This window comes from Cupressus sempervirens, chromosome 9 (assembly GCF_028749045.1).
Source record: "Cupressus sempervirens isolate cs-2001-9-10 chromosome 9, ASM2874904v1, whole genome shotgun sequence".
In the NCBI taxonomy this organism is placed as follows: domain Eukaryota; kingdom Viridiplantae; phylum Streptophyta; class Pinopsida; order Cupressales; family Cupressaceae; genus Cupressus; species Cupressus sempervirens.
The window spans coordinates 428,766,606-429,054,963 of NC_143126.1; the positions used below are offsets into that span (position 1 = coordinate 428,766,606).

At 35.5% G+C, this 288,358-nt stretch overlaps 1 protein-coding gene across 1 annotated transcript; it reads right to left on the minus strand.

The window, feature by feature from the left end:
• Nucleotides 1-13,736: 13,736 nt before the first annotated feature.
• LOC149539128 (integral membrane family protein) lies at nucleotides 13,737-141,998 on the minus strand. Its single transcript, XM_089800460.1, has 5 exons — nucleotides 141,659-141,998; nucleotides 16,013-16,376; nucleotides 15,536-15,606; nucleotides 14,515-14,613; nucleotides 13,737-14,105 (listed from the first exon to the last, which is right to left on the minus strand). Exons 1-5 carry the CDS (start codon nucleotides 141,926-141,928, stop codon nucleotides 13,989-13,991), a joined length of 921 nt encoding a protein of 306 aa, XP_089656586.1. The 5' UTR covers nucleotides 141,929-141,998; the 3' UTR covers nucleotides 13,737-13,988.
• Between the last annotated feature and the right edge of the window lie 146,360 nt (nucleotides 141,999-288,358).

Genomic DNA, 288,358 nt, shown 5'->3' on the forward strand with positions numbered 1-288,358 from the left:
GATTGACCATGTTCTGGAATTGATCAATGTCTAAATTATTGGGGGCATTTTCCATGTGCAAAGCATCCTCAAGGACCTGCTTGTGTCTCCGAGACAACTCTAAAAGCTCAAAGATTGAAATCTGAGCATGAGTTCTTTGCAATTGATCAACAAGATTATAATTTGACTTGGGATTAACCACAAGTTTTGAAGGAACATTCTTGTATAGCACTTGTTTTGGCTTACTTGGTTGTTTTGAACTAGGTCCTTTGATAACAAGGGGACCTTGACTTCACGTATCAACATTGAGACTTTGGGAAGACACTTGCTTAGGTTTACTTGACTGGTTTGAATTGGGTCCTCTAATGACAAGGGGACTTTGAGATAACTCTCTAGAGTGAGCACCCCTTAGCACCAAAATAGGTTTTTCACCAAAGGTAGGAGAGTTCAAATTTAAATTATAACCATTGGGATCTTTATCTTCCATCATGTTGACACTTTCTTCTACAACCTCAAGCATATTGACAACATTTTCTGCATTTGTATAAGTATAATTGATTGCAGCCCTGCCATTCTTAGATTGGGAAGCTTCCTCTTTCTCATACTTGAGCAAAGGCTCTTTGAATGCTGTGTGATCAGCATTGGTATTTAGTCCATCTATTTTAAGTTTTCCATTCTCAATAAGATCTTGAACAATATGCTTGAATCTCCCACATTTTTCAATATTGTGTCCAATGCCATTGTGAAGCTTGCAATAAGCCTTCTCATCCCACCACCATGGCTTAACTTCAGGTATGTAGAACTTTGCAGCATCATAAGGGTGCACAAGATCACATGCAAGGAGCTTTGTGAATATCTCTTCATATGTCTCACTTAATTGTGTAAAGTTACGTTTCTCTCCTTTAGACCTTTCTTGATATCTTGGTTTGTTACTCTGTTGATTAGCACTAGCCAAATGGAGAACTTGGTCTTTAGGGTTTGAGGAATCCACAACTCCATCATTGACCACTTGTTTTTTCTTATTCCAATTTATGTTCTTTCCTTTATCCTTGTTGTTGTTTTTATTATGACCATTATTGTTTTTGTTTCCATTTTTTGTCAAAATACCTTGCTCTCTCAAAAAATCCTCAATTCTAAATGTAGCTTCAATCATGGTATCAAAGGATTAAAAAACCATCTTCTTAACTTCATACTTCATCTCAGGAACCATATTACTAATGAGGATTTCAATCTTTTCTTTCTCAGGAATAGTCCTAGAATAACGAGAGCATTGTCGTCTCCATGTTTGCAAGAAAGTAACAAGGGGTTCTCCTTGATTTTTCTTTGTGTGACATAAGTCCAATAGTGAGACACATCGTGAAAGATTGTATGAAAAGTGTTGAACAAATCTTTGAATTAACTCAGGGAATGTCTTAACATGAGGAGTTATATTGGTAAACCATTCCATGGCTCGAGCCTTAAGACTCCTTGGAAATAATCTCATAAGATATGAGTCCTCATGATGAAACTCAAAACTCATAGTATAGAACTAACACACATGATCATTTGGATCCCCATTTCCATCATATTTATCATATTGGGGGATCTCAACTTTTCTACGAAAATCTTTCATGTCAACACTCTTATCAAAAGGATTTGGACAAATTGAATCAAATGAAAAAGAACTCTTGGGTGCTAATATTTGCTTCATTTGTTTCTTCAATTCATAAATTTCTTCTTTCATGGAAGGATCATGCTTTTGAATCTTTTTATCCACATCAAAGTTGTAAGGGACCTTAGCACCCTTGTTGATTAAACGTTGAAAGCATGCATCTCTATTTTGGTCCATATATGCTTCCATACGTTGCTGAAAATGTGGATCTTGTGGTATAGCCATGAAATCATAAGAATTATATTCAAATTTGGAGCTACCACCTCCATATTGTGAACCATGATGAGCTTTTTGTGAAGGTTTTCTTGAAACTCTAGGAGATGTTGGTCTCCTATAATAATCATGTCTTGAAGTTTGCCTTCCTCTAGAAGCAGGAGATTGTGACGATGTTCTTGAATATCTCCCACTTTGTGGAGTCTTGGGAGGGGTAGGTGGGGCAGAGTTGTTTCCACCACCAATGTGCACATTGTTGAATTGATTGTCAAGTTGTGAAGTCTTGAAAAAGTCTTGTTCTTCTTGACGGGATTTTCTTTCCATCTCAATAATAACTTGCCTTTCTTCCTCTAGGCGTTGAAATTGTTCTTCCTTCTTAGCTTGTTCTTCTAGAAGGGCTTTTCTTTCATGATCAATTGCTTTGAGTCTTCCACTTGCATAACCTAAAGGTGTCTTGAGTGGTGTACATGGTCTTGATTGTCTAAACCGGTTACTAGTAAATGTTGCATTCACGCGAGCACTAGAAGGCTCACCAATTTGATCATCATGTTGGGCTTCCTCTTCTTGATATGCATAACGTTTACTTTTCTCTTCCCTTTGATGTGCACCCAAATACCTATCCTCAATAAGGAGTGAAGTTGGTCTACTTCCACGAGTGAGATCACCACTCAAAAGGTCAACATTATACTCACTACTTTGATTCTTCTTGTATGGAGCTCTTGTAAAACTCATATCCATAGCTAAATGAGGTGATGCTAATGGTGTACTCAACTCAATAAGATCACCACTAGGGTCACACAAAACTTCTGGAATACTCTCAGGTGACTGAATAGACACGGGTTTCTTTCCCTTATGTCTTCTATGAGTTTTAACTAAAGATAATTGTTTAAAGACAACTTGAGGTTGCTTTCCTTGATCTACTTGATATCTTGTAATCGGCATGAAAGAAAAGGTACTAATTGATAGGATAACCCTAAGAAACATTGGTACCAAACTAGGATAGTAAAAGCACTAACTTGTCCAAAAGAGATGTGATAAGATAGAATTTTGCAATAGGCATAAACCAACACTGCCATAGAGGTGCTCACAAATTTGGGTGAATACCCTAGCACATATGGACCAAGAGAACGATTTACCCAAATTATAAATAATTTTTAAAAAAAAATTATTAAAGTGAATGGACAAGAGATTACTAAGACTCTCCAAGTGTAATATCAAAGGATCCAAGTGTATATCTTTCTCAACAAGGACGATTTCTAACTCACCAACTCCAAACAAGATCTCTTGTGAAATCAATGACTACTAATTCAAGAGGTTAAAGCACAATAACCTAAGGTGCAAAAAGGCTTCTAACAAACGGGGTAAGTAGTCTAATCCAAATAGGACCAACCTAGGGAGACTAGAAATAATGGGATAACAAAGTTATTCGATCGTAAAGTCTCAACTCAAGAACTTAGATTTTGTTCATTTTAAATATCCAACTAGATGTATCAATAGATTCTTTATCATGAACCAAGCACACAAGATAGCAAATAGGGATTTCAAGCAAATAGTCTTCAAACAATGAGCAAGGGGCAAAGCAACCTTGCGCATGAACAAGTATAGTGACAGTATTTCTGCTCCTTAAAGGTTCTACTTGTGTATGTTATTGACAATGTTTTAGCAGGCACTTAGAACACAACAACACCTTATCAAGTTGTCTACAAGGATATACGTGGCTTTCTAAAAGGAGTCCTCAATATACACAAGGTACGTGAGGCCCAAATCCGTAGATGAGAAGAATCCAAAATCACACAGCCAGGGGGAGACAGTAACCCAAATCTCCTCCTTCACTTCTCAAAGGTATAAAGTTCTTTAAGGCTTAGCCAGGAGTGATATCAAACTCAATTCCCAAGAGACACGTGTCTTTGGATTCACCTCTCGATATTTATACTCCGCCAGAACACATGAGTTGAGGTCATCCCAAGGGGTGATGAAATCCCCAAGCAAGCCTCCTAGAAATAAAAACTAAGTAATTCACTATCAAAAGTATTTAGAGCACTAAAGGTGGAACACTTAACTCTTCAAGTAAATGTGAAGTGAGTCCAAAAGTGGAACATTTAACCCTTTAAGATAATGTGAAGCGAGTCCAAAAGTGGAACATTTAACCCTTCAAGAGAATGTGAAGCGAGTCCAAAAGTGGAACATTTAACCCTTCACACAAACTCAAAGTGAGTCCAAAAGTGGAACACTTAACTCTTCACACCAACTCAAAGTGTCCAAAAGTGGAACATTTAACTCTTCACACCAACTCAAAGTGAGTCCACACCTTAGAAAACAAGTGAGTTCCAAAAAGCACAACAGGGTTGCCTAGTGGAGCAATTAACGCTTCTTTCCTATAGACCCCTCCCCCTTAATGTGGTGTTGATCTTGCAACCACATGGTGGAAAGGAGGGGCCAGCGGATTAGCGAGTCCAATAACCCAAGATAGCAATCTAGATCAATCACAAGTAATCTAAGACTGCTAATCAATACTACTCACAAATGAAAAAAGGTTGAACAATAGAATATTTAACTTTCCAAGTAAACATAGAGTGAGTTCACAAAGTGGTGCATTCAACTCCCTATGTAAACAAGGAATGAATCCATGCCCTCAATCACTTAATGAGATATTTGATATTGGAACCAAGAATTACTTAAGGTTTAAACACAAGCATTCACTTACACAAACTTATATGAAAGCAAATCTATGTTCATTCATTTCCCATTAAGAGCATCAATTGAAATGTGTTTTATGAAAGCATGTAAAACACTAAAGCCAAACACATGAGAGGTTTAATTTTAATTCCAAATCTAAATGTTTTAGAGATCAAACAAAATACCTGGTAATCCTTGCAATGTGTCTTTTCTTTTTTGTATGTCATGTCCCCTTTCTAGCGACATAACTTCTACCAGGGATTTGCCTATCATTGAATCTCGTAGGCAAATGAGTTTGGAAAGAGAGTCATTCTGTTAACAGATGATTGCTTTCTTGCTCTCAAAAAAGTTATTATCTAGTAAGTGGGGCCTACTTATTTAATGTCAAATTGATTGTACTTTAACTTTATAAAGTTATTTATTTAATTTTATAAAGTTAATTAATAATAAATACATTATAATAAGTTATTATAATAAGTTGTTTTGAAAGTTTCCAGCGACTTCTCAAAAAGTGAATAAATAGAGGACAAGAGGCACCCATTTGAAGCAAGTGGGTTTGTGGATTCTACTTCTTCTTCAGTTGGAGCAATTTGTAGTCATTTGGTCTGCAAATTCTCAAATTATCTTTGGGAACGAAAACTCCCATTGATAAGCAATTTTGATGGTTTGGGATATCACCCGAATTATTGCAAAACGGGAGGTGGCATTACAGTCATCTCATCAGGGTGGAAATCTGTGGCTTAAGACCAAATTTTGGATTTGGAGGAGGCAGCTAACTATTGTTGAATTGGAGAATTGTGAAGGAAACTGGGAACGAAATCGCAGTTATAAATTTCCCAAATCTGGTCGAAATTGTACATGAATTGTATATGGACTTCCTTGAACCTGGACGGTTCAGTTCCCACCAGGTTTAGCATTGGATGAATATTAAAAAAAATGTATTAAGCTGGCAGGAAAGCAGACTGTGGAGGAGCGGACCAGGGGCAAGTCGAGGGGTCTCATTCCTTTCATTCTTCAAGCATTTTGGTGACTGAACAAGAAAGCATTCGGATTGGAGCAGCGTTTTACCCTAATTAACAATTCTGACGTTTCCTACAACATCGCGTGGAGTATTAAAAAATATTTAAAATCACAAGTCACCCATATTAAGACTTAACGCATTTCACTTGCCCATTCTAGGCGGACGCAGGTCGGATCATTTTTAAAAGGGGGGTGCAAATTATGAAAAGCGCATCAGTTCAGAGATATTGAATGGCAGGCTAAAAATGAATAATATATGACTGATTCAGCGGTACCAGCTACAGTCCGAAATTGGAGGGGAAGAAAAACCTGAATCGATTACAATCCTAACAACCTCACTCAAACAGCGGGCAATAAAAATCCAGGTTCTTAATGTTATGTACAGACTCTGTCATGTAATCTAAATTGGATTATTCTGACCCAGATTTATTCATTAAATAAATGTTCTTGAATATTGTTGGAATCACTGGCATTGTTACATTAAAGCCCATTGGTGAATTATTTGAGATATTACACCATTAACCATTTGACAGTCGCATGCCCAGTCTTGGTAGATTCCTTAGTACATCATCTCCCTATAGTGCAGTTCAGACTTTTAATACAGGTATCTAATGAATTGTCTCAATTTAATACTGTCTTTAAAGTAAGGGCCATTACATTGTACCTTTTGTTTACGCTTGAGCGCTCGCTCGCAATGAACAAAGAAACAAACAAAACAAGCAAACACAAGATATGCAATATATGTCAACTCATGCAAAACTAGAGTTAGATCTAAAAATTTGATTTTTAAGAGTGATAATAATTAGCAAGTAACCCAAATGAAAGCTCACATCATGCATTGATTCATTGTAAAAATTAAATGCAAGCTATTCATTAAATGCCATTTTTTTCAATTGATTTTTGACCTAGTCATAAAGATTGGATCTATATGATATGAACTCAGATCCAAAACTCAAAATACAGAAAAGTGACCCCTATCAAAAATGAGAGAGCTTTCCAAAAATGTCAGAATTTTGAAAATATCTTTTAATTTGTGCCATAGGGAGTCATTTTGTTAAAACAGACCGATTTTTGCAAATTGAATTATTGACTCCTAATATGACCTCTAAAATTGAAACACAAAGAACCAACTCTGTTTAAAATTCTGAGATCTTTTCGAAACTGTAAATTTTTCTAAAAAATATGTTAATTTACTCTCAAAAATAATTTTTCATGAAAAATCATAAAATATCAAAAATATTTCAAAAAAAATTGAAAATTGGATCTAAGAAGAGGAAGCCCAACATGATGATCACATTGGTGAGCCTTCTAGTGCTCACGTGAATGCAACATTTACTGGTAACTGGTTTAGACAATCAAGACCATGTACACCACTCATGACACTAGGGCGCCAAAAATGTATGCATAAAATGTGGGCACACTTTTATAAGTCATTATATTCAAGATTTCTCAAAAATGAGGTCTCGAATGGTGACTCATAGCTCCCTATTCATGGAGTGCAGGGGTTTGTAATGGAGGCCCTCAGTCTGACCTAGTTTGTGCCCATGCAAGTACACCACGAAACAAGAGATTCAATGATCTGATATGCATGCAAATGGAAATGAAAAACTAATCTAAATGATAACAATGCAAAACAATGCAAGAAATGAAATATAATCTATGAAAAGATATAACAATGCAGATCTAATCTATGAAAGCAAGATCTAATCTCTCAATGCAAGATCTAAGCTAACATGAAAATCAAAGTATGGATCATGATGATGGAAGCCATGCATGCAAGAGAGAATGAGACAAGAAGATAGAAGTTCTCCACAAAAGCTTTAATATTCAAAACTCCTTCTTCAAAAATCACTCTCCAAACCTACAACATAACAATAGCATAATAATGGGTGTCTCAAAAATGAGGAGAGGGCTCTCCCTTATAAAGAAGATTGGACGATTTATATTGAGAGGAAAAAGATTTAGTCAAGCGTGGAGAAATAATGATCCATGTGAAATAAAGATCTACCAATGAGAAAAGTGGAGTGGTTGAGAAGAAAGTGGAGAGAGGATGAAGATAAGTCCCATATTAAGTGTAGATAAAAGATTTATTTAATTTTTTATTTGTTTTAACTCCTTTTTCATCAAAAAGAGATTTAAGTGGGATATTTTATTTAATTAAAAGGGAGCAAGTTCTTTTAATTAAATAGGAAATATTTAATTAAATTAAAATAGGGGTTTTTCTCTTAATTAATTAAATGTAGATGAATTATTTAATTAAAAGAGGGGTTTTCTTTTAATTAAATGGATACTTATTTTATTTAATTAAAAGAGAGCAAGTTCTTTTAATTAAATAGGAAATATTTAATTAAATTAAAAGAGAGGTTTTTCTCTTAATTAATTAAATGTGGATGAACTATTTAATTAAAAGAGAGGTTTTCTTTTAATTAAACGGAAACTTATTTTATTTAATTAAAAGAGAGCAAGTTCTTTTAAAATAAGACTTAGGATAGAATGATCAACCTTAGAAATAAAACAAATTGAATTTGATCAAGGAAATTGATTTGAATTGATTTAATAAAATATTGCAAACCATTGATTCAAGAAATTTGATAATTGATAAATTAAATAATAGGGCCCATAGTCTAGGCGACCATTTTAGGGTGCATACAGTAAGTTGTATGCATATTGTTGCAAGAATAGCATAGAAAGTTCATCAAAGGTTTTAATACGCATGGGTAATCTAGAGAACCAATTTTTGGCTTTTCCACCCAAACTTTGTGGAAGCAAATACATAAGATGTGTTTGATCATGCATAAACTCGATACATAAAGAAGAAAATTCTCAAAGATGGTCTTGTGGGTACCCAGTATTTGTCAAACTTAAGTATCTCTACCCATTTAGGGAAAGGAGGCATGAATAGGTCCTTATCAAAAGGAAATAGATAAATGGCATCCAATGAGTATTTAATAGTTGGTTTGTTGTTCTCCTTCACCATTTCTTGCATTTGAGCTTGCAACATTTTGATTTGTTTAGTTAGGATAGACATAGGAGTTTCCTCCTCTTTAGTGATAGTTTCCACTTTAAAGTGGGGTGGCAATTTGGCTCCTTCTAGAGCAAGTTCAAGGAAATATTTTTATTTTTCCTCTTTCATCAAAAGTTACATCATTTTATGGAATTATTTGTCTTTATGACACTTATTGATATCTTTTGGATTAATAGGAGACCCACTAGATGAGCTTCCAAGGAATTGGTGTCTTTTTGTTCTTAAGAGGATCTTCAAGACTCCTCATTTTCTTGGTGTTGTTCAAACATGTTTACTGTAGATGTGGGTGCTAGGATTTCAGTGTGTTCTTCTCAAGAGTTGGATTTTAGCTCCTAGTAATCTATTAAGATTCAAGTGATGAACTGTCAAAGATTTTATCAGTGTCTTATTGTTGAAATAGAGAGTTTGATTCTTTCTTATAGTCTCAATACCAAGTTCTCTTTATGTATTGATGTCTTTTAGACGATAGTGATCGTGTGGATGATTCGTCACTAGATGTAGAAAAAGTTATTGCTCATTTTGGATTTTTTCCTTTCCTATATCTTTCTCGAGAGGATTTTTGAGTGCTTCTTATTTGAACATGTATTAATGAGTGATTCATAGCAAGATAATCATACCTAAACTATGTTTGATTGTTTCTCAAAGTTCGTTGGTTTGATGATAGCAGGAGGTGATGTTGAACAAGGTATGAGTCATCAAAGTAATGGCTAAATAGCTTAGATAATGACTCTCACATCAACAAGTATAGTCAACACAATATATAATAGTAGGTATGACTGATAAATGAGACAAGTTCATACACAAATTAAGATCATTAATCGTTTGGTATGTTTTTGGTTTATAGATTTTAGTTCCATTTTACTATTAAAAGCAATAGAAGGTGCAAATCAATCTTAGAAAGTGAATAGCTCTAACAGAGTACAAATCTAGGTTAAAATAGGTCTATGTTTTGTGATTTTCCTATGGTCTCGTACAACAAAATGCTCTCTTGTACAACAATATGTAGGTCTCATATGACAAAATGCTAGTCTCAGATGAAAGTTTGCAAATTTTGACAAATTTTCACCAATTAGTTAACATATGCTCATATGAAAAATTCATATCTCTTCGACGATAAAATTAGGGTCACCATACGATAGTTTAGCAAGAGCATGACCTATACAAAATACTTGTACAACAATTTTAGACAACCACAATGATGGCTTTTAGATTTTGATAGTTTGTACAAATCTTGCGAAAATTTTGACCGAAAATGTTCTAAGATCAATTTCAAGCACATCAATGGACAGATTTGACAAAAGATGGTGATACAAGCAATAGTCTCAAACAATTCCACAAAGGACAAAGCAAATTTGTGTAATAAAAAGCATGTGGATGTCTGACTTTCAACGATCAAATGACGTCGTGTATATGTTCAAGAATGTTTTCACTGGTATGGCACAAACGAAGATAATCAAACACAATTCTACCAAATGAAATTGGCTTGGTCTCAAAACCCTTTCCCACACTAAGTATCTCACAAGAACTGACAAGTTGGGGATTTTGTAATAGCAGATATCCTCAATAGCGAAGATCTATTGATGCCACATTCATGTTGCATTATGTGGAGTACATATAGTGAATGTAAAGTCTTTGAGAGATCGTAGAAACCACTTGGATCGATCCATGCGCATAGATTATGAGACTTTCAGAGGTGTTCCAAGTAGCATCTATCTTAGAGTTCTTAGTAAGTGTTTTGTTCACAACTATACCCTGTGGTCTCACAAGTAGGATTAAGGTCTTTCAACCCCGCATGTGCTCAAATATAAGATAGTTTCATAAACGAGATTTTGACCTCTCAACCCTACACAAATATTAGTATATTTCGTCATAGTACACAAAAGAGTGCCCTACAAGTACAAGGGTGAGGTTGAGGGTAGACTTGTAAATAAGATTAAGACCACAAAGCCCCACACACTCACCAAAGTAAGCATAATAGAATAACTACACCCCTCAAGGTTGTCATCTCAATAGGAGGCATTTGATTATAGTGAATTGGATTGTTCAGGTCCCCCTATTCCTACTTGAGTCGTTCCCACAAGATTTTTCCCTTAGTGGCAAGCTCGCTACAAGAGACTGTACAAGACTAGAAAAGTTTCAAGAGTCTGGATTGATTCTAATTGGATCGAAATGGCCAAGAGTATACTCTCCTATCCTCTAACTTCTTCAAAACAAACAAGAGAAATCTAGTATCGTTAATTAACCAAGTTTATTACACATGATCAATTTGATGCTTCTACGTTTCTGATTAGACCCAAATGGCCAAAGAGCATACTCCCCTAACACCAAACCAAATGAAATAGATAAACCTCTTAAGATGCCTAGAAATGAAAAGCAGTAAAGAAGACATAATGTTTGCTTGTAAATTTGAGGCAACTTGCCACACAAATCCATCAAAAGTTTGTAAATGCTAGTATTCACCAAGCGTCCTACACAATATATTTATGTTGCACCAACAAGATCACAGAACAAAAGAACAAACAAGGATTAGCATCAGTAATAATCAAAAAATTAATTTGAAACCCTAAAATCTTGCTCTCTAAAAACGAAATGATAATTTGTAATTTTCACCATAAACTCATATGACAATATGGTTGACCAAACAATAATTTTCCTTTTTAGCAAATGCATGTATGAGTTGCAATCAACCCCTGTACAAAAAATACCAACTTGCAAAGGCTTGTACAAGTCAGAATCTTTCCTACTATGACAATATGTAAACTTGCAAATGCTCTTACAAAGATTCTCCAAATCCTATATGACAATTTGGAAAATTGTATGAAAAAAAAATTAAATAAAAATTTGATGAAATGAGGTCAAAAATCAAAAAATCAAGCCCCTCAATGGGTGGTAGAAATGTGCATGCGAAAATTAGTCATGCAGTTGCAACACAACCCTTCAATAAGGCATTACGTTCATGGTTAAATAAATCAAATAATCAAATAATTGAATGCACAAAACTATGATAATTCGACTTGTTGCCTCCCATTGAACACAAGTAAAATTGCTCTTAGATTTTTCAAGCTATCAGTGCCTATAGATGCTATTGAAATGAAGGATTTGAACATATGTGAACTAATCTTATTTTTTGATATTTTCTATGCAATATTGATGAGTTAATCTATATGAGATTATCAATGATCCAAGTATAAAAGCATGAATGATAATCTAAATGATATGCAAATTAAGCTAATATGAGCAAAATAATTGATTCTCAAAAATGTGATGCACACTATCTCTAGAGAAAAACAAGCATAATAATTTTACTTTTCAATTTCACATGAAAAATGAGGAAAGGGGCCCTAATTTTGTAGAAAGCCCAAGATAACCAATGGTTAAGATTGATTGAGATGAGCGGTTGAGATGCCTCCAAAGGTGAGTTAAAGTTGAGTTTTAAAGCATTCACCTCCAATTGATCAGTAGCTTTAAGAGGTGAAAGAACAATTAACCAATCATTTTAGAGTAATTATAGAAGATAATGGAGTTAACATATTGATGTAATTTATAGAGCTTAGTTAACAACGTTATCTCTTTTTAAAATTATGCATTCTTTAGTTAACTTGCATTTTCAATTTATGCATAGTTGAGTTAATTATTTATGCAAAACTCAAATTTTCACTCAACTTGGATTTATCCTTGTTTTTGTCAATTTTGACTATAGTTAAATTATTTATCTCTTTTAATTAGATTCTATCATTTTTTTAATATTTAGGTCAATAATTGATTTTTTTTTTTTTAAAATCAAATTATTTATTTTTTCATATGTAAATGGAAAATGAGTTTAGTAAAATTAATGGAAGGAACTTTTATCTCAACATTCTCACAAAATTGTATCGATTACTACGCATGTGATCATTAGTTTGATACCACCCTTTTGGTTTCTTGCTCAAATGCATACCACCAACCTAGGGATACAGGATATTGAAAGAATTGCATTTGAATTAAAAATATATATTCAAAAAGAGAGTAAGAGGATGAAAAAATTTAGTTTAAGAAGTTTGTAGCCTTCTACAAATTTTGAAAACATTGAGACAAAATTCCTTAAAATGTAAGAAAATTGGGAAGATGTATGAAGAAATTATGAAATCTACTAGTTATAGTAATAATCGAGATTGCTCCCACCACTCTCTATGTCCTTCAAGGAGAGCTACACAAAAGAGAAGTGGTATTTTCTCACAAGAGCACTAAAATGCACCAAAGTCAAAATCATGACCATTGTTGGAGAACCTTCCACTCATGCAAATGACCCAATGAATATCATTTCTTAAGTACAAGTTAATTTTCAATACAAGAATGGTAACCGACAATAGGCTTATAGCATCCGGTAAATAGTGATAAACTTATTTCTTGGTCGTTTCCTTTAGTTTTGTTTCCTAATCCCCCTCTAGATTGTTGAATTCTAGGCCTTGAACTAATCCCATTTTTTTATCAATATCCAAATAAAATATAAATATGATAGAAACTTATCCAACGATTCAAGACAACTTTATTTGGCATGAAACTTGATAGATTGGGATCACCCCTTTTTTCCTTTGTGTATTATGTGGATAGCGCTACAAAATGCTTAACAAGGGCCTTGTTAAACACACCAAAGCCAAAAGCATGACCAAAGTTGGAGAATTGTGTACTTAAATAACCCCATGGGTATCACTTTTGAAGTCCAAATTAATCTCTTTAAAGAGTGGTAAGCAACTATAGGCTTGTGGCATCTAGCTAATGGTGATAAGTTTGTCTCTTGGTCATTTCTTACAACTGTGTATTACTAATCATTCCCTAGATTGTTGAACTTACGCCTTGAACAAATCCCATTTTTTATCAATATCAAACTAAAATATAAATAGGATAGAACTTTATGTGACAATACAAGGCATGACATTTCAGACACGAGACTTGATAGATTAGGAATCACCAATCTTTTCCTTTGTGTATTGCGCCCCCTCTCTCTCTCTCTCTCTCTCTCTCTCTCTCTCTCTCTCTCTCTCTCTCTCTCTCTCTATATATATATATATATATATATATATATATCTATATATATATATATATTTGGTATCATTCATTCTCAAGAGTTTTCTACTCAAGATTATTCTAACTTGTTCTTTTCGAATAACTCAAAAAGGGTTGCATACAAGAAGCTTCTCCAAATGGTTGTATTTAAAATTTGATATAACTTAAGTGAATTTTTTGAACAATATTATACATATAAGGTCAAGTGAAAAAATTCCTAGTTCATATAAATGGGCTCCGACACACCACCATGCCATACTAGCTAAGCCAAGACCTAATACATCAGATTTGCCTTTACTTTTAGAAGCACACAATGTGAGGAACTCCCACAGTACCAAGACAGTTATTTTTCCAACAAGGTCCCTATCCACATACATATTCTTACAAATCCTTTGAGGCCCTTTGAGCAATTTGTTCCTCCTGTTGACGCAGGAAAATTGCTTTCTCCTCATCTGATTTCGCATTGAACATGAAAACCGACTTATCACCTATATCATCCTGCAGCATCAAAATGGCCATTACTGACAAATGCAACAATAACTAAGATAATGAGCTCATCCAATGACAAAAATAAGTTTATGTACATGAAACCCTTCATGCAAGCATTCGACAAGAGGAGAGTGCATGTTTAAATTCACTTTATATATTGTTCAACGACATGTACAACCCTATACCCATCTAGTTTCAAATGTGTTGTTTCCAGTATGGAATACTGAAGCCTTCACCATCAGACCAACTTGTACTGTACAAAACAATCAAAATAGATGAAATTTTCAAATATAACAAAACTAGACTTATGTATAAATGTAGGTACATAAATGTAGGTTAATTTGATCAGAGCGTCATCCACAAGCTTGATTTTACAGTCAGATTCCCATTGTTAAAACTCACAAACCATGCTAATTACCTTGATCGGTTGTGTGAACTTTCTAGATGCAAATACCACAAAAAGGGCCATCCACACTCCAAGAAGCCCCAACTTTGTATTATCATCCATAAGTCCTGTCTGCAAAAAGAAAAGAAAAAACATTTGAGTTCAGTATATAAATAAATGGGAACACAGAACTTGTCCATATGTAATACTGATATTTAAGGCCTTCTTTTCAACGTCCAAGTAATCATTAGCAGAGCACAATAAATCCTACAATGTTAATGTGGAGCTAAGTTATGAAAATGAGCACACTGAGTGATGAGCTAATCCAAATTCTTAATGTCTTCAGATGCAGATTCTCCTCCTCCACAATCTGAAACTCTCATGTAGGCAATTGCAACCCAGATATAGTATTGTTTCATCCGGAGCTCCAATTGCAAACTTCTGCTCTTGAGAACCTCTTCACAAATTAGAAACAATCTCACGCCCATTATCCTATTGTACATCAGAAATGAAATAAATGGCTTGAGGCATCAAATGCACTGAATAATCCACAATGGTGCTCACATTGTGGAAGCCAAGGACCCCAAGGACAGTGAGACTCGTGACAAACCAAATCAAATAAACATAAAAGATATCTCTAAGATTTTAGTTGTCTGGTTTATGTGCTCTCTTGCAAGTCTCTAGTGGGTTTCTAAGGATGAGCCAATAAGAAAGGAATAAATATGTTGCCTTCTCTGACATCTTGTAGCTAATATGATATACCCTTGGATTCTTGAATATTTGTGATTGACTATTTTGATTAATAAAATTCATTTACTTCTCAGCAAGTGCTGCTGCAGCTATAATGTAAATAATCTGTAACTAGCATTGACTCTTGAAAGTTGAGACTCCTCCAGTTAGACTATATGAAAACTTCTGCTCTAATGGATTATATAGCATCCTTAATTTCCAAAAAATATTATTGGAGCTCTTATTTGGCAGGTTGCCATCAAGCTTAAAGGCCCAATCAAACTTCTGACAGGACAGGAAACTAAAATGCCAAAGAATACCATACCAAATGACCAAGCAGTAATGTGGGGATAACAAATGTCAAAGCAGCAGCTTCCAACTTTCCATAGCACAAACCTGCATATAAAAGTAAATCAGTTTTACAGATAACAAGCTGATAGTAAATACCATTTTATTGGCAGAGTCAAAACAAAGCCGTAAGCACAATTCTTCACAGCTATTATGTCCAAAAATTTCCTAGAGAGATGTAGATTTACGCATCAGTGCACTGAGCAATTATAAAGAAGAAATTCCAAAATAACAGTTTCTCATATAACTTTATAATTAATGGAAGAAATTGAAGAAATGAGATTGAAATGTCAAAAACTCAGAAACCGTGGATTTAAAACAATGAATAGTATTAGCCTATGATTCAAAAGTTTCAAAGCTCACAGTCCATCAATAATTTGAAGGATATTAAAAATGTTCTAAGGAAGAAATGAGATGTTGCATGAGTCAAATAAAAAATGAAATACGTTTATACCTTCTTTGAAGACAAGGCCAGTCAGTGATGCAAAGAGGGGCCCAACAAACCACACTGCAATAGGGTTTTCTATAACATATTCCACCAACCCTTCCCCTGCAGGCTGAGCAAGGTTAAGAGATGTAGCCAGAGATCCAAGCAAACCCAATGCCCACAATATTTGAAGCGTTCGCTTAATTGGAGTAACATAAATGTGAATCAAAACTAATGATAAGCCTAGGCTTCCAGCTCCTAGTGCATAACATGTATCAAGATTCTGTTGCAAGAGGGCCTTTGCAAAAGAATTGTCTGGGAGAAAGGCCGTTGAACCAGCCACTATAAATGATAATGCTGAAGTCACCAACCCTCCTCGATACAAGGTTACCTGATACAACATGACATCAGCACCTCGAACTATATTTACAAAAATCTTCAATATTTGTTATTCAGAATAATATTTTCACTGTGAAATAAATTCATGTAATAATGTATGAAACATGGAACTTAGTAAATATCCCATGAAACAACTAAATAACAACTAGCCATAACTATCAAGAAATTATTCGAACTAGATTTTACTTCTCTTGAAGTTCTGTTCATTATAATATTTTCTGCAATGAATTTAAGAATCAAAATTGCTAGTGTTTCATATCAAATAATACAACTTAAATTGCAATTTTGAGAAACAAGTGATCCAATTCAGTCAAGCATTTCAATCTGAAGCTTCCTTCCCAAGGAAAAAAAGTACCAAATTTTATTGCAAAATCTGGTAGATGTGAGTTGTAACATGCTGGCGGTGAAGCAAAACTACTAGAGTCTAGAATAGGACATTAAATGAACACCTACTAGCCCATTTCTAAGTAGATGATAGAACTCACATGACAGTGAAGACAGTTGGCCGAAATGGTAGCAAGTCATCTGGAAACTCTGGATGACATTTAATGTGGTGTTGTCAATTGATGAGTCATCAAACAAAGTGGGACCATTATGTTTAGACAGAGAAATCTAGGCCGGCCAATGGTGATTGTATTATTTTCTGGAGGAAATAGTGCATCATGATCCTGACAGAGCAAGGTAGAAAGAGGGCTCAGAATTGGATAATATGAGAATACGACTTGCCTCTTTGTTGGACTGATTTGTTAAAAAATATTTATTGCTCAGGCATACATAGATTATTTTGATGTATGGTAAGGAAATTCAGAAAACTATTGTACTGTTGGAAATCTCTCTTCTTTCGAAATGTAAATGAAAAGCAGCATTTTTAAGATAATCTGAATTCTTGTCTAGGAGATTTTTGAGGATTCCCGAATAACCTAATCTCTTATATTGTTTTCATAATGAATGCATTTAGAAAATAATTTAATTTCTTTAGTTGCTGAAGCCAAAGCTAACATGTTATCTTTCATTTTCTTGTGTCTGGAAAGGACCTCCTATTGTTTCTAAACCCTAAAATGTCAGATTTTGTATGCAAACACTCATTGGTTTGATATTTGAATTGATCATGCTTAAAACAAATATTTACAAATGTCTTCCTCGTGAACAAACTTTATGATAAATATCGTTCGTAGCACAGCACACTATTATTCTGAACTTCTTAAGTTGTAGATGCTACTAGTAATACAGAATAGACTTACATTTGTGTGTCAAAGGCATGATAAAAAGTATATATGGCACTGTAATACCGTGTTCTTTATTTTGATATCATTCCACTTCAACATTTTCAAAGTTTGAAGAATACAAAGCTTACATTTAAAATTAAAAACAATGGCAGGATCCAGATCACATTTCTCGCAAATCTTCAAGCCCTGGACATGCTAGAGAAACTTAACACTTACCAACTAAAACAATAGAACCTCTTGGGCATCACTTTATGGCCTTGTCACCACAGTAATAGGAAGAGAAATGGAAAAGATAAACATAACACTGAACAACCTATTGATGTGTTTTTTATTCCACTACAACATGCAAAACTAAGTACTTAGTATCCCAGGATGAAACACCAAATTTCCAACTCTCTTGAATAAGGATGCTTATATGCCAAAAAATGTAAATAGATTGTGTGATTAAATGAGACAACCCCAAGGTTCCTTCTTAATCGTGGACTTCCACTCAGTTTTATGATGTGAAATGTTGGTTATCACAAAGGAACTTACGATGTTCATTCAATGGATAACAACTTGACTTTAACTTCTCCCAACGACAAACTGCTAAGGGAAAGGGTTTAGATAGCTAATCTAATTCTAACAATGTAAGCAATATTGACGATGGGGTGAGCCTCTAGCCACTCCTTGCTTCACCATGTCAAGTAGGCATAGGAGGGTGCTATCTTCTAGAATGTTGGAATGGTTTTCACATTGTCAATATCCATTCAAATACCCTATGAAGATGCAATCTAAATTAACAATTCCAATAGAAGTTAAATACTCGAAATTTTAGGCCCAAACTAATCTTACACTATTACTTACAATCAACAAGTACCAAAAGTTATAGACACTAGCTCCACCATTAATTGTCATTCAACAATATCTTCCATTCATCTACTTCTACTTCTACTCTACATGAAACGAAACCTAATCTAAGCGAGGAAGTGAAGAAACCATGCAATACTCCAAAATCACAAGCATTCACCATGAAAACCAACAATGAAAGAAGGAATAATTTTGGTAGTATTATGGTAACAATTTCTCCAAGTCTCTCCCTTAGCTAATCTAATCTAATTCCAATCTCATCTCTAAACTCCTAATCTCATGAATTACAAATGAGAAGGTCGTGGCATTTTATAGTTCAATTACAATGAAGGACCAAGATCGATTCAAGGGCCAAGATTGTGCCAACACTACCCTAATTTGCCTGATTCCTAAAAGTATTAAATGTTTACCCAATTAAAATAAAAGCACTAGCTTGTGGGTCAATAAGAAAAAGACTTAGGTAGAACAAGAGAAGACACCCATGAATGGACCAATGATAAAAAGCCAAATGGGCTTACAACAAATCTTCTTTTAGAAGATACTTTCTTTGACTTCTATTTTGGTGGATTCAACAAATCTAGACAAATGATGAAGCTCCTCCATTGGGACACTTATCGCATTCTCATTTGTTGAAGAAATGATCACCACTTTAGCATGCTCACCCTATAGACTTAATAAATACCCTTTGATGATGGAAAATATCTCTTGATACTCAACACTATCAAGCCTTAGATCGATTTTAGATGCCCGAGTTGTTTACTCTTCATAAATTTCTTCCACCCTTGGAAAGCTTCTCAGTGCCATGACTTGTTATTGAATTCTTGATTTCTTCTCAATGTCTTGATTTTCAAATCTCTTTAATGACATGCTCTCAAACTTGTACTTGACTTTTCTCTTGTAGAAGGGGTGTAAGTGCTCTTGTAGGCATGTAGTTGGACCATCTATTGAACTTGGATTTCCATAGGAAAATCAAGTTTTGATAATCTCTTCCTTTGGCTTGTAGACTTGATCATGATGTTGTACTTGCTTCTTGTATCCCACCTCTATATCTTGGTATTTGAATACCCTCCCTCCTTGCCCCCCTTGTCCTTTGATTTTGAAGTTTTCCCATCCTCAGCTTCAGTTGTTCTCATCCTGTCATTGAATATCCTCCATTAGCAATGGCATTTTTTAACTATAATCCATATCAAAGAAATCATTAAGAAACTTACTTTGCTCAAGTGACACTGTGTAATATCCTCGTATGGATTTTTTTTCCAAATTTCTCGAAATGTATCACAGAAATTTAAACAATAGATTTGCATGCAATTGATTTCCAATTTATCCAACAAAATTACAAATACCCAGCTGAAATATAAATTTTAAATTTTGAGACACTATTGCGTTTAAATTTCAACAGAATAACAAAAAATCCAATCATAAACACAAAACTTACAGCCAGAATCGATAACCAAAAACAATAGGATATAGTATTGAAGAGCAAGTGAGACATCTCAATGACATCTATACTGAACAATGGGTTTCCATTCACTACCTCCAAGCTCGAGGAATTCCATCCTCAAACTTGTTGAAATCTATAGCTCCCATTTTTTCAAAGAGAAATCAATAATCAACCATAATCTAAGCATTTGCAAATGAGCTTCTCTTTGTTCTTTTAAAGAATAGCATTGTGACTCCATTTTCCCATGCCTATCTCTTCATCTTTAATTCCCTTTATAAAATATCATTTTCCACTTAAGAGAATAAAATGCCTTTTAATAATAAGGTGATATATTATATGTATTTAATTAAATAGTCACTTTATTAATAAACTATTTAATCTTTAGGCAATAAAATAAACAACCATACAAACTTGAAAAACCATGTGTGATAGCTCATTGGAAAGATCTCGATGAGACGTTCCAAGTTCGAGACTGAAATGCCAAGAATATTGAACCCCACCGACTTACTATAAACAGTATCCAAAAACCCTGTTGAAACAACTCTAATTGGCCTAAAACTAGAATTGCATAGGTCGAAACTCTCTTTGATCCCTATAAAGTTCTTGTTATCCCATGAGACAAAGGAAAAAAAACATAACGACACATCAGGAAATAATGGGATAGAAAAAGGGGACATTACAGTCCTCCCTTCATAGAGATTGTTTTCCCTCAAGCAATTTGTATCTACATGTTGTGACTAATTTGGATTTCATATCAACCTCAAGAATGATGCTACGTTAATTTGTCAAGCTACACTAGTATAAACATCACCAATCTTGGAGTGGTGAAGCAACTCATCATGAACCAATGCACCAATCAGCTAAATGTTAGAATCCTAAATCATCCCACGTCCATAATAAGTTGAGCCAACCCACCTTGTCCTACTATCATGTATGAGAACATCCTCAATCCAACTAAAAACTTCACTCTAGCTGAAATCACATACGCCTCTTTTGTCAAATGATGGTAGGAGCTCAACATTATACCAACCAACTCCCTGAAACATAACTATCCATGAGAATGTTTCTCTTGGGTCCCGCCAACAAAAGGGTCACCCATCTTTCCAAGTATCTATAGTATCTCATCACTGCATACCGAATATAGGTGGAATGTCCAAAATGTCCAACTGCCAGAACACTATACCTCTAATAGGAATCCAAAATTGGTATTGTACTAGAGAAACAAACTAACTTCCCTATACTACATGGCTTCCTCCTTCATGAAGGGAAGCATACCAAACCAATCACCCATCCCACATCTATTCATCAGTCGGAATAGAAAGTCCTCAATAGGTGGGCTGAATGGAAAACACAATGTAACCATAATGTGATGCAATCACTGACTCCTCTAGGAAACCTGAGTTAGCATTGTCTTCTCCCTTTATTTACTCTTTGGCCATACTGATTGCTAATTCTCTATCCAAGACTAATTTGTAATCAGCATTGTTGGGACTCAAAATCACCTTCCCGATTTGAGTACCATTCCAAGCTTTTGAGCTCCTTAAAGGGCATTTAGTGCATGGGTACTTGGCTGTCCGTTTGACGCTTAAGAGGTGTTTAATGTTTCTAACACCTTGCATTCAACATATTCTTGCATCCCATGAAGATAAATTGTCATTCCGAGTCATTCCGTGAATCTCGTTTTGAACAATGTTCAATTTTGCATTTTTGCCTAAGTGTCAAACAGTGACAGGTAGCCTTGTTTGCAATTGAATATCTCGCACCCAGTAATGTTTCATGACTCGCTGCTTTGGAAGTGTTTAGTACACATATCAAAGAACCTATGTTTCAGATTTCAAGTCGTTCCGATATGTTTTGACTAAGTTTTGAATCCCTCAAAGTCAATTGTTTATTTTTGTCACGCTGATGTAAATTGTTCAGAATTTTGGGAGGCCCTGTTTGACCGGTTATAACTTTGACCCAGTTGACCGAAATGAGAAAATTCCTTTTGCATTGCATTCTAGAGGTTAGAGACTTGTTATGTTTCAGATTTGCGATCATGAGGAATCCATTTGATCAGTTTTCGAATGCGATTCCAAATGCAATTTATGAAGTTTTACTGGTGTCGTAAAATGCAGATTGATCAGGACCCTTGTTCGAGACGTCATAACTTTGAATCTGTGATAGGTGAGATAAAAAAGATTGTATCGTTGTGTTCTACTCTGAAAATTCTTTAAGTGTGCCAGTTTGCAAATCTTGACGAATCCGTTTGCACACATTTCCAGGTCCATTCCGTTTGAGAAAATCATTTTTTTGCCATTATTCCCAATCTTGCAAATCCAAGTGGCCCACTTTGACTGCTTGCCAAACACACCTCGTTATTTGTCACAAGCCCAAATCACAGATTTATACTCTCCTCGTGATAGTGAACTAATGCCCCCCCTAGTGTCAATTTGACCTGTTTTTGAAGCCGAAACCGAAATGCATTTTATGGTTTTCTGACGTGTTTGCTTGCAGGCAGTTTCATGAAGGCAACTTTGACAGTCGATATCTTTTAACCCCGAAGTCGTCATGAGACGAAATCTGACAAGATGCAAGAATATGGAACAAAGAATCAGTAAGTCTGATTTCAGGGCCCGGATGTCAATTTCAATCAGTTTTTAAGGCCAATCAAAGGACCCCTTGGCAAGAAATTGGCAGTTCGCAAATAAGAGGTGAAATGAGTTGTAAATGATGGTTCAGTGATCGAATTTGTTTTTTATCACTACCAAATGTTCACCAAATCAATTTGAGATGTCAGTTGTTCAAAAACGAAAAAAAAAAAAAAAAGCCAGACCCAATTTGGGGCCCGACTAACTTCATGAGATTGATAGAATTTGAGGGAATGAAAAATGTTTTAAAAAGGAGATTATAATATTTTATTCATTACAATGCTTTAGTATATGTGCATATCACTGTTGATCAAGGGAACTTTTAAGATTATGCAAATGGAAAACTAAAAAAAGGGAGAGTGAATTGAGCATCCAAGGAGAGATTGTTTTAACTCGTGTTTCAAAGAAGGAACTAGAATGGATAAGGCGGTTTCTTATTTTCGTTCTTATGACTTGACTAGAGCTAGGAGTCCTATCATTGAATTAGCGTTTCAGGTCTGCTAGCATAATAAAGCGAATGGATTGCTTTGTTTTCCCCACTTGGCTCTTGCAACTATGATATGAGGTTGTGATAAATGAGCACATCCAATAGTCATTTTAATCATGTTAATATTAGTATTACATGTTATATAATGGAAGGTCTCACTTCCCAATCCAAGTGAGGATCTACATTATCACGCTTTGCAGATCGACAATTGAATAAATTAATGTACGTAGCTAGTGTTCCATGAACAGGGACCAAGGAGACCTTAATGATGTGCACCCATTTTGACTATGGCTTGTGGCATAGGAGGGATTGAAACTCTCCCCAATGTTCCATTCAACATTTTTAAAAAGAAAACTGCAAACTGCCAAGATGTAGATACACGTTAAAAAACTGGAGTGTGAAGAAGGCTTTTATTTGTGCATGCGAGCCACTCACCATAAAACTTTCCACCCACTCCACTTTCAAACATAAATAGCATCACAGTATGTTTTACGGGGGCAGATTTGAGAAGAGGGAATTTTCCAAATGCCAGTTTGTGTATTTTACAACTAGTTTGAACGGTTATCTTCGTGGGTGAGAATTGGACTGCTCACTGATCATTGAGATTTCTACAACTTTGATGTTCATGCATTGATGGAAACCATGAGCGGCAGGAGGATAAGAAGCAGAATGGGGTACCAGTTGTGATGGAAGGCACAAGCCGCAGAGGGAGCAGTTGCCACATGCAACTTATTGTGCAACTTGCAATTTACCAATCGAATTCAGGAGGAGGCATCTAATTTGGAGGAAATCACAGTCTTTTTAACACCAACAAAACTATTTGGGAATCTGAGCCAAGTCAGTTGGGCTGCATAATCTCACTTCTTCAGGAGGAGCGTGATTCCTCAGAAATACTTGGATATCAGCAAAATCGCCTTTTAAAGACAAAACCAAGCACCGATTTTTGGAAGGAGGCAATGAAGTTTGGAGGTGTGTGAGCCTATTCTCCTCACCCAAGTTCTGATTGATGTGGGAGGTTCTTTGGTGCAGAAGCCCCTTTTCATTTTAACGCAGAAGTCTTGTTTTCAAACATGGATGTCAATTTCGAAATTCCAAGGGAACTTTGATATCAAATGAACTGGAGCTCCTATGCAAAGAAAAGTAGGGTAGGAAAGTGAGGAGGCGATTATGTATTTTGATGCCTGTTGGAGTCATGGGAGAAAGACGAGGTGAACATTTTTCTTTTTTCCTTTTGTGTGCACACGGACCTTGGAAGGGATCCTGTGGCAATTTATATTTGCGTTGTGCTTTTATCCATGGCTATGTTGCAAGGAAGAGCAGAGAAGGGAGTAACAAGATTTTTACGGGCGTATGGATTGCATATCTTTTTAGAGGCATTTATCCCACATCATTTGGGCAAAGGAACCTCAATGTGTTTTTAAACACCAACACACAATGATTAAATGTCTTAAGCATTTTGCCTTAAGGACAAAGAGGTAGCTCATAGGTGGGGCATGTTAAGCTAGCTGAATGGATAAGATGTAAATTTTGAACAAATATGATGATGTGGCACATTGACTGGACTTGACCGGACCTACCAGAAAGTGACAAGTGGTGTTAGGTGGACCAATTGCAAGCGGACACATGGCATGAAGTTTGAGGTCAATAGTGACATGGCGGGTCCAAATTTGACGCTCCAGATTTCGCCACGTGGTGAGATTCAACGACAGGTGCTTCCTCACATTGTGAAGATGCGTGGAAGTGAGAGAAAGCGAGGAAGCGCCTAGTCACCACATAGCAGCGGGCCAGGGTCGACAGTGATGTGGCAAGGCAGATTTCTGGCCAATAACAGGGTGCCACATGGCAGTGACATGGCAAGACACCCAGAAGGGGTAACGTGGCGCAATGATTGTCTAAAGGGGCCCAATATGAGACTGCCACGTGGCAAACCAGTGGACCAATCAAAGGGTGCCACGTGGCGCCCAGGTGACAAATGACAGTGCAAAATCGGGCAAATCAGAAGGTGACACATGTAGTTTTGACCTTAGGAGTTCTTAAATTTTTGGAAATGAAGTGCAGACCCGCAAGTCAATACCAAAGGCCTGATTTGAAAATGGACATCCTGGGCATCTCCAATGTGTCGATATATCACTATCATATATAGTTGGAACTGGGAGAGAACGAAGTTTCTGTATTTGAGGTTTGTTTCTACACAAGAAGTCGTTTGTTCAAGTTATTCAAGGTTTTGTACCAGATGCCCATTTTTCAACCTCATTCAGTTATGGTAGTTCATATTTGATTTCTGATGAAATGGTGAACTGGGTGAACACCAGAGGCAGTAAGGATTCAAATAGGGACAGATTTTCTCATTTCCAAGTCAGTATAGTGAAGGTTTTATCAGCATTTCATATGCATAACTAATGTTTCTGCCAGAATAGGGTTTTTTCATCATTAGGAGGAGATATTTCAAGTTTGTTACACAACAATAATGAGAATCACATCAGATTTCGGTTGTAGAAAGATGAGAGATGCTTTGCAACATCAGGGAATGAAGATTCAAGTGGACACATGTCACTTCCAAATCAGATCCAGCTTCTTCTTCCTTTCCTATATCTTTCTCTTCCTCTCTCATTGTAAGGGTTCCAGTTTTTACTGTGAGACCATAGGGTTCCAATTTCTTGGACTTTTTTCACTGCTGTGATACCACAAGGGTGGTTCTAGTTAGGTTGAAATTTTTGTCATGACTGTGATACCATTCTCTTCAGCATATTTCTCTATTATGAACAGCAGTAATGAAGCTAACATAGACAGTTCTAGTCTATTTAGTTGTTCTATGAGTTATTTACATACATCTTGAATGTATAGTTTCAAAGAAATGAATACAATGAGCAACAAACTTCTTAGTTTCATTCTGATTCTCGTCTCCTATCTCTATAATCTGCAATGTTTTGTGGTTTAGGGACAAGGAACTTAGACCCTTTTGCATCCGTTTAAGGTTGTATGTCTGGTATGTTTTGCTGTTGAAACAAAGAGCCAAGTAAATGCTTGATATATCTGACAAGGTTGTTGGTTATTTGAGAAGGATATTTCATGAAAATGAGGTCTTTATGAACACTGATGTCTGATTCACAAAGTGATAGGATAGAGCTGATATCTTGATGTATGGAATATGTCACTAGTATCATAAATGTATGTGCGTGACTCATGGAACTGCCCAATAGATAAGGCAATGATCAGCTACAAGATCAACTTGTTCTTACTGTTGCATATTTGGGGATTTTCTGAAATCAAATTTATAATCATCCATTTCACTTTCTGTTTAAGAGCTGAAATAATACCCTCACTTAGCTTGTGGATTTCATAGAATTGCAATTTGCTACTGCACATCTTTGTCATTGCATGAGTATAGGAGAAATAAGGGTTTTATCTACTTTGTTTAGATTCAGTGTATGCTTTTGAACAATAGGTACCATATGAAGAATCTATAGGTATACCCACCTAGGTTTTGCAGAGCCTAAAGTAGAAGAAGGGTCTAGCCTTATAGTTCGCCTGGTGTCTAAAAGGATATGTTGCAGATGGGAAGTAGATGCCCCTAGATCTATTATGTTCTCATCGAGATAATTTGAAACATGACGTTTTAAAACACCAACAAGCATCATGTCCATCTATCAAATGTGACAAGGCATCTGCCTTCTAGCTGCAATCAACACCAAATTTAGAAGTACTCTCCTCCAAGATCAAGAGTTGGGACTACTAATCAATTTCAAGAGATGTTCCATCATCCAACTCAAACAGTGGATTTTCAAATGTTCATTCAACACTCGTCTCAAAGAGTGATTATCAATCAGCTTGAGTTCTACATTTGCACTATGGTTCTCCATCCAATCAATATTATGTTGGATCAAAGGATTGCCATCATAAGAGTGAGTATTCTCATGCCTTCCCTTAGCTGCTGCTACACAAATAGCTGATCCAAAATATGTTTTATCAACCCTATAGTCATCAACCAAAGGACATGATGCTAGGAAGACTAAAATTCAGATGTCAGAGGTAGAATACCTACAAGCCTATCTAGATCAGCTGGATAGACTTGCTAAATTTGTCAAAGAATCTCAACCTATGCAAACGCATTTGGTTACTCCTGAAGTTAAAAATATGCCAAATAACTTAGTAACCATTCCATCCTCAGTTCCAGGGAAGATTGAGCCTTCCTATCTTTCTCTTTTGATCAATGGTTTCAAGCTAAGCAATTGCCTTATAGATTATGGTGCCTCTGATAATGTCATGCCTGCCAAGGTTGCCAATGCATTAGGTTTGACTTTAACTAAGTCTTTTGGTAGTTGTTATTCTATGGAGAACAAATAAGTGCCTCTGAAAGGGCAAATCAAAGATGCTCAATTTGCCTTTGTGTCTTTCCCAGACAAAAGGATCAAAAAGATGGTCTTAGTTGCTGATGTACCAGCCTCCTATGGTATGTTACTTGGTCGCAATTTCTGCAAGGATGTAGAAGAACTCAATATGGATATGACTAAAGCTAGAATACTTGTTAAAGGTGTTATGCAGAAATTGTATCCTGAAAGAGAAACAAAGTATGTGGTAGTCAAGTCCAATGATCCACATGCTGAGATTCTTTTTGAATCAGCAAGGATGGGAAATTACTATCTACATGCTGATGAAGTGTCTGAATTTGCCAAAGACTGGACCGGTTCTAAAAGTTCATCACTACTATCAAACATTGAAAGATTTGCTAATGCCATAGAGGAAGATGTTGTTCCTAAGGAAAAAGCTATTGTTGAAGATGATCCTATGGATTGTTTTAAAGATGACGAAATGCATTCTGAAGGTGATTCCACTGATTCTCTTGAAGGAAGAATTATTCTGAATGATTCTAGTGCAAGTACAAGTAGCTCTACTACTGTTTGGGTTATGGAATTTGATGGTAGGTGTGCTTCTATGGGATCTGGTGTTGGAGTTGTGTTCATATCTCTTGATGGTGAATTCTTCCCTTTTTTTTACAAGTTGCAGTTTCCTAACACCAATAACACAGCTGAAAATGAAGCCTTGATATTTGGGTTGAACATGGCATAGGCTAGAGGAATTCAAAACTTGCATGTTAAAGGAGATGCTGAGTTGGTAATGTGTCAAGTCAAGGACCAATATCAAGCAAGAAATGATTGACTTAGACACTGCCGTGATTTAGCTTGAGATTACATCAAGCTATTTGATGCCTTCAATATTTTAGTGATCCCTAGGGAATTGAATGACAGAGCTGATGCACTTGCTGTTTCAGCCACTCTGCTACTTCCACATCAAGATTTTGAAGACAACATTTATGAAATACAATTGGTCTATCGACCAAGTATTCCAGATAATTGTGAACATTGGCAAGTGTTCAACGATGATACTCAGATCATCAACTTTCTTGAAACAAAGGAAGCTTTTGATGAAATGTACTTTGAAGGAGGTGAATATGACCCAAATGAAGTTCTCTCTGAAATAGATCCGGAAACTGGTCATGAAGTCATTCAACTTAAAGGGAATAAGATTCCAAAAGGTTTGGTTTCTTTGGAAAAGTTGTTTGATAAACATGATAGGTATATTAAAGAACAGCAAAAGACAAGGACCAAATCTATGGAAAAGTACGAGAAATACAATAGTCGAACGGATGAAGACCCAAAGCTGGTGAACATTGGTAACTGGTGCATGGAGGAAGAGAAAGAAAAGTTTATTACTCTTCTTCGTGAATATAAAGATGTCCTAGCTTATTCTTATGAAGGTCTTAAGTCTTTCCGTCCTAAAGAAGTATAGCATGATATTCCTTTGAAGTTTGGTGCAGCTCCTTTCCGCCAAAAGCAGAGGCAATATAATCCTAAGATTTTAGGTACTATTTTGGCTGAAATTCAAAAGATGCTTGAAGCAGGTATCATTTTTCCTATTCATCATTCATCTTGGGTACCAGATTTTGTTGAACAAACTCGTCATATTGTTGAGATGATGAAAGGCAAGACTGCTTTCCATTGGAACCAAGAAAGAAGGAAAGCATTTGCAGAAATCAAGGACGCTATAGCACATGCTCCTATGTTGGTATGTCTTGATTATACTAAAGGCTTCATTATGTACAGTTATGCTTCAGAGCATACTCTTTTTGCTATTCTGATGCAGAAAAACAATGAAGGTGTTGAATCACCTATTTTATTTATGAGTTGTCCTCTGAAGGCTCATGAATTGAAATATAGTCAAATGGAGAAACATGCTTATGTTGTTGTTAAGGCAGTGAAGCATTTTAGATTCTACATTTTGAATTCTCGTATCATAGCTCTAGTTTTGTATGCTACTGTCAAGACTATCCTGACATAGCAGAATTTTGGTACTAAAAGAGGAAACTAGATAGTCAAGATTCAAGAATATGATATGGAGATACACCCTACCAAGTTAGTTCATGGTAAGGGACTTTGTCAGCTTATGGCTGAAAATGAACTGTTGTAAGTAGATGATGAGAATTCATCCTCTCTTCCTATTGTATTGTTTGTTAGCACTATGGATGATTGGTTTTCCAGAATGGCTTATTATTTGAGCTATGCTGAATGTCCTCCACATTTGACATACAAAGAGCAAAGGACTCTCAAGTTAAAAGCTTCAAGTTTTGTTCTTTGGGAAAACGGTCTCTATAAGCGAGCATTGGATGGAACATTTTTAAAATGTGTTGATAAAAGTCAGAAAATTTGACTTTTGGATTCTTTTCATAATCAAGTATGTGGTGGACATTTCTCAGCACCTGTCACTGCACACAAGATTTTGAGAGCACAATATTATTGGCCCACACTTTTTCAAGATGCTTATTAGTGGGTAAAGAAATGTGAATTATGCCAACAATTTGTTGGTAAGCAAAAACTTGTTGCCCTTCCATTGAAGCCAGTTGTAATTGATGAGCCTTTTCAACAATGGGGAATTGATTTCATTGGTACTATACTACTATCCATGAAATTTGGTCATAGAATATGCTGTGAATGCTATATCCAAGAGTTATAACAAAAAAAACACTCTTTGGTCTAAAACGACACTCAAACTAGCATAAGGAACCCCATGCATAGAAAACTAGTTCCACCTCAAAGTTTTTCATAATAATTGTTGCATACTATGCACACCTTCTTTTATCTCCATGATTTGTATTGTTTCTTTTTTTCCAAATCCTGCGGCTTATATTGTCCAGTCCTCAATACATGAAATGTCTACAGTAGTTGCATTCCAAGTGGAGTTCAAAGAGTTGCATAGCATGCTAAAAACTACAGATACACAGTGCTGTTACATTGCATTCTTGAAGTAACACAGGAATTTCTTGCGCTTTCCCCATGTCGTAGCAATAAGTGATTGTATTAATTTTGAAATGTTTCTCAATAGTTTGGGAGAAATATTTTCTCAATCTTCCAATGAAATGAATATAAATCCTCCAATATAGTCAAAACTTAAATTATTTTCCTCAATTTCTCCAAACAATAGTTCTGACTCAATGTATCACACATGTTGCCACTAATATTCACAACACAAACATTACCATATGCTTCTGATGGTTGAAGGCATAAACTAATACTCACTTCAATTAATTTTTGCCCAAGACTTGGAAACATGACAATATCAAGTCTATCAAGTTTAACCTGAATGAGGTCCTGACCTTTTCTATTGTTTGACCAAGCAAAAGGTGTTCCCTGAAAGTCCACATCCTCAAGATCATTCCTATTGGTAAAATCAATTAAATCTTGCATGCTATCTGTAAAATCAACCACTCTCCCTTGCTTTTTAGATGGAAAGAGTGGGGAATTAAAATCACCCATACACAAACTTTACTCTATGCCTTTGTTATTGGCCATGAAGTTGAAGATTTCACTCCAGGTTACCAATCTTCCCTCTCTCATATTGGAGGTGTATATACTAACAAGGCTCGGGCATGGTGTCTTGTTAATATATATTCCCCCAATATGAGAGCAGAAAGACTAGTTACCTAGAGTGAAATCTCCAACTTCATGGCCACTAACAAAGGCATAAAGTTCATTTGCATGGGTGATTTGAATTCCCCACTCTTTCCTTTGGAAAAGCAGGGTAGAGTGGTTGATTTTACGGGTAGCATGCAAGATTTGACTAATTTTATCAACAAGAATGATCTTCAGGATGTGGACCTTCAGGGAACACCTTTTACTTGGTCAAACAACAAAAAGGTTAGGACCTCATTCAGGTTAAATTGGACAGACTTCTTGTCTCAGCTGATTGATAGCAATTAACGACCTCCAAGTTATCTAGCTCTGCCTAGGACTATTTTTTATCATTCTCCAATTCTTTTCAACTACACAGATGGTCTTTTATGTGGTCCCAAGCCATTTCGCTATGAAATTATGTGGCAATCCCATCCTAACTTCAAGAGTTGTATCTCAGAGTGGAGTATTGCTATAGAAGGCATAGCTATATATGGACTAGCTAAACAACTTGAAAATGTTAAAAGGAATGCGATTGCTGGAGTAAGCAGTCCTTTGGTGACATTTTTAAGAAGGGGAAATTGAGGAAAAAAATAATCAGCTCCAACAAGCCACAGCCAATGGGGATGATTCTGTTGAAACTCATAAGGAGGAAGAAGATTGCAGAAATAAGTGGAAGGATATTGCCAAAGAAGAAGTGTATTGGAAGCAACGGTCAAGAATCTAAGGGGGTTACTAAAGATGATAGAAATACCTCCTCCTTTCATAGATTTGCCTCAAAGCATAAGAAAAGGAACACCATCTTGTGACTAGAAGATAATAACAACAATCTTAATAAAGAAGATGATATAGGGAGATGGTTTGCGCAATTCTTTTCTGAGGCCTATGCCAGATCTAATAGGGATATTGATTCTGAGATTAGGAGGACCCTCATTCATTCCTTGTCGAAAGTGTTGAATGTTGAGGATAATGAAATTATTGTCAACCCTGTTATTGAGGAGGTTAAGAAGGCAGTGTTCTCCTCGAAAGCTTATAAGGCCCCGCGCAAGGATGGGTTTCCCCCGACCTTTTTCCAGTACTTTTGGGAAATCATCAAGATGGACCTAACTAGGGCTGCCAGAGATTTCTTTAGGATGGGTAAGATGTTGAGGAAGTTAAATAAAACTTTTATTGTTCTTGTCCCCAAGGTCTCGGATCCTAAGGCTTTAACTAATTATAGACCCATTAGCCTATGTAACACAGTTTATAAAGTCTTTTCCAAAGTTCTCGTTAACAAGATAAAACCTTTCCTTGGCAATTTTATTGGCACTCCGTAGAAAGGTTTTGTCCCGGATGGACAAATTATGGATGCGGTGATAACTACTCATGAAGTTATTCATTCAATGGAAAAGGGCAGAAAACCTGGTGCGGCTCTTAAACTTGATATTTCTAAGGCATATGATAAAGTTGATAGGTCCTTCCATTATGAGGTTTTGGATAGAATTGGATTTAATGGGAAAACTATAGGAAAGATCAGAACTATGGTGGAGACTGTCAATTTCTTTATTCTTGTGAATGGTACCCCACGGGGATCTTTTGGTGCTAGGCAAGGGCTAAGACAGGGTGACCCCATTTCCCCATACTTATTCATTATGGTGGCAGAGGTTTCGGGAAGATCCTTTTCCAATTTGGCTAGTACAAGGGCCATTACAAGGCTAAAGCGTCTACCTCCTTACCTCCAGAGGTTACCCAACAATTTGTGGATGACACTTTCATCTTTGGCTGCTCCTTAGTAATTGAAACAAAGGCCTGGCATAGGCTATTGGATGACTATGCTTCCACCTCTGGGCAGTAAATAAACTATAGAAAGAGCAAGATGTACTTTTTCAATACAGAACTAGATATACATAGGTATAACCAATTGATTCCTAGAATTGATTTCTTCTGGTGGACTGTTATCCATGGAAAGATCCTGACAGTTGACAATTTGAGGAAATGAGGCTTTCAAATCCCTAACAAATGCTATCTCTATAAGGTGGAGGAGGAAAGCATTCTGCACATTTTTCTTCTATGCCCCTTTGCCTTAGAAATTTGGTCTTTAATATTCCAAAAGTTCCCTGTGAAGTGGGTCTTTTTGAATGATTTACAGCAATTCATTATTACCTGGGAGTGCCCTTTTAGCCACCCTCTAATCAGATTACTTTGGACAATAATCCCCCCTCCCCACCCCCCATGTCTGTTTGAGGATATGGAAGGAAAGGAATAATTGGATTTTCAAGGAGGAAGAAAGCTCAGTGGAAGTGGTTTCCAAAATCATTTTCAAACTCTTAAAGGAGAATATTGATTGCAGTAAGTGGAAGACCCCCGCAACCCTCGTTCAATTGGTGATCAGAAAAAGGCTTTAAATTAGAATATTTTGGAGGCCTTCAAGGCATATGATAATTCAAAATCTACTGCAAGATGAAACAATAAATGGACACCTCTCACCCAGCCAATGCTGAAGTTGAATTTTGATGGGGTTGCGAGAAGTGGGTGTGTTGTGGGTGGAGGAGTGGTGAGGGACTTGGCTGGTTGCCAACCGATGTCATTTATGGGAACCTTGACAACACTTCCAACAATGTAGCGGAGGCTATGGCACTTTACTGGGGGCTGAGACTTGTTGTCAATATAGGGTGGAAACATCTATGCATTGAAGGGACCCTAAGATTATTGTGGAAACAATTAAAGGGTATATGGAACCATGTTCTATATCTGATGTCATGTCATTAGAGACGTTTGGACCCTTCTAATTGGTATGGAGAGGTACAACCCACAGCACATCTACAAGGGAACATTGTTACAGACTCTTTCACAAGATTGGGGCTGCAAGTTCAAGGATTAAGGTGTTAGAGGCAAATGGCCTCTTTACCGGCTGAAGTACAAGCTCTCATGGAGAGGGAACAAATTAATACACATAAGGAATGATGGATACTTTTTGCATATGGATTCATTATTGGATACTTATGGCATTGAGCATTCTCAAGCAGGATATAGTTTTGAATTTAAATTCAAAACAAACAAGGAAAAGGATAAATGATTCATTATGTGGCTTGGGACTTGTGTTATAAAGCTATTATGATAATTACTAGAGGAGTTATAAAAAGATTACTAAAGATTTTGTCAAAAAGAGATCAAAAGAAAACATTTATTGCAGTTATGCTAACTTTTGGCTCAGATTAGAATGCACATTTTCCGGAGGCAAGTTAAATGTATGATTGATTGTGTGAAAGGAACACACGTACTACCCTATTGGCAATGGAACGGACAATTCTCCTCCACTTTGAGATATAATTATGGCAACATAGATCATTTCTTTAGTTACAAATTTGGCCTCTGCAGACATTTTGCGAGTGATTTATTTCTCACGCCGAGCTTCTAGAGTAACGGTTTAACCAATATTTTCAATCTAGAGTTGTCGAAGGATTCTAGACAGGGGTCTGAAATGAGTGGCAATAGTCTGAAATGGGTGGAGATATGGTAAGGATTGAACCGTCAAAAATTGAAGATTATGAGGAAACCCTACACTTGGATGGCTTTGGGAAGGGGGTCTCGTCCTGTTCATGGAAGCTATAACGGGACACGACGATAACTGTTCCTTGCAATTTGTGAATTCTTGGACTGAAAGGAAAGTCACTATTTATGGAATCTCTTTCCAAGTGAATGAAGAAATTATTGCCATGGCTACAAGGTTATCCGTGGAGGGAAGAAAATGGAAGAAAGTCACAAAGGTTTCCGATGAGACAAGCCTAAAAAGATGTTTCAAGATGGATGAAGAGCCTAGAGGGTACAGTCGTGATGACTTGGAACCTTGGGATAAGGTATGTCTGGTGAAAATGAAATATCTTACTTTGTAGCGTAGATTCGAGGTGTGTTATTTTTATCATTTTCCTTTGCTAAACCATTCTAGACACCACAATAAGGTTTCTATTCCTTTAATCCTTCTTCATGATCTAGAGGCCACTATTGTGGATGTTAGAGATAGAAAAAAAGTAGGGTAAAAATTTTACTATCCTCCACCAAGGGCTTATCCTCCGTCTGTACAATTTTCATCTTGCCCTCTACCACCTCGATGTATTGCTTTAGTGGACTCCCAGGGCCCATAAAATCCCCCTAAGATTGTGGGTAGGGGTTGTTTTGCGGCCCCCACTCCTCAATCGTCCCCGTCTTCAACACCCTCTAGAAATTCTAAAAAACATAGGAGTAATTTGGATGTTCCCAAATTACTACAAAAAGTGTAAAGTGGAAAAATCTGTTGAGATTGAACTTGTTGACTCTAAAGAGGACAATGAGGGCGGTCGTAGGAGGTTGAGTAGACTAGCCAAGAGTTAAGCTAGGAGGAAACAAATGGTTCATAGAAAGTTGGATAACGACGAGGAAGAATTGGGATTGGGAGCCAATGAGAAGAGGAAGTCAAGAAGAAAGGAGAAGGTGGTTAGGAATAACTATGTTGGCAAGGAGGAAGAGGTGGAAGATGAAGATACTGAGGAAGAGACCTAAGACACAGAGTGGGGAAGATAAAAAGAGAAAGGAGGCTAGTCGGGATTCTACCCATGTGTCTACTAGTTTCAATATGAACACCTTTGGTTCAACCTCCACTGCCCATCCTACGACCCAAACCACCATTGATACCTCTTTGATGACTACCACCTCCTAGGTGAGGATTGAAAAGAAAAAAGAAAAAAAGACAAGGTTTATTCTAACCCCAATGTGATGCAAGCCCATGAGATGGAGACACCTATAAGAAAATGTGTTGGTTGTCACGAGTTGAACGGTACTGTGAAGGCAACCAATCGTGAGATTGAAGCACTCAAGGTCCAATTTTCTGCTTTGGATGGGTGTTTCAAGACCTTGTCCAGATTCAAGGTGAAGGTGACTCATGTGGTGGCCACCATGCTCCAACTTCTTATGCAGGAGGAGAAGAACGTTCTTGGCACAAATGACTCAAAGAAACTACATGGCTTCCTAGTAGACGATTGGACTAAGGTGTTGTTGGCAAGAAAGGAAAAGGAAAAGGCCAAAAACTAGGCCTTTGTCATTTTTTATTATAATTACTATGTTTTGGTTCTACTAGAATGTTCCAACTAGTATTTCTCTGGACTGGCTGATAATGGCCTTATTAGATTTAAATAACTCTTTAAGTAGTTATGTTTTAAGTAGGTATAGATGGTATGTTTATGTTTATATTTTGTAATTAGGTGGAACAATGCTCTTGATACTAGTAATCCCGTTATTATGTCAAATATGAATTGTTTTGGCTGTGGAAGTTCTTGGTGTTAAAACTAGAGCCCAGAAATCCATGAAGATAATCAGCAATAAGAAAGAGACAAAAACTGAAACAAAGAACACCAGAAATATCCTAGGAAAACCCTTCTGGAATGAAGGGAAAAACCCAACCACGCAACGAAAATATATCTTTATTGATAATGAAATGTTCAAGTGTACAATATCCTCTGCTTGATGCAAATATATAACAATATGAGAGACTCTTCACATGATAACCAAAGGTCTCTTGAGATTCTCATAACTCCTATAATTAATTACAACCAATCAAATAATCATGCCTCAATGTATGTTAATGACACATGTCATTTACATTTAATATTACAATTAAACATAAGTGTCCTTTTCAACTGAACGTAACAATAATGGTAATAACATTCATATTTCCAGAGATAAAGTTCTCTATCACAGCTATCATCTACAATACTCCATCTTAGCCAGAGAGAGATTTTTAGCACACAAGACTGCAACCAAAATGTTAATGATAAAATCTCATCCCATATATCCTATAAGAATCATGAAAACCTATAGCAATCAATCACATTCATGGAATCAGTCAACATGAAACCTTGTAACAATTAATCACATTCATGGAATCACTCAACATGAAACCCTATAACAATTAATCGCATTCATGGAATCACTCAACATGAAACCATGTAACAATTAATCATATTCATGGAATCACTCAATGTGAAACCCTATAACAATTAATCACATTCATGGAATCACTCAACATGACAGATTTGTAAGACTCATAGCTAGGCCTTTAATCATGGAATCTCTCAACGCGAACTGTCATGGAATCTCTCAACATGACATCCAACTCCCATCATGAAATCTCTCAATGTGATGACATCATGGACTCCCTCAACATGATGTTCACTATCGCATAGTGAAAGAGTTCTCATAGCTGATCTTACAATCTCATCGTCGATTTCACATGAATGGAAATAGACATAGCAAAACAAGACTTAGTTCTATTTAAGTCTCAAATTCTACAAATATCACAAGAATCACAAGCGTATATGAGAATGAAGGGGATTCCATAAGTACTCCCTCTTAATAATGAAGCCTCCCTCTGAAGCTAAAAAAATTCCCTCTAAAACTCAACAACTCCCTCTTAATTAAAGCAAGCTATTGTCTTTCTTGTTGCCTTGTGCAACAATGAGAGATAGAATAATAATTCATAAAATCAATCTATCAATATAGAATATACACAATTATGAAGTGATACATAATGACTTCTTTTATAAAAATTGAATCATCATTCATATCAAAAAACTTGCTAATCGAATCTTCAAGTTCAATCTTTGACATAGTCATTGAAACCATTTGAGATTAATTGGTTAGCACTCACAACCTCTTTGCACAAAGTCAAGTCAAAATAAATATGAAACAAAACATATAATATAAATAAGAATACTAATGAAGCATCCTGCAGAATTAAACACATAACCTGCACATAGGATCAATACCAGATTAAATTTAGTATTCTGGTTCCTATCTACATATAATTTCATCTCATGAATCATATACACAATAGACATAGCAGAATGATACTTATCTCTGGATGCACAAAAATTGTTGTCCACATTCAGCAATCACAATCTACAAGAGATCTGGTAGCACATGCGTCCATCCCTGACAAAGCTCTTTTACTAAACTCTGATAGGCTTTGCTCCAGTGCACAAAAGAGATGACAGTTACACGCATGGAATCAATTGAAAAATAATGTAGAAACATAAACACATATGGCTATTGTTATAATAAGCGAGATGCAAAAATAGGACAATTCACAATATGTATTGAAGCCTTCACTTCCGTAATGTATGCCATAAGATAAACAAACTAATTGTTCAAGAATTGCAAACTCAAAACTTTTAAAGCTCCACCACTATAAACAAAACGAAGATCCTTTCTTTTATACTCGTAACAAACAAGGAAAATAAAATAAAGTTAGAACAAAACTTCCTTTGCCGTTATCAGAGCAGGTTCCATGATTACACATATGAACAAATGCCTCCTCCTACCGTGTTGAGAGCTCCCAAACACCCCTCTGCTTACTGGGCAACGATAACCACCATTGAGAATATATAACGTTCGCACGTCAGTTACAACTCCTTTCCTTCCCACTTATAATAGCACTTGACTTTTCCTCTCCTCCTTGGTTGATTCTCTTTATCTTTGCAAACTTTCTTGAATGGAAACCAAAGACTAAGTCATTACCCGACAAGGAGAGAGTCATGAACATTAGAGAATACGATGGAAGACAAACAACACTTGAGCTTAGGAAAGAGACAAATAACGACACCAATACATAGCAGCTATACTTAAGAATAACGACACCAGAAGGAAGATATATACACTGTAGAATAAAATACGATGCCTTTGATAGCATTCTGACGATCCAAGGCACTTAAGAGAGATGTCATTTGGATGCATAGTGACTTTCCGACACAGCTTGAGATTACAAAATTAGTACGAGAAATGACAAGTGGAGTGCTCAAACTTGCATAATGTCCAACTCACCTTCTGCACACCCCAAACTCATGCTTTGGCCATCGACACTTCATATCTTCCCTCACGTTCCAAATATACTGATATTTCCGAATAACATTAAGGAAACTAAATGGATTCGATCATGATTATAATCCTCATGCAAAGACAGAATGAACTAGATATCTTCTGCTAAATGTTGTATCTTGGAGAACTTGCAAATTTAACTTGAATGTGAGAAATCAATTCCATTATGATATGTGAAGTTTTGATTCACACAGTACACTTGGAAAACCCTCTAAAATTTTCACATCTATAGTTGATGCATTCATATTGAATCTCAGAGTACTTCTCTAATACTGACGAAAAACTCAACATGCTCAGAAATCCACGATCACTAAGCTCTAAAGATCAAACATTGACCATGATATATAATCATAAAAAATAAATAAATCAACAAGCTATCCTCAAAAAAAATCCTTAATAGCAAATATCTAAACGAGGCTCTGATACCATGTTAAAACTAGAGCCCAGAAATCCATAAAGATAATCAACAATAAGAAAGAGACAAAAACTAAAACAAAGAACACTAGAAATATCCTGGGAAAACCCTTCTGGAATGAAGGGAAAAACCCAACCACACACGAAAATATATCTTTATTGATAATGAAATGTTGAAGTGTACAATGTCATTTGCTTGATGTGAATATATAACAATAGGAGAGACTCTTCACATGATAAACGAAGGTCTCTTGAGATTCTCATAACTCCTATAATTAATTACAACTCATCGAATATTCGTGCCTCAATGCATGTTAATGACACATGTCATTTATCTTTAATATTACAATTAAATATAAGTGTCTTTTTCAGCTGAAGGTAACAATAACGGTAATAGCATTCATATTTCCAGAAATAAAGATCTCTATTGCAACTATCATCTTCAACACTTGGGGAATATGTTTTTGATATTAAGGGTAGGGGATGTGAAAGTGTTGGTAATTTAGTTGCTAGCGATCTGCTGCAAATGGTTTAACCATTGTTTTTTTATGGATCAGCCCTCTTGTTTTTGGCTGCTTTAATTTCAAAAAAATGACAATATCAAAGTAAAATACTTTATTGCCAAACATTAATATGCCTTCGAGAAAAATTAAGGAGCCACTTAATTATTTTGCTAACTTTAATAATAGTTGCGCCGACACAATATCAAAAACTTCATAACCCCTCTTTGCCATGCATCAAACTTTAGAGGAACAATGTTTTTAATTAGAGATTATATATGCCAATCTTAAGCTGTGCACATTAGATCTCTGACCCAAAAATTTAATTGATCTTCAGAACTTTAACGTAAAAGAACATTACAGCACATAGTCTTTCAACCAATTTCTACCCCACATATATAATGTAACACCAACTGGCATGAATAAAACAATATTTAATTTAGCTCAGATTCACAAATATTTCTCTCTGCAAACTTGTCCTGAGTGGAGATTTCACAAATTTGATCTATATTTTAATCATTCATGAACCCTCACAGAATGGTAGGAAAAACAGCTCTAATAAATCCTTTATGTGATTAGCCTCTGATAAACTTTTCTATAAATTTGTCTCTGCTAAACTTAACAAGCTGGCAGGAAAACCAGCTTTGATATCACTGTAAGGATAATTTCTCCAAGTTTCTTAAAATGTACCTCTAGAATTTAAACAACACCTTGATATCACTGTAAGGATATTTTCTCCAAATTTCTTAAAATGTATCTCAAGAATTTAAACAACAGATTTGGATGCAATTGATTTCCAATTTATCTAACTGAATTACAAATACCCAACTGAAATATAAATTCTGAAATAATGTTACATTTAAATTTCAACAAAATAATAACAAATCCAATCATAAACACAGAAATTACATACCCAGAAATAATAGAATCAAAGTACAAGTGAGACACCTGGATGATATCTCCAACTTACAATGGGTTTCTGTCAACTGCCTCCAAGTTTGAGGGTTTCTTTCCTCAAACCTGTTGAAAGCTATAGCCTCCAATTTCTAAGAGAGAAATCAATAATCAACCAAAAACTATGCATATGCAAATGAGCTTCTCTTTGTTCTTCTGAAGAATATCACTACGACCCTTCATTTTCCTTTGCCTATCTCTTTATCTTTGATTCTCTTTTTAAAATATCATTTAAAGTGACATATTAATATGTACTTTTAATTTTAATTTAATAGTCACTTTATTAGTAAACGATTTAATCTTGAAACATTAAAATAAATAACCAAACAGACTCAGTAAACCTTGGGTAATAGCTCATTGGAAAGATCTCGGTGAGACACTCCAAGTCCGCTGAGAATACAGAACCCTGCTGATTTACTATAAATAGTAAGTGTCTGAAAACCTCGCTGAAACACATCTGATTGGCTTGAAATTGAAATTGTCTAGGCTGAATTTCTCTTTGATCCCTATAAAGGCCTGGTTAGCCCACAGGACAAAAGAAAAAGGGCTAACGACACATCAGGAATTAATTGGCTAGAAAAGGGAACATTACACAATGAAGCTTGAACCCACAAGATTCCTTTTTCAATACTAGTTATAAATTAAAGTCTTCTCTGAAATGTAAGGTAACAGCCTTAAATGCCATATGAAACATTAATGAAGTGTCATTACTTATCTCACCTCGCTGATGCTAAAAAAATTCTGAGTTTCAGACCAAAATCTGAATCCAAATTAAGTTTCCTTGAAGTCTTTGATATCTCTGCCAAATCAGGATTGTATCTTGTCTTTGGAAAGCTTTTGAAGTCAATCTCTGATTTCAATGGCATCATCACTCAATTTGTACTTTTAATCTGCAATTTGCTGATGCAAATGTCCAGCTGCTGCTTAAAAAAATTCACCTCCAATCAAGCTTGATCTGGTCTGCATATAGATGAATTAGAAATGATATATATTGAGGGATTTCGTCCTTCCATCTATAGGGTCTAATCCACCAAAAGACATGTCTCTGCCTAGCCGACTTGGCTCTCCCTTTTTAATTCAATTTGTGATTTCAAATTTTCAAAACAAGCCTCCTTTATTGGAACGAATTTCCCTCTTACGCATAGGTTGATGCAACCATTAATTAACTTTGGGCCTTCCCATGGTTAAACTTGAGGCTATTGGATCAGATTTGGGGCTTCTCATTCAAACATATGAAGCATTGCATTGAATTCGTGAAGTCATGTATTGATTTCACACATCTTGAATTACATTTAGGCCCATGCTTGTAAAAATGAGGCCATACGTTTGGCTATAGGCCTGATTTGGGCCCTACCTCATCGAACTTAAAGCCTGTATGTTTGAATGGGACCACACGACACTGATTTTAGGCCTGGTTACAGCTTATACATTGGATTTTAGAAGCCTTTGATTGGTTTTAGGCTCTATGCATTGAATTTCAAGCTTACACGTCTAATATAAGCCCACACACTTGAGATTAGAACTGCCTTATCTGAGACTGAGGGCCACACATTTCATTATAGAAGCCCATATGTTTGAGACAAGGCCCAATTTAGAGCCACATGCTGGAAATTAAAGGCCCTGTGATCTCATTCACGCCCACGCACTACAGTTAGAGGCCCATAAAATTGGAATGGGGCCACACCCATGAAATTTAGGTCTGCACGCTAGAGATATAGAGCTGCAAGCTGTAAATTACACCCATAATTATAAAAATGGCCATGTGTTTGGTGCTAAGGCCCATACTCTTCTTAGAAAGGCTTGCAGGAACATTCCTTTTCCAGTCTGCAAAGAAGTGAAAATGTTTATCGAATAGTCTTGACTCTTACCTGGATCGAAGGAACTGAATTACCAAACTTGAAGGCTAAACTAATCTACAGATCTCTAATCTCATCAGAAGGCCCCTCCACCTAGATAAAAGATTGCTAGAATCCTTTTAAGAAACAATGTGTTAGAACTCGAAGTGGCTTGCTTTAAGTAGTTATTTACACTTCAAAAACTCCCACTTGTTGTAACTTCCTCTATGGTTACTTGTTTTATTTGCAAACAACCAGAGAGCATTAGACATATCTTCATTGATCATTTATTTTTGGTCTTTTATAATCTGGTTGGGTGACAATAATTTAGCAAGAGATTCTCTGTGGTTCTGTGAATGGTTTAAGTCACTCTTATAACTTGTTTTCGCTCATTTTGAGAGTTAAATATCTTATGGGCTATCTAGAAGGCAAGAAATGAGGATATGTTTCAGGGCACTAGGAGAGTTCTTACTAGATCTGTATGAAGACTAACTATTTTTGTGCAAATAACACTCCTTATCAAAATAAATCTAAGGACAAGCTTTCGAAATGGCTTAAAATGGAACGGTGGAGATCAACAAAGAAGAGGTGAAATATCAAAAACATTAGCCTTACAAGAAGGCCAATAATATTCAATATGTGCAGAATTATCTAGCTTTCCAAATTAATACAAGCAACACTATAGAGACTAATCTCAACTTCCAAAAAGGGCCAAGATTTCATATCAATCAGGGACAAAACTTTACTGTAGAAACAGTCAGATCGAATGAAGAGTTGTCAGTTGTTGATCTTCCTTGATATAAGAATGATTCCTAGAGTGAGAGCAAGAACTTTTGACAGAGCACTGGAAGGCTATCTCCTATATCATTATGGCAGCAGTCTGTTTTGCACATGACAGTTAGATCTGTAGTTAGTTTTGTAGATAAATTCTATCTCAAGGATAAGCAATAAAATATATAGTTTTGTAGTTTATCTACTCCGAAACAAAAATCATATTATTTTGATCAACCTTTGTATCATAAAGCTTACAAATGGTCTATACCCTCTGATGTTGATCTTGATTAGACCCTGCCTTGTCTCTCAGTAGCTCAGTAAGAAGAGGCAGTGAGCTGTCCCATACATCTCAGCAGGCAAAGTACTTCCTTATTTTATTTATGATCTTCAATATAAAAAATCTCCATTATTGTGTAACCCTGTTATCGCATGTATCATTTCTTGTAATTCAATGGGATTTGCCTAGATATACATAAAAATCATGGATATAACTTAGAATTATTTGTACCATGCAAGCTCTAACATGAAGTTAGGGAATCATTTTGTATGTCAAGCTTGAACTCGAAGATTTATTCGTACTATTGTCAATCAGGATTGCGCCTATAGCGAAATATAAAATCTAGCTATCCTGCTGAAACATGGAAACTCTGTCGGGTGGTGGGTTGTCCTAAAACGAGAGATGAATCTCCAGAAGCTAGGCCGGTTCCTAAATTGTGATCACCTAATCCTAAATTATACTTGAGATAAGGGTAAGAAATGAACAAATGAATAATGAAAACTAATCTAAATGAGGTGATGCACCAATTCATTTTTTGAATGTAACTTTAATTGAATTAGCATGAATTACGAAAAGACAATTATTTCACAATACTCAGACAAACACGTAATCACAAAAGTGTTTCTATGTAAGGACTGGATTCTTCTGCTTTGAAAGGTATACCCAAGTTTCACCAATTCTCTACAAAAAGACAATAATCACAAACATAGACCTGTAATCACATGTATCACGATTCAAATCTGCAATAAGGAACGTAACTAAAATGAAGGCGAACACAACATTAAAGTAAGAAATTCACAAATTTGCACAAGAATCTATGAGAAGGAACCGTTGTATCTCTATAATCAATACTGAAAAAATCTCTGTCACAAGTGCTCTTACAATCAACTCAAAATCTGCTATGCGCAAAAATCTGAATCCGAAAGAAGATCCCTCATAATGAGGTGAAAGTACAATATATAGAAAAATAACCCTAACTCGGATTCCAAGATCATGCCTAGAAAAAATCACCCAAAAATGATGAAAACTATGAAGAGGCCTCTGAAAACTACTCTCAACCACCTGCCCAACTGATGGATAACTCGAAAACTGCCTCTAGCTCCTCAAAATCATGCACAAAAGCCCAAACTCGGATGCATCAAATAACCCACAAATATAGCATGTAAAATTGCTCCTAATTATGCAATATATGCATAAAATAAGCTCTCAATATGAACTGCATGCATAACTGATCATAACTGCTCCATAAACTGCTAAAAATATCAACAAATAACCCCATTAATGCATGAGAATCTGGAACTGTACTTGGCCTTCATAAATAGCTTCATATCTAAGTTTTAACTGAATGTCCTCCTAGGGTCTACTGAAAGCTCCTTGCTTTTAGGCATTAAATATTTGAAACTCTTATAATTTCCATTAATTAATTAATAAAATCAATAGCCTTATAATTACGACCACTTGACATATTAATTTTACAATCAAAGTTCATTGTTTATTATATTAATTTAATATTACCGTGTTTATTATTATATTTTATCATTTTTTGTAAACACGTTAATATTAAATTAATATTATAAAGAAAATTATTCTTTTAATCTTTTTATTTATATTAATACTAATATGCTTTAATAAGTAACATTTTATTTGTTAATTTTAAAACGTATTAGTACTAATAAAAATAAAAGTAAATCATGCAATAATATTTTTATTAGTTTTAATATGTATAAAAGAAATGATAAAATATCATTCACTATATACATATAAAACAAATAATAAAAATAGAGTTTCAATAATTAAAAAAATGCCTAACTCCTCATCCTTAAGTATTGGACCCGAAATGTTTATAAAATGTTGCAAAGGAAAAGGTTAAAAAAAAACGTGAAAGGCAAAACATGAAAGGAGGCATCTGTTTTGTTTTATTTTTGCTCATTCACGCAAGAGCAAGGAACAGAGGGTTCTTTCCCAAACCCTAGCCGCACTTCTTGTTTATATCCTGCGAATTTCTCACTTTGCTGGGCAGATCTGTGGTTATACTTGCTGGTTGGACGGCTACCATGAGCTTGCTGTGAGCTATTTCATCTCCATACCGGTTTTATCTACCTTGGACAGCATTTTTACTTGCAGATCTGGGCGTGAGTGTTGGATTTTCATCTTCTTTTGGACGCCATTTTTATGAACTCTGGCCGCGGGTTCTGATCTGTGCATTTGGGCACATGCTGGGCCATGTGTTGGCGTGAGTTCACCATATTTTATTGCGGATTGGGCATGATTTATTCTGTTGGTAGCCATTTCTTGGGTTTTTCTTCATACACGAGTTTTATGCTGCTGGAAGGGTTTCATTTTCTGAGCCGTGAGCTACTGGTACTTGCTTTTTTTTTCTTGCAAAGGGGATTGGAACCTTGCATGACTTCCCTCTTTTTTTGCAATACTCTTGCTATTGGGGTTTCCTTCGTGGCCATATTTAAGCCGTAAGTCTATGAAAAACTCTTCCTTTCATGGGTCAATTTATGCGTTTGCTATAATACTTTTATTCATGGCAAGGAATGAGGTTAAGAGTAGAAGAAATACTGTTAGAAGCCTGCATATAAATTCCTAGAGTCTTTTTCTCTCCTTCATGATAATCTGTAAGATATTGCTGGTTATAAGAAGAAATAACTGATTTTCTATTGTGGCACATGCTTATCTCTGTATGTTGATGTGTATTCCAGCATGTGTCTTTTATTTTATCCATTAGCATTTTACCAATATACTTCTTGTATACTGTACTGATCGTACATAATGAAATAGCATTTTTGTGAGAATGTTTATAGAGCTTCCTTTTAAATCTGCTAGAGATATTCCAAACTTCGGTTAATATGGTGAAAGCATGTGATTTTATTTCTGTATCTGCTGAACTTTTGACATGATCTGCAATGTAAAAAAAATATTTTGGGTGAGTTAAACAACTACTTTCTGCAATCATCAAAGTTCCTGTTATTAATAAAACTCATGCTCGTTTCCAATCTTTGTTAATGATTTGGGAGATATCTCTATATGCCTGTTCTCCATGTGCTGATCCTTCATTGTATTCCTTCAATTTCTGTTCCTGTTTGTTCATAATAAGATAAGTCTGGGTAATTATCATGAAAGCAATCTGGATTTTACATTGAAACACTGGAATCAAATAATGATATGCATTGGACTTAAGAAATTAATATTTTGATGACAGTCCTGTTATGAGCACACATCACACTTGACCAGGGATGCTATCATTTGGTATAAGTACTAGCCCCTTGACTATTACTGTTGCCCCTACACGTTTCACACAGCCCATTCTTCCATATGATTAGTTCTTCCCCAACCTTTCCAACCACATTCCTATTTCCCGTAGCTGTAATCACTTTACCAGTTTGCTCAACAGTATGCATTAATGATTTTCTTGATGTTGATGCCCCTGTTTATGCACATTATATATCCTGTAGCAGATTTCTCTCCTTTCTTGTTGATTTGAATCTCATAATTTGTTCTGACTGATCTTGTGAGTGGTTGCATCTTTAATTATTTCTATGTGCTGAAATATACTTGCAAAGATCTTTGAAATTCCTTCAGCCTAAGACTGAAACTTTATATGTCCTCCATGATTTGACCAGAAGGTCCCATACCCGTATTTTATGTATGCCCCCTCAACAGTCTCCTCTCGTCCTTTACCTTTGCCGCTACATGATTTGACCAGAAGGTTTCACGCTTGTAGTGTATGCGTATCCCTTCAATGATCTCCTCAAGTCTTTTGTCTTCTCCTCTCCTTGATTTGACCAGAAAGTTTCATGCTTGTAACTTATGCGCATCCCTTCAATGATCTCCTCAATGTCTTCAATCAGCTACATTGGTTTAACCGGAAGGTCCCATACCTGAAACTTATGTATGCCCCTCAACAGTCTCAAGTCTTCATACCTGTATCTACACATGGAACAAACTCATTAGTATAAACATGTTTTATCTTCTTCGGATTTTTCTTGCCTTCTTGCCTTTTTAACATAGTTATCTGAATAACCACGTTGTAGGAACAGCAGAGTATAGATGATAGGAAAGTTTTCCATTGCTCAGTTCATATGAACTGACCCATTTCTTCTTTGATTTTTCGCAAGTTTACTCCCAGATGGAGACGCGGGATCAACCCTTCAACATTCAGTGCAACAAACCTTCCATTCAGGCAATGGATGCCTTTCCTCTTATCTTCTCTTTTTAGTTCTTTTCTGTTTATACAATGTGTTTAATTCAGATATTTATGTTAGGAGCTAAGAATGCTTGTAATATCTGAATGCATTGTATTTAAGTACTGTGTAAAACATGAACACTTTGTACCTCCTCAAAACAGTTTTGGATATTTCAATAAAAAATGATACTATTTTGGAACTCGTATTCTAAATCAAAAGTGATCAGTTCTCTTGTTTATTGATTCCTGTACTTTACATTTTGCACTCTTTTCATTCTGTAATGTGTATTCTTAGCAACTAAACACACTTAGTAGATAAAACATACTTAGTTCAACATATAACATAGCAATTTAGGAGGAATGTTAAATTGGTAACAGGTACTTCAATCATTATTATCCATGCCTTGATTTTAATAGTGTCTTGTGGAGAGGCTCCAAGGTTGTATGATTGATTTTGGTGAGGGAAGAGTGAATGTACTTTCTCACATCTTCTACATAGAGGATGTCAAAAAGAATGAACAAGAAAATGTGTTGTTCAATTCCAACTCCATGGTTTTAGAGGGATGTCTTGTGGTTTGGGTGAAAGTCACGTGTTGCATTGATGCAAATTGGAGTGACCATGATGTCTACTTGCTTTATTTTCTTCTCATCCTGCTATTATCTGTTCTAGTCAAAATTCTTGCTTTATTTTCTTCCCATCTTGAATGTCCAAGAGAGATGTCACTTCTTCTATCATATCCATTCAAGATATATGCCAATTGCACCATTTGATATGTGCATTGTTTGCTATTAAATAAGATAAATTAATATTCTTGTCCCAAACTCCCCGTGTAATCTCCCACCACAACCTACATGTTGCTCATGCAGCCTAGGTGCTTGTTGCTTTGCGCATTGATCTAGTCTGTATTTACACCCGTTGCGCACAACCTGCACAACCTATGTGTGGCTTCTAACCATTGAACTTTCTCCTTTGTTACTGACTAGCAGGATCTACTACAACCACCATCACATTTGTTTTTGGAGCTTGTTTTATGTGGCTTCTTAACTTTCTCCTTTTGTTTTTGGAGCTTGGTTTTCCTCTTTTCTCGTCATCGCTTTTCTTGTGTGCCTTCTCAACTTTCTCCTTTGTTGCCAACTGTTGAGATCTACTCCAACCATCATAGCATTTGATTCTGAAGCTTGGTTTTCCTCTTTTGTGGTCTCATCTTATTCTTCTGTGCCTTTTCTTCATTCATGGATCCAACTTTTTTGGTTGATTCTTTCTACATATTCAAACAAGGGTCACATTCTCTATACCTTCAGTAATGGAATCGACATAGAACCCCCCCTTCCCCCTCCCCGCCAACACCACTAGATATGCATCAAGGAAGAATTCCAACAGCTCCACACTCATGGGATTACTAGACCGAGTCTGGAGATCGGAAACTAACAACCATTCACTCAAGCAATCCCTGCTCTAGTAATAAACTTTCTTCAGTAATGGAAGATAATGACGAACTCAAGAAGTTGTTGAACACGAACATTGCAAAGGTTATTGTAAAATATACCAACATCTTTGATTTTACGGCCAAACAATCCGATATACAATTTGTGGTGGATTAATCTAGGCCATCAATTCTATTAAATCTTGGCCATTCATTGTAACTAAACCCCTATAAAAGATTTGATCTCCTCATTTGTAAGAGACAATTGTTGCTAAAATACTACCCAATTTGCTCTATTATTCATTGTTATGTCTTATATGGTGAATTATTGTGATCAAGTTTGACGTATTGCATGGTGGTCTACATTCCTCACTCAAAATAGATTTGATTTCAAGTTGTTAAGTTAGAATTTTCTTTGAATAATTTAGTTGGATTAGAGTAATCCTAAATGCATACTTGTTTGACTCGATCATAGACCGAACCACTAGCTACTTATTGATTGTGAGCCTTGCCTTGTGTGGTTGAATGGCATTTGAATGCACTAAACTTCAGTTTATGCTTGATCTTTGATTTGCATCCATAGATGGGATTGGAGAAATGGTATGGATTTGAAAATCATTTGAACAAACCTTAGAAGCTTGCACTAGGTGAGTGGAGTTGCTGACAAGACTAAACCTAGTAGTGTCCAAGTGTAATCACTCTTCCTTGCATCCATAGGTACGAGTAGTCAAATTTGCAAGTTTAAGTTGCATTTCATTAGTTGGATGTCAAAATATATGTTCATTGCACATTGTCAAGCCAAACCAATCAAATCAAGTTGACAAGTCTTAGAAAGCAGCATAAGTCCGCTTAGTGATCCAGAAAATCATGTCATTTCAATTGAGTGGGTATCCACATCAAGAAAGAACCTTGAAATCACCTTATGATCTTTCATTGCAGTCTTAGCAAAAGAAATGTCTTTATTCAAGAGAGGATTTGATATTTGGTGTTTCATCTTGAAATGTTAAGTGTTTTGTCCTGCATGTTGTAGTGGAACAAAACTCATGTCAACAAAAATTGGCGCTGGAAGAAGGGCTTGTTCTAAGTTTTCTGAAGAAGTTTTTTGTAGTCTAAAGATGATGAAGAAGGGTGTTTCCTAGATCACGGCAACCGAAAGCACCTTGAGTAACACTTGAAGATAAGATTGCAGCAACTTTGCACTCTACTACTTGGGAAGAAAGAAGGAACAATTGAGAATACTTGAACACTGCTGATTTGTTGAATGAAGAAGAAAGGCCAGCATGGGTGATAGATAGGAGAAATCAAAGAAGGTTGGAACGAGAAAGGTGAAATAAGTTAAGGACTTAGAAAGAAGTGAGAAAACCTTGGAGATAAACGATGGATGAAATAAGAAATCTGTGAATTTCAATCAACCAAAAAACAAATCAGATTGAACAAAGAATGAAATCACCCTTGAAAGTCATGTTGAATTGTTAAGTGCAAGAAGAAGGAAGTGAATCGACAAAGGGGAAACTAAGTGAAAATGGAGTAATCTTTACTTAGGGTCAGATTCCGACCCATTACCAGGATTCATAATCCTAATGCATAAAAATTGCCCTCTAGTTTGGGCGAGTTTCAAGAAACAAAGGTGGGCAAAGTTCAAATCCAAAACCTAAGAGTATGCAATGGGAGAATTGAGGTGGATTCAAGGCAAAACAATCAATTTGTAACATCAGATCCGTGTCAAAAACAAAGCAAATCAGATTAAAACCAAGCAGAATGGAGGATTGGGAGATTAAATTCAATCATGAGGTTTAAGCAAAAAAGTGGATAATCCCAAGGGTTGGAATCCGACCCCCTCTCAGGATTCAAAATTCCAACATACTTGAAATTTCTGCCAAATACTTGGGCAAAAAATCCCAAAGCCGATTTTTGCTCTACACTTGGTGACTATGATGTGTATTCCACACTCCAAGTCACCTAAAATGGGAGAAATTGAAAACTAGAGGCATAATGGAGATGAAGCTTTTGGCAAATGAGAGTGAAATTTCGAACAAGTGATGGATAAAATCAAAACAAAATGGCGTCAAATCAGTCTCAAATGCAGATTAAAATTGATGAAGTTCAACCAACAAGTCTAGTATGAAACTTGGAGAATCAACTTGAGGAAAAAGAAACTAATAATCAATAAATAAAATTGAATTAATCCTGACTAACGGACAGAATCTACCCCCTAGTGAGGATTCTTAATCCTGAAATCATCTCAAATTCAGCCATCAAAAGACAAGATAGCAAGCTAAAGGGTAAGGAGATCACATATCACCTTCTCTCAATGGCATTTTAAAACAAAGTTGGGAGCGAAAGAGGAAGAACATTGAGAAGGCCCCACCTAGCAAGGACCCGAGGGGTAAAGGAGATAAAGGAATAATGTTTGAGGACCCACGAGCCAAGAAGCAAAAGCCAAATGCTTCCCCGTCCAAAGAAACTGTCACTTCTAAGCGATGAAAGATATTCCAACAAAAGACAAGTGAATCAAGAGTCCACCTCTAAATCAGAGGATAGTATTAGCCAAAGTTCTTCTAGATACTCTCGTTTCAGTCCAACTGAGATAGCAAGAAACCCTCCTCCACAAAAGGTAGATGAAAATGAAATGATAGACATTGAGGATTCCCCTAAAGATGGTGAAATCCTACCACAAAATGAAGGCCAAAGAGAAGATATAGTAGTTGATGAACAAGATAGAGGAGAACCTAGTATAGGATTGGGAGAATACATAGCACCTACCTGGTTGAGGGAGATGTTGCATAAGAAGGAAATTGTAGATCTAGAACCAATTGAGGACAGTAAAAACATTATAGAGAATCTTGAGAAAGAAAAGCAAAGTCAGCCAGCAAGGAGGTTAGCTAAAGTCACTAGAGATGAATCAAGATCCCGCAAAGTCCAAATCACCATTCCACAAGGAAACAAGACAAAGGATAGCATCCTCCCTCAAGATTACGATATTATTGAACATGACATGGTAGTTACTACAAAGTAGGAATTTGAGGATGCCCATGGAGCCATTCAAGTTTTGCAATAAAGAGTGAATAAACAAGTTGGGAAGAAGAAGACATACGAGGAAAACCAAAGATTCAAGGAGTACTTCAAGCATACACAAGACCCTATTCAGCATAGGGACCAACCATTTGCACCACTCCTCACCCTCGAAAGGGAGTCAATTAACAATTTGGAAAATTTGAAGATATCACTCACGTCACTTACCAAAACTTACAAAATAGTAACTTTAGGCAATATTTTATGAGATTCATCTCTCCTCTCAGCAAGAGGGGAGCCTCCCTTCTTACCGCAAGTGGCTGCAATATAAACTTAACTACAAATTACAAAAAAGGTGGTTCTCTTAATCAATTCCTCTTTTTTCAAGAATGATTTGCAAGCAACTATGACTTTCAAACTTAACAAAAAGGTCATATTGCTACGATAATATGGGTGGTTTGGGGGTTGATGTAAGAACAACACCAAAGACAACAATTTACTTATATATTTTTGTGAAACAAAATTTGGAACCCAAAGTCTCTTATGCTTGTCTCAAATGAGGGTTAAGAAGAATAACCAGTAAGGCACAAAGTCTCTTACAACTAAAGCCACTACTATCTATCACAATTTGTCCTTCTGCAGCACAAAGTCTTCAAAAGTTCAAATTGGCTCTGAATGCAATATAGGTAGCTCAAAGTCTACACAATTGAATTCAAATCCCTCTTGAATCAGAGCATTAAAACTCACAATCAACTCAAGAAAATGTCGTCATATAATAATTTGAACTGGCACAATGTATCAAAACAATCTACCTCTTTTATTGAAAGCAATTCGATTTACATCCAAGCACAAAGTCTTTGAGTGCGCATACAAATTGGCAGAATTTTCTTTCCTTGCCAAAAGATGATTATTTACAATGAGTGATGGGGAGTTTCTCTCACTTAGAGCTTTCTTGCTCTAACCAAGGCCTTCTCCTAGCCTTTCTAGGGTTCTTTCTGAATTCCCTACGCTAGAGGATCTTTTCCTAATCCTCTCCAACCCAAAAACTCACCTATCAATTCGAGTTACACTTCTCACTCTCCAAACTCCAACTAAGCAACTTTATGCTCAGCAAGTTGACAAACTCACCAAGGACCCCTAGCATGGCAAATGCATCTACTGATCATCCACATGTTGTTCTTGATCTTTCTCCAACCTTTTTGTACCTGTTGTCCTGCATTTTGTCATCACAAAATGCTGATAACTATACGAAACTTTTCCAAACTAGTTTGGCGTTTCTCTAAGTTTAATTTGATATTCAATTGTTTAATGTTGATCAATCAATCGACTTCAATGCATATATCAAATTGTTTTGTTGAAGGCTTTCGCCAACCCTGTCTCGTTTTTCTTTTTGTCGAACTTTTGCTTGATTTTTCAGGCCTTCATCATTCTTTTCTTTGCTTTTGAGTGTGCGTTTGTTGGTTTTCAGTCATTTGGTCTTGCTCATGTCATGGCTTTTGGTTTCCCCTTCAATTTGGTCTAACCTAGAGCGTAATCGGAGTTGTCAGTCAAGAGTTATGGTTGTTTTAGTGTCTCAAAAGTGGACCTTTTTGATGCAACAACACAAATTAAAAGTATCATGTTATATTTTCAATTTAACATTCACTTTTTGAAAAATATAACTTAAATTCACTTTATGTTATGTTTTTAAGTTATTTTATCATTTAAATTTTCACTTAAAGTAACTAAAGTGCGCTTTATGTTATAATTTTAGGTTGAGTTACATTTTTATTTTTGATTTAAAGTCAACTTTTTAAATGATATTTATGTGTTATATTTTTAATATGATATATAAATATGGTTTATATCCCATTAAAGTAACATTTTAATGAAATTAAATTGATATATGTTTGTTAAATGACTTTAAGTCATCAAAAGTGGACATTTTATATGCAATTACATGTAAAATCCATCAAAAGCGGACATTTTACATGTCACTGCATATAAAGTTCAATTTAAAAGCACAAGACTATCAAAAGTGGACCTTTTTGGTGTCATTGCATCAAAAGGTAAGTTTATATGTCATTGCATCAAAAACATGAGAGTTCACTTAAAATATGCAGTCCTCCCCAAAAGGTCTGATTTTAACCAAGTGCATATTTTAAAATGTGTCATGTCTCCCAAAAGGTGTGATTTGCCTTATGGGGAGTTTTTAAAATATGCATTCCATCCCAAAAGGTCCGATTTGCATCTTGTGTATATTTTAAAACATGTCATGCCTCCTAAAAAAGTCTGATTTTGGAAGAACACATGTAATGGGCCTCTGAGAACCCAATTTTGGAGATTGTGAGAGATTTACTTGACGGTTTTGCATGAGATCTTCTCCAATAGGGTTGTTTTTGCTTAGCCATGGATTTTCTAACATTGAAAACGGATTCATCTTGCTAAAAAACAATTTTCCAAGCTTCCTCCAAGGGCACGTTTTTGGAAAAATCTTCAAAAAACACCATCTTTGGCTCACGTTTTTGCCCAAAGAGGAATCGATTTGGCATTTTAAGTGTTTTTCATTGCATTGTGATACACATTTTCAACTTTAAAAGCCAAAACGTTTTTGTTTCATGCCTTTTTTTTTAATCACGTTTTTCCTAAAAACGCTCAAAAAATCAGGGTTTTAATCCACTTTTATGCATTTTGAAGCCACTTTTTTGCATTTGGATCCATGTATATGCATTTGGGGAAGTCGTTTTTGCATTCAAAAGTCAAAAATGACTCAAAAACATGCATTTTTTGGCCACGTTTTTGTAAAATATGGCCCAGTTTTTGCATTAAAAAGTCATGTTTTTGTTTACAAAACTCAAAAAATGACATTTTAGCCCATACATTTGGATCAAGAGGGGTTGTTTTTGAGTTTTAATGCATGCTCTTGTCTTTGGAGACCATGTTTTCGGCCCTCATGTCAAATTCGACCATTGAACGTCCATTACATGCAAGTACGGAAAAAGTCAAAAAGTTGTTTGAAAATCTGGATTTGAGGGAGATTTGGTCTTCAAGTCTATAAAACTTGTTATTTTGGCTCTTTAACCTCCAAGTGGACATTTTCAAACTTGCTCATCAATTCATGCTTATCTTGCTATTTCCATGCACATTATTGCTTGATGATTGCCACTTGTTAAAATCAAAACCATGGAAAGTACATTTTTCCTTTAAAAATGAAGAAATTGTTCACTTTTATGTTTTTTGGTTTTTCCCCAATTTCCAAATTCAAATTTGTATGTTGAAGTGTTTTGCATCTTGACATGTTTGAGTCACTTTCCAAAGGTACTTTTTTCTTTTGAGTTTTTGTGCTTTGTGCTTGCTTGCCGGTTTTCTCCACTTTGGACAAATTACAGTTGCTTCACTTCATGCGAAAGCATTATCACGTTTCACTTCCATCTTCCATGTTACAACACTTCACATCTCATTCGACAAATGCAATTACATGTTTTTCATCTCATTCACCATTCACACATGCATGTAATCCCATTTTTCATTTCCATTTTCACTCATCTCACTTTCTGCATTCACTCGCACAGCATGATTACACGAAATGCCTTACATGTAATTGCATCTCCAAAACCCGTTTTTGACTAAAAGTCACTTTTAAAAGGTCAAAAAATGGCACATGCATGTTTTCCAATGTATTTCGACTTCACCTTTCTACAAAGACAACTATAAAGTTCACTTCGCATCAAGTTACATTGCATTTCTATCTTTCCATATGCATTTACACCTCCATGAGCAAATACATGTTATTCCACTTCCCATGTCATTACGCATTTCATCTCATCTGTCATCCATACTTACATGTAAGTTCATCCTCCATCCACATTCGCATGTCATCTCACTTTCCGTTTCTCATTACATGTTGCATATACATATAATCCACTTTCCGTGCAATGACATCTTGAAAGCCTAAGTCACTTTTTAAAAGTCAAAAGTTCTCATTTGCACGCATTCCCATGTGCCAAGCACTTTACTTTTTTTTAAAAAAGTTAAAGGTGCTAATGGGAAGTTGTTCCGAGTGTACATCCAAACACCATCAAGAAGGTTTTCAAAGTGTCAAAGATTCCAGAATGTGTTGATCTACAAAAGGAGAATTCACAACAACTTAAATGAGAAAAAGCTCGATCATATCAAGTTTTCAAATGACAACGGACAATTCATCAAAGTTAGAGGTTATCAAAAGACACAACACCATGGTTATCAAGGTGAATGCAATGACACAAAATACAGGAACTCTCGATCTTGTGATCATCCGGAATAGCATTGCCAAGTACAAGGTCTTTCAAGACAATCCCTAGGATTGTTTCAATTCTCTTCCGTCTTTCTTCTTCTTCTTTCATGTTTGTTGGTTTAAGAGGATGCCTTACATGAAAAAGTGTAATTACATGTAATGCAAGTTACATGTACATAAAAGGATGTAATGCAAGTTGCATGTGCAATTGCATGTAACCCTATTTTTTCTCTTTCAATTAGACTAGGTCAAAATTGGTTGAGTTGCTCCCACTTTTTCCTCCACCTTTTTCTCAACTCCTGTGCCTATATAAAGGAGTGCCCCCTCATTGTAAAATCATCATTATCTTTACGCGATAGAGCTCTAGAGAAATTGTGCTGGCAGAACTTTGTTTGTGTCAGTGTTCCAGGACTCTGCAAGTCCGAGGCAAAGGCAGACTTTCCGAGGCAATTGGCCTCTAGACTCAGACTTGGTCAAGTCCTGGCAGAGTCCATGTGGACTCGTCGAGTCCAAGGACTTGCCAGACTCGCCAAGTCCTGAGCCTAGGGCTCTCGCTGGCAGCAAACATAATAAAGTGAAAAATAAAATGTACAAGGACTTAAGTTGCACATTTTCGGTTGTTATAACATCTATTTGACCTAAAAAGGTCATTCCACCATTTGGTTATACTTGTGATAGAGAGGAAAGAGTTAGAGAAGAGTATTGGGGTTTTGAGAGAGAAATTACCAAATCGGTTGGCTCTCCGTATCAATTGTTGGTTTGTGCAACTTTGTAACTTGCACTTAAGCATTGAGAGGAGCTTAAGGAAGCATTTGGAGGAGGCTTCTACAAACTTACTTGCATTTCCATTGTTTGACCTTGTGCAAATTTGAAGAGGTAAGCAACAAGTTCAAGTTGCCTTCATATTTTTTACTTTCCATTTTGTTTATATTTGTTTTAGTCTCTACTTCTACTATCTACCATTTAGAATCCAAATTTATTCTAATTTATCTTGATGACAAAGTAAGAAGGCCCTAAAGTATAAAAATTTGACTTGATGCTAACTTTTTTTTTATTTATAATATATTCATATTGCAACAACAAACACATTAACATCATGCCTCAGGGTGAGCCTTCTAAAAGTAGATCTAGGACTGCATTTAACCCTGATGCAGACCCAGCTACAATAGCAAGGGATAGGGCTTGGAAACATGCCATCTCGGGCCACAAAAAGGGAGTTGTTACATGTTGGCATTGCGGTGTAGTATATAACAAGGGAGGCATAAATAGATTGAAGTATCACCTAGCGCATATGCCTAGGCATGATGCTAAAAGTGCAAAGATGTGCCTGAGGATGTTATGTGAGATATGCAAACTCTTCTAGAGGAATAAATGGAGAAAAAAAAATTGAAAAAGAAGGAACAAGAAATGGCACAACTAGCCCAACAGGGATCTTCTAGTTTTCTCTCTCCATTATCCCCTACTCCAACTAAGGAGGCTACTGCTTCTACGAGTGTGACCATTGGGCCTCGCATTCATAAGCAAAGATCAACACTTGATTCCATGTTTGGTCCATGCACAGCTCCAACTGCACAACCATCGCTTGAGAGCATGGGTTGGAACAAGGAGAAGCCTGATTATACAAAACTGTCACTTGAAGACTTCTTCATCTATAACAACATTTCATTCAATGCAGCAAGGTACTTATTTTAATTTTAATTTGTCTTACTTCTCTTGCTTTCAAGTTTCAACTTTCAAGAGACAATAATATGCTTATTTTGTTAATTTTAATTTGTATTTTGTTTTCAAATTTAATTATAATATACTAATTTGTTTAACTTTAAATTTTATTTTATTTGTTTTAGGTCCCCTTATTGGCAAATTGCAATTGATGTTGTCACTGTTCCTAGTTTGGGGTTCAAAGCCCCTAGTGCTGACGAGCTAGGAAGCCCTATTTTGACCCAAAAGGTGGCTAATGTAGAAGGTGCAATCAAGGAGCAGCATGAGGTGTGGAAGATGAAGGGTTGCACCATCATGACTGATGGTTGGACTGATAGGATTAGAACACTCCTCAACCTTCTTGTCTCCTCATCAGGTAATTGTACTTAACTGATTAAGTTTATAAATTATGATTCATCATTGAACATTAAACTAATTTGTTTCTTTTTCTTCAAGTGCCACGGTTTTTTTTAAATCAATTGATGCCTCAAGAAAAACGAAGAATGTTGAATATCTTTGTGAGGTAATGGATGAAGTGATAAAGGGCATGGGTGAGGAGAATGTGGTGCAGATAGTTACAGATAATGCAGCAAATTATGTTGCTATAGGAAAGCTTCTTATGAAGAGACACCCTAACATATTTTGGACCCCTTGTGCTGCTCACTACATTGACCTCATGTTAGAGGATCTTTGTAAACTCCCTTGGGAAAAAACAATTATAGAGCAAGGAAGGAGTGTATGCAAATTCATATATAATCATACATGGGTCCTCAACCTCATGAGGAAACACAATGACCAAAAAGAGTTGTCCTGTCCAAGGGTCACTAGATTTGTAACCAATTTTCTCACATTGAAACCTTTGCTTGATTCAAAGGGAGGTTTGAGACGCATATTTGTTAGTGAGGAGTGGATTGCATTATCATATGCAAAGAACGTTGCAGGGATTGATGCAGCTAATTGTGTTTTTGATGAGGCTTCCTTTTGGACACCGATTGCTGATATTGTGACAATAATTTTTCTTTTTGTCCTCATTTCAAATTTTTTTGTGAATGAAATTATGTTATAAATTATTGTTCATTTTTTAAAGAAAAAACATAAAGCTGATTGTTTCTAACTTTCTCTTCCAACTTATATAATGATTGCAGTTCGTAAAGCCGCTAGTTGTTCTCCTACAAACTATTGATGGAGAGAAGCCCTCAATGGGCTACATTTATGAGGGCATGGATAGGGTGAAAGAGGCCATTCGTTCTTTTTTTGTAAGGAATCAAGATAAGTATGGGCCTATATGGGATGTCATCGATAGACATTGGCACAATCTACTTCACAGGCCTATACATGCAGTGGCCTACTTCCTTAATCCAACATAAGAATTCAGCCCACATTTCAAGGCCGATGATGAGGTGTGGAGTGCCCTCTATGATGTTGTGGAGAGAATGTCACCTGATTCAAGAGTTGGAACATTTGTAGTTCGTAAGATTGAGTTGTTTAAGAAGGCTCAAGGGGACTTATTTGCACAGGAGTTGTGCAAGAAAAATAGGACAGAATTGATGCTTGGTAAAAAATTTTGATTCTACTTTCTACATCTTAATTTCTAATTCTATTATCATTTTAATTTGATAAAGTCAAAGTTATTGAATTGATTTAAAAAAAATTTGTTTTAGATGCATGGTGGGAGATGTTTGGCACTAAGGTGCCAAATTTACAGAGGATTGTGATTCGCATCTTGAGCCAACCATCTAGTGTATTAGGATGCAAATGTAATTGGAGTCTATTCAAGCATATACACTCGGAAAAACGCAATAGGTTGGCAGTGAAAAAATTGAATGATCTTGTCTTTGTTCGCTACAACCTTCGCCTTCGCCGTAGATAGATCCTGGGCACTGATTGTATTAGAGAATGTTGATCTACATGCAGAGTGGAACATAGAGATTGTTGATCTTGTCTCTAGTGATGAAGATGTGGAGTGGGTTGATCAGGTGGATCGGGAGGCTAAGGCAGTAGTGATGGCAATCGAGAAGGCTAGAGCGCAAGGAGACGAAGTGCAAGACCCTGAGGCTAGGAGTGATGGATCCAAGTCTGATGATGAAGATTATGCGGGTGAGGATGAGGATGAGGTTCAGCCTCAGACACAAGGAGAGAGGATGGCTCTACAATCTTCCATGACTTATCTTAGGCATACTCGTAGGAGGACATAGGCTACTATAAGCCTTAGTCTTCTATTGTTCTACACTGTAGTTGTTATTTTGATATATGTTATGAACTTTTGATACCATGGATTTCGTAATCCATGAATATTGTAGACATTTGACACTGCAGTGACACTATGTTTATTACTTTAAGTTTATATTATGTTATTCAGTTTTTTTACTTCAAAAATTTGCTTTTATACTTATGTGATCTATGCAAAATTATGTATGTGTATTAAGTAGCTTCTATTTATCTCAATTATTGTGTATTTGATGTTAATTGACTAAAAGATGCATGAAAAAATCTTAAAATCCTTAAAAATCTTTGAATTTCATGGGTTTTTCAATTTTCTAAGTCCTTGCCTAGTCCAGTTGCTGACTCGGAATTTGACTTTTTGAGTCAAAGGTGAGTCCAAGTCCCATAACTATGGTTTGTGTAGCACTATTTTAAGAGAAAGTGAATACAACGGAGCATTTGAGACTTAACTTTGATTAAGTAAGATTATTACTTGCGTGAGTTATAAGCTTTGTCTATAATTCATCTAAGTTATCTTTGATTCATGGTATCTTCTGTTTTGGGTAATTGTATCTTGTGAGTCTTATATAGAAGAGTTAAGAAGCAAATGGAGTCAAAGCTTTGACCAGGAGCAATTGTGAAAGTGTATAGCTAGAAGCTTTGTCTATAGCTTATACTTATCTCTTAATTCGCAAAATAGTTAAGTTATTCTTACTTTTAAGAGTCTTTGTGCCCTAATTGTAAAGCTTCTCCATATAGAAGTACGACCCAACTTCGAGCCAAACCAATACATTTTCAGTTAGCCTTTGAGTTAGTGAAAGTTTATCAGTATCACTGTTTCCAGCTCTTGATAGAAGTGTAGTTAGAGATTCACCCTGCTCATTACTCGCTCCACGAGTAAGTGGATTCTTTCTTGAAAGATAAGAAGAAAGGATATTGGTAACACCCATTTTATTAAATCTCTCGACTTCTTGCTTACCTTGAGTTGATCCAAGGAACAGTGAGAAGGGGGAGTCTTCCCTTTAAGGTAGGAGAGACTTTGTCTCACACGTTGTGGCCACTCATCCTATTTTGTGACTAGATTTTTACCCAAAACTGTCGGTTGCAAAATATCCACCCAACAGTACCATCTCTCCAATCCCAACTCTTCAAAATCACCAAATTGCTCTTTTGGGCCTTGTAGCCCTATGAGCCAATCAAGCCTCCTAAAAACTAGGAACCTGAAATAACTTCAAAAGCTCCTTAACAAGCCATGTTGGTGTCTTCTTGATTTTGTTTCATGACAACCTAGACTCAAAGATTTTCTAGTTTTTTAGGCTCCTACGGCGTCCGTATAGTACTTTTGCTAGAAACACTATTTTTGAGGGTTTCTAGGGCAATGATAGCAAATGCTTCACCATATGCTAAGTTTTCTTTCTCAAGCCTTCTCCTCTGGCCTATGGACCCTTGACTCTTCCTAATACATTGCCCCAACCAATTTTTTCTCATCCCAATCGAGCAAACCCATTTAACACACCCTGCAAGCTTCTTGTTTCCTAGCCAAACACTCCAAGCTTGCCTAGGGCTTGCTTACAAAATTAGAAAACTTGTTCTCCCAACCTCCAAAGACCATATTTACAATATTTACAAAGGCTACTTCTTGAATCCCAAAGGCCATTAGGCTTGAACCATGGGCATTCAAGTTATAGCCATTTTAGTGTAGACTGCTATATACAAACTAGAAGGAAACACAAAACAAAATAATTAGCAAAACCTATTAAAATGAATCCAAACTTCTCCAACAAGTACACACAGATCAGTCACATGGTATGAAGCAACTAATCCATGCACAATAGTAGGAGTATCAATCCAAAACAACAGGTCTTTAGCCAAAAGTACGTTTCTTATATATTGCTTTCCTCCTCATGAATAGTGATGGTCTAATTTTTCACAGTGCAAAGAAGTTCCAAAAATATGTGTGAAAAATCATGTAATCCTCGTGTCCTACAAATTAGGGTTTCTCTTTTTATAATTTTTCAAAATTTTGTGTTACCCTAGTCACGCCCTGATCTCTATGTTGTTTGAATTTTATTAAATTCTTTAGGTTTGTCATCAACACAATCATTAAAATGCCCTAAGTATGTTAAAACCATAGGTTTTTCAAAAGGGTTTGCAAAATTCCTAAGTTTTGCTCCTTTACGGTGTTACAGTGTTAGGGTTTCCCATAGGAGCGTTAAGCTCTCTTTCTTTTGTTTCTGTGGTCACGCTTCACTAAATGGCGTAAAGGCGTAAAGGCATTTTGGTTTACGAGCGTTGTAACCCGTAACAACGAAGTGATGGACTTTGAAGCTTTCCAGGTAAACGATTCATCTTTGGGCAAAAAGGCATAAAAGGTTCATATATGGTAAGTGTTGACTTACGGTTTCACGATAACAAGTTGAGCGGATGAGCAAAAGCGGTTCATTAAAGTACCTTCGGCTATACGTTTTCCTTTTAAGCATATGAGCGTAATAAGTTTTAAAGTGATTATGTCTATTGATTTATGGGGGTACGAGTAATAAGTTGAGCAGATGGGCGGAAAGGTGTAATGGTTTGATCTACGCTCTCACGTTTTGCTGAATGGCATAAGAACGTAAAGACCTGTCGTAGCATAAAAGATATATCACAAAGATATAAAGTGGGTTTTACATTTCTATGTGTACGGGAAACTCGTAAGAGCAAAGAAAGTTTTGATTTCTTCTATGAGCCTTTGCTATTCTGGCTTGCGGGCAACCATAAAGTGATGTCATACAAAGGGACGTGTTGTGTGGGACCTGATGAATTGCCACTTGGGCCCTGAGAAGAACGAATCAAATTGTGACACGTCACATATGTCAGATGGGCCCAATCCACGTGGAGAATAACTTAAGTCATTCTTTCTACATGTGCTTAAATCAACAATCATGTTTTTTTTTGAAATCTAATCTGGGTCGTTGATTTGCTGAAAGAAAAATTTTCCCTTACGTTTTTACGCTTGTAAGGATACCATGTGGACAAAGAGGTGTTTCATGTCTTTCTCTGTAGATACAAGATTTGTTTAAGCGTATGAGCGTAAAAGGTAAAATCAAGAACGAGATGAACGCTTTACGTTGGTACAAGATGTGTTGAAGCGTAAGCATGGAAAGGTATGTTGAGAGGGTTTGAGATCCTACGGTAAAAGAGACCGCGTAAGAGCGTAAAAGGAATTGTAAAGCCATGCTTAAAAAACCCTAATGCTTCTATGCTTGGAATTTTCTGAAGTATCACCGGACAAACGTAATGGTTTGCTAATTGTATCTCCGGAGTTACAAAGATTGAATGGTTTGGATTCAGCGTATAAGCGGAAGACCAAATTTGAAAAAAGAGGCCAGCTAAGGTGTCATGCCAGTTAAGAAAAAGGACAAATTCACCGTAGCCAAGTAAAAATGAAAACAAAAATGTACTACAGGATTGAATTACACAGTTGATATTCTTTGCTGACATCCTACAAGGGTGGTATTAAAGCTCGTGCATGCAGAATTTATTAAAGTTGGTAGATTGCATGATTAAACTATAAAGATTTGATTGAAAGTTTAGAGTATTTGCCATTTCGAAGAGCTTGTGTTTTCTCTTCTAAAAATCCTTCAAGTGTCCATAGCTTTGTGAGTTTCTATGTTATTGATTGCAAGAGTTTGAGATATAGATTTGCAGAAGACAATGGTTGGCATGGATGTTGAAGAGATTCCTGTTGAGGAGGTAGAATTTGAAGAGGAAGGTGATGATGTTGTAGAGGTCACACCAGAAGGGAAGAAGAAGAAGGGTACAATAAAGACTGAAAAGAAAACCAGAGTCCAAAAGCCGAACAAGCATGCAGAGGACTGGTTGAAGATACTTCCAGGGTCATCCAATGCAATTTCAGTGAATGACCATGTTTTCAAAGACCCTTACTTCTTGTGCAGGGATGCAAAATGCCCTAAGGTCGATGGTTTTAATCTATTTATGTATTTTTACCAAAACAAAACTAAGAACGTACCAATATGCAACCCATGGAACAGGAACATGGCGAAACTGATATTCCCAGAGGTATTTGTTGATGTGGACTTGTTGAAGGCATTGATAGACTCGTATAATCCAATCACGAGGTCATTTCATAGACATAATGGGAGTATTTTGTGCACTCTTGATAGGAGTTCTTTCATAGAAGCTTTTGGTTTGGAGGGGCAAATGGATGTGCCCATAGATATTGATGATTTACAGGAGAAATTTGGGAGGAATAAGACTCATTATCTGAATAATGTGATGCTGCCCCACATCCCCTGCAATGTCAAAAAGGCAGGGCAGATACCAAAGAAAGTGGAAGATCACTTGCCACTAAGTAGATTCAAACACTATTTCAAAAAAACAGTGTATGGATTACACAAGGTTCTGGGAAGTGATGGAGCAGAGGATTGTGTATATGGCTCCTTGTTTCTAATGGCATGTGATATACAGGACCCTTTCCACAACAAGGAATATGATTATGTGGGTTTCATTATGGATAGCATGCACCATCAAATTGTCAATGCCAAGAAAGGAGAGATGGACCTCAAATTTCATCATTACTCATTGTTGATGCACTTGATCCTGTATAAGAACATTGGTTACATCAGTTAGGATTTCATTGATCAAACTTCTGATGAATTTGGTGAGTTACCTGTGCAACTATGGACTCGCATTTGGGATAAAAAAATTCATTATTCAAATGCAATTTGTATTTTTCAATTTGTTTAGTTCTGTGATCATGAGGATGGTTGACCATACTTTCTTTAGGGCCCCTAATGTTTTGAAAACATTACTCAGACCTTCCTTTTTGGATGAGAAAATGAAATTAGACCACAATTGGGGTGATATATTTTTGTTTAAAGAGTGTACATTGATGAGAGTTTATGCATGCCCACAGCCTCCTCATATATTACCTAAATATCTGCCCCCTAGGTTAGCCATTATTGAATTCTTTTGGCAATTTTTACTGATGAACAAAGAGATGATTCCTCCTTCCCTGCACAAACCTACATTTGTCTATAGAAGTTTTAAGGTAGGAGATTTTATAATTGGGAAGAATGCCTATGAAGAATTAAGTGAATATCTAGGTCAATATAAGTTTGCTACTAGACCTTACAGAATGTATGACCCAAAAAATTATATAACAAATGGGGTAAAAGCCATTAGGGGTTACATTCTACCTCCCAGCAAATCCATCCCTTTAGAGGATTTAATTTCTAATATAGTAGCAACAGGGGAGGCTGATGAGCTACTAGGGAAGTATTGTGAGATAAAAAAAGTAGAAGAGGCCTTAAAGAGGACCAACCCAGACTTCAATGGTTTCTACACAAAGATTCCATATCCTAGCAATTTGAGGAAAATGGTTGAAAACTTTGATCATATCATGGCCCAAATGCCAAGTGAGCTAATAGGAGAAGAGGCAACAGTGAATAGAGAATCCCCTGAGCCTGATGTCCAATTGGAAATTAATGTTGAGGAGGAACAGCCATCATCTTCCACGTGGGTGGCAAAAGGAAACAAGAGACAGAAAACCATGCACATCCCAAAGAGGGTGGTGAGCAGAGCCCTACAAGTTGTGCCAAGAAATTATCAGTATTTTTCTGATATCAGACATAATTACTTGCAGGAAAGGGCAATAGAGGCAGGAAGAGCCTCAACTGATCTACAAATTGCAGCTTCCAGATTGGATGATAGACTCATCCAATCTGAGAAATTCATGGAAGATGATGATTTTATTAAATCATTTGAATTGAAAAGTTTTCTATATAAAATTAAGCAAAATGAGCTCACATTGAGCCTCATGCCAGGAGAGGATCCTGAGAAAAATAAAGAACTAGTGGATAAACTGTTGGCATATGATCCAAACAATGAAACTACGACCCCTACAAAAGCCAAGGATTTGGTGCATAGAAGTGGTATGATCTTAGTGCCAAGATGGGACATAGAAAGGGCCTTTGTACTTGACCAAATAAGAAGGCAAGACAAGGCAATCAGTTATGAAGCTAGTAGCAATGAAGGCTTGAAGAGAGGGTCAGGTTTTAGTATAGATACAAAGACCCTATCTGTATGGAGTGTTGCCCCTGACACAAGGTTCAAAGCCTAGAAGAGGAAGTTGCATCCCTAAAAAACCAACTCACAACTGCAACAGAGGTAGAACATGCACAAGAAAATGTAGAGGAGGTGAGGCACACTGTTGAAGCAGAAGCCCAAACAGAGGATATACCCATAGGGGTAACAGTACCAGTGCCAGTGCCTATGGTAAGTGTGGAAGCAGAGGTTTCTCAATCTAATAGTGCACCAAAAAGGGGTGTAATGTTGACTATGTTAAATCACAGGGTAGGCATCTTGAAGAGAATTTCTCAAGATGCACATAATGCATTCACCAATTTGCAAGTTGCTGAACAAATGTGCAAGAAAGCAATAGGTTGGCTTGACCCCATTTTTCAGCAATGGGGACCTTACATGCAATTTTTTGATAGATTGATACCACTGCTAGCCAAGAAGCCAAACCTTCCTGATAAGGTCATTTCTGTTAAAGAGGGCGTGGATAAAGTGAAGGATCTGTTACAATTCTTTACAGGAAAATTGGCAATTATTCAGAATAAGATGAAAGTGTTGACTAATGGCTTTTATTCCTTAATTCTTTCAATCCTCAATTCTGATAACCAAATAAAAAATTGGAATGAATGGTCTAGTTCTTTTGACCATATTGCACACTTGCCACAAGTAGTATCCATTTTTGAAGGTGACACTAATGAGTTTTCTTTTAATGAACTCATTGATACTCTTTTCAAAATTGAAAATGAAATGAATAGATTCATCACAGAGGGGAAGGCAGTTACAGATGCCAGGTGGCAAAAGTCTGTTGGTGAGTTAACAACAATCAAAGCATGTGAGTGGCCAACAAAAAGAGAAGTTATTGTATGGGAGGCAATCGCAGAAATAAAAGCTTTACCAACAGGGGGCAGTTAAAGAAGAGGACAAAATTGAAGATTTGATGCTCCAGCTGTCATGTGCAATTGTTTCTACTTTTTCTATTTATATTAAGGTTTCAAAGTATTTTGAGAAGTTTGTTGTTTCCCTCATTGTAAAAAGACACCTGTCAATCACATTTTGCCCTTTGCTTGTTGCAACTCATGCTTATATATATGAGTTTTCAAGGCATTGTGACGGGTTCAAATGGCTTGTATAATTTTGTTTTCTTTCAAAGAAAAGTATAGTCGGTCCAATTGTATGTAGTTGTTTTGAGTTTACTTTCAATTGTACTCTCTGATAATATATAGAAATAACAAAATCAACAAGATATTCTAGGCTTCTTATTGAGTTTCTATTGGTCATTGTATTAGTCATCTAAAAGGATAATACAAAGGGGTACTTACATTATATCTGTGTCACCAATTTCTGTCTCCATTTTATGAGTTTGTTCACTTTAAAGTCATTTGAATAAGGTTTAATTGATTGAATGCAGTCTAGATGGGTTGTATATTGGTTCTATTGTTGCTTTTAATTCAAGGAATTATGTAAATGCATCAGTAAATCAGTAGAGTTTATGAGTTTATAAAAGGGATACTTCATAAGAATTGAAATGGGTGATTACAATTGATAGATTCATTTACAAGTTATTTGAACTAGATCTCCTGCCAGTAGTTAACCTTTGGCCCAATGGATAAGGCACTAGTCATATAAATCAGAAGTGAGAGAGAATAAATTCTACCATTACATATCAAATCAATTATAAAATCAAAATCATTTTTGTTCCATTTTGTTCAAAGTTATTAATGCTGGTCACCACTTGTTTATATCTAATTTCTAAGTTTTAGGTAGCTGCTATTTCCAAAAATATTTGTGAACCCTAGGAGGATTATGACTAGATCTTCTTATGAGGGATGTATATCAATCTGAAAATATTAAAGAACTGGATAAACTGTGTATGTGTCTGAAGATAGAAGATGAGAATCAGAATGAAATTAAGATAATTTTCATACAACAATTTGCATTTGAATCATCCCCTAGGTATACCCACCTTGTTTCTGCAGAGCCTAAAGAGTAGAAAACCATCCTTGGTTTTGTTGAAGTTGGATCCAAGTGGTTTGCACATGTAAATGTTAATAGGAAGTGGCTAATCCTTAGGTTATGTGAGTATTATCACTTTGGTATTGAGGATTTTGTTGTTCAATAGTTTTAAACACCAACAAACAATCCATACAATCCAACTTCCAACCATTCAAAAATGATTGATCTATCCTTATATACCTTATTCCTAATTGTCCTCACCCTTGGTTCGAATCCCAGACCCCTTTAGTGTCAATTCCTAAATTTGAGAAAAATTTGTCATGAGCAACTTTTGCAATTTTTGCAAATATGACCTTGTCACCCCTCCAACCCATCTAGTTGGACTCCAATCCATGTAAATTGATCCAAAAACACCTATGGACCTTATTTTAACACCAATTCCTCAATTTTGAAATTTTTGAAAACTTTGACCATAGTTGACCCTATCAGGACCTTGTGGCACTAACTAGGTCTTAACAACTAAACCATGACTCAAACTTGCATTCAACGTTCTAATACTTCCTCCTACACACTTTGGGACTTCATCAGTAGTCTTTATTTGGTCAATGGTTGGCTAAGCCATTTACAAGCCAAAAATGACTATTAGAGTTTGCCTTTCCCCTAGAGTGCTCCTGCACCAATGAGCTCCCTCCTCTATATAGGAAAAGAAGAGAGCATATATCCTTTATATTAAATTTGACTTATGGGAGTAAAATGCAAATTTTATAAAATGGGTAAACTTAATATTATAAAGTGAGTTAAAGGTGACAGAAGGAAAAGATGAAAGGACAAGAGAAGGAAGCTAAAGGTCACCATTTTGAGCATAAAAAGGAAGTTGATTCATTTTGCGTATGATTGGATTTTGGAGTTTATTTTAGATTTTTCTATGAGAAAGGGGAAGATTTGACTTTATGTTTCTAGAACTTGAGGATGGAAACCTACAAGCTCAACTCACCAGATTGTATGCAAACTCGATTCAGCATTAGAGGTGGATTCACATCAAAGTTCACATTGGTGTTACAAGTTCTTTTCTATGTGTCTCCAATCTAACTGTTGTTGTTTCTAAGATTGGATTTTCTATGCATGTTATTGTACTGTTAGTTTATGATGCAATAACAAATTCTGAAGTATTTTATATTAGTATTCTATTGGTTATTTATGGGTATTCTATTGCATAAAATTATCTTCTTGTATTTCTAAAAACTTTCTAGGAGTTTTTGGGAAACAATTTCCAATAGGATATTATCGTGGTATCAAAGCATCAAACCTACCATCCTATTAGGTTTAGTCAAAGGTTGCATCAGAACATAAAATCTGCAGCTATGGTTTGTCTCATTTGAGAATGATGTGATCATATGCTTGGTGTTTTGCCTGAGCAATTGTTTTTGGGTCTGCTATGTTTGAATATAAACAACAGTACTTTGGAGCTAGGCGTTTAATATATGGTCCAAGGTTAATAATTTATCCAGATATCTCTTACTATTTTCTGCAGTTTATTGTTGTGCATAGCTACTAATCATCGATTCATTAAGAAAAAATTAGAGTTAAATTTCCTTGCTTAATCTTGGTCAGGGAAAATAAGGATTTTGTTGTGACTATTTACGATTGGAGAAGCTTTATCCAATTTGAGGAGCACTATGTTTTATTGAGCAGACACTTTTGAAATACCAAAATATAATCCAAGGGTGGATAGATTCAGTTTTTTTTTCCAAGAAAGCTCACTTGGAAGTTTGTCAAATATGGATGTCGTTTCATTTTCTAATGTAAAGGGATGGTTGTAATTTACAGATTCAAATGACAGCTTTTATATTGTGAAGCGTACTTGTAGCCTTCATTCGCTAAAGAAACTGTTAGAACTCGTGGAGATCAGTAATCAGAATTTCCTATTAAAAAACAACATTGTAGACGGGAGCCTCTCATTATGAACCTTTGCTTTAAAGCTTCATTTGGTGTTAAAAGAAAACAAACAAAAATAATTAAAGGTGAATAATTTGGAAATGAAGTGCTATTCAAATATTGTCAGGATTGGGAGATTCAATATATGAAGGAATGAACAGTTAAAAGCAGCTGGAAATTATTTGTGCCAAAACTATAGTCCGGAAGTATATTTAATAAATCATGCATTCCCATTGGTGGATGTCCTACGTTGAGATTTATTTTTGCATGAGCAAGAGTTCTTGGATAGCTGGCTCGAACTACTGTTCTTTGCAGGAAGGTTATTTCTAAAAAGGGATTATCTCAATGTACCGCTTCTGGTAGAAAGAGAAAACAGTGTGTTATTTAAAGGGAACCTGTAGCAGAGACATTGTATTAATAGAAATAGTATCGTATGTTCTTCTGGGCTTGTAGATTGTGTTATGACCAAATTTAGTCTATGATTAATGAGCACAAAGGAACAATCACGATGTGTATTTGCAGTCTGAACAGTTTGTTCAATTTTGACCTTACCTAGCCCGTAGTGGCTTTCCAATTTCTACAGAGTTCAAACAAGTGTTGTTGAGTTACTGTATAACAAGTTTATCTAGGAAAAACTCATGATGACAGGACAGTATCTGAGGTAGTCACACCAATTACAAAAGGAGTGTTTTGGATGTCATGTTTAATTCCTCCCCGGATGCTACATTGTGGGCAACGAAAAATAGTAGCACGTAATTTGGCATGAAATAATTGTGGCAACTTAAGACACCACACACATTAAGGTTGTCATCAACCTCTCACCGCCAATGACGAGATAGGATTGGACTTGCATTGTTGTCTTATTTAATGAAGCAGTTTCTCTATCAAGATAGACTCTGTTAATATTTGTTTGCATCCTAGAATTATTCAGGTTGTCGTTAGATTTCCCTTTGAACATTTCAAGTGACAAGACTTGAGAATGCATCATCTATTGCAAAAGGATTGTCCTAAGAATAAAGGATTGTCCTAAGAATACCAACGAAGCGCCCAAATATGTAGTTCCTGAGAAATCAAAATATGTCTTGAAAGACACAAACGGGCAACACAGAGACACTAGTTAAAGCTATGACATGATTTTTGAAGAAGATTTGCCTGCTACTATCAATAAGAGGCTTCACCATGAAAATTACTGATAAGAAAAAACAAAGGAGCTGAAAAGTAATGTCAAAGAGGCAGAACGCGGTGGTAAAGAAATAGAAGAACTTGGTCAAAATTACAAAGACAAAAATGATAGAAAGTTGTGGATAAATCAAGAAGATAGAGAAAGCAGCAGAAAAAGGGATATAGGAAGGTACAGGAATGACACTACGAGATAAAGATACAGGGGAAGACAGGGAAAGGGACAAATCTACAAATGAGGAAAGAAGAAACAAGGATAGACCCACTAATGATAATAGCAGGAACAAAGACAGTTCTTGTGACTTTAACAACAAGAGTATAGACGGATCAACTAATTATGTGAGAAAGAACAAAGACACATCCACCGATATCTCGATCTTCCAACAAAATGATTGAAGGGATAAAAGTATGAAAAATACTTTAAGATCTTAAATGCGGATGTTATGTCTATTTTGAAACCACAAAAGATTGGCTTGGGTGATGAGGATGCTAAAGAAAGGAGTTTTAATATTCATGGAAAAAGTGAAGTAAACAATATATGTGAATCAAAGGGCAATAGTTACTCACTTTGAACCTTTGGATAAAGGTAACAAGCCTATAAGGGTGTAAAATGGGCAACATTTTCAAAATGAAAGCTTATATAATGAACAAGGTCGAAATAAGCTCAAAATATATTAAGTACAATATGAGGCAAACTTGAAAGAAGAAAAGGGTTTAAATAAGGTGGGCTATGAAGGTGGTTTAGTCAAACACAAACAATGGAAATAATAGTATAGAAACTATTGTGGGAAATTCGTCTTCAATTGGAAGAAGAAATGCACAGACCAAAATGATTCTAAGATTTGAAATGGCCAAAAATGATAGTTTAGCCAAAATTCTTTACGAAACAGGTAGCAAACTTGGGATAGAATTTACAAACAGGGAAATAGTTCTCAACATGTTGACCCAATTGGAAGGATGTTTAACCATGGTAGAACAAGCACCTTGTGATTTATCATAGATTGCTCTTGTCCCTACAGTGATTGGATTGAGTCATCACAAATGGTTGAAGCACTCAAGGGGGGAGATAAGACTCCGGGTTACTTCTTGTTTGATGGAGGTCATAAGAGTTTTAGCACCACAAAATCCCCATGAAGAAGACACCATGAGGAAGGTAGTTTAACTTATCCTTGATAGTTTTCAACATCTTGGTGATGGTAGTAGTCATCATTTCTCTAGAAAGGTTACCATACTTGAGTCATTTGCATAAATCAGATTGTGCAATCTTCAACATGACATGGGATTGTATGATTTAGTTTGAACCACATTTCAGCATTTCTTGGGCACATTTGGAAAAAGGCACCATGCAGATATTTTTGCAGCTATGGAAATTATTATGGTTAGGACCATAAGGAGAGTGATACTCAGTTTCAGCCTCTTATGCACATGTTGTTAGTGATTTCAAGGAAAGAACAAGATGCTTCAGAAACTGCTTGTAAGTTGGTCAACAAGGTGCTAAAACAATGTGAGCCAAAAATTGAGAAGTACAAACAACAGCAAGCTAAAGAAGAACTAGATGTCGGGGAATTATAAGTTGTAGGATCCTAGGAAATGAGTGTGAACCAAATGAGGAAAGAACAGATTTATTTTACGTGCAAGCATATTTGGTCACTTGGTCACACTTGTCAAGATAACAAGAAAGAAGAGTCATCTCAAGAAGTGTAGATCAGCGTTGAGGAAGTTAAAGACTCATTAATCTAGCTATAGCATGATGAAGACCATGAGACATAACCCGCTATGGATGATGGTAAGGATTATACTAGCATCTTATTTGGTGAATTGGAAGTGGTTATTGATAATCCTTTTCATGAGAATGTTCATCTACAAAGTATGTCCAAAAATGAGAATGAGCATCTCCATGAGAATGAACTATTTGAAAACCATAATGGCATTGCTGATGAGACAGTACATTTTGAGTTGGAGAACAATTCTGAAAATGATGTAGCTAAAAATGAAAATTCTTCCAACGAAGGGGATACCAAATCTAGAATACAAGAGTTAGAGAAAATTGAAGCTACTATAGGGACAAATTTAAAGGACCAATCAAAGACTTTGTTTCTAGTTGATGATTTTGGAGCATATAATTTGGAGGATAAGCTGAAGGTATCAAATGATAAGGTCATTGTAGCATTAGTGCATCTTGCTAACACACATAAAAACATTGAAGAAACCTTGTGCGAAGCTAATAGTGTTAAAAAAGAGAAGGGAATAAAGAATAGAGACAATAGTGCATACCTTCACACTCTTAAGAGGGCATTGAAAAGAATGAAATCAGACTACTTGCAATTGCTTAAAGACAAAGATATAGCCATCAAGCATGCAGAAGATAAAGAGGAGTTATGTCTCCAAATAAGTATGACACAATACTCATAACATCAGGCTGAAAATCAGATTTCTAGGACAGTCATTCACAAAGATTATGATCAAGAACCTAAGAGTAAGGAGATCATACAAATAATAGAAACGATTCATACCCTTGGTGAAAATGAAGGGGGAGCATAATATATACACTTCACCTTATCTATGTGAGGTCCATTATGCTGAAGAAGATAACAAGGACCAGCATGAACACAACCATGAGAACTCTGAATTTTAGAATAGCAGTTGTATATCTTCAAGAATGTCTCGTGGATAGAGATGAACCAAGTAAGATGATTTTGAGATTTCACTTGACAATGATCTTTTCTTAATGAAGATAGTGATTTGGCTGATGGTACTCATAGCGAACCAGGAGATGAAGGTTCTTACAGCTCGCCTATTGCTTTGTCACCAAGTTCTTATGATATGGCAGCTGCCTCCTTACTGATCAAAGATTTTATTTTTATGCATACCCCAATTAATAGTGGCTTCTCTACTTGGTCTGCCATTATATTTTCAGATTTGGATCAGCCTTTAGAAGATACTGAGTTATGGATTGATCTTATCTTGAGGCACATACCTTATGAGATAATTTTCCTTCCAATACAAGGGCATGGTGACAACATGGGTATCATTATTATTCTTGATTCAGATTATAGCAGCAGCTTGTGGTTGTCTTATGAGTTTAACTTCATACACTTGGAGATGTTTTGGTTTTGGTGTTTGTTTATTCAATTGGCTGATTCAGAATGATGATAGGTTGATAGACACATATTTATACACCCAGTATCGTGCTGAAATGTTGATTTGGGATCCATGATGTAACAACCACTTTTCCTGGGTTTTAACTAACAACTAACCTATCAAAGAAATACAGTTATTACTTCATATTCATAGGAAGACAGTTATAACAGTTATGTTCATGTGAATAAGATTAACAGTTACAATCACTTAAACGGAAATCTCATAACTAACAATTGAAGATACCATCAATGAATTTACCAAAGAATTTAAAATCTACATATCGTAGAATTCAAAACCAAAAAACCGTCTAGGGATGCTTCTGCAAAACCTAGGTCAGTCCATAAAATACCTCTTAAGGAACAAATAGCTATACTACTTTATCATGAGGACAAATACCAATATATCATCCAGGGCATCAAATACCAGTGTATCTTTTAGGGCATCAATACCACTGTATCATTTAGGGCATCAAAAACTACTATATCATTTAGGGCATCAAATACCACTGTATCATTTAAGGCATCAAATACCGCTATATCATTTAGAGTGTCAATACCACTGTATCATTCTTTTCCTTTCTATTGCTAAATATGGCAATAACATTCAATTAGAAGGTGCACGCATATTTAAGGCATCAAATACCGCTATATCATTTAGAGTGTCAATACCGCTGTATCATTCTTTTCCTTTCTATTGCTAAATATGGCAACAACATTCAATTAGAAGGTGCACTCATATTCATTATTCAAATAAATGAAGGCAAAAATAACAATCCATCAAATAGACCTATCTCTTGCATATAGTTATATTTCATGTTCAATTGGAAGATCAACTGATCTAACTAGTTACCAATTATTTTGACGAGAAAAATTACTTTCAATAAAGGAAAATAACTAAAACGATGATATAAATCAATCCATCTTATATTCTTACTTGAATAAACATCATACAAGTAAATTAATTGTTACCAATAAATGTTTGAATGCTTAACTTGTCTTTGTCTAATGCACATCCTGACATCTTGTGGAGAGGGGAAACATTGTCAGGGGTTTAACCTCCCAATCACAAACCTTAAACTTATCCCCACACTTTCTCTAACTTAAAAGACCCTCCCTACCCAGAATAGACGTGGAACGCCTTGTCAGCCACTGAGCATCCTAGTACTTAATCACACCACTCGACTTAACAATAGAGAATGAATTGGACTTGTATGAGCTATTAAATGATTCTTTAAAAGTAATAATTTTGTTGAATCAATTCTTATTCTAATTTACTTGTTCTTGCAGGACTTTCTCTCACCTCTTCACCCTCTTTCTTGGTCATCCGGCTGCGGGAGTCCTAGGTGTCAAATCTTAGAGTAATCCAACTCTCTTGCTAAACTTCAGCTGGTGTAAAGAATAATATATTTTTCAGAACTGTCATAATACAATTTTTATGACCTGAGAACTTCTCTTTAAAGACTTCAACGAAATAGTTTGATTCTGGAATCCACTTGTAACAGAGACGTATGTGCCTAACATGTACAATTGATCTCGATTTAACATGGAAAGAATGGACTCATTGAATTTCTATTCGATTTTGCAATTCAACAATGATTCATGGAATTTATTGACACATATCTTACTGTTGTAAATTCGATTGCAAATATTTATATAACAAAATATGACTTGAAATGGCTGACCACATAACTTGATTAGGGAGACATGAGTTTGGCTTGACTCTATGCAGCCAACTCCTCTTGACATGAGTAATCCAAAGTGCAGAGCTCAGAGTAAACAGCAACTACAATTTGTCCTCAATTATTCGCAGCAAATAATGATAAAAGAAAACATAAGAGAGGGAGGTATAAAATGCAGAACACCTGTTATTGGTTCTCCCGACCTGTATATAAAAGGATGCATTCGAAAATAATAAAAGCTTCCAAGAAGCCATGACTCTTGAGCAGTTATTAAAAGAAGAATCGTCTTCTTGAGTCACCAATAAAAATGCCAAGTGTACATTCTCGCCTCTTATAAGTAAGTAAATAAATATGGAAAAGAACTCGAAAGTTACTTGTTCAAAAGGTTAATATATAAAATTTTATATATATATATTTGCACATATATATTATTATGATGGCATCATATTTAATATTTATCCAAGGTTGTACCTACTAAGGTATGCATATCTAAATACGTGTATCACCTAGAAGATTATTTATCTCCATATCTTCTCCAGGTGTATGCCTATTTAGATATGTGTATTTTAATAGATATAAGCTTGTATAAATTAATATTATGGTGTCACCTTATTTTTATATCTATGTGCACGTACATATATATGTGTTATATTGAAGTGATGAGAATGTCAATCATAAACCATTAAAAGTATGTACTTTGATTAAGTTTAAATGTTTAAATGTTTAAAAGATATCCAATAGCTCATATGTGTCCAATGATTGTATCCTGTTATACAAGTCGCCAGGTCCTCAACTATGGTGATTCAAGATTCATACCCATTTGCCCAATGATGGTGATGCACCTGTGCCCAATTCTTTTCTGACAATGCTTCCACCCCTTTGACATGCTCCCTAGAAGGAAATTCTCCACAGTTAAATCATATTACCATAACAAGTTATTATTCATAAATGATCATAACGGCTAACCACCTTTTCAATTCCCATAAATTCATGATAAATAACCAACTATTCGCAATAGCTTTAAAATATCATCATAACAGTTAACTAGCATGTCATCTTCATATGAAATTATAATGATTAACCATCTTACCATTTCACGTGATTATAACAAATTTCAACTGTCAACTGACTTCACATGAAACCTCAACGACTATATGAACATTTTATATTGGGTCAAAAATTGAGATGTAAAACACGAGTTCACAAGATAGTCATTTTGCATTATATGTACAATGATAAGTTGCTTCACTATCTTAGCTTTGACACACTTGTGATTCAGAGTAATGCAACAAGCAGGTGCGGTAGTATTTCTCAGGTTGACATGGGATCCAGGGGTCTTATTGGTAGATGGGTTGCATTCTTATTTCACAAGTACTAGTAGAAGTTGTAGAGAAGATTGTGGAATGATAAGGGATCCTAGTATTGGTTTCTTGAGGGCAAGCAATCTTGAGGAGGGAGGACTGCGATGTCCCCTTTTTTGGACATTAGGAATTCTAAAGTCAATTTTATAAAATATTATATTTGGCTTATGGGAGCTTAATGTAAACTTATAAAATGGGTTAGTTTAATATTATAAAGTGGGTTATAGGTGACAAAGAAGAAAAAAACAAAAGGATAGCAGAAGTAAGTTGAAGGCTCACCATTTTTAGCATAAAAAGAAGGAAGCAAATTCCTTTTGGGTATGTTTGGATTTTGGAGTTTGTTTCAAATTTCTCTTCAAGAAAAGGGAAGCTTTGGCTTTCAGTTTCCAAAACCTAACAACAACAACCTTCAAGCTCAACTCACCGGATCGGATGCCAACACAGTTCAACATTACAAGTGGATTCACATCAAAGTTCCCATTTGGTGATACAGGTTCTTTTTGTTGACCCTTAAGTCATGTCGTCTATTTGTGTCAAACACTTAGTCATATATTTGGCAGAGTTGGTCAGTTGTCACTGTGACTGAGCCATCCTGTGAAGGTTGAGCATTGTAATTAGACTTGTAATTAGCAGTAGTGACTGTCGAGCAAGTCTATGGTCGTCAAGCACTCCAATATATCCTAAGTCGTCCAGAATATAATTTATGTTGAGCGTATACATGTTGAGTCACACAATGTAAGTCGAGAAGATAAAGGCCAAGTGACAACATTGCAGAACAATTATGACTGAGCGTCAAAATGTTCAAGTGTCAAATAAACCAGTTTTGATATAATTGTTTGGAATGGCACAAACATTGAGGTAAATTGTTTTTGTTGATCTAGAGATGTATGTTTTTGTTCAAGGAGTCAATTACAGAAGTGATCTGGCATTTTGTTATGGATCATCAATCCCTATGCAAGGTGATTAGCCAATCAAAAAATTAGGACTAAGAGGAAAAAGAGGAGAGATCTGGATCGTTGATCTTGATCTAGAACCTTCATCAGATGGTTATAAAAGGAGGATCCAAACCTTATTTTCATAATGTGTAAAAGAAAAGCAAGGTTTTGATCTCATAGGCAAAGTGTGAAGGTAAACCAGATCTAGCCACCGAACAAATCAATGAAGGGCAGAATACAAGTATATCAGATTGGAGATCATATTAGAGATTGGAAAGAGGAGATTCGTAATTTGCATATTAAGTGCAAACCAAAGGATTGGGTACTGATACATTCTAGCAAGTGTTTCAAGGTAAATCTCTTAACGGAGTGGTCCTAACAGAGTGCTTACTTAGTTGCAGGTTTTAAACCCTTTAATCAAGGTAGACTGAATAAGTCTTGTAAGCTCTTAACAGGGCAAACCCCTCATAGCATAGATCATCAAAAGTGATCAAAATTGTAGCCCTAACAAGTGAACTTTATTGCTGCAGTAGTGAAGATTTGTGGGTGTCATCCCCACCCCAGTTTTACCTTCATCTTGGAGGGTTTCTAGGTAACCAGAATCCTTGTGTTATGTGTTGATCATTTGCTTACATGTTTCATTGATGTGATTAGTTGTTAGATCTGATACATCATTGCAGTAAATGTTTATGTGATTTGTGATATTGTTGAGATAAGGGTTTAAGGTGAAAGATATTAGATATATGAAGTGTTTGAAGTGAGTTAAGTTTTATAGATCCTGATTCACCCCCCCCCCCCCCCCCCTCAGTATCTAACTTTCCCACTAGACTTCCAACAATTGGTATCAGGGCGGTGTTTGAAGTGAGTTAAGTTTTATATTGGCAACAAGAAGAACTGAGGAAATCCTTAACGAGAAGAGAGGAGATAGCAATCCTGCAGAATGACACACAATATTAAGAGGAAGACATTGAAGGTCTACTTGATGATGGATATTCCAGTGAAAGTGATGCAGCAATAGGAGATCTATTGGAGAGGAACAACATACTGAATGAAGAAATAAGAGGATTGAAGAAAGAACATGAAATACAATCGGTGAGACTATTTGAAGTGACCCAACAGAAAAAGAAAGTTGAAGAAGATAAGATAATGGTTGATGATGAGAAGAGACAAATAGCCACAAGACTCGATGTAAGGATATTTGATGTGCAGAAGCTCACACAAGCAATTTGATATGCTCAATCAACTGCTAAGTGCAAATCAAGAACTGAATAAAAATGATGTGGAGATTGCAAATCTAAGATCAGAAAACGGTCATTTGAGAAACGAGCTGAGATCTGAAAAGGAATTCATTGAAAGGTTAAAAAAACCCAAAGAAGCTATGAGATACTATGAAGAGCTTATGAGATCACAATGAAGACCTCATGACACTTCTAGACTAGGCTATACCGAACACCTATCATCTACCGAGGAAGGAGAATCATCAAAAAGTGGAGAACATTGGAATGCAAAGCCAAAGAACAACAAACCTACATGTTATCATTGTGAGAAACCAGGTCATACAGCAAATGTTTGCATAAGAAAGATTGGTAAGCAAAACCCTAAGCCCAAATTCAACGGATGTTGTTTTAATTGTAACAAGCAAGGACATCAAGCACATGAGTGTAGATCAAAAGCTAGCAATACACCAGTTGCACCTAGATTTGAAGGATACTATTACAATTGTCAGAAGTATGAGCATAGAGCTCAAGAATGCAAATCAAGGGCAAAACCCAACTGGACACTCAAGAAGCAAGGAAATGCATCTAAGCAAGGTAATTCATATAATTGGGATTACAATACATGATACAAGTGTCATTTATGTGATGAATATGGTCATGTTGCAGTAAATTGTATCAGGACACATTTCAAAGGAAAATCCAAAAGTTGGATAAATGGCAGTATAGTTTGTTATAGTTTTCATAAGATTGGACATTTGAGCAGAAACTGTAGAACTCGAGCACCAACACCTAGCAATGAACAGAACAAAAGAAAAGGGATTGCTGATGTAGAACAGACAAGAAACCAAATGAATCAAACATGGAGAAAGAAGGATGAAGGCAACGACAATGGAGCAAATGATTATGAGATCACCCAATCCAATCGATCAGGTGATCACACTACTTCAAATTAACTAAAGAAGGTATGTAAGGAACTATACATTTAAATGCTATATCTTACATCGATACCTAACATATGATGTGTTAAAGTCTATGTTTGCATCAGATGAGATGCATTAGGGCAGATCTAAAGTATAAACTGAGCAAAGGGTACTTGAACTGAATTGGAGCACAGTTGGTGCTGAACATTAGTATTAATGTTATGTGGTGACTGAGTTATAGTATGAACCGAGCCCCGTATCAACCAAGCTGATATAATTGACAGAGTTGAGATTGAGATTAAGAGTGCAGTTGCGACTGAGTCAAGGTGTTGACCAAGCAAGCAAAATGCAAAATGATGACCGAGTTGTCTAGTCTCTAGTGTGAGGGGCAAAAAGGGAGGGATGTGTCCTCATGTTACTATGTACATAATGTACGACCATGTTATACATGCAAAATCAATGAAGTAGGAGATTACGAGATAAGAATGGCTTATGAGAAGTTGTGTGAAGAAAGAATCTTAAGGGATGAATTCAAAATCCTTGCCAAGAAAGGGTTAACCTTTGCCCTAGATTTCCCGAAGAACTTCAAAGTTGAATGGATTAAAGTTGTGCTCAGCTGAATTCATGACATGCAGCTATGGTTGGAAACTAGACCAGTCAAGATTACAAAGGATATCATTCATGCCGTCACTTGATACCCTATATGTGATCGAACGAAGACAATCTGACGTCAAAGTAGAGAGGCAATTGAGGAGAATACAAAAGTAGTATGGAATGGAAGAGGATTGAAGATCACAACCATTGAAGACCCTCTTATTGAGTTTGTCGTTCGAGTGATCACACACAAGTTTTATCAATCAAGACAACTGAATAGCGTGCCCTATGCAGCGGTTGACCAAGCCTGGAAAATCGTTAAGAAGAATCATGAATACGACCTTGTCGAGCTACAATGGACACAATTGGCTGAGAATTTGGTCTCAATTCGCAGAGCAAAGAATTCTGTGTAAGTTTAGATCACTTATTGTATGTGTATTCTTTTATGTTCAAAATTATTTTCCTACAATTGGTGATGTAGTATGGGAACAAGGCAAACTTGTAACAAGGCAAATTGGTGATTTTATTCGACAAATTGGTGAGAATTTTGAGAGTGTGATGGATAGTTATTTTGAAGATTTCAAACAAAAGATGAAAAAGAGGACAAGGATCCCTAAGTCACTAGTTGACAAATATTATGATGATGTATGCTTCCTAGTTGATACTAATAATACTTATGTTTAGGCAGTTACACCTAGAGTAGCATGGTTGAGACCATTGCCTTATGAGATCAATATAGATGAAGTCACTGCAGCCATCACTGCACTATTGGCAGAAAAAGTTGATTCAAAGACCGAGCCAATCGACAAGTTTGAGGTTGCAAAGGCCAAAATCACATTGGAGGTGAAGACTGATCCTATGAACGAGAGGAGAAAGAAGATGACTGAGGATTTGGAAGGAAAGGGTAAAGAAGATAAAATGGAAGCACTTCTTCAAATCACTCAAGGTATGAGAGAGGATAAAAATAGTGATGAAGATGAAGATGAAGAAGATCAAACAAGCAAAGGCAAAGAACTTGTTGCCGAACCTAAGACAACCAAAGCTAAGAAGATTGTGGTGGTAGATCCTAAGGTGAAAAAGAGCTTAAAGAGAGTAGCAATGCCACCCACATCTACACCACAAAGGGTCATAAGACAGAGGTCCAAGGCAACAACTCCTGCAGCTGCTGAGACTATAAGAAAGGGATTAGTAAAAATCACAAAGCTAGTCAAGGTTAAGAGTCCTAATAAGAGGACATCAAAGGCTGCTGAGACCGAGAAAAGTCAAGAAAAGAAGAAACCAAGGAGAAAATTGGTGGTTAAGCCAGATGATGAAGAAGATGATGAGGCAGAGAGGACCGAACTAAATGACTTGAGTCAATATCAAATAGTACCAAGCAGAGCGCCTCAAGGCATTGAAAAGGTATGTGAAAATATAAGAAATTTTGCTGGCTTAACTAGTTTCAAACGTGTAAAATATGAAACTTTAGATAAAGTTGAAAAGGAAAAAGTAGAGCGAGCAGTAGTTGATATGATGGTGAATTTTAAGTACACAATAATAGAGTTAGGAAAAGAATTGCCTGAAGAGTTGTATAATAAAATTGATGCAAAGTGGAAATGGGGCCTGAACACTTAAGGCAAATAAGGGAAACTACATTGGCCCAAACTATGCCTGATTTAGGTAAAACTCATATGACAATAGCTTTGAGAGATAATACGAAGAAATTTCTGCCAAAGACAAGGGCATATAAAATTTTGAGAAACAAAGCTGAGAATGTTGTACAAGACAGCAAAGCAAGCTAACTTGAAAGAAAGTTTTTGGATTGGTGGCTTCAGTAGAAGAAGAGAAGGAATATGACAAAGTTGAGTTAGATAACACTAAAGATATCTATTATGATGTTGAGCAACCTATAGAGACTATGCAACAAATGACTCAAGAAGTTGTGAAGCCAACTGAAAGTGTTATAATTGAAGATGGGTCACCCAAAGATATAGTGAAAGATGTGACTGCTTTTGAACAGGAGTTAGAAAGGATTAAGAAGACCAAGCAAGAGAAAGGACATGCCTCAAAGTATATCAAGGATATATTGACAAAGGCCAATCTTGTAATTGTACAAACAAAAGATTACCCTACAAGTGGAGACAAAGGTGGGACTCAACAAGTAACAATTACTGTCACAGAAACACCTACAGTTCATGTTGACTACAATGTACTACTCCAAAAGCCAACTGTAATAGGTACCGAGCAGAAGAGTGGGTAGACACATGAAGGGCTAAGTCAAGAAGTGGAGAGAAAGGAAGAGGAAACTACAATGGATACAATAGATCAGTCTACTACAGGCACAGAAAGCCACATGACTCAGCACTTCTAACAAAGAAAGAAAAGCGGAGAGAGAGAGAGAGATTGAGTTCAACAGGTGAACTCCAAACTGTTGTGACCACAGATCAATCAAGTGGAATAGTAACACAGCCAAGAGTAGAACAGATAGAGGAGAAGTGAAGCAGAGTGATGTGATTCAAGGATCACAAGTATTGAATCTGGTAATTCAAACTGAAGGTTTGCAACTGACATTGTCAAGCTCCAGCACCCCAGATTCAAAAGGTAAAACATTGAAGAAGAAGGTAAGGCACTCACCCCAAACGATCAAATTAAGCCAGTTACCTTAAATGAAGATATTATTATACTAGACTATGATAAGTCGAATTTGATAGAGGAGCAAATGCTAATTTTGAGTGAGTTATATGCAAGGAAGGCTAAGCAAGCTGAGCTAAGAAGAGAGCACCAAAAGAAACAAGTTTTGTTTGAGATCAAGAATACCCTTTTAGATACTATTGTTATTGATAATTTAGATGAGAATACACCCATTCTTGATCAATTGGCGCATATTGTAGACAAAATAAATGAGCCAGATATTGATGTTCAGCAAAAGTTGATGGAAAGAGCCAAGAGGCGATATGATAATAAGATCATGGAGAAGGTAGCTACCAAGATTGCAGTAAAAATGGTTGATCTTTCTACCAAAGCTACTAATGTCGAGCACACTATCACTGACATCAATTCTCTATTCGGCTAGCTATGTTATGTTCTAGCATTCACAAAGGAAGTCAGAGAACAAATGGATAAGATTGATCTAGACATGCGGAATAGTGCACAGACATTGACCTCTGATGCTAGTACTAGTTCTTTTCATTTTTCAAAGTTATGATTCTTGCAAACCAAGCAATCTGAACTTTTGCATGACGAAGGAAAGATAAGAGCTGAGTTGCTTGCAATTCAAGCTTTATTGACTCCACATTTGGCAGTCATGCAAAAACATATTAAGATTGCTAAAGATTTAATCCAAAGCAATCAGCAACTCTCCATTGGTGACAATATGGTTAATCTTGCTGCCACCTTAGAAATTCAGAGTCACATTCTTGATGAATTGAAGGCAAATTGGGAGAAGACAATGGACATGATTCTAAACTCCCACGGATCATTTTTGGAGAAATATGGAGTCATTTTTGGACCTCGGCTACATGTCAGAACATCCATGACAAAAACAAGGGGGAATTAGTATGATCCATGATCAATGGTATGATAATATAAAAGATTGTATATTTATCTGATCATGTATGTAGATTTTGAAATTTTGATGTACATGTTAGTTTTGGAGTCATAAGATTTTTGGATTATAGTCTAAGGGGGAGTACTTTTTGTATTAATATGTAATGTTTGATCATGAAAAAGTGTTTTTGCCACAAATGTCAAAGGGGGAGATTGTTGATCCCTAAGTCATGTTGTCTATTTGTGTCAAACACTTAGTCATATATTTGGCAGAGTTGGTTGGTCATCACTGTGACCAAGCCATCCTATGAAGGTCGAGCATTGTAATTAGATTTGTATATATTTCGTATATAAACCAAGCAATAGTGGTTGTCGAGAAATTCTATGGTCAACGAGTACTCCAGTATATGTTAAGGCATCCAGAATATAGTTCATGTCGAGCATATACATGTCGAGTCACACAGTGTAAGCCAAGCAAATAGAGGTCGAGTGACAGCATTGCAAAACAGTTATGACCAAGCATTAGAATGTTCAAGTGTCATGTAAACCAATTTTGATATAATTGTTTGGAATGGTACCACCATTGAGGTAAACCGTTTTTGTTGATCTGGAGATGTATGTTGTTGTTCAAGGAGTCAATTACGGAAGTGATCACGTGTTTTGTTATGGATCGTCAATCCCTATGCAAAGTGATCAGCCAATCAAAAAAATAGGACTAAGCGGAAAAAGAGGAGAGATCCGGGTCGTTGATCTTGATCTAGAACCTTCATCAAATGGTTATAAAAGGAGGATCCAAACCTTATTTTCATAGTGTGTGTGACAGAAGCAAAGTTGGGATGCCATAGGCAAAGTGTGAAGGTAAACCAGATATAGCAATCAAACAAAGCACTGAAGGGCAGAATACAAGTATATCAGATTGGAGATCAAATCAAAGATTGGAAAGAGGAGATCGTAATCTGCATATTAAGTGCAAACCAAAGGATCAGGTACTGATACATTCTAGCCAGTGTTTCAGGGTAAATCTCTTAATAGAGTGGTCCTAATAGACCTTTGTAAATCTCCTAGCAAAGTGCTTACTTAGTTGCAAGTTTTAAATCCTTTAATCAAGGTAGACTGAATAAGTCTTGTAAGCTCTTAACAGGGCAGACCCCTCATAGGGTAGATCATCAGAAGTGATCAAAATTGTAGCCCTAGCAAACGAACTTTATTGCTGCAATAGTGAAGATTTGTGGGTGTCATCCCCACCCCAATTTTATCTTCACCTTGGAGGGTTTCTAGGAAACCAAAATCCTTTTGTTATGTGTTATGTGTTGATCATTTTCTTACATGTTTCTTTGATGTGATTAGTTGTTAGATTTGATACATCATTACAGTAAATGTTTATGTGATTTGGGATATTGTTGAGATAAGGGTTTAATTTGAAAGATATCAAATATATTAAGTGTTTGAAGTGAGTTAAGTTATATAGATTCTGATTCAACCCCCCTCCCTCCCCCCCTCTCATTATCTAACTTTCCCAATAGACTTCCAACACTTTTTTATGTCTCAAATCTGACTGTTGTTTTTGTTTCTAAGATTGAATTTCCTATGCATGTTATCACATTGTTGGTTTAGAATACAGCAACAAATTTTGAAATTATTGCATAATATTGTTTTCTTGTATTTTTGACTATTTTTGGGAGTTTTTGGAAAACAATGGGATATTAAATTACAACAAAATTGTGATATCATAATTCATTGGGTTAAATTTTCAGTGTTTTTAACCTATTTTTAGGTGATAAAATGGTTTGATGAATTGAGAAACAAAATGAACAAATCTCTCATGGATCAAATCTAGTAATCAACTAGAAGTTGAAAAGGGATGAATTAATGGGATTCTAATTATGTAGATATGGATATGTAGACAAGCCTATGGGAGAAGGATTTCCAAGGAATCAGGTCATTAATTGTGATATAGATAGACTATTTATGCAATCATTATAATTAGCTTTAATAAACCTTATATGGAATTACATTGTTAAATGGAACTACAAAAGTGATGCCTTAGAAATGATATTCTAACTAGTTAGACTCAAGAACCTTAAGGAGTTGTGTGGCAACAATTCATTTATACCTTGTTATGCTCTAATGAGCATTGACTAGCAATTAAGATATTTACTTGTACACATGAGTGGCATTGCCTTGCTTTAATATGTGTTTGCACTTATTAAAGCTTCTATGGAAAAGATGCATGGTTGCTAATCCTAAAAGACGAAAAGATTTGGGAATTTTTATATGTTATGTGATATTATAATGTATTTAAATGGATGAGAGATGCTGACATGCAGCATACATACTTTAAGTTATATTAAGTCATGTGCATATTTGTGTACTTAATAATATTAGGTGATGAGTATGCCTATATCAAGATTACCCTTTCATTGTGTTATTTAGGGCAGGTGCATATTATGGAGGTGGTTATTCATTTTTTAAGCATAGTTTGCAAACTCTACAAGTATTCTCTACGTTGCCAAGTACTCTATTTTTTTGCTGGTTAAGTTTAAACAATTATAACTCTCGCATTTTTATAGACACTAGAAATACAAGGATAAAAATGCCAACACAGTTAAAACATTTGTTAAAATGCATTTCCACATGTTTTTGCTATAAAACCATGCATTTTCTATTGCAAGATGTCAATTTTTAATTTAATACATTTTGTAATTTCATTTCGCAAAAGAATTGTTTCTTTAAGAGATTTTAATTTTTTGCACTTTCTAAGTTCCCAAGTATTTGTGGAGTTTCAAATTTGTGGCTTGTCGAGCACTCTCTAAGTCCATTTGCAACCTCTGAGTTTAAGGATGTGTTAGGTATGACAATGGGTTTGGGATCTCGTGGAGATAGATGTCATGTCCCCTCTTTTAGCTCAGTCAAGCAGAGACATGTGAGTCAGCTTATTATGGGGTCTTGTAGGCTGACAGGGTTGGATAGAGACCTAGTATGGTTATTCAATGTTGGGGACTTGATGTTCTGGCAGTTATTGATCAGTTGGGAGACATTCTTTGTTTTTAGGAGGCAATTCCTACTTTTTAGGAGGTATGATCTTGCCCAAGGTTGGGTCTCCATGAGATTACTCTTTGGGTTCAGTTTCAAAGGGATAGGGCTTATTTCCTAAATTTTAGGAGCATCCCTAGATTTTAGGGATGAGACTGCCAGTGGATCCTTGATTTTCGACTTCAATCACAGATAGGTGACAGGATGATTTTATGGTTTGTGATGTCAGTTGGGCATTTTGTGGCTATCTAGGTTATATTTTTAATATTTCCTAAGCATTTAATAATTAAATAAGGCTAAGTTATTAGCCATTTTGGAGTAATAAGGGGTTGTTGGCCTCATCTGGATGCGCATCCTATGGTGTGATAGCTCGTTGGAAAGGTCTCAAAATTCTCTAAATCTTTCTCTTTGGTCTCAGGGCAATTCAGTGAACAGATTTCTGTCTATGAGGAAAAAGGTCATTTTCTAGTAACATGACCACTTTAAAATAAGAAATTAGAACACTTTCACTACCCAACGCCACTTGGAGACACTTAGGGTTCGATTTGCAATTGAGAGGGGTTATATGGCAATAGAAGCTTCATTCTAAGATCATCTTCTGCATATTTGACAACTTGTTTATGAATTTTCTCTGAATGGGCGATTTCTAGTCTAGGACGCAAACCCCAGGTTAGGGATTGGCTAGGACGTAGCCTTCAACAATCTTTGGCACCGAATCTCTTAGGCATTGTGCGTGGTCATTAAGGACAGAGGCATCAATTCTCATTGGGGTTTCAGCGTGGCATGTCATCTTTCCAGTTGGGACATGGTTCATTGCAGCCTATGGGATGCCATTTGCAGCAGATACACCACGTGGTGTATAGAGTATTGCTTGTATTCACCTCCAAATGTATGTTGGATTCAAGAACAATCTTCACCTTCCAGTTTGACATCAAATTTGTATGTGAGCTTTGGGAATTGCATTGGATTTATTGCTTGGTTCTATAATTCAAACAAATCTGCCTAGTACGGTTTGCAATAATTCTAATTTTTACTGAATACCTTATTTATTTCAGTCTTGTTTCATGGTTGTTTTCTATTCCTTTCTATGTTATAAAACCATCAAAAACAAACAAACCTTTCTCTGTCTAGTTCTGCAAGAAAACATAAATAAATAGGAAAACAGATTTAAAAATATTAAATTACAGCAAATCAGTGGAAGAGATCCATCAAGGATCTTTCAGTGGTATCAGAGCTTACATCCTGCCAACCTGTAGGGTTTGTGAGAAATTGTCACAACAGATTTTGGCATATGGGTATTGGATAAAAAGTTTTGATAATTCATTTCAACATCTGGGTATTGGCTAAAAAGTTTGGATAATTCATTTTGGCATCTGGGTATTGGATAAAAAGTTTTGATAATTCATTTCGGCATCTGGGTACTAGCTAAAAAGTTTTGATAATTCATTTTGGCACCTGGGTACTGGATCAAAGGTTTTGATAATTCATATTAGCATCTAGGTAGTCACTAGTTGGTGGATTGAATACAAATCTATGCATCCAAGAGCTGAGATACATAGATTTTACACGCACAGGAGAGCTCAACTTGAGCAAGGGTTTGGAATAGACCAGGAACCTATTATGGCAAAAGAACAGGTAGGCGGCACAGGGAATCAAGATGATGAAGAGAGAGATGGTGCAGACCCTAGTCACTACTCAGCCCAGGATAGCTCAAGCTTTAGACAAATTACAGGATACCTTGGAGTGTTTGGAAATGAGTGGACACAAAGGCAAGCGAAGTAGATCAGTTTCAGTGGCTGGTAGTCAACGTAGCCATTAGTCCCATTCTTCAGTTGGGAGCTACCTTTATTCCAGTAGGAGGCAATAGACCATTGCTTCCTCAATTCATACCAAGTGAACGGCCAGCACAGGTGGAACCACCGGAGGTGGGGTTCCAGAAGTCAGTTTTGGCAGCCATAGCTAAGTGCAGAGCTCTACCCCCTAAGGTTAGGGATGTCTTCCCTCTTCCCCAGTATTGTGCACAACGTAGAGATACAGCTAGGTTCAGGGGAGATCGTGGTTATAGACCACCACAGCAGCAGCAGAACTATGACCTCAATAGAGCTACTAGGAAGATCACATTGGCTACATACAATGGCTCAGGAGATACGAGTGCACGAGCTTGGGTTCAGGATATATATCTTTCATTACGGCCCATACCTGAGCGTGAGGCTATTCAGTTCGCTGTGTTGCATCTAGAGGGGATTGCCTATGATTGGTGGCACCATGGATTGGTTACCCAGGATCACGCCTTAGTACATTCCTATGCTGAGTTCACTGAGCGACTCATTACACGGTTTGACCGTAAGGATACAGAACTTTACTATAGAGAGTTGGCTCATCTGAGACAAACTGGTCATGCAGAAGCTTATATTAATGAGTTCTGCAGTTATGGTACCTAATATGACACAGAAGCGTACTGTGATGCTATTCATTAAGGGATTGTAGGACAAGCTTAAGGGATTGGTTCGTGCTTTCCAGCCGGCCACTCTTAAGGATTCTATTGATGTGACATTAAGATTGGACACCACTCCTACCTCTTATTAGATTGATAAGAAACCATTGGGGAATATATAGGCACCACAGAGACCTCCTTTACAGGCTAAGGACACACCACCTCCACCTCCCAAAGTAGACCTAGATTCTAGAAATGAACTAAGGAGGAGGAAATTATGTTTTTCTTGTAAGGAGCCATGGGTACTAGGACATAGGTGCCTTGGGCAGGGAAAGACACATCTTATTGAGGTCATATCAGATGCAGACGATGAGAAGGTTTGGGATATAAATGACAAAGATGATGGTGTCCAAATTGAGCTTGAAGATGCTGAGGTAGCAGTCGCAACACAGGGGACTATGGCTATGTTGTCAGGTGCACCAATGATTCACCTCTTCTACACCTCGGGTATGATCCATGGGCATACTATGTATTGTTTGGTGGACAATGGGTCCACACATAATTTTATAAAGACAAGAATAGTAGACCGATGTGGTCTGCAAGCACAAAATTTTCCAGGAATCGATGTGACTGTGGCCAATGGTCTTACTCTGCAATGCGTCAAGGGTATCCCACAGTTGAGCATAGGCATGAATGGATACACCTTGATAGATGACTTTTACATGTGTGATCTAGGGGGCATGGATGTAGTTTTGGGTGTACAGTGGTTGCAATATTTGGGGAGATACAGCCAAGATTTCAGGAAGAGACAATTGGAGTTTATGGTGGGGAGAAGGAAGATCGTGCTCAAGACATGCCCACTTCCGTCTCAAGGTGGATCAGCTAGGAGTATGATTACTGAGCAAGACTCAAATAGTAACAGTGATTTGATCATAACCCCATGTCCCTCAATATCTCAACACACAGGAGCGGGTGCCTTAGATTTGCCACGGAGATTGTATGAGGTTTGGGACGAGTTGCATAACAGGACTATTTTGGGACCGGCTACTAGTCTGAATTTTGACAGGAGGACAGGATGGCCATTTGTTTGGATTCTTGGGCGCGAGGGTATTCAAGGGTGGATACTCTATTGTGATGATGTGATCTACTTCACTTCTACACCTTATAGTGGGGAGTATGTTTTTCCTAATGAGACACTTTAGGTTTGGGGTCGATCAGTGCTCTGTATTTGGATTGCTTGAGACAGTGGAGGATTAGTGTTGTATTGCTTGTGGGCAAGCATCTCCGAGAGGGGAGGACTGTCATGTCCCCTCTTTTAGTTTAGTCTAGCAAAGACATGAGTCAGCTTATTATGGGGTCTTGTAGGCTGACAGAGTTGGAAAGAGACCTAGTATGGTTATTCAGTGTTAGGGACTTGATGTTCTGGCAGTTATTGATCAGTTGGGAGACGTTCCTTTTTTTAGGAGGCAGTTCCTACTTTTTAGGAGGTATGATCTTGCCCAGGGTTGGGTCTCCATGAGATTACTCTTTGGGTTCAGTTTTAGAGGGATAGGGCTTGTTTCCTAAATTTGAGGAGCATCCCTAGATTTTAGGGATGAGACTGCCAATGGATCCTTGATTTTCGACTTCAATCATAAACAGGTGACAGGATGATTTTATGGTTTGTGATATCAATTGGGCATTTTGCGGCTATCTGGGATATATTTTTAATATTTCCTAAGTTACTGGTTAATAATTAAATAAGGCTAAGTTATTAGCCATTTTGGAGTAATAACGGATTTTTTGGCCTCATCTAGATGTGCATCCTATGGTGTGATGGTTCGTTGGAAAGGTCTCGAAATTCTCTAAATCTTTTTCTTTGGTCTCAGGGCAATTCAGTGAACAAATTTCTGTCTATGAGGAAAAAGGTCATTTTCTAGTAACATGACCACTTTAAAATAAGAAATTAGAACACTTTCACTACCCAACGCCACTTGGAGACACTTAGGGTTCAATTTGCAATTGAGAGGGGTTATATGGAGATAGAAGCTTCATTCTAAGATCATCTTTTGCATATTTGACAACTTGTTTATGAATTTGCTCTGAATGGGCGATTTCTACTCTGGGACGCAAACCCCAGGTTAGTGATTGGCTGGGACGTAGCCCTCAGCAATATTTGGCACCGAATCTCTTAGGCATTGTGCATTTCTCGTTGAGATTTCAGCGTGGCATATCATCTTTCCAACTGGGACGTGGTTCATTGCAGCCTATGAGACGCCATTTGCAGCAGATACACCACGTGGTATATAGAGTATTGCTTGTATTCACCTCCAAATGTATTTTGGATTCAAGAACAATCTTCACCTTCCAGTTTGACACCAAATTTATATGTGAGCTTTGGGAATTGCATTGGATTTATTGCTTGGTTCTATAATTCAAACAAATCTGCCTAGTACGGTTTGCAATAATTCTGATTTTTACTGAACACCTTATTTATTTCAGTCTTGTTTCATGGTTGTTGTTCCCTATTCCTTTCTATGTTATCAAACCATCAAAAAAAAACAAACCTTTCTGCACTTCTATCTAGTTCTGCAAGAAAACATAAATAAACAGGAAAACAAATTTAAAAATATTAAATTACAGCAGATCAGCAAAAGAGATCCATCAGGGATCTTTCAATAGAACATAAAGTTGCTTCTTCCATAAGGATTATTGTTTTATGTAACCCTGCCTCAAGGGTTTATTTTATTTTTGCATACATCAAATATAGAGCATCTTGGCCCACATACATCTCTTGTGTGATATTATGATCTATATTCTACATTGTCTTCTTGTCATTATTATATGTGATGATCTTATTATTCCAGTGGCCTGGTAGAGGGGTTATTACACCAAGTTACAAAAGTTGGATTAATTTGCACCTCTAGGTGAGGGGAAAACAAAGATCTTGTCTTTACACAAAGGCATTGATCCTTGGTAAAAAGTATTTCTAGTTTTATTATCTCATGGTTGATTTTCATCACTCATACAAATTGCACTTCCAAAAACACATCACAAACAAACTATATGGACTTACTCCAACATGCAAATTTAATTGAAATAGAAGTTAGACAATTTACTCATCCAGTGTCAATCAACATTAAAGTTAATAGAGATCAAATCTTATTAAAGCCTTGAGACTCGTTTTTATCTTTAATGAGGGATCCCATTTTGAACACAATATCAAGAATCATTATCCGTTAATCTCAATTCAACCAAAACCTTTTCTTTTACAACTACCCCACTATTTCCTATCAAGAGTCAAATGTTATAAACATTTTCTCAAATAGTTAGTCCCAAATAATCATCTAACTCTAAAATCATTAGAATTGTTTCAGTTAAAAAAAACTGTTTAGATCATTCACAACAATTTTAATTAATTCCTATAACTAATTTTCTAGGTTGTGCCTTTGTCGCTAATGGGACATCGTCCCTCGTAGGCTTTGCACCATGGCTTAATCGCCTCCAATGGATTTTATAAGTCTAGTGGCTGTATCGGGAATTGAAAGGTTGATCTTTTGGTGCAACAAGCCCCCTAGCTTCTAACAAGTGGTATCAGAGCTTGGTCACATGTTCAAATCTTTGCAGGCTATGTTGAATGATGCTAGGAGAGGGATTGTTGGTAGTCGGCCAGCATCCCTCGTGGGGTTTGCAACATGGCTTAATCACCTCCTGTGGATTCTATAACTCTAGTGGTTGTATCTGGCATTGACAGATCGATCTTTTGGTGCAACGGCAGCCCTATCTTATAATAGCCTTGACAAGCTACACTTAAACAACTTCATCAACCTATAATCAAGAATAATTAAGAAAACATTCAACCTATATTAGGAGCTGATTTATTTCAAAATCACTCCAATCTCAACAAAGTCATACAAACATCAATTTACTACTTCACATTACCAAAGGAAAGGTTAGAAAGTTGTTCCCAAGATCCTTTTATTATTGATCATGGTTTCCTTCTTTGGCCAACCAAAGGTACTAGGTCTCCTATTCCACTTGGCCGCCCTTATAACAATTAACATTTCAATAGGGGTTTTTAGTGAATTCTAACTACTATCAAGTGCTTTAAAAAGTAACTTGGTCATTCCATTCATGAAAATCAACCAGCTCCAAGCTTTAACCCAATTTGTACAATTCAAACATGGGCACCAACCCATCCACACACTTTAATTATGTTCTCCAACTGACCTTTCGACATTAATAAAAAAGTCGACACATGCATAAGTGACCCCACAAAAATTACAACCACAAGCACATTTTCAAAACTATTCATAAAGACTTTCTGGCCACAAAAATTGAGCCTCCTTTCAGCAACAAATGGGCATTTGCATATTGTGCTTAACCCTAGAATAATGGTAAAAAAATCTAGGAGGCCAATATTAAGAACAAGCAACAACTTGGAATCTACCTAGAAATAACTAGGATGGCTTCATCAACCCAACACCAAGAATGCAAATATGTTGAAGCAATGGTGCTTATTTGAATTGGGCTACGACAACAACCACTAGTTGGTCTCTATTAATAGCATTTATTTTTCATGCATACCCATTTCTAAACTATTCACACATGGAGGAACTTCCCATTCCGCTAGAGCTTAGAGCAAGTCTTCGAACACATAACACAATCAAACCATAGGGACTTTCACAAGATATCCCAAACACAATAAAACAAGATTGTTAATCCATGATAATAACTAGGTTTAATTCAACCTTGTTAATATTTTTAATATTTTTAACTAATTCCATTAAGACTGTCCCTCTACAATCTCCTAAATTCTCCAAATTGTTTACTATCATTTTTTCCAACAACCATTAATTCTGTTTCTCAGCTATTTTTATAGCTTTCCTTCTCATGCTTCTCAGGGAAACCCAATATTTTTCCACACATTAAAATCTCGAAAAAATTTACTTCCCAATAATAATTCTCCTTATTAGAAACAATGGCAGAGATAGATGAAAGCTGCAATAATTAAAAACAGGATATAGGTGCTTCTTATTTCATTAAATATAGGTTACAAATTTATAAGATTTCAATATCCTATTTTATAGGAAACTCTCTAAACAATTTTCCTAATTATATTAACTTGTTTTAACCATAGTTTGCAAACTTTGCAAGCGCTCTCCAAGTTGCCTAGTACTCTATGTTTTTGGCTGGGTCAATTTTCACAAGTTAACTCTCATATTATAGATGCAAATAAACATGGATAAAAATTTCAACACAAGTAAGACAAGAGCCTACAACACAATAGTAAATTGTGAACCTCTCATCGGGAAGGTCTTGGGTTTGAATCTACCTAACCTTAAGACATAATAATAATTAATCTCGGGTAATAGCCTATAGCACAACAATAAGTTATGAGCCTCTCATTTAAGAGGTCTTGGGTTTGAGTCTAATCAAGTTTAACAAATAATTAAAATGACTTCGAGAAATAATAATAATTAATCTCGGCTTCTACCTATTACTTATCAAAAAGAAAAAGAAATCTCAATAAATAATCTAGGCTTTGCCCCATTACCTATAAAAAAATGTCAACACAAGCAAAAATGTGTTAAAATGTGTTTTTCACATGTTTTTGCTATAAAACTTTGCAATCTCTTTCCAGATGTCATTTTTTGTTTTATGAATTTTGTAATTGTAATTTTTTTTTTAAATGTTTCTTTAAGAGAGTTTAATTTTTAGTAGATTCTAAGATGTTGAATTTTCCTCAACTTTTTTTGTGGTTTTTCCAAGTTGAAAATTTTGGGCTTATCAGTACTCTCTAAATCTGTATCTACAAACTATGGTTTTAACAATTCAACATTCGTATCATTTATATAATAAGCTTTTAAATTAACACTAACCTCATAAATAGTTATTATATGTACCCTATAAATGATGCAATGTTCCTAACACCCCCCTCCCCAATATTGGATCATTCTCTAAATGGTGATAGTCGACTAACAATACTTAATGACCACATTTCGTAGTTCATAAGAAGGTATGAGTAGGGACTTGCAATCTACTCCTAACAAGCAATAGTAGAACTAGTCTCACTATGCCTTCGTCCAAGGATAGGGTCAAACATCTATCCCTAGAACGAAGGATAGGGACTAACATATATATCCAAGGTCTTACATCACATTTGCAAAGGGGCAAACACATCTATCCAACATTAAAGTTTTGAACAAGTACACACATATCAGCTCACAACATTTATGATTGGGGATTCACACACCCAATCATAATTACCAACTCCTGTGACCGAGTACAAACACTTGAATCACTTACAATATCTTGTGGATGGGGACAAACACATCCATTCACAAATAGTCAATAATCATGATTGGAGACATACACATGCAACCACAACATAAATGCTTGAGAACCAAGTCCTCATTATTGCGTATACATACACCATTATAGATCATTGCCACTCTAATCACAAATGATATGAGATGATTGTTATTGCCACCTGGCTAATTTATCTTTAGTCATTTAGGTACATGGTATTGTCACAAAAGCAATTTCACAGTGTTGACATTAGTGACTAATCAGAGGTTGTCGAACGTCCTCGAACCTCGTATGCCTCCATCCTCCAATTAGTTTGAAACTTAGCAAATTTGTCTTTTGAGGCTCATTTCATCAATTGTGAAGAAATAACACATCCCCCCCACCCCACACCCCACCCCTCTTTGATGTGAACTTCTTACAAGGAGTGTCAAGTGCCAGCAATTATGCATTCCAATTTGAAGTAAATAGTATTCACTCATAACCTATGATACGCATTAACTCTATTAGAGAAATTATTTCACTTCCTACACAACACAATGAATGCACCAATTACAAGATCCTTGACAACTATGCAACTATTATCTCCCTTGAATAATATATTGCTCCCTTAAAATCATTCCTTTGGTATCAATGACCTCTATATTTAAGATTTTGTAATAGTGTGTAAACATTTGAGGTAGTGACCATCATTTTTCAAAGCATTGTTGCTTCAGATCATTAAACTTGTTTTCTCCAAATCTTATGTTGTGGTTGTCAACATGACAAAGGTATTGTTAGTCTCCGTAGTGGATTTTTCACACAACAATGTTGCTATCTAGCAATCTAATTTATGGTCATGGCTTCTCCAAATTCATGGTAGTTATGCCACAAAGAAACTCTTGGTTCAAAGTCGAATGTTTGTAATTAGAAAACAAAGAAATTCTACACCAATGTCATGATGTGGAAAGATTTCTTCTACAATTAACAATAGATTTGTCCCAAGCCTAGAATTTTAAAATGATTTTCTACATGAAATTCGTCTTTCGAGATAGAGATTGGAGCTCCATAACAAACAAAGTGCCCTTGAAATAACTATGATCGTCCTCCATATTCACTTTTGCTTAAGTCCATACATATAGGTATCTAGATTTTTTTATCATGAATGTATCAAATGCATCCAATCCTACACGAAAGTGTGTGACATGTGGTAATTTACAATTATCAACGTAAATCTAAATAGATGTTCTTTGCTTCTCTAATGTTGTAAGTTTACAACCATTATGTGATGTCTTGACATTAGCCAAATTGCCAAATTACAATCAGCCTCTGTCCAACCTTGTCACCATCCATTGAGATTCTTGGCCACATGGCCTAGTTGGCCTAGGACATATGCATGCAGCAAAGATGTCTACATAGCACGTGCTCATCCCTCGAATCTTCCTATGTGCAATAGCCATTTAGCGTTACAAATGTCACCCCTACAATGTAACAGCTCATAGCACCGCCCACTAACATCAAGATTCAACCCTTTGCTAATATAATCCTATTTTTTAGCTTCATTTGATCTTCTTCATGCTTCTTGATACATGTTTTCAATTCACCATTATGCTGAGACAACTTCTTTACCGTATTCTTATCATATTGGAACCACTTCATCCATGGCCTTGTAGCTTTTAAAATGCCTTGGTTTTGTCACTATCGTCAATTTGCCTTCACTGAATTGAGCTCTAACTTTGTGGTCTTGAAGGGCAGTTTCTCACTACCCTACTTAGCATTTTATTGAGCATGTTGTGTTGTCTTTATCATCCTCTTACCAATCATCATCAATTATGCATCGGGTTGTTTGTGGAACTGGACACACCAAAATAAGGTTTTGACTATAGTAAGCCCCTATGCAATTCAAAACCATTTTCATTGTTTCCATGTGTGCAAGTTCATTGGAGTGAGAAGAAATCGAGCAGCTAGTTGGCTTCATCAACCTTTATTCAATCTCCTTTGGATTGTGAGTTTTCCTACCACCTTGTTATCTCACTATCTTTATTGTCTTAATCTTAGTATCTTTGTCACTAGCATACTCTACTTTCTACATTTTTGGTACTAGTTCGGGATTTGTGCACAGTCCGTGTAGGACAAATGCACGTCGCACCAATCTCCTACACACACAGTATTGTCCTTGACCATTGCTAGTTGTTGTGAGGTTTTCACACCATCGCCTCAAAAAAATTTGGGGACCCCCTTTTTTCGGTTGCCTTAGTAAATTTGGAGTTGTCCAAAGGTTTTCAATTTAAAAATTTTACACCTTGGACGCATTCGGGCCTGGAGAGATTTGATTTGGTTTATTTTTCATCCGGTGTGAAACTTGATTTTCCGGAACATGTAATTTTATCCTTAGGCCAAACAAATTTCAAAAACAACATTTTTTCGATAGTTAAAACGAATACCTGGCAAGATAAAATTGCAAATTTTGGACTTAGATGGTTTTTTGAAAAGTTGAAATAATTTTATAAGTTTGACCATTTTCAAAATGAAATTTTTAGATATAGTCATTTTGGAAAATCTTGAATTTTTTTGTGAAAGGGGAAATTTTTTATAGTAAAATTGGAATTGGAGTTTGAATTTTGACTGCCAAGAAAAGGATTTATTTGGTTTTTTTTTTTTTTAAATTGAAATTGCATTGCAAAATTGAAGTCGAATTAAATTGCAAAATCGCATTAAATTGGTTCAAATTTGGCCTAGAGGATTTTAGAAATGTTAAAGGAAGTTGGTAATTTGGAATTGAAAATTGATTTTGGCTTGCTAAATTCGATTTTAATGATATTTTAATTGTCAAAACATTATTAAATGAGAATTTTGACATCTCCTAGGCTTACCTTGTTTCTATTTTGCAATTTCTGATCAAAACTGGCAATTAAATGGGCCAATTTCACTATAGGGCTAAGTAATTTTAATGTTGCATTTAAATTTGGGCCATTAATTAAAGGACTAACTTAATTTTGTTTTCCCTCCAGACAAGTTGGCCCACTTGGAGAGGCAAAAATTTTGGTATAAGAGGGGCTTCCCCCCCTCTTATTTCATCATTCATTTTTTCCTCCTCTTCCTTGGATGTGCGATTTTCTTCTAAGGGAGGTGAATTTCAGGTTGGGTGATTTTTTGGGGCAGATTCTCCATTTCTTGGCGGCATTTTTCTCCTCCTTGTTTGGGTGAATTTCTGCCCTAGGATGATTTTTTTGAGCAAATCTGACTTTTTTTCCAACTTGGGCTATTTTTTTTTAAGTCTGATTTCTCCATCCTTAGCAGCGATTTCTCCTTCCAGAATTTGGCGATTTTATTTGGTGAAAGGGCAATGTGATATAAGGTCTGATTTTTGGCAAGTGTGGGCAATTTCAAGGAAGTTGAAATTCTGATTTTGCTAGAGCATCATTATTTGCAAGGAGGATTGAAATTTCTGAGATATTATCTGAATGTCAATAGGGCCCGGTTATTGGTAAAGGCAGATTTAAGGTAAAAGTCTATTCATTTTTAGAGGTGAAGATTGGTTTTAAAGGTGGATTCTATTCTTTGCTCTTGTTTGGTTCGTTTCCCTTATTTTCTTCTTGCACTCATCATCCACTACTTCATCATTCCATTGATAGGCTGAAGTTGGGAGATATAAGTGTAGATTTCATGATAGGACACTTGGAGAGGCAGAAATAAGCTAGACCACCCTAGAATTGAAGTTGGGAGATATAAATATAGTCCATCCTAAGGTAATGAAGAGGCAGAAATAAGTGGTAGTCCCACCCCTAGGAAAGAAGGTTGGAGATTGATAAGTGTAGAGATAGGATTTGGAGAGGCAAAAATAAGCTAGATTTCAACGATAGAAAGAAGGTTGGAGATTGATACGTGTAGTCCATATCATTTAGAACGAAGGGGCAGAAATAAGTGTTTAGGATGGTATATGTTAGTGCAAGCAAGAAGCCAAAGGGAATGAATACCAAAAAAGACAAGGAAGACATGATGCCTAAGACCACCTTCTTCTCGAAAGTGAGGCGAATAAGTGATACCAATATTGGCATAGTGAAGATGGTACAGTTGAAGGATAGATTGAAGGAAGGACAATCCCCCATGGCGAAGAAGATCTAGAAGAGCGGAATTGTACACGCAACGGCTTTCCCTCCTACCTTGCCTTGTCCAAAATTGGTAATGGAGTGTGCATCCCAGTTTGATATTGTGACCAAGTCCATCATTTTCAATGAAGGGAAGAGAGTGTTGGCTAACATCAGTGGACAAGTGGTCGAAGAAGTATTTAATATTCCCCAGCATAGAGACATGATAGTGGTAATTATGGATCAAGCGGCCAAATTATTCCAGGATAATCAAGAGGCTTATTTCATTTATCTAAAGCAGAATTGGTTACACGAAGGCAAGAAGGGAGTGACCAAGTCGTCAAAGCTCACCAAGTCAAATTTCAATTCGGAGTACGGCGATCTAATTGTGCTTCTCAACCGAATCATGGGCATGGCTCAAGGTATGCAATTTGATAACTGGATGTACTACTTTATTGATGAAATTGAAAATGGAAAGAGAAAATTTGATTGGGCTAGAATCATAAGTGAAAATCTAGAGTTGCAACTTAGGACAGTGCAAAATCAAAAGCAATTCTATATGGGATCCTATCTTTTCTATCTGATTGTGAGACTATATGGAAATCCTGGACTTAAAGCCTTAGGAGTGATTGGCAATGGGCCGAGGCAATGTTTGGTGCATGAGTGTTATCCACAACTTCATTTGCACAACACCAAAGATTATAAGATGTTTTATGACGCCTTTACCATGAAGACTATAAGGATATTACAGGGGACGCCTGCTAGATGGCTCTCAATGGAAGCGGAAGTAAAAGTTAAGAAGTATGGGAGTTGGTTTATCCAATTTTCGAAATTCACATATATTAGAGTAGCAAGAAGTACAAATTATCCCAAGAGACTTCCAAGGTACCCACTCGACAAGATAGTTTTAATGGAGTTGGCTAGGCAACTTGAGCATTATGAAAAAATAATGAAACTTAAGGGTGAGACAGGGATTACCTTCTCATTTGGAATAGGAAATGATACTTGCCCCAATCCTCTTGCCTTTGCAGCTATGGAGAAAGAGTTAAGAGTGATATCATTTAGGATGGTATAGAGCAAGACAAGGATTCGATCCTAATGGGCTTATTAAGGCATCTCACGAAAACACATTCAAACATATTCCTACTATTGAAGATTTTGGAGTCAATGCACAGGATGACTTTCATGTGAGGAAGCTAGCTTTCTCAAGATTATCAATGGGCATGATGAGGGCAATCAGATGGAGAAACCTTGATATTCCCGATCAGCTAGAAGATGATGAAAATATACTAAGAGAAGATTATGATACAGTGGATGAAACGGAATTGAGTCCAATGGATTGGGATGATCATCAAGATCCTTCCTTAGAGGTAGTTACAAGGATAGTTGATCTACACACTGAGTCGTGGTACAATGAGAAGTTAAGGCAATTACAAAGTCAGAAGGTACGCTTTACTTATGAGAAGATGAAACTGGAGCAAGGTCCAGCGGAGTCAGTCGGACAGAAAGGTGAAGGCAGTAGCCAGCAACCAAGAGCTGTTAAGAGCAAGAAGAGAAATTTGGAGGTTGAGAAAAGTAAAGAACATCAGGAACCTCCAGCAAAGAAATGGAATGCAGCACCGTCAAGGGAGAGCATAATTGAGGCTAGAGGCCAAGAGGATAATAGAGGTGGACAAGGGGCCGCAGTAGAGGTGAGCTCTGATTCGGAATCAAGCAATTACAGTAACAATACCGAGTACTCTCCTTTCTCGGAGAACCAACATGGAGATGATGTGACAGTCACTAGTGAAGAAGAGGATAGGCCCATTGATATTGAGGAAATAAGCCATGCGCCCGAGGCTGTTACTGATGCTTTGCTAGTCGAACCAAATCCAAATTTCGGGAGATGCACTTCACCACTATGGTTAAGGAAAATGGTTATGCCAAGAGGTGAGGTGGTGACTACCCGAACAGTTGAAGATATTCAAGGGTTAGTGGAAAAGGAGGATAGCAAGAAACAGAAACAAATTGCAAAAACGGTGACAAAGGTAATCAAGAGTGATGATGAGGGTCACCGAAAAGTTCAAAATGCTATACCAAAGGTTGGCAAGGCAGTGGATGAGATTACAGCCTGGGAATATGAGATAGTAGAACATAACTTGGGAAGAATTGCGGATGACATGGAATGTGAGGAGATCCAAGAAGGCATGGTTTCAATCAGAGAAAGATTGAGGAAGGAAAATGAAAGGATTGTGAAGTTGGAGGCCGAGAACAAGTATTGAAGAGATTGTCAGCCTATCCAACAATTGCACTAGGCAGCCCTTCCTCAAGACAGCGGGAGCAACATAGAAGAGATATCAGCTCAGTTGTGTGAAGTCAAGGATTGGATCCATGCTATAATTCAAGATGGGCGAAATTTCTCACCTTCCTTTATCTCGACATTTAGGTCATTGGTGGCTATTAGAGACAAATTCAGAGCATTCGAAGGGGAGTGGAAGGATTTCCTTCCAGTCAAGGACTTAGCCATTCCTAGGCTATAGGCATTTATTGAGCTACCAAAGAGATATTTGGAGAGAACCAAGTTGGTAGATGAAGGAATGAGTACAGTGGAATCTTGGTTTGTTGCCTTGACCATCAGATTGAGGATACTTGAAGAGATACGGAACGAGATTGCACGACACAACCCAGGCGTTAACACTTCCCTTTCAACCATGATGAGCAATGTTGGGGCTACACTTGATTTTGAAGATATCAAAGAGGAGAACATCAATGAGACAGAATTTGGATCAAGATTGGATGAGTTGGAGAAGGTTGCCATCAAAAAGAAACATTTGGGCACCCTTGCCTCCCTCAATACCTTTATTGGATATGCGAAAGAATATGAGAAGGATCATGAGAAGACACTGCAAGCAGCAAGCAACATGATGAATTCAGCTAAGCTCAAGATGAAGCACACGCTTTGCCCTCCCATGAAGGAAGTCAATGACATGCTAGCCAAGTTTATTACCTTGGCTAAAAAGATGAAAGAAAAGGGTAGAATTATATTAGATCATTTGATGTAAGCCCAAGTGGCAAATTCTCTTTCTTCTTGGGTAGGATAGGTGTCTAATTCTGATTAGCTACCATTTTGGTGCCTTCTCATTGGTTGCCACTTTTCCTTTTTTCATTAGTCCGTTGACAAGGTGGTGCCTTCTCATTGGCCAATGGGGTGGCAACCCTAATTAGGGTTTCTGAGATTCGATCAAGATCGTTGATTTTGCATCTTAATCTCTACCGTTGGTTGTAATTTTGGTCCCTATATAAGGCCATTTGCTTTCATTTGTAAAAGGTTGAAGAAAGTTGTTGCTTAAGACAATACCAAAATTGCTTCTTTATCATTGTTGTGTCTTGCATGGTTATTAAGAACTTTTGGTGTTATGGCATGGTTTCTACTTCCAATGGTTGAAGAAAATTGTTACTTAAGATAATACCAAAATTGCTTCTCTTATCATTGTTGTGACTTGCATGGTGATAAGAACACTTAGTGTTATTGCATGGTTTCTACTTCCAATAGTTAGGTAAAATTTCATTGAAATTGTTAAAGTAGATTTCATTTCAAGAAAGTTGTTAAGAGTAAGAATAGATGGATAGTTGTATGGTGATATTAGTGGATGTTTGATAGGGATCTATAAACTAGGCCACTAGCATCCTAGTGGCTTGTTAGGAAGCCTTGCATGGTAATCTAGTCTTTTTTTCCCTTGAATTTTTGCATCTATGGAGGTAGAGCCATTGGTAAGCTTTCATCAGATTTGATCCCTGTCCATTTACTAATCTTTCCATTCATAGGAGTAGAGGTAAAGCAACAAGTAGTTTAGTAATTGGAGTTCATTTAAGAAGAAAGTTAGAAAACGAGAAGCATCATTGGCAGACATACCCTCCATCATCATCACCATCAACATCATTTGACACTGGTAATTATACATTGCAAAACTAGATTTCATCACCATCACATCAAAAATCCAAGTTAACTTCGAATGAATAATATAAGCCCACCTACATGATTAACCAGCAAATCACATTAATATAACTGAGTTAGTATCCATAGGTGCAAGGAACCTTGGAGTTTTTCTCATGTTCTTCATGAGTATTTACGTTTCAAGAGAGGGATTGAGTGTTTGATATTCCATATCAAGTATTCAATTGCTATATGTTATGTAATGGTACAAAACTGACATCAACACTAGTGTTTAAGGCAGTAAGCTCGCAAACTTAACATTTAATCTCTATAGTTTTCTTTTTTGTTTTCTAAATCAAAACACTTTTATCTTTTGGAAATTAGTAATTATTTTAGTTACTTGTATTGTATTGTCTTGACTTAGTTGATTAAATATCCTTTATCATTTAGTTGTCTTGATCCCCTAGCTCACCAAAGCACTAGTTGATGTGAGGTGGCACAAGAGGTAGTTTATCCCTTATGATTTTAACCAGTCTCAAGCTCAATGAATTTCCCCTTCACATTTTTGTGAACCCAACCTGAAGCTTTTGTTTTAAGCTCTTATGTCTGTCTGGATATTGTAAACTCCTATGAGCTTAACAACCCAAATCACTTCAGGAACTATTGTAAGATCTACAAGACCAAGTATCCCTTTAGACCAATATAGTCCACCGAGACTGGGCCTAATATTTGCCAAGAATATGTATCCTCATGACCTCTCTAGATCTCATTTCTTTATAGACCCGATATTAGGACTTAACAAATCTTCTAAGTGTAGGGCCAAGAATTTTACACCAACAAGTTCTCCCAAGTCCCTTCTTCAATGGATCATGAGTCTACTTCCACTATCCAATTTGACTGAATTCAACCCCTCGTGAACAATCTAAGGGATTTGGAGAATTTTCTGAAAGGTCAAATGTTTTCTCTAAGGCTAGGACTAATGTTTGTAATATGAGAGAATCATTAAATCTCGAATAAACAAGGCCTTGAGGTGCTCATGGAACTAAGACAAATTGTTGACGATCACATATCTCTTCCTCCTTCAAACTCCCAAGGAAACTAATTGAATGCTATCGGAGAACAAGTTAGCCTTACAATACCTACGATGTCGATACACATGGTAGAGTCAACACCTAATAATGACACTTTGTCTAGCAATATTGGGCCTAGTGTTAATATGAATAGACAACCCTTGGGGTGCAATTCATTATTGGAAATGGTTAAGGTGGTGGCAGCAGTGGAGGAAATCCACCTCCACCTCCCCCAACTTATAATCTTGTTCCAAATACCATATTGCAAAATATGGTTCAATTGCAACAAGTGGTGAATTGTCTATTACCTATGCTCCACGGGGACGCGTCCCCTGCCTCTGTACCCTAGTACCCGTACCGGGTACGAAACGGGGACGCGGGTACGGATTTTGGCCGTACCCTGCGACGTCCCTTTTTTGAAGAATTCAGAAACGTCCCCGAAACGGCCAATTTTTTTGGGCAGGAAACTTGGGGACGGCCAGCAGTATCGGGGACAGTTTTGCCGTCCCCTATCCGTCCCCGAAACTGCTGGCCGTCCCCTTTTTTCCAGTCAATCTGGTAAAGGCAAACCATCCCCAAAAAAAACATTTTTTCCTAATTTTTGTTGTTCGTGTGGCCCCTAGTCATCTTAAAGACATAATAACAATATGCAACCCATATTTGGTCCATTAAAACACTAACTCTTCTACTCATTTTTCGATTTAACATACTTGCTAAGAGGAAGGAAAAAAAACATAAGAGCAGTAGCAGCAATGAGCAAAGATTGTGTTTAGTGAGGCAAGACTGCGTTCGGTATTTACTATTTACCAACTATTTTAGTTGGACTTCTCTTTATTTCATTCTGATTTCAGCATGATACTTGAAGCCTTTAGGCATTTTAATTTTTGCTATATATGTATGTGATATTGTTATAATGGAAGCACTTAGTATTTGCCATTTGATAATATTCCATGTATTTATCTTCTAAAATGTCTATGGTGAATGGTTTATCAATGTTATGATATACATATTTGAATTTTGTCTCTATATTAAAAAAAATCCCCTATGTTTTTAATCGCCGTCCCCTGATGTCCCGTCCCCTAAATTTTGGCTTCGACCCGTACCCGTACCGGAAACACGTCCCCGTCCCCTAAAACGTCCCCGTCCCGGAAACTCCGTGGAACATAGTCTATTACAAATAATCAAAATTCCTTAACTCGTTATTGTCGCATTCCATTGGCCATGCAAGTGTTGAGTACTCCACTACCACAAGATGTCAAATCCCTAAAGTATGAAAGATATAGCAATGACGAAGATCATCGTCTCCATATCGACTCTTTCCTTACTCAGTGCAGTGCTTATCATAATGTGGATTATTTGTTGCTCAAGCTATTCTCTCAAATCCTCAAAGGAACCATTATGGACTAGTATAGTTGTCTTCTAGACTATTCTATTAACACTTTTGATCAATTAATGAAAGTTCTCCCTCGGTTCAAGCCAAAATAACTAGCAAAGTCACTCTTGTAGATCTTGTTCATTGCCAGCAGAAGTCAAATGAAAAGATAATTGATTTCATCTTGAGATATCAGTCTATCTCTAAGAAAGTTCACTATGCGCTGCCTGATGAAGACCTCCAAAGGATGTTAATTGAAAATCTACAACAGTCATTGAAAGAGAAGCTTTCTTTGAACCAAAATCCTAATTTCACTTTCACAAGTCTTTGCACTGTTTTGACTGATTATGAACATACTATGGCTCATTTTGAGCATTCATCCTTTAATACCTATAAAGGAACATCTTCCTCTAGTGGGTCCTAAAAATACAAGGTTGTGGCCAATGTCATGGCACTCCCATGGCTCTCAGAGAGTAATCATTTTTCAACAAGACTTAAGCAGATTGGACATTCACCAAGTTGGCCAATTCCTATGCGAGTATTCTCTAGAGATTGTTATAACACAACCTAGTAACTCTCCCTAAAATCCTCTCCCTGATAATCGCACATACCCTTTTTTTGTCAATACCACCATGTGCCCTGTCATGATAATGAACATTGTGCGTGGCTTCAACATTTGGTCCAAGGCCACATAGATAGTGGCACTATCTAGGTAAATCTGAGGAAATCAAAGACGAACAATTAATGGATAAGGTGAACAGTGAGCTTCAATATCACACTGATCCTTTTTTGTCACATTCTACAAATTTTAATGTTACATCTTCATCTCCCCGTTTGTTAGGAGATAGTCCCTTTATTAACATGGTGACAATCACTCCTATCTCGCTACCAAGATGGGGGTCTCTAATTTGAATATAATGTTCATCCATCTCAATGAGTTATACAACGGGGAGCCCTCCCACCTTTACATCCTGACATTGATCAATGGAGCCTCCATTAGAGGTGTTATGGTTAACCCTACATGCAGGATGAATCTTATAACTAAGAAGGTGCTCTTTATAAATGGTCTAAATTGTAGAAGGTACGATGAGTGTCCTGCCACCAATCAAGTGCATGACAAACTATCGCTTCCCCATTGGGGATCTACCACCTTGATGATCTAGGTAAGAGACCCAAGGCAATATTTTCAACATTAATTGTTATTTCAAAATCATACCTCTTCAGGGTCAAGCTAGGTATTCCTTGGCTAGCCTTTATGAGGATGTCCCTTCAATTGTGCATAAATGTATGAAGTTTCCCCATGAGGGTGTCATCCATATGTACTAGGATATTGGTTATTGTCCTCTAGTATCCCACGGGGGCTTTCTTATGCATCATTTTTGGCCTACTTTGATAGGGCCCCTGTGTCCTAGGCAGGATGCTTCATTTCTGGCTAATTTGAAGTACAAGGTTGAGGAGTTGACTTTTAAGTCTATAGTGCCTATCCCCTCTCTCATTCGGCCCTCTCATCAGGTTTAGTACACTTTGTCTTTTATCCCTTTGTAGGGGAAAAAGGGCAAGTGTGTTCCTCATGAGAAACCTCCTTGTCCACCTCAGACTTTGCAACTTCTAGCTCTGCCTTCTATTCTCACGTCTACACCCAATGTGGAAAAAGGAAAGGCACCAATGTTGCCTAGGTCTAAGGTTTGTCTGCCTTTCCCTATCCCAATCCTTGCATATATACCTTGCCCTACTCTTTACGCAAGGGTAACAACATCTCCCAGGATTGCACCTTCTTCATTAGCACCTGCTCCTCACCCTCCAAGGTCATCCTCTATTCCTCTTACCACTCACAAGGTGAAAGGAGGAAGGGCATGTGTGGTTGAGCCCACAGTTTCTATATCGATGTCACCTCCTACTACACTAGTGGAACCCTCATTTTTGTCAAAAATGACATCGATGATTGCACCCATGGAGAAGGACACCATTGTGCCCTCGTAAGCCTCTCAATCCAGCTAGAATCTACGTCAGAACCAACTAGTGCATGAGCATAAGAATCACTAACAAGAGAGAGCTTTCGCACATGAGGCCACCGCAAAGGCAAAGAGTGTCTTTTAGGCTATAAAAAGCTATTTTTCCATACCCAAACTTAAACTATATTATAATCCAATATTCGTGACAGAATGAAAAATTGACGGTTATAACTAGTTCATATGAAAGAGAAAAATTAACTAGCTAATTCAGTTATTGCATTTCACATTCAAGAGTATAATACTGAACTAAACTTTCTACTTATGAAAATCAGTTACGACTTCCATGTTTAATTATTACAATCTTTACAAAAAACAACATAAGGAAATATCAAGACTGAGTATCATGATCACATAACATAATGTTAAAGATAAAGAGAGTAACAGAATCAAGTACCATACATAATGCAAAAGACAGACACTGTGTTGAGCAAGCCTCAGCATTTGGTGAAGAGGAGAAGCATTGACATGGGCTTAACCTCCCAACCATGGACCTTAACTTATCCCCACACAATCTCAATTTGAGAAAGACCCTCCCTACCCTGAAGTTAGGCTTGGGGCATCATGGTCCAACAGTGTTAGAGTGTTGGCTAAGCAATAGACAAGGTTATGGATATCCTCCATCAACCTCCCCTCTATTAGCTAGCACTCTGACCTCTAGTGATCGTTGTGACAAGCATGCCACTAACCTACCTTGGCCAAGGATTTCAGTGGGCTACTATTGTGCCTGATCACCCACCGCTCGACTTGACAACAAGAAATATAATTTGGACAACCATGAGCTGACTCAATATATACAGTTTTATCATTTAACTACTTTCAATTCTGACATCTGTTTGTTCTTGCAAGGATGTTTCTCCTCCCACCCATTAATACCTGACCCTTCCACTCTTGGGTACATCCTAGGAGATCCCAGAAACATGTACAATTCTAGTACCAAATTTAGCAATTCGGTATTCTTATCATCCAAGCTGATCTTATCTCAAAGATATATGGCCAATACCTCTGTATGAGTTAGATTGATTTAACATGCACTACAGTAGATTGGTCCTTTCTTATAAGATATTTCATGCCAAGAGAAAAATGGTCACCAAGCTTCAAATCATTTTATGATATTTACAAGGCTATATTACCGACATCACACCAGCATCAAAATGATATTCGTAAATTGCATAACAGTTCCTTAGGCAACATTCTATAGCCTTTTACTACAACCATTGATGCTTCAATCATTACCAACGATGAAAAATATCTATAAGGCAACTAAATTACATCATTTTTTGCAACAATCGATATCAATAACAAACAATGAATATATGGAAACTTACCATGAGCAATGTTTGCATAACCTGTAGATGGTTGGTGTGTTGCCTAGCAGGGCCTAAGAGAAATGAGTTATGATTGCAATGAAGTGTTGACTGAAAATCGTAGGCAACATAGTTGATGAGGTCGCAACCTATGCTAATCGCACTACGATGCAAGGATTCTCAATAAAACTCAGCTTGAGGCCGTGAGAAAGAATTTTTGCATAGTAAAAGATCGAAAACAAGCAAGAAGGAAAAGTGCTCTCATGGTAGTGAAGAGAGAAATAAATAAACCACTCACATGCATTCTCAGTTACAAGGAGTGGCGGTGCATGGCCAGCAATCGGTCAAATGTAACATTTTCCTCAGTATATTGGTCCCACTAGACCTTGCACTAGGTTATGTCAGACCTTGCACTAGGTTATGTCCCATTTTTGTAAGCGAAGCTTACGCACCTCGAGTATTTTGAGCAACTCTATTTCTACCACCCCTAGGTCTTGTACTTGCAAGAGGTTCCAATCAATTATGTGCTCATGATGTGTGATATATTTCTTTTTATGATACATGGAATACATCATGCATTCAGGCAAGGGCTAGAAGTAGTGCAGTCCTGTACTTACAACTTCTAACACCTCAAATGGTCCAAGTATCTTTGGGCTAGCTTGGCATTCTTCCCAAACTTGATAGTGCTCTTTTTTTATTTTACCTTTAAAAGAACATTTTCTCCCACTAAGAACTCTCAAGGTAATCTTTTTGCATCTGTGTAACTTTTATGTCTGTCATTTGCCTCTCTCAATCTTTGACGGATCTGAACTACCTGTTCTTCCATCTTTAAAAGCATCTTCGGCCCTATGATGATTCCGATTGGATTCCAGCTTACGGGGGTTCTACACTTGTGGTTGTATAGAGCCTCAAAAGGTGTCATCTTGATAGTAGATTGGTAGGAATTGTTATAAGACAATTCTACTAAAGAAAGGTACATTTCCCGTTGGTATTGTCGATCCATGCAATCCACTCTTAGAAGATCTTCCAATACCTGATTTACCCTTTCTATTTGGCCATTGGTCTTAGGATAATAGGCAGAACTGATATTTAGCTTGGTTCCCAAATCTGAGAATAATGTTTGCCAAAACTTGGATGTTATTCTAGCATCCCTGTCGGGTATAATTTTCTTTGGTATCCTATGGAGTCTGAAAATTTCGCTGACAAATTAGTGAGCGATCTCTAGTGCTCCATCTGTTAAATTATCTGGTATGAAGTGGGCCACCTTGGTTAGTCTATCCACAGCCACTAAGATGGTGTTGTGCCTATTCTATGTCATGAGTAGTCCTTGAATGAAATCCATGGTGATTATCTGCCACTTCCATTCAGCAACCTCATTTGGATACAGTAGTCTAGCTGGGTAATGGTGCTCTACCTTGACCCTCTAACACTTTAGGCATCCTGCCATGTATTCTACTATTTCTCTTTTCATCCCTTTCCAAAAATACAAGGGTTTCATGTCTTCCAACATCTTGGTCACCCCAGGATGTCCAGAATATGTAGTTGTATGGATCTCAACTAAAATCATCCTTCAAATTTATGGACTCTTAGGAATATACATCCTACCCTTGTATCTTGAGAGTCCATCTTCTTCTAATTGATAACCTCCATACCCGAGGTCTTGAGGGCCTCTCTGAAGTGCTTGGCTAACCTTGCTATAGAGGTCGTCACTGAGAAGGTGTTGTAGTACTTGCTCCCTAAGCCAAGTATTTACTACTACTATAGCTGATATATGCCTTTGCCGGCTTAAAGCATCTGCTACCTTGTTCTCCTTGCCTTTAATATAATTGATCTTGAAATCATATTCTACTAGAAATTCCAACCATCTTCTTTGACGGGCATTGGGGTTAGGCTGAGTAAATAAATATTTCAGCCCATGATGATTTGACCAAATTTAAATAGTTTCCCTATCAGATAGTGCCTTTACGTCTAAAGAGCATGAACAATGGTTGTCAATTCTAGATCATGTGAAGCATAATTTTGTTCATAATTCTTCAATTTCCTGGATTCATAGGCAATAACTTGATCTTCCTGCATTAGTGCGCCTCCTAATCCCTCTCTAGATGCATTTTGTTGTAACTATGAATTGGCCTTGTGGATCAGGTACTCTAAGTATTGGGGCAATAGTTAATTTTTCCTTCAAATATTCGAAGGTTGCTTGACATTTTTTGGTCCAAACAAACTTCTTTCCCTTTCTTTGGAGTGAGGTGATGGAATATGCTATTCTGGAGGAATCCCTAACAAATTTTCTGTAAAATCCAGCTAAACCCATGAAGCTCTTGACCGCTAACACGTTCTTAGGCACCAGCCAATCTCTGATCACCTTGATCTTGGGGGGTCTACGACTATCCCTCGAGCTGATATAATGTGCCCCAAGTATTGAATTTCCTTTTGGTAAAAGGAACAATTGGATAGTTTCCCATATAGTTTATGCTCCTGTAGCCTCTATAAGACTATTTCTAAATGCTTTTGGTGTTCTTCCTCATTTTGGGAGTAGATGATAATATTGTCAATAAAAACTATCACAAATTTATCCAAACAGTCCTAGAAGATGTTGTTCATAAGGTTCATGAAGGTTGTTAGGGTGTTGGTTAGTTCGATTGATAGTACTGTGAATTCATAATGGTCGTACTGAGTCTAAAAGCAGTTTTCTGAATGTCTTCATCTTTGATAGGAAGCTAATGATATCAAGATCTTGAATCAATTATGGAAAATACAGTTGCTTCTCTCATCTGATCAAATAGATCATCAATTTAGGGGAGTGGATACCTATTCTTAATGGTAACCTTGTTAAGCATCCTATAATCTATGCACAACCTCATAATCTCATCCTTCCTGACAAACAACACTGGATCTCCCCAAGGTGAGACACTGGGTCAAATAAGTTTCTTATCTAATAAGTCTTTTGCAGTTGTACTTGTAGCTCCATTAAATCAGCAATGGTCATTCAGTAAGGTGCTCTTGATATGGGCTCTGCCCCAAGTACCAAATCTATAATGAAATCAAATACTCTAGATGAAGGTAAACCAAGGAGTTCTTGTAGAAACACATCCTAAAACTTCTCAAGATATGGACACTTTTCCTCGAAGAGTTCCTTCAAGTTTTCTCTAATTTTCACATCTTCAAAGACAGTCATCTTGATAAGTAGTTTCTACAAGTTCCCTAAAGTCTTCTATCTTTACCCCAAAGATTTCACACCCCTTCTACATCTTTTAAGTTGCATGGTCGATATCTAACAAGGTTTTATCTCATGCACAATTACTTGAAAGTTTACGCGGTTCCCTCAATCATCTAGACACTCTACTGTCTTGGCAAGACAATCTACTTTTGCCTTATGCTCACTGATCCAATTTATACCCATAATGATCTCATAGGACCCACATGGTGCTACATACAAATTTTCTTCTACAGAAAAGTTTGGAAAGTCAACCCAGACCTCAAACAAGCACTACTCTACCTTAGCCCTTGTCTGGTTTGCATACTCAATAGTCCACAATTTTTCCATAAACCTAGTTCTCTTGGAGAATCAACTTAACAATTTTGGGGAGATAAAACATCCAATTGCTCCTGTATCAATTAGTATAGAAATAGGGTTTCGATATCTTACCCAAAGTCTCTATTGGACCCAACTATTGTTTGGCTTGTCGGCTATCCAATGTTGCATGTATGCTCTCTTGATAGATGGCCTATTGTGGTGGTAGTGGGGTTCGAGGTGGCTGGTTGATATTTGGCTTGCTAGGGCACTTGTTGGCATAGTGATCCCCACCACATGTAAAACATCCAAACAATGGTCCTTTCTTTTCATTCCCTTTATTGCTCCTGCTAAAACTCGAGTTACCTTTGAACTCCTAGCCACTATTTCCTTTGGATTCTGGTTTATTGGTTTTAAAGTTCTTAAAATGCTTTTTGTGCGGCCTTGTATCTGAGCTTTCTATGTTCCAACTAATTTTCCTCTTATTATCCCAAATCGAATCATCCCTTTTAATTTTATGTTCCTGTCTGATGGTTCTCTTGAGAGCTTCCTCTATAGTTCGTGGAGTGAGGACATACATTGCTCCCCCAATTTTATTATTCAAGCCCATAACAAACTTTCTAACCTTCAAGTTCTTGTCTTGCTGATTAGAGGAATGTACTTCAGCAATCAAGTGAACTTTTCCTAGTATTTGTGCACAGTTAGATCCCCCATGTCTAAGGTTCAAGAAGTCTAACTATTTCTAATCATAGAAGGTCTGGGGCAGCCATCGATTTTTTAAAATGGAGATGAACTTGTCCCATGTGATTTTAGTTGTCTTAATGTTAAGCTCTATCTTGGTATTTCCCCACCAAGTAGTTGCTTCACCGGAGAGATGATATATTCCCCATACTGCCTTGGAAGTTTTAGAGAAACTCCTGATTTTGAAATATTGTTCCATCTCAGTCAACTAGGCCTCTACATCCTCTCCATATTCGGAGACTACGAACCTAGGTGGTTTGATCTTTTTAATATCGGAGGATAATTCGTTATCTCTTGTTTCTTTTGTTTCTCAATTTGGGTAGGTGAGGCTTGAGCCACCCTTTTGTTGTGGGCAAAATATTCAGGTTAAGTTCTAAGTGGAAGTGAAGAGTGAGTCTCCTCTTGATCTCACCCGATCTGAGCTGCCATTTCATTCATTTTATTTTACATGTTTCCCAATTTCGTTTGCGTGTCTCGCAAAACCTAGAGCAATAGATCTGAGGAGCTCTGGGGATTGGTACCACTGGTCACCTCATTGCCTACAGTGTTTCCAGTACTGGCCATGTTTGTAAGTTTTTGTTTTAGAGTTTCCAGACATGTACAAATGTTTCTTAATCAATATCATGCTCGCATTCAGAAGTATATGATTGCTCAGAAGATTAGAGACAATAGAAGAAATATTGCTAATTGCTCATTTTATTATGTTTGACAAAATCGCTGGTTGCAACTGCACCAATTTTATTTACAAAAATTCCCTCTAGTGAGGACACAACAAAAGAATATTTAAATACAAATCAAATACCCTATTCCTAGGTATTTTGTCCAGTTTCATAACCATGAGTTGACTCGGTATATAGAGTTTTATCATTTAATTACTTTCAATTCTGACATCCGTTTGTTCTTGCACAGAGGTTTCTCCTCCCACCCATTAATGCTTGACCCTTTCGGTTTTGGGTGCATCCTAGGACATCCTAGAAACATGTACAATTCCTGTAACAAATTTAGCAATTCAGTATTCTTATCATCCAAGCTGATCTCATCTCAGAGATATATGGACAATACCTCTATATAAGTTAGATCGATTTAACATGCACTACAGTAGATTGGTGCTTGCTTATAAGATATTTCATGCCAAGAGAAAAATGGTCACGGAAATATTCACAGAGATTTCAAATAATTTTATGATATTTACAGGTTTGTATTACCAGTAGCACATTATAAGCATGGCATCAAAATGATATTTGGAAATTGCATAATAGTGCCTTAGGCAGCATTCTATAACCTTTTACTACGAACATTGATGCTTCAATCATTATCAACGATGAACAATATCAGCACGACAACTAAATTACACCATTGTTTGCAACAATCAATATCAATAACGAAGAATGAATATATGGCAACTTAACATGAGCAATGGTTGCATAACCTATAGATGGTTGATGCGCTACCTAGCTCGGCCTAGGAGAAACGTGTTATGAGGTGATGAAGTGCTAACTGGATAACATTGGCAACAGAGTTGATGAGGTCGCAGCCTTTGCTAATTGCATTATGATGCAGGAATTCTCAATAAATTTCAACTGCAATTGCAACTCGGCTTGAGGCCATGAGAAAGAATTTTTGCAAAGTACAAGATCCGAAACAAGCGAGAAGGAAAAGGTGCTCTCATGGTAGCAAAGAGATAAATAAATAAACCACTCGCACGCATTCTCAGTTAGGAGTAGCACTGCATGGACAGCCATCCGTCAAATGTAACTCCGCCAATTTTAAATTTTAAAAAGAAATATACGCCGATATAAAGGTGGCAATAGCTCAACAAAATGGAGCCAATATAAAAGATATACATAGGTTATCTTTCCTCATGATTTTTATAGTCTAATATATTGGCATCATACATATATATATATATATATATATATATATATATATATATATGTATATATATATATATATATATATATATATATGTATATGTATATATACATGTATGTATATATACATACATGTATGTATATAGATATATACATACATGTGTATATATATATTTATATACACACATGTATATATCTATATACATACATGTATCTATATATACATACATGTATCTATATATACATGTATGTATATATCTATATACATACATGTATATATACATACATGTATGTATATATATATATGTATGTATGTATGTATATTTGTATATTTGTGTGTGTGCGCATAAATTGAATCATGTAATTTCTTGTATGAATATATTGATTTATGCACACACACACAATATATATAGATGTAGGTGCAAGTACAGATGTTAAGATAACATGGTGTCAATATATAGAATTGCATTCCAGTGGCTGCTCAATGGTCTCAAATATAAAAAAGTAGGCAATTTATGTTATTTTAAATGTTTAAAGTTTTTCTTGTTTTAAAAACCGATTGGGTAGCTCATGGTTGTCCAAGGTATACTCTTGCTTGCCTAGTCATTAAATCCTTAACCAAGATGGTTAGAATCCATACTGAATGGAGTGTTGATGGACTTTTGGTGCCCCAATCTTTATCTCCTGTTTAGCAATACTTCCCCCCTTTGTCTTCTCCTGCATCCAAGAAGAATTTTCTCGCGATAATAACACATTCCTTTGTTTAAATCAAGATAACTATAATCAAAAGTTATTTCATAATCATCACAATGGCTAACCACCATTTCCACTAACTATTTTATTTCTTGGAAAATAATTGAAAATTCATTTTCAATTAAAATTGTAACGAAAAACTAATAAATCATCTTCACATGAATTAAACAATCAACCATAATTTTCATTTCACATAATCATAACAATCAATTGTTTTAACTATCCAACTGACATTCACATGAAATATATAACTGTTATATGATTATTTTAAATGGGCAAAAATTGGGGATGTAACAAAGGCCTACACCTACCACTTCCACTCTTGCTACCATTCTACTCCTACTTCTATTACTACAGATCCATCCTTTTTCCTGGTCACCTCTTTTGTTTCACTTCCCCTTGCACCAAGAGTGACTATCAAACCCCACACTAAGTGAGCCTAGGTTTTTCTCTCTATCACAAGAGCCACTATTGATCACTTCCTCGCCAGATATCTCATTTTATCTGTGCCCGTGAACATAATTCACACACAAGTAGTGTCTAATAATATTATGTCAACCCAGTTTGCACCAGCTCCATCTCCTAACAGCTATCCCAACTTCCCTAAGGTGATTAGGCCAACTAAGTGGATTGGAAGGTTTCACCTCCATCCTTCAAAAGAAAGTTCCAATAGGGCCTATGCCTAAGTTTCGTTACCGCAAGTCCAATCCATCGAATTCGCTTTCAATTTCAGTTCTTGTAGTGGACCAAGCTCCAACTTCTCCCAAGTTCGTGACCACCCCTTTTATCGAGGGCAGCATGCATTCATCTTTGCCTCAACATGTTTTGCTTGCAAACTATGAGGATTGAATATTTGACTCGCTTGAGGAAATTCCAACATCAATAGTGATGTTCAAACGATTCCTTTGAGGCGCCTCAGTTGAGCCCTTGGATGAATTTTGAGGCAACTTCATCCTTGGCTTTGGTTGTTGGTGGGGTGCTTGGGACTGCTTTAGCGTCTATACCACTACAATCTCAACCTTCCTCCCCATATCATCAAGATTAGGAACACTATGATCTATAGGTGGATGATCTATGAAAGTGTGATGATCCCTGATCGGAGGCTACCAATAATCAACGTTTAACACACATTACTTTATCATCAACTAATACAATAGTATGTAATTCATAATGTATTTGGTATTTAGTATGTCTAAGCCTTGTTTCTTTATATCATCCTAAGGAGAGCGTTGGTTTATTTGTCAGAGGGTGCTTGACACCAATATACTCTATTTTTACTCTACCTCTCCCTAGACGACACCATATATCACTCCCAAGAGTATAATAAAAAAAAATAAGGAATTCAACTTAAAAAAATTGTTTCTTTTACAATTACATATCATATAAATCTATTTATTCTTATATGAAATTTTATTATTACATTATCTTAAATATATACAAATATTTATAATTAATCTCATTATATATTCCTTAAATATACTATATCAATCATCATTTATCTATTTATCTTTTAATATATTAAAAATCTTAATACAACTTAATATATTTCCTCTTTCTGAAATGGATATATATTTTAACCAACATAATATTTTAAGTACAAAGATGTGCCTTTAAAATAATCCTTAACACTTTACCTACAAACATACCTTTTTAATGGTTTGTAATGCCAAAGCTACTTGGTTGGAAACTTCATTTATTTCACCCTCCTATAATTTTGAGTTTGACTAATACTAATTTCTTACCTTGAGATTTTAACCATTTCTTGTCCAACTTACCATGCATTGGTTTTATTACCACATATGATTTGGTCTTTACTTTCTAGCTCTTATGGTAGCATTCCTTCCTTTTACTAATGCTTATGTGTTCCTACCAAACTTCTCTTTTTAGTATTCCTTTCCATTTTCTTCCATTATAGATGGCTGCCTGATTCTGAAATGTTATACATTTTATTTTTAAATTTTTTCCATGTTGATAATGTTGATGTTTGGTAGCTTCAGTCGGCTAAACCTATGAGACTATAATATAAATGCACATGTGTGTGTGTGTGTGTGTGTGTATATTAGATATATAAGTGTGAGATATATATATATATATATGTATGTATATGTATATTAATTATATATATTTAATATATGAGATATTATATAATTTGTTATTTTATTAATTATTACGGATAGACATGTCTCATGAGGACTCATTTGCAATATATATGAGAGGAGATTGATGCATTTGAAAAGCATATACCAAAATGGCAATGCAATTACATCTGCAAATGATCCTCATAAATCAACATGGTATCAGAACCTAATTGCAAATGTAAATCAAATGAAGAGTGTAAGAAAGAGATCATACTCTACATAACAAGAGGGGCACCATTGAAGAAGTACAAATCAAATATGAATATATTTGTAGTCCAAGAAATATTGAGTCGTATTATCCTTTGAGAAATAAATATATAGTTAAATAAAGAGCCAAGGAGAAGACGAAACAATGATTAGAAGGAGCTAATGCAGGGTTGGCAAGACTAGAGAAAGGACACGTATACGACCTATACTTCTATCACAAATACAACTTGTACTTCTAACACAGATGCTTTTGTAGCTCACCACAAACAACTCTCAACTTCAAAGGGCTCTTCTCTAAATGGCGGTTGGAGCCTCCATGTTGTGGATGAGAGGAAATCACCATGAATGTGCGACTGGATGAACACTTTCATGACTGAGAAATTATAAATGATGAATAAATTCCAAATTTCATAGAAGAGACGTTGCTTACAAGTTCCAGTCACCCATTTGAGCCATGCTTTGTTTGTGGGTACCACAACTGAATAAGTGGAGTGACAACAGGTTGCGATGGTGCATGTCAGAGTCTTCCAATCCACCCCTCATTGTAAAACATCGTGCATGGAAATCGCTTAAAGGTGAGTTTGGAAATTACAACCTAGTGAGGAACTCTAAACAGTTCGCTCTCTTTTGTAAGAGGGGGCATGATCCAAGTGGCCATGTAACGCCACTTCTAAATTCCTTGTCTACTATGCCACTCAACATACTCATAGTGGGCACCCTTCATACTAGTTGGTCGCCTCACAATTATCAAACCACACCAAAACCTTTGAGGATGGAACTTATATCAAAGTATAATGTTCAAGACAAATCATATAAAATGGAGAAGACAAAAATGATGGTGAGCATAAAAAGGGCCCACATCTCTAAGGAGGATCAATATCAAATTCCGAGGGAGTCTAACACTCTATCAAAAGCATCATTGAATGAGGAGCTCAAATGATTGTTATGCAGAGGAAGTTCGAAAGTCCATGTGTATGACTGTATGATTTTAATGGGCCTACCCCCTATTTACATCATGAGGAAGTGAAGACTTCCAAATGATTATCACTTGTTATTTGTAAAAGTTATTGAAAGGTGACAATCTTTCAATAACTTAATCTATTATGATGGATGTCTTACAATGTCTATGCGGATCATGATAGATTATACTTTGCATGGTGGATGTTTATATGGTATGCATTATGAGAATGCGAATGTACATACCTTATGGACATTTAAGCACCTAGTAAATGTCAAATGAATTGACATTCACGATTGTCAAAAGAGTTGGCATTCAAATATCAAATGAGTTGATATTCAAAGTCCAATGAGTTGACATTTTCCAAATGAGTTGGCATTCCAATATCACATGAATTGATATTCAAAGTCAAATGAGTTGACTTTCAAATGTCAAATGAGTTGGCATTCAATAAACCAGGAAGTCAAATAAGTTGACATTCCAAAAATCATTTTTTTACATTGAGGTAATATATTGTTCATATTCTTGTTTATCCTCCCTAGCTAAGAGGGAGTGTTGATGTTTGGTAGCTTCACTTGGTTAAACCTTTGAGACTATAGTATAAACATGCATGCATGCATGCATGCACACACACACACACACACACACACACACACATATATTGCATATATAAGTGTGAGATATAATATATATATGTATATTAATTACACTGGATAGACATGTCTCATTCACAGTATATATGAGAGGAGATTGATGCATTTGAAAAGCATATACCAAAATGGCAATGCAATTACATCTACAATAATCCTCATTAATCAACAGATAATGTCTACTAGACCCTCTTTTTACTTGTGTAGATATATTTATATGATTTGCAACGAAAGGACATAACCCTTAGTGCTTCCATTCTGTTATAATAATAATATAATATCATTATTATTATATTGTATGGTCATCGGTTCTTTTGTAGATAGATTTGACTATGAATGATTTAATAATAACTATGTCCTTTATTACTTGACCATTTACAATTATAAATAATATTATTTATGTATGATTGTTATTAAAGAATAAATAATGGATTGAGAAAATACATTATTAGATTCAATATGTGTATTATTAGAAGTCCTTTCATTTGAACTTAAATTATCATATTAGTGTATATTCTCTAGTTATTATCTATTAAAATTAGGGCTCATGACAGAAAGCAATGCCCGCTTCTACATCTATAGATTAGAGTGTGGTTGTTGTCTGTTAATGTTATTCCCTTTTGGTGGACCTTTGTATTCCATTGGTACTATCTTGTACTCCATTGGTACCTAGAAATAGAAGGTTATTAATCGTGTACCTTCTTCTATTTTGTGTACATCGATTTTCCACATTTAGGGGCGATGCAGAGTGTTAGGGACATTTATTTTCGACATTTGGGGGTGATGCAAAGTGTTGCACTTAGGCCTCCCTTCCATGTTGACCCAAATTCTTATATTTCTATCTTTATGTGCTCTTCTTCATATCTGAATCATGTTGGCCCTAATGAAATACCCTTGAGAGGTCTTATATCATATACATTTGTCTCTCTTCTAGGTTTTAACATCAGTTTATCGAATCCCCCTATCTTTGTCAAGATGTTATGGAAATCATGTGTCACCCATTTATGAAGTAACATTCTATGGCAACATCTCAAATGTTGGCATGCCACAATATCAAAATATCTTTATCTCTCCTTAGAATGTCTCGAGCTCCACTCTAAGCAACATGGTTCATTTTAGGGAGTTGATATATTTGTTATATATCTTGTCTTAAAATCATGTTCTCTCTACTTCACAAACTTTTCTTGGAAAACTTAAACTTTTTATCTATTTTTCTAGCTTTGTGAGGGTCAATCCACTATTCAAATCTTGCCCTATCGTATGATTATCTAGTATTCGCTACTCGTATCCACATGATCAAAGTTTCCCTGTCACACAACTATCTAGCCTTTACTACTCATGTTGGCACGTCACTTAAGTCGCCTTATCATGCAACTATCTAGTTTTTGCTTCTTGCATTGGTGCACGTCTAAAGCCACCCATCATGTGACTATCTAGCTTTTGCTACTTACATCGGCACACAATCAAAATCTCTATATCGTATGGCTATATAGCATAAAACCTTCTATTAATACCGGTGTACCATCGATGGTCTTTATCTAGCAAGTTGTCATCATTGTCTAGCATGCACATTTGCAGCTTGCGTGTTGGATGCAACTCAACAAAAATTCAAGGTTTTCTCACTTGGACCAACCCCATGAGGATGAAAATCTTGCAGGTGAGGGAGGTAAGTTCTCTTTAGCTCGCATTCTATATCATGATATGCTCTCTAAAGTGGGGACAAAATGTGATCTAAATTTACACCCTGATGTAATTTACCATTATGCGATGTGCCTACGTTATCCAAAATGTAAAATTCCACCTAACCTTGTCATTCTCCATTGAAATTCTTGGTCGTAGCCTAGTTCACCTACGATGCATGCAAGCCACAGAGACATCTACGCAACACAAACTCTTCCCATGAGCCTTCATATGTGCAATGAGTCATTTAAGTATTACGACTGTCACTCCTGCAACATAATGTCTCATATCATCGCTCATTTTAGCCAAGATTAGACCCTTTGCCAATATAGTCCCATCTTTCAGCTTCATTTAGTCTTCTTGACACATCTTAATCTTGTTTTCATTTCACCATTACACTAGGACAAGTCCTTCACTATATTATTATTGTATTGAGACAGATTCATGCATGGCCTTGTAGCTTTTACATTGCATTGTCTTCGTCACTATCATCAACTTGCCTTCACTCCATTGAATTTCAACTTTGTGGTCTTCAAGGGGAGTTTCTGGCCATCCTACTTTGCATTTTAGTGAGCATATCAAGTTGCCATTATCATTTATTACTATCGTAGTTTATTTCGGTTATCTATCACCAATTATCCATCTGTTGTTTGTGGTGGACACATCAAAATGGAGGTTCAACTATGACAAGCTCCTATTTTGTGAAGGTGGAAACACCAAAACAAGGGGTTCAACTAGGACAGGCTCCTAAAGAACCCACAACCATTTTCATTGTTCTCGTATGTGCAAATTCGTTGTTACATCCCAATTTTTGACCTAATTTAAAATATAGCCATTGAGGTTCACATGAAGTCAGTTGACAGTTAAATTGGTTAAAATCCTGTGAAATGATAAGATGGTTAGTCGTTATAATTTCATGTGAAGATAACATGCTAGTTGATTATTTATCACAAATTCATGGAATTGAAAAGGCAGCTAGCCATTATAATTATTTATAACTTGTTATGACAATATGATTTAACTACGGAGAATTTCCTTGTAGGAAACACGTCAAAGGGGTGGAAGCATTGTCAAAAAAAATTAGGCACGGGAGCATCACCATCACTGGGTAGATGGGTTGAGGACCTAGCGATTTGAAACAGGATACATCTGTGGGACCCGCATGAGCTATTTAAATAAATAATTTGAGAAACATAAATAATTGGGTTAGAATATAAAACATACCTCAAAGGATTTAATATGATCTTTTACCATATTATTATAATAGATATATCTATATACGTACATATAGATATAAAAATGAGATGGCACCATTATATTATAATAATTTAATGAAGTGATGTCACCCCATTAATATTTACATGTACATATATTAAATATAAGATTATAATAATATTCCAGATATAATAACATTCGAATTAATATAATATTTGAATTATAATCTTCCAACTCTATTCTTTCCATATTAATATTCTTGCTTTTAACCGATTAACATTTGGCATGATAAATCAAATTAATAATTGGAATTCGAATGGATTTCTTTCTTTAAACCGATGGAAGCCAAGAAGCCACGGCTAGTCCTTTAAGAAGAAGCCGTGATAGGAGTCGAATACCTCTGTCCCCAGCTTTCCATCCTTTTCTGCCACGTTTACCATATACCCTGTCTACTTAAGTCGAGTTCTATGTCCTCACTGTTTTCTTCTTACTTCCGCCAATACCTTGCAAATTTCCGAACCAAGCAATAGTCGAATTTGGGTGATATAACTAAGCCGAGTAAGAGTTCCGGTTAGAGGATGGAAAGGTGCCAAATTCAAGTCAGATCTTCATTCGCATACATATCAAGTTATGAATGCTTTTCCATCGAAATTAATACTTTCATCTTCTCTAAATGTAAGTCCGACTACAGCCGGCTAGGCATAGAAATCAAATATTAGGACTGAGATTATTATATGTTTCTTTGCTAATGGCCTCTTGCAAATTTCATAGAGTTCCCATTGTGGTTCTTTATATAATATCATTGTATCTTAAACCACCATTAAGAAGTCGAATGGTAACTATAGGAGTCTTATAATGATTGTATGAACTATAACAAATAGTATGGATATCAACAACAAGAATTATACTGTTTTAAACCATTATAAATGTATAAGAAGAGAAGTATGCTCATCCAATGCACCTAGGAATCACTGGCAATAAAGCCACAATGGTGAAGAGATGAAAAAGGGGCAATGAGCTCATAAATTCTAATGCACCTAGGATTCACCAGCTGATAGCCATGAAATGGTGAAGAGGTGGAATGAATTTGCAAGAACGCAAAAGAGAAATCAGATATGATTAAATTAATTAATGAAATAATAAATTCTGCAATCTTTAAGAATATCCTTTTTCAAATCACAAATTGTGATAAGCTAGAACATATATGTTATTCATGAATTTGTTGGGAGTCAACAGACAAAGCCGATTGCTCTGAGATCTGAACACCTAGGATTCACCGGCTGTATAGCCATGGCAAAGGGCGAAGAGGTGAGATGGAGTCAACAATGACTTGGAAAATAAAAGTCAGATATGATACATTAAATCTAGAATAATATCATTTAATAGCTCATGCATGATCCTGTTATTGTAACTCCTGCTGTCAAGTCTAGTGGTGTGGTTAGATACCAGGATGCTCAATAGATGACAAATATTCCAAGTCCAATTCTGGGTAGGGAGGTCCTTTCTTGTTGGAGATTGTGCAGGGAATAAGTTAAAGTCCGAGGTTGGGTGGTTAAGTCCCTGACAATGTTTCACCTTTTCCCAAGTTGTTGAACGTACCACAGACAAAGATAAGCTTTACATTCAATTGTTTGTCGAAAACAAGTATTTTTACTTTTACGATGTATATGCTAGAAGGTAAGATTAATTGAGTTATATTAGCGTTACAGTTATTTTACACTTAGATGCGAGAGATAGATTTATGGATTGTCTTTCATCTATATGAATAATAAATATGAGCATATCTTCTATATTATGATATTGCCATAGTTAAGCAATTGGAAGGAAGGAAATGATTCAGTGGTATCTGGAGCCCTAAACGATACAATGGTATCTGAAGCCCTAATTGACTCAATGGTATTTGGAGCCCCAAATGATATACTGGTATCGGAAGCCCTAATTGATTTAGTAGTATCTAAAGCCCTAATTGATACAGTGGTAACTGATGCCCTAAATGATCCAATGGTAATCCATGCGCCAAATTGATATAGTGGTATGTGATGCCCTAATTTTATTTAGTGGTATTTAAGGATAATCATCATTTGATTTTGATATAGTGGTATTGGATGGTAGTTGTTAATTGATATTGTTATAGTGGTATTTGCGAACTAACCTGGGTGGTTGCAGAAGCATCCCTACAATGATTTCTGATTTCGAATTCCATGTCATGTGGATTTTAACTTCTATAGTAATTCATTGGTGGTGTTTAAGTTCTTAGTTAAAAAATTTTGTTTAACTGATTTTACCCATCAATTTCTTTCATATGAACGAAACTGATTTAACTGTCTTCCTACGAGAATAAAGTAATATCTCTATTTCTTTGAGTATGTTAGTTATTAATTAAGACTCAGGAAAACTAGTTGTTACATTCGTTGTAATGAGAAGTGGAGCAAATAGTTGGCTTTGTCAACCTTTCTTAGATCTCCTTTGAGTTGTGGCTATTACTACCACCTTGTTATTTCACTTTCTCTTTATTTGCATAGTGTAGTTGCTTTTAGTATCTTTGTCAGTAGCATACTTAATTTTTTGCATTTTAGTTATTGTTTCAAAATTTGTGCATAGCTTTGGGTGTCTTGTTCATACAAGATGAACGTGTGCCATGCTAACATCTTACACCCATACTCTCATCCTCAACCTACACTAGCATCCAAGGCAATGAGCTCACAAACATCAACATTTGATTTTTGTAGTTTGTTTTTCCATTTTCCATAGTCAAAACAATTTTATCATTTGGCAATTAGTAGTTATTTTAGTTTCTTGTCTTTGTTGATTAAATATCCTTTATCATTTGGTTTTCTTGATCCCCTCTCTCACCAAAGCACTAGTTGAAGTGAGGTACACAAGAGGTAATTCTTCATCTCTTAAATTTTAATCATTCTAGAGGTCAGTGAATTTCCCCATTCTCTTATCCACGTCATCCCCATATTTTCATCAATTAACTCCTCATTTGCAAATCATTAGCAAACAATGCTTGATTCTCTTGAGCTTTCTATCAATGTTACCTGGGTGCACGCACTTGGGTCAAAAACCTAGTGCACCGAGTGTGCGTACGTCCCCAGTGTAGGTACGTCGCGCACCCGAGTACCCCACCACGCAAAAAGCATGACCGCACTAATCAAAGCACCCAAGTGGGATGCGGGTGTGTCTGGGGTGCGGGGGTGCATGCGAGGTGCGGCTAGGGTGCGTGCGGGGTATGGCTGACATGTTGGCTAAAAAGTCTAAAGAAAAAACATTTTTTGCAATTGTTTTTTAATGTTTCTTCTAGCAAAGGAACCCTATTTTGGTGTGCGTATCATGAGGTCTATTTAATTTTTTATATTCATATTTGAACAATGAATTTTGAATCTTTCATCTTTGTCATTTGATAAATTGATAGTCAATGGTTGACTTACATGGTACTATGTGTGGTTTATATTTTTCATTTATCATTATGTTTAAAAGTTTTAGCATTTTACTAAGTTCAATGGTCATTAGTAATGGTTATGAAGTTTCAAGTTTCAAGTTTGAACTTATGGTTCGTGAATCGCATTTCGGTTTTCTATATTCAACTATATTTGGTATGTTATATTGAAGTATCATTTTATAATTAGCATTTTCAGTCATATATATATATATATACCCTACTTTTACCCCATTTGACTTTCCACTTGGGCCTTACATACTAGGCAAGCAGCACATTAAAGGCATTAAATGAAATATGTTAATCCTTAGTGCCTGATCTAATTCTCGTAATAAATATTATTTATTCATTTTCCATAATTAAAATTATTGCCATATATTTGAAAATTGAATCCTTAATCACATTCACTGATTCAAAATGCCTTAAATCAGGGAGCATCAAGCCATAACTAAAATTGAATAAATAAGTTTCATATATTTGAATCAAACAGTTTATTGATCAATTCAATTTCCACAATTATCTAGCCTGACCAAGTTCAAACTAGGGTCTCTACAACTCTCCTATAGCTAGACCAAGGGGGGGATATGAGAATACTCCAGGCTGGGGACATCCCAGCACACCGCCATCCACGGAATTTTTTTAGGATAAAGGGGCAGTCACAAAATATATAGTCCCGTTCTACAAAAAAATCGGTGATTGTCACCAAGACATTTATCCAAGTAAAGGGATATATCTCAAGACTTCTCCCCTGCAATGCAAGGTTTGAAAGACGACTTTCTTATCCTCAACACCCTTGTGATGTCTTGTGGCATCAAGACATTCCGTACGCATCAAAAAATGAAAACCATTTTTTAAAAAGCCTTGAAAGAAAAACTTAAAATCTCTAAAGAGGCCCCCCAACCTAAACATCTGTTGTTTTACAACCAAAATTGGCTGCCCCTCAAGCCTGTTGGACAACCACCCCTGAATCCCTGCTTTGATATATATAAACATTGATAATTATTTGAAAATTGGCATGCTGACCAAGAAGATCTTAGTATCTGCTCAAATTGGGAAACAACTCAATGGAGGAGGAATCAACTATCACCAGTTGAAAGTTATTATAATTCAATTATTAGGAAAATAAATAGAATATATGATGTAAAGAATAAAGAATAATGGAGACTTACAAAGGGAATTCAAGGGCGATCCTCATAAATATAGTCATTTATTCCTGAAAATGTGAATAATACAGGATGGGCAGATTGCTGCCCTTTTGTGTATGGTTTAAGTACATGTATCCAGTACATGCTGGTTATGGATACGTTTGCACTTTGGCCCAACAAGAGGTTAAACATTATTAATTCAATCCTACAGCATGCCCTGGCACTTAATGAATTTTAAAAAGTGTTGAAGCTGCGTCTGCCCCTTCTTTTTGAGAAATAGTTTTGATAATTTGAATTCACCATTGATCTTAATTACAATGAAATTTGCCTACATCATTTTACTCCACTTCCTAGATATATATTACATTTGGAAGTTGCCTAATCCTTGCTTTGGATTGGTGGACTTAAAGAATATCATGCAGCATGTTTATTGAAACTGTAGGATTTGAGCAAATAAGCCAATCAAATCCACAAAGCCTTCGAATCCCTGCATGCAAAAACCTGTCACAGAAGAAAAAGACAAGAAGAGGCTTAGAGTAATTATTTGTTTGCACTTATTAATTAAATCACTTTGATTTAATTAATTAAGTTGCCTATTACTCTATTTTGCTTAAGCTATCTTGTAGGTGCATTATTAATTAATTATTAATTAATAATGTGCAACCTAGCTTTTTAGTTTAGGGTTTCCATCTCACCTTTATAAGGATGAGCATTGTACTTTCTTCATTATCTCTTATGCATTTTTCATTTGAGAGCAACTTTTCTTCTATCTCCATTTTTTAGCAAGGTTTGCTAAAAAATGGAGATAGAAGAAAAGTTGCTCTCAAATGAAAAATGCATAAGAGATAATGAAGAAAGTACAATGCTCATCCTTATAAAGGTGAGATGGAAACCCTAAACTAAAAAGCTAGGTTGCACATTATTAATTAATAATTAATTAATAATGCACCTACAAGATAGCTTAAGCAAAATAGAGTAATAGGCAACTTAATTAATTAAATCAAAGTGATTTAATTAATAAGTGCAAACAAATAATTACTCTAACACCCCCCCTTAAGCGAAGCTCAGGAGGTAAGCTAACCTAGCACAGCTATGAAAGCAGAAAAATTGGGTCCCGGCAACAAGGCCTAATCAGGTACCCAGTACAAGGAAATCTCTATAAACTGGAGTAAAGGAGAAAACCCAGTGGGAAAAACCCCTCTCCAAAAAGAGATATAATGACTTCAAGAGACTCTCTCAAAGTCATAAGTACAATGTGTGACTTTAACCCCCCCCGTGAGAGAGGGCCAAGGCTCCAAAGCTTCTCCAGAATGAAAGAACCCCTGGATGAATGAACAAACCACTGTGACTCCAGTGCAGAGGAGTGAAAGGTAGTGGACACTGTAGAGGGAACCTCGAAAGCTGAGGTGTCACTGGAAGGCCGAGCTGATGCTCAAAGGAGTAGACACGAGGATCCTGAAAGGGAATCCCCAATGTAAGTGGTATGACAGGTGTGCTGACACTGTCATCAAAGAGGAGATGAATGTCCTCTGTAGAATTTTCAACAACTGCACCTAGTGGCTTGATGAATGGAGCTGGAGGATCAAGCAGTGCTGAAGAAGAACTCTGCTGAACAGAAAAGAGCTCAAGAGGAGGTGGCAAGGCAGTTACAACAGCAGTCTCAGGAACCACACAGAGGTTCAAGAAACCTGACTGTACCACATGATGCTCTCTCAAAGGAGGAGAGTCGTGCTCTGGCAAAGGTGGACCAAAGTGTGAAAAGGAGTAGAGATGGGCGGAAAGATCAACTGTCCCTGTAGCAACAATACCTCCTGTCATACTATCCCGGATGAAAACTAAATCTGGAGTGAACTCAACTGTCTTCCCGGACCCACTGTGAGAAATCTGATAAACCGAGAGAAGGTTTGCAGACAGAGATGGAACATACAACACATCATTGAATGTGTCCTGAATGCATACAGTGCCTTTCCCGCAGACTGTCATAATAGTGTTATTCCCAATGATAATATGGGGAATAGGAGAAGCCTCAAAAGAAGAGAAGATCTCTCGAGAAGATGCCATATGGTGAGAAGCACCTGAATCCAGTATCCAAGGAACCTGTGAAGGGAATGTGAAAGAAGCCCGCAATGCATGACCCTTTCCAAGATCCTGTTCAGCTGTAGGATTGATAGAAGAAGACTGATAAGCAGACCCCTGTGAGCCAGAAGAGGATGGAGAGGAAAGATTGCTCTTCTGAAGAAGAGCTTGCAAATCCGCTATCTGTTTCTCATAACCATCAAACTTCTTCTGATAACAAAGTGACTCATCATGTGTTCCCTTCTGACAATAGGAACATGTAGGTCTTTCAGTCTTCTGTTTCTCCTTCTTAGAAGAAAATGGTGGGCCAGTAGAGTGCTGAGAAGAGGAATCTGATAACTGCTTCGGCTTCTGTGTGCTCTGAGGTGGCTTGGCAATCAATGCCTGTGATTGTGAACTTGTAAGAGAATCCATACTAGTGAGCTTGGATTGCTCACGAGTCAACCGGTCACAAAAAATCTCAAAAGAGGGCATAACATGTCGTGCACCTAGAGCATCCATAGTGGAGTAGAAGGTAGAAGTGAAAATCTGATAAGGTCCTCGAAGCTTGGACAGTATCAGAAAGATACACTCATTATCAGATTTTGTCTTTCCTGCAACCTGTAACATAGATCGAAGAGACTTGAATTTCATCAAGAAATCCTCAATGCTGGTGAATGATTCAGGAATCAAGGAGGTAAACTCCGCATCTATCTGTAGAATCCTAAATTGATTCATTGTGCCAAATAAGGTTGAAAACTTGTCCCACATAGCCCTGGGTGTATTCAAACCATCCAGGTGAAACAGTAACCCCTTTGAAATATTCATTGCAATGAGGCCCATTGCCTCATCCATTTTATTGCGCTGCATAAGAAGCTCATAAGGCCTCTGTAGAACTGGCTGAGCCGCATCAAGACATGACCATAACCCCTTTTCCATAAGAAATCTAGTCATCTGTCCTTTCCAAGTATGGTAGTTGTGTGGTGTAAGGCAGGCGACATAGGAGTCCGCCATTGAGAGATGAAGACAGAAGTAGAAGGGTCTTATTCTGAATTAAAGTACAGAAAAGAAAGTGCCCCCCCCCACAATATATTATGATATCCCTCAAATACCAAAGAAAACAACTATAGAAAGTATAAAAATTGAGAAAAGAACCTGGATTTCGGATGAAGAGAAGAGGGAAATAGAAGTCTCTACTTCAACGCTAAAATTGGAAGCTCAAATGAACTCAAAATGAAACGGAACTAGTACCATTGTCTCCGTCTCTGAACCAGCTTTCCGACGCTTCTTTCAGATCGGAAAAAGACCTCCGTATGCCCAAGTTAAGGCCAAAAAACCAACTGCAGGTCCAAGAAGGGAGCTCTCTGGAAAAATACAGGCATGCGAAAAAACTTGACGGCCATATGGCCGTCAATAGCCAGTCACCGGGAAAAAATCCGGCTGCCGGATTGATGACGTCATCAGCCGATTAGATGATGTCATGCCGAGACTGTGCAACTGGCGGCGCCGCTGGAGGAGGTGGTGCCCGGGCGGTAAACGCCGCTGGCACTGCCTGCAGTGGTGGCGGTGGAGCGGAGGCTGCGCCGCGGGTGGTCCGCCGGCTGCGGCTGAGCTCCGGCCGGGCGCGGGCGGTGCTCCAGTGGCTGCGGGGTGGCGCCGAGGCGGAGTGGCCCAAAACAAAATTTTTTTAAAAAATTTTTTTTAAATAAACGCCTCGATCTGCGTGAAGGAGGCCGTACGACCCTGCTGGGCTAAAAAAATTTGCCTCCCGGAGCAACGTTGTCCAAATCGGACCAATTTTATATGGAAATAGGGGTTTTGACGCCTTCTGAATCCATCCGTGACGTCCGTTTGGCCTCAACCTGCTCCAAAAAACAGTGACCCCCCTGTTTTCTCAAAAAATACCCAAAAAATTCCAGATCTGTTTTGTCAAACCCTCATTCTCCTTTTTCTCCAAATAACGAACAAGCTGCAGCAGATCTGGCTCTGATACCATGTAGGATTTGAGCAAATAAGCCAATCAAATCCACAAAGCCTTCGAATCCCTGCATGCAAAAACCTGTCACAGAAGAAAAAGACAAGAAGAGGCAAGGGTTTGCTAAAAAATGGAGATAAAAGAAAAGTTGCTCTCAAATGAAAAATGCATAAGAGATAATGAAGAAAGTACAATGCTCATCCTTATAAAGGTGAGATAGAAACCCTAAACTAAAAAGCTAGGTTGCACATTATTAATTAATAATTAATTAATAATGCACCTACAAGATAGCTTAAGCAAAATAGAGTAATAGGCAACTTAATTAATTAAATCAAAGTGATTTAATTAATAAGTGCAAACAAATAATTACTCTAACAGAAACTTCTCTTAAAATCTTAACAAGCAAGAACAATCATGTTAAAGGATGGACAAATTCATAGATGGCACAAAATTACAAATCAAGGAGATTCTTTATGGTGCAATTCCAAATGATGGAGCTTTAGTGTATGCAATTGATAATCAATATGGAAACTTTTATCTAGCCTCACAAAGTTTTTCTTGGAACTGTAGGTTTATGTCATAAAAAGCATCTCAATGAGCAAAATGGTTTGTATATTTTAGATATATACTAACAATCATTTGTCATGAAATTGCTCACTACATATTGCACACCAAACAAAAAGCTGAACTTGATCATTTGTTTGGTTGTTATCATGTGTCAACAAGATTTTGTGGTACAGCCACCAATCAAATCGTGGATTTTACAATCTATAGAGAAGATAAATGGAAATTAATGCATCACATCTTGATCTGCCTTATAAAGATTCTCAATTGTCAATTCTTATAATTGTGTCTCAATATATTCAATCTGCATTTTCAAACTATTGCATGTCCTGAAGTCCATAATCTTCCATTGTTTAAATTGAAACAATATTTGGAAGACAAAGTAACATCTATAAGAATTGTCATATTCCTCAACCAAATACAAATGCCATGCTTTAAGGCCCGAATGGGATGGTTCTTGGTTTGGATTTCCAGCTGGCCTTCTGATGCCAAAAATTATTCAATAGCATCTCCTTTGCTAGTCATTTTTTTCTCAGTCTGTTACAAAGCCCCTCTTCTTTTGCTCCATTCTGCACCATTGTTAGTGCACTCTTCTAGCAGAACCTTCAGTTGGTGTTCTTTCCACATTTCATGAATAATGGATTTCTCCAGATTCTTTATATACCGGTTCTAGCCTTCTTTTGACCATTTTATTCAATCTTGTTCTTCTGAATTTGCAGTAATGCCAATATTTTCTCAAAGATCGACCTTGTTTTCTCTACTGTATCAGTGATTTGGATCTTCCTTACCCATTTCTGTGCATTTGGAAGCGCAACTTCAACATTTCTTCCTCTTCAAGCCAGCATCTTGTTTCCAATTTCCTTTATGTCTGACTAACGATTATTTTCTTCTTTATATGCAAGAATTATTATCGTAATACAAAATCTGGACCCTAATTCCTGCTTCCTCTAAAAAATGCATTTCCTATTGTAGTCCATTAGCCTCATCTCAGTGAGAAAACACTAAATAAGAAGAATGATTGATACATGTAAAGCTCCACAACTTCACATTATCAAACAATATAAAAGTGCTCGGCAGCATACACCAAACAAACATCTTCCATTGTTCTCCCTATGGTTGCAGATTTGTTGAGTAGATTGAATCGATCCATTGTTTATTTTACAACCTATGGTTGCAGATTTCTTCAGTAGATTGAATCGATCCATTGTTTATTTTACAACCTATGGTTGCAGATTTGTTCAGTAGATTGAATCGATCCATTGTTTATTTTACAATCTTATTGCAATATTCGCATTACTCAAATGCATTTCCAGTTTATCCAATTAACTAAACCATAGGTCCACACTGAATGAACTTCTCATCTATCTCAATCAGGAATCTGATGTGAGCTTTAAACAAATTTTGGAACTCTTTATGTGATTCTTTGAATTGATTTCAACTATCCCTTCATAACATATGTTAATCTTGTCTTGCATTCCTTTTTACTTGTCCATGGAAACCAAAGTTTCTACTCCATTTGTTATTTGGCACACCCTTGAGGATATCAAATACCAGCAACGAAATCCTTCACACCTACAGCTTTGGGCTGCTTTCATGTTAGGTTAAGCTTCCATGACTAGCCCTAGCACCTAGCTCCAACCTTTTGAGACATGTATATTGGCAAAATTGAATCTTTGCAGGTTGTTGTGGCAAGGACTGCACACATCACCATTGAGTCACAAAGCATTGGTCATTCTAAATCCTGTACTATAGATCATGGTTCAAACTTTCGGCAAGTTGCCAAGCACTTGCCAATGCGATTTTGACTCCCAAATTTTCACAGTGTACTCACTCAGTCTGCCAACTGAGTTTTTCCAAGCCTTTTGTGTGTTTTTTTTCGAGGTACTCATCTAATCTAACTCTATCACAAAACAACTCTTCCATAAAAAGAATAAATGTGCTTCGAACAGTACAAAAACACATTTTGATGGCTAAGCACTTAAATGCTGAAAAAACATGGTTTAACCTCTCTTTTAGTTTTTTTAATTATAAAAATAGTGTACCACAAAGGTCTGTGTGGTTTGGAAGGTCTTCATTCAGGATTGGTGATGAGGGCTGCACCACTCAACCCCATAGGAAGCATTGCTCCCAAATTCATTCAATACATTTTGTGGTTGCATTTACATAAAATTTATGTTTTTCCCCGCAAGAAGTTTAAGCATTTTTTAAGTTATCGAGTTTTCACGCCTCAATCTTCCAGTTTGCCAAGTCCAAGTTTGCAATCTATGATTTACATAGCATCTATTAAGTCATTTGAATATTATAATCTCATCCCTAAAAAATTTTAAAAAAATCATTTTGAAACAAAGATATAAGTTGAGTAGGGCTGAGGGCTAGCTCAATAGGCAAGAGCTCGTTGTGGTAAAGCACAAGGTCATGTCATCTAATCTCCCCAAGTCCACATGGTAAGGACTGGTCAGACCAGTGTCAACATCCAGCACTAATTTATGGGGGTGTTATACCCAATTCCTGCAGTCTAATATATATAGAAAGAGAGCAAGGGGAGGGGGGGAATATTGAAAACTAGACACAAGGGAGAAAATCCAAAGTAATGAGAAACCCAAAAATGGGCTTTGAGGAATTCACACCCAGTCTATTAGATTTATAGAAAAAATACACATTAAATGCTATGAGACCACAGACCAAAGTCTGTTGTATAATTAATGGTGGATGCTGCACTGGACGGCTGCATGTGTTAGGTGGCTGAGATGGTCTGTACTTGAACAGCTGGTCTGTGCCGACCATTTGTGGTTGGTGCTGATAATTAATTTAACATTCTAACATCCCCCAATAAACTAAGGATCCATTTTTTTCGAATATCCCCCCATAATAAAAAATGGATGGGTCCTGGCCTAAAGCCTTGTTACGTACCCATTTACAATCACAAATCAAGCACTATCAATCATATCGTTCCCCTCATTACAATCACTTTGGGTTTTTACAGATTACCCATAACCGATGCTTTGAAGAAGTTTCAAGCTCACCATGAAATCCACAAACATCACACAAGTGGTTTCAAGATCACCACAAACTTTGTACTTGTTGCCATGATTTCAGTCCTTTATATTTTTCAAACTTCTAGGATTAGGATTGAGTCAATGTGATGTCATGTTTGTATCGAGATTGCCTTTAAGGAACTTCTCTTCTCATCTATTACTTTTTGTACACCTAGGTGGACATTCAAAGCAATCTAATGCATTGGTTCACATTAGCTGATTAGGAAAGGGAGGGTAAGTTTAAGCATTTCCTAGATAAGAGAGAAGTTGTTCTAAAACCCTAATGCTTTGATCAAGTGTTCATGGTAAGACAAGATGCATTCGAAAAGAAGATCACACTTACATTCAGAGCAGATGATGACTAAAAGCATTTGAATCGAAGCTCAGGACCGAAGTGCGGATCAAAGGAACATCATGGAAACCAGAGAAGTCGAATCAAATGTAGGAGAAGTAGATAAATCCTTAGAAATGGTTAAAGAACCTAGTCAAAGGTGGTATGAATCTCTTTAAAATCCAATCGATGGCTTATATTTAATCTGCACGTCTGCATTGCAAAGTTGACAAGTCAAATGGCTCAAAGATTAAATTCAAAGCGTCAGATGAAGACCAGATCGATGGATGGCATTTTAAGATGGAATTACAATGGTCCTTAGAGATGTATCTTCCTAGCCGTCAGATCTTAGCAGATCAATGCTTATTGCACGTTCATTGGTGATTAAAGGTAACCCAAATTTAACATGGCGAAGCAGCGAAAACCATTGTTCATAAAGAGGATCTGAGGTTAGTGTCGTGATAAAGCGAAAAGTCATTGATCGCATGGTTGCAAGTGGTTAAATGAAACCCAAAGTTAGCATGGTGAAGTAGCGAAAGCCAGTGATCACATGGTCGTGGGTGGTTAAAGATGATTTAAGGTTAGTATTGCGACCTAGCGAAAGCAGTAATAGTTAAGCCAAGTGGTAATCGCACGGTTGCAAGTGGTTAGAAGTAATTTTGAGTTAAGGCATCGACAAAGCGAAAGTGTGTATCCGCATTGTCACAGGGTTAAATGTAGAGTTAAGATTTCAAGTCGCGACCCCGCGAATGCAGTAACAGTCAACCTCAAACAGTCATCGCAAGGTCGCAGGTTAGAAATGACAATTAATTTTAATGTTGCGAAAGCACGATCATAGTTAATGTGCGGTTGTCACTGCGGTTGGTAGAACGGAGACATGTTAAGTTGTGACCCAGCGAAAAGGACAATTCTAAGCGATCATCGCTACTTCACAGGCAATTAAAGGTAGTTTGAAATTAAGGTTGCAAAGCTACGAAAGCCAGTAATCGCATTGTCGCAAGTAATCAGGCAATTAAAGGTTTTTAAGCTGTGAAACTATGAAGGGTACATAACAGTTAGAATCTCAAGTTGTCGCATGGTCGCAAGGAGTAAAAGTTAATTTTGAGTTTAAGTGACGAAGCTGCGAACAGTAAACCAAGATGGTGATCACATTGTCGCAATGGGTTAATCATAACCTAGGGTGAAGGCTGTGAAGGAGCGACAATAGGCGTGCACATATTTGCAAGGGGTTAAATGAAACCTTGAGTTAACATAGGGCCCGTTTGTTTGTTGGAATTAACTTGGAATAGGGAAACGGGAATAGGAAAATTGAAATAAATCTATTCCAATTTTGGTCCAATGCAAGAATAAATCTAATTCCTAAAAAAAATTGGAATTCGATTTATTCTCATTTTGGGCCAAAATTGAAATAGATTTATTCCAATTTTCCTATTCCCATTTCCCTATTCCAGGTTAATTCCAGCAAACAAACGGGCCCATAGCGAAATTGAGAAAATCAATCGATCGCATCGTCGTGTCGAGTAAAGATATCGAAGGAATGACAGTTGCAAAGAGGCAATAAAGAAAAGGTAAAAAGGGTTTTCATGTTTTAATCATGATCGTTGATAGGAGATCGATAATAGAGATTTAAACCTATTGTGATCGTTGAAATTCAAATTATATGAATTTGGCGCCAACAGATCAGAGAAGAATATTAATCATTTTGAGAGTTTCTAATCATTTATGCTTTCTTTCTTTGATATATTAAATTCCAATCGATGACTGTTGGATTTATGAGTGATTCAAGTGCTTTGTTAATGTAACTGATGAATTTGTAACTGGCCAAGAACCTTAAGAGGGGGCCTATATATATAATTTTCTAAGTTAATAGAAAAGATCGGCAATTCTATCCAACTTTTCCCCCTACATTTCCAGATGTTGAGTGAGAATCGAAGAGTTAGATGGAATGAAGGATTTGTATGATGTTTGCAGTCAGGTAATGTGATGTTCTGATTCCATTTTGGACTAGCATACCTAGGTTCATTTCATTGTCTCCTTCAGCTGAGCTAACCTTGCATCTTAGAATAGTTTCTATGGGATTGTGGGACTGATGCATTTGAAGCTGATGATATATTACTAGATTCCATTTTAGTGAAGGGTTTTTAGTCATGGTGGATTCCATTTCATCTTTCATGTGCATCTCTGCTTTCTCCCTAGATTGCATTTCAGTAAGACTACTCTGCATTTAGATTAGATTAGGAGTAGTATTAGAAGGGCTTTAAGGTAGCTTGCGATATCCATTCTACTCGGTATTACAGGTTGCCCAAATCTATTTCTGCCTGGGGTGTTTGTAGTTATAAGCATCTTGGTTTATCCTCTCCTGCTCTCAGGTTAAGAGCATATCCCCTATCCCAATGATCTCTTTAAAACATAATTCATTGCATATAAGGGAGTTGTACCTTATAATTCAGAGGGCAATGATATAACACATACACTGACCCATTTGTTGGTGACATCCTTTTGTTTCCTCACATTCTGGGCATTTAGAGTCAAGGTAAAGCCAAGTTAGCAAGAGGGACAAATTGTTAACCAACAGTACTAAAGTGGTTTTGGCTCACCACAAACCAAGCACATGTTGTGCACAAACCAATACTATGGGGAAACCATCATCACTTTGGGCTTTTCACCTTTCGTACCTGCATAAAACTGATTATTGAGTCCATATAAAAAGAAATCCATCTGTTGCGATACATGGGTACCCAGCCACTATACTCGTTAGTTCTATAGGAATCCTTTTCCAATACATGGTTCACCAATATGTCAAACAAAAACCTTTGGGGTGTCGAGCACAACTGATAATGCACCCATACATTCACACAACCCATTACAAAATATTCACTAATTCAATCTTCATCATTCGGTTAAGGGGATATCAATTCAACAATCTTCTATTACATGACTACATTTGATATGACAAAGCCTTAAAAATTTTCTCATCCAGATTCCAACACTTAAACTCCAAATCAGCACACACAAAGACCTTTGCACTATGACAACGAGCTTTAGCACACCATTGTTCTATAGGAATCCTTTTCCGATACATGGTTCACCAATATGTCAAACAAAAACCTTTGGGGTGTCAAGCACAACCGATAATGCACCCATACATTCACACAACCCATTAAAAACATTCACTAATTCAATCTTCATCATTCAATTGAGGGGATATCAATTCAACAATCTTCTATTACATGACCACATTTGCTATGACAAAGCCTTAAACATTTTCTCATCCAAATTCCAACACTTAAACTCCAAATCAGCACACACAGAGACCTTTGCACTATTACAACGAGCTTTAGCACACCATCTCACCTTTTATTCAACATCTTACACCTAAGATAACCAACACTAAATTTCACAACTAATGTATAACACCAAACACACATATTTCAAACACAAACACAACACATAACTTTAACGGCAGCAAAATATACTTTAAAGTTCCACTTTGGCTTCCTTCTTTATATTGCTTTTTTCTTTGATCTCACAATGCATATTTCTAAGCTCATAATCAGTCCCTCATAGTTGTGAATGCTTTATTGGCTGCAAAATCCCCTTTTCAATGATTCCCTCTTGTATGTCCTCTCTTCTTGAACAGCTGCTATAGCTCTTCTCTCATAAGAAGTGCGTATACACTCTATAGAACTCCCGCTTGCATAGAGATGCACTACAGACCACTAATTGATGACTAGCGGCTTCACATTCCCACATTAATAGCAATCCAACACTCTTGAGTTGCTTCAAATCAGCAATGCTTCTTTATCTTTGACTATCCACTCCAATTTCACACATTACCAATAATATCATACTTTCAATTTCCTCTTCATTGTAGCAGTATCTTTCTTTAACACAAGTTATCCTTGGCCACAATTAGCTGCCTCATTAACTGGCTACATCATAAATCACATTCTTTAGCCAAATATACCATCAACCATCTTCCGTTCAAATGCAATGTCAATCACCTTTCACAATGGCTTTATCAAACACTATCATACATGATAACAATCGTTTTTCAGAAAATTTCCTTGAAGCTCCTTTGGCTGCAGCTTCCTATCAGTACTTCCTTGCTCTCTCTACTCACTCAGCAAACTGGCATTCACGAATCTTCAATCCAGGTTTGTAATGGGGGCAGCCTTCTCACATAACAGCTGTCTCCTCCATAATCTAGACTCTTAGATCATTTACCATTAGCTCTGATACCATATTGAAAACTAGACACAAAGAAGAAACTCCAAAGTAATGAGAAACCCAAAAATGGGCTCTGAGGAATTCAGACCCAGTCTATTAGATTTATAGAAAAAAATACACATTAAATGCTATGAGACCACAGACCAAAGTCTGTTGTATAATTAATGGTGGACGGTGCATTGGATGGCTGCATGTGTTAGGTGGCTGAGATGGTCTGTACTTGAACAGCTGGTCTGTGCCGATCATTTGTGGTTGGTGCTGATAATTAATTTAACATTCTAACAGGGAATCCTTCATATTCCAAATCCAAAGGCACCTGGCAAAAGCCATTTTTCAGACATTTTTTATAAATCAAAATTCAATCTATTTATAAATAGTGTTTTTCAGAAAACAAAAACGCCAAATTTAAAAACTTGGTCTTCTTCCAAGCTCCGAGAAGTGCACACACAAGCCTACAAGTTATCGAACGACTGGGTTCAAGGATTCTATGATAGTAAGTGAAATTGGGCATTTCATTTGTCCAGAGTCATTTTATTTCAAAAAGGTAGGTAAGACTGCTTCCCTATACTATAATTTTATTTCAATACAAACCACAGTTGGAAGTTAGTCTTTCCTCAACACGTTTGATGATGAGTCATTTCAACTTCACAATATAGCCCGAATATTATCATCATGGTTGCTTTTACAATTCTATAAGAACAAATTAAGTGTTCGTGGGTGACGATATGTGGAGAAGAAAAATAAAATAGGAAGATTGAGTAAAGCGGTGGCACCTCGAGCTTGTCTGATGACTCGACGGTCCAAGGTCCATAAACACCCTGATAAACCGTATCAGTCCCTTGGCTGCCATCTCTGAGAGCTTTGCATTTCACACCCAAATGTCGAGCTTGTCTATAATTAGTTTTAGTTGACAAAATAACTTTATTACCATCTAGAGAGAAGTGGATGCAGGTCCGGGAATGGCTGCACTTGAGTGGCCATGTATTTGAAGGGGAAATCAGGGAGAACGGAAGAGTGGCACACAGCTTATTGATCGTAGCCATGGAGACGCTTGCCTGGGAAAACTGCACTAATTTATGGGGTTGGGTTGGGATCAAACATTACATGAGGAATCTCATAGATATCTTAAATAAATCTATTTAAACAAATATTGATTGATATCCACTACAAAATAATTATAATTTAATTTATTACATATAAAATTATTTATATTTTCTTTATAGTATTTATTTAATTATTTTTAAAAGTATATTCTATTTATAATAAGAATTTTTAAAGGAAATAGAATATAGATTTATGTTTTGTACAATGTAGAAAAAAATTTATGTCAAACATTTGTGTATGGTTGTTTTGATTTAGATCGTTTTCTTCATCTATACCATTTCTAATTAATCCATTGCATATGTATTTGTCTATTTTGAGGCCATTTTCTTAGTATATTGCATAGGTATTTGGTTTTTTGGATTTAGGAGCCATTTTTCTTTGTTTCTATAATTTGTATTTTGCTATTTTTATTTAAAGGCCATATTTGCCTAACATAGAATATTTAGAAATAGGTTTGAAGAAGAGACGTGTGGGTTAAAAATAATTTAAAATGAGGAAATCACAAAGAAAAGAATGTTTAAAACTTTTTCAGAATTATTTGAAGAGTGAATTTTAATTCTTACGCTGATACATTATTTCATTTTAATTCTAAAATGTTGTTTAAAAATCTATTCTAAAAATTCATCCATTTTTATGTTTTAAAAAATATTAAATTTGTTTAAATAAAATTTGATTAATAACAAAGAAATAAAATAATATTTGTATTAATTAATTTTTCAATTAGAATTTTCAAGTGAAATGGTATAATTTTATTTCTATGTTATAAATAGATAATGACACATGCAATTGTACAAAACTATATCAATAATTTAAAGAAATTTGTAAGTTGTATTGTTTAATGATAAACAAAACTATTAGTTTTCAAATAACAATTTCGACTTTATAGGATAAAATATTTATTTAAATTTTACATCTAGCTATCTAATCAATAAATTTATGTATAGATAAATTATATTTACACTCTAAATTCTATTGATTAAAAATTATAAAATAACAATAAAAAGTATTGATTTTATTAGATAGCAATTGTATAGATCTACCAATATTGAAAAATAAATATAAAATATAGATATAATATATATAAAATAATTTTTTTTTAAATGTGTTTGATCTACATAATCTTATATTATTTGATCTATGTCATAATTGAAAGGTTGCTAAGCGAGCAACAAAAAAGAAGATAAGCAGTGAGCCTTTCTAAACCCTAAATCCTCTGCATCAAAAATACCATCATTATTGTTGTTGTTCTGTTGTCTACTCACACTACAGCGATTGCATGAAACAAGCTTTCTGATCTTGCTAACAATATTTTGGCAAGTGACAGGACTTGTAAAGCTTGTTAGGTCATTTGCACATACTTCTCTTACTCTGCTTGCCATAGCGTGAAAAATTATTATCCTCTACAAGAAAAATTAGAGCAAGCTTAGAGGGATTTGAACCAATGACTTGTTCCTGATATTATTTAAACGATAAGATGAAGAAGAAAAAAAGGGGAGCAGTGCGTGAGGAGTCAGTACAATCTTGTAGTTTGTAGCCACCATGGCTCATTGGTATTAAAATAATTTTTTATTGTTCAATCTCCCCTCATGCATTGAAGAACATTCTAAAATTTTGTTTTTCCAATTTTTTATCTCAAAAAATCAATTTTACCCCTGGCAAAAATGGGGCTGGCCAATCAAAAAAAGAAATTGTTGCTTAAAAATTAATTAAAAAATAAATCACCTTTTAACTTTAGTATTGCTATGACATATGTTATAAAAACTAATTATGTGCCACCACCAAGAAAATGAGTATCTTTTGACATATAGATGGTTAATGTCATTTGATTTCCACAATCCATTAGTAATACATCAAAGATTTTTTGGAACTTGATTGTGTCAAATTTTTTACCATCAACGTTTCGGATCACACATAGTGATCCATTATCGGGATGAGGAGTGCAAGAGAATAGAGAAATAAAGTAGCAGACTGGAGGGAGCACAGAGATATAGAGGAGGAAGAGAGGAAAAAGAGAGGGGGGCGGTGAGGGGGGGTTAGCACGCAGATCGAGAGGGGGAACACAAGGTAAAGAAGAAGAAGAAAATAGATTAAACTAAAAAGGAATTCAAGAAATGAAAACCATTACAAAAATGAACAAAAAGAGTAATAGTTGCAGAGACACAATAGAGGACGAACAAACCAAGTTGAAAAAGAAGCAAGAACCAATAACCAAAATGTTGATGAATTTAGCCATATATATATAATGCAATTAAATAGATATAGACATAACAATGAAATTAAATACATATATATTATACGAGTTAATAAAGAGGATACATAAGACATATAAAGAACCAAAGTGTGAAAGAAAAAGGAAAAACAAAAAAGACGAAACAAATGAATTATAATTTTTGTTTTTATTTTTTTCATTTTTTGTTTGCGTATTTATATTTGTGTCTTCTTATCCTTTTTTAGATTTGCATTTGTAGTCCATTTTTATTATTTTTATATTTAGTTTTTATTTTTATTATTTCTTTATTTAGTTTTTAATGTTATTCTCATTATTTCTTTATGTTGGTTTGAATATTTTATCAATGCTTTATTTTTATTTTTATTTTTATTTTTATTTTGTCTATATATTTATAAATATTTCTATTTTGAGTATTATTGTAATTAGACATACTCACCTATATATAATGAGCCCATTATTATTTTATTTTATTTATTCTTGCGCGCACATATATATATATATATATATATATATATATATATATATATATATATATATATATATATGTATGTATGTATGTATGTATGTATGTATGTATGTATGTATGTATGTATGTATGTATGTATGTATTTAATTTCATTATATATATATGGCTAAATTCATAGTTATGTATTTAATAACCATCATCAACATTTTGGTTATTGGTTCTTGCTTCTTTTTCAGTTTGGTTTGTTCGTCCTCTGTTGTGTCTTTGCAACTATTACTCTTTTTATTCATTTTTCTAATGGTTTTCATTTCTTGAATTCCTTTTTAGTTTAATCTATTTTCTTCTTCTTCTTTACCTTATGTCCCCCCTCTCAATCTATGTGCTAACCCCCACCCACCCCCACCCCACTCCCCCTCTTTTTCCTCTCTTCCTCCTTCATATCTCTATGCTCCCTCCAGTCTGCTACTTTACTTCTCTATTCTCTTGCACTTCTCATCCTGATGATGGATCACTGTGTTTGATTTGAAATGTTGATGCTAAAAAAATTGACACAATCAAGTTCCAGAAAATCTTTGATGTATGTAGATGGTTGTCAAATTTAACCTAGAAGAATAAAGGTTAACATCAACATGCTCACACCATCCCATTCCACCCATTATGCCATTGTCAAATGCCTATCGGCATTAATAAATAATAATAATAATTTAGATCTTTTATTTATAGTCTCAACATAAGCTTAATAAGATGAGTAAGTCTGAGTTATTTGTTAAGAGTGTTTGAAGTCTTTTTACGAGTGTTAGTTCCTCCACAGGGTAGGATACTTATTAGTTCCTTAAGGCGGGGAACTAATGTTCCAGGTGATGGTCAACAATAATTTTTTGTAACCCAAGCCAGTATAAAGCTAAAGTTCATAAATGAATTATTTTTAATTAATTTCCAATCAACAAATTCTTTTTTTTCATTGGCTAGTAGCATTTTCACCCAGGGTAAAATTGATTTTTTGAGATCAAAAATTAGAAAAATTGATATTTTAGAAGGTTCTTCAATCATTACCCATGGTCATCACCCTCCTTTGCACCTAGAGAGATTCCATCTCACTTCACTCTCATTCACGGACACCATTATTGGCATGGAGATGGAGACCTTCAACTGTAAACTACAATTATGCCCTGATTTATACCTATGGATCAAGTATTGTTGTTCCATGGCCCATAAAAGTTCTTCACAACATCACAGGAGTACATTATTTGAAATATTCAAGACTATGCTAAGTTATTGAGAGGGGAGGGGTGAATTAGTAACTTCTAAAACTTTTACAATATCAACTCTTAATCCAACAATCCAATTAGCATTTAATCTATCACATATAATATGATCTAATTGCATGCATAAGGAACTGAAAACATGAATGCATTCATAACACTATGACACAAAGATTTGGTGACCCAGAAACCTTCCAAATAGAAAGTAAAACTGGGGTAGGGATGATACCCACAAACTTTAGTACTGTAGTATAAAGTTGGCCTGTTAAAGCTTACATTGATCGCTTCTAATGATCTGCCCCGTTAGGAGCAATAAGGACTACTAGGTCCACCTTGTGAGAGGATTTACAAACATACAATGAAGTATGCACTTGGTAGAGAGATTTACAAAAGATTGTTAGGTCTACCTTGTTAAAGGATTTGACTGATCCACCTATTAGGATGAAGTAGTAGCTGATCTCTGATCTACAACTTGGTTTGCTGAATGAGATTCCTTTATGTACTAATCACCTTGTTGTGATAGATATGACTTTGTTGCTCCTTATACAGTTGTAACCTTTGTAATTCTCTATTTCTGTTCTTCTTTTATTATATTCACTTACGTTGCATTCACATTCACATCTTCATAATACTTGGATATGATACAATTAATTTCATATATACCATTCCAATTATACAAATTACAAAGTCAACCACAATACAAGTTAACACAAATATTACAAAGTTGGCCCACATGAAGACACTCGGGTTCTAAAGACTGACTCTATGAAGTTCTGATACTCGGCATCCACTATCAATGCTTGGCATCATCATGCACTTGTTAAATGTAGAGACTCGATCCATACTGATCACTTTCAAGTAGTCTTGAACTCGATTTCTACTGGTGACTCAGTAGATACTGTGAAACTTGTCATATAAACTGAATCACTTATTTACCACTGGATGACTCAATAAACACTATCACCTTGAGCTCAATATAAACTGAGTCACTTGGTTACCACTGACTAGCTCTGTTAACACTAGACTCGCATCACATACACTGCGAACTCGGTGAACACTGCATAGCTCAGTTTGCACTAGTAAACTCAGCATACACTAAGATGCATAGTTTACACTACTGATCTTCATTGTGACTATGACTTCCCGGTAATCACTAGGATTTGTCCAAGGGACTTGGTAGCAACTGTAGAACTTGGCAACAACTGAAATACTTGGCAAACACTATGAACTATACAATAAGCTCAGTAGCCATATACAACCCAAATAAGTGTGTGTCACTAATAACAAACTTGACTGATATGTCAACAATCTCCCCCTTTAGCATTAGTGAAAAAGACACTTATCAGCCAAAATTGAATTCAAAAAGATTTCCTGAATACATTTTATCCATCACAATGTGATACTAGCTTGGTAGAGTATACTATTTTTGAGATTTTTCAAAATTTATTTTGTAAGATATATATGGTAAGGTTCTTTCATGCAATATACTATACATCTTCTTACTATATACAACATATCTTTCTATATATCTTACTCCTCCATTGATTTTTCAACTTATTACATTTCCCCCCCCCCCCCCCATAACATATGTCTTTCTCCCTCTTTTCGACATTAATGCCAAAGATTTATTCTATTTATTACATGGTAATGCCAAAATGAGATAAAAAAAAATTAATGTACCTTAAGAATGATTGCCAAAGTTTTATCCCAATTGTCTTGTAGGACCTTACATGTGTGAAGTGCAATTTGTACTTCTGCTAACAATTCTATCATATAATTTGCTATGGAGAAGTTATTGTCATGGATGAGAGTTTTTGAATGTACAATGTGCTTCTATAGTGCATCCATATTGGGAAGAATCATATTTTGTATATTCATCAATGTAGATCATATCCTTGCTTCTTCTCTAAGCAATTCTGCTTGCATATCTAACAAAAATCTTATCTTTTGGAAGTGTGCAGAGCTTGAACTAGGGTCAAGTTGCAACTGTTGAGCACTAGCTTTAAGATCTTCATCTATTTTGAACAATTTGTCCTTTATTTCCTTGTTAAACTCAAAAACATTACATAGCTTTCCAAAAAGTGATGACACATTTGTACAAGATGCCTCCAAAGAACCCAAAATTGTAGAAAGTTCTACTTGATAAATAGCTATCTGTTGAGAAATGTGCTCCAACATTTTATTATCAAACTTCTTTTTTGTTTTCTGTTCTAGCTTATCCTGATCATTAGTATCTTCATTAAAATTTTGTACTGCCTCTACTAGCTAAAACAAAATTGGTTGTGAAGAATCAACCTCAATACCTATGGCCTCTACCAAAATGTTCTTTACATCTTCAATAATTTTGAATTCCTTATCTCTCTCCTCTCTTAGTCTTTGTTGTTTATTCTTCTTCTAGAGGAGTTCACCAAATGACTACATTTAGTCTAGAATAAGATTGGAAATGTCCTAATTTGGGATTACAATTTCCTCATCTAAATCTATTTCTTCCTCCATCTCTTTTCCTTTACCCAAAAAATTTGTGCTCAATTGAACCTTGGGCTCAACTGTCCTTACACTTATTTCTTGTGTACCTAGAATAGAAATAATAGTAGACATGCTAGGACTTGCTATAAAAATTGATATTGCACTTACTCAAGGAATATTTACAAAAATACCTAAAGAATCCAAAATTGATGTGCTCAAAACTAAAGTACTCAAAACTGAAGTAGCCAACTCGGTAGAGGAGGGATGAATCTACAGCTCGATAGATAAAATGGAGGTCACTTCAATCAATGATGTGCTAAGCTGAGTGGGAGAAAAGAGAGATTGGACATTTGGGTTCACACTGGTAGTCACAATCAAACTTGTTGGGGTTGTCTATGCGCTTTATGTTGTCATTAGTTTGCTTGGAGAGTGAGGAAGTGAGGCAATAACTGTTGCAGCTATCTTAACTGGATCAGTTTCCTAATCATCTTGCTTTGCTTCCTCGATAGCCTCTTTTCTTTGTTCCTCTTCATCCTCTTTGTTGTCAAAATGAGTTGCTTCTTCAATATTTTCTTCTTCATCTTTCTCCTTATCCTCTTCATCATCATCATCTTTAATATTAATTAGAAAATCACTTGGTTTATGCAAAAGATAGATATTTTTCCAAGTTTTTGTTGCATTTCTTACAACATGTTCAATATCTTTCATCAAAATTAGGCAAGTATTGAATTTCAGAGTCAATTTTCCTTCATTTTTCTTTAGTGACTCTTTTAGTTCAGCATCTAATATGCTTGATATAAGCTGCCTCAAGTTTGTCCATATGTGCCTTTGACAGTTTTCATGGCAAATTCCCATCTTGGCTTTATTTCCTCCAGTAAATCATTAGGAATCTAAGAAGGAAGCTAATCTAGTGAGTATTTCCATTTTCCCATCTTGTCCATCACCAGGTCTTCTATTTGCTTCTACTCTTCTGTTGTCTACATTTCATATTTTAATGATTTAAAGTTGGTTATACCGGCTCCTACTTCTTGATCTTTCAATCTATCTTGGAAGGTGGGTGGAGGTTTTCTAAATACAATGTCTTCTCCTTCCTTGTCAAATTTCTTCTTGGAGGATCTTCTTGTAAACACTACAGTGGATGGCTTTTGTGGCTTAGTGATAATGACCTTGCCCTTCTTCCTTAATGCATCTTCTTCCTCAAATTCTTCATCATCCTCTGCTTCCATGTCCTCTGCTTCCTCATCTTCACCTTTTCCCTTGGTTATCAAAAGGGTAGAAATAGTTTTCAGTTTAGCAATCCTTTTATTTCCTTTGTTGACCGCCTAAGGGAGCTTTATTTCTAGTTCAATCATGGCTTTTGCTTCATCATATGTTCCAAAACATGTAGCCTTAGGATCAACTGGCTCATTGACAAGTGCTTCAATGATGTCTTTGGTTTCATCAATATTAACCTCATATCCAAGAGGTTTTACCCATGCTATTCTAGGCTTAACTACCTGAATGTAAGCTTTGTCACAATCCACCATGAAACATACATCATCCTTATAATCTTCAACTAGTTTCTTGGGGATTCGGTATCTATTGTTTATTTTCTCCTTAAATGCATCAAAATAATTGTCCATAATACTATTATAGTTTTCACCCATTTCAACAATAAACTCATTTATCTAATATAGCATGAGCACATCTTTTGTCCAAACAACAATGCCTTTTGAAGGAAGAATTTTTTAACATAAAAGAATAGACAAGTTGACAAGGAACCAAACTTACATGGGTTATTCTTTGATGTCCTTATGCTTTCCATATTCTTGTTGAACTGTTTCAACAATAGCTCGGCAAGGTCAAAAGATAAATTGTTCTTTACCACCTTAGATGCCAAGTCCACAACTTCACATGACACACTATTCAACCTACTAGAACTGTAAATTTTATGTGCAAAGATGTGAATACCAAACTTCAATTCCATATCTGAAACACTGCTAATTTCCATTCCTCTGTCGTCCCATTGTGCTAGGGTTTTCTTTTCAAGTTCTACCCGACCTAGGGTTTTTGTTGTTTTGGCTTTGGCTAGCATTAGAAGACTAGTGATTCGATGAATCATCTTCTTTGTGATCAACATTGGTTGTTCCAACCACAATTGACCATTATGCACCTAATTGAGGATAAACCTAATTCATTTAACTTGAAATTCGTGGGGCATGTGAGAGATGTGAGTTAACCCTTTAGTTTCTAGGTGTTGGTGCTCGAGTTTCAAAACTCCATTCACACAAAGCTTATCTAGGGCATCATCCATCTCCAATGTACCAATCTCTTAAATAACACATTTGAAATGAGTGTGAATATCATTGATCATAAGTACCTTTGGAGGGATTTGTGACTATGCTCCACTCGGATCTAGGGTTTCGATGACTGCAGGGGTGAGCTTGAAATCCGGTGCCTTTCATTCCACTCCACAAACCAACATGTCAGATTCTCACTTAACCTTACCATTATTGGATGTCATCTTCACTTGGTAGGGTTTGAGAGAGTTCAAAAACTTCTGTTGAAAATTTGCTCAAATCGCTTGGAAGCTCTGAAGATCGCACTTTCGCACTAGCACTCAAAATTTCACAGTAAGAAATGACTTTGATTCTATGTGTTTTATTAAAAAATTTCCATAAATGCTCAATACGAAAGGTAGATCAACAAACATCGTGATGACAGACTATCATCCACTACTTTGCATTGAACACTCGGCAAAGCCTTCATGACTCAATAACCATATGTATATTTATTACTTCCAACCTCGCTTGGTAGAGTCTATGACCCAACCTCACTTGGTAGAGAAGGTAACTTGATAGACATTGATCCCTTTGTATCCTGAATACATATTTGGATCATTTGTTCTTTCAATTTGGAACTATTTTAGATGTCTTCTTTGATAGCCTAGTTCTAGTTTCCTCCTTTGAGAATTTAAGTAGAAATGGTAGAGTCACCCAATTCTTGAGTGACTTGATCACTATTGCTTGGGCTTATATCCTCGACAGACTTTGGAATCCATTTTTCTCTCATCTATTTTCAGTTGCTATGAGCCTTTGCCTTCTTTTCATCTTCAATTCTACTAGTATTCATGCAGTTCTTGGCAAGATGACCAAGTTCTGTACAAATGAAACATCTTTTAGTAGTATCTCTTTTCCTCAAATGATGCTTTACACAATTTATTCCAATGTGTCCAAATTCTCCACAATAATGATATCTACACCAAGTGTTGTAGTCCCAACCAAATATTGCTTTCACAATTTGCTCTACTAGATTCAATATCTTGGTTTTGCATTCTGATGACTTGTGTCCATGTTTCTTGCATTTGTGACATTTGCCTTCAAATTTTGGTTTCTCTTTGCATTCATTAGCCTTATATCCATGCTAATTACAATTGTAGCATTTTCCAGTGAATTTTTCTTTTCCATTGCTCCAACATTTGTTTAAAGTATGACCTATCTTACCACAGTGATTGCAAGTAGGTATTTGATTCTTCTAAGCTCCTTTCTTGGACAATTCTCCTTCTTTTGTATATCCAATTCCTGATTTTCCCTTTTGTCTATAGATATTTTTCCTATTCAATTGATTCATGTTTGCTTGAGATTTCATCATTCTTTCATTAATTTCTCTTTAAAAGTTTAGATCATTTCATAATTTTTCATTTTCAAATCTTAGGCTTATGATTTCCTTATTTTCACTGGAGATTTGATCAATAAGATTTGTTTGCCGAAGGGATTGATTCTGAATTTCATTGTTCTCTTCTTAGTTTTCTTACTTCTTACAGGGAACCATTCTTTTCTAGGAGTTCTTTGATTGCTTCATTGGCTTCATCTATATTGCTTGAATGAAGGTCTTCAATTCTTTCTTCAATGTAGAGATGATCATTCATTTGAATTGCAAGTTATTTTCTTCTTTTTAGGGATTGAGAGAGTTGCTCTTTGCTTTCTTGAGTTGGGAAATGGCCATTTCCAAATCTAGCTTCTCAATTTTAATAGCTTTGTCAAGTCTGAATATCTCCATGGCCTTGATCTTTGCTCAAGTTGTTAAACTTTCTCTTGAGAAACACAATTCTTTGATACCAATTGTTGAAAATATTCAAGACTATGCTAAGTCACTAAGAGGGGAGGGGTGAATTAGTAAGTTCTAAAACTTTGACAATATCAACTCTTAATCCAACAATCCAATTAGCATTTAATCCATCACATATAATCTGATCTAACTGCATGCATAAGGAACTGAAAATATGAAAGCATTCATAACACTATGACACAAAGATTTGGTGACCCAAAAACCTTCCAAATAGAAAGTAAAACTAGGGTGGGGATGATACCACAAACTTTAGTACTACAGTATAAAGTTGGCCTATTAAAGCTTACATTGATTACTTCTGACGATTTGTCATGTTAGGAGAAATAAGGACTACTAGGTCCACCTTGTGAAAGGATTTACAAATATACAATGAAGTATGCACTCGATAAAGAGATCTACAAAAGACTATTAGGTCTACCTTGTTAAAGGATTTGACTGATCCACCTATTAGGATGAAGCAGTAGCTAATCTCTGATCTACAACTTGGTTTGTTGAATGAGATTCTTTTATGTACTAATCACCTTACTATGATAGATATGACTTTGTTGCTCCTTATACTGTTGTAGCCTTTGTAATTCGCTCTTTCTACTCTTCTCTGATTATATTTGCTTACATTGCATTTACACTGACATCTTCATCATACTTGGATATGATACAATTCATTTCATATATATCAATCCAATTATACAAATTATGAAGGCAGCCACGATACAAGTTAACACAAATATTACAAAGTCAACCCACATGAAGACACTCGAGTTCTGAAGACTGACTTTGTGAAGTTCTAAAACTTGACATCCACTATCAATGCTCGGCATCATCATGCACTCAATAGACATAGAGGCTTGGTCCATATTGATCCCTTCCAAGTAATCTTGAATTTGGTCTGCACTAGTGACTCGGTAGATACTGTGAAACTCGTAATATAAACTAAATCACTTATTTACCACTGGATGACTTGGTAAACATTATCACCTCAAGCTTGGTATAAACTGAGTCACTTGGTTAACACTAACTAGCTTAGTTAACACTGGATTTGCATCACATACACTATGAACTCAGTGAACACTACACAACTCGATTTGCACTGGTAAACTCAGCATACACTGAGATGCACGATTTACACTGTTGATATTCACTATAACTGTGACTGCCCAATAACCACTGAGATTTGTCCAAGGGACTCGGTAGCAACTGTAGAAATCAACAACAACTGAAATACTTGGCAAACATTGTGAACTATATAATAAGCTCAACCTGAATAAGTGTGTGTCACTAATAACAAACTTGACTGATATGTCAACATACATGAGCATAGTGTTCTACATAAACATGTCACTGAAAAAATGTTCTTACACAAACTTTTGCATCCAACCTTCATTTCATGGGTGGGTATCGAGTCTATAACAAACATTTTTTCATAACAAAAACAAAGACAATTTATAAAGAGATTCAATGAGTAGATAACTGAATTCATTTTCATATGACATTAACTATTTGAACTATCAACAATTAACTGATGTTCAATTGAGATAACCATGTCAATGATCAACTGAAATAACTAGATTAATGTTTAACTAAAAATAAATAGATTAACAATTAACTAAAAATAATGGTATCTATGATCAACTGAAAATAACTTGATTAACGATTAACTATCTTTTCTACATACAAGTAAATAAATGCTTATCATGGAAAAAAGAAAAGAAACATACAAATGTCATCTGGTGGGTCTTTAGCCGGTTGTGCAAGCCTCGACTTTTGGTAAGAGGAGAAGCATTGACTTAGGCGTAACCTCCCAACCTCAAACTATACTTATCCAGAAAAAATCTATTGAATTAGAAAGGCTCTCCCTACCTCAAGATCGGGATTGGGATATTCTTAGTCCAACCACCTGAGCATCCTTGTGTTTAGAATGTCCACACAGTTATGGATGGATATGTCTGCATAACTAGCACTACTGACATCAAGTGATCAAAAGATGGCAAACATGCCTTTAAACTACCTTGGCCAAGGTTTTATTATGGGTTCAATTTCTCGATCACCACCATTTGACTTGACAATAGGAAACATAATTAAGGATGAGTATGAGTTATTAAGTAAGATTTATTTAATTAATGTGTTAAGTCTGATTTCACTTTCTTTATCCTTGAGATTTCATCTCACCTCTTCACCTTTTCCATGGCTAAACAACTGGTGCATCCTAGATGTTTGAAATTTCAAAGCATCCAACTCTTCATGATTCATGAAGATTATATACTTCCAGCATTTCACAATTTGTGATTACATGATTATATTCTTAAAAAAAAAAAAATTGTAGAAATAACTATCATTTGATTCCAAGGTCTATTGGCAAGGTTAACTTATGATTCCATGTTATAGATGCTTCAGTATAATTATTGGTAAGCAACTCCCTCGAGTTATTTAGTTATAAATGAAGAAAATCTACAGCTACATGTAATGGGCACCCCTGGATGTCCAAAAAAACTAAACCAAATTGCTGAAAGGAATTATATCAAACAGTTTGCATTCAACTTCTTATTTCTCCGTTTAATGTTTTAAACCCCTTATAACTTCGGAAATCAAACGTTTATTTGTTTGTTGTGTTTCGTGCATGGAATTGGTATCATACAACATAAACAAGAAAGAAACTACAATGATATGCAAAGTGGAAATGAACTGCTGCTAATAAAATGTTATTTTCAGAATTCATAAAACCAAATACATGGCAGATTTATCAACTCACTAATTACTTCAGTAGTATTGATATAATACTCCAGCCCATGCTTTCGAACTTGCTACTACAATATTTTGTCCTTCAATCAGTCCACTACCTTCATAATACCATTCCCTCAAAGCGACATAAGCGTCAGACAAGTAGTGAAGAAGATATGAGCAAAATACCAAATTTGCCTGTAGCCGGAAATGCAACTAAACTGCCTGATAATGAAGCCAATAACAAAGAATTCCAAAGGCCAAACCCCAAGGGAATGACGTCTAGAATGTTACAAGAGAGGATAGACGTCCTCAAATGCCAAGAACAGAGTTGCAATTCACACACCAATTTCTTCTCATATTCAACTTGTCTAATGAAGCCACAGATGCTTCCTTTTATTCTATTCCCACGGGTCCGCTCAACTCATATGGGCAATGTGGGATAAAAGATGTGTAATATAAAACATATATTAAAATACCCCTTATGTCTCCCTTGGGTACACATCACCATAAAATAAATATTAAAGTAACACTTTAATATTTTACAATTAAATTAGACGTTACTTTAATAAAACTTCAGGCATTAAAATGTATTAGCAATCGGACTCCGAATAATGCGAGTGATAGCTCATCGGAAAGCTCTCACCGAGGAGTATCGAATCCAATCACCAAAATTGACCTGCACTGTGTCCTGCCAACTTACTAAAAATAGTAAGTATGCCTGAAACTGAGTAAATCAACTTCATTTTGGCCCAAACTGGAAATGACTAGGCCAAAACACTCCAAGATCCCATTAAACCCTTCGTTAGCCCTCGGGACCATGTAGAACAAGGCTAACGCACACACACTTGGTCAACTGCTAAAAGAACGTGAAGGCCAAAAGATGGGATCATTACAAATCCGCCCTCCTTGAAATTGCTTCTCCTCAAGAAATTAAGTAACATAATGGACTCCAACCTCCACCTGGATCCCAATAGGTGATATCCATATGGAAGTTAAACCAACTGCAAATCCGCATCATCAGGACCACCCCCTGTAGCCTAGCATTCAAAACTTGTGTTGATGAAGTCAGAATGTCACCATAAGGCAACTCCATAGAAGATCTATGAAACGTCTTCTTACCTTTATCCATCCACATAATATATATTGGAATGGAATGCATATTATCACCATCATGCATTGAAAAAGATGTAGTTGTAGGTGAACCATATGTACTCATGCTAACTATATCAACAATAGGTGTTGCCGCATCGAAATATATGGACATAGGAACAACATTAACTGCTGCAACAGAAAAATGAATTGAATTTGTAGTTGATGAAAACTCATAATCATTAACATGTGTGGCTTCATTAGAAAATACATCAACCACTGCATTTATACCATTAAACTCCTCATTGGATGCTTCAAGTGACATAGAAGTGGTTGCTGATATGATAGTATCCTCGCATTCTCCTAATTCCACTATTGCTACGTCATCATCCCCCGACAAGGCTTCATATGTGGTCTCCTGACTTTGCACGCATGTCTCTATAGACTCTGTCGAAATACCCACATCACCAACATCATAACTGGTTGGCTCTATATGTGTCTCGATCCCACCTGAGAAATCGACTACCTTCTGCTCTGGAGCAACATACAAATCATCAATTTTGATACCCATCTGTCTAGCCATAAGCTGCAACATCATATCCATTCGCCTATTCTGCTCCTGTTGCATATGTTGCCCCTTCTCTAATGTACCCAATAACTGTCTGAACATCACATCTTGATCTGGACTAATATACATCTTTATCTAGCTATCAATATGATCTCCACAGGATGGCAGGACTTATAGCTCTGATACCACTGTAATGGACACCCAAGAATGCCCAAAAGCTGAATCAACTGCTGAAATTATATTAATTCTAAAAATGTTGCAATCAAGTACAAAGAGATGTATTCCAAAGGCCAAACCCTAAGGAATGATGTCTAGAATGTTACAACAGAGAATGAACGTCCTCTATTGCCAAAAGAAGGGAGTGTGATTCACACATCCAAGCTCTTATCAAATGCAAGTCATCATCATCCGATACAATAATCCCATGCTAAACAATGAGACTCTCACCCCTATTTATCCTATTCCTTCACTCTTCTAGAAAGAACTAAAACATTAATTAATTGCAAGTGCTAGAAGCTTCCCCCTTCCAATAATTAATGCACTCTCCAGAAACTCCTCTCTTGCAATAATTAATTGTGCTTCTAGAGGCTTCCACCTTTCCAATAATTAATACACACTCTAGATGCATCTCCTTTGTAATACAATAATTAATTAAATTAATTAAATATAAAGCCACCTTTTAATTTTAATTTATTTAATGACTTTATAAGAAATTAATTTAATTTTTTCTTATCCTCCACTTAGACTTTGGAGAACGTGAAGGCCAAAAGATGGGATCATTACAAATCCGCCCTCCTTGAAATTGCTTGTCCTCAAGCAATTAACATAATGGACTCCAACCTCCACCTGGATCCCAATTGAAGCAATGTGTGATATCCATATCGACATTAAACCAACTACAAATCAGCATCATTAGGACCAACCACATGTTGTGCAACCTAGCACCCAATACTGGTGAAGAAGTTAGAATGTCACCAAAAGGTAACTCCATATAAGATCTATGAAATCTCTTCTTCCCAACTGTTGCAACACAAAATTGAATATTTGTAGATGGTGAAAACAAAGCCCAACTCCACTCAGGAGAGTGATCAATATCAACCTCAAACATCAAATTGTCATAAGACAATGTGGCATCCATGTTGAACATAGTACTATCGCAGAAGTGAACATCTACACTTTGTTGATCAATAGTATAATATGACTCTGTCACTATATTACTCACCTCATTAGCAATAATAGGTGTACTATCATTAAAGCACACATCTACAATTGCATGCATACTGCTAAACTCCTTGTTGGATGGTTCAACGGACATAGAAGTGGCTGCTGATACCACTGTAATGGTTACCCTAGAAATAGCTCTGATACCACTGTAATGGGCACCCCTGGATGTCCAAAAAAACTAAACCAAATTGCTGAAAGGAATTATATCAAACATTTTGCATTCAACTTCTTATTTCTCCGTTTAATGTTTTAAACCCCTTATAACTCCGAAAATCAAACGTTTATTTGTTTGTTGTGTTTCGTGCATGGAATTGGTATCATACAACATAAACAAGAAAGAAACTACAATGATATGCAAAGTGGAAATGAACTGCTGCTAATAAAATGTTATTTTCAGAATTCATAAAACCAAATACATGGCAGATTTATCAACTCACTAATTACTTCAGCAGTATTGACATAATACTCCAGCCCATGCTTTTGAACTTGCTACTACAATATTTTGTCCTTCAATCAGTCCACTACCTTCATAATACCATTCCCTCAAAGTGGCATAAGCGTCAGACAAGTAGTGAAGAAGATATGAGCAAAATACCAAATTTGCCTGTAGCCGGAAATGCAACTAAACTGCCTGATAATGAAGCCAATAACAAAGAATTCCAAAGGCCAAACCCCAAGGGAATGACGTCTAGAATGTTACAAGAGAGGATAGACGTCCTCAAATGCCAAGAACAGAGCTGCAATTCACACACCAATTTCTTCTCATATTCAACTTGTCTAATGAAGCCACAGATGCTTCCTTTTATTCTATTCCCACGGGTCCGCTCAACTCATATGGGCAATGTGGGATAAAAGATGTGTAATATAAAACATATATTAAAATACCCCTTATGTCTCCCTTGGGTACACATCACCATAAAATAAATATTAAAGTAACACTTTAATATTTTACAATTAAATTAGACGTTACTTTAATAAAACTTCAGGCATTAAAATGTATTAGCAATCAGACTCCGAATAATGTGAGTGATAGCTCATCGAAAAGCTCTCACCGAGGAGTATCGAATCCAATCACCAAAATTGACCTGCACTGTGTCCTGCCGACTTACTAAAAATAGTAAGTATGCCTGAAACTAAGTAAATCAACTTCGTTTTGGCCCAAACTGGAAATGACTAGGCCAAAACACTCCAAGATCCCATTAAACCCTTCGTTAGCCCTCGGGACCATGTAGAACAAGGCTAACGCACACACACTTGGTCAACTGCTAAAAGAACGTGAAGGCCAAAAGATGGGATCATTACACTAAAGCTATGAAAATTGACTTGTAAAAACATTGGAATAACTTTAATTTGGAAATGATTATCACATGGCCTTATATAAATTCGGAACTGTCTGAAGTCTTGTAAATCAATCTGTAAATCAGCTCTTCTTTGGTTTCTTGTAGATATAACCACAGTGTGGAAATAGTTACTAAATCTTTAGTAAGGAGAGAGCATAAACAATGGACTGTATATTAGGATGACATTGAAATGGAAGAGGTTTTCAATGGACTTGCAGTTATTCAACAAAGTATTGATAGTGAAAGATGTCACATTAAGCAAGGAAGAATGTGATAGTAAAAAGAAATAAAAAATGGGAGTTATTGCGTCTTTGTTTCACCCGACTCAAGATATAAAAAGGCCTTAAAAAGACTCTTTGGCTTCCATAACTTAAAGAATATTTGTCAATTAAAAACGCCAAGAGTTCAATCAGTTTCAAACAAAAAATAAAAATAAAAAGGATGGAAGAAGTTTCAAGGTTATAATTCAAAAATTATTATGATTTGTAATTATATACGTACATGTAAATATATTGATGAGGTGGCATCATTTTATTATAATATATGTGTATGTACATAAATATATATTATAATAATAAGGTGAAAGATCATTTGAGGTACGTATTGTATTTTAATTAAGAAAATTTATGTTTCTTGAATTATTTATTTAATAGCTCATGCAGGTCCTATAGATGCATCATGAGTTCAAGTCGTTAGCTCCTTGCCAAAGAAGTTTAAGGTCATACTTGTCAATCCTATTGACTAGACTATGCAAGTATCCCATTTCATTGATCTTGGTTAGCAATGCTTCCCCCCTTCATCTTCTCCAGCAATCACTCGTGAAACACTTCCACCATAATAACAATTCCATAATAATTTTTATATAAACATTTAAAAGACTTTTAAATCATTAACCATGATTCCAAAATCAAGAAATTGCTAAACATCATATAATAAATAATGGTTAACAACCATCTTCATTAACAGTTAATACAATGGATATAAATAACTACCTACTTCACATGATTGTGAAAGAAAAATCTATTAAATCCAATGGCTATGAGCAATTTTAAAACTAGATCAAAATTTGGGATGTAACATACCCTCCCCCTTAAATTTTTCATCGTCCCCGATGAATATCACAAGAAAACTTTAAATAATATTCATTCAAATTATTTCAAGAAAAGAAATGTTCAGGTTCTAGCTCTAGAGAAAAGATGAGGGTATTTTTGAAAGATTTCATGATAATCTTCCCAGGTGGCATTATCCTCTACATACTGATCCCATTGGACCTTGCATTGAGTCACCTTCCAATTTCATAAGTGTAGCTTATGCACCTCGAGTATTCAAAGTAGTTCTATTTCTACCGACCCTGATTTCTGAACCTGTAATAGGTTCCAATCAATTATATGATCATGATGAGTAATTTATTTCTTAAGGTATGACACATGGAAGACATCATGTATCCTGGCAAGGGCTAGTGGTAAGGCAATTTTGTACACTACTGGGTTGACAACTTCCAATATTTCAAAAGGTCCCACATATCTTGGGGCTAACTTGGCATTCTTACCAAACTTGATAGTACTGTTCTAAGGTATTACTCTTAATAACGCCTTTTCTCCTACCAAAAATTCCCTAAGTGTCCTTTTTGCATCTGCATAACTTTTGTTTGTCATTAGCTTCCTTCAATCTTTGATGAATTTGGATTATCTAATCTTCCATTTCCTTAAGCATTTTAGTCCCAACAATAATTTTATCTTCCAATCGATTCCAACTCACAAGAGTTCTACATTTGTGGCCATATAGAGCCTCAAAAGGGGCCATTTTAATGGTGGATTGGTAGGAATTGTTATAAGAAAATTCTACCAAAGGTAAATATGTTTCCCATTGATATTGTTGATCCATACAAAAAACTCTCAAAAGATCTTCTAATACCTGGTTTACTCTTTTTGTTTGACCATATGTCTTGGGATGATAAGTTGAACTGATGTTTAGTTTAGTACCTAGTGCTAAAAATACTATTTGCCAAAATTTTGAAGTTATCCTAGCATCCTTGTCTAAAATAATTTTCTCTGGAACTCCATGCAATCTGAAATTTTCTTTTATGAATTTATGAACAATTTTTGGTGCTCCATCAGTTAGATTTCCCTGGTATAAAATGAGCAACTTTTGTCAATCTATCTACTACTACCAAAGTGGTATTGTGTCTATTCTATGTTATTGGTAATCCTTGCACAAAATCCATGGAAATTATCTGTCATTTCCATTTTGGTACCTCATTTGGGTGCAAAAGACTGGCTGGGTATCGATATTTTGATTTTACTCTTTGGCATTCTAAGGATCCTGCCACAAATTTTGTTATCTCCCTTTTCATTCCTTTCCAAAAATATAGAGGTTTTATATCTGACAACATTTTAGTTACCCTAGGGTGTCCTGAATATGGAGCTAAATGAGATTCTTCTAGAATCATTGTTCAAAATTTAGCTTTTTTGGATACATAAATCTTGTTATGATATCTTAATAATCCATCCTCTTCTAGCTTAAATTCTAAAGACTTGGAATCCTGCGAGTCCCTAATAAGAGCTAGGCTGATCTCTGCATAAAATTCATCATGCTCTAGATGTTGTAAAAATTTTCCTTTAATCTAAAATTTATAGTAGCCATTGCAGAAATGTGTCTCCTCCTACTTAAGGCATCTACCACTTTGTTTTCCTTGCCCTTAATATAACTTATGTCAAATTCATAATCTACTAAAAATTCTAGCCATCTTCTTTGTCTAGCATTTAGATTTGGTTGAGGGAAAGTATATTTTAGGCCATGATGGTCAGATCATAGATCAAAAGGTTTTCCAATCAAGTAATGTCTCCACATTTGAAGAGCATGAACAATAGCTACTCATTCCAAATCATGAGGGGCATAATTCTACTCATAATTCTTTAATTTCCTAGATTCATATGAAATTACATACTTATATTGCATTAGCACACCTCCTACTCCTTCTCTTGATGCATCAATTATAACAACAAATTTCTTTTGTGGGTCAGGTACTCTTAGTATGGTTGTTGTGGTTAACTTTTCATTCAAGTATTCAAAATTTGTGTTGGTCTAATTTTCAAACCTAAAATTTTTTAAAAATCATGGTGATAAATCATTTGAATTCTTAGGTTGCCCTAAGTCTTGCCCTGTCTCATATGTTATCAGAGTCTGTTGATTTCTCCAAGTTGATATCCTAAAAACACCCATGATATTGTCCTAGGTCTGAAATTGATGGCATCCCTTTTGAATTTCTCAGGAGTTGTAAAGTGTTTTAAGTTGGTCCTTTACGTTCTTACTGTGTGAGGATTCACGTAACAATGAAATGCCTTTTGTTTTTGTTTTCCGTGGCCACGCTTTTTGATACAGCGAAGAGGCATAAAGGATTATTGTGCCTGGAAAAGCTCTCGTTACGAGCTTACGAGTAAATACCTTGAGCGAAGGAGCGGGGAAGCCTACAATGTGACCTATGCGTATGCACCTCAATGGGTAGCGTAAAGGCGTAAAGCATGATCTGAAGGGCACGCGAGGGTATCACGGTGTTACGAGTAAAGGTTTTTCCGTAAGCACGGAAGCAAGGTTTCATGGTGTTTACGTGTCTACGATTCTTAGGTTTGCGGACAATCATAAAGCTTTCTTCTTAGCGGTGAGGGAATCATGTGGGACCTGTTGAAGTGTCAGAAGGGCCCAGTTGCAGCAAATCAGATGGAGACACGGTATTTATGTCAAATGGGCCCATCCCTCGTGGCATATGACTTAAGCTTTTGATATTACGCCCTTACGCTTGTAGATTGAGCGTATGAACGAAGAGCTATTTTTTCTTTCCTCCATGGTTACAGATCCAGCCTTAGCGTGTAAGCGTAAAGAGGCGAGAAGGAAAATCAGTAAAAGGGGTTTACACTCATACGACAAAAGGAAGACGTGAGACCGCAATAGCAGTTGAGAGGGCTCTCCGGTGATACGAATAAAGCTGAGTCGTAAGAGTGGGAGATAAGTTTGAAGCCTTACGCTGCTCCGAGAAATGAAGTAAGCGAAACAACGTAGAAGGAATTTCCAAGGTCTCCGTAGATACGTGCACGTAGGAGCGTAAAGGCAACCAGAACGGCTTAATGAGGGTTTTACGCTCGCACGAGGAATATTAAATCATAGAGGCGGAGATACATAGTAACAAGGTTTGAGATCCTATGGGGTAAAAGGTTTCGTAGGAATGTAAAAGGATTTGTAAAGTATTGTAAGAGCATCATTACGTTCCTACGATTAGGGCATTTTGAAGCTTTCTCCGAGTGAGCACAGAGATCCATCAAGAGCTTTTATGGCATCACGAAGATTGAAGATGTAACTCAGCGTAAGAACGGAAGGTAGTCATATAAGAAAGAACTTTTGATGTATCACGACAGATAAGCAAAAAGGACAAAACTACTGTAACCAAGCAAAGTAAGGTTTTGAAAAGTACAATCATAATCAAATTTTGTGGCCGATATACCTTGATGACGACCTTGCGATCATAAGTTTTAAAGCTCATGCATGCTAAATTTATTAAAAAGGTTGGCAGATATATAATTAAAACATCAAGGATTTATCTGAATTACTAGCCTCAAGAAGCTTGTTCCTATGTTGTTCTGAAGTTTTAAAAGATAAAGAGCTCTGTGTATCCTGTGTATCCTGTGAAGTTGCAGAAGAATTCAAAGTAAAAAATGGCCGACCAAGAAGTTGAAGAAGTTCACGCAGAAGAATTTGAAGTCGAAGACGAGGGTGATGATGTGGTAGAAGTCACACCAGAAGGAAAAAGGAAGAAAACTGCTGTCAAAACAGAAAAGAAGACAAGGATCAGAAAATCGAACAAGCATGCAGAAGACTGGTTAAAACTTCTTCTAGGGTCGTCAAATGCAATTTCTGCGAACGATCATATATTCAGAGACCCTTATGCTTTTGTTTGAGATGCTAAATTCCCTAGAATTACTGGCTATGATCTTTTCATGTACTTTTATCAGAACAGAATAGAGAATGTGCCAGTATGTAACCCTTGGAATAGAAATATGGCAAAACTAATTTTTCTAGAAGTGTTCGTTGATGTTGACCTATTGAAGGCCCTAATAAAGTCATACAATCCAGTAACCAGGACTTTTCACAGGCATAATGGGAGTGTATTATGTACATTGGACAGAACTTCTTTTATTGAAGCTTTTGGATTGATGGGACAAATGGATGTACCTATTGACATAGCAGACTTACAAGAAAAGTTCGCTAGGAATAAAACCTATTTTGTAAACAATGTCATGCTGCCGCACATTCCTTACAGAATTAAGAAGGCAGGGTTAATTCCAAGAAAGGTGGGAGATTTTTTACCTCTGAGTAGGTTCAAGAATTATTTCAAAAACACAGTTTATGGGTTGTACAAAGTATTGGGAAGTGATGGCGCAGAGGATTGTGTATACGGTTCTCTTTTTCTAATGGCATGCGACATACAGGATCCTTTTCATCATAAGGAGTATGATTATGTGGCCTTTATCATTGACAGTATGCACATGCAGATCTGTGACGCTAAGAAAGGAGAACTGAAAGACTTCAAGTTCCACCATTACTCATTATTGACGCACCTTATCCTGTATAACAACATTGGGTACATCAGTGGAGACTTCATTGATCAAACTTCTGATGAATTTGGTGAGTTACCTGTGCAACTCTGGACTCGTATCTGGCACAAAGATTTCTTCTATTCAAATGCTCTAGTTTTTTTCAATTTGTTCAGTTCTGTTATTATGAGGCAGCTAGATCATACTTTCTTTAGGGCACCCAATGTTTTGAAGACTCTGCTTAGGCCCCTTTTCTTAGATAAAAAAACAAAATTAGATCATAACTGGGGAAGCATATTTTTGTTTAAAGAATGTACTTTAATCAGAGTTTTTGCATGCCCACAACCTCCTCATCTATTGCCTAAATATCTACCCCCTAGATTAGCCATTATTGAATTCTTTTGGCAATTCTTGTTGATGAATAAAGAAATGATCCATCCCTCGCTGCATAAGCCTACTTTTGTGTGTAGAACCTTTAAGGTAGGAGATTTTGAAATAGGCAAGAATGCTTTTGAGGAATTGAGTGACTATTTAGGTCAGTATAAATTTGCTACTGGGCCCTATAGGGTATATGATCCTGACGGTTACATTGCAAACAAGGTTAAGACCATTAGGGGTTTTGTTCTGCCTCCAAGTAAGCCTATCCCTATAGAGGACCTAATTGCCAACATAGTAGCAACAGGGGAGGCAGATGAGTTACTAAGGAAATATGAAGAAATAAGGAAAGTAGAAAATGCTCTGAAGAGGACCAACCCTGATTTGAAGCGTTTTTATACAGAAATCCCATATCCTAATAATTTGAGGAAAATGATTGAAGATTTTGATCATATTATGTTACAAATGCCTCATGAGCCAGAGGGAGAAGAAGCCATTGTAAATAGAGAATCCCCTGAACCAGATACACAATTAGAAATTGATTTGGAAGAAGAGCAGCCATCAACTTCAGCCTGGATACCACAAGGAAATAAAAGACAAAAGATAATGCGCATCCCTAAAAAGGTGGTAAGCAGAGCTATATAGGTCATGTCTAGAAGTAGTGAGTATTTTGCTGATATTAGGCAAAATTATTTTCATCAAAGGGCTATTGAAGCAGGAAAAGCTTCTACTGACATGCAAATTGCAGCGTCAAGGTTGGATGACAGGCTCATTCAATCTTAGAAATTCATGGAAGATGATGATTTTATTAAATCATCAAAATTTAAAAGTTTTCTCTATAAAATCAAACAAAATGAACTCACATTGAGTCTCATGCCAGGAGAAGATCCAGAAAAAAAATAAAGAGTTAGTTGAAAAACTATTGGCTTATGACCCTGAAAGTGAAACAATGACTGCCGCAGAAGCTAGGGAATTAGTACATAGGAGTGGTATGATTCTAATACCACATTGGGATATTGAGAAAGCTTTTGTGTTGGACCAAATGAGAAGACAAGATAAGGCCATCAGTTATGAAGCCACTAGCAGTGAAGGTTTTAAAAGAGGGTCAGGTTTTAATGTGGACACTAAAACCCTAGCAGTATGGAGCATGGCCCCTGACACCAAGAAGCCTAAGATGATGGATATAGAAGAAATTGCTCAGGGCAATATGATTGTGTGGACATTGGAGAGCACTACTGGGAAGGAAATCTCCAGTTTGGTAAAACATTTTGCTCTAATGAATGAGGAAAAGGTTGATGAAATTGAGGATAAGTTAGCTACAATGTTTAATGAATGCCTTGATATCAGGAGAACATATGAAGAAGAGCTCAAAATGAGCCATGTACAAAAACAAAGAATAGAGGAGTTGGAGGAAAAAATTAAAATTCTGGAAACAAAAATAAAATCCCTCAAAGAACAGCTCAAGATAGCAACAGAGGCAGAGCATGCACCAAGACAAGAGGAAGAAAGAAGGCACAAAGTAGAAGCAGAGGCCCAAACAGAAGAAATGCTCATGGAAACAACAGTGTCAGTGCCTGTGATTAGTGTGGAAACAGAAGTTTCCCAGGTTGACAATAATACCAAGAAAACTGTTTTGATGAATGTATTAAATCATAGAATCAGCATTCTGAAAAGAATATCTCAGGATACTTATAATACATTCGTCAGTCTACAATCTGCAGAACAGGTATGCATGGGTACAGTTAGGTGGCTTGAGCCTATTTTTCAACAGTGGGGACCCTATATGCAATTTTTTGACAGGTTGATACCCTTGTTAGCCAAGAAGCCAGATCTCCCAGATAAAGTTATTACTATGAAGGAAGGTATGGACAAAGTGAAAGAATTATTGCAAATCTTCACAGGGAAGTTGGCAGTAATCCAAAGTAAATTAAAAATGCTAACAAATGGTTTCTATTCTTTGATTCCTTTTGTTATCGATTCTAATGATAAGTTAAAAGATTTTGATGAGTGGTCTAATTATTTTGATCACATTATAGACTTGCCACAAATGGTGTCCGTCCTCCAAGATGGTATTGATGGATGTCTTTTCAATGAACTAATTGATACCCTTTTCAAAATTGAAACTGAAGTGAATAGGTTTATCATAGAAGGAAGGGTGATTACTGATGCCAGGTGGCAGAAAATAGTGGATGAATTAACAACAGTTAAAGAATTTGATTGGCCCATTAAAAGAGAAATATTTGTCTGGGAAGCAATCGCAGAAATCAAAGCGCTACCAACTGGGAGCAGTTAGAGAAAAGGACAAAATTGAAGATTTTATGCTCCAGCTGTCATTTGCCTTCCGTTTTATTTGTTTTGGTTTTGTTTGTTCGGCTCTCTTTTGAAAAGGGGTAATTTACCAAATTTTGTAAAAGGACACATGTCACTCTCTTTAGCCCTAAGCTTGTTGCATCTCACACTATTTAAGTGAGATCCCAAGGCTAAAGAAGGGTCCGAATTCTTTTCTTCTAAGTATTGTGCTTAGTCTAGTTTTTGGTCCAAATTTTGAAGGCAAGTTTGTAATGTGTTTCTCTGTCAAATTTTCTGAAAATACATGAAGATAGAATGAACTGTGTTTATTTCTGAAGGCTATTCTGAGTTTATTGTAAAAGATGTACCATTTTCAAAGGAAATGAATACAAACTATGAACTGTCCCCATATCAGTTCTTTCTGAATTTTGTCTCCTGTTCAATACTTAGCTATCTTGGTGTTGTATGAGTAAAAGCCTGTGCAATTGAATGCAATCTAGTTAGGTTGTATATCCATCTATCCTTGCTGTTAATTCAATGGATTAAGTAAAAGCTTTGATGAATGTGATAAGATTCCTTAAGTATTGAAAAGGATTTTGAATGATAAATTTTGATAAGAATTGCTGATACAATTTGTTGTAAGGCAACAAATTAGATCTTAGATTTTGCTATAGACTCTAAAACCCCAATGGATTAGGCACTGATCAAGTTATTTCAGCTGAAAGAGAAGTATCTTACAAATGGTTTTTCAAATACATCATCAAATCAAATTTTACTTTTATTTCTTGTAGATATTCAAAGTTGGCCAGCACTTGTCTGCATGAAATCCTTTTAGCTTCAGTTAGCCATTGTTGTTGAAAACTTCTGCAGCTCTATAGAAGATTTCTTGGCCATATCTGTTTATGGGATGTGTTTTGGCAAGTTAGTAAGAATTATGTATATATTTGAGGATTTTGAAATGAGAATCAAAATGAAACTAAGAATAATCCTCATACAGTAATTTCATATTTGAACCATCCCTGGGTATACCCACCCTGGTTGTGCAGAGCCAAAAGAGTAGAAAACCATTTGTGGTTTTGTTGAAGTTGGGTCCAAATACCTTACATATGCAATTGTTGATAAGAATAGGCTAGTCTTTAGATTGTGTATGTACTGTCATTCTGGTATTAAGCTTTTTGTCGCTTAGTAGTTTAAGTACCATTTAAAACACCAGAAAAGTTGATTGAAATTTTTCTAACCATACAAATTTCCTTCCCTTTCTCTGAAGTGATGTAATCGGGTAAGCTATCTTGGAGAAATTCTTGACAAACTTCCTATAGAACTTTGCCAATCCCGTGAAACTTCTAACTTCTTTCACATTTTTAGGTATAGGCCATTCCTTAATTGCTTTGTTTTTGATAGATCTACAACTGTTCCATGAGCTGATATAATGTGTCCTAAATACTGAATTTCCTTTTGATAGAAAGTTCATTTAGACAATTTTCCATATAATTTATGTTCTCTTAACCTTTGTAAAACTTTTTCTAGATGTTCTTGATGTTCTTCCTCATTCTTTGAATAGATTAGAATATCATCTATAAAGACCAACACAAACTTATCCAAACAATCTTGGAATATCTTATTCATTAAGTTCGTAAAAGTTGTTGGGGCATTGGTTAACATGAAAGGTAACACTATGAATTCATAATGTCCATACCTAGTTCTAAATGCAGTTTTGTGAATATCTTCATCCTTAATACAAAGCTGGTGATATCTTGACTTCAAATCAATTTTTGAAAATATTGTTGCACCTTTCATTTGTTCAAAAAGGTCATCAATTCTAGGAAGTCGATACTGGTTCTTGATGGTAACCTTATTGAGCATTATGTAATCTATACATAATCTCATGGTTTTGTCCTTCTTCCTAACAAGAAATACTAGGGCTCCCCATGGTGAAGCACTGGGCTAAATCAGTTTCTTGTTTAACATATCCTATAATTATATTTTCAACTCCATTAATTTTGTGGTAGTCATTCAATATGGTGCTTGAGAAATGGATTCTACTCCTATTATCAAATCTATGGTACAATCAAAGACTCTAGATGGTGGTAAATCAGGTAGTTCTTCAGGAAACACATCTTGATAATTCTTTAGATAGGTATATTTTTCTTTGAAAGATTTCTTTAACTTTTCTCTAATTTCTTCAAAAATGTAGTCATCTCCATAAGTGGTGTTTATAGGATCTCTCATTTCTTCAACTCTTACTACAAAAATCTCACAGCCTTTCCTTCCATATTTCTTAAGTTGCATGGCAGATATTTTTTTTGATTTATTTTCATATTTAATCCCTATAATGCTTGTATGTTTTCCTTGATCATCCAAACAATCTACAGTTTTGGCAAGACAATCCACCTTGACCTTATGCTCACTAAGCCAATTAATGCCTATAATAATGTCGTAAGACCCAAGAGGTGCTACATATAAATTCAATTCAGTGGAAAATTTTGGAAAATCAACCTGAGCCTCAAACAGACACTGCTCTACCTTAGCCCTTGACTGGTTTGCATATTCGACTGTCCATGGTTTTTTCATAAAACTAGACCTCTTTGGAAAGCTACTTAATAGTTTAGGTGATATAAAACATTTAGAAGCTCTAGTATCAATTAAAATAGAGACAGGTTTCCCATAGATCTTGCCCAAAGTTTCAATCAGATCTATTTGTTGTTTTGCTTGTCTATTGTCTAGGGTTGTGTGGATTCTTTGTTGATAAACATGTTGCTATTATGGAAGAGGTGGTTGGTGCAGCTGATTGGTATTAGGTTTAATGGGGCATTTACTAGCATAGTGATCTCCCCCACAATTGTCACATCCCAAAGGTGGCCCCTTTTTTTCATTACTCTTATTATTTTTACTTATACTGAAATTACTTTTGAAATCCTGGATTTCATTTCCTTTTGATTTTGGCTCACTATACTTGAAATCTTTAAACTATTTCTTCTGAGATCCAGTAACTACACCTTTCATATTCCAGTTTGTTTTCCTTTTATTATCCCAAATGGAGTCATCCCTCTTGATTTTTTATTCCTATCGAACAACCTTCTCTAAAGCTTCCTCCATAGTTCGAGGAGTGAGAACATCAATTACTCCTCCTATTGTATTATTTAGACCCATAATGAATTTCCTCACCTTCAGATTTCTATTTTGCTAATATGGTGGTACATACTTTAGTAGTATGGTAAATTTCTCCCAATACTTATGTATAATCATGTTTCCTTACTTGAGGTTTTGAAAATCCAATAATTTTTGGTCATAAAAGGTTTGGGGTAGCCAACAATTCCTAAAAATGGTTACAAATTTTTCCCAAGTAATCTCAGTGGTTTTAATGTTTTGCTTGACTTTGGTGTTTCCCCACCATGTAGCAACTTCTCCAATAAAGTGGTATATTCCCCAAACTACCTTTGAGGTTTCTCAAAAGTTCCTAATTTCAAAATACTATTCCATTTCAATTAACCAAGCTTATGCATTCTCTCCAAATTTAGAATCAACAAATTTGGGTGGTTTGATTTTCTTAATATCTGCTAACAAATCAGTCATTATTTATTGTTTCTTTTGTTTTTTAGTTTGAGTGGGTGAAGAGGTTTTCTTATTATATCTAGAGACTTCTGTCTCTGTTCTAATAGGAGGTGATGATTGTATTTCCTCACAGTTATGCCCCATCTGGGCTGCCATCTCATTCATTCTCTTTTCCATATTTTCAATCTGCAATTGTGTTTCTTGCAAAATCTGAAGTAACCAATCAGTGGCTGATTGTGTGTTTTCACAGAACATGTCATAATCTGCAACATTTTTGTGGCTGCTCATTTTGTTTGTTTATTGGTTTAACCTATGAATTTACAAAATTTGTGTCAATTTATTGTATATATTTTTATTTTATTTTTAATTTTTAATTTTTTTTAAAGTTTACCTACAACAATTAAAAGAGTTTTTACAAGTGCATGTAACACATGAATTAAACCAATTTATTTAACTAACTTTAAGACTTTTTTGTTGCATTCATGGTAGCCTTATTTACAAAAAAAACTCCTCTACTAAGAATGTTTACATTATGGAATCTAATCTTGCTTCTTAGCATTTAGTTATGATTCAGATTTGTACATATCTTGCATCATCTAGGATTTGTGAAAACGCAGAAGAGAGTTACCCTAATGATCACTCCAGTTTTGAATTAGTTTGTTACTATATGTTGCTTTACTAGCAGGAGTCCACTTGACTCTTTCTTTATTCATTTGTTGTAATGCTTGGTTCAAGGTTTCATTATCTTGGGGCATGGAGCAGCAAGTGTAGTCAAATTTTGGCATGTTTTTAATTAAGTAAGAAAAGATGGGATGTTGAGCCTTCTTGCGGGGGGTTTTATGTACTTGCATCCTATACATTTATTCTAAAAACTTTTTAGGTTTACATGGAAGGTAGTGTGCCCTAGGTTCAGAGTTGAACCCAGCACTCTAATACCATATGTAACAAATGTTTTTTCATAACAAAAACAAAGACAATTTATAAAGATATTCATTGAGTAGATAACTGAATTCCTTTTCATTTGACATTAGCTATTTTAACTATCAACAATTAACTGAAATAATCATGTTCAACTAAGATAACCATATTAATGATCAATTGAAATAACTAGATTAACGTTTAACTAAAAATAACTAGATTAAAGATTAACTGAAAATAACTATATCTATGATCAACTGAAAATAACTAGATTAACGATTAACTAAAAGTAATATTATCTATAATCAACTAAAAATAACTAAATTAACAATTAAATATCTTTTCTACATACAAGTAAGTACATGCTTATCATGGAAAGAAGAAAAAAAACATACAAATATCATCTGGTGGGTCTTTAGTTGGTTGTGCAAGCCTCGACTTTTGGTAAGAGGAGAAGCATTGACTTAGGCTAACCTCCCAACCTCAAACCATACTTATCCCCGCATAATCTATTGAATTAGAAAGGCCCTCCCTACCTCAGGATTGAGTCTAGGATATTCTTACTCTAGCCACATAAGCTTCCCGGTGTTTAGAATGCCCGCATAGTTATGGATGAACATGTTTGCATAGCTAGCACCACTAACATCAAGTGATCAAAAGATGGCAACCATGCCTTTAAACTACCTTGGCAAAGGTTTTCTGATGGGTTCAATGACCTGATCACCACCACTCAACTTGACAATAAGAAACATAATTAGGGATGAGCATGAGCTATTAAGTAAGATTTATTTAATTAATGTATCAAGTTTGATTTTACTTTCTTTATCCTTGGAGATTTCATCTCACCTCTTCACCTTTTCCATGACTAAAAATTTGGTGAGTCCTAGGTGTTTGAAATTTTAGAGCATCCAACTCTTCATGATTCATGAAGATTACATACTTCCAGCATTTCACAATCTATGATTACGTAATTATATTCTTAAAAAAATAATTGTAGAAATAACTATCATCTAATTCCAAGGTCTATTGGCAAGGATAACTTATGATTCCATGTTATAGATACTTCACTATGCTTATAGGTAAGCAACTCCCTAGAGTTATTTAGTTATAAATGAAGAAAATCTACAGCTACAACTATGGAAATCGATTTGTAAAAACATTGGAATAACTTTAATTTGGAAATTATTATCACATGACCTAATATAAATTTGGAACTATTTGAAGTCTTGCAAATCAATTTGTAAATTAGCTCTTCTTTGGTTGCTTGTAGATGTAACCACAATGTGGAAATAGTTGCTTAATCTTTAGTAAGGAGAGAGCATAAACGACGGACTATATATTAGGATGGCACTGAAATGGAAGAGGTTTTCAATGGACTTGTACATATTCAATAGAGTATCGATGGTGAAGGATGCGCATTAAGCAAGGAAGAATGCGATATTAAAAAGAAATCAGAAATGGGAGTTATTGTGTCTTTTTCTCACCTGGCTCAAGATATAAAAAGGTCTTAAAAAGACTCTTTGGCTTCCGTAACTTAAGGAATATTTGTCAATTAAAAATGTCGAGAGTTCAATCAGTTTCAAACAAAAAAGAAAAAGAAAAAAGGATGGAAGGAGTTTGAAGGTTATAATTCAAAAATTGTTATGATTTGTATTTATATATGTACATGTAAATATATTGGTGAGGTGGCATCATTTTATTAAAAGAAAATAATATGATGGCGTCACTTCATTTTTATATCTATGTGTACGTACATAAATATATATTATAATAATAAGGTGAAAGATCATTTGAGGTACGTATTGTATTTTAATTAAATTATTTTATGTTTCTTGAATTATTTATTTAATAGCTCATGTGGTCCTATAGATGCATCCTGAGTTCAAGTTGTTAGGTCCTTAACAAAGAAGTTTAAGGTCATTCTTGTCAATCCTATTGACTGGACTAAGCAAGTATCCCATTTTGTTGATCTCATTTAGCAATGCTTCCCCCCTTCATCTTCTCTTTCAATCACTCGTGAAACACTTCCACCATAATAACAGTTCCTTAATAATTTTCATATAAACATTTAAAAGACTTTTAAATTATTAACCATAATTCCAAAATCAAGCAACTGCTAAACATCATATAAAAAATAATGGTTAACGACCATCTTCATCAATACTTAATACAATGGATATAAATAACTACCCACTTTACATGATCATGAAAGAAAAATCTGTTAAATCCAAAAGCTATGAGTAATTTTAAAACTAGGACAAAATTTGGGATGTAACAGAGTCCTCCCATACCTCGACTTGTCAGAATTGAAGAGACAAAGTTGTCAATGGCCATGACCTAGTCTCAAATAAAACCCATATCTTATGTAGAGGACGCCATAGCCATGGGGGACACTCTCATAGGAATGCAAAAGAAAACAATCCCTAAATTACGTCTTCAAATTAGGGTTCTTTGAGCTAAAAGGTGCAAAAAATTGGTGTCTTGCCTTCTTGTAGGCCCAATTCTAGAACCAAACTGTCGCCTGGCTAATCAACCAGGTAAACTCATCGAAGAACAATTTGGCCTTCGTGCTGATTGTGATAGAAAGCAACAATCTGTTGCACCATTTTAGTAGTTCTAGAGAATGTTGAGGGAAGGGGTCATGAGCAAGACAATAATGCTCTCATTAGAAATACTGCACCATTAATTACACTTAGTCCTTACATCAACAAAGTTAATGTAAATATGATGCAACCATCCAATGTTAATATTATAATGCCATCAATTCTTTCTAGAACAATTATCTCACTGCAAACACATCAAACTAAATTTGTTGTGGCTATGTACAGTGGTAGTCATATGTCAAATTTATTGAAACTTATTTGTGGAGTATACACAGATATAATACATCCATGCATCAAAAATTTAAATTAAAAAATACTTTTTCAAACTTTTATCACATTATTTAATATATATATCATTAAAAAAATATGTTTTACTTAAAATGTTTTCAAATATTATTACACTAATTCAAAAAAGTTATCATTTTACTTATAATATTTTAACTATTTTTTTTAGATTCATGTTCTATATGAATGTCATTGTTCATTATAATAAATGTCTTTTTAACATTTTTAATAAAAAATAAAATTAATAATATTTTTTAAAAATTACATTACATTATTTCTACTTACTATTTCTATTTTATTTTCATTATATGAGAAAACTATAAAAACGAATCTTTTAGACTTTTTTTCAAATTTAAAGAGTAACATGTTTAAAAAATTGAATATTGAAAGCAACTATCATTTTTTTTAAATGAAATTTATTAGATAAATTATTTAATTACTTTAAATATTAAAATAGAAATATCAATCTTTATTTTTTACTTTTATAAATTTTGTTACTTTATCAATTCATTTAATGAGACCTTCTAATTTTTAAAATTATTACAACTTTAAATTTTATAATACATTGTATAATATAATAAAATAAAGTTTATAATTTGTTTTGTTTTTGTTTTTGAATACATTCTTATAACTACAACCCTAAAGATGGTACAAAAGGCACAAACTCTGGCTCTCAAAGAGCTCTTGTTGGTATGCAAAATTTCTTATTGGTTCCTTTATTGTCTAAATATAGATTTTATGATTTTTCATTAGTTTGAGTAAGTCCTACATTTAATTTTCCTCAAAAAATAATAATTTGTAATATTATAACAATAAAAAAAAGATATTGTTGATATAAAAAAGTCAAAAAAAAATTGAAAGTTTCATTTATTCAATTCTTTCCCTAGAATTTCTAAATGTTCAAGAACATGTTGGACTCGGGAGGCCAAATCGCCTAGAAAACCCTCTGAGAAACTGTTAGTTGTTTGGCGTTGCAACTATTCAATGCTTTTTTAAAGCATTCACACTTTGCTTCTGTACTTTTATGAGATGAAAACCTTAGGGTTTTCTTTGATGTGTCCATTGGCGATACACCGAGAGGGCAAGTTGTGATGGAGTTATCCATGGGCGTGACACTGAAGATTACAAAGAGCTTCAAAGTATGGAATCTGATGCTATTATGGAGGTGGGACATCCTCCCTCTTGTTCGAAAAAGGAATTGTTTGCCACTAATATTATGTCAAATATAATTAGTAAGGACTACAAAGTCCATGTTACATATTTCACTAACACATCATATCCATATTGTTGAATTGATAGAAATCACTCTACATGAAGCAACAAAAAGTAGGTTTGTAGATCACTTGTAGAAACATTAATTAGGATCTTACCTAAATTCTCACACTAAATGATAGAATTAAAGACTACCCAGTTTTAAAAATGCCACCGAGTAGAAAAATTAGTACTCATTAGCCTCAAATTAGAGTCATGAGAAGCCCCACTATGAAATGTTCAATGCTAAAATAAATAAAAAATGTAAGAGTACCCATTGAACAATCTTTTAAGATTAATATTTCATTTATGTTAGTTAATTGTATTTGAGCTTTTTATAGCATAAACATTAGTTAGGACTCTCGCACAATTATGATAGGAGGATCCTCAAAGAGGACAGTCCAACCATGAAATAAAAGTCACACAACATAAATCAGAGTTCCTAGACTTAGACTCAACAAGGTAAAATCAACTCGTAACTTGACTATAACTTGGTAATGTCTCAACAAAATGATAATACCCTTAAAATTATATACTTTTATAATTATATGTACACACACACACACATGAAATTATGTATCATATTTTAGACTCATACTGAGTCATAAAAAATCAACAAGGTTTGCTCAACTCGGTGACTCTGACTACTCGCACAACTAATAGAAAGTCATGAAACTCTAACCAAAAAAAGGGAAACAAGGAACGAAGAGAATGCAAGAACATATGCTTGCTTTATTATAGATTCATTAAATTGGAAACAATTGGCTAGCAACATGCAAACTTACACTATAGGCATATAGGTTTGGTTCAAGATTGAAATCAAAATTTTCCTTTAGCATGAAGCTCAAGGAGCTTATCTATCTATCCACTTGTAAGAACTCTCTACCTAAATATCTAACAATGAGCCACATGGCCTCACAAGTCACTTTATTGTGTATGATCAATATTAGAAATAATGGAGATGAAATAAAATGGAAAAATAAAATAACATCCAAGAGAGTTTTGCTATGAAAATAGTTACCATAAACTCCAAGCTTTAGAAGAGCTTTCCAAGACCAACATGAGAGAGGAGATGAGAGATTTTTGAAAGGGGAAAGCAAAGAAAACCCCTTGTGATTATATGAATGATGAAAATGCCTAAAAATTAAGAGAGTGAGAGAGTGGAAGAGAGAAAATGGAGCCATATGCTCATTACAAGAACTAAATAGTGAGTGTGTGGTATAAAAGAATGAGAGAGGAGCATCTCTTATATAAAGATGAGAGGAAGAGTTATTTAGTAACTCCTAAGTGAATGAATGCCACATTCATAAGTGTGTGTATAAAAAGTGTCATAATCCTCTTAAGGAGTAATGACCTTATTTCCTTAATAAATGAATTACTAAAAATGGCATGTCCTCACACATGGACAAGAGGATAAAATACATAAGGGATACCTTGGTTTATCCCATTTAATAAATAAATACAACCAAGGAAAGATTAATAATTCTAACACCCCAAATCATCCCCGCCCCCCTGCCCCATGATATTTACTTGGGGATATTACAACAAGGGGTATCAAACCCAATTTACAAAAAAACTGCAACTTAATCTTCAAATGTCTCCACAGTCTTCTATATATTCATATTTGTAGAGCTAAGAAAAGTGGATAGATCCTTTGAATGTGCTACATCTTCAAGTGAATTTGTGGTGCATAGGATATGTTTAAATGATGATGTCTTGTATGTGCCATGGTGGATGACCTGAAAAAATAAGAAACAAGGCAGCTATCCACAAAGAGAATTCCATTTTATATTCAAGTTGGAAAAACTTCATAGAGTAACTAAGATAGAGAGATAAATGTAGCATGTCACCTCAAAGCAATGGAGTTAACCTGATATCAAGATATATTGTATCCTCAAAATATCAAAAGAAGTACAATGTAGACATTAAAGTATTAACCAATTATCTCATGAAAAAGAATATACCAATGCACAAACAACCACAAACAAGGCCAACTATTGAAACCTGCATCAACAATGCATCAATCACATGGATATAGACAAACCACTAATGAATCATCCCATTGCAAGTTAATGGGTTGCAACACCATAACTTACATGACTCATGATCTAAGCAATAAAGTATGTAGAGAATTATGATGTATTAGTATATTTATTAAAGCATTATGAGATACATGTTTATCGCATTAGCATTATCACAACAATATTTTTTAACATATTTCCCTTAAGGTACAAAAGATAAGGATTATGAGGATTAACAACATATTGCCTTCAAATAAGAGCATTTTATCTTCAAGATGGGCTAAATCAAATGAAAATGGAGGGGAACTCCATAAATAAAGAAGTAGTGCAAGGCAAGAGAATCCCCAAAGGAGATGTTCTAGCCCCCAACAATATAACCACACAACACAAACACAACAGCAAGAAGAAACAATGTAAGATCTGATACCAAATTATAATAATTTTTTCATAAAATATAACTAATTACATGCAATATGCCTAGTTGTAAGGCCTTCCGGGTTAGGGCCAAATACAAATAGCAATTACAAAATCAGTTCTATAAGATCCAACAAGATCGAACTTACAAAACCAATCTTAGCTAGTCCAGATACACAACTAGATAAGAACACTAAGAAGAATCCACACTTGTACCCTCAGGTCCACCAAGAGATCCTCTAGTTCTTAAGTCATAGCTCTAGCTTTTCAAATTTACATCTATCCTTCATTCCATCCCAACTAAATGACTAAAAGACTCCATAAGACCCCTACTTATACTAATCTAAGCCACAAGTTAGCCCAAAATGCTAAAAACTAAATAAACCTAACATTAAATACTTGAAGAGCCACAAGTTAGCCTCCAACATAAATTAGATGTCTAAAAAATTGATATCTGAGAAAAATCGTGATATCTCACAGCTTTGATTGAATTAGAACTTGTGCTTCAAACCAAAGGTATTAATTTAGGTTCTCTACAACCCCTTAAGCTTGCTAAGGCTGATTCATTAAGGATAACTTCGGATTCATCTTAGAAGTCATGCACAAAAACCCCTCATGCAAAACTGCCAGAAATTGATACTCCAGGAAAATTGCCATATCTCCCAACTTATAATCAATTAGGACTAGTGGCGTTAACCAAAGATATTAATCTAGGTCCTCTTCAATCCCTAAACTTCACATCCTCTAACTCATTTTAGAAATTAGTTACACGACTCACAATAGGCACCCAGAAACCAAAAAATATAGTTCCAACAACAAGGTAAAAATAACTCAAACTTCAACTCAATCCATCCAATCTCTATGCAATCATGAGGAAAGGTTCTCCAATGTGTCTCCAACACATCCTTAACCATGAAAGCATAACTCCAAAATCCGAGCTCAATGCTCCTCAACACTTAACCAAAATCCCTCCAAACATGCAAGATTGCAAGCAAGCCTAGGATGCTCCTGCATCAGACACTCTAGGTTCAAAAAGATGTTCTAGTAACTGGAAGAACATCTAATAGGATTCAACACATAAATCCTAAACTGGTTCTTCACATACATGTCATCCAAGTCTTCAATTTGCATGCTCTTTCCCTTGTTTTTCTTCTTCTTCTTCACATCCACCATAGGTGTTCCAAAGGTCTTCTTTTCATGTTGATCTCCAACCTTCTGAAAATCTGCGAACTCAACTTGGCTACCAATACTCAGGTTCCTCCTACCAAGCTCTTCATTATGCAAAGGAATCAGGGAAAACTTCCTACCACCTTTCTCAACAATAAACTCATTCCTAACATAATCATGCACAACCCTGTAATCATACTGCTAAGGTCTACCAAGTAACACATGACAATTGTTCATATCCACAATATCACACAACACTTGATCCCTATACTACCCAATCTATAAATCACAAGGCATTGATCCCTCACTTCCAAAGCATGTTCACCTTGCAACCAGCTAATTCGATAAGGATAAGGATGTCTCAATCTCTTTAGACCAAGTTTTTGAACCATCTCTTTAGCAACAAGGTTATCAATACTACCACCATCCACAACCAGCTTGTAGATTTTTCCGCTCGACTTACAAAAAGTCTTGAAAAAACTAGTCCTTTGACAAGAATCCAGTGTCCTTTCACCAACCAATACTCACCCAACCAACAAATTTCTGCTTGCTCAAGTCAATTTTCCTGGAATTCAACCTCATTCACAACAACAGTTTTCTTCCTAATCAGACTTTCAAAAGATCTCTGCCCTTCTTGACCACACTTGAAACAATTACCTCTAAACCCACCTCCACCTATCCTTTATTTCTATTCAACAGGTTTTGGTTCACCTTCTGCTTTCGATTTAGCTTGTGTCGAACTATCATGCTTCTCCTTCCCTTGGGAACTACCTTGATTCTTCCTCTTTAGCTTCTCCTCTGATCTCAAAGAATACTAATAAGCATCCTCAACCAAAGAAATATTTAGCATACCAACCTGATCCTGAATATTGAATTTCAAACCAATAATATACCAAGCTACCTTCTCTTTCGAAAATTCTCTATGCCTAGACCGAATAGCCAACTTGTAGAACTCCTCGGTATAATCCTTCATAGTCATATCCTTTTATTTCAAATTATACAACATCTTAAACAACTCAAGTTCATAATCAATAGGAATGAACTTAGCTTTCAACTTAGCCACCATCAATCTCCATCTAGTGATCTTCATTTCACCTTCCTCTTCTCTATCTCTTTATAGTTCTTCCCACCAAAGAGTAACATGTCCCTTCAACTTAGTTTGTGCTAACCTCACTCTAAGTGGATCCTCAATATCCTCAAGCTCAAATTAGTCTTCCAATTCACCAATCCAATCAATCAGGTCTTCAAGACTCAAAGTAATTGAAAATTTAGAAACCTCCATCTTATGCTTTGGCTTCAGTTGAGATCTAGGTCGAGCAAACTAACCAACCCTAATTCCAATAGGTCTCTCTACATGATCAGTTCTATTCTCACCACTTGATCCAACAACTTCAAAGTCTTTGACAACTTCCTCATAACTACCTTTAGTACCCACATGCCTAGGTACACCACCTAAAGCACTTACAATTTCAGCAATCATGTCACTCTTCATCAATGCAATCCCAAATCTGAACTCTGCTCTTATCTTCTCTGAGATCCTTTCTTCCATAGCATCACTAAGATCATCAATTTCCCTAGGGTCCAATCTTCTAGGAGGCATCTTCCAAAATTTTAGAAAACCCTAAGAAAAAAATCCACCAATCCAAAAGATCAATCAACCACAAGATCAACCTTCTTTGCAAATCTTGGTGTAAACTGCCTCAGCTTCAGCGATCTGTCAACACACACAGGAACAACCTCAGCTCTGATACCACCTGACATAGTGCAAGTCAAGAGAATCCCCAAAGGAGATGTCCTAGCCCCAAAAAATATAACCACATAGCGAAAACACAATAGCAAGAAGAAACAATGCAAGATTTGATACCTAATTACAATAATTTATTCATAAAATATAACTGATTACATACAATATGCCTGGTTGTAAGGCCTTCTAGGTTAGGGCCAAATACAAATAGCAATTACAAAATTAGTTCTATAAGATCCAACAAGATCCAACTTACAAAACCAATCTCATCTAGTCCAAATACACAACTGGATAAGAACACCAAGAAGAATCCACACTTGTACCCTCAGGTCCACCAAGAGATCGTCTAGTTCCTAAGCTGCAGCTCTAGCTCTTCAAATTCGCATCTATCCTTCATTCCATCCCAATTGAATGACTAAAATACTCCACAAGACCCCTAATTATACCAATCTAAGCCACAAGTTAGCCTAGAATGGTAAAAACTAAATAAACCTATCATTAAATACTTGAAGAGCCACAAGTCAACCTCCAACAAAAATTAAATGTCTAAAAAATTGATATCCGAGAAAAATCACAATATCTCACAATTCCAGTTGAATTAGAACTCATGCTTTGAACTAAAGGTAGTAATCTAGGTCCTCTACAACCCCTTAATCTCACTAAGGTTGATTCATTAAGGATAACTTTGGATTCATCTTGGAAGTCACGCACAGAAACTGGTCGCGCAAAACTACCAAAAATTGATACTCAAGGAGAATTTCCATATCTCCCAACTTATAATGAATTAGGACTAGCGAACTTAACTAGAGATAGTAATCTAGGTCCTCTTCAGTCCGTAAACTTCACATCCTCTAATCCATTTCATAAAATTAGTTACACGACTCACAATAGGCACCCAGAAACCAAAAATGGCTCAAACTTCAACTCAATCCATCCGATCTCTATGCAATCATGAAGAAAGGTTCTCCAATATGTCTACAACACATCCCTAACCATGAAAGCATAACTCAATCAAAATCCAAGCTCGATGCTCCTCGACACTTAACCAAAATTCCTCCAAACATGCAGGATTGCAAGCAAGCCTAGGATGCTCCTACTTCAAATAACATCCTCTTCACAAGGAAAAAATGGAGGAAAACTCCATGTAAATATTAACTTTCAAAGTAGAACAAATAGATCTCAAGATGGAAGGAAACTTTATATAAATATATTCTTTCAAAGTGGAACAAATAGAATCAAATGGAGGGAAGCTCTATTGAAATATTACCTTTCAAAGTGGAACAAATAGAACCAAGTTGAGGTAAACTCCATATAAATTAAGTGTACACCATTTTAGGATGGAGGGGTTCTCCATGGGTTGGATAAGGCAACTATGATTAGGTTATAACTGATAGGTCCTTCATAATATGAATCAAGTATAACTGGGGGTCCTTGATAGTTAGCCTTGAAAAAATTGGCTGCCTATGTAACTTACACCAAAATCTAATAAACTTCATATAAATCAATGGTATAAACCATACAATGCCAACATGGGCATAAAATGATGCTATAAAAGCATAAAACTACAACTATACAGTGCCAACATGGGCATAAAATGATGCTATAAAAGCATAAAACTGCAATCATGAGGAAAGGTTCTCCAATATGTCTCCAACACATCCCTAACCATGAAAGCATAACTCCACCAAAATCCAAGCTTGATGCTCCTCAACACTTAACCAAAATTCCTCCAAATATGCAGGATTGCAAGCAAGCCTAGGATGCTCCTACATCAAATAACATCCTCTTCACGAGGAACAAATGGAGGAAAACTCCATGTAAATATTAACTTCCAAAGTAGAAAAAATAGATCTCAAGATGGAGGGAAACTCTATATAAATATCATCTTTCAAAGTGGAACAAATAGAATCAAATGGAGGGGAGCTCCATTGAAATATTACCTTTCAAAGTGGAACAAATAGAACCAAGTTGAGGGAAACTCCATATAAATTAAGTGTACACCATTTGAGGATGGAGGGGTTCTCCATGGGTCGGATAAGGCAACTATGATTAGGTTATAACTAATGGGTCCTTCATAATATGAATCAAGTATAACTGGGGGTCCTCGATAGTTAGCCTTGAAAAAATTGGCTCCCTATGTAACTTACACCAAAATCTAATAAACTTCATATAAATCAATGGTATAAACCATACAGTGCCAACATGGGCATAAAATTATGCTATAAAAGCATAAAACTACAACTATGTATGAATCAATAGATCATAGTAAATTTGAAGGTGATTGTGTATGATAACTCATAATCCCAAATAATTTGAGAAATATGAAAAGATAAATTGGAAGAGCAATGAGCAATGCATAAATGTATAGATATTAGGTAGAAAACTCCATTAAGGGTGAACAAGGGTACTTCAATTATTTTATTTGATGTATGAAACACATTTATTAGTAGTCATCATAGTTAAATTAGCTTGTATATTTATTTGAGCATATATGTGTGCACCCATATATACTCGAATAAATATACCTTTAACATCATGTTATGAAATCACATGATTAAAATCATAGAAAATAAGATCATATGAAGACCAGATGGTTGATATTATGGAGCATAATCAAGATAGTAAATTCAAGTAAGCAATATAGGAATCGTTAAAAAATGTAATTACCTGATAGAAGGAGATCAAACAAATTTTTTTTTTTTTAAAGTTAAGTTTGAACTAAAAATCAAAAACTTGAATTTTGTGTGGATACCACACTTAGTTAAAATGAATAGAAAAAAATTTATTATTTCCTATTCAAAACAAGTATGTTGAATTAAAATATAAAATTTAAGAATAGTTTATATTTTAAAAAAATGGTGACCAAAAAGTCATAATTAAAAAAACAATATTATTAACTTAATAGTTAATATTCAAGATGATAAAAAACTTAAATATTTTATTTTAATTATTTTTAAAAAATGTAAAAAAAGAAACAAAAAATCTTTTAGATTTCACACGCCTAAAACAATTTTTTAATAAAAAACTAAACTAGAAACTTTCGTTAAAGGAACTTGAGTTTACTATTCTATAAGCTTAGTTATTTTAAATGAAAGTTTTACTTTGAAAAAAGACTAATTATTAAAAGATAAATCCTTAAGTAATTTTTTTTACATATAAATTGAATAGTGAAACAACACTTTTTTTAAGTAAAATTTTTAATTAAAGAGGCTATTAAGCACTAAAACTAGAGAGAACTATTTGTCAAAATAGTAAATGTGAATAATTAAGAGTTGAAAAATGATAATAAGAGTAAAATAGTAACATTTCAATGTGAGTTGTACACATAATAAGGAAACAAAGAATGATTTGTAATAGTTAATGAATAAAGAAATATTTACATGGAATAAATCTTACAATAAATAACAATTATAAAAAGATTGATAGGAAAATGATATAAGAGAAAATGTCGAGCTATTAGCAACTTGAGAGAAATAGGATAAAACAAGGTCCATTTGTTTCGCTGAATTGGACTAGAATTGGAATATGCAAAATTGGGTTTAGCCAAATTTGGTATTTGGGTCGAAAATCTTAAATGGAATTAGAATTCCAGTCTTTTAATTTTGGCCAAAAGTGAGGATACCACTCTTCTATCGAAATAGCAAGAATTGGGAATCAAATCCAAGGTTTGAGTTTTTGAGTAGAAATAAATTATAATGTAATAATTTTTCAAGTCCGGTGACTTGTAACCTAATTTGTTTTACCCTTCATACCATTCAAAGTTACCATTTTACATCACTTATACCTCTATGTGTTTTGTTCTTTCCATTTTTGGTGCAGAAGTAGGTAACAATGAGTCATTTTCATTGCTTATAATTCTTGGTTTCTAACAGTATCCATGACTAAGCCATGGTGAGACTATGTACAAGTATTTTGCATTTCAGGCTTGAAGTGGTGGCAAAGATTTCTTTCCACAGGTCTTTGGTGCGTTGTGTGTTTGGTTTCTCTCATCGTTTCATTTCTCATCTCTTCATTTCTTCATAGTTGCCTATGTTTTTCATTCCACAGTCAAGCTTATCAAAGCAGTTGTGAAAACCTTTAAATGGGTCAAAATATTTGCATCATTTTTAAACATTATACATTTCTCTGCATCATTTTTAATAATTTTAGGTTTTTCAGAGACTACTAAAATATTCTTTAACGCACTCCTCCATTAATTCCTCCTACTCAATCTAATTCATTTTTCATATTTTATTAGTGCGGCTACGACCTCATCCTTAACATGCTTTTTCTAGGGGGACAAACCCACGTCAAAAGGATTAATAAGAAAAAAAAATTGATTTCATCATATTCAATTTTTTAAAAAAATATATTTAAAAAAAAAGTAAAATAGAAAAATGAAAAGTTGAAATTTGTTAAAATTTCAATTCTAGTTTTATGAATCAAATGTGGAAGATGTATATTCCCACTCATCTTCTAGGTTAACCAAACAAGAAAAGTACTTGGAAAATTTTAACATTAAAGATTTTTGGAGATTAAAAATACCTCGTTCTCTATTTTTCTTATTGTTTCTCAAAAAAGTTGCAGGTGCAAAGAAAACTACGAGATGAGTGGTGAGCCAAGGAAACAAGAGTCGACTACATGCAAGGAGTGGAAGGTGAATTCTCTTGTGTGGGATATTCTCCAAAAAGGAAAAGTGACGGCATATATCAAGAAACTACATGGTTATAAGCCCCATATCACTGAGTATTTTTTCAAGAACTGAATTGGTGATAGGGTTATAATGCATGGTGTTGTAGTTAAATTATCTGAGGAATTTCTTGCTAAGATTATGGGTCTTCCAATGGGGGGCCTAAAATTTAGTAAGGAGACTACCATTTTGAATGCAACTTTCAAGAAATTTCCAAAAATGATGAAGAGGAGAGAAGGCTTGTCAAGGTTGGAGATTTCTATGACTTGGGCCAAATTAAGGTAAAATGGCAAGATGTTTTATCCTGTCTTCATGAATACTTCATTCTAGATGGAAGATCTAAGAGGGTACACAAATTTCATTTTGTGTTTTTAAATCATTTTTAGTATAAGGATAGGTTGTCTTTCTCATTTCATTTGAATTTTTCTCTGCTTTGTAGCCTCTAGGTCCATAGGAAGAATGAGTTTAGACCTGTGCTCCATGAGGGGTTAATCTTATTAATTGAATTTTTTTGTTAAAAAAATGTTGTCAAACGCTCTCCCATTATGGAGAAGAAGTGTAAATTGCTTGGTAGTGACCCTCATCAAAGTGCTAAGAAAATTAAGATTACAGCTAAGAAGGGATATAGTGATAGTAAGGGCTCCAAGAAGGGTAACAAAAGGGAGAAAAAGAAGAAAAATGTGGAAGAAATTATAGAGTCTAAAAATACTATTAAAGATGATGATAAAATGGAATTGGGGGACCTCAACTCTAATCTAGATGGGTACTCCGGTAGTAGAGGCATGTCTACAGGTAAGGATGATTTGGAAAGTAAGAAAGAAAGGAAAACATAATCTAATTTTGTTTTTGAAGCATCAGGGCAAAACAAGGGGATCAAAAGTGTTCACCCTACAACCATAAAAATGGATTCTACTCAGGTTAAAAGCCTAATGGACACGAAAACTGAAAAGAATGATGATGGTAATGCTCTTATCATGAAAGAGCAATGTATGATTAAGCAGAGTCATGAGGAGATTATGGAGTAGCAGGGCTTAACTACCAAGAACCAATTCCATATCAAGGAAAACCAAAAAACTAATAATGACTCTGGGAATAAGTATGGTGAAGGATGTAGGGATGATACTAATTAGCTGAATTTGTCTTTTCTTCATAAAGCCAAGCTAAAAGTTGATGCTTCCCTTTAAGGTGACTCATGGTTCTATAATGAAATTATGGTGCTAAAGGAAAAAGTAAGCGATATGCAAAAAGATCTGGATCATGAAAGAATCATGAGAGCCCAACTGGAAAGACAAGTTGGAAATATATTGGAGAAACTGAAGGAGTATGAAATGGAACTCCAACAATTGATCAAAGATAGTGGGCATAAAATGGAGTTAGTTACTTCCAACTTATGTGTTGTTGTGACTAGTTTAGGGAAGAAAAGCAATGAGGAGATTATGTCTCTAGATGCAGTTGTGGTAAAGAGTCTAGGTGGTCCCAGCGAATGAGGTAGAGTATGAAGAAGAAAGTTGTTAAGGTTCTTAGGACTGCAATGGAATACATCATCCAGAGCACTGTAGAGGTAGGCAAGGAGTTAGCAAAGGTCATCAAAGAGCTTATTTAGCTACTGGTTTTGTTCGTTGGTGTGTTCGTTTCTAGTCCGTGGTCTGTTGTTGGTTCTATTTTTTGTTATTTTCAGCTTTTCTTTGTTTTAACTATAGGTTCTAGGTCCTTGTAAAACCTCAATTTTTTTATAATTTTTCTGGTTTCAGATCCTCATAAAACCTAGTTTTCGATGTTATATTGGGAACTTTAGGTTTCAGGTCCTTGTAAAACCTGGTGATACTTATCGTATATCTTTCATTTTTGTAAGGGATTTTGGGTCCCCTCAAAACCTATTTTTGCATTATTCTAAAACTTTATTAACAACTAATCCAATCTAAATTACTAACAACTAATTTAAATCTACTTTACTACTTTAATTTAGATATTAACTAACTATTAAATTACTTTATTAACCCTCTAATTTACTTACTTACTAACTAGGTCTTACTAACCAAGTCTTACTTACTAACTACATAATCCTAACTAACTTACTCTAATACTAATTAACTAAAAACATATAAAAATAAACCAAAATAAAAATAATAAATTACTTGACATTACTACCTAAATATCCTACCAAATTCCCTAACACCTACACCTACCTCCATTCCATCTTATTCAATATCTCATCTTACTAGCCCCTACCCTACAACTCCTATTTCCTAGCCCCTCAGTCCACATACCAAGTAAGTTGTCAAATAATGTGAGGAGGTTTCATTATTGGGAAAATGTAGTACTGCAAGGGCTAGAACTTTGAGGAAGAGGAGGCTGGGGTTTTCAAGGTGGGGCATCCAACCAATGGATCCCCTCAACTAAATGTTTGCCATTAAATTTTTTGTTTTAAAATTTAACTTACAAATGAAGCGTGGAAAATAAGGTAAAGGAGTTATTTTGGAGTTGGGTGTGGGGTATGTGGGCCCCACATGGGGTCACATCTGCCCACACCACACTTCTTGTTATTATTATTATATTGAAATAGGAATTTGTGAGAGCATTTTTAATAGACCTTTTTCCTTTATTATTCTTGAAGAGTGTTGTGTTTAATAATTATATTCCACAAGAGGGTCAAGGTTTACTAACATTTAAATGAATTTTATTTTCATTTGTATGGGAGAATTTTCCTCCCATACAAATTCTAGAGACCTGTAGGTCTTGTAGGTCTCTTTTTTACAAAAAAGAAACTTTTACCATGTTTATGTTTTCTAGTGCATTTTTTATTTTACATCAATTTTGTTTACTACCCCAATTTTCTAATTTAATGGGTTAGATTTCAAGCATGTTTGTCATCTATTTGATTGTTTCACACTATGCTTTTTGATGTGCTCATTAATCTGATTGGTCAGTCTATTTAATCAATTGAATCTAGTAGGATTAAATTTTAGAAATAAAACTTCATAATGAGTTATTCTTTCTTCGAATTCTACGAAAGCAAATAACCTAATCAAATTACATGATTGGCATGGATGAATTTAATTTGAATTAACATAATAACATAACCTCCTTTTTTATAGGATCATCTAATCATGTCTAAACTTTCTCTAAAACATTGAACTAAGATGATATATCAATTTACTTTGAATACCATTAATTTGCAGCCAATTCAAAGGTTAACTTTATTCACTTAAAAATTAACTATAGATTACAATGTAAAAATGTTTTTCTCTTCACTACAAAGACATTCAACTTCACAATGAAACATGTGTTCTTCCTTTCACTACTACTACAAAAATAAAGAGATTCACATAAGAATTTCAACCAATTATTTCAACAAAGTGCATCTTTACTTTAACTTCCAAAATACATTCAATACAAAGGTATGACCATGGAGATAAATCTTCATCTCTCTACACCCAATTAAAATTAAGAAATAACAATGAGAAGAAGGAGAAACTCTCGAACACAACACTTGATCACAACATAACAAAAATAAACCAATAGGAGATCCAAAAACTCTCAAGCTTTCCAACTCGAATCCACAAACCTACAAATAAGATTGTGCATAACCATGGAGTGCTCACCTCTCAACCTAGGTCTCAAAGAGACCACCCACTGAACTTTCATAACCAAGGCTGAACAGGTCACATCCACAATCCATTCACAAATGCAAGAACATCACAAGAACACCCTAACCAAGGCTTCACAATGGGTTTCACTTAAGAACCCATGAACAAGGGTGAATGTGGGCCAACCAAAGAGGAGATGCCAATGCCAATACATGTAGTTTCATGCCTTCACAAGGCTCATAGTAATCACATTTCTTCCATACACATTCTCTCCTTATCACCCCCAAATGATGTCAAACATCATTGGCAAGCAATGGCCCATATTCTATGCTTATTTCCCCTCTTCTCCATGAGAATAGACTCTACATTAAAATGGAGGCACCAACTAACCCCTTCACCCAAGGCTACTTCTTCCCTTCCAATGGTGATTAATTCCTTCACACCCAAGAATAAAACCCTCAAAAAAAGTGCAAGAAAATCATATTTGAAAACACCATTCATATCCCTTCACAAGCATAATAACAACAACATGAAATACATGAATAAAGGTCATCAACATGCTAATCTCCAACCAAATTGAAGATTCTTCTTGGAAATAGCCACCAACCTTGCATAAAAGTGATAGAAATTGATAGTTGAGAAGAGCCCCTTTCTATTTGCTTCAATCTTCAAAACCCTAATGTCTCTAAAACTAGAGAGTGGGTGAACACCCACTAATTTGTCCAAGTCCCTCTAAATTGACCTTCAAATGCCTTCCCATGTACTAGCAATAATTTTTGAGTTGAATCCTAGTCCTTGGCCATCATTCTTGTCTCTTCTCATAAATACAAGTTTGGACAAATGTGTGAGGAGGGCTAAGGTTATGTGACTTCTCCATTTTTGCAACTTTAGGAAAATAGGTTGTTAGGAGGACCACTAAAGTTTTCTGGGTCTTCTAGTAGTGAAAAAGAGGTCCCTAACTCATACTAATAGCATATGGTCACTTAATTTCCACTAAATAAGCTCCTAGGACCACTTTTTAGCCCTCAAAAGTGAAACTAAAATTTAAATTCAAATTTCTATTTTATGGAACTTCATATAATGCCTCTTAACAATTGTGATTAGCTTAGGCACTTAATTAAGTTTAGTTTTAGGCTAAGTGTTTCTTTTCAAAACCTAAATTAACATGTCATCCACACATGAATATTACAAGTGTCAAGTGACACCATAAAAGGACATTACACATTACAAGTCACATGTCACTAATTACAAAATGAATTAATTTAATACATACATTAAATTTGCATTTAAAAATTAAAATACATAACAACGTGATTCAAATCTCTTCAATAGATTCAATCTTGGTTTCGTTATATGCACATAGGTTTATCTCTTGGTTCTCCGATTTAGTACCATGGTTAAATCCCTACACACTCAATTTAAATATGAATAGCTCAAGAAAAATCACCTATATATCAATTTAACTTGCATAATCAAATTCAACTTTAAACATTCCTAATTTCATTTCAATAAGCTTTTTCTATTTCTAAACAATGATCAAATATAATGAACTTACATAATTGAAACACCCGTAACATATTCATTAATTTAATTCTTAAACCTTTAATCATAATTCATCTAATTATACTAGATCCAATCTTGATTCCATGTTGTGATGTGGAGCCTAATCAGGCTCAAAGGTTTATTCGATGTGGTTTCCCTCCAAATTATTTCTACGGGGGTTTGAGGGAAGCACCCCTTGTGGGGTCCTGGGGCAGCACCCCAAGTGCACTCCCTATCATAGTATAGGATAGGGTCGAGGGGCAACGCCCCTGCGAGGGTTTTTGGGGGTAGCGCCCCTGAAGCCAAAAATGCCCTTATATTATAAAAGGTCTTGATTGCTATTCTCCTACCTGACAATTTATTCTAGCCCTAATTATGTAAACGGTAAAAAGCTTGTATAAAAAGGCTTAAGGTTAGGGATTTCATAATGTAATGGTGATATTGTAGCTTCTTGTGGCAGTATTGAGCTGTAAGGGATTGTGGATTGTAATCACTGAATAATAATAATATTGGACTTGTTGTTAGTGGATGTAGCCCAAGGATTGGGTTGGGTGAACCAAATTAAATCTTGGTGTCTTGTGTTCTCTTTTATACAATCTACTAATTTCTAGTATTGGTTATATTTGCATATAACTGTTATTTTTGTCTTAGGTTAATCCAAACATTCTATTTATGTTACCAAAGTGGACTATCTAAATGTGTGCATATATAATATCATCAAAACATCATAAGTAAAACATAATAAGGTAATCATCGCAAGAATCTGACTAAAACCCATTTCCTTTTAAACCCTTAAATCATAGAACCCCTAATCCATCTTCATCTTTATAACATCAAAGTTCATTAACTTCATAAAATCTATGGTGTACAAACATTCTCTAGGTCAACGTGCAATGTTATGATTAAATCCATTCCAGCACAATCGGTAAACTCATCTCAACCTAGAACTATAGTATTTGTAACACAATACTCTTATATTGTTAAGGCTCAATAATTTACTATTTTATTTACCAATTAAAACACATAGCTCATCCATATTTAAAGCCTATAAGTATCACATTATGTTTCTGTGAAAAGTTTCATATAACACCTTAGCAATATCAATCTCATCTCAAAATATAATTCACACACTAATCTTTATCTACTATTAGTTCAATCTATAACATCGCATTACTCACCGAGATAAATAAATATTAACACATGCATAGGGGTCCTAGCCCTATCCTAATACTCTTGTTCCATCAATCATAGGATATACATATATGGATATAGAGTATACAAAGGTACCTCGAATCTATAGCCACTAATTCATGTTTCCACATAATTGGTTAAACCCAACACAATGTAATATTTTATCATTTATAACATAGTATTCTCCTATAGTTACTTGCACAAAAATTTACTCTAACATTTAATATTAAGTTATCTTATGAGCACTTCTTAGTGTGATGATAGTTATATATTCATGTTTTCAATAATCCCTATGAGAATATGCATTAAACCATAATACCATAATAATATATCATTTGATAATCTCATCCCACTCTTTTATCCATTATATTCTCCTATAAAGAGAATTACTAGAGAAATTCATATTTAACAAGTGTGTGCAAGGAGGGGTCTTACAAATAGAGTCAACAATAAGTGACAAACCAGTATTGAATTTATTTTTTTGAGGATCGCCTAATGTTTTATTATTTCTTTCCAAAACTAGATGAGTTAAAAATAACAATGAAAAAATCAAATGATGGCAGGAAAGGAAATAATAATAATAAATTCATAGAGAATATGCAGAAGAAAACATGTTACATCTTTAGAGGAGGAGTTAAAATATGATGGAAAAAATAGGCCAAACCAAGAACAAAAACAAGTATATAAATAGAAATAATCTGGGAATCTAGGTGAATGGTCAAGCAAATTTTAGCATTCAAATTCAAGCTTACAATCATGGGAAGTAGATATAGCCTAGATCAATTATCATAGAGAAAGATGGTTTGAGTGGATGAAAACACAAACAATTTTAGTTTAGTCGTGATGCAACTTAGTGGTGACAAAGTTCTTAGGGTGGCATTGTCACCACACAACAAAAACATGAACTTGGCAAAGTTAAATGCTCCTAACAAAATACACACCCATAAAAACTTTTGTTCAAAACTTGTGGGTGGGCTATTTGGAAAATAGAGAGACTCATATTATGTTTTCACAAATACATAAGAATAATCGAGTAGCCCAAGCCCACATGGTGAGGCTTCAAAATGTTAGGATAAACCACGGACATAAATAAAAAACTACATGCAAATATAACCAATAACAGAAAATAATAGAACACACAGAAATGAACACAAGGCACCAAGATTTAATGTGGTTCACCCAATCCCTGGGCTACGTCCACCAAACAGCAAGTCCGATCTTATTACAATCCAGTGATTACAACCTGATTACAATCTGTAATCCCTTACAGCTCAATACCGCCGCAAGAACCAATTTCATATCACAACATTATGAAAAATACCCAACCCTAAGCCCTTTTATATAAGTATTGAACCGCTTTAGGGTTATAACAAGTCGGCCATATGTCGGCCATAATATGTCGGCTACCATGTTGGCTACTGCCCAAAAATTTATGAAGTATGTATAGTACTTTCCTGATCAGTCACCACAATCTAACAATCTCCCACTTGGGGATTGATTAGGCTCCACACTAAACAACAATCTCCCACTTGGAGACTGATCCTATAGCAATACCACAACCACATGGGGCTCCCACTGGATCAAACCATCCTGGACTCTACTGTTCTTTTATTCATGTTCAGTCGAAAAGACCAACCAAAGCTGAAGAGGAGTTCAGCTTCTCCCTTGTTACAACCTTTGTCAACATATCTGTTGGATTGTCATTAGTATGTATCTTCTCCAGCTTTAACTGTCCATCCTCCAAAACTGACCGAATGAAATGGTACTGCAACTGTATGTGTTTGGTCTTAGAATGTAGAGCTGAATTCTTAGCAAGATGAATGGCACTCTGACTATCTGTGAACAAATAATTATCCTTCTGAGGATGTCCCAATTCTTCCAAGAAGAACTGAAGCCATATCATCTCTTTGGCTGCCTCTGTAGCAGCAACATACTCTGCCTCTATAGTGGAGAGAGCATTAATCTTCTATAACCTAGAAACCCAGCTCACGACTGCCCCACCAACAATAAAGACATAACCTGTAGTACTCCGCCTGGTATCAATATCCCCAGCCAAATCTGAGTCAACATAGCCCTGTAAATCAGTAGTAGAGCCCCCAAAGTGTAAACACTTATTGGATGTTCCTCTCAAATATCTGAGAATCCACTTGACAACATTCCAATGCTCAAATCCTAGATGACTCATATACCTGCTAACAACTCCCACTGCATGTGCAATATCTGGCCTAGTGCATACCATAGCATACATCAAACTTCCTACAGCTGAAGCATAGGGTACCTTGGAAATCTTATCCTCCTCTTCCTGTGTCTTGGGACACATCTCCTTAGTCAATTTCAAATGACCAGGTAAAGGTGTGCTGACAGCTTTAGCATTCTCCATAGAGAAACATTTCAATACCTTCTCAACATAATCAGCTTGAGATAGCGTCACTGTTCTGTTCTTCCTATCTCTGCAAATTTTCATACCAAGGATTTTTTTTGCTGCCCCCAAATCCTTCATAGCAAATGCATGTGCTAATTGGCATTTCAGCCCCTTAATATGATCCATGTTAGACCCAGCTACAAGCATATCATCAACATATAAACATAAAATAATGTAGCTATCGTCATCCAACCTCTTAAAATAAACACAGTAATCTGAATGACACCTATTATATCCATGCTCATGCATAAAACTGTCAAATTTTAGATACCATTGCCGAGGTGCTTGCTTCAAGCCATATAAACTTTTCTTCAATTTGCAAACTAAGTTCTCCTTACCTTTGACCTCAAAACCCTGTGGCTGAGCCATATATATATCTTCATCCAAATCACCATGAAGAAAGGTTGTTTTAACATCCATCTACTCTAAATACAAATCTTCAGTAGCCACAAGACTTAAAACAGTACGAATAGAAGTCATTTTAACAATAGGAGAAAATATCTCATCAAAATCAATTCCCTTTTTCTGTGCAAATCCTTTTACAACTAACCTGGACTTAAATCTTTTCTTACCTCCTTCCTCTTCTTTCAACCTGTAAACCCATTTATTCTATAAAGCCTTTTTACCTGCAGGCAACTTGCACAAATCCCATGTCTTATTTTTCAGCAAAGAGTCCATTTCATCTTTCATTGCAGACTCCCACTGAATCTTAGTATCCACCTGCATAGCTTCATCATAACTTTCAGGTTCACCAGCATCAGTAAGTAAAATAGAACACAAAGAGGGAGAAAACATTTGTGGAGGTCTAATTTGCCTTGTTGACCATCTAACATTCACTAGTGTGTGTGGTATTTGTTGTTGCAGTTGTTGCACATCATGAGGAATGGCTGGAACATCAGCTTTTGGAGTATCATCCAGCACTACATAATCATCTTCTTTCTTCTCATGTTGCTGCAACAGATCTTTGTACAACACTTTCTCATTGAATATGACATCCCGACTTCTAATAATTTTAAGATTTTCAAAATCCCAAAGCCTATAACCAAATTCATCAATGCCATATCCAACAAAGACACATTTCTTTGATTTAGCTTCTAGCTTGGTTCTATTTTTAGAGTCTATATGAGCAAAAGCTTCACAACCGAAGGTCTTGAGAAAAGAATAACTCACCTTCTTACTAGTCCATGCTTCCTCTGGAATACCACAGCCCAAAGGAGTAGAGGGACCTCTATTAATCAAATATACTGCAGTATTGACAACCTCCGCCCACATGTGTAAGGGCAACCCAACATGCAACCTCATGCTCCTTGCACGCTCCATTATAGTCTTGTTCATGCGTTCAGCCACTCCATTTTCCTGTGGAGTCCTTGGAATAGTTTTTTGTCTACGAATACCATTAGCAGAGCAATAATCTTCAAATTCATGACTACAATACTCACCACCATTATCAGATCTGAGACATTTTAATTTCTTACCAGTCTCATTTTCAACCAAGCATTTCCATTTCTTAAAAGTTTGAAATACATCAGATTTCTGTCTAAGGAAATAAACCCATACTTTTCTAGTTGCGTCATCAATAAATGTAACATAATAATGAGAGCCACCAAGGGAAGATACCTGGGCTGGTCCCCATACATCTGTATGCACAAGCTCTAATTTCTCCTTTTTGTTTTCCTTCCCTATCTTTACAAAATTCACTCTCTTTTGTTTTCCATACACACAACTTTCACAGAAATCCATATTCACACATTTTAGACCTGGTAAAAATTTCCTTGAATGAAGTACTTTCATACCTTTCTCACTCATTTGTGCAAGTCTATTGTGCCATAGCGCTGTATCAAAATCTACAGCAGCTATTTGTTCTCCCTGCTCAGCTGCAGTAATTGTTCCTGAATATTCATTTTTCTCTGAAACAATCAAAGTAGAAGGAACAATATGACCTGTACAAAGATATAAGGTGCCTACTTTCACACCTTTTTCTACTACAAGGGAACCTTTTGAAACCTTCCAATTTTTATTATTAAAAGTAACTACACAACCCTCATCACCGAGTTGCCCTGCTGAAATTAAATTTCTACTTAGTTTTGGAACATGTCTTACCTCATGTAGTAGCCAATGATTCCCATTCTACAACTTAATCTTAATTTTTCCCTTTCCAACAATCTGACAGGGTTCATTATCCCCCAAATAAGCAAGCCCAAAATCCCCTTGGACATAATCAATGAAATAACCTCTATGAGGTGTAGCATGAAATGAAGCACCAGAATCTAAAACCCATGAATCATCAACACTCTCTAAAGACAAAAGCAAAGCATCCTCTTCGGATTTGTTACTTACCACATTTGCCTCATTGTCTCCATTTGATTTATCTCCTTCATTTTTCTTTCGATTCCAGCAATCTTTCTTTTTGTGCCCTGGTTTCCCACAGTACCAGCAATCATTTGGTCCTCTCGATTGAGACCTCCTCCCCTTTGACTTTCCTCTTGATTTCTCATGATTTCCAGAGTTACTTCCTCTTTCAATTGTTCTGCCCCTGCTTTGTGCATTTAAAGCACTTCCTGATGTAGATCCACCTGAGGATTTTCTACGAGTTTCCTCACTTAAAATAACACCGATCACATCATCATATTTTAGGGTACTAGATCCAGGAACAGAATTACTCACCGCCATTACCAAGCCATTCCAGCTTTCAGGCAAAGAACACAAAATCAAGAGAGCCCTAATTTCTTCATCAAAATTGATACCCACAGAAGATAATTGACTAGTAATAGTATTAAACTCATTTAAATGATCTGCAACAGATCCACCTTCTGCCATTTTCATATTAAATAAACGCTTCATGAGAAATACCTTATTTGAAGCGGAGGGCTTTTCATATAGTGTCGCTAGGGTTTTCATCAAATCTTTTGTCGTCTTTGCTTTTGTAATATTAAATGCCACCAATGGTGCCAAGCATAACCGAATGCTTCCGAGTGCCTTTCTGTCCAAAAGATCCCATTCAGCCTCTAACATAGTTCCCTGATTCTTGGCTTTTCCTTCCAACGGCTTCCATAAATCCTTCTGATATAAATAGTCTTCCATTTGCATCTTCCATAACTGGAAGTTCTGCCCATTAAACCTGTCAACCCTTAACTTACCCTCATCTGCCATCGCTCCCACTCAACTGTGAGACTCCCACTTAACTGTGAGACTTTCCTGCAGAGGATAACTGAAAGACAACCTTGCTCTGATACCACTTGTTAGGATAAACCACAGACAGAAATAAAAAACTACATGCAAATATAACCAATAACATAAAATAATAGAACACACATAAATGAACACAAGGCACCAAGATTTAACGTGGTTCACCCAATCCCTGGGCTACGTCCACCAAACAGCAAGTTCGATCTTATTACAATCCAGTGATTACAACTTGATTACAATCCGTAATCCCTTACAGCTCAATACCGCCGCAAGAACCAATTTCGTATCACAACATTATGAAAAATACCCAACCCTAAGCCCTTTTATACAAGTATTAAACCACTTTAGGGTTATAACATGTCGGCCATATGTCGGCCATAATATGTCGGCTACTACCCAAAAATTTATGAAGTATGTACAATACTTTCCTGATCAGTCACCACAATCTAACACAAATTTTTTTTATAAAGATCTACAAGTCGCATCCAATAGAGAGATAATGTATGAGATAGGTTATTTTTCAAAATAAATAATTTAAAAGAGAAAACCCACGATAATAGCACTATTTTCCTAACCCTCGAACTAGCAAATATTAACAAACCTAGTTACTATATTAAAATATGTTGAGAAAAATATTGATACAAGTATGAGAATGTGTTTCAATCATTGTTTTGTCATTGATGTCAAACCTGCTACTTGTTGGTAAGACAACTGCCCAGTTGGTTTGAGTACTATCATTTTTTTGATTGATGAAGAGATTTTGATCAAATGAGATAACAAGATCACCTAAAGGAAAGGTTGAGTTATGGTATGTGAAAGGAACATAAAGATTAGTTAAGATAGTGATGATATAGTGTATTGTTTATCTACTTAAGGCTGCAAAGATTGGATACATTGAATAGTTCAAGAAGAATTGTGTCTACCAAGGTTGATTGAGTGCACAGAAGGTTTTGAGAAAAGTTAGTGCAAGTCAAGTAGAAAACCAGTTTGAGCCAAGAAAAGTGAATATCTAGTGTATGTTGAGTGATTGTTAGTATATGTCGAGTAAAGTTTAGTTGATGCCAAGCATCGATAAACTTTAGTGTTTGCTGAGTGAACTAGTTGAAGACGAGTGGAAGAACAATATGGAAATCGTGTGACAATATATTGATGTCAAGTGCCAATATTCATGTTTAATTATGGATTTGATGAATATGAGCTAACTATTTTGTTTTCTTGAATTGTGTGAAGCGTGTGGAAGATAATTATGATGAGCTAGAGGTACACAATTCGAGGTAAATCATTTTGAGGAGGTAAGAATTTTCCTTAGGGAAAAATTCACCCAGGAACTAAGAACTCAAACACAAGCACAACTATAGATCAACAAGGAGTATGATCAGAATAACAATGTATTCAATCCAATATGCATTTGAAAGTACACGAGGAGTGCCTATATATAAAGGCCTCTGAGATGCATCTAAAATGCCTAAGAATCGGCTACAAGATAAGTCACACAACTAGGCACATGTCCACTAGATATGGTTTATTCTCCATTAAGCATGGAAGTAAGAGCAATGATGAGAGGATTTACAAGGGTGTAACACGCAAATCAGTGTTGTAGACAACATGTGCTGAAATAGAGTTGCGTACTTTTGTGTTGTTAACATAACAACTCAAAAAGGTACACAAACTCCTAAGTGTCTCACAAAATAAAATAATGCAATATAATAAAATAATGCATTAACCTAAGTAAATTTAAGGAAGTGTAAATAGTAAATATGTATTTACACCAACGTTGTGTTGGACTTGTCACTGTGGCAATATAAGCATGTGGACTATACTAATGATTTGACCTCTCACTGCAACTGTCAATAGAACCCCACATGTCTGAATCTATTGAAGCACTATCGCTGGTGTCACTATCAGTTTCCATTATGTATGAAGTATGGTGAGGATTAGAGGATAAGTTGGGTGAACTATACTCAAAGTGTACATCCTTCTCCACAAAGATCTCATGAGTCTTTGGATCCATAAGTCTATAAGCCTTCACATTGTCTTCATAGTCGATGGAAGTACAAGGCCTAGATGTTGGTGCCTTGCAACCCCTAGAAGATAGGTTTACCCATGTAGGACAACCGAAGACTCTAAAGTGACTCACAACAAGTTTTCTACCGCACCATGCCTCAAAAGGAGTCTTCCCATGTAGGGCATTATGAGGAGACCTATTAAGTATGTGAGTAGCACTGCTAATGGCTTCAACTTCAAGTGTTGGATCAAGAGACTTGGATTTTATCATGCAACTTGCCATGCTTTTAAGAGTCCTAATCCTTAGTGTTGCAACATTTATCTTATGCGGACTAAGTGCTAGTGGATTCTGTAGATCAATTTCCTCAAGTTTGCAAAAGTCTCTAAATCTTTTGTCCATATATCTGCTTTCGTTGTCCATCCATAGAACTTTGATGGCTTTCCTTGATTTGTGTTCAACATGAGACTTAAAGGCTTGAAGCTTATCAACCACTCCATTCTTATGATGAAGGAAGTAGACCCATATGAATCATGAAAAGTCATCAACAAAGGTAAGGATGTAGTGGCCTTGGCTGACTGAAGTCACTGCAAAAGGACCTGCTAATAGCATGTGAACCAACTAAAGAATAACTAGAGCTCTTGAAGACTTCCCTTTATCATACTTCTTCTTGAGATGCATATCCACAGAACATGATGAAAACTCACCCTTAGAAAAATTGATGTTAGGTAGACCTTTGACCATGCGTTTTGAAGAAAGTTGCTAAAAAGAGTGGAAGGCAAGATTACCAAACCGCTCATGCCATAAGTTGATTTGTAAATTAGAGTGAGTCAAGAAGGCTTGTGAAGGAGACTAAGGCACAAAGTAGGAGAAGGAATAAAGCCTCTTGTCATGATTGACTTTTCCCACTACAACCAATGAATCATCTCTTAGACTGTGCACCATCACTAAATCTGAAAGGAACTCAACTTTGTGACCATCTCCAAGGTGAGTGATTTGGTAAACTAAGAGGAGATTGGAGCTAAGGTTTGGAATGTAGAGAACATCTTTGAATTCCCCATTGTCTATTTCCACATGTCCTTTTCCTTCAACTTTCATTTTGGTATCATCTCCCATGAAGATGTGTGGTACCTCTTACTACTTCAATGAAGAAAAGTCTCCCTTTGAAGAACCCATATGGTAGGAGGCACCTGAGTCAATTATCCATTCCGAAGAAGAACTTGAATTTTCCATAAGTCCTGGCCCTTTTCCCTTTGAAGAGGTTGGAGTTGAATCCTTGGAAGTACCTGGTACTTGAATTTTGTTCTTCTTGAGTAGGTTTTCCAACTCATCAATTCTTTTAGTCTTGTAATGATGCTCATTATGATTTGGATTTTTGCAATATGCACAAAAAAGTTTGTCCCTCTTTTCATTACTTCCCTTCTTGTTGGAAGAAGAATTGCCTTGCTATGAAGAAGATTTTTGTGTCTCAGATTGTGATTTCTACTTCTACTTGTTGTTGTTGTTGTTGTCGTTAGAACTTCTTCCTCCTTGAGTTGATTGGTGCTCATCACTAGCCACCAATGCAAAAGCATCAAATGTAGGCTTTTGGTAAGTAGTTCCCATGGTCAACCTATGAATATTGCAACCTAAAACAAATGAAGCATACTCTAAAGGTAGTCTCTTTAGGATGTGATGAATCAACTTGTCATCCTTATGGGATTTCCACAATCTTTAAGTAGTGCCCTATACTCATTGGCTTTGTTGATGTAATCTTGAATTTTGTCAAAGTTCTTTGGATCGAAGAGAATTAGATCATCCTCAATCTGAAATCCCTTTTCCTCATCCACCTTACCATACAATGATTCAAGTTTGTCCCATGTAGGTTTGGATTCCATGAAACTGGCAATGTGAAAGAAGAGATCTCTATGTACACAACTCCAGATAATTCCTAAAGCCTGTTGGTCTTATTTTTTCCAATCAATTAATTCTTTAGCATCAGTGGGTTTGGGTATTGTACCATCAACATAAAGATTGTAACCTTTTTCCATTAATCTACTCCATGCATTATCTTTCCATGTAGAATAATTACGTGAAGTTAGAAGTGGACATTTAGGTGAACCCATGATGCAGAAATAAAAAGAACACACAAGAGAGAGACACAAAAACATAGTACACACCCCCCCCCCCCCCCCCCAAAAAAAAAAAAGAAAGATTATTTTGGCTCTTTATAAGTAGTGCATGTACAATGGGCCACTTGTCAAAATGAACAAAGTGGACTTCTAATTTTGCTTTTTACAACTGCCTTTTGAGGCCCAAATTTGTCACTAAGCACTATAGCTCAAATCTACAACAATTCTGAAAAGTAATCAAAACAGTACAATGTAGAAAAAGCCCTAATTCTAAAAGTGAAATTTTTGTCCACACAACCCTAGAATTTGACTATAGATCTAAAAAGTAGGCAAAAAATAATGCACTTTTTTAAAAAATGGAACCTATTTTCATGTCTAGATGAGCTGTACGAAGCATTTGAAGTTGCAAAATGTAGGATTGAGCAGGTACAGTTGCCAAAAGACAAAAAAATTTTGCACCAAAACCAAAAAATAACACCACTACTAGAAATTTCAAGAAATTGCACCTGAATTTGAATCTAGATGACTGAGTTACGCACTCACAAATTTAGGCTACCAAATCAAAAAGCAATCTAGAGAGGGGTCTGGCAGGAAAATTGCTAGCTTAAATTTGAAGGTCAAATGGGCATCGCAGTAGTTATAAAATGCTTCATTTTGACAGTCAGATGACCATCAATTTTAACTTCGCAAAATGATGACATCAGCAAAAAAGTCTGCCCTACTGACATAGCAATATGATTTGTTGACTACGTGTACAGATCGAACACGTATGTAGTACGAAAGGTACAAAAATGTGTAGTAAAATCCAAGTTGGACTATCGTACAGAGGCTTATGTGGTGTGCTTATTGTTTCTCTGTATGCTTATGTGGCGAACAACTGTCTGCATAGGTGGCTGACTCGAATCTACATCATGGGTGCCAATTGGGACAACATGTGTCTTCGGTTGTCTTGATTACCTAATGTGGCTTCAGCCATGTGTTCGATGGTAGTGGTGATGCATGGCTTGTGAGTAGATGTCGATGATTTATTTAGTGGTGGCCAACAAATTTTGACGATACTGGCGATTTGTTCAGCAGTGGCCAGATTGTTTTGGGGCTACCAAAACCTATTTTTGTCATTGTGTTTCTAACTACATCACTAGAATGTTTAAATTGGTGGCCAAGGAACTTTTTATATATCCCACATTCATGGGAAATCCATTGAGCGGATTGTTTAAAAACAATGCCACAAGATTTGGAATAATAAAAGGCCACGGAGCTTGTGACTTGCTTAGCTAATGGAAGGTGTGGCTGATCTTAGTTTGTCGCACCCGGATTCGTACTGAACTCACCGAAACTTGTGCTAGCTAGCCAAAATTGTTGAGTTTTCCTGCTAAAATAAATGAGTAGAATATTTCAAACTAAATGAAAAATATTCCTTGTAGGGTCAAGGCGTGACTGCCTGATTCTGCAAAAAAAAAAATTCTTTGCTAGCCTAATTGGGCAGTAAAAATTCCAAATTTTTTGAAAAAATATAAAGAAATATTAAATTACAGATTTGAACTAAAATAAAATTGTAGATCTAAAGGATCATACCCGAATTGCAAATCAGGGCCTTCGAGTGTCGATTTGCAAAAAAAATTTGCCTCACGGTTGACTTTGGGCTAGGGTAGCTGAATTTATAGTTTATTTGGACTGAATCAGTGTTTCGGATTCAATGGCGAGGTCCATTTTGGCTCAAGATGCTCCCAATTTCTGTGATACTCTAGATTCGGGCTGAGGTGCTAAAGCAACAATGGTCTTGAATGGCTATGTGAAGAGAAAATCTCCAAGCCTTGATAACATGTAAGAATTTTCTTTAGGGAAAAATTCACCTAGGAACTAAGAACTCAAACACAAGCACAACTACAGACCAGAAAAGAGTATGATCAGAATAATAATGTATTCAATCCAATATGAATTTGAAAGTACACTAGGAGTGCTTATATATAAATTCCTCTGAGATGCATCTAGAATGCCTAAGAATTAGTTACATGATAAGTCATACAACTAGGCACATGTCCACCAGATATGGGTTATCCTCCATTAAGCACGAAAGTAACTGCAATGATGAGAGGATAAGCCTACAAGAGTGTAACACACAAATCAGTGTTGTAAAAAACATGTGCTAAAATAGAGTTGCATACTTTTGTGTTGTCAACATGACAATTCAAAAAGGTACACAAACTCCTAAGTTTCTCACAAAATAAACTAATGAAATATAATAAAATAATGCATTAACCTAAGTAAACTTAAGTGTAAATAGTAAATACGTATTTACACCAACAAAGGTGAATTCAAGGAGGATTGAAGAAGTTTTTATTGGAAGCATGAATGCTAAAGATATCCCTATGGGGGAGTATTGTAGAAACATGATTAGTTCATTATCATGATGATATGTTACATTCATGACTCTGTTTTTCATTGATGTCAACATAGTAATTTTCTATGATATCTGACAGAAGAACAGCAAAAAGATCAAGTTGGTACGGATAGATCATTGAGTACTTTCAGTAGCGAGATCAAAGAAAGATAATGCTAAGTGTGTAGTATATGCAACTAACCTCAAAAGCACAATATTTTAAGTCTAGAAGAAGTTATGCAAGTTTTGGTGAAGATTGTTCTAAAATAGAGTTTACAGAGGCATGTTCTGGTAAACTTCTTATATCTCTTAGCAGAGTTATTATTTTGAGAAGCCAAAGTTAAAGATGTGAAGAAGACATGTTGGTAATGACATGGACAAGCTCGCTCATCATAATTATATGTGTATGCAAAGTTATTCAAGTTACAAGGTGAAAGATTTATGTTATCGTTAAGTGTAACGTGTTCTTAATGCGGTCCTATAATAATTAATTGAGAAGGTGTAACAACCAACTCATGGAATTTTTTTATGGATTTGGTATAAAGGAAGAACATTTTCCTTTATCATAGATGACATGGATGAAGTGATTGTAAGCAACACGAAGAGTAGAATGCAAAGTTGAGCAATGTAGAGTGAAAGTAAAGGAAACTTCATTGCCGAGGTTTTATTGTGTGATCTGAAGTTGGATACTAGGATCTGAGATTTGTGACCTGGTCTATAAGGTTTGATAGTGATTGGTCTGGTTGAGAGGACAGAGGAAAGAAGTTTGAAGTATAGTACACACAATTATTCTGCAAGAAATAGTTGAGAGATTAGTTGGATAGTGAGTTCAGTGGTCTTGCCCCAGAAGTTGTTTGGATAGTGGGTCCCTCTATCTTCTACAACTCCTAACAGGGTTGGCACAACTCCTAATAGGGTTGGAATCTCCTAATAGGGATTCAAAGTCTCCTAACAGGGATTCATATCTACTAAATGTTGTAATAGACTCCTAACAGGGTCCATCCTCTAACAAGGAATATTTATATTAGTACATCATATTATGGGCATCATTCCCACCAAGGTTTTCCCTCTAATCAAGGGTTTCCCTAGTTAACATATCTGGTGTAATTGTCTATGTGCATCTTGTTATGGTTAGTTTTTACTTTGGTGGAATGGATAAGATTGTTTAAGGTTGATAAATGTTTTAATTATTAGATAATTGATTTACTCCCGCCGCCCTTAGTTATCTTGGTGGACTATTATTTCTAATAGTTTCTAGGGGAAGGAAATGGAAAAGTGGGTAGATTTATTATATCCTACCTAATCCTACCTAATCCTAAAATGGACAATTGTGGTGAAATGGAAAAAGATCTTAAATCTCTATTTATAGAGAGAGTTGGTCAGAAGCAAAGGTTGTCATGTACGAGAACCTATGAAAGATAAGGAGTCTAGGTTATTGCTTCATTCAATGGTCAAACAGAAGAGATTGTTATTGGAAGGCAAAGCAAGAAGGCTTATGAGTATGAATTCTTGAAGGGTGAACAAGATATCAGAGTTGAAGTGTGTGAAAGCCAAGTAGAATGGAGGACTAAAATAGAGATCTATAATCTGCAAGTGAGTTGTAATTTGTTATCAGATCAAGCCTTACTGTTACTTTCTAATCATTGTATCAGTATAGGGTAAATCCTTTGGATTAAGGTTGACCTAATAGTCATTTGTAAATCCTTTAACTGGGTGACATTCTAAGTGAATGATCTAAAGTCCTCTAACAAGGCTCACTCCTAATAGGGTGATTAAAACCCTCTAACTAGGTCACATTTAACAATGTGTATTGTAACCTTTAACAGGGTTGGCCTTTCATGAGGCATCATTTTAGCAGAGTGAGAATTAGTAGCATGTTACTGGTGGTTTTTCCCAAGTTGGGTTTTCATGTAAAATCCATGTGTCAAATGTGTTATTGAATCTATTACATTTCATGTTTACATTTCTACAAAGTTATTTTGACCTAGGACAGTAACCTACAAAGTTTAAGCATGGTATGATCTAATGGATGCATTCATATTAAGGTTTTATGGATATGGGTTCACTAAGCTATAAAAATTTCTATTTGTACATCTAGACCTTAGATAACTAATTCACCCCCCCCCCCCAGTTATTCTAAAGAATTCCAACAGTTGGTATCAAAGCCATCTACTTAAGATGACTAGTTTGAAGGTACTAGAAGCAAAAGATCAAGATGTCAAAAAGAGAGGTACCCAACCTTAACAAGGAGAACTTCCCTGCATGAAATTTTTTGATGAAGCTACACCTAGGAGGTCTTGGAGATCATGCCCAATCTACCATTATCACTAAGCATGTTGATCCTGTTGGAGGCCCAACTACTGATGATATGAAAAAGAAGACATGACATAATCAGGCAATGTTGGAGATTTCCTCTACCCTAAGTTATTTTGAGTTTGATGACATCAAGGGTTGTGACAGTGCAAAGAACGTGTGGGATCCTCTGTGCACTATTAATGGAGGAGACACAAATGTTTTGAGAGCCAAATCTAAAAGTATTAGAGGTAAGTTTGATGACACGAGGATGCAAGAAGGTGAGAATTTTGCTAAATGTTGCTCTAGAATAAAAGATGTTGTTAATGCTATAAGAGGAGCTAATGGTATTCTTGATGATAATACTATATTGAGTAAAGTACTGAGAACATTGCTACCCATTTATGCTATTAGATTTTCTGCCATACAAGAACTGAGATGTATACCAGGTTCAAATCTGACTCGAGAAGGTTTGGTAGGTAGGCTCACTTCTTTTGAGCTCTCTAATTTTGATAATTTTAAACCTAATAATGTTGAATATGCTTTCAAAGCTAATTTTTCATTAAAGGAACCCAAAGAGAAGAATAAAAAGGTCAAATATGTTTCTAGTGATATGACACAAATGAGGAGAATGTAGAACAACTTGAAGCACTGCTAGCAAGGGGATTTCATAGAGGCAAAGAAAAATTTAAAGGTAAGTACCTATTATGTATTTTAATTGCAATGAGTTTGATCATATTGTTGCTAGATGTTCAGAGAAGAAGAGTTGAGGACAAGAAAGATTACAAAGAAAAAGGCAAGAAGTCTTGTTACATTGCAAAAGAGGAAGCCAAAGATGGATCTGATGATCATGATGATGAAGTGGTTGATGTTGCAATGATGGATGAATCTGATGAGGATGAGGGAACTGCACTGGTATCTTATGTGAACAAGAGTGATAGATGCATCATTGATAGTGGATGTTCACATCACATGACTGGAGATAAAAGTAAGTTCATTACTCCAAATTGTTATGATGGAAATAGTGTGAGGTTTGGTAATGATGCACCCTGTCTGATAAAAGGAAAAGGTTCTATAAAACTTACATAAAAGATTTTATGTAACAATACTTATTATATTGAAGGACTTAACTATAATTTTTTGAGTGCAAGGTTGAGTTTGAGAACAAGATAGCTAAGATATGTGACACTGATGGGAAACTAATTGGAAAAGGTGATCAAACTAGAGGTAATCTATTTTATCTTGATATGAATGATGCTACTTGTCTTGTTTTAGAATTTGATGATCTATGGTTATGGAACAAGAGGTTATGTCATGTTAATTTTGATAACTTGGTTAGTATTAGTAACATGAGAAGAGTCAAAGGTCTGCCTAAATTGAAGAAACCTAACAATATAATCTGCAAACAATGTTAGATGGGCAAGATGAAAAAATTTAGCTTTAAGAATATGACTCACACCTCAAAAGAAATTCTTGAGATTGTTCTACTGACTTCTGTGGACCAACTAATGTGCAAAGCTACAAGGGTGACAAGTACATTATCATATTTGTTGATGATTATTCTAAGACGATGACATTTATGTTTATGAAAAAGAAATCTGATGCTTTTCACATGTTGAAGTGGTACTTAGCAAGAGTTAATAAGGAGATATGTAAAATCCTAAAATGTTTGAGATCTAATAGGGTGGAGAATTTACATCAAATGAGTTTGAGATATTCTATAATGATAGGGGAATCAAAAATAGACATTTGCACCTACGACCCCTCAACAAAATGGAATTTCTGAAAGGAGGAACAAATCTGTAATGGACTACACTCATGATGGAGAAGAATGTTGCTTTGAAATACTAGAGAGAGGTTGTAAGTACATCTATCTATACCTTGAACCATGTGCAAGTCAAGAAAGGTATGCATTCAACACCTTTTGAATTATTGTATGGATACTCACCTAATCTAAAATATTTTAAGGTATTTGGAAGCAAGTGCTATATTCTTAAAGATTTTAGGAATGGAAAATTAGATGCTAAAAGTGAAGTATTTATATTCCTTGGCTATTCCATAAGAAGTAAAGCTTATAAGTGTTTAAATACTAACACTAACAAAGTTGTGGAAAGTGCAAGTGTAAAGTTTGATGAATATACAGATGTACATGAGGCTAAACCTATGAAGGAACCAAAGGAATACAAATCTTTTTGTTGGTTTAAATACATATTTACTATTTACACTTACTTAAGTTTACTTAGGTTAATGTTTTATTTTATTATTTATTTTGTGAGACACTTAGGAGTTTGTGTACCTTTATGAGTTGTCACGTTGACAACATAGTTATTCGCACTCCCTTTTTAGCACATGTTTTCTACAACACTGATTTGCGTGATACACCATTGTAGGCTTATCCTCTCATCATCGAACTTACTTCCATGCTTAATGGAGGATAACTCATATCTGGTGGACATGTGCCTAGTTGTATGACTTATCATGATGTTGATTTCGAGGCATTCTAGATGCATCTTAGAGGCCTTTATATATAGGCACTCTTAGTGTACTTTCATGCATATTGAATCAAATACATTGTTATTCTAATCATACTCCTTTCTAGCCTACAGTTGTGCTTGTGTTTGAGTTCTTAGTTCTTGGTGAATTTTTCCCTAAGGAAAATTCTTACATGATATCAGAGCTATACCAAATTCTTACATGCTATTAGAGCTCTGGGAGAATTTCTCTTCACATAGCCATTCAAGACCATTGTTGCTTCAACACCTCAACCCGAATCTAAAGTACCACAAAAATTTGGAGTGTCTAGAGTCAAAATGGACCTCGACATTGCATCTGGAACATTGATTCGGTGCAAATTGGCTATAAATTTGGCTACCTTAGGCTAAAGTCGATTGTGAGGCAAAAAAAATTTGCAAATCAGCACCCGGAGGCCCCAATTTGCAAATTTAGGAATGATCATTTTTAGATCTATTTAATTATTTTTTCGAATCTGATAATTCTCTACTTTTTTTAATTTTATTTTTTGAAAAAAAATTCGCCGAGTCAAGCTAGCAGAGAATTTTTTTTTGCAAAATCGGGCAGTTACACCCTGACCCTACAATTTGGGAGGAATATTTATATTTATTTCCAGAGAATATTCCTTATTGATTGGTGAGCATTAATCCTCAATATTCTAGCATCGGACTAAACAAACTGGCAGGTCGTACCATATATCCGGCGGCTTACTCCCACCATGGCTCAAGTCCGGCCAACATCCATAACTCACAGGTGGGCTCATTTGTTTAATTAAATAGCGGCTTTGTTTTTAAAACTTGGAGTCCCTCACCCCATGAATGTGGGATTTTAAATAGAAGTTTGGCATCGTTAAAAGCTTTTCTAGGGAGTCATGAAGATTTCTAGTGGATAAAACAACTCTCGACTGAACACACATGAAACATCTGGCCCCACAAAATAATTTCTCAGCCAAACAACAGTTTCTTGGAAGCCCAGACAAAACTAACGATGACATAGAATATCCTGGCATCACTGTCAAGTTTCTAGCCACTAATTTCTCGGACATGCGATGCCACTTCAATTGCTGACCTCCACACATGATAGCTATCAACACAGTCAGTAAGCCAACCCAACATCTGCATCAACACCAGAATCCTAATCAGTCTAGCCATAAATCCAAATCAATTTCTATACTGCCACATCAGCCAAGGGGACTATTTTTTGCTGACATTAGCTAGACACAAGGCTAAATTTGTTGGCTATCTGAACGTCATTCCTAGCCATTTTTCAATTATTGTGATGGCTATTTGACCATCAAATTTAAGCTTGTAGTTTTCAGCCCAGACCCCTCTCCAGATTGCTTTTTGATTTGGCAGCCTGACGTTGTGAGCCCATAACTTGGTCATCTAAACTCCAATTCAGGTGCAACTTTTTTTTGATTTTGGGTAGAATTTTTTGAACTTTTTAGTGGTGGTGTTCTTTTCTAGTTTTGGTGCAAGGATTTTTCAAACATTGCATCTTTCAATGACTATACCTATTTAATCCTGCATTTTGCAACTTCAAACACTTCGTATGGGCTCATCTGGACACGAAAATAGGTTCCATTTTTTTTTAAAGTGCGTTATTTCTTATCTACTTTCTAGATCTATAGTCAGATTCTAGGGTGTGTGGACAAAAATCTCACTTTTAGAATCAGGGCTTTTTCTACATTATAATGCTTTGATTACTTTTTAGAATTGTTGTACATTTTAGCTATAGTGCTTAGTGTTAGATTTGGGCCTCAAAAGGCAGTTGTGAAAAGAAAAATCAAAAGTCCACTTCGTACTTTTTGAGAAGTGGCCTATTGTACATGCACTACATATAAAGTGTCAAAAGCATCTTTTTTTGGGGATCTTTTGATTGACTTGAAAAGGGGGGGGGGGTGTACTATGTTTTTGTGTCTCTTTGTGTGCTCTTTTCATTTCTCCATCATGGGTTCACCTAAATGTCCACTTCTAACTTCACGTAATTATTCTACTTGGAAAGATATTGCATGGAGTAGATTAATGGAAAAAGGTTACAGTCTTTATGTTGATGGTACAATACCCAAACCCGCTAATGCTAAAGAACTCATTGATTAGAAAAAGCAAGACCAATAGGCTTTAGGAATTATCAGGAGTTGTGTACATAGAGATCTCTTCTTCCACATTGCCAGTTTCATAGAATCGAAACCTGCATGGGACAAACTTGAATCATTGTAAGGTAAGGTGGATGAGGAAAAGAGATTTTAGATTGAGGATGATCTACTTCTCTTGGATCCAAAGAACTTTGACATAATTCAAGATTACATCAACAAATCCAATGAGTATAGGGCACTACTTAAAGATTGTGGAAATCCCATGAAGGATGACAAGTTGATTCATCACATCTTGAAGAGGCTATCTCCAGAGTATGCTTCATTTGTTTTGAGTTACAATACTCACAGGTTGACCATGGGGAACTGTTTATCAGAAGCCTACATTTGATGATTTTGCAGAGATGTTGATTGTTAAACAATCTCACTTGATTGATTTGGGACTTCTCATGACATCAAAGACCAAAGCATTGGTGGCTAGTGTTGAGCACCAATCAAGTCAAGGAGGAAGAAGTTCTAATAATAATAAGAAGCAATGGAAGCAGAAATCACAATCTGAGACATAACAATCCTCCTCAAAACAAGGCAATTCTTCTTCCAACAAGAAGGGAAGTAATGAAAAGGACAAACTTTTTTGTGCATATTGCAAAAAGCCAAATCATGATGAGCATCATTGCAAGACTAAAAGAATCGATGAGCTGGAAAACTTACTCAAGAAGAACAAAATTCAAGTACTAGGTACTTCCAAGGATTCAACTCCAACCTCTTCAAAGGGAAAAGGGTAAGCACTTATGGAAAATTTAAGTTCTTCTTTGGAATGGATACTTGACTCAGGTGCCTCCTACCATATGGGTTCTTCAAACGGAGACTTTTCTTCATTGAAGCAGTCACAGGTATTGCACATCTTCATGGGAGATGATATCAAAATGGAAGTTGAGGGAAAAGGACATGTGGAAATGGACAATGGGGAATTCAAAGATGTTTAATACATTCCAAACCTTAGCTCCAATCTCCTCTCAGTTTACCAAATCACTCACCTTGGAGATGGTCACAAAGTTGAGTTCCTTCTATATTCAGTGATGGTGTTGTTGTCAATCAGGATTTGCGCCTTTAGCGAGATGTAGAATCAAGTTATCCTGTGAAACAACGAAAACTCTCTCGGGTGGTGGGTTGTCCTAAAATGAGAGAAGAATCTCTGGAAGCTAGGCCGGTTCCTAAGTTGTGATCACCTAATCCTAAATTGTACTTGAGATAAGGATAAGAAATGAAAGAATGAACGATTAAAACTAATCTAAGTGAGGTGATACACCAATGGTTATGAATGTAATTTTGATTACTTCAGCACAAACTACGAAAAAAGACAATTTGATTCACAATATCAGACAATCATGTAATCACAAAAGTGTTTCTATATAAGGATTGAGATCTCCTGCTTTGAAAGGGATACCTAAGTTTCACCAATTTTCTGCAAGGAAAACAATAATGACAAAATATCGACCTACAATCACATGTATCACGATTCAAATCTACAACTAGGAATGTAACTATAATGAAGGCGAACACAACATTAAAGCAAGAAATTCACAAAATCGCACAAGAATCTATGATAAGGAACAGTTGTATCTCTATAATCAATGCTGAAAAAATCTCTGTCACAAGTGCCCTTACAATCAACTCAAAATTTGCAATCTGCAAAAAATCCGAATCTGAAAAAAGGTCCTCTGTAATGAGGATGAAGTACAATATATAGAAGAATAACCATAACTTGGATTCCCAAGTCATGTCTAGAAAAAATCACCCAAAAATGATGAAAACTGCACTTAACCATCTACCCAACTGTTGGATAACTCAAAGCTATCTCTATCTCTGGAAAATCATGCACAAAAAGGTTCAAACTCGGATATACTGCATAACCCTCAAAAATAGCATGTGAAAATGCTCCAAATTATGCAATATATACATAAAATAAGCCCTCAGTCTAAACTGATCATAACTGCCTCATAGGATGCTAAAAAATATCATCAAATGACTCACAAACGTGCATGTGGAACTGGGACTGAACTTAGCCTCAATGAGTACCCCCTGTTAACTGAATGTCCCCCTATTCAAAAAATAGCGTTCCTGTTTTCTCTCCTTGCATTTAGGCATTTAAATGCTAAATCTTTCTTGATTTCCATTTGATTAATTAATAAAATCAATGGCCTTATAATTACGACCACTTGACATATTAATTTTACAATTGAAGCTCATTTATATTAATTTAATATTATCGTGTTTATTCTTATATTTTAGCTTCTTCTTTTTTTAAATGAACACGTTTAATATTAAATTAATATAATAATGGAAACTATTCTTTTATTATTTTCCTTTAATATTAATACTAATATGTTTTAATTATCAACGTGTTCTTTATTAATTTTAAAACGTATTAATATTAATAGTTAAAGAAATAATGGATAATAATTTTTTTATTAGTTGAATATGTATACGTTTTATATAAAATATCTTTCATCATATACATATTCAATTTATAAAAATAGAGTTTTATAAAACTCAACTCCATTATGAAGTAATGGACCCAAAAACTTATTAAAAATAGCAAAGGGGAAAATAAAATACGTATGAAAGGAAACTTTGGAAGGCATTAGTCTTGTTTTAATGTTTTCTCATTCACGTGAGAGGAGGAAATGAAGAGTTTTCCTACAAACCCTAGCCGTCGTGGATGAATATGTGCAAATTTGGGCGCCATATTATGCTTGCTGGATGCATTTACCTTGCTGTGAGGTTCCATATTTTGCTTATGGACGCCGTTGTATGCTTGCTAGAGCTTGGATTCTGATTTTTTTAACCTGCAGATCTGGGCATTTGATATGTATTTGTTGGGTGATTTCTTTCATGGCCATGGACAACTTTGCTTCATACATATTATGGCCAAATTTCTCCTTCCAGCGACTTATTTGTGACGTTTTGAGCTTGGGCTAGAGTTGTTGTTGGTGGCCATTTTTTGTTGGTAGCTTGCATTTTTTCCTTATCTTGTTTCTATATTCAAATCTCTGGTCTTCGACTACAGATTGGGCAGATTTTTTCCATTGAGGGTAAATTTGACTCCATATTTTTTGCTTTGACAGCGGATTTGCTTGGTTCTGTGTGCCATATTTGCTACAAATTCTGGGCATTCTATTATGGCACCAATATTCTTTTTGTTGAGCATTCACTTCATGGGCTTTATTCATGCATGAGTTGGCTTTTACCAATGATTTTCTTGGGTCCTTGACCTTGCTTGAGCCGGCTTTTATCAATGGTTGAATCTTTGTAACCAAGGGTTCCATTTATGTCAAAATGTTGCCATCATTTCTCGAGCTGTATGTTATGAGATTGTTGCTACTTCCAATGGTGCCTCAAAAATTATACTGCTATAAGTTCATCTTCATTTCTTTCCTCTTGACTTTTGTAATGGATACTATGTAATTACTATTCTGAACATTGTTCATTTAGCAGCCAAATTTCCTTTTGTAAAACATGAATAACCAACAGTATTTTTTAAATAATCATTGCTGTCAGCAAAGGGTAATGTAAATTTTTGGATATTAGAATCCACTTCAAACTCTGTTGCTCTCATGAATTATTTTTACCTTCTTTTAAATCTGCTGTTGGAATTTTGATTCCATTCTAGCTATTGGATTATGATACAGGCTGTGATGCTTTACTTTCATTGGTTGAATACTTAACCCCCACCTCCTCATTTTTGTACATTTATGGAAGATTTATGTACTGTTATAGTGCCTAAAGAGAGCTGATAATGATAGATATTACCATGGTCCAGAACTTGAACCCCACTGATACTTGTCTATAGAAGGCCTGTTCCATCTTTCCTCCACCAGAAAAAGCTTTAGACGTGATATGAGCTTCTCTATTGCATTGTCTTTTTGAACCTCAATATTGATGCTTTCACTTAAAATATTGTTTCAGCATGAATCTTCCCTGTTGTTATCTAGTCTTTGACTTCTCCTTCATACATGTATCTTTCATTATGATGTCTGATTTTGATATTTCCATTTATTCATGGCTTTGTTGCTGTAAACTCCTTTAAAATTTTAGCTTGCCTTTGCCATTGTACATGAAGGAACAGTTATTTGAAATTCATTTTTCTTGTCATGGTTTAAAAGCACATATTTCCTTTTTACTTATTGTCATCATTTAAAGATAGGGCAGTAGCATCTGATCTTTTCCATTAGAATCTTTATTGCAAATATCGTGATTTCTTATCAATATAGATGCTTTCATTTAAAAAATATTGTTCAAAACTTCTTAAAATATTTTCTATTCACATCTCATTCCCAAGAGATCCTGAACCAGTTATGTATTCTATAAAACCTTTGTTCCTGTACCAGCAGGATGATGCTTATTCTGGTCTTGTTTGTTCATAATATGATAAATTTGGGTAATTGTCCTGAACATAACCTGAATCCTATATTGAAATACTGGAATCAAATGATGACATGTGCTATTAATGCCCTTGTTTATGCGCATTACATTTTTCTATAGTAGATTTCCTTTCCTTTCCTATTGATTTGCCACTGATAGGTAATTCTGATCAACTTTATGACTAATTGTACCTGTTCTTTATTGATACATGCTGAAATGTACTTGCAAAAATAATCAAACCCCTTTAACTTCAGACTTTGAAACTATACACATCCTCCATGATTTGACCGGAAGGTTCCATACCTGAATTTATGTATGCCCCCTCGACGGCCTCCTCTCGTCCTTTGCCGCTACATGATTCAACCAAAAGGTTCCACGCCTGTAGTGTATGCATGTTCCTTCAATGATCTCCTCAAAGTCTTTAATCAGCTCCATTGGTTCAACCGGAAGGTCCCATACTTGTAATTTATGTATGCCCCCTCGACAGCCTCCCCAATATCTTCTGTCTTTGCCCGAACAATCTCAGCCAAAAGGCTTCATGCATGTAACTTACGCATGATCCTTCTATAGCCTCTAATCTTCATACCTATTTCTGCACATGGAACAAACTCATTAATAAAAACATGATTTATTTTCCTCATATTTTCTTGCTGCCTTGCCTTTTAGCATAGTTATCTGGATGACTATTTTGTATAAACAGCAGAGTATAGATGATAGGAAAGTCTTTCATTGATCAGTTCATATAAACTAATCCATTTCTTTACTTTTTTTTTTGCAGGTTTTACTCTCGAATGGAGATGCGAGATCAGCCCTCCAGCGTTCAACGCAACAACTTTCCATTCAGGCAATGGATGCCTTTCCTTTCTATCTCTTTTTTAGTACTTTTCTATTTGTACAATGTGTTTAATTTAGATATTTATGTTAGGGGCTGAGAGCACTAGTAATATCTGAATGCATTGTATTCAAGTACTGTGTAAACATGAACACTTTGTAAAAAATATTTTTTTGAATACTTTGAAAATTGTTTCAGTACTTGTATCCTGAAAAAGTGATCAATTCTCTTTCTTATGCTTTATGTACTTTGCTTGCTGCATTCTCTTCGTTCTGTACTATATACTCTCAATAACTAAACACATTTAGTGAATAGTTTAAAACATAATCAGTTTAGCGTAAAACATAATAATTTAAAGGGGCATGTTAAATTGGTAACATTTTTGGTGACCTCTCAGGGTTGTTTGCCTGCTAAACAGTAATAGACCAATTGTCTTGTCAATCCATTGGGTATAGAGTCATCTTCTGCACTTAGAAAGCTGAACCTTCTCAAAACTTTATAAAAAAAAAAGAAACTCTGAAAACTGAAACTCACTTGCTGAAAAATGAAACACACTTGCTGAAATAAACACGCCTTATTGAATTGAAAACTGAAAACTGAACCTGAAAACTAAAAACTGAACTTTTTCAAACGGATCTGTTAGCTGCCATAGGATCTTGTAGCTATTCATTTTGATAACCAGGATAGAATTGTATCACAGTAAAAGGGGAAAATGTGTTTTCTTTTATGATCCCTATTCTGCGATAATAATTGTATTGTGATTGTGAAGATTGATAGCTACTGGCTGTTATGACACCTCTCAGATTTGACTAAAAATTTATTGAAAAAACTACCATAAAAATTGAACTATTAGCTTGAATGTGTACCTTGCATCATAACAGCAATGTGGTGTGTTGTTCATGATTGTACTAGGGCGGTATGTTGGTTGTCTTGGAGTGACCATTCCTCCTTTTTCAGTATTTCTATGTTATACACAACGGTATATCAGTTTAGTATGATGGTGGATAACACATCATATTGCTGCTGTGTGGTAAGATATTCATTCAAGTTAACCATTATTCAAAACCAGAATGTATACTTGTTGTTGTTTTGAAAAATATTCCAAAAGACCTATACCAGCAATGTGCTTGAGTGCTTTTTTGATTTCTTTACGGCTAAACGGCTGGGAATTACATCATGTTATCATGAGCCTGTCATGAACTTATGAGGTATGTATGATTCAAAGCATTGGAATTCATTCCATGCTTTGTATGATATGTATCTCATGTGTTGATGGCAGATTGATAATAATGTGGTGTAGTTTCCAGCTTTATTACTAACCACTAACATACTGAAATTTGAATCTAGATGTGTTGGAACCGCACTTATTAAAATCTGAAATAAATCACACCTCTACTCTACTGTGCTAAAGCACTTATTATAATCTGAAAAATACCTCAAAAGCATCGCTTGAGGTGAATCCCATTAATCGAGAATTTCAACCCTTCTCCTTCAAGTGTAGACAAATGGAAAGCATTATGTTGCGTGGTTCCGATTATGATATACGGACTAGCCCACATGGCATCGAATTTTGAATGCTTTCCAAGTCTACTTTTCAATTCATCCCATTTTAGTACTAGGTCTCCCAGCTGGAAATCTTTTGGAGATGCCTTTTTGTCAAATGTCTTCTTCATCTGAGTTTGATGATGCTTAATGGTTCGTAAAGCATCTTTTCTTTTCTCTTCTAATTCACTGAGTTGGGCCAGCCTTACCCTCATTGGTTCTTCATCAATCATATCTAACTGATGCATAAAATCTAATGTTGGAAACTCAACTGAAACTGGTAATCTAGCTTCTTTACTGTAAACCAGCGTGTAAGGAGACATACCAGTTGATCTTTTGGAAGTTATCCAATCAGCCCACAGTGCCGATTTCAACTTCTCGTGCCAGGAACGCTGATTCCCTTCTAATGTTCTCTTTATGATGCGAATCAGATTCTTGTCGGTGGATTCAACTTGCCCATTACCTTGTGGGTAATAATTTGATGAAGTATTCAGATACACGCCATTCTTAACAGCCCATTCAGCAATCTTATTTCCTATAAAAGCAAGTGCATTATCGGAAAAAATTGAATCTGGTACACCAAATCTGCAAATTAAACCCTCGTAAAAATTTAAAACAGCAATCTCATTTGCATCTTTAAAAGCCACTGCTTCAGTCCATTTTGTAAAATAATCTGTGGCTGGCAATACCCATTTATGACCTGCACTTGAAGGTGGGTTAATGACGCTAATGAAGTCTAGACCCATTTCATGAATGGTTGGTCCACCTAAATAGGTTTTAAAGGCATTGCTGATAACTTCTCTTTACCTGCAAAAATTGCACATTGTTTGCATCTTCTTACCCAAATATGTGCATCTTTGAATACACTTGGCCAATAGTAGCCTGCCTTCATCACCTTAAGAGCTGTGGCTCTTGGTGAGAAGTGACCTCCAGCTGGTCCTTCATGAAATTGATGCAAAATGTGCTCAATCTGATCTGGTTTTATACATCTCAGCAATACACCCTGCAGATCTCTCTTAAATAAAATACCATTCATCAAGCAGTAAGGAATGGCTTGCAGCCTGTAATACCTTCATTTATCTCTATCTAAACCTTTAGGACAACGTCTAGTTTGTAAGAAATCTATCATATCATCTATCCAATCATTCTGATCACTTAGAACAACAAGCGGTTCTTCATCTTTTTGAACTAGGATAGCACTTGAACCTTCGTTTAACTCATCCTTTCTTGTTTCAGCAAGCTGTTCACATAGCCCTTTACCTTTTACCAACTTGGTGACTTTGATTTCAATATTGTATTCCATTGCTTTGGTAATCCAGCCAGCCCTCTTGGTATTCAGGTCTTTATTTAGCAAGAAATCTTTAACTGAAGGGTGTGCAACCATTAGCTGTATTTTATTATTTGAAAGCATATGTCTAAATTTTTTTAGACTTCTTATGATAGAAAGGACGTGCTTCTCTACAAATGAGTAATGCAATTCATAATCTTTCAGTCCTTGGCTGAAAAAGGCTAATGGCTGTTCAAAGCCTTCATCATTCTGTTGTACTAGCATAGCAGCGATGCTATCATTATTCCCGTAAGCATATAGAATGAAATCCTTTGAAAAATTAGGATTTAACAATGTGGGAGCTGAAGCCAATGCTTCCTTAATCTGTTTGAAACTTCGCTTACCTTCTCTTGTCCAGCTGAAAACTATGCCTTTTCTAAGCATAGATGTTAATGGAATCAATAAATCAGCAATATTTGGAATGAATCTTCTCACAAAATTGATCTTACCTAAGAAACTTTGCAGTCCTTTCTTATGAGCTGGCAGCGGTAAGTCTAAGATAGCACTTACCCTTTCTGGTTCAATGGTGACACCTTCCTTGGAAACAATAAATCCTAACAGTTTGCCTTCATGAACTGAAAAAACACTCTTTTTGGGATTTAATGAAATACCGTATTCCCTACATCTTTCAAATATTATCCTTAGATGCTGAAAGTGAAAACAATATCATTCTCTCAGATCAAATCAAATTGATGAGTGGGAAGATTTGAGCAGGAAATGAAGAACATAACTTCTTTATAAGGAGTTACAGGTCAGAGATCAAAAGTGTAGAGGGAGTTGGTCATAAGTGTGGTCATGCGAAGAAGCCAAGAGAAGGCTAGTGTGAAGTATCAAGAAGAGGACACAGTGAGGAGTAAGCACAGAGCATCAAGACTCTGAGTTGATCAAGTGATCATAAAGTGCATTGGCATAACGAGTGGAAGAACTCAAGGAGACAGATCTTGAAGGGTGGACAAGCTGTCAGCACTGCAAGGAAGAAAAGCCAAGCAAAGAAAAGAACTGAAGAGTGATCTGAAATCTACAAGGTTAGAGTTGTAATCTTTATCAGGTCAAAACCTTTCTAATACTTTCTTACCATTATATTAGACATTGAAATCCTACATTGCTAGGTTAGCTTAATATCTAGGTGGATAAGCCTCAGGAAAAGGATAGAAGATCCCCAGGAGAAGGATAAGAGATCCTCAAGAGAAGGATAGGAGATCCTTAGAGAGGGATAAAAGATTCTTTTGAGAAGGTGACTGTAAATCCCATGGACTTGGGTGGCCTAACAGCTCTATGTAAATCCTTTAAGAGGGTGGCATTCTAAGTTGAATGTTCTTAAGTCCTCTAATAGGGCACACTCCTAATAGGGTGTAGAAATTATTTAACAGGGTCTCATCTAATAGTGTGTAAAGCCTTTAATAGGGTAGGCCTTTAACAAGGCAAATCATCAGAAGTGGTTGAAATCTATTGTGCAGTAATTTTGTGGGTATCATCCCCACCCCAGTTTTACCTTCTTATTCCTAGAGGGTTTCTGGGTCACCAAAATCTCAAGTGTTATGTGGTGATGCATGTTTACTTTTCATGATTGTTTAATGTTTAATTGCATGCATGATAAGAAAGTAAAAAGGCTAGTACTTCTGATTCACCCCCGTTTTATTAAAAATTTGAATTGGACATTATTAGACCTTGAATAACTTATTCACCCCCCCTCTCAGTTATTCTAAAAGAATTATAACAATTATGAAACATCAAATTCCAATACATCTTCAGTTCTCTGACCTCATTCAAGTTCTCTGCAAGAAGTTTAGCATTAGGTTCTTCCACTCGATCTGCAACATCATCTACTCCACTTTGACATTTCCTTCCCCTTTTGGTATACTCCTTTATCCAACAACATCTTTAATATATTTGATCAACTATGTACCAACTCCCCCTTTGACTATATAGCACTTCATTATTTCTTGTACTTTACCAATCATACCAAATCATTCATATGTCTCTATTTAGTACTCTTCCCCTTTCACGTTTCTCTCCTTTGACTTATAAGCATTATGTCCACACACATTCTCTCCCCTTTTACACATTCTCTCCCCCTTTGATAGCAATACCAAATGTAACAATAAGTTTCTATTGAAGCTTATAAAACTTTGTAGTTATACCTTATACATTGCATGTACTAATCTCATCTACTTCATTACAATCACTTTCACAACTTCAAGGAAAAATCCCTAAAGAGTTTGCATCAACTCCACAAAGATATTCTAATAATGCATGAATTGATGCAACATGCATCTTCATCTAGTGAATATTGGATATGGGATGGACCCCTAACTTACCACTTAGATACTCAAAAGAATCCGTAGGCTATGGCTTTGTGAAAATATCTACAATTTTCTCATTAGACTTCACATACTCCAATCTTACTTGTTTCTCTTGAAATTTCTCCCTCAAGTAGTGATACTTGATTTATATGTGCTTAGTTTTTGCATGCATCACATAATTCTTTTATGTGTCAATAACACTTTTTTTGTCACAATAGATAGTGATAGGCTCAATGACTTCCTCCTTCATACCTTCCAACTGTTGCTTGATCCATACAATATTCAAATAATTAATAGAAGAAACAACATACTCAAGGTTAGCAGTAGACTATGATATACAACTTTTTTTCTTATGTAATCAACCTTTCTCCTAAAAAAGAAAGCTCCACCAATAGTGTTCTTTCTGTCATCAACATTTCCTGTCCAATTAGCATCAATATAAACTCTAAGCTCAAAATCACCTTATTTCTTGTACCATAGTCCATAGTCTTATGTTCCTCTCAAATATATGAATATTCTATTAATATTCTTTTAACTCTATTCATGTGTGTCTCCTTAGGATTAGATGAAAATCTTGCAACTATTCCAATTGCATGTGCAATATCAGGTCTATAATGTACAACATATTGCAAATCATTGATTTGTATTGTGTCTCATTCACTTCAGCAATGTTGTCCTCCTTAGATAATTTTCATTCATTGACCATAGGGGTTTCAACTAGCTTTGAATCATTCATACCAAACAATGTCTTCAGTATCTCTTTTATCTACTTGGATTGGGTCACATATATACCACCATGTGTTTGATAAATTTGTAAACCAATAAAAAACTTAATCTCACCAAACATGGAAATCTCAAATTCCTTGCTTATCTAATCAGCAAATTATTTGCACAATATGGCATTGTCATCTAATATTATATCATCAACAAATATTCTAGCTATAAGGACATTGTTTTCAACTTTGCTTTCCAAGTACAAGTTATTGTTATTACTTATTCTAAAAAATCCAATCTTGATCAAATATGAATGCAATGTTTCATACCATGTTCTTGGTGCTTGCTTCAATCCTTATAGTTCTTTGTTTAGTTTGCATACCAAGTAATTATGATTTGGTTCCACAAATCCTTTAGTTTGTTTAATGTATACTTCTTCCAGTATTCATTTATAAATGTAGACTTAACATCCATTTGATAGACTTTGAATCTCTTGTAAATTGCATAAGCCAACAATGGTCTAACTCCTTCCAATCTAGCAAAGGTCTCTCCATAATCAATTCCTTCTTCTTTGACATAATCTTTACATAATAATTTGGCTTTTTTCCTCACAATTTCTCCTTTCCCATTCAATTTATTTATGAAAATCCACTTGGTTCTATTCACATTTTTGTCTTTGGCTCTTGGTACCAGTGTCCATGTATTTTTCTTTTCAATTTGATCTATTTCTTCATTCATAGCATTGATCCAATTATCATTATCAAGTGTAGCTTTCATAGTTCTTGGCTCAATTTCAACAATCAAACATGTATTGTCCTCCACCTTACTTATTGTCATGATTCCATCACTCTTGTCTCCAATTATTTTCTCTTGTGAATGGTTCCTTCTAACATTCTTTGGTAAAATAGGTTCAGCTCTATGATCCCCAACATTATCTTTACTTGGTTATGGCCCAACATTGTGCTCAGGTTGTTTTGTTTGATGATCGGGTAATGCAGTCTGTTACTCGATGAATTTATGTTGTTAATTGTAATGACATAGTTTGGCACTACTTAGGTACAACAACAGGTCTATAATCATAGGCATACACAAACTTGTTGTAATCCTTAGCTTCCTTCTTGCTCTCCTTATCATTCTTACCTACAAACTCATCAATTATAACATTTGCACTTTCAATCATTATGTCAATCACCTTGTAGAGTACCCTATAAATATACCTTTGTCACCTTTTGGATTAAACTTTGTATTTCTTGTATCTTTATGAATATAACACCTACTTCCAAATATTTTGAAATAACTTATATTCAATGTATGACCATGCCAAAGTTTATATGGTGTCTTGCATGTTCTTTTCTTCAACTAAACTCAATTGAGGGTGTAAAAAATAGTGCTTGCAACTTCTCTCCAAATTATTTGTGTAACTCCCTTTTAAATTAGTAGTGTTCCAACACAATCAACAATGGATTTTTTTCCTCTCTCTGCAATCCCATTTTGTTTTGGTGTCCTTGGTACAGATGATTATCTCTTAATTTCATGATTAATATAATAGTTAGTGAATTCATCAGACATAAAGTCACCACCTCTATCAAATTTCAAACATTTTAGTTATTTACTAGTTTCTTTTTCAACTCTAGCTTTATACCACTTGAACGTTTGAAAAACATCAGATTTCAATTTCAAAAACATAACTATCATCATTCTAGAATAGTCATCAACAAATAGAATGAAATATCTACCTCCATAGTAGCTTTCAACTTTCATAGGACCACACAAATTAGTATGTACTAAATCCATAATATCATTAGATAAACTTGACTTATTAGAAAAACTACACTTGGTCATCTTACCGAGTTAATATTGCTTGCACATAGCATTATCAAGTTTATGCAGATTTGATAAGCCTCTCACTCTCTTCTTTCTACTCACTTTGACCATATTTCAATATTTACATGACACAATCTCTTATGTCACAACCTTAAATCTTCAATTCTAGCAAATAGACATGTACTAATAGTAGGATCTAAGTAAAATAAGTTACCTCTTGTTTTCTCTCTGTCACCAATCAAATTTCCATCATCATCATCATAGATCTTTACCTTCTTGTTCTAATATTCCAATTTGTGACCTACATTATTTAGATGTGAAACACTCAACAAATTGTAATTTATCCCTTGAACCCAATAAGCATTATCACATCTAATTTTATCATTTATAATCAATGATCCTCCACCTTTCACAAGACATGAAACATCATTTCCAAGTTTAAAAGTTCCACCATCATATTGTTCTAGCTTATCAAACTTACTATTATCAAAAGTCATGTGATGTAAATATCTACTATCAATAATCCATGTACCACTTTTACTAACATAAGAAAGAAGAGCTTTTCCTTCCTCATGCCTTTCCTCATCTTGGTCTTCTTTAATAGCAACATATATCACTTCCTCACCTTCCTTCTCATTATCAAAATTTGACTAGATGTGCTCCTCCTCAACAATATAACATGACTTCTTTTCTTTGTCCTTGTAGGCCTTGTAATCCTTGTTCTTTCTATATTTTCTCTCCTTCTTTTATTTCTTGTCAGTAATGTTCTTGTTAGGACATCTAGCAAAAATATAACCAGCTCTCTTGCTTTTAAAACATATGAGAGGCATTTTACCTTTGAATCTTCCCTTACCTCTCGATAGCCTCCTTGCCAATAGTGCTTCAATCCCATCCATCTCTTTATCATCTGAATCCAAATCACCCCCATCCTTGCTACTCTTATCTTTCTTTGAACTTCCAATGGTTAATGATGACTTAAAAGCATTCTCAAATTTAAGCACACTATTATCAAAGCTACTTAACTCAAGTGCAATCAATCTACTGACCAAACCATCAAGAGTAAGATCATTACTAGGCATACCTCTAAATTCCTAAATATCATAGACTCTTATAATATAAATAGACAATAAGATTCTTGATACTTTACTTAAAATGTCTTCATTACCGATAACCTCTCTAGTAGCTTTTATGGCACTCACAACTTCTTTGATTAGATTAACATATTGAACAATGTTTTCTCCTTCTTTCATCCTTATTTCATCATCTTGCCTCTTAGACTTTCTACTTTGGCTTTAAATACATTTTGATCTCCACCATGCATTAGTATCATCTTGTCCCACATCTCATTAGCAGTAACATAGTCTTTGATGTCATCAAACTCAACATTATTCAATATAGAAGATATCTCAGTAATTGAGCTATTATGTTCTTTCTTCTGCTTTGTTTCCTCAACTGACATAGGAGGGTTTGGAGAGGTGTACTAATTATCCAAGTAATATATTGTATTGTCTCCAATCCCAAATAGATACAAACTCATCCTTCTTTTCCATGAAGAGAAGTTCTCCTTGTTCAGCTTTGGTACTTATCTATTATGCATCTTTGAATCTTTTGCTTAAGACCCTTTAAAAAAAATCTTCAATCACTTTGCTCTGATACTAATTGTTAGATAATTGAGAGGGGGGGGAGGGGGAAATAGTTACTAGTTACCCTATAGGCCTTTAAGACACATTTAATCAACTTAAACACTTCAATCTTTCAGATCATAATCTCAGTAACCAAATCTAACATCAAGATATAAACTTTATATCAAACAGTCAACTTAAAATACCAAGTATCAAAGTTAACTTCCAACTTATACTAAGTTGCGACAATAAATATTATACATGAAATAAACTTGCGACATAATAAGCACCCACACAAATTTGACACAAGTATTTGACGTGGAAACCTTGTAAAGGGAAAAGCCATCTGGGAACCAGAAACCCAAAAATTTTACTTTTCTGAAGTGAGCTATGTTAAGATCCAACCTTGTTAAAGGTTAAATACACATTTTTAATGTGACCTTGTTAGAGGATTTTCACCAAATATCATCTAGACCTTATCACTTCTTGACATTTCTAAATAGTAGCCTACTTTAAAGGACTTACAACACATTTAAAAGAATGTGACCATATAGGATTTAAATAAGATTGTTAGGTTCACTCAGTTAAGATTTTTTTTGCTAGAATGATTAGAGAGTAATTGGGAAATGATTTGTTAGGGTTCAACACTACCTTGCTTATTCATATCTCATTTTCTCTCAATTTCTTTCCTCTTTCAACTTTTGGCTGATTCACACACTTCACACATCAACTTAGGACTTCACTTTCTTGATCTTCACAATGCAGTTCTACTTGGTTCACCTTTTGGCTATCACTTTCTTTTTCCTTGATCAATAACAATCAACAATAGTAAACACTATGTTAATCCTTTGAATAGAAATATTTTGTCATTCCTCTGAAATCTTCTAGGTTTTATCACTTGATTATAATCGTCAAATCTTCATCAAGTTCAAATTCATTGAACCTAGATGCTTGGGAAATATACTTCCATCTTGAACTTTGTACACTATTTCCAATTGTTAAATCTCCTTCATCAGATCTTCTTTGAATTTCTCCAGTTGTTGATCTCATAACTCACTTTGTCCTTATTTTTGAAACTTCTTGAACAATATTTATTTTCATCAAATGTTGGCCTCAGATTAAATATTTTTAAAGCTTATTCTTCATATTCAAGCCCCAATAACATTACATCTTTCTTCGTCAATACTAGAGTCAATTAGCACTAAAATTTCTTCGTTGACACTTGACATTCTTCATCAGGTACCCAGTGACAATTGTGATAAATCAGTTAAAATTGTGGTCCTTCATTCAACAATCAAACTATCTTGCTTATACATGATCTCAACACTTATTCAATTCATTTAAACTAATTAAAACAATATTGTACTATTTGAGTCTAATGCATTCAAGTGTCTATTGAATACCATACGCTTATCAACACTTACATCATCATCATACTTTCTTCAAATCCTCTTCATCAATCAAATGATATGGAAATATATTGAATTAGCATAATCTCTAATTAACTAAGGCTTCACATCAATGACAACATAACAACTGATATGACTCTTTCACATACATTAACAACATTATCAATTGGGGTAACATCTTTGCCACAAGGAAATATATCAAAGTGTAAAGCCAAAAATAGATCAAATATGAAATCTTGAACATGTCACGAGGTTCACATGAGATTATGTACCAACTCAAAGGAATGCTAAACTAGTGAAATAAGAACAACTAAAACATGGTATTTTTTGTTAATGCAAGATTTCCATGAATCCAAGATTCTCCTACATCAAACACGTGGGGCTACTTGAAAAGTGTGTCTCTCTCTTTGCTATTGCTAAAGGAAAACCAAAAAGTTCTACCTCATCCCAAGAAATCCATGAAGAATTCTCAACTTGTATATTCTTCCACTTTAAAAGATACTCAAATTATTGTCTACCTCTCATGCTTATATTAGCTTTGTAATCCAAGATGTTTTCAATCTTATCTAACTACTTTTGTAAAACAAATTACTTTTCGTTACTAAATTTCACCTCATGATACTCATATAGATATGCAATATTGAATATATGAGATATATACATATTCTTTGACAACTCACTTATATGCATTACCTAAACCAAATTTCCATAAGTACTTACAAGGTCCAAACTTCCTAATATTTAGATTATTGTATATTCTAATGCTCCATTTGCATTCTCATTTGCATCACAATCAACTTGAAATACCTTCAAAAAATCAGGTAGGGCTAACACTTCTTGTTCAATCACATTTTATTTCAATAATCCAATACTTCTACATGCTCCATTTTTCCACTTGAAATCATTCCTACCTCCCCTTATAATCTTATTCGTAGAACTAGAAACTTAATTTAAAATCCTCATGAACTTTTGGTAGAAACTAGCCAAATAATGAAATGACCTTACCTCTCCAATTCTTTCAGGTGTAGGCCATTCCATAATTACTTTAACCTTCTCAATGTCCATCTTCAATCCTTCTATTTATGTCAAAATTGTAAATATATTATCTCTTCCTTCATAAAACTATACTTCTGAATGTCTATCAACTGTTGAAATCACAATTGGAACAATTGTTATGTTGTCATTGATGTCAAAAATTATTGGTGAGACAATTTCTACCTAAGTAAAGTGCCATATCAAGATGATTGATGAAGAGGATTTGAGAAAGAGAGATAATAAGAGGACCTAGTGAAAAGGTTGAGTTATGTAGAATTACAATGGGCACTTGATCAGTTGGACTTTGGCAAGATAATGTGTTATTAATCATAACACTAAGTAGAGAAGATAGTTGTGTTAAAGCTTAGAAGAAATGATCAATAAAGAACAAGTACTTAGTCGTAACCAAACTTTAAAGCAAAAGATTAAGGAACTAGGAGTATATGCTAAGTGATGCTAGTGTTGACCAAGTGATAGTATAAGTCGAGAAGAATAAAGTGTCAATCAAGCATAGGTATCGACCAAGTATCACAAAATATGTTGAACATAATAGTTAGTATCGACTGAGTAATTTAGTAATGACCACGTGTTAGAAGATATGGTTGGCCGAGTGACATCATTTTTTAGTTTGTGAAGGAATCTTAATTCCTGGTCGATAGAGTTGAATTATTAGAGTATGGAAAGCATGTTGAAGATAAGGATGGGTGATTTTGAGCATTTAATGCAAAGAAAACTATGTTTGAGTGTTTTTATTCATAGATTCAAAGAGAATTTTGGAGAAATTTCTAGAAGAGGAAGGAGGAAACAAAATGGTGGAAGGATTCGATGAATCTAATCTAACCCTAAGATCTATGATGGTGTTTAAGCAAAAAAAAGATCAAGCTGCCTATTTAAGGAGGCATAAGGGCTAATATAAAGAGTGAGAAAATGTGGTTAGTTTTTTTTTATGCTATTAACTAGTGAACTTAAGAAGAATACTAAGAATTGTTGGGAAGAGGTGAAGTGTGATGACTTGAAGGATTGCCAAGCATATCAAAGACAGAGATGATAATGGAGGTCATTCAATGGATCAACATATGAGCTACATTGTGATGTGTATTTGCAAAGTGAGTTGTATTTACCAAATCAAGTTTTTGTTACTCTCTAACCAATGTATCAGTTTGAAATCCTGTAATCAAGGTTGACCAAATAGTTGTATGTAAATTCTTTAAGCAAGGTGACATTCTAATGGAATATTCTCGAGTCCTCTAACAAGGTCACTCCTAACATGGTGATTAAATCCTTTAGTAGGGTCACACCTAACAATGTGTATTGTAAATTTTAATAGGGTTTGCTCCAAATAGAGCTCATTTCAGAAGAGTGAAAATTGGTAACATGTTGCTAGTGGTTTTTCCCAAATTGAGTTTCCATGTTAAATCTTGGTATCATACTTCTGTGGATGTTATTTTAGATGTTTTATTGTTAGTGTTTTACATTCTGTAAGTTTGTTATTATTGGGATAGTGGACTGCAAGTTTATGTTACTGATTATTTTCTATAGAGATTGATCTACTTAATGATTAGATCTAAAGTATTTGAAGTGTTCAAAAGTTTAATTAGTAAATCTGGACCTGAGGATAATTAATTCACACCCCCCCCCCCCCCCCCCCCCTCAATTATTATAAATCATTCTAACAATTGGTATCAAGAAGTTGGTGCTTGTAGAGAAACGTTTGAAGGGACGTAAAGCTAAAGATCAAGATGTACATAAAGGAGATACCCAAGTTGAACAAGGAGAACTTCCCTACATGAAAAAATCTAATTAAGCTGCAGATTGCTAGAATTGGAGAATGAATAAGTGGTTTCACCTACACCTGTAACAACTAAGCAAATAAAGGAGAAACAAGAACACAAACATGCAATGATGGAGATTGCATCTGCCCTAAGTTACTCATAGTTTGATGATATAAAGGAATGAACAACTACAAAGCAAATGTGGGATAAGTTGGCAACAATCCATGGAGGAGATAAAACTATACTAAGAGCTAAACCCTAAAGCTTGAGAGGAAAGTTTGATGATATGAAGATGATAGAAGGTGGGAACATTGCTAAATATGTTGGAAGAATCAAAGAAGTTGTCAATGCTATCAGAGGAGCTAAAGGAGATATCAGTGATGAGATTGTAATCAACAAGGTATTGAGAACCTTAATTCCTATTAATGTTATTAGAGTTTTTGGAATACAAGAACTGAGATGTACACCTGGTAATGACCTAACCTTGGATAGTCTAGTTGGTAGACTAATTGCTTTTGAATTGTCAAATTTTGATAATTTTAATGCCTTTGCCATTGAATTTGCTTTCAAGTCAAAATTGCTTTTACATAAGAAAAAGAAAGGAAAGTATGAAGTTAGTGAAATTTAATCTTTTGATGATGATCTTGAGGATATTGAAGCATTAATGACTAGGAGACTTCCTAGAGGCAAAGGAAAATACTAACGTAAACTCCTTGTAATCTATTTTTCATGCAATAAAGTTGATTGTATTGTTGCAATGTGTCCTGATAGGGATGACAAGGATGAAAGGAAAAACAACAAAGGATAAAAGTACTACAAAGGCAAAGATAAGAAGTTTTGTTACATTGTTGAAGAAGAGATTTATAGTGATTCTAATAGTAATGATGAAGAAGTTGTTTATGTTTCTATGAAAGATTATTCTGATGAAGATGAGAAAATTGTACTCATTTCATATGCAAGGAAAGGTGATAGATTTATAATTGATAATGGTCGCTCACATCACATGACCAGTGATAAGAGTAAGTTTAAAAACTTGAAATATTATAAAGGTGGTAGTGTTAAGTTTGTTAATGATGCACCATGTCTTGTGAAAGGTAAAGGATCAATAAAATTAACTGATAAGATCAAATGTGATCATTTTTATTGGGTTGAAGGACCTAACTAAAAAATTTTGAGTGTGGCACTTTTAAACAATTCAAGCTACAAAGTTGAATTTGAGAACATGAAAGCTAAGATCTACAATGGTTCAAGATAATTTATTGGAAGTAGAGACTGAACCATAGGTAATTTGTTCCATCTAGACCTATTTGATGATACTTGTTTGTTTTCAATTGTGATGTTATATGGTTATGGCATAATAGGCTATGTCATGTGAACTTTGATAATTTGGTAAGCATTAGTAAGTTCAAGAAAGTAAGAGGGTTACCAAAATTGAAGAAACCTGATAATGTGATGTGTAGACAATGTCAATTGGGAAAAATGACAAAGTCTAGTTTCAAGATAAAAACCTATACTTCTAATGATATTTTAGAACTGGTTCATAATGAATTTGTAGACCTATTAGTGTGCAAATCTACTACGGAGACAAATACTTTATTCTATTTGTTGATGGCTATTCTAGAATGATGATTGTGATGTTTCTTAATGAGAAAATTGATGCATTTCAAATATTTAAGTGGTATTTATCTAGAGTTGAAAAAGACATAGGTAAAAGCTTGAAGTCTCTAGGATCTAATAGAGTTGGTTAATTCATGTCTGGGAAATTCAACACATTCTGCAATGATAGAGGAATCAAGAGACAAATGTTTGGACCTAAGATCCCTCCACATAATGGAATAGTTGAAATAAGGAATAGATCAATCATGGACTATGTTAGGAAACTGATGATGAAGAAAAAAGTTATACCTAAATAGTGGAGAGAAGATGTAAGTATAATTATTTATACCTTGAATAGAGTACAAGTCAAGAAACGTACAAACCTCACACCTTTTGAGTTATGGTATGGAAATGCACTTAATGTGAAGTATTTCAAAGTTTTTGGGAGAAAATGCTACATATTGAAAGACAATAGGAATGGAAAAATTGATGCTAAAAGTGATGAAGGCATATTCTTAGGTTATTCCATTAAGAGCAAAGCATATAAGTGTTTGAACTCTAACACTAACAAAGTTGTGGAAAGTGTAAATGTGAAAGTTGATGAATATGCTAAAAAAAATGAATTTGAATGTTAAAAAGGAACTTGAAGATTACCAAAGATTTATATACATTGATGAAAGTGAGCCCTACACTTTACCCAAACCTGAGAAGAAAGTTATCGAGTAGCAGCAGCTAGTACATGTCAAGTTATAGCAATAACCTACCAAACATCAAACAATTGGTGTCAAACATCAAGAAGAGCATGTTGAGTGTCAAGCATATCAGTTGAACAACATCAAGTGGCTATCAAACAACCCAAAAAAAAGAATAACTACATGATGTACTACCTGAAGAAAATCTGCAAGATGAAGCTGAAGTAGAAGAAAGAAGAAAAGAACCCACTTTAGCAAAGTATGTAAGGAGACATCATGTTAGATTGTGGTGACTAATTAGGCAAGTATTATACATACTTTATAAATTCTTTTGGGTTTGGGGCATCAGCCTAAAAAAAAATTTGGGCTATGGCTAACATGTTGTAACCCTAAAATGGCATAAAATTACTTGTATAAAAGGGCTTAGGGTTAGGGATTGTTTCATTGTTGTGATGTAAAAATTGGTTCTTGTGGTGGAATTGAGTTGTAAGGGATTACAAATTGTAATTAGGTTGTAATCACTAGATCTTAATAATATTGGACTTGTTGTTTGGTGGACATAGCCTAGGGATTGGGTGAACCACATTAAATCTTGGTGTCTTGTGTTCTTTTCTGTGTGATCTATTATTTTTTGTTATTGGTTACATTTGCATGTAATTGTTATTTTTATCTCTGGTTCAATCCTAACAAGTGGTATTAGAATGAGGTTGTTCTTTCAATTATCCTCTGTAGGAAAGTCTCACGGTTGAGTGGGAGCAATGGCAAATGAGGTTAAGCTGAGGGTTGACAGGTTTAATGGATAGAACTTTTAGTTATGGAAGATGCAAATGGAAGACTATCTTTAGTAGAAGGATTTATGGAAGCCGTTGGAAGGCAAAACCAAGAATCAAGGATCTAGGTCAAATGACGACTGGGATCTTTTGGATAGAAAGGCACTTCGAAGCATTTGATTATGTCTAGCACCATCGGTGGCATTTAATATTACAAAAGTGAAGATGATGAAAGAGTTGATACAAACCCTAGCAAAACTGTATGAAAAGCCCTCCACTTCAAACAAGGTATATCTCATGAAGCATTTATTTAATATGAAAATGACAAAAGGTGGATATGTTGTAGATAATTTAAATGAGTTTAATACTATTACTAGTCAGTTATCTTCTGTGGGTATCAATTTTAATGAAGAAATTAGGGCTCTCTTGATTTTGTGTTCTTTGCCTGAAAGCTGAAATGGCTTGGTAATAACTGTGAGTAATTTTGTTCCTAGATCTAGTGCCCTAAAATATGATGATGAGATTGGTGTTATTTTGAGTGAGCAAACTCATAGGAAATCCTCAAGTGGATCTACATCAAGAAGTGCTTTGAACACACAAAGTCAAGGTAGAAGGACTGAGAGCGGAAATAATTCTAAAAATTGTGGGAAATCAAGAGGAAAGTCAAAAGGGAGGAGTTCTCAATTGAGAGGACCAAACAACTGCTGGTACTGTGGGAAACCAGGGCATAAAAAGAAAGATCGTTAGACTTGCAAGAAAAATGAAGGAGATAAACCAAATGGAGACAAGGAGGCAAATGTGGTAAGTAACAAATCCAAAGAGGATGCTTTGCTTCTATCTTTAGAAAGTGTTGATGATTCATGGGTTTTAGATTCTAGTGCTTCATTTCATGCTACACCTCTTAGAGGTTATTTCATTTATTACGTCCAAGGGGATTTTAGGCTTGTTTATTTGGGGGATAATGAACCCTGTCAAATTGTTGGAAAGGGAAAACTTAAGATTAAGTTGCAGAATGGGAATCATTGGCTACTACATGAGGTAAGACATGTTCCAAGGCTAGTTAAGAATTTAATTTCAGTAGGGCAACTTGGTGATGAGGGTTGTGTAGTTACTTTTAATGATAAAAATTGGAAGGTTTCAAAAGGTTCTCTTGTAGTAGCAAAAGGTGTGAAAGTAGGCACCTTATATCTTTGTAAAGATCATATTTTCCTTCTACTTTAATTATTTCAGAGAAAAATGAATGTTCAGGAATAGTTGCTGGAGTTGAGCAAGGAGAACAAATAGCTACTATAAATTCTAACACATCACTGTGGCACAAAAGACTTGGGCACATGAGTGAGAAAGGTATGAAAGTACTTCAATCAAAGAAAGTTTTACCAGGTCTAAAATGTGTTAATATGGATTTCTATGAAAGTTGTGTGTATGGAAAACAAAAGAGAGTGAGTTTTGTGAAGATTAGGAAAGAAAATAAAAAGGAGAAATTACAGCTTGTGCATACCAATGTATGGGGACCAGCTTAGGCATCTTCCCTTGGTGGCTCTCATTATTATGTTACATTTATTAATGATGCAACTAGAAAAGTATGGATTTATTTCCTTAGACAAAAATATGATGTGTTTCAAACTTTTAAGAAATGGAAATACTTGGTTGAAAATGAGGTTGGCAAGAAATTAAAATGTCTCAGATCTAATAATGGTGGTGAGTATTGCAGTCATGAATTTGAAGATTATTGCTCCACTAATGGTATTCATAGATAGAAAATTGTTCCAAGGACTCCACAGGAAAATGGAGTGGCTGAACACATGAAAAAAACTATAATGGAGCGTACAAGGAGCATGAGGTTGCATGTTGGGTTACCCTTACACATGTGGGTGGAGGCTATCAATATTGTTGTATATTTGATTGCTAGAGGTCGGTCTACTCCTTTGGATTGTGGTATTCCAGAGGAAGCATGGACTAGTAAGAAGGTGAGTTATTATTTTCTCAAAACCTTTGATTGTGAAGCATCTGCTCAAATAGATTTTGAAAATAGAACCAAGCTAGAAGCCAAGTCAAAGAAATGTGTATTTGTTGGATATGGTATTAATGAATTTGGTTATAGGATTTGGGATTTTGAAAATCATAAAATTATAAGAAGCAAGGATGTCATATTCAATGAGAAAGTGTTGTACAAAGATCTATTGCGGCAACATGAGAAGAAAGAAGATGATTATGTAGTGCTAGATGATACTCCAAAAAATGATGTTCTAGAAATTCTTTATGATGTGCAACAACCACAACAATAAATACCACACACACCGGTGAATGTTAGATGGTCAACAAGGTTAAGTAGACCTCCAGAAAGATTTTCTCCCTCTTTGTATTCTATTTCACTAACAGATGCTAGTGAACCTGAATGTTATGATGAAGCTATGCAGGTGGATACTAAGATTCAGTGGGAGTCTGCAATGAAAGACGAAATGGACTCTTTGCTGAAAAATAAGACTTGGGATTTATGCAAATTGCCTGCAGGTAAACGGGCTTTATAGAATAAATAGATTTATAGGTAGAAAGAGGAGGATGGAGGTAAGAAAAAATTTAAAGCTAGGTTAGTTGTAAAAGGATTTGCACAGAAAAAAGGCATTGAATTTGATGAGATATTCTCTCCCGTTGTTAAATGACTTCTATTTATACTGTTTTAAGTATTGTGGCTACTGAAGATTTGTATTTGGAGCAACTTGATATAAAAACAACCTTCCTTCATGGTGATTTAGATGAAGAGATATATATATGGCATAGCCATAGGGACTTGAGGTCAAAGGTAAGGAAAACTTAGTGTGCAGATTGAAGAAAAGTTTATATGGCTTGAAGCAAGCACCTCGGCAATGGTATCTAAAATTTGGTAGTTTTATGCATGAGCATGGATATAGTAGATGTCATTCAGATCATTGTGTTTATTTTAAGAGGTTGAATGATGATAGCTACATTATTTTATGTCTAGATATTGATGATATGCTTGTAGTTGTGTCTAACATGGATCATATTAAGGGGCTAAAATGCCAGTTAACACATGCATTTTTTATGAAGGATTTGGGGATAGTAAAAAAAATCCTTCGTATGAAGATTTACAAAGATAGGAAGAACATAAAATTGATGCTATCTCAGGTTGATTATGTTGAGAAGGTGTTGCAACATTTCTATATAGAGAATGCTAAATTTGTCAACACACCTTTACCTGGTCATTTGAAGTTGACTAAGGAGATGTGTCCCAAGACACAAGAAGAGGAGAAAAAGATGTCAAAGGTACCCTATGCTTCAACTATAGGAAGCTTGATGTATGCTATGGTATGTACAAAGCCCGATATTGCACATGTAATGGGAGCCATTAGCAAGTATATGAGTCATCTAGGAATTAAACATTGGAATGTAGTCAAATGGATTCTTAGATATTTGAGAGGCACACCCAGTAAGTGTTTACACTTTGGGGGCTCAACTACTGATTTACAGGGCTATGTTGACTCAGATTTGGCAAGGGATATTGATACTAGGCGGAGTACTACAGGTTATGTATTGGTGGGGCAGTAGTGAGCTAGGTTTCTAGGTTATAGAAGGTTATTGTTTTATCCACTACAAAGGCAAAGTATGTTGCTACTATAGAGGCAGCCAAGGAGATAATATGGCTTTAGTTCTTCTTGGAAGAATTGGGACACCCTCAGTAGGATAATTATTTGTTTACAAATAGCCAGAGTGTCATTCATCTTGCCAAGAATTTAGCTCTATACATTCAAAGACCAAACACATATAGTTGTGGTACCATTTAATTTGGTCATTTTTGGATGATGGACAATTAAAGTTGGACAAGATACATATAGATGACAATCCAAAAAATATGTTTACAAAGGTAGTAACAAGGAAGAAGCTAAACTCCTCTTCAACTTCGATTGGTCTTCTAGACTGAACGTGAATAAAAGAACAACATAGTCCAAGGTGGTTTGAGTCAATGGGAGCCTCATGGAGTAGCAGCATAGCTATAGGATTAGTCTCCAAGTGGGAGATTGTTGTTTAGTGTGGAGCCTGATCAATCCCCAAGTGGGAGATTGTTAGATTCTGGTGACTGATCAGACAAGTATTGTACATATTTCATAAATTCTTTGGAGAAAAAAATTATGGGTCATGGCTGACATATGGCTGACATGTTGTAACCCTAAAATGGCATAAAATCACTTGTATAAAAGGGCTTAGGGTTAGGGATTATTTCATTGTTGTGATGCAAAAATTGGTTCTTGCGGTGGTATTGAGCTATAAAGGATTACGGATTGTAATCAGGCTATAATCACTAGATCGTAATAATATTGGACTTGTTGTTTGGTGGATGTAGCCCAAGGATTGGGTGAACCACTTTAAATCTTGGTGTCTTGTGTTCTTTTCTGTGTTATCTATTATTGGTTATATTTGCATGTAATTATTATTTATGTCCATGGTTTAATCCTAACACATCATGCACCTGATCAAATCATTGTAGATAAAGACTCTGGAGTTATGACAAGAAAAAAAAAAGTGAGAAGTGACACATGTTTACTATGTGAGTTTGAGCCTAAATCAATGGAAGATGCCTTGGATAATGTATATTGGATCCAATAAATGAATGAAGAGATTAAGTAGATAGAGAATAATAAAACTTGGTTACTAGTACCTAGACCAAAAGATAAGAATGTTATTGGAACAAAGTGGGTATTCATAAACAAGTTGAATGAGAAAGGTGAAGTCACTAGAAATAAAGAGGGGATAGTTTGCAAGGGATATTCACAAGAAGAAGGTATTGTCTATGGGGAAACATTTTCCCCTATTGCAAGATTGGAAGGAGTAAGAAATCTTATTGCATATTCTACTTACAAAGGATTCAATGTATATTAGATTGATATCAAGTCTACATTTTTTAATGGAATTATGGAAGAAGAAGTCTACGTTGAACAACTTGAAGGATTTGTTGGCCCAAACAAAAGTGGTATGGTACGTAAGTTGGAAAAAGCTTTATATGGATTGAAACAAACCCCTAGAACATGGTTTGAAAGATTACATACATATTTGGTGAAGATGGGTTTTGCAAGGATTAATGATAATAGAAGTCTATACATAAAGACTATATCTAAAAAAAGGATATTGCTAGCTAAATGATGCATTGTGTAATTTATTTGAAGATCAAATGAGACAAGATTTTGAAATGTCTATGTTTGGAGAGATCAAATTTTTTGTTGGCTTGCAAGTGTATCAAATGAAGAAAGGTAACTATATTACACAATTAAAGTATATCAAGGAGATACTTTATTTTTTTGGTATAGAAGACACAAGACCAGTTGGAACATCAATGGCTATTGAACATAAAATTTCAAATAATGACGATTCTACTGATGTGAATCAAACTTTATATAGATCAATGATTGGAAAGTTGCAATATATATTTTTCATAGCAAACTAGATATTGCACTAGTAGTTGGGATTGTTATAAGATTTTCTACAAATCCTAAGCAGAATCATATGATAGCTATGAAAAGAATATTGAGATATCTAAAGTTAATAAAGGATTATGGATTTTATTACAAGAAGAATGAAAAGTTTGAGTTGACAGTGTATACTTATGCAGATTGGGTTGGAAATGTTGATGACAAAAAGAGTACATGTTGTAGAGCTTTCTTTATAGGAAAGAGACTAGTTTCATGGATAATCAAGAAGCAAATTTTTTTTTCCCAAAATACAACAGAAGCTACGTATGTAGCTACATCAGTTAATTGTTCTAACATAGTATGGATCAAGAAATTATTGAAAGGAATGATGGAAGAGATCACTGAACCTGTTGTTATATTATGTGACAACACAAGTGCTATACATATATGTAAAAAGCATGTGATGTATACTAAGACCAAGCATATTCCTATCAAGTATCATTAATTGAGAGAATTGGTATAAGACAACGGAGTGAGACTGGAATATGTGAATACAAAGGGATAGATAGATGATACATTCATAAAAGCTTTACCTAAGGATGCACATGAGTATCTAAGAGGTAAACTAGGAGTGATTCCCCTAATTGAGGCTACTTAAGCTTAGATGGAACTCTGAATCAAATGTGTTCATCAGAATATCTTACAAGTTGATGCAAAAGGTCACACTTTAGGACCTACCTAAAGCTGTTAAGAGAGAAGCATAGGATGATGAATCAATCATAAGCCAGATGATAGATACTGAATCTAATTCAGAACACTGACATGAAGATATCTACATGGTGAAGATGTATCATAAAGATGAAATGTCTTTGACATTGTTGTCAAGGAGGGAAAAGTTTAAGTAGTTACCATTAATGTAGTGCAAAAAGAGAGAATGAATTAAGTAAGATAAATCAATGCAAGGTATTTCCAACAATCAAGGAACTTTAAAATTTTAAGAGTTGTATATCAAAGAGGGAGTTGATTGATTTCATGATGTGATATAATAGAGGGAGTCTAGGTGTTGCATATCAAAGTTACATGGATGAGAACCATAATGAAACTAAAAAGGGCAATTGTTGGACACTGAGATGAGAATAAGAATAAAAGTAAGGATATTGATGAAGTTTTGATACTGAACACAGAGGGAATTGCTTGAAGCAAGTAAATGTTTTGGATTGCATGGTAACTTGAGGTGTTACCATCAATGCCAGAGAGGGAGATTGTTGGAACCACAATTGGAACAATTCTTATGTTTCCATTAATGTCAAACCTTATTGGTGAGATAGTTGCTACATGAGTAAAGTGCCATATCAAGATGATCGATGAAGAGGATTTGAGAAGAAGAGCTAACAAGAGGACCTAGTGAAAAGGTTGAGTTATGTGGAATTACAATGGGCACTTGCTCAGTTAGACTTTGGCAAGATAATGTGTTGTTTAATCATAACACTAAGTGGAGAAGATAGTTGTGTTAAAGCCTAGAAGAGATGATTAATAACAAACAAATACTTAGGCTTAATTGAGCTTTAGAGCAGAAGATTAAGGAACTAGAAGTATATGTCGAGTGATGCTAGTGTTGACTGAGTGAGACTATAAGCTAAGTAGAATACAATGTCAAACAAGCATCAATATTGACCAAGTATTAGAAAATATGTTGGACATAATAGTTAGTGTTGATTGAGTAATTCAGCAATGATCAAGTGTTAGAAGACAATGTTGGGTGAGTGACAACATTTTTTAGTCTATGAAGGAATCTTAATTCTTGGCTAACATAGTTGAATTATTAGAGTATGGAAAGCTTGTTGAATACAAGGATGGATGACTTGGAGCATTTAATGCAAAGGAAATTGTGATTGAGTGTTTCTTTGCATGGATTCAAATAGAAGTTTGGAGAAGTTTCTAGAAGAGGAAGGGGGAAATGAAATGGTGGAAGGATTTGATGCATCTAATCTAACCCTAAGATCTACGGTGGTGTTTAAGTGGAAAAATATCAAGCTACCTATTTAATGAGGCATAAGGGCTAATCTAAATAGTGAGAAGAGGTGGTCAGTCATTTGTTGATGCTATTAACTGGAAAACTTAAGGAGAAGGCTAAGAAATGTTGTGAAGAGGTGAAGTGTGATTACTTAAATGATTGCTAAGAAGATCAGAGATAGAGATGATAATGGAGGTTAGTCAGTGGATCAATATATAAGATACATTGTGATCTATATTTGCAAAGTAATTTGTATTTATTAGATCAACCTAGTGATGCTTTTTAGCCATTGTATTAGTTTGAAATCCTTTATTCAAGGTTGACCTAACAGTCATATATAAATCCTTTAATCAAGGTGACATTCTAATGCAATTTTCTTAAGTCATCTAATAAGGCCACTCCTAAGAGGGTGATTAAATCCTTTAAGAGGGTGATTAAATCCTTTAATAGGGTCACACCTAACAATGTGTATTGTAACCTTTAATAGGGTAGGCTCCTAACAAAGCTCACTTCAAAAGAGTGAAAATTTGATGACATGTTGCTGGTGGTTTTTCCCAAATTGGGTTTCCATGTTAAATCTTGATGTCGTACTTGTGTGGATGTTATTTGAGATGTTTTACTATTAATGTTTTACATTCTACAAGTTTGTTATTATTGGGACTGTGGACTACAAGTTTATGTTACTAATTATTTGCTATAGAGACCGAGCTACTTAATGATTAGATTTGAAGTATTTGAAGTGTTTAAAAAATTTAATTGGTACATCTAGACCTGGGGATAACTAATTTAACCCCCTCCTTAATTATTCTAAATCATTCTATGTAAATATACTATCTCTTCCTTCATAAAACTACATTTCTTGATGTTTATCAACTTCTCCTCTCTTAACCTCTGTAACACCTATGTCAAATGTAACAAATGATCCTCTAAATCACCTTACTAAAAATATGAATTTCATCCAAATATATAATTACAAACTAACTCAAGAATTTCTTCAACACCTCATTCATTAGTCCAAAAGGCATTACAAACCATTCATATAATCTTTAACTTGTCTTGAAAATTGTCTTCCATTCATTACCTTCTCTGATCTTGATCTAATGATATCCACTCTATAGATCTATCATTAAAAAATATTTTGCTCCACTAAAGCAATCCATTATGACATCCATCCTAGGCAAATAAAACCTATAATTCACCATGATTCAATTTATGGCTTTGGAAACAATACATATTTTCCATTGTACATTGGCTCTTCCTGACTCAAACCCTTCTTCAACAATTCTTGCACTTTCCTATTTAACTCTTCATTCTCTACATGTTCCATTCAATGTGTTACCTTTTTTTGAATTTTAGTTCTTGGAATCATATTCATGTAATGACTGATGCTCCTTATAGGAGGTCATCTATCAAGTACATTATTTGAGACTACGTATTCATACTCTTTTACCAACTCTTTTATCTACTTAGTTTATCCTTCTTCTGATCTCAAATTAATCTTTGTTGGAGTCAAAACATAACATAATTTCTCATTTCTCTAGCCATCCAAGAATTTATTTCCTTCAATGAAACAAACTCTAACACTAGTACAAATCTAACTCTTAAGATTCTCGTTAACAACACTTTTTTCATTCCTTTTGCAACAATAGTATATCTATTTTTTCTACCACCATGTAATATGTGTTTACCATATTATCATATTTTACTCAAAAAGATATGACATAAATCTATAGGCACAATATCACATTAAGTTTCATCTTAAATTTTACCAGACATTTTTCACTTACCAATACCTTCTGATCATTTTGCATCCATGATAGTTGATAGGGGTTAGGGTTCTTTAATCACCATAAATTCAATTTATCTATGAACTCCTCAAAAGTTAGATCATCATAACTATTATTATCAATGATCATTTTATAATATTCCATTTAACTCTACCTCTTGTCCTGAATAAACTATTTCCCTATGGTGGCTCTTGATCCATCTCATTCTATCACAAGGCTCTCCTTACCATCAAAGCTTCTCTAGCTTCATGTTGGTTTAGAGATTCAATAGACTCTTCTTTAGCAAATGCATTCCTTCCACTATTTTCCACCATCTTGTTTGAATTTCCTTGAGTAAATTACATTACTCAATGTCCTTCTCCACCTCACTTAAATTTTAAATTTCCTCTAAACATTCTCCTATCATCTCTACTATATCCATTTTTTCCTCCATTACTTTGGAAGTTACTATAATCCCTTTAGTGTGAGTTTTCCTCTTTGATTTCAACCTTAACCTTGTTCAGATCTTTCAAGCATCTTTGGGCCTTTAGGGCATAATGATTAGCCTCTTCCACATTTTTCAATTTGATAAATTTTATCTCTTCTTGTATTGACACTAAAACCATTGAGATACCTTCCAACTACTCAACATCACCCTCAGTATGGACATGTATGATGTTTAAATAATAAAATTCCTTGGTATGCTCCTTCAAACTAGCTTCCTTCTTCTTTAGGTTTTACAATTTCCTAAACAAACTCACGTGGTAATCAACATCTAATAACTTTTCCTTTAACTTGCTTACCATCATGTCACATGATTTCATTTTCTCCTTGTATCTTCTTTATCTATCAATTTCTAAGTTTTCTCACCATAATGATGCATGTCCTTTCAACTTTATGCAAACATACTTCACCTTCTTACCCTCACATGCACCCTCAAAGTGAACACACTTTTACATATTTTTTCTTTAGTCAAGAAACTCATCTTAATCTAGTTTTTCATCATAATCTAGTGGATTAAAATGTGGTCTGGTGTTTACCATGGTTAGGGCTCTCAGGAATCTAACATCTCCCTAATCAAAATTTGGTTCTTCTAGTGATTTTTTGAAGTCTTCATCACTCACATCATCAACATGTTAACCTCTTATATAGGGTGTTTTAATTAATTCTAATATAGATGCAATTTATCTCAATATATACAACACAATATACATCTCCACTTGTCCCACAACCTCTAGCATTTTGTCTATGAGATATCTCTACACAAGTCCTTTTCAATTGTGAGTTAGATTCACACTTTTCCACCATGTCAAAAATGAATCTATGGATTTAGATGCATATGAACACATATTTTCCATCGTAAGAATAAAATCTCTCTTTAATACCACTTGGTTTGGTCACAATAGGAGGATCCTCAAAGAGTATAGTCCAACCATACATCAAAAGTCACACAATATAAACAATGAAAATAATGAGAAACAAGGAACAAAGATAATGTGATACCATATTTTTGCTTTATTATAGATTCAAGAAATCACACACAATTGGCCATTAATATGCACGCTCACATTCCAAGCATATCAACTTGATTATATATTGAAATCCAAACTATCCTTTAGATTAAGCCTTCAAGAGATTATATATGTATCCAATTTTGAGAACTCTCTTCTCAAAGACCAATTACATCAACATATAGAGTGTTCTCAAGGATCATGTTGGCCAAAGAAGATTACATTCTCCAATGTAAAGGAAACATATTAACAAATATAGGTCATGACCTAAATCTAGAACTACTATTTGATAGCATTATGAAATGAATCATGAACCCACAATAATATTGTCCACAAGCTTAAGGACCTTGAACAATGAGCCATATAGATTCTCAAATCATAGAATTACTTCACATAATCGTAAATTGTAGTAAGTTTTTAAAAAATGAAGAACAAATTAGTCTAAGAAAGAATCCAACATATCTCCATTGCGAAGATATAGATCAAAGTGAAATCTAAAAATAGATTAAAAATGATGTTTCGAACATCGCATAAGGTTCAGGGTTTACTTTAGTGGTGAATATTCACTATTCGCAGATCAACCTATGTCAATTTAGTGAATTACTTCCACATATATGGTGGGGTGTATCACTCTAAATTTACCAAAAATGGGTTGCACCCACATGTCTATCGCCAAATGATTTATGTCATCAACTCTCTTTTTCATGCGATATAACCAATCAAAATTATTTTTTGCACGTGACAAATCAAACACATTCATCTAAAAATTTTGAAGGGAACTTTTTGGATGACCTAAATTCTTCAATGGTTTTAAAAGGTGTTTCTAGGAGAGGGACAACATTCACCCCATTATTTTATGAGCACATGTCCCACACTAATGCAATTTTGTCAACTATATTATGCATGGTCATTTATTGGACATACCATAATCACCTAAGAAATTACATAATACATATTTTTATTATGTAGGCTTCACCAAATATTTATATGCACTATAAGATTCCTAGAAAAATTTTCAAAAAGGATTGGTAAAAATACATTCATATATTATTAGGTTCTCTCAATTTTGATCAATAGTGAAGTCTCAATTTCTCAAAGTACCAAGAGGATTGGTGAGTGGCAACTACTACTAAGGCAAAGTTGAGTAACTTAGACCCCTATCTATCTACAATTTGATTCATTCTTATTTAATAGGTACAAGTTAGACTGTTAGTGGTTAGTTATCACTTGAGACCAGTGACTCAATAACCAAGGAGACCTAAGACATCTATATTTTATAGTGTAGGCCGTACGACCAGTGAATCTATTTAGATAAATATATGTAATATTCAACTATCACTTCTTCAAAAAAAATTATTTTTGGCAGCCTATATTTCTTTGGAGATGTCAAATGTGAACAATGATAGGAGTTCTACATGTGGTGGAAGCCAAGAAATGCCAACAAGACGCACTTGTAGAACCTTGTCATCATATTTTAGTGGTGAAAAAGGTTGGTGGCCAAAATTAGGAAGCTACAACATAACAAGTAAATTTACAATATTCCCAACCACTGCTAGTGCCACTTTCACATATTGAATAAGTTGGCAAACTTAATATCTTTGATCATGATGAAATTAAAGATCTTTAGGTAAATTGTTGGAAATTTATTTAGCTCTCCCCTTAGGATTTATGACAAGGGCTTAACCTCCTCCTATGTACTATAAGCTAAGTGGTTGTATCAGGTATTGAGAGATCAGTCTTTTGGTGCAACAACAATCTTACTTTAACAAGTGGTATCGAAGCTTGGCCACAAATTCAAATCCTCATACCCTTGGGTAATGCTAAGGGGGAGATCATTGGAAATTTGTCTGAAGCGCTCCCCTCAAGATTCATGAAAAGGGCATAACTACCTCCTATGTACTAAAAGTTGAGTGGTTGTATTGGGCATTAATAGATCAGTCTTTTGGTGGAATGACAACCCCACTCAAACATAAATACCTATAGTAGTCAAAATGATATAATCAACTTGGATGAGAATTCCAAAGATGGTGACAGTGTATGTATGCATGACCAAGAAAGGGAAAAAGGAAATACAAAGCAAAAAATGATGTGGAATCCATAAAAGAACAAAATTAGGATCTATTGATCAAGACGTTTCAAATAGAATGGGTCTCAAAGTATCCATTCATTGAATTTGTGCATAATCCAAATGAAGGTGAGCCTCTAGTATAATTAAAATGTATGATATGCACCAAGGATAAATAAAAAGGAAAAGAGGTTGCAGCTCAAAATTGACACCATAGAAAAACATATCTGTAAAGTTTACAAGAAGAAAATCATAGCTGAAGTGGAACAACCAGTGATAAGATGGAAAACCTATAGGAATGTCAATGTGTTAAGAATGCAGAAATATTTGAAGTTCATGAGAAATTATAGAAGAAGTGTACTGAAGTAAATGACTCAATTGAATCTTTTTTTGCAAAAGCAATGGAAGCAGAACAAATGGGTAAAGCTCTTCAGTTAAGTGTCATCTTTTATATTTTGAGCAAAGGGCACACCATGATAGACTTCCCATCATTGAGTACTTTATTATACTTTCTAAAAGTTCATTATTATCTAAGGATTCACTAGTCAGTAAATAATAGATGGCAGTGGGCAAGTTGTCTTGCTAAGGTTAAAAAGGAAAATGTTAAGGCAAGAATTAAAGAGTCAAATTTTATTGCATTATCTTTCGATGAGGTGACAATAGTAGACAATACTTCGTAGGTATGCATGTATGTTGATGAGGCTAAATATTGCCTCTATTTTATGATAGTTTTAAACACTCTTTTTTACTTCCACCAAGACATTTGTGAACCTATGTTTGCTTGAACTGATGATTAACCTATGGGTAGATAGTATGTTATATTTTTCCAATATTATATATATAATGTAGTATTTCATATAACCATCAAAATGTGTGTTCTTATATTTGAATTTAATTTGATAATGCTTATTTGCAAATATCTCTGCATAATAACTAACTAAGCAGAATATGGTCGGAAGCATTCAAAGGGAAACGTTGAAGACAAACAATAGAATTCAAGGAGAAAAGATGTTAAGCTGAAGTGGAAAGAGTCATAATGGTACCAAGGGACATGGCTACTAATATGGAGGAGCTATGGAGAACTGTTATACTTCTCTACATTTATTATGACAAAGCAGTTGTGCAGACTTTATTATTCCTGCCTTGATCTGTTATCTTTTCTTCCTTTTTCTCTGGTGGATTTGAAGTTAGTTTTTTTTGCTTTTATTTTACTAAATAAGAATCAATCCTTTATTTATAGAGATCAAACCAATAGTGTTAAAGAGGGAGAATAAAGTTTATGATAAAAAACTGTTGACTCTTGTAGTGAGTTGTTTTTCTAGTTCTATGTATTATTCTCGTGTAAGGAATTTCTGGAACATAATGAAATAGCTCCTGGTTTACATTCTATCTTAGTAGATTAGCAGAAGCCAACCAAGGGGACCCACTTGGGAGGAGGATTAGATTAGAGTAGTATAGATTTATTTTCAAGCATTTTTAGTATTGCAAGTAGAAGTTATAAGTTACTTCCTGTAGCATCATACTTTGTGAATGTTCCTGCAGCATCTGTAAGAACAGTTATAGTAGATGAACTGAGTTGGAATATATGTTACCATTTCATTGTATTTCCAGTATTTGTTTTAGTAAAGAGTTAAGTGTGGTGTTAGTTTCCTGCAGCACTACTGTAGGTTCTTTTCTTGCATTTTACTTCCCTACAGCATAAGGATAATGACCCATTAACAAACCTAGTGCACATACTGTGCCGACAATTTCAAGTATGCCTCCCTCGGTTGACAAAATTAAATGCACCTCATGGTGGGAAAAATAGTCCTTAGATCGAATATACTATTCCTAAGTATGGCCTTTGGCATGATTATTATACACCTATTGTGAGGCAGACCATTTTTGGCACCGTTGACGAGGATGGTGTCAAGCTAGGAGCATTCTTGAGTCATAGTTCTTAGTTAAATTTTTTTAGAAATTTGTAGTCTTAAAGCTTTCTTCACCAGTGTGAAGAATTCAATTACATGCATCAAAGAGGAAGACAACAAGATGAATATGGCAGATTTCTTCCACGGGAGTCTATTAATTTAAACAAAGAAATTGAAGAAGAAGAAGTTGAGTTGCCTTTTGAAGATGCAAGCCCTATTTTTTCCTACAGAATCATCATCAAGAGAAGAACCTATAGATACTAGTGGTCTTCAACCTTTTGCTGAAATTTTGGCCAGTTTCCTTGATAATACTGCTCTAAATCCACTAGTTGTTAATAATCTAATACCCAATGTTCCTTTTTAGTAGCAACCTCATAATCTAATACCTCCAGTAATGGCACAACCTACTTTTCCATTTCCTCTCCCAAGCCTCATAAATATTGACAATCTCAAGAATATACCTGCAGCTGCTCTTCCAAAGTTCTATGGCCTTGCAACCAAAGACCCTAATACTTTCTTGTTTGAATTTGACATACTCTATCATAGTTTTGACTACAAAACTAACGCCCATAAGCTCAAATAATTTTAAACAACATTGAAAGAGTTATCTTTACGATGGTTCGTAGGCTTAGGAGCCAATGTAGCAGGAACTTGGGATGAAATGCAAAATCTATTTTTGGATAAATATAGAGAGTATTGCAAAGCATCTGGTTCAAGAGGAGATGATGTCTTTAGGATATAAAAAAAGGAGGAAGAAATATTGGAATACTATGTTTTACATTTCTTCTATACACTGTAGAAGAACCCTTAGCATGTGTTATCTAAGGATTCTCAAAAGCTAGTCTTTCTGAGAGGTGTGAATGATAACTGTCTAGAAGTACTAGACTTGATCGCTGGTGGTGATGTATATCAAGCTTCCTAGGATGACCTCAAGAAGATCTATCAAAACTATTCAAGGTCAACTATGAAGAAAGGTTGAGGACCTCGTTCCACAGTCACTAAAGGAATCAACCAAGGTATTTCAAAGCTCAAGATATCTAACCTATTGTCAGATTTCAAGTAGAAAATCATAAATGATGTCACTACACATCTCGACACAATGTTTGCAAAGAAGAAGCATGTAGAAGCTAAATTACAACTAGCTGAATACTACCCTCATTGCTAGAAACAAAAGAAGGATTGCCAATGCAAACTGGTTGCCAGCATGGAGAACCAACATCTTCCAACTGAGTACATCAAGGTAGATTGAATGATGAGCAAGTATTCTTTGTTGCTCAACACTGACCATGGGCCCAACATCAAGGTATGCCTCAGGACCCTTTGTAAAATCCAAATTTATATGATAATCAATGGTAAAATCATAATCAAAGGAAAAATTGTAATCCCCAAGGCCCCCCACAATATAATCAACCTAATTGGAGTAATGCTTGGCAAAATAATCCACAACAGCCCCAATGGCCTCAGAACTCCCAACCATCCTAGCCCAACTAGTAAAACTAATGGCAGAACTAGTAGAACCAATGGCAAAACTAGCAGAACCAATGGCAACCATCCTAGGGGAATTGGCAGTCTACAAACCAATGGAGGGGACCTCAACAGCGGGCTAACCAAAATAATAGTACTCCACAATTACCATGCTCAGCTCAACAATCTGCATTAATGCCACCGCCTATGAATCCTGGACCTCAAAAGCAGACACAGTTACCTGCACAACCTCAACCAAATCTAAATAACCAGCAGCCGCAACAACCCATGTGTATTGTTGATGCTCAACAATATCCTACTTATGCTCTGAGTGTTGCAAATATACATTTGAGATCCAGTACAATTTTACCAACACCTAAATCGCCTCTTATAATTGAAATACTAGTTACTCCTATAGCATCAGAACCCCAAGTCTCTAAAGAGGTTGACCCAACCAATGTCACTATCTCAGCCCAAGCTCAACTAGTAGTGGAACCTCCTTTTCCAAAAAAGCTTGTACAAAGTAAATCTGTACAAATAGAGGAACAGTCTTTTGATATTGTTGATCAGTTGAAAAACATGCATGTCCAAATACTCCTATTCCAAGAAATTAAAGATGTTCCTATATATGGAAAAGCCATTAGAGAAGCCTGCCTAAAGAAGAATGGGAGGAAGAAAAAGGACCCAACTGCAGTCCATGTTGTGGGGACAATTGGTTGACATTATGTTATAAAAATTGGTCACTCCAAAATATTCTAATCCAGGTAGTCTAGTTGTGAATGTGAGTATAAATGGTCAGTTTATTAAAAATGCTTTGATAGATCTTGATGCTGCTATAAATGTCATGACTAAGGATAGTATGAAGAAGTTGAAAATAGAAGGATTAAGGGCTACTCCAAAAATTCCACAATTTGCAGATAGTTCTACTGTCACTCCTAATGGAATGATAGAAAACATAATTGTAACCTTAGACTCTCTAGAGTATCCTGCAGATTTGATGATTTTGTCTCCCAAAGTTAATCTATTTGGTTACCCTGTCATCCTAGGATGACCCTCGTTAGCTACAGCTAATGCAAATATAAGTTGTAGATTAGGAAGTATGACCATATCAAATGGTTAAGCAACAAAGAAATTTGATTTGTATCCTCCAGTACAACCATTACTAGATTTAAGCACATCTGTCTAACCAATTTTAAAAGATTAAGAAGAAGAATTAAAATCTATAGAATAGCTTATGATGTTACATAGACAATCCTTTCTAAAGTTGCAGGAAGAGGATTCGGTACTTCAGAGTATTCTTACTAACAATTGTGTGGTAGAAAAAGATGTGTATGAAAGTTATGTGTTAGAATTAACCACATATGAGGAATGTGATTAGAGTTATACTTTGCTCAAAGAACTAGACATTCTTCATCAACTTTAATCATGTGAATTAGATACAAGACAATTTCTAAAGCTGCTATGATAGAGTCTACCACTACTATTGAGTTGTCCAAAGGTCATAATCTTCATGTTAACCCTAAATTAATATCCACACAAATGGAACAATTAACAAAGCTACTTCAAAAGCATGAAAAGGCTTTTGCATGGGATTATGGTGATATGAAAGGCTTAAGTCCTACATCATGCACTCATAGAATATACATTAATGAAGGGTGTCTATCGCTCCATCAACCCTGGAGAAGGATAAATCCCAACCTTAGAGAAATAGTTAAAAATGAATTGCAAAAATTGCTTGACGCTAGTTTTATTTATCCTATATCTAATAGTAGATGGGTGTCACCCCTAGTATTAGTGCCCAGAAAGGGAAGGAAATGGCAGATTTGTGTAGATTATAGAGAATTGAACAAGGCCACCAAAAAGGATCACTTTCCTTGACCATTCATAGATCAATTTCTAGACACTCTAGCTGGAAAGAAGTATTTCTCTTTTCTAGATGGGTAGAGTGGTTGTAATCAAATCAGTATTGCTCCTGAAGATCGAGATAAAACCACATTCACATGCCCATGGGGTACTTTTGAATACTCTATTTTTCCATTTGGTCTATGTAATGCTCCTGCAACATTTCAACAAGTTGTTATTAGCATCTTTGCTGATATATCACATGATTGTATGGAAATATATATGGATGACTTTGTAGGGCCCATTTGTCGTTGCACCAAAAGCCATGACTATTAGTGAACATGGAACACCACATAATTAACCACCTATGGGCAAGGGAGCGCGTCGCATCACCCAACAATCTCCTCCCTCGACGTGCATGCCAAGTGCTTACGCGGGTCGAGAAGGCCAAAACCAGGCTCTGATACCAATTGTAGGGCCCATTTGTCGTTGCACCAAAAGCCATGACTATTAGTGAACATGGAAAACCACATAATTAACCACTTGTGGGTAGGGGAGCGCATCACATCACCCAACAGACTTCACAACATTTGGAGTCACCTTTGAAGAAGCAATGATGAATCTTGAAAAAGTTCTAATAAGGTGTCAAGAACATAATTTGGCACTTAATAGTGAAAATGTTTCATGCTCATGCAGGAAGGTGTGGTACTTGGTCATTTCATATCAGCTACAGGAATACAAGTGGATCTAGCTAAGATAGAGGTAATTCAAACATTGCCCATACCCACAAAACTGAAAGATGTAAGATCTTTTCTAGGTCATGTTGAATATTATAGATGTTTCATAAATGACTTCAGCAAAATAGCTAGTCCCCTGTATACATTATTGACCAAAGAAGTTGAATTCATTTGGACATCAGAATGTAATGAAGCTTTCCTGCAGCTTATGAAACTTCTCACTACAACCCCAGTTTTACAAGGCCTTGATTGGACTTTTCCTTTTCACATATATACAGATGCTTCTGACTATGCCATAGGTGCAGTTCTAGGACAACAATCTCAACATCTTGAAAATGCAATATATTATATTAGCAAGAGCCTTCATGGACCAAAATTAAACTACATAGTGACTGAAAAAGAACTATTAGCAGTAGTTTATGCTCTGAACAAATTATGGCATTACATAACTGGCTATCCAATATTTGTTCATATTGATCAAGAAGCAATTAAATATCTTATGAACAAACCTACTATAATAGGTCGATTAGCAAGATGATTACTATTGTTGCAAGAATTTGATATCACCATTGTTGATAAGCTGGGAAGAGCCAATGTGGTAGCTAATTATTTATCCAAAATCCATCATGATGAGAATGACACTACTCTAGCAGATGATGCATTTACAAATGAGCATTTATTTCATATTGTTGTTCAAACTCCATGGTACACAGACATTGCTAACTACATTGCAGCTAATAAAATGTGAGAACATTTCTCTTATAAGGAAAAGAAGATGCTTGTAGAGAAAAGAAGCAACTACAGAGTTTACAAGAACATTTAATGAAGGAGAGGCTACTATATGGGGTTTAACAGTTGTGGCTACAAAAGAGTGAATAACTGAAGTAACTGGGTTACCGGTAATAAGAGAACATTATCCTAATATGCATGATGCAAGATCAGCCAGGGCTTAGTTTGTCATACCAACTAATCCTCAGTTGGATATTGCCAAGCAAGGTTGCAAAAGGATGTCTCTTCTGCCATTATACAATGAGTTGGCTATGCACATTATCAAGTACCTCACCTGTGAAGGAAGATTTTCATACATGCCCATCATTTTAAATTGCTTAGCTGTATAAGGCACAATTGTCCAGTAAATGTTCCCAATTTCTTGTATAACATGTTATGCATTAGTGCTGAAGAAACCCAAAAGGGAAAGGACAATTCTATCATCCATCATGCCCTAATTAAATTACTCATACAAATATCTCTTAGGGATGCCTATCCTATGACATGGTCATAATTTTTCCAAGCTAAAACCCTACAACCTCAAGCTATCCCCAATGAACAACCCAGTGAGGAGAATGTAGTTCCCACTAATGAACCTACTAAGCAAAGCACTCAAGATGATGAAGATTGCAATGTGCAAGAAATTGTGCCTTTACCTATTCAAGAGACTCAAAAACCTACCTCTGCTCAACTAAGGAGAAAACAAAAATTACAAGAGGAGATCTTGGCTCTGATAGTAGAAAAGGCAAACCCTGCAATCACAAAACAAAAGAAAACTAAGACGGGTCTTGCAACAATTACTCATGTAGCAGAGACACCGAAAGGAAGAAGCAGGAAGAAAGCTGTGATACTAGAAGAGACCCCTGTGAGAAGAAGTCCTAGAATGAGGAGACAAATTTCTAAAGTGATAGTAGAAGCTTAGTCTACTTCGTCCAAACCATCTACTAAAGAAGCCCCAGTGCAAATTGTTCTCGATATTCTCCTTCTCACCCTGAAACTACAAACAGTCCTGAAAACCTTAATGAGGAATGTAGGGTTGAAGTAAATGAAAATCAAAAGAATCCTCCAGTAGGACAAGCAACAGTTCATATAATGAATGAGTCAATCTATTCAAACACTGGCCTAGTTCCTTATAAACCAACATACGTTACAGATTTTGTAAGGCAGTTATGGAAGGAATAGAATCCAAGAGGAAAATAAACTATGAAGAGGACAATGGTTCCATTACACTGCAAAAACTTATTTTCCAGTTGTTTGGATAACATATGTTTGTTGCAGCCCTATCGGAAGAAGAGAGGAAGAAAATTAAGAAAGACAGCGTGTCTTTAGGTGAAGAAATTACAGATTTGAAAGAGCAATTGGCAAACCAAAAACAAAGGATGGATCATGCCCTCAAATTGGTTGATCAAGCACTTGATAAGTAGGAGATAATTTCTATAGCAAGTCAAATTGTGATATTGCTATGAGGATTTAACTATCTGATTTTTGAGTCAAACTCATTGAACCATATTTCATGAGTAGTGATTCAACATGAATCCATCTCTCATGAGGATAAATGGAACACTTAGCACTCATTGGATCTAGGTGATGCTCATAGGGGTAAAGAGCCGAAACTTCCTGAGAGTTCACCCATCCCAGTACTACTCTAGCCTGAGCGCACTTAACTGTGAAGTTTCCTCCATGGTACTACCTTGATCAAGCACTTGCTTGTAGACCACCACCGCAGATTTATGCTATGTGTTTAAAGGAACAATTCCTTTTATTCCAACTTATGCTAACCCTCAAGAACATAAATGTAGAATTCAAATTAGCTCAGGAATTCTATGGTTTATACAAGACTTTGCCATCCTGGCAGCAAAACTTGCTCTGTGAGTTATACGTGCACAATTTTATCATTCCAACAGAAACTCAATGGAATCCCTTACTCTACATAGGGGATATACATCTAAGGGCTTTGATGTCTTAGATTCATAATGAAGCTAATTATGATAGACAATTGAATAATTATAGAGATGAGGAAAGAACAGAGCCCCTGTCATTAAGAGTTGAGAGCACTAAACCAGAAGAAGTTCTTAGGGATTGGTTTAGATTAACTTATGGGGATAAGAATAAGGGAGTAAGGGATAGAATCTTCATTTCCAGAACCAAGGTATATGCAAAATATGAGAACCTACCTTACTTTTCCTTTCAGAGAGCCATGGTTGGTGCTAAAAGTAGGTGGGCCAGATTACCTGAGACACTTAAAAGATTAGAGCCACACAGTCCTATCAACTTAGAGGCTTCCCTTCACTGAGTTCCAAAGTATATAGATTTGGGGAAACAGGCTAGGCCAGAACTATTGTGTCCACTCACTATGTAACCTCTAATGCTCATGTGGCCCCTATATGATATTAATGTTGACAAACTTGACAAGCTGCAAGAGGACAATAAAAGGGAAGTTTGGGAAAGAATACGAGGATTCTACTACACCTTCAAGAGTAGCAGGAAAGGAAGGATTGAAGTTGGGGAATTCAAGTCACTGAATAGGAAATTCAATGCTTGAGGACAAGCATCAGTTTACTAGGGGGCAAATGATGAGGCTAATTATTGCCTCTATTTTATGATAGTTTTAAACACTCTATTTTACTTCCACCAAGACATTTGTGAACCTATATTTGCTTGAACTAATGATTAACCTATGGGTAGATAGTATGTTATATTTTGCCAATATTATATATATAATGTAGTATTCCATAGAACCATCAAAATGTGTGTTCTTATATTTGAATTTAATTTGATAATGCTTATTTGCAAATATCTCTACATAATAACTAACCTGTTAGCAAAGGGAGCTGAAGATGGTCGGAAGCATTCAAAGGGAAACATTGAAAATAGCCAATAGCATTCGAGGAGAAAAGATGTTAAGCCGTAGTGGAAAGAGTCATAATGGTACCAAGGGACACGATCGCTAATATGGAGGAGCTATGAAGAACTGTTATATTTCTCTACATTTATTATGACGAAGCGGTTGTGCAGACTTTATTATTCTCGCCTTGAGCTGTTATCTTTTCTTCCTTTTTCTCTAGCGGATTTGAAGTTAGTTTATTTTTCTTTTATGTTGTTGAATAAGCGCCAATCTTCTATTTATAGAGATCAGACCAATAGTGTTAAAGAGGGAGAAGAAAGTTTAAGACAAGAAACTATTGACTCTTGCAGTGAGTTGTTTTTATAATTGTATGTCTTGTTCTCATGTAAGGAATTTCTAGAACATAATGATATAGCTCATGGTTTACATTCTATGTTAGTAGATTAGCAAAAGCCAACCAAGGGGGCCCACTTAGGAGGTGGATTAGATTAGAGTAGTATAGATTTGTTTTCAAGCATTTTTAGTATTGCAGGTAGAAGTTATAAGTTCTTTCCTATAGCATCATACTTTGTGAATGTTCCTGTAGCATCTGTAAGAATAGTTATAGTAGATGAACTAAGTTGAAATATATGTTACCATTTCATTGTATTTCTAGTATTTGTTTTAGTAAATATTTAAGTGTGGTGTTAGTTTCCTGCAACACTAGTGCAGGTTCTTTCCTTGCATTTTACTTCCCTATAGCATAAGGATAATGACTCGTTAAGAAACCTAGTGCACATACTGTGCCGACCATTTCAAGTATACATCCCTGGGTTGACAAAATTAAATGCACCTCATGGTGGCAAAAATAGTCCTTAGATCGAATACATTATTCCTAAGTAGGGCCTTTGACATGATTATTATACACCTATTGTGAGGCAGACCACATGTCTATATTGTAACCAATTTTGTCTACCAACCTAATCTTCTAATTGTTGTTAAAATAAAGGTTGATTCAATAGAAAAAAGTATTTTTGAACTAGTAAAGAGTTCTCTAATTCAACATGGAGGTATAGATGAAATTATGATTGCCCAAAAATTGGTGTGTATTAGAGGAGATGGAGCTTCGATAGTGTGAGGCCACAAGAATGGTCTTCTTGAAGAGTTAACAAATTTTCTTGCACCTTACATTGTTAACATTCACTGCATGGCCCAATAATGAATCTAGCATTTGGAATTGTTAACGACTATTTGCAAATATACAAAGTTGAAGTTTTGATCAAAGAGATCTATAAACACTTATGTCAAAGTCCTAAATGATTCAAGGAATTTCAATAGTTTTTCAAGGGACTAACTAATGGGAGCAAGCTTCTTAAGGATAATGATACCAGATGGATCTCTTTGGATGAACTAGCGCATCAAGTTTTTTTTTAATATCCATTGTTTCTTAGTGCAATGGAGTTAACTCATGACAAGGGTGGCCAATAGAAATATGTTGAGCTACTTGAAAGGTTAAGTAATGTAGAGACACTCTTAACATTAGCAATTATTCTCCCAATGCTAGAAGAAATGAGGAGTATAATAAAGAAGATTTATGTATGTTGCAGAATGTAATACACTGGATAAACTAACATGTTTGGCCCTTGATAATCTCTATGAATTCCAACTTTATTTTGTGTTGATAAAAAATTTCAAGGTGGATCAAAATCATAGATTCAAATAATCCTAATATTTTTTAAAGTTTGATGTAAATGAGGGGTTATGTGCCAATGTATGTGGTGTTGAGATACTAATGCACTACTATGGAAGGCTTGTGTTCACGAGAAAAGGAAAGAAACACATGCAACCAAAATTAACTATTACAAAGGAAGTCATTGACAAGATTGTCAAGTCTATAATTGATTCTATGAAGGAAATTGCCTATAATCTATCCTCAAAAATTAGAGAAAGATTGTCCCCACATGAATTGAGGCTATGTGTATTGTGTTTCCCAATTATTGGAGTCTTAGAAGTTTGAAAGATTTAAGAGATAAGTTAATGTTTTCTATAGATTTTTTTTCAAAACTAAAGAAATCAATGGGGTAACTATAAAGAGTTTTAGATGAATCTCATTTGAGAGAGAAATCATGTCATTTTATAAATACAATGAAGGAACAATATGATCTTATGTGGAACCCTAGATAAGAAGGATCGATAACCAAGCTTTGGAGAAATTTGGATTAGAGCAAAGTGTTGAAGGATTCAATATCAAAATATTTTCAAAGCTTGCTAATTTATGTTTGACAATGATATTGGGGTTTGTGGAGGATGAGAGAATTTTCAATGCTTTGGGGTTCCTAAAGTCAAAGGTAAGAAACAAAGTTGATAATAATTTGGAAAATTGTTTAAGATTGTATACATCCATATATGAAGTCAATAATTTTCCTTGTGAAAGGACATTGAATTTGTAGAGGAAGAAATGTCAAATAAGAGAGTTGGGAAACATTTCAAATAATGAAATTAGTAACTCAAGTAATGGTATTGGTAGCATTGATGTTGAAGCTAAGGATCTTGAGATGCAGGTAAGAGAAGGTATGTAGACTAGAGAAAAAATAGAGCATAAAGAAGGACTCTTTGAACTTTATGGCGAGGAATCGAAAGATTCAAATGAAGAGATATTGTGGCAACTTTGAATTTATTGCTTATTAATAATTACTACTGTCTACTTTCTCTATGCTTGATACTATTCTTCGTATCTCAGATCATTTATCATGCACAATAAGTTATATCATATTGTAAATGTCTAATGTCAAACAAACACATTGTATGTTAGATGATGCCATCAATCATTCAACTTTTACTGTTACTTTTGTTTTTTATTTGCATTATTATGCTAAAAATGATACATTTTTATGGTACAACCCTTGAAGATTTTCATTAATTTTATGAAACTATAGCAACTCCCATGATAAAATTCAACTTGATTCTCATTACTTTATTTACATGATAATTGATATAATTCAATGAATTCATTTCATAAAAGTTAAATTTCAATACCCAATTTCATTATCATAAATTATAAGTTTACAACCATTAGATTTAGAAAATGAACCTAAATTCCTTTCTATAGAAAAAAGGGAGCAACAACAACTTTAGGTTGATTTTCTTCATGGGTAGAGTAGCATCAAATTTGGTATCACAAACATTTTTGGCATTTGTAGTTGACAGGAATGTTCAACAAATTAGCATTTGGATTTTGCTACATTTGTCACATTCAAGAAACAAAGTAAAAACTTTAAACTCGTATAAAACCATTAGAAATAGAAATAAAATATAAAATATAAAGATGATTACAAGTACTTTCCGAGTTTCACATACTCTTGATTGATCACTTATAAGATAATTGAAGATTCTGTCAACTTTTTTAGGATGCTCAATTCTACTTTTTTGGGAATTTAAAGATTTTTTATATTATAGTAAATGACTAGCAACTTCATCAGACATCCATATTTGGAAGATTTACTTGAAAGCAATGCTACATCCAATAGTGCATTCAAATTTTCCAATGGTATTATGCAATTCACAATGACTTGAGGAGTTGTGTCCTAAGGAAAATTGACTACTTTATTGTTGGCATTAAGTTATTATTGTCATTAGTGACAACACTTAACTAAATCAGTATAGCCACCGAGCATTCTAGTGTTAATCGAGCTTCGCAGTTCACAACGAGCATTCTAGTGTTAACCGAGCTTCACAGTTTACACCGAGCGTCTACAATGTATATCGAGCATTCAGTGGTTACCTTGTAGGTTCATCACTTACTGAGCATTCATGAAGCTACCGAATGAATGTGCAATCCAGCAATGTCTACCAAGTTTACAGTGTTCACCGAGCTTCACATTATTTACCGAGTGATGGAAGTACAGTGTTTACCAAGTAACGGAAGTATAGTGTTTACCAAGTGAAATCAAGGTAAACAAAGGATCCAATTTTTACCGAATGACACTATATCTACTGATTCTCCAATGGTTACCGAGTTCCAAGCTACATTGTGTGGTTAGTATGGATCGAGCGTCTACTTTTACCGAGTGCATGATGATGCCGAGTATCAGAAGGTCACCAAGTCAGCTTGAAGAACCTGAGTTTTCTACTGTTTGGCTAACTCAGTAATATTTTGTTCACTTATGTTTTGGCCGACCTTGCAATTGTAATTATTGGAATGGTATATATGTAATGTAATATATCATTTACAAGAGAGAGATGTATGTGAAGGAATGGATATGAAAAGCTTTGAATGAAAGTGAATCAGCAGTAGAGCAGAGTATTCAACAAGGTCTACAAGGAGCAATAAAGATTCATCAGTCACAAGAGGTGATATATTATTTAAGGATCTAATCAAGTTGTAAGTAGATCCACTATTTCATCCTAACAGGTGAATCAGTTTTGTAAATCCTTCAACTAGGTAGACTTAACAGTCTTTTGTATAAATCTCCTAACAGAGTGCATACTTTAGTGTATGTTTGTAAAATCCTCTAACAAGGTGGACCTAGCAGTCCTTTGTGCTTCTAATAGGGCAGATCACTAGAAGTGGTCAATGTAAGCCTTAACAGGCCAACTTCATACTGCAGTAACAAAGTTTTGTGGGTATCATCCCCACCCCAATTTTACTTTCTATTTGGAAGGTTTTTGGGTCACCAAATCACTGTGTACATGTGTTATAAATGTTTGTTCTCTCATATATGCAGTAGATTAGATGAATGAATGGTGAGTAGTATATATGGTTAAAGTGTTGAATTGTTTTAAAGTTTTGACGTTACTGATTCACCCCTCCCCTCTCAGTAACCTATCATATCTTGAATATTTCTAGCAATTGGTATCAGAGCAGTTTGGTTCTCAGGACAAAGCTTGACAACTTGAGCAAAGATCAAGGACAATGGAGATATTCCGACTTGACAAAGTTATTGAAAATGAGAAGCTAGATCTAGAAATGGCCATGGCTCAACTCAAAGAAGATAAGGAGCATATTTCTCAATTCTTGAAGAGAAGGAAGGAACTTGCAAGACAAATGAATGACCATCAGTATGTTGAAGAGAAGATTGAAGACCTTTTACCATCAAGTAGCTCAAATGAAGCAAATGAGGCTATCGAGGAACTCCTAGCAAAGAATGGCTCTCTGTAGGAAGAGGTAAGAAAGCTTAAAAGAGAACAAGAAATACAATCAATCGAGCTATGTGAAGTTTTGGAACAGAGAAACAAGGAAAATGAAGACTTAGAGGTAAGAAATAATCAATCCCTTCAGCATGAAGATCTTGTAGATCAACTATGTAATGCAAATGAAGAAATTATGAATCTAAGATTTGAGAATGAAAGCCTGAGGAATGATGTAATCACTGAAAGACAAATCAATGAAAGCTTACAAAGTGACTTAAGATCTGAAAGACAAATCAATGAAAGTTTGGAAAATGACCTAAATGCTGAAAGACAAATCAATGAGAGAATGATGAAATCTCAAGCAGACATGACTCAATTAAATCAACAAAGTGAGCATAATCTTCATAAACAAAAAGGTAAAGCTGGACTTGGTTATAAGGAAGAAGGTGAAACCTCCAAACAAGGTGCCCAAAGGAATCAATGACCTACTTGAAATCACTGTGGTAATTTAGGTCATACATCAAACAAATGTTGGAGTAATGGAAAAGCTAAATTCAATGGTAAATGCTACAATTGCAGCTAGCATGGTCACAAAGCTAATGAATGTAAGGAGAAACCAAAATTTGAAGGAAATTGTCACAAATGCAAGAAGCATGGTCACAAGGCATTCCAATGCAGATCCAAATCATTCAATCTAGTTAAACAACTTGTTAAAGAAATATTTGGATGGGACTACAATACCTGGTACAGATGTCATTATTGTGGAGAATATGGACATATTGGTTTAAACTGTGCAAGACATCACCTAAGGAAGAAGGACACTATTGTAAGGTGCTATACATGCACAGAACTCGGTCATATAGCTAAAAACTACATGAACATAGGAAGAGTTGAAGATGAAAAGAAAACTAAACCTAAAAACATTCGAAAGTAGATGAGGCAACAGTGGATTCCAAAATCTACCGAGCAAGATAGTTCAAATGATGGCAATGTCACTCAAGAAGTGGGTGACTCCACCATTTAAATGGGGTTGCAAGCTTTGGGTTTAACTATGGAGGAAACTCTGTAGTTAAGCGCGCTCAGGCTGGAGTAGTACTGGGATGGGTGACCTCCCGGGAAGTCCCGGTGCTTCACCCCTGTGAGCATCACCTAGATCCAATGAGTGCTAAGTGTTCCATTTATTCTCATGAGAGATGGATTCATGTTGAATCACTACTCATGAAACATGGGTCATCGAGTTTGACTCAAAAATCACACAGTTAAATCCTGATATTCATATCACAATTTGACTAGCTGTGGAAATTATCTCCTACTTATCAATTATCTATCACTTCTTCAGCCACCGAGTCAGCCTCCTTAACTCCTTCATCATCAGTGAGTGTAACAGTAAGTTCTACAATTTTGTTTTCATCAATTCCAATAAGTTCTACAGTTTTGTTTCTGTCAGCATCATCTATATCCACTTTGACTCCAATCAGTTCAGATACTATTATGGGTACTTTACCGAGTGTGATACCATTTTTGGGAAGAGTGTCAGTTTTTGATCCGGTTAGTACTTCTATTGGCATTCAATCCTCAAGTCCTATCCCAATTTTCACTGCTAGCCCTTCTATCTCCACTATTGTGTCTATTCCTAAGGTCAAACCAGTCATCATAGAAGTCAAACAAAAGCATCCATTAAAATTTCTGATCATTGGAAAGGAAATTGCAGAAGACATTGACTTAGACATAGAGATAGTGATTCCAAAGATTGACTATGACAATGCTACCATTGAAGAGATGAGGTTAGCCAGTCAACTCATAGAGATGAAAGCTACGCAAAAACAGTTAAGATCAGAAAGGGATAAGGAATATAAAATAATTGAAAATGCCAAGAATATAATTACAGATGCTATAAATGTTGAAGTAGATTCTACTCAACACATTTTGATTTAGTTAGAAGAGGTTGTACAAAAATTTAATGAAGATTCTTCCAGACAAGAGAAACCTATTGAAAAAGCTGAAAAGAAATTTGATAATAAGGTACTAGAGCATATTGCTCAAAAGATAGCAATCAAGCAAGTTGAATTGTCAACATTTTTGGGAAATTTTGAAAATTCTTTTAATAATGCAGCATCACTTTTTGCCAAACTTTGTGATGTTTCTGGTTTTACCAAAAAAATAAATGATAAGTTAAATAAGATTGACATTGATATGCAATCAAGTGCTTCCAAGCTAAAGATGGATTCCTCCTCCACAACCTCCCATCACACCAAAATTAGATATTTGGTAGATGTACAGGCAGAACTATTGAGAGAGGAAGCAAGGATCCAGTCTACACTCATAGACATCCAAAACATGATCCTTCCTATCATGGACACAATGCAGAAACATATTACTCATTGCAAAACATTGGTCCAAGATCATAACTTCTCAGTGGCTGATCACTTGATCCAATTATCAACAAAAGTTCAAATTGCTCTCTCCACCTATCAAATCTTGCAGCAGACTTGGGATAATACGTTTGCCACCATCCTCAAGGTACATCAAGAATTTCTATCTCACTTTGGTATAGTCATATAAACTGTATATAAGTAGTCCTTTGGCATTATTGTCAAAAAGGGGGAGAGATTCAACATAATAAGTGAGGAGAGTTATCACTATGAGTGATAGGGGGAGTTAGCACTCAATAGAGTTAGCATGTGTACATAAGAATCTTTATATATACATTATAAGTCATCAAGAAGATATATAGAAATGTATATGCAGCAGTTCTACAAAGATCAATTTTGAAAAACCAAAATTCATTGAGTCAAGTTATGTACATATGTTTTGGCTTATAAGTGTTTTGTCACTAATGCCAAAGCGGGAGATTGTTGGCATTAAGTTATTATTGCCATTAGTGACAACACTTAACTATATCAGTATAGCCACTAAGAATTCTAGTGTTAACCGAGCTTCATAGTTCACACCAAGCATTCTAGTGTTAACTAAGCTTCATAGTTTACACTGAGTGTCTACAGTGTATACCGAGCATTCAATGGTTACCTTGTAGGTTCATCACTTACCGAGCATTCATGAAGCTACCGAGTGAATGTGCAATCGAGCAGTGTCTACCGAGTTTACAGTGTTCACCAAACTTCATAGTGTTTACCAAGTGATGGAAGTGCAGTGTTTACCAAGTAACGGAAGTATAGTGTTTACCGAATGAAATCAAGGCAAACGAAGGATCTAGTTTTTATCGAGTGACACTATATCTATCGAGTCTCCAATGGTTACCGAGTTCCAAGCTATGTTGTGTAGTTAGTATGGATCGAGTGTCTACTTCTACTGAGTGCATGACGATGCCGAGTAATACAGTGGATGCCGAGTATCAGAAGGTCACCAAGTCAGCTTGAAGAACCCGAGTTTTCTACTGTTTGGCCGACTCAGTAATATTTTATTCACTTATGTTTTGGCCGACCTTGCAATTGTAATTATTGGAATGGTATATATGTAATTTAATATATTATTTACAAGAGAGAGATGTATGTGAAGGAATGGATATGAAAAGCTTTGAATGAAAGCGAATCAAGAGTAGAGTAGAGTATTCAGCAAGGTCTACAAGGAGCAGTAAAGATTCATCAGTCACAAGAGGTGATCTATATTTTAATGATCTAATCAAGTTGTAAATAGATCCACTGTTTCATCCTAACAGGTGAATCAGTTTTGTAAATCCTTTAACAGGGTACACTTAACAGTCTTTTGTATAAATCTCCTAACAGAGTGCATACTTTAGTGTATGTTTGTGAAATCCTCTAACAAGGTGGACCTAGCAGTCCTTTGTGCTCCTAACAGGGCAGATCACCAGAAGTGGTCAATGTAAGCCTTAACAAGCCAACTTCATACTGCAGTAATGAAGTTTTGTGGGTATCATCCCCACCCCAGTTTTACTTTCTATTTGGAAGGTTTTTGGGTCACCAAATCACTATGTACATGTGTTATAAATGTTTGTTCTCTCATATATGTAGTAGATTAGATGAATGAAAGGTAAATAGTATGTATGGTTAAAGTGCTGAATTGTTTTAAATTTTTGACGTTACTGATTCACCCCTCCCCTCTTAATAACCTATCATATCTTGAATATTTCCAACACTTCATATCTCATTTTGTCCTCCAACTCTTTTAAGCAAGCTTTCCTTCCAAGGAATTTTATTGATGAGTTACTAGGGCAAGGATTCAACAAAACAAGACTTGTCATTAATTTTTCTCTGTCATTCATCATGGCAATCTCTCTCGCAAATGAGTTCAAGTAGTCCTCTCCTTCCCTTATACTTTGGCATTTTTAAATGATAGTTGATGTCTTTATTTATGCACAAACACAGTCATGAATTCCATTGATTGCCAAATACTTGTCATTATTTATGTTGATTATATGTATAATCTATCTTGCAGTCTTCTCCAGCTTAAAAATGCCTTTGTTTTTCTCAATTTTCTCTTTGATATTTCCATAAATATATCTAACACTTTCATCCAATTCAAACCTATCAACATTTTCCATAATTCCCCCCACATGTTTTCTTTAATTTGCTTGACTTTAGTTCTTATTTTGTCATCTGACTCATTCAAGCTTTTTTTGTAGGTTGCGGTTGTTTTATTTGCCTTATATACCTATTCCACCAACCGTGATAAGTGATTTTCACTTTGTTTCTTTATTTTTTTTCTTTCTTTTCCACTCTTTTGTCTCTTGCCTCTCATTTTTCAATTCTTTATTTAAGTTAGTAATTGCATGTCCAGCAAGCTCCAACTTCTTGAAAATATTTAGTGAGGATACTCTTCCATTCTCAACTTGTTTGTTGCTTTCTTCCAATTTTTGCCTCAACTCTTTGAATTTTACTTAAGCCTCCATGTTTATATCACTAAGTTTTTTATTACTTTCTTCCAATTGTTCCTTCAACTTCTTGATTTCTACTTCTATCTCCATATTTACATCACTTAGTTTGTTGTTGCGTTCTTCAAATTATTCCCTCATAATTCTCAATTTTTCCTCCATATTTTCTTGTGTGCGATTGCTTCTTGAGAAGAAGCATTTCTTATCCTTTTCCCTAATTCTTTGCACATGTTATCTGTTAGAAATATTTAGAATAACTAAGAGGGGGGATGAATCAGTTACTCAAGGTACTTATGTACCATTTGAACAATAAAACAAACACTCACTGTTTTGTTAATCATGTTGTTGCTCAATCTCTACTGGAAATACTATCTTAAACATAAATTGCTTTGCATAATGAAAATATTATCAAATGTAAAACATATAAAGCATTCATCACATATTTGACACTAGAATTTTTACGTTAAAACTCAATTTGGGAAAAACCACCAGCAACATGTCACTCTTTCGAAGTGAGCTCTGTTAGGAGCTAACCCTGTTAAACATTACAAAACACATTGTTAAATGTGACCTTGTTAAAGGACTTAATCACCCTATCAGGAGTGACCTTGTTAGAGGACTTTGATCATTCCATTTATAATATCACCTAGTTAAAGGGTTTACATAAACTGTTAAGTCTTCCAAATGACTTGTTGGTGTTTGAAAATGTTACCCGTTTCCAATTACCTTGATGAGAACAAAACATATCTAGGGGCAGCTAACTCCCATTTTCAACATGCCCATTCAGACGCCAAGCCAACTATAAGGCATGACCCTTCTTCTTCTTCAGGCTCTGCAAAACCTAGGCAGGTGAACCTCTTTAGATCTGACTATGTGACCAGTGCAATAACCATATTCAGGATCTATAAACGCAGATGAAACCCCTAATTCTTCTATGCTTAACCAGGAGATCACAAGCATGAAATAGCTAAGGACATGACTCATGAAACTGGAAAGCTATGTGCGGGTTATACTTTAAATACCTTTCAACAATAAAATGAAAATGATTTAATAGATTGATGACAGCAAGACCCAGGTATGAGCAACAAAATTTAATGATCCTATCTGCGATCGGTGCCTTATCTATTGGGCAATTAAATGAATTGTAACCATACATCTCCTGGAAATCTCAGACATATCTCTACATCAAGATCCCTGATCTATCCTTCACTTTGTGAACTGACATCTGCATCAAAATGAATCTGATACTCAGAAAATCCCATCATGAAATCAGTAAACCCTGTGATAAACACCAAGCGGTTACATGGCTCTTGGTTCCATAAGCAAGGTATTTCAATCACATACATCACTAAATGAGATGCAACCTAATCTATGGTCTTTGATCATAAACTAGAAAAGATTAAATATCCACAAACAGGAGACAAGATTCAGGCTGAATTTGAAACCATTGCTACTCTTTATTTGCTTTCTTTGAAATCAAATACATGAGAGATGTACAAAATACTTCATAAATCACCTAACAGACATGAACTATTTGTATAAAACTGAAAATGTTGTTCAATACAAGAAGAAATGCTGAAGAATGGTTTCACAGTGCAAAAATTGGAACCCTTACAATGACAGAAAGAAAGAATGATATAGCCCAGATGAATTCCCGGATCTGATTTCAGAATGACAAGTGTCAACTTGGAATTCAATCTCCTGCAACTGGAAAACCTCTCTCTTCTCTCTTCCCATTGTGATCTAATTTGATTTCATCATTTTTGTAACTGATTTGCAAATGTCTGTTTCTGAATGATGAAAACTTCCTGAGTCACCAAAATATTTGATTTTCCTTATGAAAAACTGGTGAACTCCCTAAAAAACTGACTTAAACGTGACCCCAACTGCATTCTCATTGTATGCTACTGATATTCAAGTCATTACCATGTTGGAAAACAATTCTGGACTTCGATATCTGAAAATGGTTGCAATTCAGGTACCTAATAGAAAACCTTGTACTACTTGAACAGATGGATTCTTGTGCAGAAACTAACTTCAGAATCGAAAAATTTAGACTTTCACGATTCCGACGGTATATGATAAGGCATACTTTGCCTTCCAGAAACACCCAGAATCTCGATTTGAAAAACACTCCTCTGATATGGAACTTAGTGTGCAACTTCTTTAATTTTAAAAATTGGAAAATTTAAAAATCCTCTAAGGTTCAAACTTCATACTAAAGCCCCTTTTAAAATTAAAATGAATCTGCACGTCCATTTTGAAAAAGAATAATAAAAATAATATTTTTTATTATTTTTCAAATTTCTCTTCAGCCTTCTGAATTCGGGTCAAACCTAGTTTGACCAATGCCACGTGGTGCTCCTGATTGGACACTTGATCGTCATCCACCACATGTCGTCTCTTGATTGGCTCGAACCTGAGCAGCGCCACATGTCATCTTCTCGCTACTTCACCATGGTTAAACATCGTGCATCTTTGTTCGACGAGATAACGACATCCACACGATTTGCCACGTGTCATAATCTAATTGCAACTACTTTGAACTCGCCACATAATTGCCTACTCGCACATATTGCCACTTGTCACATGTTGATTCGCTGATTTGACTCTTGCTGGATTCTTGAATTTTTCGGCGACCTCGCTATGTCGCTAGCCGAATTTTTTTAAATTTCCCAGCTAGCGAAGTAGCGAGGGGTCGGATTCTTTCATTTTTCGGTCACTACAACTTGTTTGCTTTTCCGTTTAAAATATTGCATTTTAACTAGCTGACATTATCCATGGTCCCACCTGCGCTTGCCAATGCCTTCCAAAAGCTCTCACTTGAATTCACGTTGATAAATGTGTTGTGTAGTATTTAAAAACTACACATTTCCCTTCCACAATAAATGTGGGATTAACGTTTATAACCGTTCTTTGGTTTTTTTTACTGCGTTTTCCATATTTTGACCTGCGGTTTCATTTTAATGCGTGAGGTTCATGTTCATTGGCATGATCTGCCTCTTCAAACTGCCACGTCTTCTTCTTATGTGAGCTCCTACCGATAGTATCTTTGTTCTTTGCTTAAAGTGAGCTCTGGTTTCATGCTCTGCCCTGTGCGTGGGCTTCTTGTTATTAACTGCCTGCGGCTTCTTTAAAAATGTGGATGGTCTCCTTCAACAATGGCTTCCCTGCTCATTGCATGGAGAGACTTTCTAACTGCTTGCGTGAGAGCCTCTCCAACTGACTGGTAGCATGCTTTTTAAAACTGCAGGCTTTTCCTTACTGCCTACTTGGTCTTTTTTATGCATGCTGCTCTGTCAACGAATTTCCTTTGCTAATGGCGATTTGTTTTCAAAACGTTGATTCTTATTCATTGACTATTTTTCTTGCAATGTTGGGCGTCTTTCTATTGTACCTGCAGCTCAGTCAATGTTGGGTTTCCTCATGTTTGGCGCAAACTCTTCCTTTTTAAAACATGGACTCTATCTCCTTTTAAAGTTTGCGTGGGGCTGATCTGCCGTGAGATTTTTCTTGTTGTTTGCTACAGGCGTCCCTGTGAGTACTCTGTAGTCTTTGTGACTGGCGGTTGCATCATTTCAAAAAAACCTTCTTTATTTGCTCACATGGGCTCTCAAGGCTTTTGGCATCTCTGCCTTTTCCCTGCGGCATTACTAAATCTGTCGGCTTCCTTCCTATAGTCGATATGCTGTGACATGGCATGGAGCATCTTCCCTTATTTAAAAACATGGCTTCTTTCAAAAGTGTTGGTTCCGTTTTGATGCTAGATATAAGATTTGTAACTCCACCCCTATCTCCTCCAAATATACCATCTACCTCATTCATAATTAAAACAAATTTCTGACTCCTTGAACTGTTTGAGTGGCCAAAATTCAAAACTTCATTGTTAATTAACTCCTTTATTGAATTTGATGTGCTCCCCCCAATGCCTCTTTCTATCTTAGAATCAACTTTGCCACGGTTGTCACTAGCATTAACCTCAATTGTTGTGAAACCGAGCATTTGACTTATCAATCTAGCAGAAGTAGTCTTCCCAATATCAAGCATCCCACTTAAAAGCACTGCCTTTTTGGAGATGTCACTATTGCTACCACTACCACATTTTTGGCTTTTAGTCCCTTTGGTCTCAATGTTTAGATGTTGTTTATCCCAATGCGCCAGCCAATCATGTAACTGTTTCACAATGGATTGATTCCCAATTATATCATTAGGAGTCTTTGGCCGATACTTCTCTGTCCATATTTTTGTATCTCCTTGAGACATTTCTTCAGATGTATCAAGTGCTTTATAAGTGTGATAGGAATACCCAGGTCATGGAATTAATGATTACATCTCAAAATAATGTCTTTTACTCACAATTTGGCATCTATTTTGTGCCTTCTCAATGTCATGAAAACTCAAGAATCAATGCCTACAACAATTCCACAAAATACGAAAATGCCTTTTCATGCCTTTGCATATTAATGTGATAACTCAAAACTAATTCCTTTAAAGATGATATGTCATTTAATCAGAAAAATGACACATTTATAACCACATTTTCACCCACACCTTTTCTATTCAGCCTGATGCAATTAGTCGGGCCCTATGTAGGTCTGGCTAAAAAAAAATTTCGTTTCCAAACAACTGAACTACAAAACTGGTCCATTGACCCTCTAATGCTGATTAGAATCAAGTTTGACCATTGAAAACCACTTTTAAAACTCATTTTTCAATGTTCAGTCAACTGTCAAATATGCGTCAGGAGGTCCATTAACTGGCTTTGAAAATTGACCAAATCAACTGATCATGTCCTGAAATTGAATACCCTGAGTCTTTGCTCTGCATTCTTGTACCCTGTCAAATCTCGTCTCATGACGAATTCGGGGTCAAAAGATATTCATTGTCAAAGTTGACCTCTCAGAATCACTTGTAGATAAACAAGTCAGAAAACACTAAACTAGGCTTGGATTTGGCTCGAAAATCTAGGCAAACGGACACTTGGAAAGACAAAAATTGGGTAATTGGTTCTCTATCATGAGGACATTATAAATCTGTGATTTGGGCTCGTGACGAATCACATGACGCAAATGGCAGACGTTCAAAGTAGGCTACTCAGAAATTTGCAACTGGACATGCTGACAGAAAGCATTTTTTGTGAATGGAAATGACCTGGAAAAGCGTGCATATGGATTTGTCAAGTTGTAAAAATTGGCACACTTGTAGTATTTTCAGTGGACAATACAAGGGAACAAACCGTTCAATCTTTCCAATCACGAATTTCAAGTTATAACATCACGAACAGGGGTACTGATAAATCTGCAAGTGCTGACACCAGTAAAAAGTCAAGAATTCCATTTGGAATCGCGCTTGAAAATTGACCAAACAGATTCGTCATAAGCTAAAACTTGGATCATAACAAGTCTCTAACATCTACAATACAATGCAAAAGGAATTTTCTCATTTGGGTCAACTGGTCAAAAGTTATTGCATGTCAAACAGGGCTTCCCAGAATTAGGTGCAAAGTGCAAAAGCATGAAAACAGTAACTAACCAACTTTGAGGGATTCAAAACCTATTCAAATGAGCTCGAAACGACTCAAAATCTGAAACGTAGATTCTTGGGTACAGACACTAGATAATCTCGAAGTGGCAAGTCATGACATATTTTTGGGTGCGAGATATTCATTTACAAACAAAGCCTCCTGTCGTTGTTTGACACTTAGGTGAAAATGCAAAATTGATACTAGCTCAAAATAGAACTTTGCCAAATGACTCAGAAACTCAATTTAACTTCACGAAATGCTTAGACATGCTGAATGAAAGGTGCTAGAAGCATTAAACACCTTAGGGGTCTCAAATGGATAGCCGGGTACAACCAGGCACATATGCATTCTAAAATCATTTAAGGGCTTGATTTTTTCAAAATTTTCGAGATGTGACTAAAAACGAAACATGCAATTTTTAGTCCCAACATGACTATCATGTCAACCTCAGTTAAAAAGATTTCAATACAAACTATTTACAATGAATAAGAAGAAAATAGTAGGTTTTGATTAGTGTGATTACAACTCACTTTTGCAAGTTTAGATCTCTGTTTGATTCTTGTACTAACTGACTAATACGCCTTTCATTGTCATCTCTAATCTTGATTCACTTGGAAACTCTTCAAGCAATTAGTCCACTCTTCTCAATGACACTTAAGCCTTCTACTCAAATTCACTTAGCAACATCAACATTATTTTTGCAAGCTTTCTCTTTTAGCTTCACATTCACTCACACTTGTGCATTTCTAATCAACCTTTTTCTATATGTCTCTCTTCACATATGCACTCACACATACATACACACAACACCATTTGTTTAGCTTTGTATCTCTTTAAATAGACAATTTGTGCTTTACCATTTTCTACGACCACTGTAGATGTTAGGGTTTACGATCAAGTTCAACTCGATTCATTGTATTTTTCCATCTTCTTGATCTTCTTCTAGAAACTTCTCTAGAATCCATTTGTTAGGTATTTACCTAATCCTTTCATTGAACTTAATGATCCAACTCATCAATCTTATTTTCAACGCGGTTTACATCTCCCAAGAAATCAACTATTTCAGCTTGATCTCATGATTTCCTTGAATTCATTCTCATACTATCACTCAGCAGTCTCTAAATTCTAGCACTTGGTTATGACTGAATTCTGACACTCGGTCACTGTAAAGCTTTTTAGCTTGACATCAACTATCTTGCTCGATTGATGCTAATGCTCGATCAACACTAGATTCGCTCGGTACTAATTGTAGCTTAGTTGACACTAACATTAATCAACATTCCTTAGCCTTTTACTCTATTGCTCAGCTTGGCTTAGCTTTCTTGACATATAAAATCACTTTGCTTTATCAAAGTCTATCTAAGCAAATGTGCATTGTAACTCCCTTTCATAACTCAACATTTCCTCTATGTGCTATTGTTATGAGAAACTTCTCAAATCCTCTTCACCAATCAAATAGATATGACATTTATATTAGGTAGCAATATGTCTTGTCAATAGATTTGACATCAATGACAAAACAAAAAAATTTGCAATTACAAGTTTCCAGCAATTATTTATTGCTTTCTCCTTTTCCTTTTTATTTGCCACGTCTAGTTGTAACTTTTCAATTGCCTTCTCTCTCTCTCTCTCTCTCTCTCTCTCTCTCTCTCTCTCTCTCTCTCTCTCTCTCTCTCTCTCTCTCTCTCTCTCTCAGTGAACTGTAGACCACAGAGTTGTTTTTTCCACATTGACTCTGTCCACATTTTTTTACTTTCGAGAAATCAATTGATAGGGTGCTAACATTGAAATATGGTGGATCTCTCTCTCTCTCTCTCTCTCTCTCTCTCTCTCTCTCTCTCTCTCTCTCTCTCTCTCTCTCTCCCTCCCTCCCTTCCCCCCTATGATTATTATCTATCTATGGGGCCAAAACAACTATGAACTCCAACATTTATTTATTTAGATTTTATGCTAAAAATATCTTACTCAATGCATGTTCTTGAAAATGAGTTATGTCAAGTACATCCTTCTTCAATGCCTTATTATTTTTTATATTCATATGTTGGGTCTATTCAAAATTTCTTACAAAAGTGTTAAATTCAAAATTTGGGTTTGCTGACACAATACAATGTTACAAAGGAGAAAGAGAACTTCCAACAATGTACTTATCTCCACCAATACCCAAGGTTCTAATAATTTCATTATGAGGACTGGCAATGATCTCACCCCTTCCTAATCCTGCCCCACTGTGTAATAATCCATACTAGACTATTATGTGTTAGCACTGATTATATCTAAAGTAACCCATATTTGAGACCATAGGAATTTGAACAAATAATTGTTGAGCAATCTGATTTATTTATTCTGAGCAATACCTCTCAAATCGAGAGTTCCAAACACTAGACAATATACTAAATAATTGGTGTACTCACAATTTACTAGTAACCTTTTTAGACTGGTTGAATACTTGATTCTAGAAACATACCTATAATAATCCTAACTAGACTTCAGACTCAACACACATTATCCTTTAATCATGATTTTTTAGACTAACATTATGTCAAATAGTTGGAATGTAACCTTGGTATTAAGCTCTGATACCACTGTAATAATCTCTACTAGATTTGGATTAAAATATTTAACTAGGACTAGCAATAATTTCATCAAACAATTGTATTATAACTAGTTCTCTGAGAATCAAGTATTACTGTCCCAACTCTTTACTATTTCATGGAGTTAACACTTAGAACATTCCAAACTAGATACCAATACATTCAATCAAATCAAACTTAAAGTTGATTACAAAGTCAACACAAATTTATATTCAGACCTATAAATCAATGAGCTTAAGCCACAGTCTAAAATTGCAATTCTGTAATATAATATCAACAAAAAGAAAAATGAACATTACAAAGTGAATAAGAATGAACATACCTGAATCTTATGAGTGCTACTAAGAGCCTTGAAACCACTCAGTCTACCAATGATTACAGTTGCTCAACCCGACTGCCAACTATTGTTAAACTCTAAATGTTGATCGAATCTAACTCCTTCTATAGGTGTCGATAATTATGTGACAAATTACTAAGTGATGATATCCCTTCCTATGATCACCCTTTAAGGCATTGATGCATTCTCCCTTTCCAACTGCAATGCAAACCTCTGCTATGGATACTACCAATATTGCCTTTGCCATACTATTCTACCCAATCTTCAGTCCTACAAGATTGTGCTCACGTGCAGATAATACATGGGACTAGTTTAGCGTGAAGGGATACCTTCCCAACTATCTCGTATTCCCCTTTGATGGAAAGATATGTTGGCACTGGATGAAACGTAGATGAAGGATTTCACTTTGCAAAAATAATACCAGTTCTAACCTGGATGTGTCTGATGTCTTGAATGCCGACTCACTTCAGTTGATGTCCTTAAGAAGCCAATACCATTTATTGATCAGTCCTGTTCCTGTTTACTCCTATAGTTCCAACTTCTTATCTAGTCTTCAAATTGAACTTCCAAAATCTGATAGTAAACTGTGTTGAACTAGGTTTGTGTCTAGTTGCACACTTTTCCTCAAGGGTTTTCATCCTTAGGAAATCCAGTCACATCTAAGCAACCTTGGAATTTGTATCATAACATATATTCGTTCTGTCCATCCCAATGCAAATGCTTTCCTTTATAACTTTGAAATGAATAGAGGTACAAACAACTTAGCAATGTGGGATAAAAGACTATTTTGTCTTTTAGTCACTTAAGTTATTTTGTCATAAAGTGACTTTATAACTTTATAACATTAAAATATTTAAATAAATCACTTAAGTCACTTAAACTTTAATATCTCTTGAAATACTTGTCAGATTGCCATGTCGTCTGAAATAGGAATCTCTCCTCATAATTCCCCATGTGACCAAATACACTTTCTAAAAATAGAAAGGGTCCATCTCTATTACCCTTAACTTACTATACATAGTAAGTATGGCAAATGGAATTTGAATGACATTAAACAAAGGCCAAATCCATCAATTGCTGAATGTTGGAAATGAATCAATCCTCAGAAGACCCTCTAACCATCCTCATTAGCCTACAAGGATCCAATATTAGGCTAATCCCTCAAATGTTGATGTTGGCAACCAATGGGGACATTACAATCCTCTCTTCCCAAGATTGCTTGCCCCCAAGCAATCTAGCACTGTCAGTGAACTCCAACCTCCACCTGGATCCCAAATGAAGTAGTACATGACCCCCTTGTTAACACTGAACTAACTGCATACCACTAACATCATCAGGACCAACAACATAACCTGTAGTATAGCACTCAAAACTTGTGCTAATAATGTAAGAGTTAGAATATCGCCATAAGAATCCCCCACAAGAAATATCTTCATCCTAGTTCTCACCCATATAATATAAACTAGACTAGAATTCAGATCAACAATCCCTTGAAGAGACATAGCTACAGGAGACCTATATGTACTTATGCCAGTTGTATCAACCATAGGTGTAGCCATGTCAAAATCTGTAGACATAGGAATGTTACTAACTGCCACAATACAAAACTAAATCTTTACAGATGGTGAAAACTAAACCCCACTCCACTCAGGTGAGTGATCAACCTCAAACTCAAACAACAGATTGTCATAAGACAATGTTGCATCCATGTCAAACGTAGGATTGTCCATGAAGTGGGCATCAACACTTTGTTGATTGATAGTGTAACATGACTCTATCATTGCATCGCTCACCTCATCAATAATAACAAGTGTACTATCATCAGAGTACACATATACAACCACATGCATACTACTAAACTCCTCAATGGATGGCTCAACTGACACAGAAGTGGCTATTGATACGATAGTATCATCACATGCTCCTACTCCCATTATCACTTCATCACCATCAAATACATGATTTGGGGAACTCATGCCAACAACTCATCTGACTTAATAGGACATAAATCCTCATCACATTCCACCTCATGTGTGCCCAATTCATGCAATGTCTCACAAATCCAAAGCTACAACTATATCATCATCTTCCAATCATAGAAAAGGTGATATCATTCTCTGCTCAAATCTCAGATTCAAAATCAATTAGGTCATCCATTTGTGATTTTGATTCATCTCATTCACTAGCACATCCAACTATTTCACAATACCCTGTATCTTAGAATCTCCCTCCATTGGCAGGGAAGTATGCCCTCCATGGGTGTAATGAATACCAAACTTTCTGTCACCATCCATAACACTAGACACCAAGACCTCTACCTATGGGTCAAAAGAAAAGTGATGAGCACTCCTCACAGTGTAATGCTAATAAAAACTCCCAATCTCTATCAAAGTCTCATCATCATCAAATTGGAAATCAGAAGATGGCTCCAATCTCTAACTCTGAACTATTGGTTGAGCAAGATCCAAGGCAACCCTCTTAGTAAGCCCAACCACAAAATCCCTATTAGGAAGTATTGTAGCCAAGGTCTCTACAATCTTCCTCACCAATCGTTGAATAGCACGAGAGCACCCTCAGATATACTATATGAAAACTCCCACAAATCTAAGCTCTCAAGCAAATATTCTATGAATGACTCAGTACAGTAGAAATTATATGTGGAAGCATCAATCTACTCCCCCCGATCCACAACTGATCTATTTGAAAATGTGACAATGCAAACTAACCCATGCTACCAACTATATGAAAAAAAGAAATAGATTCACTTCTAGTAAAAGGAAGCAAATCACCTTAAGATCTCATTTCCACTGATGCTCTCACTTCCTCTGTACACACTACACTTATATCTTGGACGAAGCTATTCACCGCATCATCACATCCCTCATCCTCAATCGTAGAAGCAAACTCACCACTAACCACAATATGTAATTGAATAAGGTCTAGGGTTGGCGTTGATTGCACCCGTTCTAACTCCATGGTAACCTCACCCAATTGTGACTATGACTCCTGAAGAGCCAATTGAGAATATTGAAGAGAGTTTACTAACACCTCAAGCTTCTAGGTGAGCTCAACTACCTCCTCCTCTTTCCCTAACAATGTCTCATAGCAGGTGCTACCCCACTCCAGAAGGTAATCTCTATCATCAACCAACTAAGAGTAACTATGCTTCAAGATCCTAATAGCCTCTCGAAGTGCATAACCATTTGCTAGGGAAAAACTACTATCGCTGTGCTCATTTGACACTAGGGCACCCAAACCAGACATAGCTAGCATGTGCCAAATAGCATCATAATGATCAAGAGATGAATATCACTATCACTCACCTTTAGCTAAGAAGTCACATGATGCCTTTATAACCCCTAACTCCTATACAAGCTCTGTGTCTCACTAACTGTACTATGATAGGAAATTGAATCCAAACTGTCCACCACAAGATCACTCATACATGCGTTATCATCCTTGCACAATTCTACATTCAAGATACAACTATTATGTACCTCAAACATCTCATCTGAAGAAATAGAAGCCCTCACAACCTCAATCTCCACACATGTCTCAACTTCCATCTCAATAGTAAGATCTTGTAAACATTGACTCTGGGACTCATCCAAAATCTCTTAAGAGTCGTCACCCAATATCTAACAAGGGGTATCATACCTAGTGCAAATCATAACATCATCCAACAAATCACCAAAGATGTCCACATTGTTTGCATCCCCATCACCTAATAGAGTCTTAACTATTGTCACCTGACTTTGCACACATGACTCTATGCTAGGCCATGAATCAATAACACTAGAGCATGAACCCACATCTACTGACTCCATTGTAACACCCAAATCACTGACCTCATAGCTGGGTGACTCCACACATGCATCAATCCCACATGAGCAAGCAACTATCTCTTGCACTGGAGCAACACTACAAATAGGACTAGTAGGTCTCGTACTAAATATAGGTACACCTGCATCATAGACACCTGTTGGGAGAAACTCAAGTTTCCTTCCCTGCAATTTCAATGTTAGTCTTCTAAAAATAGATACTGTATACCTCACTGCCCTCTCAACTATATCTGGATCTAATAAGCTCTCCATTTTTTATTTAAGTATTGAACAAAGGGCAAATTCTACTTAACTGGATCAGGGAATAAATTTCATTCATTGTACAATGCCATAACGTTATCTGGTAGTAAGTTTGGTGTTGCGGGTGGTGCTACCTCTTCCTGTGCATTAAAAATGGGCATCAAAGGCATGTCAGTGTACCGTAAGGGGGCCCTAGCAGCTTGGGGTGATCTTGCCACACTACCACCTTCACTATGATGATTCAAGGAAGCCCTATGAGGCGGAGCTAATTGTTGCATAGCACCTGTAAGCTGTTGAAGTGCAGTGGTTATATTGTCCTACCGATTTCTAATAGCCCTCAAAGTTTCCCTCACTTCTCATCCTTGCTCATTCTCAATATGAGCCATTTGAGTGTTGTTTACCTATTCAAAATGATCAACCTATTTAGTTTGTTCAGTTTGTTCCCCTATTCCAAAAATCAATTCCTCATCCATTAACTATCCTCAATGTCAATATGTTCCAAAGAATCTGCTTGTTCCAACTGTAGATGGCTGAATTTATAATGTCTTTTACTCATTCCTGGCTGACATTTTTGGATTTAAAAAAATTAGTCTGCAAATATTCTATTTTCCCACAAGATGGTAGGTCTTGTGGCTCTGATACCACTGTAATAATCCACACTAGATTATTATGTATCAACACTAATTATATTTGAAGTAACCCATATTTTAGACCATAGGAATTTGAACAAGTAATTGGTGAGCAATCTAATTTATTTATTTTGAGTAATATCTCTCAAACTGAGAGTTTCAAACACTAGACAATATACTAAATAATTGGTGTATTTCTCACAATGTATTGGTAACCTTTTCAAACTGACTGAATACTTGATTCTAGAAACATACCTGTAATAATCTTAACTAGACTTTAGACTCAGCACACATTATCCTTTAATCATGATTATGTAGACTGACATTATGTCAAACAGTTGGAATGTAACCTTGGTATTAAGCTTTGATACCATTGTAATAATCTCTGCTATATTTGGATTAAAATATTGAACTAGGATTGGCAAGAATTTCATCAAATAGTTGTATTATAACCAGTTCTCTGAGAATCAAGTATTACTGTTCGAACTCTTCACTATTTCATGGAGTTAATACTCAGAACATGCCAAACTAGATACCAATACATTCAATCAAATCAAACTTAAAGTTGATTACAAACTCAACACAAACTTATATTTAGACCTATAAATCAATGAGCTTAAGCCACAGCTTGAAATTACGATTATGTTATATAATATTAGCAAAAAGTAAAATGAACATTACAAATTGAATAAGAATGAACAGACCTGAATCTGATGAGTGCTGCTAAGAGCCTTGAAACTAGTAGTAACCACTCAGTCTACCAATGATTATAGTTGCTCAACTCAACTGCCAATTGTTGCTGAACTCTAAATGTTGATGGAATCTGACTCCTATTGTAGGTGTGGATAATGTTGTGATAGATTGCTAAGTGGTGAAATCCCTTCCCATGATCACACTTTAAGGTGTTGATGCATTCTCCATTTCCAACTACAATGCAAACCTCTACTGTGAATACTACCAATACTGCCTTTGTTGTATTGTTCTACCCAATCTTCAGTCCTACAGGATGGGGCTTATGTGCAGATAATATGTGGGACTGGTTTAGCATGAAAGGATACCTACCCAACTATCTCGTATTCCCCTTTGATGGAAAGATACACTGCCATTGGATGAAACGTAGATGAAGGAATTCACTTTGCAAAAACAATACCAATTTTGACCTAGATGTGTCTAATGTCTTGAATGCTAACTCACTTCAGCTGATGTCCTTAAGAAGCCAATACCATTTACTAATTAGTCCTCTTCTTGTTTGCTCCTGTAGTTCCAACTTTGTATCTAGTCTTCAAATCAAACTTCCAAACTCTAATAGTAAATTGTGTTGAACTAGATTTGCGTCTAGTTGCACACTTTTCCTCAAGGGTTTTCGTCCTTAGGAAAATCTAGTCACATCTAAGCAACCTTGGTATTTGTATCATAACATATATTCGTTGTGTCCATCCCAATGCAAATGCTTCCCTTTATAACTTTGAAATGAGAAGAGGTACGAACAACTTAGCGATGTGGGATAAAAGACTATTTCGTCTTTTAGTCACTTAAGTTATTTTGTCATAAAGTGACTTTATAACTTTATAACATTAAAATATTTAAATAAATCACTTAAGTCACTTAAACTTTAATATCTCTTGAAATACTTGTTAGATTGCCATGCCGTCTAAAATAGGAATCTCTCCTCATAATTCCCTGTGTGACCAAATACACTTTCTCAAAATAGAAAGGGTCCATCTCTATTACCCTTGACTTACTATACATGGTAAGTATGGCAAATGGAGTCCAAATGACATCGAACAAAGGCCAAATCCATTAATTGTTAAATGTTGGAGATGAACCAATCCTTAGAAGACCCTCTAACCATACTCATTGGCCTACAAGGATCTAATATTAGGCTAATCCTTGAAATGTTGATGTTGGCAACCAATGGGGACATTACACACTTCCATTAGCAAGTGGAGTTTTTGAACTATCATGAGGGTTTCATCTTGAAGGAATTGGGATTTGCATTGTATCCATAACCTTTTGCTTCTTTTTGCTATCTTGTTGGCTAAGATCCCCTATATTCTTCATATCGAGTCTTAATGCTATTTTTGGACCACTAGACCAACCTATGCCATCCCTACCAGTCAAACTGATGGTGACACTTGGTTTGGAATGAATATGAGTGTCTGGAAAATGTGGAGTTGGAATTAAAGATAGGTAGAATGATGTTTGAAGGGATTTACCTTTTTTATGAACCTGATGGGTCATCTCCAATAACTAGTTTATGACCATGTTTTGGCAGATTTGCTGTGGGAAGTGGATACCAAGCTTCTTGACCTATTGGGCCCAACCCACCATCAACCAAATAACCTATTTTTTCTATTATCACTAACCCTTTCCATAAATTTCCCTTCTTTATTGATTAAATACAATATATGGTGAAGGAAATGTAGTTGTAGTAGTTTGGGAAGTGGAACTAGTATCAGTGGATGTAGGATCCTTAGAAACCTCATATTGATTATCTTCATAATCAACATCATGTTGTATTGCTGCTTCATTTGGATGTTCATTATCCCATAATTTACTAAATGTTTCATCCTCATCCAAGTCCTCAAAATCTATAGAGGTCTTAGGCTTGCAGAGATTCTTCCTCATTTCCCAAAAATCGGTAATTTTTCTTCAAGGCCAATTTCTAGGTTCACAGTCTTTATTTATGACATATGGAATAGGTTTTTTAGTTGGATGATCCACTTTCTAGTAGAAATTCTAGGATGTCCTAGGCTACACTTTTTCTTTCTATTTGTGCAATTCTTTAACTTGTGTTGACAACTCCTCTTCAAAAATATTGTTTTCATTGGCACATTTCTCCATCTCTTTTTTGACCTCTTCCCAGGAGTCCATGTTTTAAAATTTTCCAATCAATGACATACTCTCATCTTGACATTTACTCGCAGAGTTCCCATTATGCATAAGTTTTCTAAAAATTATGTTTAGTGGATCATACTGCCAATGTCTCTCAACATCAAATTTAAAAACAATTAAAAAAAAACCTATGCCACTTTGAATGCTTTTATCTCAAATGTGAACCCTTTACATGAGAAAGGCAAGGACAAAAATATGGTTTTCTTTTACTAACCATGAAAGACTACATGTGTGCTCTCCATTTGTCATACATAATCCAATGCAAAAACCCTCTCTATCACATGTATTGGAAGTTAGTAGGCTTCTACCATTGAACCACAAAACCTTTATACAATGTACTCTTCCATAAAGTATCGGTCAGCCAATTGAATTCCACTTCCTAGTTGAATGCAATATTTACAAGGCACGTGTAATCTAGAAACTGAAGTGCCTTTAATTTTATGATACATGGGTGCCAAAAATAAGTCAACAAAGTTGTTATAGTCCCTTCTATTATCATTCATCCTTATCAGAGGTGTCCATTCATTTATTGTTTTCTAAAAAATTAAGCCGAAGCTTGTTTGTTTGAAATATTTGACAATGCTTTGATAAAAATGATAACACAAGTAGGTTGTGAATCTAAATATCTTCTATATACCTATTTTAAACATTAACAATTATTCTTGTAGGTGATGAACAATGTGCTCAATCAAATTATATCTTACTAGTTATTTTTTACAATGAATATTGAAAATCCTTTCTATGATGTTGGCACCCACTTTTTCCTTACTTTCAAATCTCAAACACATTAATAGCGGGGATATACTATCTTGAACCCATTGCAAAAAATTATCAAAGTCATAAGGAGGTTTATGGTCACAAGCTAGATTGCATCTGTCTACTAGTCCTCTAATATACAAATCTTTTCTATCTACTTGCAAGTTCCTCATATGTTTTTGTTAGGTTTCCCATGCCAATGTGGGTTGAGTTTTGTGCTTCATACCCTAGGTCCAATAGAATAGCTAATTCACTCGGTGTTATCAACATGATTACCTCATGTGTATTTTTATTAACAATTTCCTTTTTATTTTCATCATTGTTTCAATACAGACCATAATAATTTATGGACAAGTAAATACTAGAGGTAACCCCATGCGGTTCATTCCCACAATCCACGTTACAAACTAATTTACATAGGACCCTATCATGATGTTAAATTTAACATATTTTGACTCCTTTTATGGATCATTCTACTTATTTTTAACTGCAAATCTAATTTCCCTAATACTCCTTCCATAGATAACAAGATCATAAATATCGTAGAATTCATCAATGAAACCTGACGTGTTAACCAATTTGTGGAAGTCTATTATTAGTTTCCTGGTACCCTATATTTAAATTTGGATTGCACTACCAGTGTCACTCCTTTTGTATATTTTTGTCATCATTGAAAATTTTAAATAACTATACATAGTCACAAATTATAATTTATAGGTGTGATTAAAAATTAAACCCTATATTGCAATTCTATTATTTAAGCTAGCTAGCTACTAGAATGTAAAAATTTAGGATTACAATGCATGAGTGATTCAAAATTAGACCCTAAATTCTATAGCCGATACCACACTTCCAATAAAAAAAAGTGGTGAGAAAAATATATTTAGGATTTTACCTGAAAAGTCAAAACTCAATTTGAGAATTGTGAGTTGTCTTAGAAAATTGAGACTGCATTGCAACTTGCAAATTGTAACCCCTTTTCTAATGCTCTGATACTTTTACTAAATCTTGGTAGAACACAAACATGCAGATCTAAAATTGAACAATGAATGCAAAACCTTATGGTCTACACAAATGAGAAATTTTACAAATTATAGAATTGAGAGACTGTGTTTGATATTAATTTTTGTTACTCTTACTACTGTACATTGTACAACTTGTATTATTTTAAAATATGCAACATATAATTCAAGATTAACTTTTATAATTATTGATACTTCCTAAAGAGTTGGAGAATTCTTTCTGAATATTTCTTTTCCAGGGGATTTAGAAAAAAGTTGAGTATTGTCAAAATTGGCCTAAAATACATCTCAAGTTGTTGATCTTTGTTGATCCAATGGGAGTTGGCACATTGACTGTTACCTCTATTGTAGACAATAAATGATATAGATGTTGCACTACCTCACAATGTCATAATGAATAACAATTGGTCACACTTGATATGTGTATCCCATGTATCTTCTCTCTGGGAGCATTTGGGGAAAAAAGGTCGAGTGTTGCCGAAATCATCTTGAAATACATCTCAAGTGATTGATCTTTGATGCTCCAGAGGTGGTTGATGTGCCCCCTTTTTGGTAGTGTAAATGATGTAGATGTCATGTACCACGATTCCCTATGATTTTTACCACATTTTTTTTATTTTTTAAAACTTTTTTAAAAGAGGGGTAAACGCTTTGACCTGGAGCTCTGAACCAGTGAGGCCACAAACGGGGGACCTCATCCCCATGAGATTTGATCCTTGATGGCAGGGATAACAACACAACAACTTAACCATCACAACATACCACTATTGGCTCAATATGGACAATGATTAGTCACACACTCACACTGGTGACTTGAGACATGTGATATTTTCAGAAGGCTTTTGCAAAATTCCTATTTGTTTTCCCTAGCTTCCAAGAATGTACACTGCACATTGTTGATTTATTGTGATCTAATGGTTGTGATGTTAAATTTAAATTGAATATAGTATTAAGTATTATGTTATGAATAAGTATAAAATTAAAAAACCGTTCATAAGAGGGATATTTTTTTTTATGAATATTAACAAGTGCCATGGCCATATAATGGCATAGTCCTTACTAGTTGCCTTCATAATAATAATTATAATAATAACAAAATTGTATCTCTAAGAATTAAAATTAATATGAAATTAAAATTTTAATTAGATCAATTAATTATTAGGAGTTGGAAATTAAGTTAATAATAATTAGTTATATAAACAAACATTGGTTGTTGTAGTTAGTAAAGGCGTAATTGATATTAATCATAAGATAAATAATATTAATAATTTTAGATATTTAATATATTATGTATAGATTTTGTTTACAAATTTAAGATATTTAATTATCATATTTTACATCAAATTAATAAAAACCAAAAATAACCCTTAAAAATATAAGAATTTGATTTAAAAGAATTAAATAACAATAACATATTCTTAGTTCTATGTGTAAAGTTTCTACAAATTCTTTGAACTAAATATAGATTTGACTCTTCCTTCTCTATCTTCTTATAACTTGTTATGAGTAACTTCAGATTATTTCCTTTAACTAGATTATAAATGTAAATCAAAGCTCTATCTTTTACTTATGCAATTCATATGAAGGCAGTAATGACTAAGGAGCAGACTTGTATTGATCTTGTGTGCTCTTAGACTTCATCCTTACCCTCTATAACTATAGAAGTCAAGGGACATGTCCTTAGAAAGGATATGTCTCTTCCAAAAGTCATTTACCTAATCCTCTAGAAGTTTGCAACTTTCTAAGGGTAATTACATGTTAATTAAAACACAAACAATATTGTTAGTTAATAATAATACAACCTTCTAAGGATAGATGACAATCTTGGAGAAGGAATAATGCAACTTAGACTTGGTCCTCTACTTATCATGCTATATCAGATCTGATCAATCTGTTATCAGATTTGTATGCTTAATCAAGTTACAGGTTTAACACTCCCTCTTAACTTGATAATCGTACTGAGAGATATCATATCTAGCAACATCAATAAAGATGAACAAGCAAGAATTGATACTCTATATCTATCTGAATCTCCTTAGCACGTGGTATTATAGAACACATGATACAATGTCATATTACTAAACCTATAGTATGACAAATCACTTCTACTAGTGATAACAGTATTGCAAAGAATACAATGTACAGGTTAAATCTGAAGAGTGATATAATTTCTTCATCTATCCAAGTTGTGACTCATAGATACTGGTATTTCTATATCACAACATGATCCTGAGTTTAAGACCTACCAAAATACAGGATAAACCTAGAGAATAATAAAATTCTTCCTTTATCCAAATTGTCACTCATTGACATAGCAATGTCAACATCACAATATGATCTTAAACTCATCTAGATCTTATAGTAGAACTCTACTGTTTAGCACATTATCTAAGATATCATCATCTCTCGTAATGTCTTTTACACAAGTGTTCATTATCTCAGAGATTGTCACCTCTTAAATAATGAATACAAATGGTGGAGTCCATAGCAGTCAATAGCCTGACAAAATAAAATTATTTTATTAATAATTTAAAGAGTACAAATGGATTACAACTCAACCATACCAAATCTTCTCCTGAAGTGTTCTATCTTCACTCTAGATAAAGGTTTGGTGAGTATGTCTATTTTCTGATCTACAATGCAAATGTATTCTAATTTTACAAAATTCTTGTCTACCATATCTCTTACATAATGGTAAGGAATTTCGATATGCTTGGACCTATTATGAAAAACTAAATTCACTGAAAGCTTGATGGAACTCTGATCATCACAATGAATAATTGTAGGATTCATGGCTTACCCAAATAATCCAAAAAGTAACTTCCTTAGCCAAACTGCTTCTCGAGCGGTCATTGTGGCTGCAATGTATTTGGCTTCTGTGGAGTTTTGAGCTACTGAAGACTATTTTCTGTATATCTGAGATATCATTGTTGATCCTAAACTGAAACAACATTCTAAAGTAATTTTCCTATCTTTAACACTTCCACCCCAATCTAAATCAGTGAATTCATGTAAGTCTAAGCCAACCTTCTCATATTTGAATCCAAAATTAAGAGTGCCTTGTAAGTATCTCACAATGTGTTTAACTACAACTAGGTGAATCTCCTTTGGCTCATACATAAACTGGCTTAAGGCATTAACAACCTAGCAAATATCAGGTCTTGTATTTACTAAGTACATAAGGGACCTAATCATTTGTCTGTAGAGAGAGAATCTATGGAAGGTGATTCTGCAGCTACTTCTCCATTGGAGAAGACATAGATTTGTAATTCCACATTCCAAATCTCTTCAAAATGTCTGAACTATACTTTCCTTATTTAAGTATGATACTGTCAGAATTATGTCATACTTCCAACCCTAGGAAGTAATGAAGGAGTCCCAAGTCTTTCATCTCAAATTGTCTAATTAGATCTTTCTTACATTGATCTGTAAGATGATCAGCACCTATTATTAGGAAATCATCAACATACAATATCAGAATTACCATATCATCTTTATATATTTTATAATATAAATTTGGACCAACTTAATTTTTGGAGAATCCTAAGCCAATGAGATACTTATCAATTCTTTCATACCAAGCCCTCGGAGCTTGTTTAAGCCCATAGAGAGCTTTCTTGAGCCTACAAACAAAAATGTTAGGATCACGAGTTTCAAATCCTTCAGGTTGCTCGAGATATACTTCTTCTATAATCTTTCTATTTAGGAATGTTTTTTTTACATCCATCTAATGTACTTTCCATCCCTTCGATGTGGCAATTGCTAAGACTGCTCTTACAAAGGTATATCTGGCAACAAGAGCAAAAGTTTCTTCATAATCAATCCCTTCTTTCTGAGAAAATCCTCTCGCTACAAATCTAGCTTTATACTTCTCAATGCTACCATCAGTAGCATGCTTTTAAATATCCACTTGGAAGAAACAACCAATTTTCCTTTAGATCTTGGAACAATTTCCCAAACATCATTTTTCATAATAGATTGGTATTCTTCTGTCATAGCTTCTTTCCAAGTTGTATGTTTAATAGCATCAGAAGGATTGGTTGGTTTTGTTTTGGATAAATCACTCATGTTTGTTGTATAACTAGATAATCTTTTAGGTCTTTTTCTTTCTCTAATTGTTCCAGAAGGTGCAGCAAAGTCTTGAGCTACCTCAACTATTTTAATGGCCCAAAGTGGTATTTTCTTTGAATTTTGAGTTTCTTCAAGATTCAGATTTTGAATTTCATCTTCAATGTCTTCTAAGTTCTCCCTTTGGGACCCAAATTTATTATTTCTTTCATAACTAGATAAAGGAGAAGGTTCTTTCGAACTTAGGGCTCTTTTGAATGCAAGATCTTCTTCAAAAATTATATCCCTACTAAGTTCAATACTTTTCTATCTAGGTATGAAAATCCTATATGCCTTAGATGTTTCACTATACCCTACAAAAATACCTTTTCTCCCAAAGGGTTCTAACTTGGTTCTTTTTTCTTTTGGAACGTGGATATATACAAGACACCCAAAAATCCTAAGATGACTTAATTAGGTTTGACCTTAGTAAATACTTCTTTAGGAGTTTTATCTCTAAGGTAAGAATGCAAGCTTCTATTTTGAATATAGACGACAGTACAAGAGGCTTCTGCCCAAAGATAATATTCTAGATTTTGATCAAAAATCATAGCTCTAGCAGCTTCTGTGATTGTTATATTTTTTCTTTCTACTACCTCATTTT

Excerpts from the sequence above, each read along its gene's own strand:
- LOC149539128 (XM_089800460.1), bottom strand. The coding sequence starts at position 141,928 with ATGGCTACGATCAATAAGCTGTGTGCCACTCTTCCGTTCTCCCTGATT. Across the intron at positions 14,614-15,535 it reads CATTACTGCTTGGTCATTTG|ACAGGACTTATGGATGATAA; the intron begins GTATGGTATTCT and ends TTCTTTTTGCAG. Across the intron at positions 14,106-14,514 it reads AGTTCACACAACCGATCAAG|GATGATATAGGTGATAAGTC; the intron begins GTAATTAGCATG and ends TTGATGCTGCAG.